Source organism: Pan troglodytes, chromosome 12, assembly GCF_028858775.2.
Source record: "Pan troglodytes isolate AG18354 chromosome 12, NHGRI_mPanTro3-v2.0_pri, whole genome shotgun sequence".
NCBI classification, from domain to species: domain Eukaryota; kingdom Metazoa; phylum Chordata; class Mammalia; order Primates; family Hominidae; genus Pan; species Pan troglodytes.
In genome coordinates, this window is record NC_072410.2 from 25714945 (window position 1) to 25958737 (window position 243793).

The 243793-nt window shown below is 39.1% G+C and overlaps 2 protein-coding genes and 1 long non-coding RNA gene across 26 annotated transcripts; 1 reads left to right on the forward strand and 2 right to left on the reverse strand.

Annotated features, from left to right (window-relative positions):
* The first annotated feature begins 12986 nt into the window (after positions 1-12986).
* Positions 12987-36965, forward strand: LOC134807868 (uncharacterized). The gene is made up of 5 exons (XR_010149305.1): positions 12987-16032; positions 16746-16917; positions 26267-26332; positions 29370-29454; positions 36031-36965. It is a non-coding gene; the product is annotated as an uncharacterized LOC134807868 (long non-coding RNA).
* A 69606-nt stretch (positions 36966-106571) lies between these two features.
* Positions 106572-109209, reverse strand: LOC129143243 (small ribosomal subunit protein uS2-like). Its single transcript, XM_063789563.1, has one exon. The coding sequence runs from the start codon at positions 107536-107538 to the stop codon at positions 106651-106653; it is 888 nt and encodes a 295-aa protein (XP_063645633.1). The 5' UTR covers positions 107539-109209; the 3' UTR covers positions 106572-106650.
* A 7743-nt stretch (positions 109210-116952) lies between these two features.
* On the reverse strand, positions 116953-243591 carry LOC107973137 (ankyrin repeat domain-containing protein 36C). Of its 24 annotated transcripts, none has more exons than XR_008546473.2 (53): positions 241861-243591; positions 237624-237738; positions 237285-237458; positions 232802-232908; positions 231163-231300; positions 228626-228693; positions 213061-213089; positions 212894-212966; positions 211181-211209; positions 211015-211087; positions 209302-209330; positions 209136-209208; positions 207329-207359; positions 204479-204545; positions 201867-201927; positions 201270-201300; positions 199063-199129; positions 195617-195677; positions 195139-195206; positions 191663-191702; positions 189485-189513; positions 189327-189399; positions 186174-186202; positions 186012-186084; positions 175602-175630; positions 175435-175507; positions 173741-173769; positions 173574-173646; positions 171880-171908; positions 171713-171785; positions 170025-170053; positions 169859-169931; positions 168143-168171; positions 167968-168040; positions 166251-166279; positions 166088-166160; positions 164384-164412; positions 164217-164289; positions 162513-162541; positions 162346-162418; positions 160640-160668; positions 160472-160544; positions 156486-156556; positions 147487-147628; positions 139903-140116; positions 137349-137532; positions 135306-136220; positions 133749-133901; positions 132165-132235; positions 131733-131826; positions 131205-131234; positions 130441-130604; positions 116953-117146 (listed from the first exon to the last, which is right to left on the reverse strand). XR_008546473.2 is itself a non-coding variant. In XM_054678646.2 (52 exons), exons 1-51 carry the CDS (start codon positions 242055-242057, stop codon positions 131211-131213), a joined length of 4524 nt encoding a protein of 1507 aa, XP_054534621.1. In that variant the 5' UTR covers positions 242058-243591; the 3' UTR covers positions 116953-117146; positions 131205-131210. The 24 variants fall into 24 exon arrangements, 6 of the variants coding, with proteins under 6 accessions (XP_054534621.1, XP_063645632.1, XP_063645631.1 ...); XR_008546472.2 differs by having other exon boundaries at positions 156486-156559; XR_010149306.1 differs by lacking the exon at positions 231163-231300.
* Between the last annotated feature and the right edge of the window lie 202 nt (positions 243592-243793).

The window sequence follows — 243793 nt, forward strand, 5'->3', positions numbered from 1 at the left end:
AGCCTACCAACCAAAAAAAAAAAAAAAAAAAGCCCAGTACCACATGGATTCACAGCTCAATTCTACCAAATGTACAAAGAAGAGCTGGTACCATTCCTGCTGAAAGTATTCCAAAACAATTGAAAAGGAGGGACTCCTTCCTAACATTGTATGAGGCCAACATCATCCTGATACCAAAACCAGGCACAGATACAACAAAAAAAGAAAACTTCAGGCCAATATGCTTGATGAATATTGATGCAAAAATCCTCAATAAAATATTGGCAAACCGAATCCAGCAGCACATCAAAAAGCTTATCCACCGTGATCAAGTAGGCTTCATCCCTGTGATGCAAGGTTGGTTCAACATACACAAATCAATAAATGTGATTCATCACGTAAACAGAACTAAAGACAAAAGCCACAGGATTATGTCAATAGATGCAGAAAAGGCTTTGATAAAATTTAACAACCTTCATGTTAAAAACTCTCAATAAACTATGTATTGAAGGAACGTACCTCAAAATAATCAGAGCCATATATGACAAACCCACAGTCAATATCATACTGAATGGGCCAAAGCTGGAAGCATTCCCCTTGAATACTGACACAAGGATGCCCTCTGTCACCACTCCTATTCAACATAGTATTGGAAGTTGTGGCCAGGGCAATTAGGCAAGAGAAAGAAATAAAGTGTATTTGAGTAGGAAGAGAGGAAGTCAGACCATCCCTGTTTGACCCCATCATCTCAGCCCAAAAGCTATTTATTTATTTATTTATTTATTTATTTTGGGATGGAGTCTTGCTGTGTCGCTCAGGCTGGAGTGCAGTGGCACAATCTTGGCTCACTGCAACCTCCGCCTCCCGGGTTCAAGCGATTCTCCTGCCTCAGCCTCCTGAGTAGCTGCTACTACAGGTGTGTGCCACGACATCTGGCTAATTTTTTCTATTTTTAGTAGAGACAGGGTTTCACTATGTTAGCCAGGATGGTCTTGGTCTTCTGACCTCATGATCCACCCACCTCGGCCTCCCAAAGTGCTGGGATTACAGGCATGAGCCACCGCACCCAGCCCCCAAAGTTTCTTAAGCTGATAAGCAACTTCAGCAAAGTCTCAAGTTACAAAATTAATGTGCAAAAATTGTTATAGCATTTCTATACACCAACAACAATCAAGCTGAGAGCCAGATCATGAGTGAGCTCCCACTCACAATTGCTACAAGAATAAGGTACCTAGTAATTCAGGTTACAAGTGAAGTGAAGGACCTTTACAAAGAGAACAACAAACCACTGCTCAAAGGAATCAGAGAGGATACAAATGGAAAAACATTCCATGCTCATGTATAGGAAGAATCAATATTATGAAAACGGCCATACTGCCCAAAATAATTTATTGATCCAATGCTATTCCCATTAAACTACCATGGAAGTTCTTCACAGAAATAGAAAAGAAAATATTTTAAAATTCATGTGGAACCCAAAGAGAGCCTGAAGAGCCAAGGCAATTCTCAGCAAAAAGAAAAATCTGGAGGCATCATGCTCTTCAACTTCAAACTATACTACAGGTCTACAGTAACCAAAGCAGCATGGCACTGGTGCAAGAAAAGACACATAGACCAATGGAACAGAATAGAGAACCCAGAAATAAGACTACACCCCTACAGCAATCTGATATTTGACAAACCCGACAAAAACAAGCAATGGAGAAAGGATTCTCTAATAAATGGTGCTGGGAAAGCTGGCTAGCCACATGTGCAAATTGAAACTGGACTCCAGCCCCACACCTTATATAAAAATCAGCTCAAGATGAATTAAAGACTTAAATGTAAAACCCCAGACTATAAAAATCCTAGAAGAAAGCCTAGGCAATACCATTCGGAACATAGACATGGGCAAAGATTTCATGACAAAGATGCCAAAAGCAATTGCAACGGAAGCCAAAATTGACAAATGGGATCCAATTAAACTAAAGAGCTTCTGCACAGCAAAAGAAACTAACAGCAGAGTAAACAGACAACCTAAAGAATGAGAGAAAAGTTTTGCAAACTATGCATCTAACAAAGGTCTAATATCTAGCATCTGTAAGAAACTTGGCTGGGCATGGTGGCTCACACCTGTAATCACAGCACTGTGGGAGGCCAAGGCAGGAGGATCACCTGAGGTCAGAAGTTCAAGACCAGCCTGGCCAACATGATGAAACCACATCTCTAGTCAAAATATAAACATTAGCTGGGCGTGGTGGCGCATGCCTGTAATCTCAGCTACTCGGGAGGCTGAGGCAGAAGAATTGCTTGAACCCAGGAGGCAGAGGTTGCAGTGAGCCGAGACTGCACTCCAGCCTGGGCAAAAGAGTGAGACTCCATCTTTAAAAAAAAAAGGAAAAGAAAAGAAAAGAAAAAATAAATAAAATAAAGTAAAATAAAAAAGAAACTTAAACAAATTCAAAACAACCCCACTAAAAAGTGGGCAAAGGACATGAAAAGACACTTTTCAAAAGAAGACATACATGCAGTCTCACACCAGTCAGAATGGCGATTATTAAAAAGTCTAAAAATAACAGGTGCTGGCAAGGTTATGGAGAAAAAGGAGCACTTTTATACTGTTGATGGGAATATAAATTAGTTCAACCATTGTGGAAAACAGTGTGATGATTCCTCAAAGACCTAGAGAAATAAATAACATTCACCCAAGCAATCTTATTACTGGGTATATAACCAAAGGAATGTAAATCATTCTATTATAAAGACACATGCATGCATATGTCTATTGCAGCACTATTCACAATAGCACAGATGTGGAATCAATCTAAATGCCCATCAGTGATAGACTGGATAAAGAAAATGTGGTATATATACACCACGAAACACTATGCAGTTATAAAAAGGAAGAATAAGATCACGACCTTTGCAGGGACATGGATGGAGCTGGAGGCCACTATCCTTAGCAAACTAATGCAGGAACAGAAATCCAAATATTATACCACATGTTCTTACTTATAAGTGGGAGCTAAATGATGAGAACGTATGGATGCATAGAAGGGAACAATGCACACTGGGGCCTACCAGAGGATGGAGGGTGAGGAGGGAGAGCATCAGGAAAAATAACTAATGGATACTAGGTTTAATACCGGGGTGATGAAATAATATGTACAAAAAACTCCTATGACACATGTTTACCTATGTAACAAACCTGCACATCCTGCACATGTACCCCTGAATTTAAAATAAAAGTTTAAAAAAAAACAAAGTATTTCAAGATAAATGTGTTCTTATTGAATAAACAATAATTTTGTGAAAAAAAGAGGCTCAATTGAAGGTGGCAGAAGAGCTCCCAAATAACAGTCACCTAAACAAGTTAGTATACTTCTTGCTCACACAAAATTTGACAGAGGCTTGGCCATCCGGGTTTGGTGTGGCAGCTGTGCCTCATGAGCCACTGGGACTCCACACTCCCCCAGCTTTACTTAGGGCATGTCTCATTTACTAATAGTCACATAGAGCTGCTGGAGCTCCAGGAAATGTAAGTGCATCCAAGCTGTAGTAATGAAAGAGGAGTAGAAAGGACAAAAGATACCCTCCTGTAAGGAAAGACCCTGGAAGTCACAGGCAGATAATCGTGCCTTCATCTCACTTTCCCAAATTTAGTTCCATGGTCGCAAGGACCTCCAAGGGAGGCTAAGAAACGTAGTGTTTACGTAAATGATAATGTTCTCAGCTGACTGTGTGGCGTTCTAAGGGAAAATGGAATTTAATAAATATTAAATATTTATTATTTAATATTCAATAAATATTAAAAAGAAACTAGGATCCTTTGACACACATAACTCCATCTGCAACAGTAATAATTCCTTTTTAAGGTACTCTTATATAACCTAGAAAAAACTTGGGAAATGCAGACTCTGAACACAATATGAAGAGCTAATTCAAAGTAGAGAAAACTTTAATGGGTTAGAAATATGTGAAGAGCAACTCAGAAATACTAGTGACCTAATAAGTGACACAAAATAACACTTTATATTTGTTTATTAACTTTAGAAATTTGGATTACACCAAACATTAGTGACAATGTGAGGATATGGGCATGTTCATGTTTTACTTCAAGGATGCAGACTCCTTTGGAGATTATTTTCTTAGTACTTAGGGAAAATTATTATGTGTATACTTTACGTCCTGACCATCACATCCTGGGTATATTCCCCTGAGAAGCAGCCACAGAAGTCTATCAGAGGACATTTTCAAAGATCTTATTTGCAACAGTTTATTCTACTTCTAATTGTACTGAATTTAGATGCCCTTTACTTGGAGATTTCATGCATAAGACATGGAATAGCTATTATAAACAAATTCATGATGTAATATGCATATATGAACTATATATTCCACATGAAATATATATTTGTGTACATATGTGCACAATACATACTCACAAAGCACCATTGGTAGGCTTAAAATGATGTGCAAATACATTAAACATACTCTAAGAAGCAGATGGCTATCTAGAAATAAATAACTTATGTGTATTTAAAAGATACGCACATGGCCGGGTGCAGCGGCTCACACTTGTAATCTCAGCACTTCGGGAGGCCGAGGAGGGTGTACCACTTGAGTCCAGGAGTGTAATATGAGCCTCGGCAGCATGGTGAAACCCCGTCTCTACTAAAAATAGAAAAATTAGCCAGGCGTAGTAGGACCCTCCAGATCCAAATGAAACCAACCAGAACAGACTTACCCAGGATCATGTAGCTGTCACCATCTGAGGCCACTTACCTGGCCCCCAAAAAGCCCTAATGGCCCTCAGTGCAGTTCCACCCTGGCCTGGTACTCTCTCTACCCCCTACCATCTGATGCCATCCACACTTGTACTGCCCTGGCACATCCTGAGGGTTCAGACCTAGCCGTTTTTCCTCTCCGCCTTGGATGTTCAAAAGAAGAGTACCTGTCCTGATCGAAAAGTTTGGGTAAAGTAGACAGCTTTCACATTACAGGGTGATGGGCCTTGGGCCAGCTCTGATTAAAGACACCGTCCTGGTGTTTGCCATCAGGATAGGGCCTGGAAACTGGCAGGAGAAGACTCTTGTGACCATTTTGGATCCCTTCACTGACAGTAGGTGATAAAAGGACCCTCTGGCCCCCACTCTTAATGTAATTGCATTTGTGTTATCTATGTGTTTCTGTTTGTGCTCTTTTAAAATTATGTCTGTACGTATATTAATATATTATGTAGTTACACACATACACACACACACACACACACATATATATACTCTGCACAACTCCAGTCTCAACTCAGTTATCCCTCCTCTATATGTCCAAGTTCTCTTGTGGGCATCCACAAGTGATGGCATACTCTTTCTCAATTGACTCATGGCCAGTCTCAGAACGGTGGGTCCATATGTTATGGATACCCATTTATGAATGGCCTATACCTATAGACAGCTGGCCGGCTCTTTCCAGGCCCCTTACTAAGAGTATTGTGGAAAACCTTAGAGCTTTTGAAAAGTAATTGGACTTTTAGCCAGAAGAAATGAAGAAATTGCCCAGAATATCATCAGTTAGAGGAAGCTCTCTGTGCCTAGATTTTCTGACATGAGATAATAGCCAATATGGCTGATCCCAACCCATAATTGTATGCTCTTGACAGCTTCTGTTTTTGTTTTTGGTTTTGATTTTTTTTAATCAGTTGTTGCTCTCTGGAATTCCAATGATGAGTTCAGCTTAGTTAACATCTCCTTTCTAAATGTGAGGGTTAAGGAGTTGGTGGTAATTTATATAATAATTAGTTAGAATCAAATTACTTTCTTTTGGAATAAAATAAGTCAGGCCAGCCACTCTGAAAGAAGGTGAGTTTTGGGTTGGAGTCAGAAAGTCCATGCTTTTGGGGGATGACTCCTTTGGGAAAGGGGATAGAGTAAAACCAGTCAAGAGAGATAAGGTGAAGGGTTCAAGGCAGCTCTATATGGAGGACAAGGGTAGGGACAAGAGGTATAAGAGGAGAAAGATGAACTTTTGCTTTTTCAAAATATTCCTAGGCACTGTCCTAATGTTGATACCAATGGTACATTCATAGCATGGGATATTCTGCAGCCGTTAAAGAAGTAAGGTAGATTTATGGGTAAAAAGAAAGTGTACCAAGACAAGGATGCCTTCTCTCACCACTCCTATTCAACATAGTATTGGAAATTCTGGCCAGGACAATCAGGCAAGAGAAAGAAATAAAGAGTATTCGAATAGGAAGAGAGGAAGGCAAACTATCCCTGTTTGCAGATGACATGTCCTATATTTAGAAAACCCCATCATCTCAGCCCAAAAGCTTCTTAAGCTGATAAGCAACTTCAGCAAAGTCTCAACTTACAAAACCAATGCGCAAAAATCTCTAGCATTCCTTTATACAAACAACAGGCAAGCAGAGAGCCAAACCATAAATGAAGTCCCATTCACAATTGACACAAAAAGAACAAAATACCTAGGAATACAGTTAACAAGGGAAGTGAAAGACCTCCTTAAGGAGAACTACAAACCACTGCTCAAGGAAATCAGAGAGGAAACAAATGGAAAAACGTTTTATGCTCATAGATAAGAAGAATCAATATCATGAAAATGACCATACTGCACAAAGTAATTTATAGGTTCAATGCTATTCCCATTAAACTACCATTGACATTCTTCAAAGAATTAGAAAAGACTATTTTAAAATTCATACAGAACCAAAAAAAAAAAAAACCAAAACAAAACAGCCCGAATAGCGAAGACAATCCTAACAAAAGCAACAAAGCTGGAGGCATCATGCTACCCAACTCCAAACTATACTACAGAGCCACAGTGACCAAAACAGCATGGTATTAGTATAAAAACAAACACATAGGCCAATGAAACAAAATAGAGAACTCAGATATAAGACCACACACCTACAACCATCTGATCTTCAACAATCCTGACAAAAACAAGGAATGCAGAAAGGACCCCCTATTTAATAAATGGTGCTGGGAGAACTGGCTAGCTATATGTGGAAAATTGTAACCCCCTTCCTTACACCTTATACAAAAATCAATTCCAGATGAATTAAAGACTTAAATGTAAAACCCAAAACTGTGAAAACCCTAGAAGAAAATCTAGGCAATTCCATTTAGGACATAGGCATGGGCAAAGATTTCATGACAAAAATACCAAAAACAATTGCAACAAAAGCAAAAACTGACAAATGGGATCTAATTAAACTTAAGAGCTTCTGCACAGCAATACAAACTATTGTCAGAGTGAACAGACAACCTACAGAATGGGGGAAAAATTTTGCAATCTTTCCACCTGACGAAGGTCTAATATCCAGGGTCTACAAGGAACCTAAACAAATTTACAAGGAAAAAAAATATTTAAAATGGGCAAATGACATGAATGGATACTTCTCAAAAGAAGACATTTATGCAGCCAACAAACATATGAAGAAAAGCTCAACGTCACTGATCATTTGAGAAATGCAAATTAAAAACCACAATGAGATACCATCTCATGCCAAGTCAGAATGGCAATTATTAAAACGTCCAGAAACAACAGATGCTGGAGAGGTTGCAATGAAAAAGGAATGCTTTTATACGTGTTGGTGGGAGTGCAAATTAGTTCAACCATTATGGAAGACAGTATGGCCATTCCTCAAAGATCTAGAAGCAGAAATATCATTTGACCCAGCAATTCCATTACTGGGTATATACCCAAAGCAGTATAAATCATTCTATTATAAAGATACATGAATGCGTATGTTCATTGCAGCACTATTCCTAATAGCAAGGACATGGAATCAACCCAAATGCCCATCAATAATAGACTGGATAAAGAAAAGGTGGTACATATACTCCATGGAATACTATGCAGCCATAAAAAGAAACAAGATCATGACCTTTGCAGGGACGTGGTTGGAGCTGGAAGCCATTATCCTCAGCAAACTAATTCAGGAACAGAAAACCAAATACCTCATGTTCTCATGTATAAGTGGGAGCTGAATGATGAGAACACAAGGACATATGGGCGGGAAACAACACACACTGGTGCCTTTCACGGGGGTGGGGGAAGGGAGAGCATCAGGAAAAACAGCGAATAGATGCTGGGCTTAATACCTAGGTAATGGGTTGATCTATACAGCAAACCACTATGACACACGTTTACCTATGTAACAAACCTGCACATTCCGCACGTGTACCTCCGAACTTAAAATAAGTTGAAAAAAAAGTACACAACAGACTGCATGCTTCCATTTCTGCCTATAATTTGAAAGGTGATATATGTATGCATACGTTTGAGTATATGCAGAGAGTATTTCTGGAAGAAATGTAATAAACAGTGACTTTGTCTCTTTGAAAAGAGCCTGAGGATATGGGTCTGAGATGGGATTTTTTTTTTCCAGGAGCACATTTTTAATTTGTATGTACTTTACTTATAAATTAAAACAAAAAAACTAGTTGAAGGTTTTCTAGGATTACTCTTACCTCTGAGAGAGGTGGTGTAGAGCAGGGGACTTGGAGAAAAGAAACAGATAATCCCTTTGTCCTTCTTTCTTCCAAGAAAACTCAGGGCTTGTGTATCCCCGGACTCCTGTGGTTTTGGCACCTCAGCTGGACTATTGTTCAGTAAGCTCTTCTGGGCTGACCTGGAACTGAACTACGATTTGTAAACTCTTTCTACGGGGGAAACGCAACAGTGTTCCAGAGAACATACTAAACCAAACGGCCTCCACTCATTCTTTCTCAATTTCTTGTCTATTAGCTTCCTTAAGAAAAGAAAAGAAAAAAAGACTTCAGATTGAACCCGGGAGGCCTGAGCCATCCATATTCTAACTTGTTTCCTCAGAAATGCATTTCTGTGCTTGGCTACCGTCTGGATTTTTAGTTTGGTTTATTTCCTTGAGAAGGTACCCACTGTTTTGCGCTTTCTTTTCTGACAAACTTCTACGGTTTTATTTTGAGGAAAGTTGCTGCTTTTTCCTTGCTTGCATGCCTGGTAGAGAGCTATAGGCATTTGGTACATATCTGTTGACTTGGTAAATTAAGGTGTGGACACCAAAGCAAAGAGGTAACTATAAGTTGTCACAGGTAAGACTTTGGTCTGAGAAGACACGGTAGAAGAGATTTGAATCTAGCACAGTGCTTCTCAATTGTGGCTTTGTTGACATAATTCTTTGCTGAGATAGTGAGATGATTCTCTGTTGTGGGCCACTGTCCTGTGTATTACAGGCACTTTAGCAGCATCCCTGGCCCCTACCCACTAAATGCCAATAAGAACTGCCAGTTGTGACCATTTAAAAATATGTCTCTAGGTGGTGCCAAATGTCCTCCAGGAGCAAAACCATCCTGGTTGACAATCACCAATTTAGAGTGATTTTGGATTTGCTATTCGCTGTCCAGAAACTGGTTTCTATATTGACATAATTCTTCAAATCCTGGAAGCCTGGAGGTGTGGCCCAGCTAAAGCTTCTGAAAACTTACACAGTGTCTTTGCGAAGAATTAGGAAAGGTACCGGATGAATTAGAAAACGGCTAGATGAGGAAGGTTAGGCTGAGTTTCATTCTCTATTTCTCCTCTCCTTTTATTCATGCTGTGTATATGAGGCTCTCTAAGTCAAGGGTCTTGATGTGTTGATAGAGAACAGATTCTTGGAGCCAGGACCCAGGTAGAAGGATGAAATGCAGACTTGATGGCTTTACCATTAAATCAGCTGTAGTACAGTCACTTCCAAATAGTGTATCAACAAAACATTTCTCATTCATATGGATAAGCAGATTGTCCTTCCTAAGAATGCATTCATTTAACAAATGTTTATTGAGGACCTACTATGTACTGGGAGGAAAAATGCTTCCCTCTACCTCTTCATCCCTTTCTTTCTGCCTAAAGTATTCTATTTCTGTGTGTTTGGTATTATTTCATTTTACATTCTTCGGAATCTGTCTTACTAGCACAAATTCTTCTTTCCCCTCCCCCTTAATTTACTTGATTTCTGAAGGGTCAATTGCAATTAAAAGGAAGAGGAGTGATGAGAGGGATGGCTTGAGTTTTCACAATGTTCCTTAGCTGTATGTCAGGGCTCCACGAGTGCACACCATGCTGGGCTGCATTCTGGAGGCCCTCCTTGGCTCTGACTGTATTTATAAGTTATCCTACACTGTGCTAGCACATCAGCTGCCAAGGCTGTTTGTAGAATCTGCCTCCCCAGAGGTCTTCAGAAATAGAAAAGGATGCCAATCTCCATGACGGTTTCAGTGCAGTCCTGCTGATTAGAAGGAACAGGCTAGATTTTTCTGTAAAGGTTTCCTTCAGTCTTGAGTGCTCTTAGATGGATGAGTTTGCTTTTTGGTGCAGGAGGGAGAGATGAAAACTGACACTCTATGAACTTCCTGGCATATCACTGCACACATCCTGTGTATTTATATTTATGTATTTACTTATTTTGAGATGGAGTCTTTCTCTGTCACCCAGGCTGGAGTGCAGTGGTGTGAACTCAGCTCATTGCAACCTCTGCCTCCCAGGTTCAAGCGATTCTCCTGCCTCAGCCTCCTGAGGAGCTGGAATTATAGGAGCCTGCCACCACATCCAGCTAATTTTTGTATTTTTAGTAGAAACAGGGTTTCGCCATATTGGCCAGGCTGGTCGTGAACTCCTGACCTCAAGTGATCTGACTGCCTCAGCCTCCCAAACTGCTGGGATTACAGGTGTCAGCCACTGCTCCTGGCCCATCCTGGATAGAGAGTAAAACATACTGTTTTCATGCTTTTAATGTTTTCAAAGTACTTAGCTGTGCCGTGTGAGGGAGGTAGGGCCTTTCTTTAGGTCCCTATGGCACAGAGGAGTCAGCGAGGCACAGAAGCATTTAATTATCAGTTAAAGTGACAGCCTGGCTTGACACAGAGCAGAGATGGTGTTCCTTGTTGTCTGCCCTCCAAGTGCATGCTCTTTTCTCTCGACCCTGTTACTTCTTGGTGTTCGTGGTTTTTGCTCTGTCTCATAGAGTTCAGACATTTGATTTGGAGCCATAATATTTTAGAGCTGTAAAATATTTGTAGTGTGTTATCTTGGTGATACAGACAAGAGGCAAGGAAATACTGGGTAGAAGAGGGCAGTTCCCCAGCAAACGCCCCCACCCTCAAGTCTGGAAACCCGCAGCCCTAAATGGGAACAGGCATTTGTACTTTCATGCCCAAATGTGGGATCCTCCCCCATGACCCAAACACCTCCCACCAGGGCCCACCTCCAACACTGGGGATCCCATTTCAATATGAGATTTGGAGGGAACAAATATCTAAACTGTATCAACCAAGGTTAGTGCGTTTCTCTGTCCTCCAGTTTTGCCTGTCATGAGCAGCCTTCCTGTGAGCCAGCTGTCCTTTTGGTCTGCAGGGTCACTTTCTTTTTTTCATGCCCAAATGGTGTGGACCCAAGAACATTCTGGTCCACCACACCCCTATCCTCTGCCCATATAAGCCTCAAGCTCCACCAGCAGAGGTACAGGAGAGCAGAAGAGTGGCAGACCAGCAGAGTGGAGTGGCAGAGGAGAGAAGAGAAGGAGCATCTGAATGTCAAAAGGAGTTCAGCTGGGGACAGTCAGAGAGGAGACTGGCCGCAGGACAGCTGAACTCCAGGTGAAGATCATCTTCCCACTCCATCCCCTTTGCAGCTCCCCATTTATCAGAGGTGGCACTGAGAGCCACCTCTGTCACTCCATAAAATCCCTGCATTCACCAACCTACAAGTCTGAGTGACCTAATTCTTCCTAGATGCCAGACAAGGACCCAGGTACCAAGAAGGCAGAGTGTAAAAGACTGTCACCTTGACTCTCCAGTGAGCTGGTTTAAGACTTGCTATCCACGGACAGCAGCTGCTAAAAGAGCATTAATTGCAACACACCCCTGGACACTACCATGGGGCTGGAGCCCAAAAGCGCTCTCCCCAGCTCCTGCCCCTACCCATCTGCATGCTCCCCTTCCCACAAGGGGTTTGAGCAGCCAGCAAACAAGCCACACCCCATCACAAGTCCTGCAAGGGGTTCAGGGAACTCTCCCGTTTCATTGGGAGACCCCATGCGTTAGTCTGTTTGTGTTGCTAAGAACACCTGAGTCTGGGTATTCATAAAGAAAAGAGGTTTATTTGGCTCATGGTACTGAAGGCTGTATAAGAAGCATGGCACCAGCATTTGCTTCTGGTAAGGACTCAGGAAGCTTTTACTCATGGCCAAAGGGGAGCAGGCATGTCACATGTGAGAGAGGGAGCGGGAGAGAGAAGGATGGAGGTACCAGATTAAAAATCCAATTTTGCAGGAACAAGTAGAACAAGACTTAGTACCATGGGGAGGGCACCCAGCCCTTCATGAGGGATCCTCCCCCATGACCCAAACACCTTCCACCAGGGCCCACCTCCAACATTGGGGATCCCATTTCAATATGAGATTTGGAGGGAACAAATATCTAAACTGTATCAACCAAGGTTAGTGCGTTTCTCTGTCCTCCAGTTTTGCCTGCCATGAGCAGCTTTCCTGTGAGCCAGCTGTCCTTTTGGTCTCCAGGGTCACTTTCTTTTTTTCAAAGCCCAGTGTTGAGATATTCGGCTGAGCTTCGGGACTGGGGAGTCATAGGACAACCTCACGTACGTGCTTAAGCAAATGCAGTAAATTTTTTAAATAAAGAAAAAGTCATTTAGGCAGTGCCAGTCATTCTGTGTGCCACCCTAGATATACCACAGGGTGGATGCGGAGTGGAGGGTAGAGGAGTGTGCATCCCTTGCTCTATCTGTGCCTGTCCTTCCTACAAGTTGCTCAGACCAGGAGCACCTGGATTTGCCCCAGTGGGACTCACCTTTGAGAGACATAGTTTTGGCCAAACTAGCTGTTCAGTGCAAGTCTTCCACTGTGCCCAACCAAAGGGAAAGCAACCTTTTCCAACAATGAAGAAGAAATTGGTTGTGTCTGCTTTTCAATAGCAAGGGAGTGAATCTCAAACACGGTGCCTCCATTAAGGTGTTCAATAATTTCAACTACATGACAAATGTGCTTTGGGAATGTGAAAGGAAACTAAATCTTGGGACCTCAAAGTCACTAAGCTAAAGGGACAAGTCAAGCTTGGAACTGCTTAGGGCAAACCTACTTCCCATTCTGTTCAAAGTCATCTCTCTGAGGCTCACCTGAGACAAATGCATATCTAATTGCTTCCTCTGCCCTATTGTTGATGTAAAAATGCAGATTCACTGAGCCAGACTAAATTGGGTATTCAGTGGAAGGTTGATCGAGTGCGCAAAATAATGAAACCTTTTGTCTCTTATCTACTTCTGACCTGGAAGCCCCAACTTTGAGTTGTCCCACCCTACCAGACCAAACCAGTGTACATGTGACACATATTGATTGATGGCTCGTGTCTCCCTAAAATGTGTAGAAGCAAGCTGTACCCTGACCACCTTGGGTGCATGTCGTCAGGACCTCCTGAGGCTGTGTCACAGGAGCATCCTTAACTTTGGCAAAGTAAACTTCCTAAACTGACTGAGCCCTGTCTCAGGTATTTAGAGTTCACAGGAATGATTTCAGACACCCCAGGGAGAGGTGCCTCTACTGCGCGGCTCCTGGCCTGGTCTCAGACTAAACCGTAAGCTCCCTCATTTTTGTATCCCCAGTGCCCGAAACTGTGCGTGGCACTTGAGAGTCCATGATATGTATTTTTGGCTTTGTTGAATAGTTTAATTAACTCATTAGTGATGCAAAGTTCTAACTGCATATTTACAGATATTTATGTGTGCACCACATTATGGGTGGTGAGAAGTAGGAATTCAAAGAGACAAAATCATACTTTCTCTCCTCGAAATTCTTATAAAGCTACCAAGAAGACAAGACATAGACACATTAAATATAAATAAAATACAAAAGGATGTACCCTGACATGCAAATATGTGTTCACAGAAACAAAGTTCTTCTTACCAAATTCCTGTTGTCTAAAGCAGTTTTTCCTAAAACACGTTCTTCAGAATACCAGTTTCTCAGGGTGCCAATGTGAGGAAAAGCTTTGGTGGTCAGATGAGTTCAGGGCTGGGTTAGGCTGATTTCTTTACCAGAAGGCTTCTTGAAGACTTAAAGAAATCTGTATTGAGATATAATTTGTATGGCATAAAGTTCACCCACTTTAAGTAAACAACTCGTTGGCTTTTAGTATAGAGTTGTGTAGCCATCACCACAATGTCACTGCAGAATGTTTCCATCACCACCCAAAACACCTCATGCTGTTTGCAGCCATTTCCCATCCCCTTCCTTCCTAGCCCCTGAAAACCACTAATTTACCTTCTGCCTCTATAGATTTGCCTATTCTGGGCATTTCACAGAGATGGAATAATTTACTGTGGGACCTTTTGTGACTGGCGTCTTTCATTTAACTTAATGTTTTCAAGGTTCATCCACATTGTTGCATGTATGAACTGATGGACATTTGGGTTGTTTCCACTTTTTGGCTATCATAAATTACATTGTTATAAGAATTCACGTGCAAGTTTTATTTGACTATATGTTTTCAGTTCTCTTGGGTCTATAGAGAAGAGTGGAATTCCTGGGTCATACTGTGAATCTATTCAAACTCTTTTCTTTATAAATTACTCTGTGTCAGGTATTTCTTCATAGCAGCGTGGAAATGAACTAATACAGTAAATTGGTATCAAGGTAGTGGGGGATTGCTATAAGATACCTGAGAATGTGGAAGCGACTTTTGAACTGGGTAATGGGCAGAGGTTGGAACAGTTTGGAGGACTCAGAAGACAGAAAGATGTGGCAAAGTTCCGAACTTCCCAGAGACTTGTTGAGGGGCTCTGATCAAAATGCTGATAGTGATATGGACCATGAAGTCCGGGATGAGGTGGTCTTAGATGGAGATGAGAAACTTATTGGGAACTTGAATAAACATGATTCTTGCTATGCTTTAGCAAAGAGACTGGCAGCATTTTGTCCCTGCTCTAAATATCTGTGGAACTTTGAACTTGAGAGACCTAATTTAAGGTATCTGGCCAAAGAAATTTCAAAGCAGCAAAATCTTCAAGTGATGACTTGGGTTCCCTTTAAAGCCTTCAGTTTTATGCACTTACAAAGTTATGGTTTGGAATTGGAACTTACGTTTGAAAGGGAAGCAGAGCGTAAAAGTTCAGAAAAATTACCCGGAAGGAGTTAAACCCCATGGCTGCTTCATGAAGCAGGAAAGGTGGATAAAAAAGACAGAGAAAAGATGCAAAATACACAATCTATAATTTAAAAAGGGAAAATTATTACAGAGCCCAGGATAGCAAACACATAAAAGTAGAATACAATGAAATAAATTATGGCAACTATTTTGACTAAACTAAAAGGAACTCTATAATGAAAACTTTTCTATAAGGAAAATTTCAATCTTATATTTTGATTACTGGAACCAACCTTGTGAAAATTACACAAACTTCAAGAGAATTAAAAAGAAGGAAATGCTTCCAGAATTATTATATGTGGTCACAATAAACTTCATTTCCAAAACGAATAAAAGCATTAGAAACAAAAATTAATTCCTGCATCTGACATGAACACAGATATAAAAAGCATAAAAAGCACATATATGTGTAATGTGTAGTTCATATATATATATACGTATTTGAAATATCTATCTATCTACATAGGTATTTATAGATATCTAAATATATCTATATCTGTATATATGTAAATGTACATATATGTGTGTTAATGCACATATATGTATATATGAATGCATATCTGTATATAGCTACATATGTATGTAGCCCTATATTGAATTATGTATGCCTATAAAATTGAATGTCAGTATATTTCTATCTATTTAATAAACAGGTGTAGCAAGCCACATTACAGCTCTTATGCTTAAAACTCAGGTAAATTTTAATAATAGCAATTTCTGAGTGATGGTCATAAAACGAAAGGTATGACAGGCTTAGTTAACTAATTTTAGAAAAAAATTTATATTGTTTTATTTAAATGTTTTATTTTCCTTTTTTCTTTTAATCTGGAGACAAGGATTTGCTGTGTTTCCCAAGCTGAAGAGCAGTGGCAATTCACAGGTGAAAACTTTTCTTCACTTTCGGAATAAGTTTTTATTTTGCTTGGAATTTTAGCTTCAATAAATAATAAGTGTACATTAAAAAGTCTGCTACTTTGATCTAATCTATGAGAATTATTTAAATTCTCATCCAATAGAAGACAAAATCAAAGTAAAAAGAAAATTGGGCTCTTGCCAGAGAGACACAGCTCTTTACTGTTAGATCTGAGGCAATCTCCTAGACATTCTTGCTCACACAGTTGCAGTCCACTGCAAGAATAGAAGATGTGAGGACAGCATTACTCAGTTGCACCTTGAGCTCCCTGACTATATATAGTTAACTATCTTTATTGAGGATAATAATAGTTAAAATAAATCACATTGATTTTTAAATGTACAGTTTTTATGAATTTTTGCAAATAAATAATCCTTCTAACCACCTCCAAAGTCAAGATATAAAGTATTTTCACAACCCCAAAAAGCTCTTCCTGAGCAAGTTACATGATCAACTTGCTCTCTACCCCATAGATTAGGCAACTTTTGGCCCATTTTGAAAGGTCTACTCATAGCTCTTCCACCATGACTTTGTCTCTAGTCCTCTGTTCTGTTTTTTCTAAGGTCTGATGATTTGTTCAAACCCATAGACAATGTCATTGAATGGCTGATCTCTCTTTGCAAAATGAACAAGGATATAACACTTGCACTTTGCTCACTGTTATGATTTTTACTCTCCAGGCCATCCTTGACTGTGAGAATGATGTGACATCAGTCCAGCATCCATGGATAGAACTCTGTCCAGAATAGCATCATTGTAGACATACAAAGAATGAGGACTTACCTAGGAGACAAGGATGTAATTTTTAACATTAGGGAAAATCATCTCCATTCATACTCTTTGGCACCTCAAGTAAGTTAGAAAAATATTTTAAGGTGACACATGAATTTGGTGAGTGTTTTAGAAATACATCAAATTTCAAGAAATTGCAAAGGACATTCCTATAGCCAGAGCAGGTACTATATCTGGTTCTAGAAACCAACTATTTTGATGAGGAATAAATAGAATTATCTTAAGAGATTTAATTTATTAAAAAATTTTGTAAATATGCATTTGTTTCTTATATATATATGTAAATGGCCTTATTTAGACATGAATATATGCATATGGAACTACACGCGCCCAACTATTTATCAAATAAATATATATATGTACCTACATTAATGTTTATATATATATGTGGAGTTTCCATAAATAAGGTAAATTTTACACTTTTTATTTATATATAATTTTTTTAAATTTCTTTTTAAATTTCTCATTGGTAGCTTTATAAATAGATTACCAAATATTTATACTTCTGCCACTAATTATAATAAGATACATCTTATATGGGTGAATGTGTAAGTATTACATTGGTCACTTTTTTTGCACAATGATGATTGATACCCAACTACTTAAAAGTCAGTGTATTACATCAAGTTTTATCGTGTTTCTGGATGTTCATTTTAGTATTAACATGACTCTTCAAGACAGGGCTCAGCTGGGTGGTTTTGCTGCGGGGAGCAGAGCTTGTCTCTAACCTATGGATTGTGTTCATGTGAGGTCAAGGCTAAAGGGCAGTATCTACCCAGGCACCATATTCTGATGAAGGCTGCAGGAGTGGGCAACCTCCCCAAACCAAGTTGAAATGGTGAATGAAGTCTAATAATTTTGAACACAGATACACACAATTTTAAGTTATTCTTTCACCTTGGTAATTATTATGGTTCCTACAAACTTTTACTCCATTTAAACATCAAAGCATTATTATTCCATGGACAGATCATTCTGTTTCTCCAACTTTACAATCTTCCAATTGTTTTCAAATGTCATGTTGCATTGATTAGAAAATAAAGCTGGGTGTGGTTGCAACATGTGGCTTTCCATTGAAATTTTTAAAAATAGCCTCATTGCCATAATAGTATACAGAAGTTTGCTCTTGTCGCCCAGGCTGGAGGGCAGTGACATGATCTTGGATCACTGTAACCTCCACCTCCTGGGTCCAAGTGATTCTCCTGCCTCAGCCTCCCTGGTAGCTGGGGCCAATGGTGCCCACCACCACGGTATCTCTTTAGCTGAAACGAATATCACATAGAACATAGCTTCTTAAACCTTTTATAGATCACCTGTTATCAACTACCATGGCTAAACGAAGGTTCTCATTCAGTGAACTGAAGGTCGTTCTGCTATTTAGCGAATGTATCATGCTCTCAGTGCGCTAATGATCCTGCTGGATTCTGGATACATGTTGAGTAGCAAAGAATTTTCATAATTTAAAAAAGGTTACACCAATGTTCAGCTTTTTCTGTTGTTTTGGTTTCTTTGTCAATAAATATTTTTCATTTGTTTGTAAAATGATTGTTATGTATGTCATACAATTTCCTGATTTTTAAGCTGTGTCTATGACTTAATAAAGTTATGTTGCTATGTGACAAGTGCAAGTATATTCAAATGTATTCTGAGGCCATGCATAACTGGCAAAAGTTTTCACTATTTTGTGAAAATACTGACCATGTTGGGCTTTCAGCTGTCAGTTCCTCATTATCACCATCACTTCTGAAAGCGCATTCTTCAGAACCACCTTTCCCTCTATACTTTCCTGTAGAGTTGTTCACTGAGGGGTCCTTCCACGAGGTTTGGAAGTCGGAAGAGAATGATTCAATGCTCATTGACACCTGCAGACAGACAAGTGGACTTAGTTGAGAACTAGAGAATCACCTAGAGACATACTGCAGGAGGCTGAGAGCATCAGCACCTGCACTCTGGGCTTCTCAGACAGATCCAAGGACCATGTGGTTAGGCAGCTCACACCTGCAGGGTAGGGTGCACCCTGGTTTCTGCAGGAGCACCAGAGAATCACATCTCTAGTATGTGCTTCCCTGACTAACATCAACCAGGCCTTGAAAAGCTGTAGTTTAGACACTAATTTCATAAATTAAAACAATTCCTGCTTGGAAGGGCTAGAGTGGCTTCTCTTTTGCTGCTAGAATTCCAATCATCCCATAACAGACTCCTCAGGTGGTTAAATCTCTTTATTAAATCAGGACTCGCATTTCATGTCTTTGCTTCTGGGGATGAGGAGGAAAGAGAGTGGGTGCAAAGGAGCCACCTCATCACAATTTACCAAAATTTCCAGATGACCTTCAAAACTTGGCTGCATCTGGAAAACAACTCAGCAGATTGAGGCACCAGGGGGAGCATCTAGGGCAACCCGGCCTCACTCATCTGCTATCCTAGCGGTTGATGTTATGACTTGTCGCACTGGGAGAGGGAAAATGCTCTCTTGTTGACAGTAATAAGTTGCAACATCTTCAGGCTGCAGGCTGCTGACGGTGAGAGTGAAATCTCTTCCATATCCGCTGCCGCTGAACTGAGATGGCATTGCCCTCTGCAAACTGGATGTCCTATAGGTCAGGAACTTAGGTGCTTTCCCTGGTTTCTGCTGATACCAATTTAAATAGTTGTAAATGCTTTGACTAGCCTGGCAAGAGACGGTGACTCTGTCTCCTACAGATGCAGACAGGGAGGATGGAGGCTGGGTCATCTGGATGTCACATCTGGCATCTCAGATTGGAAATACAAAAACAAATATTTACACTTTTCACCATGTTATGCGAGGATTTCCCTGAAGAGCCAGGCTGTACTGAGCACACTGGGTGGCTAACTTCCCAGTGTTCTCCTTCTTTACCTGGGAGACAGAGCAGCAGGAAGGCCAGGAGCTGAGCGGGGATCCTCATGTTCATGCTGTGTCCTGACTGCGACTGACTCCTGCACAGGGTGTGACCAGCCTATTAAGAAGTCTTCAGGGCAGGGGGCTGCGCTCTAGGACATGCAAATCAGCAGGGGATGGGGCAGGCTGGGCACAGCCATGGGGCTGGCTCATCTCGGTAACTCAGCAAAGGGGTAGTGTCCGCAGGGTCCCAGGTCAGACCAGGCCTGACAGATTTGCCTGGAGGGAGTGTATTTCTCTCTAGATCCGTTGTTTTGACAAGAGATATTTTGGGAGAAAAAAGTCAAAATTTAATACAAACCTAGGGACTACATGGAGTCATATATTTTAGAGTTGTATCGGGAGTATATAGGAGAGTATGACCATTTGTAGGGAATGTCTGATAATGTCTTAGAGAATGGGGCTATCAGGTCTTCAAGTTATTTAAGTGGACATTGTGGGAGCGACAATCCCTTTGTTATACTAACAACACCTCTGTGATTGTCACGTTGCTCCCATTGTTTCATGTGGGAAAAAAGTCTTTGTCAGAAGCATATTTAAATATTCAAAGGTATTTTGCAGTGACCTTAAACATTTGTTATTACCAGTCTATTTCCAAGCCATTCCCTGCAGATGCACAATAATGATGCTGTGATTCCTCAATGCCTGTGCCACTCACAGATCTTCCATAATCCAGAGCTATAGGTCTCTGTAATAACCAGGGACTAAATGGACAGCACCTCCGTCTTGGTGACCCATATGATCAATTGTCTCCACAGGAAGAAGAACAAGGTAACTTACCATTGCTAATGCTCTGAGCTGCCTTTCCCACCGGGATGTTCCCAGGTGTTCAGGTACAGCTCCCAAAAAACCGGGCTTTCTGGAAAGCAGGGGAGGGAGAGGCCCTGGGGAAAGGCCAAGTCAGTGAACACTTTCTCTTCAGTGAGGGCAGCAGCTACTCAGTGCATGTCTCTGCCCTGCACCATTGATGCCACTTTCCTCTTTGACTCTTTAGCAGTATGTGGGGACATCATCCTTACCCAGACGCCAGCCTCCTTGCCTCACTTCCAGGAGAGAGAATCTGCATCTCCTGCCAAGCCACCGCCCATGTACGTGAAGAAATACTTTGAATCGGGATAAAACTTGGAAACAGATTTGAACCCCTATACCTCACATGTCTGCCTCTGCCCAGGCATCCCAGCCTGGTTGTGCAGCAAGGGAAGTGGAATCAACTACATCGACATGAGAAGACTAGAACCTGGGGAGTCCAGGGAGCATTACTCACGCATCACTAAGAGTGAGCAGACCACAGTGGTATAGCCTGTACCCAGATCTCCTGCTGCTTTCCAGGGGCCTGAATTTCAAGGGAAATTACTGGCAAACTGCTTGCTAAGATTTAGGTTCCGAGAGAAGAAGCTCTGGATTGAAATACACACATTTTTTTGTGCGGGGAGGTGAATGTAGCAGTCACTCTTGCTACCCTTTGCCTTTCCCCTTTGCTGTACTTCTGCTGACTCCCCAAGGCCATATCTGTTCCTCACTGCTCTATGTCAAACTGGAGAAGGCAGCCCGGCCTGCACACATGGCCTTTCACAGCACCTGGAATGAGCATCCTCTCAGAAAGCCCTCAATCAGTGAGGACAGGAGAGGTGTATATACCCCAGCTCCCTCTCTTCTCAGCTGGAATAATACTGAGACATTTTCCCCTGTTTCCATGTGAGCTTGAGCTCCAGTCATCCTCAGCGGTAGCTCTTTGCTGAGGAGACTTTTGGAGTCCCTCCTTTCTTTCCTCCTTCACTGCCTTGTTTCCTCCCAGTGTTTCCTGTGCATTATAAATATGCTGCCTGCATAGGCATCATTATCCCTGAAAGAGCCAACCTAAGAAAGTGGAAAAACATTCTTTCTTGGACAGTATGGTCTGAATTCTTGCCAAATCTTTTTTTTTAATGCATAGGGATATTCAGAAAATTTAGGAAACACCTGAATTATCTTGGAATGGTCACCCTCCATTCTTCAAAATGGTTCTATCTTGTGATTTTTTAGTGTCAGTTTTAACAAGACACACAGGCATTTCACTGTGAAGAGAGCTAGCAGCAGAATACTTCTTATGTGTAAAAGCTCTTGGATAAATCCTTGAAACTCTCATACTCTCTGGGTATGTGATTAGCTCTTGTGTTCTCTGGAGATGACAAAAGTAGGGGGCTATTTGTTCATTTGTTTTCACATTAGGAGAAGAAATCAGATTGATAGGACACATTTTGAGAGGGAAGAGCCGGCTCAGAGAGATGAGGATGGTAGAAAAGATGCAAAGTGTTCAGGGCAATGTGAGATGTGCTCCTGCCCTCAAATCGGAAAGAAAGACATTTAAATTTTAAAGACTTGGAGGAAGTTTTGCTATGTGGGCAAAACTGCAGAAAGGCCTGAGTTTATAATTGTGGTAATCATGGCAAGGTTCAGAGGTAGCAAGGGGCTTGTTAAGAATTCCACACCACCCTTCCGGCTTTGTCTCTTCTCTGAGTTTAAAAGCCATTCATTCCTCCATGGAACAAATGTGGCCATGTGGAAGCAACATATTTAAGCTGGCTTCCAAGCTCAGCCCTGATAATTGCTGGCCATGTATCTTTGGGCAAACCACCCCTGTGCTCTGATGAACAGTTTACTCACCTGTGAAAAGTAGCACCAAGGATATCAAGGGCTGTCCTGAAGGTTTCTCTAGTTGATGCAGCAGGAAATGTATCTATGCATATATATGTATGAAAAGACTACTTAGGGCCCCTTTTCTGCATCCTTGAATATCTTAGAATGAAGATTCTAGATAAGATATTACTACCCAGATGTCATGCTCTACTAAGAATTATCAATATTTATTATATAATTAACAGATGTTCCAGTATACACTGTGGGGTTTCCTGTATGCTATTTCCTCATAAAATCTTCTAATATGTGTAACATTAGAGAATCGAATGCAGAGATTCCCAATCATTATACTACCTTTAGGCTGGATTTATTCTAAGCCCCATTTGTATTAGTATTTTTGGGCTGCTATAACAAATTACCAAAACTTTGGTAGCTTAAAGCAATAGAAATATATTCTCTTATAGTTCTGGAGGCCAGAAGTCCAGCATCAGTTTCAGCAGCCAGGAGCAGGCTGTCATCAGACAAAGTTGCTCCAGGGGCTCCAGGGGCAAGTCTATTTTTTTTACTTCTATCAGCTTTTGGTGGTTTAAGCTTTCATTGGCTTGAGTCCAAATCATTTCAATCTCTTGCTGTCTTCAGATGGTCTTCTCTTCTGCAGGATTTTTAAAAATGACATTTAACAAAGACAGGCCCCTTTAGGGCCCACCTGGTCAATACAGGATAATCTGCCTGTTTTATAATCCTTAATTTCATGTGCAAAGGCTCTTTTCCTGTGAAAGGTACCTGTATAGTTTCCATGGAAAACAGCCTGATCATTTGAGCACCATACTCAGCACTAAACCATTATAGAATGACTCTTCAGTGTTGGTACTATACACACATCACATGCTCTTCTCTCTCTCTCTCCTCCTCTCGTTCTCTCTTTCTTCCTTCTGATTATAAATCTCCTCACTTCCCTAAGCGTATCCAGTGCCACCTATGTCTAGGTTAGAGCAGCACACATAGGAGGGCCTGCGTAGGTATCATTGTCCCTGAAATGTTGTGGTTTGGCTTAGAGACCTGCTCTGTCCCTCATTATCATTCAGAAAGAAGGACACAGCCAAAGATAGCCCTCAGCCATCTGGGGAGAAGCTGTCTTCACAGAGGACAGTCAGGGGCTATCATTCTCTGGACCTCTGCTTATCTTCAGATGCCTGTGGTCCTCAGCCCTCAGTGAGGGCCTGTGTGGCCCCTGATTTGAGTAGGATCCAACAGGATCCTTATCAGAATATCTGATTCACAGAAAGCAGCGAGTGTAAGGTAGGAGATCATCAGGACTTCTGTTCTGAGCACCGATCACAACATTGGTCATGACAACGCTGACTGGAACAGGATCTTGACAAAAGAGGATGCGCTACAGAAACTGGCCCAAACCAGCTAGAACCAAGATGGTGACAAAAACGACCTCTAGAGCACAGTGTGAGTGGATCTTCCCCCGGGGGCTCCCATGAGACAGAGTGGCAGCCATGGCTCAGTGCTGCATGATCATAGTATGAAACGCCCCCCACGGTCTTTTCACAGCCCCCCTCTGACTGCAGTGATGTGGGATTTCTCTGTCCAACTTTCATGGCTCAAGCAACTTCTGGGACTCTGTTCACAATGGGAGGTCATGAAGGTAGTTAGGCTGTTGATGGCCAGAGTGACGTCTGTCCAGACTCACCCCCTTGACCCAGGCGGGCATCGTGTCCAGGGGACAGTGGGAGCCAGCAGGAGATCAGTGTCAGCCCTTATTTCCTGTGGAGCTAGGCTAGGACACTGTTATTTCCGTGACTGGCTCTGCTGGTGACGTGACCCTGTCTCCTGGAACACAGGGAGGGGCCTGGAGATGAGCACCGCACAATATCCCAACTGTCACATAACTGGGGAACAATTATGAACATCCCCAAGTGTTAATTCTAAATAACTACTTCATTCAGTTTGACTGAATTCTGATGAACAAGCAAAATGGGCGACAGACTTCATCTTGAAGGATGTTTAATGCAAAGAAACTGCATTAAATTCATGTTTAATGCACAGAAACTGAAGGTGAAGCCCGAGTTCTCCCTCTTCACCAGAGAGTTGGAAAAGCAGGAGGAAGAGGAGCAACACCAGGTCCCCACGTCCACGAGGGTCTCCTGAGGCTGATCCTGCTCAGAGAGAGTGGGAAAAGTGGATGAGTCAGCTTGCATTGCCACACCAAAAAAACTGGATTGGATGGCAGAAACCACAGAATTTAATTTTCATATTTCTGGTGCCTGGAATAGCCCAGATCGATGTCCAGCAGGGTTTGCTTTCTGGTAAGGACCTTCCTGGTTTGCAGATGCCACCTTCTCACGGTGTCTTCACACAGCCTTTCCATGGAGCGGAAGGCAGTTAGAGAGAGAAGGGAGAAAGGAGAGCTCTCTGAATCTTATAAAAACACCAATTTGCCGGGCGCGGTGGCTCACGCCTGTAATCGCAGCACTTTGGGAGGCCGAGGCGGGCAGATCATGAGGTCAGGAGATCGAGACCATCCTGGCTAACGCGGTGAAACCCCGCCTTCACTAAAAATACAAAAAATTAGCCGGGAGTGGTGGCGGGCGCCTGTAATCCCAGCTACTCGGGAGGCTGAGGCAGGAGAATGGTGTGAACCCGGGAGACGGAGCTTGCAGTGAGCTGAGATGGCGCCACTGCACTCCAGCCTGGGCGACAGAGCGAGACTCTGCCTCAAAAACAAACAAGCAAACAAACAAAACAAAGCAACAACAACGAAACACGAATTCTACTGGATCGGGGACCCCCCTTATGACCTCAATTACATCTTTAGAGGTCCTAATTTCTACAGTCATATTGAAATTAGGGTTTCAACATGAATCTGGGGCACAATTCAGTCCATAGCAGGTGGGACACAGCCAGGGCCTTGCTTCCAGTCTCAGAGAATGGGGCAGGTTCCCGCAACTCAGCACATGGGTGGCTCCTCCCCAGTGCCCAGGTCACAAGAAAGACCCGCCTCTAACTTTCGGGCTCCCTGTTGAGAATGGGACACCAGCACTCCTACTTTCCCAGTGTTCCTGAGACCATGGTGTTGTCTTTTGTTTATTGTGGTGTGTTTTTGCCATCTTCAGACAGGTCTTTGACATAGCAACTTATCGGACATTTGATTCTGTGATTGTGAAAATTAATTGATTAAGTAGTCATAAGTAAAAAATTAAACAATGCATTGAATCAGAAAAAAGGAGGGCCAGATGAAGAGCTTAAAAGGAATCTGAGTATCTTAAAAAGACATATTCCTTTCAAACAAGAACAGTTAGAGTCACGGATTTTTTAACAAATGACTTTTTAGCAGCAATGATAAAATAGCAAATGACAACTTCAAATAGGCTACCACATATGGAAGTTTCTTGTCAAAGAATATCTTCAAGAATCATGTAAACACATTTTCAGATTAAAACAAACAATGAACGTGGGTTTATCAGCAGACCCACTCAATGGAAAATTTCTCAAATCTGTGACTGAGTCAAAAGTACATTTGTCCCTGATGGAAAGCGAGAGGTTTTATTTGTTTCTGTATTTATTTTGGATCCTTAGAAGAAAACAGCTTTCTCTCCGTTCAGTTCCACCTCATGCTGTTGAGGATGACCATGGGGGCAGTGACTGTGAGGAAGGAGGAAGGCTGTGCTCTCAGGGTGGTCGTGCCTCCTGTGCACCTGAGTGACCTCATGGAGCAGAGCCACCCACACCACGAAGGCCACGTGCCTGCCTCTGCACTGCCATGGCACAGACACAGAAACCTTGTCACATTTAGTCCACCATATTTTGAGGTTTCTTTGTAATAAATTTAATTATGCTCTGATTCTCCTTGTGTCTCTCTCCTTTCAGATTTGGAATCATTTACTTTTCACCATTTTGACTTGAGAATATAGACCTTTGGGATATCAGCATCAGGTAGGTTGTACATTTGTTTGCTTTTCCTAAGAATATATCTAACCGCCTTGAATGGGTTTTGATTTTATCTTCTGTCTCACAGAAAAGCAGAAACTCAAGGTGACTAGGTGCTGTCAATCACAGGAGGGCTAAAGTGACAACGGAATTGCTGTATCTCCTGCTGTTGCTACTTACATCTTATTTTCTTTTACTGCGTTCTGTAATAACATTTAGGCTCAAAGATACATTAATTAGTATTTTTGAATAACATATGAAGTGCTTATGTTTCTTAATTTGAGGGCTATGGTCTACTAAGTATCTATATACATTTTGCCATGCAACTTTTCAACCTAACAGAAATGACACATTGGAATTTTAATTGCACTTCCTATGGAATCCGTTATCTTGACATAAATCATCACAAGTATAAGTTAAGCTGTTAGCCTGCATCAGATTCAATGAGCCTTTTGTGTCTCTACACAGTGTTTTCACATGTAACAGACATCACTCATTACTCGGGTTCATGTAAATTTATTTGGCAGAACAATCAGATCACGGAAGCAGGCAAGTGGTAACACAAGTGAAATACATGTTAGAAACGACTGATTTGGGGATAGTTTTATACATGGTAACACTTGGTCGTATTGGGAAATTGCTGTCTTCCCACTTTCCAAACTTGCTCCTTTACCACTCACACGAAACTGCCCTCTCTAGTATTATGGTGAAGAAAGCACTATTGCTTTTTTAACGGAAAGCATTTGTTAGGTTTAAAAGTTCCATGGCAAAATGTATACAGATATGTATCAGACCGTAGCCCTCATATTAAGAAAGCATATAAATTTAGAACATTATTGTCAACAGAATCTATTTATTTATTTATTTATTTTTATTTTATTATTATTATACTTTAAGTTTTAGGGTACATGTGTACAATGGGCAGGTTTGTTACATATGTATACATGTGCCATGTTGGTGTGCTACACCCATTAAGACACATGCACACGTATGTTTATTGCGGTGCTATTCACAATAGCAAAGACTTGGAACCAACCCAAATGTCCAACAACGATAGACTGGATTAAGAAAATGTGGCACATATACACCATGGAATACTATGCAGCCATAAAAAATGAAGAGTTCAGGTCCTTTGTAGGGACATGGATGAAGCTGGAAACCATCATTCTCAGCAAACTATCGCAAGGACAAAAAACCAAACACCGCATGCTCTCACTCATAGGTGGGAATTGAACAATGAGAACACATGGACACAGGGTGGGGAACATCACACTCCGGGGACGGTTGCAGGGTGGGGGGAGGGATGAGGGATAGCATTAGGAGACATACCTAATGCTAAATGAAGAGTTAATAGAATCTATTAAGAGCATAATTTTTCTATGCATTTACAACTAAAATAGACGATTCAGATTGATTTTCAGGAAAAAAATAGGGTCATGTAAAAATAATGCATTTATTCATTCTTCGAATGATTTTCTTATGACAACATAGTACTAGATATTTCCTCTCTAAAGTACTAGGTTAGTAAAATACTTTTAAAATTTGAAGAATTTGAGAAGAAAATAAAAATCTCATACAATTCTGCATTGTTCCTGTGATACGTTTTATAAACTTTATGTTTTCCTTCTGAGTTATTTTGTTTATTTTCAAATCCCACTTTTGGAATTGTAAGAACTCCATTTTCAGTCAGCAAAAGGTAATTGAGGTAAATCAAACTATTTCTGTATTAGGATTTCTATTTCCCCTGGATTTTAAAAATCTATAAGAAGTAAAAAAAAATCGAACATTATAACTAATTATTCTTAGCCATACTCCCGTGAAAATAGCTGGTGCAGAATGCTTTCTCCACCATAATACTAGGGAGGGCAGGTTCGTGTGAGTGGTAAAGGAGAGAGAAAGTTTGGAAAGTGGGAAGATAGCAATTTCTCAACATGAACAACTGTTACCATGTATAAAACTATCCCCAGACCAGTCGTTTGCAACATGTATTTCACTTGTGTTACCACTAATCTGCATCCGTGATCTGATTGTTCTGCAAATAAATGGACTCAACAAATGTGGGCCAGACAAGGAGGGTGAGGATGAGCTTTCATTCACTCTTCCTTCATCAGAGCTGGCTGTTCCCAGAGCAGGTGGCTACATGTGGCAGCCGATGGAGCCTTAACATGTGGGACTGAGGTGCAGCTGAGGCTTTCATGGGCCAGGGTCCTCAGCAGCAAACTCTGTCCTGAATTCTCCAACAGCCTCCTCTTCTGCAGACTGAGAGACCCTGCTGAGCTGCTCCCCAGACAAGCAGTGCATGTGAGCAGCTGGGACACCCCAGAAGGGAGGTTTCTCTATGGGGCTGTACCACTGTGGGAGGAAGCTGCAGAGCCTGCATGCAGTAATAAACCCCAACGTCTTCAGCTCCACCCGGCTGATTTTCAGTGTGAAATCAGTGCCTGACCCACTGCCATTGAACCTGTCTCGGACTCCAGAGGCCCGGTTTGAAACAAAATAGATCAGGAGCTGTGGAGACTGGCCTGGCTTCTGCAGGAACCAATACGAATAGGTGTATCCATCACTGGACAAGAGGCTCTGACTAGACCTACAGGATATGGGGGTGGCTCTCCAGAGGTGACAGGCCAGGAGAGTGGAGTCTGGGCCATCACAGTATCACCACTGGATCCTGAAATAATAACAGAGAAGTGCAAGGTTGTATAGACACATTATGAGCAGCTTTCATGATTTCCCTATGATACTGATTTACAGCTACATATATTTTCAAGTTTTGATTTATATCATGGAAAGTAGACTTTCTAAAATGAACCCATTATTTACCAGCCAGCAGGGAACTCTTTATTTTCAAGATCTTAATCAGAGGTCATTGTTCCTTGGAGGTGAATCCTGATTATTCTTAAGACAAAAATATGAATTCTCTTTCCTGGAGCATAGACCATGTGCCTCTAACACACGGTTGAAATAAATATGGGAAGCTATGGAGCACCCAGAACTCACCTTCCAACCCCATTTTCCCACCTCATATTTTTTCTATCTTTACCAGGGACCCAGAGCATCAGCCGCCCCAGGAGCTGAGCAGGGAGCCTCATTGTGAGATGAACTGAGGAGTCCTGATCTGTCGAGGCAAGGTTAGAGCTGAGCTTTTACCTCAGACTCACAAGGGAAGGTCCTCCCCTAGGGTGCAATATGCAAATCACCTGGTGGGTGCAGCAGTGTGGAAAGGGTCAGTGGTGGAGGGGGTATGTCTCTACTGTGAACAATGTGACATAAAATGTTCAATGGAGCAAAACAAACATAGTTCAAGTCAAGTATGCCTGTAGCAGTTGAGGACGGGACACACTAGGATCTCCTCCCAGTGACATGACTGGGCATCCCTGCAGCCATGAGGACAGCAGGAAACCTTAGCGGCTGGTCCAGTGAGGATGTGGCAGCCAACACTGGAGGGTCTGTAGGGCTTGAGCGCCCCAAGGAGTTAGGAAGGAAGAGGCTCTGGAAGGTGCCCTGGAGAGACCTGGCCCCTGTTCACACAGAAGAGGAGCATGTACCTGTGACTGACGCCTCATGTCCTCTTCCTCAAAGACTCTCCAGGCAACTGCCTGAGCCCACCTGACTCGACTCTCTGTGGACACATCCCCTGGCACCGCAGCCTCTCCTTCCACGCTGAGAGGCTGAGCTTCCTTGAGAGCTTTATGTTTGGGGCCATCACACTGTGCAGGGTCCCAGTGAGTGTTCTGCTCACAGGAGGATGTGCAGCATCTCCAGGCTCCAAAGTAGTGTTTGTGATGGTGAAATCCCTAGAATTTTGGTTAGATGTGAGTCCCTGCTTGTGAATACCTTCTACAGACATGTCATTCTTTGTTTTGCAAGATATTTTCTATGAAGCATCCTTTCTTTGTTTTTTGAACCTTTTTTGGTTAGGAATGTAATTTAAATTGCACTACCTTTAGTCCCCACACTGGTGATTATGGGAGTGAGACCAATAGATTTTGGGTTGGATGTGTGTTCTCACTCATGAATGGAAAACTACTCTAAAGACTTGTCATTCTTTGTACGTGTGACAAATTACTTGCTATATTTCATGATTTCCTTTTTTTTGACATTTCTGCTTGGAAATACAATTTTAAATTCATTCACAATGGGATCCATCATCTTAGAATAGACAATAATTTCTGATGTGATTCTTTTTTTAACCAGAAAAAAAGATATTTTGTCCTTTTGATACGAATATTACTTTAATCATATCACCTCACGGCAGTGACAGACATGCTCATGAATAATTCATAAATATTTTTGGAGCATTATTTTAAGTGACTATATGCAAATCATACATTTTTCTATACCATTACTATTAGAATATGGAAATCAGATTTATTTTTAGGCAATGACCACATTGTGTAAAAATAATACATTTACTTATTTCAAAACCTTTTATTGTTTTTTATGACAACTTAATATCAAAATTGTCATTTATCAAAACCTGCTGGATTACGTCTTGCTGGGCCTTCTGCTCAGCATGTCAGTGCTTCTGACACCTCCCAGACCCAGACAGTGGTCTCTGCTAGACCTCCTCGAAGGATAGAATAAGTTTCAGAAGCTCTGCTTGGCTGCTGTGATTTCACTAAGACTGAGTGACATGAACTCAGGTCTCCTTGTACAGGGACTTCACTAACCCTTTGGTGATTACAGACCTAAAGCCCTACTCACGACATTACTTTCCTGTGAGACTCCCAGTGGCACAGGCTCCACCCAGGAAGCCACGCAGCAGTGCCTTCAACTCTGTGGTTCTTCGCAAGAAACATATTTGGCTCTTTGTGGGTCCACATCAACTGCCATCACCACCACCATCCACATCCCACCCACCGTAAACCAAGGGCAGTTTAATTGAACAATAGCCGACCTCTCCTGTATCCCCTCAGGCCCCTATTCCTGCAGTCTGTCCAATCTTGAATTCTGAACTTTGGGAAGTAAAAAAGTTTCCATCATCCTTTATTTTCCCAGTGATCCATGGAAAATACTACCTCTTTAGTATACTACATCTTCCAGGATTTGCTTTTTATTTCTAAAACCAGCTTTTGGAGTTTCAAGAACTCCCTTTTTCTAACAGTGAGAGATAATTGTAATTAAAAAAAAGTTTCAGTATTAGTATCTTGTATCTGCTATGAAATTACAAAATCTATTTGACGCTCACTACCAAGATTTCACTGACTGTCCTCAGCCAGCTCCCTCTGAGGAGAACTAGTGGAGAATGCTGTCTCTACTGTCTTACGGAGTGGGCAATGAGTGCTAAATAGAAGAAGAGGAAGTTAAAAGAACTAGGAAAATGCCAATTTTAAATATAACCAAATATTTTCTTAAAAATATGGCTGGGTGCGCTGGCTCATGCCGTAATGCCAGCACTCTGGTAGGCTAAGCCCAGTGGATCACTTGAGGTCAGGAGTTGGAGACCAGCCTGGCCAACATGGTGAAACCCCGTCTCTACTAATAATACAAAAATTAGCTGGGCATGTTGGCGAGAGCCTGTAATCTCAGCTACTTGAGAGATGAGGCAGGAGAATCGCTTGAAACTGGGAGGCAGAGGTTGCAGTGAGCTGCGATCATTGCTCCACTGCACTCCAGCCTGGGCGATAGAGGGAGACTCTGTCTCAAAAAAAATCTGTATCTATCCATATCTATGTCTATGTCTATATTTATATCTATATCTATATCTATCTATCTATCTATCTATCTATCTATCTATCTATTTATCCCAAACTGTTAAACCCTAAGATGTATTCAGTGTGTCTTGCCAGAAATGATCAATTGTCTGGCTGTTTTGCTGAATAAATTTAATAAACAACTGTAGGCAAGGAGGGAGGATGAAGATGAGCTTCCATTCTCCTTTCCCTTTCATCCTCATTTTTAACTCGCAGAGCCCTAGAACCTCCTCATACCCCTGTTACTTATGACTGTCAAGGCTGTGTCAGGTGACAGGTACATCAGCGAGAGCGGGAATTGGGCCCGATGGCTCATGCCTCTAATCTCAGCACTTTGGGAGGCCGAATTGGGTGGATGACTCGAGCCCAGGATTTCAAGAGCAGCCTGGGCAACATGGCGAAACCCCGTGACTACCAAAACTATATACAAAAATTAATCAGGCTTGGTGGCATGCCCCCTGTGATTCCAGCTACTCCGTAGGCTGAGGTAGGAAAGTCACTTGAGCTTGGGATTTCAAGGTTGCAATGAGCCATAATCACACGGCTGCACTTCATGCTGGGTAACAGAGTGAGACCCTGTCTTGAAAACATAAAGAAGTAAATAAACAGGTAGTGCTTGAGGTACAGCTGAGGATTCATGGCCCAGAGTCCTCAACAGCAAACCTGCCCCTGAGTTCTCCAACAGCCTCCCCTTTTGCAGACTCAGAGACCCTGCTGAGCTGCTCCCCAGACAAGCAGCACATGTGGGCAGCTGGGCAATCCCAGCAGAGAGGTTTCTGTTCCAGGATGTAGCACTGTGGGGGACCAGTGTGTAGCTTGCATGCAGTAATAAACCCCAACATCCTCAGCCTCCACCGGGCTGATTTTCAGTGTGAAATCAATGCCTGACCCACTGCCACTGAACCTGTCTGGGACCCCAGAAAACCGGTTGGAAACCGTGTAGATTAGACACTGTGGAGGCTGGCCTAGCTTCTGCAGCTACCAATGTAAATAGGTGTTTCCATTACTATGCAGGAGGCTCCGACTAGACCTGCAGGAGATGGAGGCCGGCTCTCCGGGGTGATGGACAGGGACAGTGGAGTCTGGGTCAACAGAATGTCCCCACTAGATCCTGGAATGATGACAGAAAAGGGCAAAGTTATGTACAAATATTGTGCATCATGTTCATAATTTTCCATTTATTATTTCAGCCTGTATAATTTCTTTGCAATTTCAGGAATATCCAATTTCAAAAAGAACTCAACAGATGCAAGGCACAAAGTGGTCTCCCATACCATCATCCTCTTTGTAAGACTTGCGTTTCTTCAGGGCACATATCCTTCCTTCTAAAATCTTCCTCCCTCTCAGAGATCAGTACATCATATGCCTCATGCTGCAGAAAAAGACCTGCATATCTAACACGTGGACTGAACACACATGGGAGACATTGGGCCCCCAGAGCTCACCCTCCCACCCCATTCTCCTCCCTCATCTCCCTGCTGTCCTTACCAGGGACCCAGAGCATTAGCAGCCCCAGGAGCTGAGCAGGAGCCTCATCGTGAGAAGGTGCCCTGAGGAGTCCTGATCAGTCAAGGCAAGGTTAGAGCTGAGCTTTTATCTCAGACTCACAAGGGAAGGTCCTCCCTAGGGGACAATATGCAAATCCCCTGGTGGCTGCAGTGGGGTGGAAAGAGCCAAGGGGATGCGGGGAGCCTCTCTTGAGGGCAAAATGACTTAAAGATTGTCTCTGTTTAGAGAGAAACCGATAGAGAGAAAATCTGTGCTGCATGAGTAGGATAAATTCCCTTTTCTCTTTGTCTTCTCTCTTAGATTTCTTGGTTCTTAGAATTTCCCAGGTGCATTTCTCACTTCTCCTTAGCAAGGTTAAGATTCCGTAAACATATGATGATTCTTATTTTTAAATTCATATTGGATTCAGGGTGCAGGATTGTCTTCTTACGTTTTTTAATTGATATAAAACACTCACAAAGGATGGAAATGTTAAATATGCAACTAAGTTTTACGTATGTTCGCCATCCAGATGAATCTCTAGAATATTTCAAATTCTCCAGATTCATCCCTTGTGCACCTTCCCAGGCATCAACTGCTCCCCCATCCCAATCAAGGTAACTGGTATTCAGATATTCATTATAATAATTTGGTTTTCCCTGGCTACAATCTCATATAAATAGAAGTGAACACTTTTGTTTGGCTGTCTCTTGCTTCTTTCTTGTTTCTTTATTATTTTTGAAGTCTTCTTTTCTCGCTGTGCGTTCAAGCTACGATCTGCTGTGATTTCCTGTGATTTTGAAGAATTTCCTCTTGAATGTTTTATAGAGCACATCTCTGCAAGTAATCATTTCTCTTCATTTTTTAATAAAGAAATGTTTTTACTTTGCCTTTATTTTTGAAACATGTTTTAACTGGATATTGAACCCTTTGCTGAGTCCCCCGAAGCCGGCATTTAAATATGTAATCCCGCTGTCTTCTAGCCTCTATCAGTCTTGTGAACAGTTAGCCAATTATTCTATTATTGTTTTTCTGGTATAATGAGCCCATTTTTTCTTGATACAATTGAGATTTTCTCTTTGTCTGGTTCAGCGTTTTAACTATAATATGTATAGTTGTAGTTTATCCTGAATGGTTACACTATCTGTTATATAATATAATAATTATATAATATGTATAGTTATATAATATGTATAGTTGTAGTTTATCCTGAATGGTTACACTATCTGTTATATAATATAATAATTATATAATATGTATAGTTATATAATATGTATAGTTGTAGTTTATCCTGAATGGTTACACCAGCCTTTAGGATAATGCATGGCATTTATCCTGAATAAGTTTCATTATTTTTTCAGTGATTTTTGTCTTGATCTTATAGACCAACGTCTTTTATTACTCTTGATGTATTTGCCATTATTTCTCAGCACTCTCAAGTATGCCATCTCCCAGTGATCATTTCTGTGTGGTTTTTCTCTGCATTTCACTCCACTGTGTGGCTGTATATTGTTTTATGTCTTAGGCAATTTCCACAGCAGCCACAGGGCCAGGCTGCTGGTGCACTTGGAGTGACAGTGCAGTGGGAGTGTCAGCAAATCTGGGCATGGGCCTGGGCTGGTCCACATGGAGGTGGCTCGGTGTCTGAGTTGCCAGCTGTGGATGAGGCCCTGGAGCCTGGGTTTAGGGCAATGAAGCCCCATCCTAGGCAGCACAGCCGGGGCTGCTTCTTGAGAGAGTCTGGGAGGAGGGTTTCACAGCATCTTCCTCTCTGCGGTGATATGATTATAGCTGCAGGTTACCTTAATGCCAAAAGCACCAGTGTCCTCTGGAGCAGGCTGCTGTAATCCTCAACAATGAATCCTAATGGGCATCCACTGGGAATGTTGTAGGGTCGGGGCTGCCTGGGGGTTTACTTAGGTCATTAGCTGCAAAGGCTGCAGGGTCCTCCACAGAGCAGGCCATGGGGAGTGCAGTGACCCTGCCTCCTGGCTGATAACAATTGCCTCCTGCTTCTTTCATTTTAGAGGTCTCAGGACTCTCAGGCATGCCGTCTTCTGGCGATGCTTTCTGTATGGTTATTCTGGGTGTTTTTTCTAATTGTGTTCCTGCACATTCTTAACTGGGCTCTTGAACACTCCAAGGGCTATTTTCCATCTTGGATAGCTGTCCCATTGTTGGTCTTGCTTTTGTTTTTGTGTTTGTATTTTTTGGGGTAGGCAGGCGAAGGCTGGTGTCTCCTAGTCAGTCATCTTGCTGATATCACTCCCCTAGGACATCATTTTGATGATGCGGTAACACTATCATGGGATAATACTTGGGCATGTTCAGGTAAGAATTAGAGTGTTTAGCATGTGGGAGGAATGTGAATTGCTTTGGTCACAGGGTGGACTGATGCCTGTTGTATTCTCCAACAAGGCTGTGACAAGATCTCCTATCCTACATTTTTTTCTAACAGGGTGATCTTGACTCTCCTCCCATTGAACCTACTGCCTTATGCTTCCTTCTGTTGAATTTTGGTAGGCATGCAACTGTGTAGAAGCAATGTTGTTTGTCTTCTGAGGCTATAAGAGGTCATCGAGGCTGCATAACTTCTGCCTGCTCCTCCTCTGGAAGTTTCAAGTAAACCAAGCAGCCACATGAATTGGCAAACAACTCCAGCTGAGAACCTTACGTCTAATGTTATCCACCTTTGAGATGACGCCTACCCTAGCCACTCACTGACTGCATCCTTAGGAAAGCCTGGCAGGAACCTTGTGGAGCCCAGGCAACATCCAGAACCATAGAGATGATAGGCAGTTGATTGCAGTTTTCATGTGTTATTAAGTTGGTGGGTAGTTTGTTTCATGTGTATTAATAGTACCCAGAATACCAACTTACAGAAGGAATATGGAAGTAGAAAGTCAACTATTGATAGTAGATGAATCTGGGTCCAATTTATATTTCTTACAGTGTTTTTCCAACTTGTCACTGTTTGATATTATGGTAAAAGAAAAAGTTATAAAGAGTATGTGCAAATGTACAAAAGGTTACTGAGAGAAACTCAAGGAGACTCCACAAGCGAAAGGTTTTACCATGTTCTTGTATTAGGAAACTTAATATTGTCGATATAATAACTCTCTCCAAATTAATTGAATACTGTGACAATCAAAATCCTGTGAATTTTGTTGAAATTTAAAAGCTGTTTCTAACTTAGATGGACATTCGAAGAGGCAGAAAACAACAACAACAACAACAACAAAAAACAAACAAAAACAATCATGGTAATCTTACATAATAAGAACAAGATTGGAAGATTAACACTTCCCAATATTGAAGCTTATATTAAGCAACAGGAATGAAAACAGTATGGTATCGGTGAAGGCTGAGACAGATAACCCTGTGCAATGAGTCAGAGAATCTAAAACCAGATCTGCATGTATATATAGTCACTCAATTTACAATAAAAGTGCTACAGCAATTGTCTCAAACCATTTGTACAAAAAAAAAAACACTTTAGATTGGATAATTAACAAACAATATAAATTTATTTTTTTCATGGTTATAAAGGCTGTGAATTCCAAGGTCAAGATGCTAGCAATCTCGGTGTCTGGTGAGGACTGTTCCTGCTTCCAAGATTGCACCCTGTGGCTGTGTTGTCACATGTTGGAGGTGGAAAGGCAAAAGTGGCAAGTCTGTGTAAAGCCACCTTATTAGGCAGGAATCTCATTCACCAGTGCTGAGCCCTCATGACCTAATCACCTCCCAAAGGGTCTACTTTCTAATACTGGTGCCTTGAGATTCAGTTTTAACAGGAACTTTGGAGGTGACGCAGACATTCAGGCCATAGCAGTGATGTAGTAGAAAAAAATTCTAATAACTGAATTATATTGGATCAATTAGATATCCACATTACATCAAAATGAATCTTAACCTCTTCATTTTACTTCTACACTGATACAAATATCAACTCTAAATTAGAAACTGAAATGTGAAAGGCAAAAGAAGAAAGCTTTTAGAAAATAGTATAAAAAGATATTTCATGAATATGCATGTAGGAAAGATTTCTTAAAGAGAATATGCAAAGCACTAAGCATGAAAGAAAAGACTAATAAATTAGTTTGCATTAACATATTTTTGTAGCTTTAAAGAAATAAATGACAAAATGTTAATTGATACATACATATAAAAGAAATAAACTGCATTAGGAGATAGGAATGTGCGATTGTGGATAACCTCAAATGAGATATAAGTTATTGCCCCAACTTGCATTTTGTGAGTTAGAGTCACAGGAACTTATCACATTGCTACTAATCACCAAATGAATGACTGAGTTTCGAATAAATAAACAACAAATAGCCATAGATGAAACTGCGTCATGATCAAGACATTATAATTAACAGATTATCATTGTTGAGTATTATTAATTGAAATAAACAAATGTAATTGCTTGATTTTTAAAAGATTAGAGAGAAAAAAACAAAGTTAAATACCCTGCCAATTTTCAAAGAAAATTTCTACAAAATATTTTACGTAATCAATAGAATGAAGAAAAAATATCAGGACCCGGATGAAAATGGAACGAACATATTTATTCATACTCATTTCACTCAGATGTAACGAGTGAAAAGGTAATCTATCAACACTGCTGATACATGAGAAAATAAAAATCTGAATGTACTTGTTTAAAAAAGCAACTAAGGGGCGGGACAATAGCAACCAGAACTGGCCCTGCCAATGAGCAAATAAGTAATATAAAAGTTGGAAGAACAGTCTCAGTTCACGAAGTAGAGGTATATGAGATTAAATAAAGAAAAGAAAGAGTGAAACAGACAGAAAAACAGGATTGAAAGTCAAACCCAATAAGGAAATATTTCCCTATATACTAGTCATTAGAACAGGGGTGATAAAGAGAAACATAATTTAAAATATTTATGCCTCTGTTATATATTCATGAGTGCAAATTTAACAGACTCGGAAATCTAGGCAAAATTAGGTAGCAAACATACAGGTGATTTTTACATGTTAAAAAAATCAGGATCCAATAAAAAACCAAAATCTAAGGGAGGTTCTTTTTTCAGAGATAAAAATCAGGCTTGCTTCAGCAATGTAGTTGACAAACTCTGTTCCCAGAGAACAATGTAGTGATAGCCACATAACCACAAAAAGTCATGATGCCCATGCTTGCGAACTAAGGAAATGATAAATATGAAGGAAACGTGCAATTTTGAAAATACACACCAACATAAATTTCATGACCACGTAAAAAAATAGAAAATCTTGAAAGATTTATTTTGATTCATCAAGAGTTTAAGCAGCATGCTCCAGTAAAGGAAGCTGTGCCTTGTGATTTTAAAAGGCTTTTGGTGGCTGGGAGCAGTGGCTCACGCCTGTAATCCCAGCACTTTGGGAGGCCGAGGCAGGTGCATCACTTGAGGCCAGGAGTTTGAGACCAGCCTGGCCAACATGGTGAAATCCCATCTCTACTAAAAATATAAAAATTAGCCGGTCTTAGTGGTGGGTGCCTGTAGTCCCAGCTACTTAGGAGGCTGAGGCAGGAGAATCGTTTGAACCCAGGAGGTCAAGGTTGCAGTGAGCCAAGATGGTGCCACTGTGCTCCAGCCTGGGAGACAGAGCAAGACTCCATCTCAAGAATAAAAATAAAAATAATAAATAAAAAAATAAAAATAAAAGGCTGTTAGTAAAACCTTTGGGTTTGGTAAACACATTGAAGTGCTGGCAGGTGGCTGCCTAGAGAGGACATGGAAGCTTTGCACCATCTCACCCCGTCTCAACCTACCCCGTCATCTTGCCATATGCATCTCTTCAGTTAGGCACTTCCTGAGTTGTATGCTTTATAACAAACCAGGAAATGTAACAAACAAAACAAAACAAAGCAATCTTGCTGGAAGGACTCTTGCTTGATTAGTAGAAATGATTAAACCAAGAATCTAAATCAGTTGAAAATTCACTTACAAATGCAAGTCACTGTATAGGAATAATTCTTGAAATATAAGGTATGTAATATGATACCACGTAATTATAATCTAAAAAATCTAAATAAGAATGATAACATTCCTTATGCAAAAACATAAAGCAGAGTCAGGGTGAAGACAATAAAAGGAGCAGTTTTGCTGTTATGCTAATTAAGTATATGGTGAAAATTAATCACCAATTTTTTCTTGACTTTGGAAATACAAAATTGTAGATTCATGTAGGCTTAATAAAATTAAAGTATGCATATATCATTTTCTTCGTGATTATCTTTAAAGGAAAATTTAAGACAAATAAAATAAACTATATTAAAATATGAGTAAAACAAAAAAACAAAGTGTGAAAACAAAATCATAAAAAACATCACAGTGGTATTAATACCAACACTTCTGGATTCCACACTGTTGTGAAGGCCTCAGTAAAACCTGTATTCACTCCCCAAGGGAAGAGAATCCATGTTAAATCAGGACAACTGAAGCACTAATATTCTCTTAACAAAAGCTCCTCTCATCAGACTAACCACTGACCACATGTTCAGGAGGGACTAATTGCTCTCTATCCCCCATGATAAAAAATGCTGTCTGACAGCAGAACAGTTGATGGAAAATAAAACGCAAGTATTTTAAACTCAATTTGTGAAGGGCAGTCAATAAATATCTCACAAGACATGGTAAGGATGTTAAGGGCTTCCACCCTGGTCTTGGGGTCCCAACCTGGTTCCATCTCCCTGGATCTGGAACTCATTTCACTGTCACCATCAACACCATGGAGGCTGAGGAGGCTGCAACATCTTCCTCTCAGCAGGAGGATGAGTTTCCTGAAACAGAGACACAGGCCTGAAGGCAACTTCCTGTGTTTTCTTTAAGACTGTAGATGCGCGTGCAAAACGTATTTTCTTTGCATTTTGATCCTTCATATATTTTCCCTTTGTTTTGGTTAGAACTCACTCACAGTGGTTGTTTATTAATAAAATATTTTTTCCTGTTATATGAGATTCATGGGATTTATTCAACCAGGCATAAAAAAAAATCTGCCTTCTTGAGGTTCGTCTACTTTATGTGAGGAGTTTCGACAGCCAATGAAACAGTTAACTAGTAAAAGGAGTAGACATTAGTGTCCCAGTAACTTCAAACTGGGGGTTCTTGTCCAGAAGTTTAGGAGCCCAGAAACCTAAAGATAGGCACACAGCATAAAGACAAGGCATTCCTTCTCAATTTCTTGTTCCTCCCACAGGAAGTTCTCATTTTTCCTTATTCAGCTCCCCATTTTAATTTTGATTTGTTTTTCCTAGCTTGTGTCTTGAGCAAATTCCTCCTTCTGTGACCCAACTTCCCCGTGTGGTTCTCAGCCTGTACCTTCCTCTCAATAACTCTGGGAGTGAGTTGGCATCTACAAGGCAGAAATTGGAGACCCTCATTTGTGAAGAGTGGGAAAAATTAAAAGAGTAATGAATGAGCGTCTCTGAGCTACCTCAGATTTATTTTTTACACCCTCAAATATTTCAGCTGTTCTCAATACTCATTCACTAAGAGATTCTTTCTTCTTATTACACAGGCTAATGTTACGGCCACTTTGGGAAACTGTCTGGCAGTTTCTCAAATGGTAAAACGTGCAATTGCCATATAATCCAGCAATTCCACTTATAGGATTATACACCCCCAAATGAAAACGTTTGTCTACACAAAAAAGTGTATGAATGCCCGTAGCAGTGATACTCAAAGAGACAAAAACCAGAAAAAACCCAAATATCCATGAACTGATACATGGAAAAGCAAAATATGGTATGTATATGCAATAGAATATTATTAGGTCATAAAAAGAAATTAAGTACTCACAGACATGACAACATAGAAATACTCGGCATACCTTTTGGTCGGTGAACTAAGCCAGTCACAAAAGACTACATATAGTCTGAATGTATTTATGAGAAATGTCCACAATAGGCAAATTTTAAAAATGTAGAAAGTAGACTCTTGTTTGCCTGAGGAGTTGGGCAAAATCCAAGTGACTTCTAATAGGCACACGGTTTCTTAAGGCTGATGGAAACGTTCTATAAGTGATTCATGTTATAAACCCCGAATATCTGAGACAAGTCTCAGTTAATTTAGAACGTTTTTTTTTTTCCAAGGTTAAGGAAATGAGCCTGTGACACAACCTCTGGTCCTAATGACACGTACCCAAGGTAGTTGAGGCACAGCTTGGTTTTATACATTATAGGGAGACATGAGACGTCAGTCAATATATGTAAGATGTATATTGGTTCTGTCCAGAAAGGCGGGACAACTCAAGCAGGGAAGGGCTTCCAGGTCAGAGGTAGGTAAGACAAACAGTTGCATTCTTTTGAATTTCTGATTAGCGCTTCCAAAGAGGCAATAAGATATGAATTAATCTCAGTGAGCAGAGGGATGATTTGAATAGAATGGGAGGCAGATTGGCCCTAAGAATTTCCCAGCTTGACTAATCCCTTTAGCTTAGTGATTTTTGGGCCCCATGGTTATTTTCCTTTCACAATGTGATTATTGCATAACTCTGTGAATATACTAACACAATTAAATTGTTCAATTTAAATTGAGGAAACATATGGTGTATCAATTATATCACCAGAAAGATGGTCATTTTAACCGTAAGATTCTAAGAGCAAAGAGAAGTTGGGCAAGAAACATGAAGACTGTATGCAAAAGATCTATTTATTGGGTGTGCCTGGGACCCATTGTTCTGAGAAAAGGTTTGCAAATATTGATATGATCCAACTTTAGAACTAGTGACTGACAGGTTTGTCTTTAAATGGGGTCACCAGAATTCTCCGTGAGGCTCTTCTTCAAGGTGAATGACGATGAACAACTCTCATCACGTATCTACTTGAATTTTACTCATCTCATTTCTATGAATGATATAGCAAGTAGGAAAAAGACTATGTTTTAGTTTCACCTTTCAATGAGTAAAATTGCCAGAGGCTTCGGTGCAGTCTCGGGGGTAGAAAATACTTTGAAGCAAATTGTTCTTGTTCTGTGAATATTACCTAATTTGTTTCACAAATTTAGAGGCACTAAGAATCATTGTTAAGTACGATTCATTTTCAGTACATAGGAATTTCAATTTTTTGCAGTACCAGAAAGACAGGGTGGTGATTCATGTGTCCCTGAGGTCATTTAGACTTTGTGAAACTTGTACGTGGAACCTCTTATATTTGGTGAGATGGACTTATACCTAACATGTGAAAATGAATCTATGATATTATGAAATATAATTTGATGAGATCTTTAAAAAATTCATTTGAAGTTGATTAGTTGAAATGACATCATGCTTTTATAGATTAATTTATTTAATATTTTTGTAGGGTAAATCCCACATATAAAAAACATAACATATTCATAGTATGTACATTTACAAGTCATAAGTGCACAACTTAATGACTTTTCAGACTGAACACACATGGGTGACCACCAAACATACCATGAAACAGAACATCGGCAGTCCACAATTACCCACCTCCCGTCTTATAGTCCTGGCCAGAGAGCCCTAAATTCACACTGGTGCCCTGTGCCCTCCTTTGAAACCATTCCACTCTCAAGACCCTGGCATGCTAGGCCTGTGATGGGAGTGGTAGCCTGATAAATCTCCTAAATGCTTTCAGGGACGTTCTTCATTGTCTTGATGAATAGCATCTGGCATCCTTACATGCCCACTATTCTCTGTATCAAAAGTTCACTTGGCCACATCCTTGGTGTACTCCCTCAAAAAAGTTTTTTCATTCTTCACGATCTGGCGAGACTGAGAAATTTTCCAGTCTTTAAGTTCTGCTTTCCTTTTGATTTTCTTTAATTCATATCTCTCTTGTCACCTTTTATTGTAAGCAGTCAAGAGAAGCCATGTTGCACCCTCAACACTTTGCTTAGAGATTTATTCTGCCAAACATTCCATTTCATCACTCTTAGGTTCTGCCTTCTACAAAACACTGGGACACAGACACAATTCTGCCAAGTTCTTTACCACTTTATGACAAGAAATGTCTTTCCCCTACTTTCCAGTAGCGTGTTCCTCATTCACCTCTATTCCCCAAAGTAATGCCCTTTATTGTCCATATTTCTGCCAACATTCTCTTCTCATCCATTAGACAGTCTCTAAGGAGACTGAGGCTTTCTCTACAGCTCTGCTCTTCCTCTAAGCCCTCACCAGAGTCACCCTTTGTGGTCTGTTCGTGGCAATACAGGCTTTGCCAGCGCACACTTCCAAACTCTTCCATCATCTACCCATAGCCACTTCCACATTTTAGGAGTTGTGACAGCAGCACCACACTTCTTAGTAGCAATTCCTGTCTTAGTCCATTCTTGCTGCTATAACAAAATACTTAGACTGGGAAATTTAAAAACATTAGAATTTTATTTCTCGTAGGTCTGGAGATGGAAGTTCAATATCAAGGCACTAGAATATTTGGTGTCTGGTGAGGGCCTATTCCTTGTAGATGCTCCCTTCTCTGCATCCTCACATGGAAGAAATGTAAAGAATAATCTAGCAGGCTTTTTTGTGCACTTTGATAAGGGCGCTCATCTCATTTATAAGGGGAGAATGAGATATTTCCTTGTTGCATGAGGCGTGAGAAGTATATTTTTCAAGCATCCACACCTGTGAGTCTGATCAAATGTTGTTGGCAATAAAATTGTTCTGAAACCTGGCTGTGCAACTGAGTCTGAGGAAAAAATCAAGAATCACAATAAAATGTTTGCAGCAATTTACTCCTTACGACTTCCAAATTTTCAAAGAGAGCTAATAATGTTAACAACCCAGGGGTCACCAAAGCAGTTGTCCACAAAAGCAGCAGCTGGCTTGATCAAAAGAAAAAAAAATACCTATGGTGTTTGGAAAGGTTTTGTTTCATGCTGAATGAACGTTGTGGGACACACACTGCTATACTGATAAAGTGATAAAGTGCCAAATCTTCAGGCTCCGGCTTGCTGATGGCTCTCCCATGGAGGACCTACTTCCCCATGTCTTGGATCTAGGCTGGGCTCTGGCCTTGTTTTGGCCAGTAGAATGTGGTAAAAGGAAGTCTGTGCCCAAGAGCTCAGACCTTGCAGCTTTCACCTCCCTCTTGGAGTGTAAACTCATCTAACCTATTAGGAGAGGTCACAGAGTGGAGACCCAGGTGCCAAGCAACCACCAGCACCAATGGCTAAATGTAGGTAAAGCGGTTAGTGACATAAAGAGACATTGGGGGATGGTGAGCAGTGGAAATGGTCAGTAGGAAGAAGTATTTCATCTGATATTTATCTGATATTGTTCAGAATTGCCCATGCATGTTTCTAACAAGAAGCACTTAAAAAAAAAAAAAGACCTTTTTTTGGTGGCAAGACACTTTTTTTTGTCTTAAAATCTTACAGACAGAGACTCTGTGGTCCTCAGGGTGGCTGATAACAGATTCACGGCTGTGGACACCTCTGCCTCCTGGTTAGCCCTGGACACCTGTGCCTCGGTTTCCTAATGAGAGTTAGGCAAAACACCTCACCATGTCACAATGTAATTTCCAAAACTCACTGAGGTCATTATCGCTGTGTCCAGGGTTAAGGCCCCTGCATGGTCTGCAGTGGGAAATGCACTCACCTTGAAAGCCCAGCACCAGGAGGCAGACGAGCAGGGCCAGGAAGCGCATCTTGGAGGGTCCAGGGAAACTGCTGCTTCTGGATCTAAGGGCGAGGAGAATGTGGTTGGGCTGGTCATTCAAGTCTGGGTTTCTCCAGAAGCGGGGCCCAATAAGCACAGGTTTCCTTGGAGTCGATTTGCATGTCTGATGACCTGAACTCAGCTACTCGGGAGGCTGAGGCAGGAGAATGGTGTGAACCCGGGAGGCGGAGCTTGCAGTGAGCCGAGATCGCGCCACTGCACTCCAGTCTGGGCGACAGAGCGAGACTCTGCCGCAAAAAATAAATAAATAAATAAATAAATAAATAAATAAATAAATAAAGTGCACAATAAATGTAATGCACTTGAATCATCTAGAAACCATCCCCACCCCCCAGTTTGTGGAAAAATAGTCTTTCACAAAACTGATCCCTGGTGCCAAAAAGATTGGGGACCTCTGCTCAACATGCTTGTGCAAAACACCATCTGGCTGCGTGTAGGTGACTGGTGAGGCAGGAGGACAGGGATTAAATTCTGTAGCCACAGGGAAGCTGTACCCTCAGGCTGAGCCAATGGCCTTTCCTGACCTGACCACCTGGGCAGGGGCTGCTCAGTGCAGACAGGAGGAGGCAGGTGGTCTCTGCAGCTGGAAGCCCAGTGCCTGCCCCAGCTTCTTTGCATGTCCCCCGCGGTTGCCCTGCTGATCAGAACCCTTATCAATGCCTGGATAAGAGCTCAGGGGAAGAGCTGCTCAGTTAGGACCCATAGGGAACCACGGAAGCCCCAGCTCAGCCTCTCTGTCTCTTGTTACTCTGGGTGTCAAATGAGGGGGACATGGTGAGGGGAGAAGGAAATGGTGCTGCATGTCAGTGAAACTCTCTCAACCTTGTGGGTTCCTCTGACCTGGCACCACTGCTGAGCAAGGATCCTAATTAAAATTCAGTGTAGCAGTGATTCTGGCTGTACTGGGAAGACACTGGGTTTGATGCAGCTTATATAGGCGACTTGTTTGTTTTATTCCAATGTCAGAATACTGGAGAAATTACGTTGACCAATCTCCTACCTCTCTGTCTTTGTCTCCAGGGCAAAGAGCCTCCCTCATCTGCAGGATCATTCAGAGCACTGGCTGCTCTGACTGACCAGCAGAAACCTGGGCAGGATCCCCAGCTGCTCAAGCATGGTGCATTCACCAGGGCCACTGACATCCCAGTGGGGCTCAGTAGCTGTGAATCTGGGATGTACTTTACTCTCACCAACAGTAACCTGGAACCTGAAGATTTTGCACTTGATTACTCTTATCTGTATAGTAGTTGGAATTTCACAGTTATTCAACATAAAACAAAACCTTTCAAAACACCATAGGTACTTTTTTTTCCTCAAATAAGCTGCTTCCTTCATGAGTAGCTGCTTTAGTGGCCCCTCAGTTGTAGTATCTTTGCCTTTATTTGGAAACTTTGAAGTTCTGAGGAGTAATTTACTCCGAACTTATTTTATTTTAATGTTTCTTAATTTTAATTCCTTTATTTTAATTCCCAAATTTTTCTCAGACTTAGTTGCACAGCAGGCTTTTAGACCAATTTTATTGTCAACAACATTTGATCAGACTCATAAGAGTGAGTGCTTAAAAAGACATACTTCTCATGCTTCATGCAACAAGGCAACAACAACAAAAAAACAAAAAATGAGAAGTAAAAAGAAAGAATTAAAACTATCATGATTCATAAATAAAAAGATTATATACAGAGAAAATTGCAAATTATGTTACAGAGAAAGTAGTTATGACCTGAATGTTTGTGTTCTTCCAAATTTCATGTTGAAACTTAATCCTTAAAGCAATATTAAGAGTTGGGCCTTCAAGAGATAATTAGTTCATGAGGGGGTCTCGCCTCATGAATGAGAGAAGTGCCCTAATAAAAGTGCACAAGAAAGCCTGCTAGATTATTTTTTGCATTTCTTCCACGTGAGGCTGCAGAGAAGGGAGCATCTATGAGGAATAGGCCCTCACCAGACGCCAAATATTCCAGTACCTTGATCTTGGACTTCTCATCTCCAGAACTATGAGAAATAAAATTCTATTGTTTGTAAATTACCCAGTCTAAGTATTTTGTTATAGCAGCAAGAATTGGCTAAGACAGGAATTGCTACTGAGAAGTGGGGTGCTGCTCTCACAACCCCTACACAACCCCTAATGTAGAAATGGCTATGGGTAGAGGCTGGAAGAGTTTGGAGGTGTGTGCTGTCAAAGCCTGTATTGCCACGAACAGACCACAAAGGGTGACTCTGGTGAGGGCTTAGAGGAAGAGCAGAGCTGTAGAGAAAGCCTCAGTCTCCTTAGAGACTGTCTAATGGTTGCGAAGAGAATGTTGGCAGAAATATGGACAATAAAGGACATTATTTTGAGGAATGGAGGGGAATGAGGAACATGCTATTGGAAACTAGGGGAAAGACATTTCTTGTCGTAAAGTGGTAAAGAACTTGGCAGAATTGTGTTTGTGTCCCAGTGTTTTGTGGAAGGCAGAACCTAAGAGTGATGAAGTGGGACATTTGGCAGAAGAAATCTCTAAGCAGCATGGCTTCTCTTGACTGCTTACAATAAAAGGTGAGAATAAAGAGATGAATTAAAGACACAATTTATAATTAAAAGGGAAGCAGAACTTAAAGTTTTGAAAATCTCTCAGCCTGGCCAGATTATAAAGAATGAAAAAGCTTGTCTGAGGGAGAACATCAAGGATGTGGCCAAGTGAACATTTGATAAAGAGAATCATAGGGACTTAAGAACTGCAGATGCTATTCATGAAGACAATGTAAGAATGATCCTGAAGAAAATTTACCAGGCTGCCACTCCCATCATAGGCCCAGCATGCCAGGGTCTTGAGAGTGGAACAGTTTCAAAGGAGGGCACAGGGTACCTGTGTGATTTGGGGGCTCTCTGCCCAGGACTATAAGAAGGGAGGTGGGTACTTGGGGACTGCCAATGTTATGTTTCATGGTATGGTTGGTGGTCATTCAGGTGTGTTCACTCTGAAAATTCATTAAATAGTTCATATATGATTTGTGAGTGTACATACAATATATGTGTTATGGTTTGTGGATGTATATGTATATGTGAGATTTTCTCTACCAAAAATTTACTAAATAATCTATAAAGCATAATCTCATTTCAACTAATTAACCACAAATGAACTTTTTTCTGCAGTCCCATCAAATTATATTTAGTAATAATATGGGTTCATTTACACATGTCATATATAAGCCCATCCCATCAAATGTAAGAGGTTCTTGGGTAACCACAAGTTCCACAACATCTTAATGACCCCAGGGACACATGAATCACCACTCTCTTTTTTGTCCTGGAAAGCACTGAAATTCCAGCCTACTGAAAATGAATTGAACTAATAATGGTTCTTAGAAAAGCTTCCAAGTAGTTAGTGCTAGATTCCAGGGAGGGTGGCAAGAGGTTGGGTCCCAGCACAAAGGAAGCCAAAGTGATTCCTGGGAAAGGCTGTGGGTGTGAGAAGAAGGAACTTAGAACTCAGACCTGTGGCCATAGTCTTAGGATACCAAGAGTTGACAATAACACAAATGGGGCTCCAGGACAACCCAGAACAAGAGTGTTATAGTCAATTGTCATCTTGCTTATCTTTCTCATGCTATACAGCAAAAGATAGGTAGAAGTTTCTATGATGGAAATGAGGCAAGAAAGTAGGGTCTGGAGGCAGGGAACATATGGCCGATTCACACTTCAGCTATGATAGGAAATATTCTCTCCATAGGGCTTACACTGAGTAAATGACTTTGTAACTTTACTCCCTCCGCTTCATTTACATGGGGCATATACCAAGTAACCAATGGAATCCTCTAGAGGGTATTTAAATCCCGAAAAATTCTGTAATGGGGCCCTTGAGCCCCTATACTCAGGCCCTCTCCCACACTGTGGAGTGTACTTTCATTTTCAATAAATCCCTTCCTTGCTTTGTTTGTGCATTTTGTCCAATTCTTTGCTCAAAATGCCAAGAACCTGGCCACCATGCACTGGTAACAGAAGCAACGTGCATGAAACCTCACTGTCTTTAGTGATGTACTTGTTAGATGTAGAATAAATATTGAAGAATTTGATTTGACATCAGGGTGATCACAGCTTTGAGTCATTGATTAAAAACAGGTTGTCACACCAGACTAGCTGCTAACTTGATCTGAGTGTAGGCTGAATAACTCATATTTCACCAAACTTCTGAGGAGCTGGTGAATTCTAAAATCAGGATCTTAACAGATTTTTGACATTCGGCTAACTTCAATGTCATCAGGCTGAGGTTCTCCTGGTAATCTGGTCTCTGCCAGCTTTTTGGGTAAGTACTCCAAGATGAAGAATTTGATTTGAAATTGACACCTGACTAGTAATATCTTACATGACCTCTATCTATGTATTTATTGATTTACAATTTTGTCTATAACTTCTGATTTACTGAAGTTTACCCCTGCTTTTAAAAACCCTTACCTGTAAGGCATAAGGGAGGTCAAGACTTAAGCATTAGATGTCTGGTCCTCTTTGCTAGCTGCCCTGCCTTCCTGTCTTCTGCTGCAAACTCAGTATAGATAACCGGTTTTGCTACACAAAGTCAGTCAAATACAGTGTGGATCCATAACACAAGCTCTGTTTATAGTAGCATTAATACATTCATAAGGGCAGAGCCCTCATGATTGAACACTTCCCATTAGACCCCACCTTTCAATTCTCTTGCATTGGGGATTAACAGCAGATAGACTTGAGGGGACACAGTGAAATCATAGCACCATCCAAGGGAAGGCTCATTCTAAGCCCTGTGGTCTGCCATGCGTGCAGGCAGAGCTGCCTTTCTCAGAGAGAGCAGTGAGGGGCAGAGATGGCCATGGGGAATCAGCAGAAGCACAGTGAAAGGGAAAGGCACGGGATGCAGAGAGGGACTGCTCCAACCATTTAGAAAAAAGCACCTGTACTTTCCACCTGGAGCTGTATCCCTTTGGAATGGTGTTTCCTGGCAGGTCAGTTGCAACTGATGGAATCTGGGAAGTGACATCTCAAGATAAGCTACATTGGTAGGGCGACTACTTCAAACTGAAGGTGTTTAGAAAAGAGCAAATGCACAAAAGGGCTTTTCCTAAATCGCCCTTATCTTCCTAAAGGCAGATCCTCCAGAAACAAGCCAATTGTCATTAAAACCCTCTCTGGGAATATTTTTCTACCAGAGAATATTAACATGCACTAGAAATTAAATCCAGAAGAAATCTGAAGTTGACTTCATCCAGGCAGGGTTTTACGTATTCTTTTGAGGATCCGTTTCTTTTCTTGGGTCATTTACTCTCCCTAGGTTGCCAACAATCCCCACTTCCCTCTCCCCTGTGAAGGATATATAAGCACCTAGACCTCACTGAGTTATCTGGGTAATCATTCTTCTGTGATTTTTTTCCAAGCATGCAAAATAAATGTATTTGCCTGTTTCTGGTATAATTTGTCTTTTTTTCTATATTTTCAACAAACGTTTAGAGGGCAAAAGAAACTTTTCCCTCTACACAAGATATTTCCCTTAAAACCCAAGCCTATGAATAGGCAGCATGAGGGTGTGTGCACAGGCTACACCACAGTAATTTGGCCATTCTTAACTCAAGCATCATTAATACGCCCCAGAACCACAGGCTGCAGCCCACTGATGCTGATGTAGTTGAATCCACTTCTTCTGCTGCTGAACCAGGCTGAGATGCCCTGGACCACATTGGAGATGTGATATAATGTGTACAAATCTGTGTCCAGTTTTATCCAGAGCCAAGTGATTTCTTCATGTACTTGGCCATTTGCTTCTTAGGAGATGGACATTCTCTCTTCTGGATATGAGACAGGAGGCTGGCATCTGAGTTAGGGTGATATCCCTACTTACTGCTAAAGAGTAAAAGAGGAAAATGGCATAGATTGTGCAAGGCAGGGACATGCACCAAGCAGCAGTTGCCCTCAATAAGAGAGAGGCTTCAATGTCCTGGTCTTTCCCAAGGTCTCTCCCTCACCTGCTCTCCAGGAATTCAGGTTCCAGAGAAGCTGCCCCTGAGCCCCAAGGAACCTGCTGGCGGGGAGTGCAGCTCAGAGCATTACCCAGGGGATATGATCTTGGTCTTCATATTTTTAAGATAATTGATCCTTGGATAATTTCAAGTTTATCCTAATCCAGGCTCCTAAAATTGAAAGAAGAATTAAGTGTCTTATTTTGAAGTAATCAGATCTGGCATCACTAGTCAGCCCTTCATGTTGAGGAATCTTGGGAAATAATACCCAATGACAGAAAAGGGGGTTGAATATGGAGGTCCCCACACCAAAAATAAAATGCAACCCATAAAATCCCCAGCATTAAAGAGGTCTACTTACTTGTATTATGGTGGATCTGTGAGTGAAACATACTTTGAGGACTTACAATATAATCTTTGTGTACCTACAGTGAATTGCTTGACCTTATAGTAATAATGAGAATGGCTTAAGGTCATTACAAAATATTTTCAAATATGTTTAGCATTATCTTGATAAATTTTCTTTTTTTTTTAAGAAGGAACAATTTTACACTCACACAAAGTACCCCCCTCCCTTTCAGAGTATATTGAAGACCTCATGATCCCACCTTCTAAAACTTTACTATGTGTTTCTGAAAGGGAAGAATATTCACCTATGTAATTGCCATACACCAATGGAATACATTACTCCCTCAAGTAATCAGGAGTATTTCAAATTTTGACAAGTATCAAGAAAAGGTTCTTCATTACAAAATGGCCTTCAGGAAAAAACAGCTTCATTACAGACAAATCTGGGCTGCCCTGGTCTGACCTGGGACCCTGGGGACACTGCCCCTGTGCTGAGTTACTGAGATGAGCCAGCCCTGCAGCTGTGCCCAGCCTGCCCCATCCCCTGCTGATTTGCATGTCCTACAGCACAGGCCCCTGCCCTGAAGACTTCTTAATTGACTGGTCACACCCTGTGCAGAAGTCAGTCCCAGTCAGGACACAGCATGGACACGAGGGTCCCCGCTCAGCTCCTGGGGCTCCTGCTGCTCTGGCTCTGAGGTAAGGAAGGAGAACACTAGGAATTTACTCAGCCAGTGTGCTCAGTACTGTCTGGGTCTTCAGGAAGGGCTTCTTACAACATGATTGATTGTGTGGAAATTTGTTTTTATGTTTCCAATCTCAGGTGCCAGATGTGCCATCCAGATGACCCAGCCTCCATCCTCCCTGTCTGCATCGGTAGGAGACAGCGTCACCATCACTTGCCGGGCGAGTCAGAGTGTTACCAATCACTGGTATCAGCAGAAACCAGGGAAAGCTCCTAAGCTTCTGATATATAGGGTATCCAGTTTGCAAATGGGGGTTCCATCTCGGTTCAGTGGTAGTGGATCTGGGACAGATTTCACTCTCACCATCAGCAGCCTGCAGCCTGATGATGTTGCAACTTACTACTGTCAACAGGAGTACACTGTGGGAGTAACTCCCACAGTGTTACAAGTCATAACATAAACCATCAAGGGAAGCAGATGTATGAGGGTGGGCTGCCACGGATGCTTCTCCTGGTGCCTCCATCTGCAGAGAGCATTTTTCAAATTGCAGCCATGCTTTGGACATCACTGGAAAGTTTTGGTAGAAGGAGCCATGAAGCCTCCTCTATACCTTAACAGTCCTTTCTCCTCATCCTCAGCAGCACAGACATGGCAATGCCTCTCCTGATTTTATTAGGAAAAGATATGATTACACCTTAGTCTGAGTTATGGTGTGAGTTGGAATTAATAGCACAAAGGAGAAGCCACTCTTGGAATTCCACGTAGGATTTTTTTTCTAAATACAGAGAATGAGAATCTAAACTACAGCTTTTAAAAGGCTTGGGGGCAAAGATCCAAATACTAGAAAAAAAAGGATTCTGTTGATCTCCACATAAATCCAGAATGCATCTGCCACAGAAGGTATAATTGCCAATCATGTGGTTCTCAGACATGTCTGGGAAGCCCAGGTTTATGGGTGTTGATGCTCTGCCTGGAAGACTTGCCTGATTTTCTAGGGCATCTGCTTACAACTGACCAGTCAAGGTCCTATTCCATAGAGAGCTAACACAAGTGGATGATCCAGATTTTACATCCACACCTTTTCTGCATGGATGGTGCAGTCTGTCTTCACTCACAGCCTTTCCCCTTCACTGTACTTCTGCTGACCCCCCATGGCCATGTCTGTGCCTCACTGCTGTCACTGGAGTTGCGGAAGCAGCTCTGCCTGCACATGTGGCAGACCTCAGGGCCTGAAATGAGCATCCCCTAGAACAGTCTTCAATCAGTGAGAAAAGGTGAGGTATATAAATACCCCAGCTCCCTCACCTTTCAGGTGGAATAGCCCAGAGACGTTTTCTTGTGTTTCCCCTTGGGCTCAAGCTCTAGTGGTCTTCATGGGTAGCTGCTTGCTGATGGGCCTTTCACCATCCATCATCTCTTCCCTCTCTCACGTTCCACCTTCTGTCTCAGGGTTTCCTGCCGCTTGTAATTAAGGTACTTCCATGAGAATCCTTGTTGTTAGAAACCTAACCTAAGACTATAGGCAAATCCTCAATTGTGGTGGTGTCTGCTGTCAAATTCTTGCCACTTCTCCTTTTATAATTGACAGAGCAGAAGCATCGTCATCTTGGACAAACACCACCATTTAAAGTTCCAGCTCCCTTTCTAACCTCATGCATTTCAAGGAAATCACTTCTCTGGTTCAGGTCATCAGACATGCAAACTGACTCCAAGACAGTAAAACACAGATAAGACAGCTTGGGCACAGGAGCGGGGAAAGTTTCTTGGTAACCACCAAACTTCACATTCATATACTGGGCCCCAGTAAAATGGTGGGCCCTAATAAGCACATTCCTTTCCCTTTTGGTACACTAAGAAAGGGATGCTAAAAGCAGACTTGGGGGGTATGCCCACAGCTGCAGGAAGATGCATGGGAACAGACACAAAAACTCTCCCTCCCAGATAGGCAAGACAAAGAGACACAGAAACATTCCAAGCCTGTGATAAGCTCTCCTGCCCTGAACCCTTAAATATGCTTAGTCTGTAAGAGAGAGTGCTCCTGACCTAACTCGACCAGACACCCCTCTCAGGCTTATTCTCCAAAATAAACCTGTCTTTCACTGTTGAGCCACTTTTTGTGTTTCTTTCTTCCTTCTTTAACTCTTACAATAATGAGTAGAGAACTTCAGAAAATTTTAAAAAATATTTAATTTTCCTCTACCAATCTCTCATAGATTCTGATTAAGTACCAATTCCTTTCTTCTGGGTCACAAAATCAGAGGAGCCTCTAACAAATAGCTCCACACTCTGATGTCTGCATTAGAGCAGCAGCAGCAGAAGAAGAATCCTCCAGCCCAGGAAACCCCCAGACCAGAGGGCCCTGACTCAGATTCCTCCAGCTCTCGCTTTATAAAGCTGTTGGCTGCTCCCTGATCTCTCCTTCTCCCAGCCATGTGACACTGGATTCTTCCTTAGGGGAGGACAGTTGAGGGGTGATAAGGGGGATTGGTAGGCTGTAAAGCACTCTGCCCCTCCCATCTCCATTAAAAAGTTTACATATGCTAATCTCTGGAACCAGTGAAGGTTGCCTTATACGGCAAAAGGATCTTGACAAATGTGATGAAGCATCTTAAGATACAAAGACTATCTTGGAGTATATTGTGGGCTCCTTGTAATCATTATTGTCCTCATAAGAGGGAAGGAGGAGGGTCAAATTTGGGGAGATGTGACTATGGAGGGAGAGGCTGAGTGATGTGAGGGAAAGGCCATGACGAAGGAGGGACAGCAGCATTTAAAAGCTGGAGAAGGCAAGAAAACAAGCTCTTCCCCATGGTGTCCACAGGGAAGCTTGATTTTATCCCAGAGAGACCTGTGTGAGATTGCTCCCTTCCAGAATCATAAGAGAATAAGCCCATGCTGTTTGAAGCCAGTAAGGATATGGTGATTTTTTACAGCAGCTACAGGAAACTCACACATGAGGAGAGAATGGCATTTGTCTTTCTGAGGGGATAGTTTCTCTCTGATCTCCCAACCCTTTCCAGCTTGTCCGCCTTTGGAATCAATTTGGACAAGAGACAGAGTATAGTTTACTATGAGGACAGCTAGCACCAGAATTCCTCTTAGGGAGAAAACCTCCTGGGTAAGTCCTTCAATTAACTTTTGTACATTCTGGGTATCTGTGAGACCCTAGAGGTCAGATTTCACTGCTACTGAGAGGTTGGGGTTTCATAGTAGGAGAACAAATTAGATTTGTGACACAGTCTGAGAGGGAAGGACAGGGTCAGAGATGGAAATGAGTAGAAGAGGGGAGGAAGGGTCAGGACAAGGCAAGATGTGCTTCTGCCTCCAAGTCTGAAATAAAGCTGTTCAGAGTTGTAAAAGCTTGGAGAAAGTTGCATTTTGTAGAAGAAACTGCAGAAGAGGCTCAGCTTAATGTTAGGGTTCACATGGTATGGGGCAGAGGCGGCAGGGACCTATGAATTTCACAGCATCCTGTGAAAATGTCTCTTCTCCCATTCTACAGGCTGTGGGATCATCTGTGTGATCCATCTGTGGATAGAACAGACTTGATGTCAGACACACCTGGATTCAAATCCCACTCTAGCACTTGCTGACCATAAGACTTTGGTGAAACCACCCATGCCCTCTAATGATAGATTTTCTCATCTGTGAAATGGAGCACTACAGATATCAAGGGCTGTCCTGAGGGTTTAACCAGATGATATGCCATGAAATGTAACTGTTCTTTTTAGCGAGAAGTACTCAGTGTTCTGTTTTATGCACCTCTGAATCTCCTAGAATTAAGAGGCTGTGTAAGATATTACTTGCCAGATGTCATTTTCAACTAAAAGTCATCATTATTTATTCTACGACAGGTGCCTCACTATGCGGTATGGGTTTCATGTGTATTTTTTTCACCATAAAATCCTCCACCAATCCATTTCTGTATAGCGTTAGAAAGTTGAACAAGAAGATTGCACACAACCATTGCACTTTGGAAAAATCCAGAGCACATTTTGTGTTATTTTGCTAGAACTGCTGTAACAAATGGCCAACAATTTGTTGGCTTAAAACAACAGAAATGCATTTTTTCCTAGTTCTGGAGGGCAGAAGTTTGGAATCAGTTTCACTGCATCGAGACCTGGGTGTTAGCCGCCAGGCTCCTCCAGAGGCTCTAGGGGGAGGCTGCCCTTGCCTCCTCCAGCTTCTGGTGGTTGCAGCTTTCCGTGGCTGTGGCCACCTCCCTTCAGTCTCTGTCTCTGAGTTCACATTGTCTTCTCTTCTGTTTGGTTAAATCTGTCTCTGCTTCTCTTATAAGGATATTTGTGATTGCATTTAGGGCCCACCTGGTTAATCCAGATAATCTCTCCATCTCAATATCCTTAATTTACATCTACAAATGTGCTCTAAATAGTAAGAAAGACACTCACAAGTTCCAAGGAAGAGGACCTGGCATCTTAGGGACCATATTCAGTGTATTAAACTATTAAAATACCAACTCTTTCTGTTCATACACACACCACAGGCTCTCTCCCCATCTCCCTTTCTTTTCATTTTTCTCATGATTACACGTCACTTTACTTCTCTAAATGAATCCAGTGCCACCTATGTCCAGGTCAGAGGGGCACAACAAGGATGGCCTTGCTCAGGATTTCATAGAGACCTGCTGTATCCCTCATTATCATGTATGAGAACAGATACAGCCACAGACAGCCCTCAGCCATCTTGGAGAAGCTGCCTCTATGGAGCATAGTCATGGGCTGTGAGTCTCTTGACCTCGGATTGTTTTCAGCTCTCATGGAGGGATTGGTAGCCCCTGACTCAGATAAGATCCACCTTGGCCTCCCACTTGCTCCTTTTTACTGACTAGGGAAGTATATTTGGTGTGGGCTGAATGAGGTGACAAAATTGTCCAAAGTAAAGAAATGACTATGTCTATAATTTTGTCTCCTTTTTTCTTAGTTGAGTCCGTGAGACATTTTGAAATATTTTGCAAAGTATATAAGAATCCATTTTCTAGTCATATTTTGACACAGTAGATGGGAGAAATCCCTAATTTAGGAATATAATACCCAATCATCTCTAGAAATTGGGACAGAAGAATCAAATGTTGGCTCATCTGCCCCTCCCCTGGCCTCAGCTACTGCTGACAGCTGTTAGGGAGACTCACCTCCCACCCACTTCTTGCATCCATATGCTAACAGATTCTTGTGATGGAGCAGGCCAGCGGAGCCCAGAGGCTTCCCTATGAACACAGGAGAGCTGAGGGCTCCTAGGATCTCTGCCTTATCTGGGCTCAGAGCAACTTTTAACTTGGCATCTACTTAGAACATAAAGTAGAACAAGCCTCATCTCCATAAAAATAGAATTCTCAGTGTCCTCTCTGCAGACATCTGTCTGGTTCTTGGGTGACCTCTGTCCCAGCCCCTGGGGAGGAGCCCTGTGAACAGAGCAGCATCACTGGCCCCGCTCTGCCCAGCCTCAGTCACTGTGAGGCCTGAGGCACAACATCACCTCCACCACCTCCTGGCAGCTGAAGGTAGAATGAGCCTGCCTGCCCTGGGAAGCCCTGGATAAGGGCTCTGGTTCAGGTCATCAGACATGCAAATCGACTCCAAGGAAACCTGTGCTTATTGGGCCCCGCTTCTGGAGAAACCCAGACTTGAATGACCAGCCCAACCACATTCTCCTCGCCCTTAGATCCAGAAGCAGCAGTTTCCCTGGACCCTCCAAGATGCGCTTCCTGGCCCTGCTCGTCTGCCTCCTGGTGCTGGGCTTTCAAGGTGAGTGCATTTCCCACTGCAGACCATGCAGGGGCCTTAACCCTGGACACAGCGATAATGACCTCAGTGAGTTTTGGAAATTACATTGTGACATGGTGAGGTGTTTTGCCTAACTCTCATTAGGAAACCGAGGCACAGGTGTCCAGGGCTAACCAGGAGGCAGAGGTGTCCACAGCCGTGAATCTGTTATCAGCCACCCTGAGGACCACAGAGTCTCTGTCTGTAAGATTTTAAGACAAAAAAAAGTGTCTTGCCACCAAAAAAAGGTCTTTTTTTTTTTTTAAGTGCTTCTTGTTAGAAACATGCATGGGCAATTCTGAACAATATCAGATAAATATCAGATGAAATACTTCTTCCTACTGACCATTTCCACTGCTCACCATCCCCCAATGTCTCTTTATGTCACTAACCGCTTTACCTACATTTAGCCATTGGTGCTGGTGGTTGCTTGGCACCTGGGTCTCCACTCTGTGACCTCTCCTAATAGGTTAGATGAGTTTACACTCCAAGAGGGAGGTGAAAGCTGCAAGGTCTGAGCTCTTGGGCACAGACTTCCTTTTACCACATTCTACTGGCCAAAACAAGGCCAGAGCCCAGCCTAGATCCAAGACATGGGGAAGTAGGTCCTCCATGGGAGAGCCATCAGCAAGCCGGAGCCTGAAGATTTGGCACTTTATCACTTTATCAGTATAGCAGTGTGTGTCCCACAACGTTCATTCAGCATGAAACAAAACCTTTCCAAACACCATAGGTATTTTTTTTTCTTTTGATCAAGCCAGCTGCTGCTTTTGTGGACAACTGCTTTGGTGATCCCTGGGTTGTTAACATTGTTACCTCTATTTGAAAATTTGGAAGTCGTAAGGAGTAAATTGCCGCAAACATTTTATTGTGATTCTTGATTTTTCCTCAGACTTAGTTGCACAGCCAGGTTTCAGAACAATTTTATTGCCAACAATATTTGATCAGACTCACAGGTGTGGATGCTTGAAAAATATACTTCTCACGCCTCATGCAACAAGGAAATATCTCATTCTCCCCTTATAAATGAGATGAACGCCCTTATCAAAGTGCACAAAAAAGCCTGCTAGATTATTCTTCACATTTCTTCCATGTGAGGATGCGGAGAAGGGAGCATCTACAAGGAATAGGCCCTCACCAGACACCAAATATTCTAGTGCCTTGATATTGAACTTCCATCTCCAGACCTATGAGAAATAAAATTCTAATGTTTTTAAATTTCCCAGTCTAAGTATTTTGTTATAGCAGCAAGAATGGACTAAGACAGGAATTGCTACTAAGAAGTGTGGTGCTGCTGTCACAACTCCTAAAATGTGGAAGTGGCTATGGGTAGATGATGGAAGAGTTTGGAAGTGTCCGCTGGCAAAGCCTGTATTGCCACGAACAGACCACAAAGGGTGACTCTGGTGAGGGCTTAGAGGAAGAGCAGAGCTGTAGAGAAAGCCTCAGTCACCTTAGAGACTGTCTAATGGATGAGAAGAGAATGTTGGCAGAAATATGGACAATAAAGGGCATTACTTTGGGGAATAGAGGTGAATGAGGAACACGCTACTGGAAAGTAGGGGAAAGACATTTCTTGTCATAAAGTGGTAAAGAACTTGGCAGAATTGTGTCTGTGTCCCAGTGTTTTGTAGAAGGCAGAACCTAAGAGTGATGAAATGGAATGTTTGGCAGAATAAATCTCTAAGCAAAGTGTTGAGGGTGCAACATGGCTTCTCTTGACTGCTTACAATAAAAGGTGACAAGAGAGATATGAATTAAAGAAAATCAAAAGGAAAGCAGAACTTAAAGACTGGAAAATTTCTCAGTCTCGCCAGATCGTGAAGAATGAAAAAACTTTTTTGAGGGAGTACACCAAGGATGTGGCCAAGTGAACTTTTGATACAGAGAATAGTGGGCATGTAAGGATGCCAGATGCTATTCATCAAGACAATGAAGAACGTCCCTGAAAGCATTTAGGAGATTTATCAGGCTACCACTCCCATCACAGGCCTAGCATGCCAGGGTCTTGAGAGTGGAATGGTTTCAAAGGAGGGCACAGGGCACCAGTGTGAATTTAGGGCTCTCTGGCCAGGACTATAAGACGGGAGGTGGGTAATTGTGGACTGCCGATGTTCTGTTTCATGGTATGTTTGGTGGTCACCCATGTGTGTTCAGTCTGAAAAGTCATTAAGTTGTGCACTTATGACTTGTAAATGTACATACTATGAATATGTTATGTTTTTTATATGTGGGATTTACCCTACAAAAATATTAAATAAATTAATCTATAAAAGCATGATGTCATTTCAACTAATCAACTTCAAATGAATTTTTTAAAGATCTCATCAAATTATATTTCATAATATCATAGATTCATTTTCACATGTTAGGTATAAGTCCATCTCACCAAATATAAGAGGTTCCACGTACAAGTTTCACAAAGTCTAAATGACCTCAGGGACACATGAATCACCACCCTGTCTTTCTGGTACTGCAAAAAATTGAAATTCCTATGTACTGAAAATGAATCGTACTTAACAATGATTCTTAGTGCCTCTAAATTTGTGAAACAAATTAGGTAATATTCACAGAACAAGAACAATTTGCTTCAAAGTATTTTCTACCCCCGAGACTGCACCGAAGCCTCTGGCAATTTTACTCATTGAAAGGTGAAACTAAAACATAGTCTTTTTCCTACTTGCTATATCATTCATAGAAATGAGATGAGTAAAATTCAAGTAGATACGTGATGAGAGTTGTTCATCGTCATTCACCTTGAAGAAGAGCCTCACGGAGAATTCTGGTGACCCCATTTAAAGACAAACCTGTCAGTCACTAGTTCTAAAGTTGGATCATATCAATATTTGCAAACCTTTTCTCAGAACAATGGGTCCCAGGCACACCCAATAAATAGATCTTTTGCATACAGTCTTCATGTTTCTTGCCCAACTTCTCTTTGCTCTTAGAATCTTACGGTTAAAATGACCATCTTTCTGGTGATATAATTGATACACCATATGTTTCCTCAATTTAAATTGAACAATTTAATTGTGTTAGTATATTCACAGAGTTATGCAATAATCACATTGTGAAAGGAAAATAACCATGGGGCCCAAAAATCACTAAGCTAAAGGGATTAGTCAAGCTGGGAAATTCTTAGGGCCAATCTGCCTCCCATTCTATTCAAATCATCCCTCTGCTCACTGAGATTAATTCATATCTTATTGCCTCTTTGGAAGCGCTAATCAGAAATTCAAAAGAATGCAACTGTTTGTCTTACCTACCTCTGACCTGGAAGCCCTTCCCTGCTTGAGTTGTCCTGCCTTTCTGGACAGAACCAATATACATCTTACATATATTGACTGACGTCTCATGTCTCCCTATAATGTATAAAACCAAGCTGTGCCTCAACTACCTTGGGTACGTGTCATTAGGACCAGAGGTTGTGTCACAGGCTCATTTCCTTCACCTTGGAAAAAAAAAAACGTTCTAAATTAACTGAGACTTGTCTCAGATATTCGGGGTTTATAACATGAATCACTTATAGAACGTTTCCATCAGCCTTAAGAAACCGTGTGCCTATTAGAAGTCACTTGGATTTTGCCCAACTCCTCAGGCAAACAAGAGTCTACTTTCTACATTTTTAAAATTTGCCTATTGTGGACATTTCTCATAAATACATTCAGACTATATGTAGTCTTTTGTGACTGGCTTAGTTCACCGACCAAAAGGTATGCCGAGTATTTCTATGTTGTCATGTCTGTGAGTACTTAATTTCTTTTTATGACCTAATAATATTCTATTGCATATACATACCATATTTTGCTTTTCCATGTATCAGTTCATGGATATTTGGGTTTTTTCTGGTTTTTGTCTCTTTGAGTATCACTGCTACGGGCATTCATACACTTTTTTGTGTAGACAAACGTTTTCATTTGGGGGTGTATAATCCTATAAGTGGAATTGCTGGATTATATGGCAATTGCACGTTTTACCATTTGAGAAACTGCCAGACAGTTTCCCAAAGTGGCCGTAACATTAGCCTGTGTAATAAGAAGAAAGAATCTCTTAGTGAATGAGTATTGAGAACAGCTGAAATATTTGAGGGTGTAAAAAATAAATCTGAGGTAGCTCAGAGACGCTCATTCATTACTCTTTTAATTTTTCCCACTCTTCACAAATGAGGGTCTCCAATTTCTGCCTTGTAGATGCCAACTCACTCCCAGAGTTATTGAGAGGAAGGTACAGGCTGAGAACCACACGGGGAAGTTGGGTCACAGAAGGAGGAATTTGCTCAAGACACAAGCTAGGAAAAACAAATCAAAATTAAAATGGGGAGCTGAATAAGGAAAAATGAGAACTTCCTGTGGGAGGAACAAGAAATTGAGAAGGAATGCCTTGTCTTTATGCTGTGTGCCTATCTTTAGGTTTCTGGGCTCCTAAACTTCTGGACAAGAACCCCCAGTTTGAAGTTACTGGGACACTAATGTCTACTCCTTTTACTAGTTAACTGTTTCATTGGCTGTCGAAACTCCTCACATAAAGTAGACGAACCTCAAGAAGGCAGATTTTTTTTTATGCCTGGTTGAATAAATCCCATGAATCTCATATAACAGGAAAAAATATTTTATTAATAAACAACCACTGTGAGTGAGTTCTAACCAAAACAAAGGGAAAATATATGAAGGATCAAAATGCAAAGAAAATACGTTTTGCACGCGCATCTACAGTCTTAAAGAAAACACAGGAAGTTGCCTTCAGGCCTGTGTCTCTGTTTCAGGAAACTCATCCTCCTGCTGAGAGGAAGATGTTGCAGCCTCCTCAGCCTCCATGGTGTTGATGGTGACAGTGAAATGAGTTCCAGATCCAGGGAGATGGAACCAGGTTGGGACCCCAAGACCAGGGTGGAAGCCCTTAACATCCTTACCATGTCTTGTGAGATATTTATTGACTGCCCTTCACAAATTGAGTTTAAAATACTTGCGTTTTATTTTCCATCAACTGTTCTGCTGTCAGACAGCATTTTTTATCATGGGGGATAGAGAGCAATTAGTCCCTCCTGAACATGTGGTCAGTGGTTAGTCTGATGAGAGGAGCTTTTGTTAAGAGAATATTAGTGCTTCAGTTGTCCTGATTTAACATGGATTCTCTTCCCTTGGGGAGTGAATACAGGTTTTACTGAGGCCTTCACAACAGTGTGGAATCCAGAAGTGTTGGTATTAATACCACTGTGATGTTTTTTATGATTTTGTTTTCACACTTTGTTTTTTTGTTTTACTCATATTTTAATATAGTTTATTTTATTTGTCTTAAATTTTCCTTTAAAGATAATCACGAAGAAAATGATATATGCATACTTTAATTTTATTAAGCCTACATGAATCTACAATTTTGTATTTCCAAAGTCAAGAAAAAATTGGTGATTAATTTTCACCATATACTTAATTAGCATAACAGCAAAACTGCTCCTTTTATTGTCTTCACCCTGACTCTGCTTTATGTTTTTGCATAAGGAATGTTATCATTCTTATTTAGATTTTTTAGATTATAATTACATGGTATCATATTACATACCTTATATTTCAAGAATTATTCCTATACAGTGACTTGCATTTGTAAGTGAATTTTCAACTGATTTAGATTCTTGGTTTAATCATTTCTACTAATCAAGCAAGAGTCCTTCCAGCAAGATTGCTTTGTTTTGTTTTGTTTGTTACATTTCCTGGTTTGTTATAAAGCATACAACTCAGGAAGTGCCTAACTGAAGAGATGCATATGGCAAGATGACGGGGTAGGTTGAGACGGGGTGAGATGGTGCAAAGCTTCCATGTCCTCTCTAGGCAGCCACCTGCCAGCACTTCAATGTGTTTACCAAACCCAAAGGTTTTACTAACAGCCTTTTATTTTTATTTTTTTATTTATTATTTTTATTTTTATTCTTGAGATGGAGTCTTGCTCTGTCTCCCAGGCTGGAGCACAGTGGCACCATCTTGGCTCACTGCAACCTTGACCTCCTGGGTTCAAACGATTCTCCTGCCTCAGCCTCCTAAGTAGCTGGGACTACAGGCACCCACCACCAAGACCGGCTAATTTTTATATTTTTAGTAGAGATGGGATTTCACCATGTTGGCCAGGCTGGTCTCAAACTCCTGGCCTCAAGTGATGCACCTGCCTCGGCCTCCCAAAGTGCTGGGATTACAGGCGTGAGCCACTGCTCCCAGCCACCAACAGCCTTTTAAAATCACAAGGCACAGCTTCCTTTACTGGAGCATGCTGCTTAAACTCTTGATGAATCAAAATAAATCTTTCAAGATTTTCTATTTTTTTACGTGGTCATGAAATTTATGTTGGCGTGTATTTTCAAAATTGCACGTTTCCTTCATATTTGATCATTTCCTTAGTTCGCAAGCATGGGCATCATGACTTTTTGTGGTTATGTAGCTATCACTACATTATTCTCTGGGAACAGAGTTTGTCAACTACATTGCTGAAGCAAGCCTGATTTTTATCTCTGAAAAAAGAACCTCCCTTAGATTTTGGTTTTTTATTGGATCCTGATTTTTTAACATGTAAAAATCACCTGTATGTTTGCTACCTAATTTTGCCTAGATTTCTGAGTCTGTTAAATTTGCACTCATGAATATATAACAGAGGCATAAATATTTTAAATTATGTTTCTCTTTATCACCCCTGTTCTAATGACTAGTATATAGGGAAATATTTCCTTATTGGGTTTGACTTTCAATCCTGTTTTTCTGTCTGTTTCACTCTTTCTTTTCTTTATTTAATCTCATATACCTCTACTTTGTGAACTGAGACTGTTCTTCCAACTTTTATATTACTTATTTGCTCATTGGCAGGGCCAGTTCTGGTTGCTATGGTCCCGCCCCTTAGTTGCTTTTTTAAACAAGTACATTCAGATTTTTATTTTCTCATGTATCAGCAGTGTTGATAGATTACCTTTTCACTCGTTACATTTGAGTGAAATGAGTATGAATAAATATGTTTGTTCCATTTTCATCCAGGTCCTGATATGTTTTCTTCATTCTATTGATTACGTAAAATATTTTGTAGAAATTTTCTTTGAAAATTGGCAGGGTATTTAATTTTGTTTTTTTTTCTCTCTAATCTTTTAAAAATCAAGCAATTACATTTGTTTATTTCAATTAATAATACTCAACAATGATAATCTGTTAATTATAATGTCTTGATCATGACGCAGTTTCATCTATGGCTATTTGTTGTTTATTTATTCGAAACTCAGTCTTTCATTTGGTGATTAGTAGCAATGTGATAAGCTCCTGTGACTCTAACTCACAAAATGCAAGTTGGGGCAATAACTTATATCTCATTTGAGGTTATCCACAATCGCACATTCCTATCTCCTAATGCAGTTTATTTCTTTTATATGTATGTATCAATTAACATTTTGTCATTTATTTCTTTAAAGCTACAAAAATATGTTAATGCAAGCTAATTTATTAGTCTTTTCTTTCATGCTTAGTGCTTTGCATATTCTCTTCAAGAAATCTTTCCTACATGCATATTCATGAAATATCTTTTTATACTATTTTCTAAAAGCTTTCTTCTTTTGCCTTTCACATTTCAGTTTCTAATTTAGAGTTGATATTTGTATCAGTGTAGAAGTAAAATGAAGAGGTTAAGATTCATTTTGATGTAATATGGATATCTAATTGATCCAATATAATTCAGTTATTTGAATTTTTTTCTACTACATCACTGCTATGGCCTGAATGTCTGCGTCACCTCCAAAGTTCCTGTTAAAACTGAATCTCAAGGCAACAGTATTAGAAAGTAGACCCTTTGGGAGGTGATTAGGTCATGAGGGCTCAGCACTGGTGAATGAGATTCCTGCCTAATAAGGTGGCTTTACACAGACTTGCCACTTTTGCCTTTCCACCTCCAACATGTGACAACACAGCCACAGGGTGCAATCTTGGAAGCAGGAACAGTCCTCACCAGACACCGAGATTGCTAGCATCTTGACCTTGGAATTCACAGCCTTTATAACCATGAAAAAAATAAATTTATGTTGTTTGTTAATTATCCAATCTAAAGTGTTTATTTTTTTTGTACAAATGGTTTGAGACAATTGCTGTAGCACTTTTATTGTAAATTGAGTGACTATATATACATGCAGATCTGGTTTTAGATTCTCTGACTCATTGCACAGGGTTATCTGTCTCAGCCTTCACCAATACCATACTGTTTTCATTCCTGTTGCTTAATATAAGCTTCAATATTGGGAAGTGTTAATCTTCCAATCTTGTTCTTATTATGTAAGATTACCATGATTGTTTTTGTTTGTTTTTTGTTGTTGTTGTTGTTGTTGTTGTTTTCTGCCTCTTCGAATGTCCATCTAAGTTAGAAACAGCTTTTAAATTTCAACAAAATTCACAGGATTTTGATTGTCACAGTATTCAATTAATTTGGAGAGAGTTATTACATTGACAATATTAAGTTTCCTAATACAAGAACATGGTAAAACCTTTCGCTTATTGAGTCTCCTTGATTCTCTCTCAGTAACCTTTTGTACATTTGCACATACTCTTTATAACTTTTTCTTTTACCATAATATCAAACAGTGACAAGTTGGAAAAACATTGTAAGAAATATAAATTGGACCCAGATTCATCTACTATCAATAGTTGACTTTCTACTTCCATATTCCTTCTGTAAGTTGGTATTCTGGGTACTATTAATGCACATGAAACAAACTACCCACCAACTTAATAACACATGAAAACTGCAATCAACTGCCTATCATCTCTATGGTTCTGGATGTTGCCTGGGCTCCACAAGGTTCCTGCCAGGCTTTCCTAAGGATGCAGTCAGTGAGTGGCTAGGGTAGGCGTCATCTCAAAAGTGGATGACATTAGACGTAAGGTTCTCAGCTGGAGTTGTTTGCCAATTCATGTGGCTGCTTGGTTTACTTGAAACTTCCAGAGGAGGAGCAGGCAGAAGTTATGCAGCCTCGATGACCTCTTATAGCCTCAGAAGACAAACAGCATTGCTTCTACACAGTTGCATGCCTACCAAAATTCAACAGAAGGAAGCATAAGGCAGTAGGTTCAATGGGAGGAGAGTCAAGATCACCCTGTTAGAAAAAAATGTAGGATAGGAGATCTTGTCACAGCCTTGTTGGAGAATACAACAGGCATCAGTCCACCCTGTGACCAAAGCAATTCACATTCCTCCCACATGCTAAACACTCTAATTCTTACCTGAACATGCCCAAGTATTATCCCATGATAGTGTTACCGCATCATCAAAATGATGTCCTAGGGGAGTGATATCAGCAAGATGACTGACTAGGAGACACCAGCCTTCGCCTGCCTACCCCAAAAAATACAAACACAAAAACAAAAGCAAGACCAACAATGGGACAGCTATCCAAGATGGAAAATAGCCCTTGGAGTGTTCAAGAGCCCAGTTAAGAATGTGCAGGAACACAATTAGAAAAAACGCCCAGAATAACCATACAGAAAGCATCGCCAGAAGACGGCATGCCTGAGAGTCCTGAGACCTCTAAAATGAAAGAAGCAGGAGGCAATTGTTATCAGCCAGGAGGCAGGGTCACTGCACTCCCCATGGCCTGCTCTGCGGAGGACCCTGCAGCCTTTGCAGCTAATGACCTAAGTAAACCCCCAGGCAGCCCCGACCCTACAACATTCCCAGTGGATGCCCATTAGGATTCATTGTTGAGGATTACAGCAGCCTGCTCCAGAGGACACTGGTGCTTTTGGCATTAAGGTAACCTGCAGCTATAATCATATCACCCCAGAGAGGAAGATGCTGTGAAACCCTCCTCCCAGACTCTCTCAAGAAGCAGCCCCGGCTGTGCTGCCTAGGATGGGGCTTCATTGCCCTAAACCCAGGCTCCAGGGCCTCATCCACGGCTGGCAACTCAGACACTGAGCCACCTCCATGTGGACCAGCCCAGGCCCATGCCCAGATTTGCTGACACTCCCACTGCACTGTCACTCCAAGTGCACCAGCAGCCTGGCCCTGTGGTTGCTGTGGAAATTGCCTAAGACATAAAACAATATACAGCCACACAGTGGAGTGAAATGCAGAGAAAAACCACACAGAAATGATCACTGGGAGATGGCATACTTGAGAGTGCTGAGAAATAATGGCAAATACATCAAGAGTAATAAAAGACGTTGGTCTATAAGATCAAGACAAAAAATCACTGAAAAAATAATGAAACTTATTCAGGATAAATGCCATGCATTATCCTAAATGGTAGTGTAACCATTCAGGATAAACTACAACTATACATATTATATAACTATACATATTATATAATTATTATATTATATAACAGATAGTGTAACCATTCAGGATAAACTACAACTATACATATTATAGTTAAAACGCTGAACCAGACAAAGAGAAAATCTCAATTGTATCAAGAAAAAATGGGCTCATTATACCAGAAAAACAATAATAGAATAATTGGCTAACTGTTCACAAGACTGATAGAGGCTAGAAGACAGCGGGATTACATATTTAAATGCCGGCTTCGGGGGACTCAGCAAAGGGTTCAATATCCAGTTAAAACATGTTTCAAAAATAAAGGCAAAGTAAAAACATTTCTTTATTAAAAAATGAAGAGAAATGATTACTTGCAGAGATGTGCTCTATAAAACATTCAAGAGGAAATTCTTCAAAATCACAGGAAATCACAGCAGATCGCAGCTTGAACGCACAGCAAGAAAAGAAGACTTCAAAAATAATAAAGAAACAAGAAAGAAGCAAGAGACAGCCAAACAAAAGTGTTCACTTCTATTTATATGAGATTGTAGCACAGGGAAAACCAAATTATTATAATGAATATCTGAATACCAGTTACCTTGATTGGGATGGGGGAGCAGTTGATGCCTGGGAAGGTGCACAAGGGATGAATCTGGAGAATTTGAAATATTCTAGAGATTCATCTGGATGGCGAACATACGTAAAACTTAGTTGCATATTTAACATTTCCATCCTTTGTGAGTGTTTTATATCAATTAAAAAACGTAAGAAGCCAATCCTGCACCCTGAATCCAATATGAATTTAAAAATAAGAATCATCATATGTTTTCGGAATCTTAACCTTGCTAAGGAGAAGTGAGAAATGCACCTGGGAAATTCTAAGTAACGAGAAATCTAAGAGAGAAGACAAAGAGAAAAGGGAATTTATCCTACTCATGCAGCACAGATTTTCTCTCTATTGGTTTCTCTCTAAACAGAGACAATCTTTAAGTCATTTTGCCCTCAAGAGAGGCTCCCCGCATCCCCTTGGCTCTTTCCACCCCACTGCACCCACCAGGGGATTTGCATATTGTCCCCTAGGGAGGACCCTCCCTTGTGAGTCTGAGATAAAAGCTCAGCTCTAACCTTGCCTTGACTGATCAGGACTCCTCAGGGCACCTTCTCGCGATGAGGCTCCCTGCTCAGCTCCTGGGGCTGCTAATGCTCTGGGTCCCTGGTAAGGACAGCAGGGAGATGAGGGAGGAGAATGGGGTGGGAGGGTGAGCTCTGGGGGCCCAATGTCTCCCATGTGTGTTCAGTCCACGTGTTAGATATGCAGGTCTTTTTCTGCAGCATGAGGCATATGATGTACTGATCTCTGAGAGGGAGGAAGATTTTAGAAGGAAGGATATGTGCCCTGAAGAAACGCAAGTCTTACAAAGAGGATGATGGTATGGGAGACCACTTTGTGCCTTGCATCTGTTGAGTTCTTTTTGAAATTGGATATTCCTGAAATTGCAAAGAAATTATACAGGCTGAAATAATAAATGGAAAATTATGAACATGATGCACAATATTTGTACATAACTTTGCCCTTTTCTGTCATCATTCCAAGATCTAGTGGGGACATTCTGTTGACCCAGACTCCACTGTCCCTGTCCATCACCCCGGAGAGCCGGCCTCCATCTCCTGCAGGTCTAGTCGGAGCCTCCTGCATAGTAATGGAAACACCTATTTACATTGGTAGCTGCAGAAGCTAGGCCAGCCTCCACAGTGTCTAATCTACACGGTTTCCAACCGGTTTTCTGGGGTCCCAGACAGGTTCAGTGGCAGTGGGTCAGGCATTGATTTCACACTGAAAATCAGCCCGGTGGAGGCTGAGGATGTTGGGGTTTATTACTGCATGCAAGCTACACACTGGTCCCCCACAGTGCTACATCCTGGAACAGAAACCTCTCTGCTGGGATTGCCCAGCTGCCCACATGTGCTGCTTGTCTGGGGAGCAGCTCAGCAGGGTCTCTGAGTCTGCAAAAGGGGAGGCTGTTGGAGAACTCAGGGGCAGGTTTGCTGTTGAGGACTCTGGGCCATGAATCCTCAGCTGTACCTCAAGCACTACCTGTTTATTTACTTCTTTATGTTTTCAAGACAGGGTCTCACTCTGTTACCCAGCATGAAGTGCAGCCGTGTGATTATGGCTCATTGCAACCTTGAAATCCCAAGCTCAAGTGACTTTCCTACCTCAGCCTACGGAGTAGCTGGAATCACAGGGGTCATGCCACCAAGCCTGATTAATTTTTGTATATAGTTTTGGTAGTCACGGGGTTTCGCCATGTTGCCCAGGCTGCTCTTGAAATCCTGGGCTCGAGTCATCCACCCAATTCGGCCTCCCAAAGTGCTGAGATTAGAGGCATGAGCCATCGGGCCCAATTCCCGCTCTCGCTGATGTACCTGTCACCTGACACAGCCTTGACAGTCATAAGTAACAGGGGTATGAGGAGGTTCTAGGGCCCTGCGAGTTAAAAATGAGGATGAAAGGGAAAGGAGAATGGAAGCTCATCTTCATCCTCCCTCCTTGCCTACAGTTGTTTATTAAATTTATTCAGCAAAACAGCCAGACAATTGATCATTTCTGGCAAGACACACTGAATACATCTTAGGGTTTAACAGTTTGGGATAAATAGATAGATAGATAGATAGATAGACAGATAGATAGATATAGATATAGATATAAATATAGACATAGACATAGATATGGATAGATACAGATTTTTTTTGAGACAGAGTCTCCCTCTATCGCCCAGGCTGGAGTGCAGTGGAGCAATGATCGCAGCTCACTGCAACCTCTGCCTCCCAGTTTCAAGCGATTCTCCTGCCTCATCTCTCAAGTAGCTGAGATTACAGGCTCTCGCCAACATGCCCAGCTAATTTTTGTATTATTAGTAGAGACGGGATTTCACCATGTTGGCCAGGCTGGTCTCCAACTCCTGACCTCAAGTGATCCACTGGGCTTAGCCTACCAGCGTGCTGGCATTACGGCATGAGCCAGCGCACCCGGCCATATTTTTAAGAAAATATTTGGTTATATTTAAAATTGGCATTTTCCTAGTTTTTTTAAACTTCCTCTTCTATTTAGCACTGATTGCCCACTCCGTAAGACAGTAGAGACAGCATTCTCCACTAGTTCTCCTCAGAGGGAGCTGGCTGAGGACAGTCAGTGAAATCTTGGTAGTGAGCGTCAAATAGATTTTGTAATTTCATAGCAGATACAAGATACTAATACTGAAACTTTTTTTTAATTACAATTATCTCTCACTGATAGAAAAAGGGAGTTCTTGAAACTCCAAAAGCTGGTTTTAGAAATAAAAAGCAAATCCTGGAAGATGTAGTATACTAAAGAGGTAGTATTTTCCATGGATCACTGGGAAAATAAAGGATGATGGAAACTTTTTTACTTCCCAAAGTTCAGAATTCAAGATTGGACAGACTGCAGGAATAGGGGCCTGAGGGGATACAGGAGAGGTCGGCTATTGTTCAATTAAACTGCCCTTGGTTTACGGTGGGTGGGATGTGGATGGTGGTGGTGATGGCAGTTGATGTGGACCCATAAAGAGCCAAATATGTTTCTTGTGAAGAACCACAGAGTTGAAGGCACTGCTGCGTGGCTTCCTGGGTGGAGCCTGTGCCACTGGGAGTCTCACAGGAAAGTAATGTCGTGAGTAGGGCTTTAGGTCTGTAATCACCAAAGGGTTAGTGAAGTCCCTGTACAAGGAGACCTGAGGTCATGTCACTCAGTCTTAGTGAAATCACAGCAACCAAGCAGAGCTTCTGAAACTTATTCTATCCTTCGAGGAGGTCTAGCAGAGACCACTGTCTGGGTCTGGGAGGTGTCAGAAGCACTGACATGCTGAGCAGAAGGCCCAGCAAGACGTAATCCAGCAGGTTTTGATAAATGACAATTTTGATATTAAGTTGTCATAAAAAACAATAAAAGGTTTTGAAATAAGTAAATGTATTATTTTTACACAATGTGGTCATTGCCTAAAAATAAATCTGATTTCCATATTCTAATAGTAATGGTATAGAAAAATGTATGATTTGCATATAGTCACTTAAAATAATGCTCCAAAAATATTTATGAATTATTCATGAGCATGTCTGTCACTGCCGTGAGGTGATATGATTAAAGTAATATTCGTATCAAAAGGACAAAATATCTTTTTTTCTGGTTAAAAAAAGAATCACATCAGAAATTATTGTCTATTCTAAGATGATGGATCCCATTGTGAATGAATTTAAAATTGTATTTCCAAGCAGAAATGTCAAAAAAAAGGAAATCATGAAATATAGCAAGTAATTTGTCACACGTACAAAGAATGACAAGTCTTTAGAGTAGTTTTCCATTCATGAGTGAGAACACACATCCAACCCAAAATCTATTGGTCTCACTCCCATAATCACCAGTGTGGGGACTAAAGGTAGTGCAATTTAAATTACATTCCTAACCAAAAAAGGTTCAAAAAACAAAGAAAGGATGCTTCATAGAAAATATCTTGCAAAACAAAGAATGACATGTCTGTAGAAGGTATTCACAAGCAGGGACTCACATCTAACCAAAATTCTAGGGATTTCACCATCACAAACACTACTTTGGAGCCTGGAGATGCTGCACATCCTCCTGTGAGCAGAAGACTCACTGGGACCCTGCACAGTGTGATGGCCCCAAACATAAAGCTCTCAAGGAAGCTCAGCCTCTCAGCGTGGAAGGAGAGGCTGCGGTGCCAGGGGATGTGTCCACAGAGAGTCGAGTCAGGTGGGCTCAGGCAGTTGCCTGGAGAGTCTTTGAGGAAGAGGACATGAGGCGTCAGTCACAGGTACATGCTCCTCTTCTGTGTGAACAGGGGCCAGGTCTCTCCAGGGCACCTTCCAGAGCCTCTTCCTTCCTAACTCCTTGGGGCGCTCAAGCCCTACAGACCCTCCAGTGTTGGCTGCCACATCCTCACTGGACCAGCCGCTAAGGTTTCCTGCTGTCCTCATGGCTGCAGGGATGCCCAGTCACGTCACTGGGAGGAGATCCTAGTGTGTCCCGTCCTCAACTGCTACAGGCATACTTGACTTGAACTATGTTTGTTTTGCTCCATTGAACATTTTATGTCACATTGTTCACAGTAGAGACATACCCCCTCCACCACTGACCCTTTCCACACTGCTGCACCCACCAGGTGATTTGCATATTGCACCCTAGGGGAGGACCTTCCCTTGTGAGTCTGAGGTAAAAGCTCAGCTCTAACCTTGCCTCGACAGATCAGGACTCCTCAGTTCATCTCACAATGAGGCTCCCTGCTCAGCTCCTGGGGCGGCTGATGCTCTGGGTCCCTGGTAAAGATAGAAAAAATATGAGGTGGGAAAATGGGGTTGGAAGGTGAGTTCTGGGTGCTCCATAGCTTCCCATATTTATTTCAACCGTGTGTTAGAGGCACATGGTCTATGCTCCAGGAAAGAGAATTCATATTTTTGTCTTAAGAATAATCAGGATTCACCTCCAAGGAACAATGACCTCTGATTAAGATCTTGAAAATAAAGAGTTCCCTGCTGGCTGGTAAATAATGGGTTCATTTTAGAAGGTCTACTTTCCATGATATAAATCAAAACTTGAAAATATATGTAACTGTAAATCAGTATCATAGGGAAATCATGAAAGCTGCTCATAATGTGTCTATACAACCTTGCACTTCTCTGTTATTATTTCAGCATCCAGTGGTGATACTGTGATGGCCCAGACTCCACTCTCCTGGCCTGTCACCTCTGGAGAGCCACCCCCATATCCTGTAGGTCTAGTCAGAGCCTCTTGTCCAGTGATGGATACACCTATTCGTATTGGTTCCTGCAGAAGCCAGGCCAGTCTCCACAGCTCCTGATCTATTTTGTTTCAAACCGGGCCTCTGGAGTCCGAGACAGGTTCAATGGCAGTGGGTCAGGCACTGATTTCACACTGAAAATCAGCCGGGTGGAGCTGAAGATGTTGGGGTTTATTACTGCATGCAGGCTCTGCAGCTTCCTCCCACAGTGGTACAGCCCCATAGAGAAACCTCCCTTCTGGGGTGTCCCAGCTGCTCACATGCACTGCTTGTCTGGGGAGCAGCTCAGCAGGGTCTCTCAGTCTGCAGAAGAGGAGGCTGTTGGAGAATTCAGGACAGAGTTTGCTGCTGAGGACCCTGGCCCATGAAAGCCTCAGCTGCACCTCAGTCCCACATGTTAAGGCTCCATCGGCTGCCACATGTAGCCACCTCCTCTGGGAACAGCCAGCTCTGATGAAGGAAGAGTGAATGAAAGCTCATCCTCACCCTCCTTGTCTGGCCCACATTTGTTGAGTCCATTTATTTGCAGAACAATCAGATCACGGATGCAGATTAGTGGTAACACAAGTGAAATACATGTTGCAAACGACTGGTCTGGGGATAGTTTTATACATGGTAACAGTTGTTCATGTTGAGAAATTGCTATCTTCCCACTTTCCAAACTTTCTCTCTCCTTTACCACTCACACGAACCTGCCCTCCCTAGTATTATGGTGGAGAAAGCATTCTGCACCAGCTATTTTCACGGGAGTATGGCTAAGAATAATTAGTTATAATGTTTGATTTTTTTTTACTTCTTATAGATTTTTAAAATCCAGGGGAAATAGAAATCCTAATACCGAAATAGTTTGATTTACCTCAATTACCTTTTGCTGACTGAAAATGGAGTTCTTACAATTCCAAAAGTGGGATTTGAAAATAAACAAAATAACTCAGAAGGAAAACATAAAGTTTATAAAACGTATCACAGGAACAATGCAGAATTGTATGAGATTTTTATTTTCTTCTCAAATTCTTCAAATTTTAAAAGTATTTTACTAACCTAGTACTTTAGAGAGGAAATATCTAGTACTATGTTGTCATAAGAAAATCATTCGAAGAATGAATAAATGCATTATTTTTACATGACCCTATTTTTTTCCTGAAAATCAATCTGAATCGTCTATTTTAGTTGTAAATGCATAGAAAAATTATGCTCTTAATAGATTCTATTAACTCTTCATTTAGCATTAGGTATGTCTCCTAATGCTATCCCTCATCCCTCCCCCCACCCTGCAACCGTCCCCGGAGTGTGATGTTCCCCACCCTGTGTCCATGTGTTCTCATTGTTCAATTCCCACCTATGAGTGAGAGCATGCGGTGTTTGGTTTTTTGTCCTTGCGATAGTTTGCTGAGAATGATGGTTTCCAGCTTCATCCATGTCCCTACAAAGGACCTGAACTCTTCATTTTTTATGGCTGCATAGTATTCCATGGTGTATATGTGCCACATTTTCTTAATCCAGTCTATCGTTGTTGGACATTTGGGTTGGTTCCAAGTCTTTGCTATTGTGAATAGCACCGCAATAAACATACGTGTGCATGTGTCTTAATGGGTGTAGCACACCAACATGGCACATGTATACATATGTAACAAACCTGCCCATTGTACACATGTACCCTAAAACTTAAAGTATAATAATAATAAAATAAAAATAAATAAATAAATAAATAGATTCTGTTGACAATAATGTTCTAAATTTATATGCTTTCTTAATATGAGGGCTACGGTCTGATACATATCTGTATACATTTTGCCATGGAACTTTTAAACCTAACAAATGCTTTCCGTTAAAAAAGCAATAGTGCTTTCTTCACCATAATACTAGAGAGGGCAGTTTCGTGTGAGTGGTAAAGGAGCAAGTTTGGAAAGTGGGAAGACAGCAATTTCCCAATACGACCAAGTGTTACCATGTATAAAACTATCCCCAAATCAGTCGTTTCTAACATGTATTTCACTTGTGTTACCACTTGCCTGCTTCCGTGATCTGATTGTTCTGCCAAATAAATTTACATGAACCCGAGTAATGAGTGATGTCTGTTACATGTGAAAACACTGTGTAGAGACACAAAAGGCTCATTGAATCTGATGCAGGCTAACAGCTTAACTTATACTTGTGATGATTTATGTCAAGATAACGGATTCCATAGGAAGTGCAATTAAAATTCCAATGTGTCATTTCTGTTAGGTTGAAAAGTTGCATGGCAAAATGTATATAGATATTTAGTAGACCATAGCCCTCAAATTAAGAAACATAAGCACTTCATATGTTATTCAAAAATACTAATTAATGTATCTTTGAGCCTAAATGTTATTACAGAATGCAGTAAAAGAAAATAAGATGTAAGTAGCAACAGCAGGAGATACAGCAATTCCGTTGTCACTTTAGCCCTCCTGTGATTGACAGCACCTAGTCACCTTGAGTTTCTGCTTTTCTGTGAGACAGAAGATAAAATCAAAACCCATTCAAGGCGGTTAGGTATATTCTTAGGAAAAGCAAACAAATGTACAACCTACCTGATGCTGATATCCCAAAGGTCTATATTCTCAAGTCAAAATGGTGAAAAGTAAATGATTCCAAATCTGAAAGGAGAGAGACACAAGGAGAATCAGAGCATAATTAAATTTATTACAAAGAAACCTCAAAATATGGTGGACTAAATGTGACAAGGTTTCTGTGTCTGTGCCATGGCAGTGCAGAGGCAGGCACGTGGCCTTGGTGGTGTGGGTGGCTCTGCTCCATGAGGTCACTCAGGTGCACAGGAGGCACGACCACCCTGAGAGCACAGCCTTCCTCCTTCCTCACAGTCACTGCCCCCATGGTCATCCTCAACAGCATGAGGTGGAACTGAACGGAGAGAAAGCTGTTTTCTTCTAAGGATCCAAAATAAATACAGAAACAAATAAAACCTCTCGCTTTCCATCAGGGACAAATGTACTTTTGACTCAGTCACAGATTTGAGAAATTTTCCATTGAGTGGGTCTGCTGATAAACCCACGTTCATTGTTTGTTTTAATCTGAAAATGTGTTTACATGATTCTTGAAGATATTCTTTGACAAGAAACTTCCATATGTGGTAGCCTATTTGAAGTTGTCATTTACTATTTTATCATTGCTGCTAAAAAGTCATTTGTTAAAAAATCCGTGACTCTAACTGTTCTTGTTTGAAAGGAATATGTCTTTTTAAGATACTCAGATTCCTTTTAAGCTCTTCATCTGGCCCTCCTTTTTTCTGATTCAATGCATTGTTTAATTTTTTACTTATGACTACTTAATCAATTAATTTTCACAATCACAGAATCAAATGTCCGATAAGTTGCTATGTCAAAGACCTGTCTGAAGATGGCAAAAACACACCACAATAAACAAAAGACAACACCATGGTCTCAGGAACACTGGGAAAGTAGGAGTGCTGGTGTCCCATTCTCAACAGGGAGCCCGAAAGTTAGAGGCGGGTCTTTCTTGTGACCTGGGCACTGGGGAGGAGCCACCCATGTGCTGAGTTGCGGGAACCTGCCCCATTCTCTGAGACTGGAAGCAAGGCCCTGGCTGTGTCCCACCTGCTATGGACTGAATTGTGCCCCAGATTCATGTTTGAACCCTAATTTCAATATGACTGTAGAAATTAGGACCTCTAAAGATGTAATTGAGGTCATAAGGGGGGTCCCCGATCCAGTAGAATTCGTGTTTCGTTGTTGTTGCTTTGTTTTGTTCGTTTGCTTGTTTGTTTTTGAGGCAGAGTCTCGCTCTGTCGCCCAGGCTGGAGTGCAGTGGCGCCATCTCAGCTCACTGCAAGCTCCATCTCCCGGGTTCACACCATTCTCCTGCCTCAGCCTCCCGAGTAGCTGGGACTACAGGCGCCCGCCACCACTCCCGGCTAATTTTTTGTATTTTTAGTGAAGGCGGGGTTTCACCGCGTTAGCCAGGATGGTCTCGATCTCCTGACCTCATGATCTGCCCGCCTCGGCCTCCCAAAGTGCTGCGATTACAGGCGTGAGCCACCGCGCCCGGCAAATTGGTGTTTTTATAAGATTCAGAGAGCTCTCCTTTCTCCCTTCTCTCTCTAACTGCCTTCCGCTCCATGGAAAGGCTGTGTGAAGACACCGTGAGAAGGTGGCATCTGCAAACCAGGAAGAAGGTCTTTACCAGAAAGCAAACCCTGCTGGACATCGATCTGGGCTATTCCAGGCACCAGAAATATGAAAATTAAATTCTGTGGTTTCTGCCATCCAATCCAGTTTTTTTGGTGTGGCAATGCAAGCTGACTCATCCACTTTTCCCACTCTCTCTGAGCAGGATCAGCCTCAGGAGACCCTCGTGGACGTGGGGACCTGGTGTTGCTCCTCTTCCTCCTGCTTTTCCAACTCTCTGGTGAAGAGGGAGAACTCGGGCTTCACCTTCAGTTTCTGTGCATTAAACATGAATTTAATGCAGTTTCTTTGCATTAAACATCCTTCAAGATGAAGTCTGTCGCCCATTTTGCTTGTTCATCAGAATTTAGTCAAACTGAATGAAGTAGTTATTTAGAATTAACACTTGGGGATGTTGATAATTGTTCCCCACTTATGTGACAGTTGGGATATTGTGTGGTGCTCATCTCCAGGCCCCTCCCTGTGTTCCAGGAGACAGGGTCACGTCACCAGCAGAGCCAGTCACGGAAATAACAGTGTCCTAGCCTAGCTCCACAGGAAATAAGGGCTGACACTGATCTCCTGCTGGCTCCCACTGCCCCCTGGACACGATGCCCGCCTGGGTCAAGGGGGTGAGTCTGGACAGACGTCACTCTGGCCATCAACAGCCTAACTACCTTCATGACCTCCCATTGTGAACAGAGTCCCAAAAGTTGCTTGAGCCATGAAAGTTGGACAGAGAAATCCCACATCACTGCAGTCAGAGGGGGGCTGTGAAAAGACCGTGGGGGGGTTTCATACTATGATCATGCAGCACTGAGCCATGGCTGCCACTCTGTCTGACGGGAGCCCCCGGGGGAAGATCCACTCACACTGTGCTCTAGAGGTCGTTTTTGTCACCATCTTGGTTCTAGCTGGTTTGGGCCAGTTTCTGTAGCGCATCCTCTTTTGTCGAGATCCTGTTCTGGTCAGCGTTGTCATGACCAATGTTGGGATCGGTGCTCAGAACACGAGTCCTGATGATCTCCTACCTTACACTCGCTGCCTTCTGTGAATCAGATATTCTGATAAGGATCCTGTTGGATCCTACTCGGATCAGGGGCCACACAGACCCTCACTGAGGGCTGAGGACCACAGGCATCTGAAGATAAGCAGAGGTCCAGAGAATGATAGCCCCTGACTGTCCTCTGTGAAGACAGCTTCTCCCCAGATGGCTGAGGGCTATCTTTGGCTGTGTCCTTCTTTCTGAGTGATAATGAGGGATAGAGCAGGTCTCTAAGCCAAACCACAATATTTCAGGGACAATGATACCTACGCAGGCCCTCCTATGTGTGCTGCTCTAACCTAGACATAGGTGGCACTGGATACGCTTAGGGAAGTGAGGAGATTTATAACCAGAAGGAAGAAAGAGGGAACGAGAGGAGGAGAGAGAGAGAGAAGAGCGTGTGATGTGTGTATAGTACCAACACTGAAGAGTCATTCTATAATGGTTTAGTGCTGAGTATGGTGCTCAAATGATCAGGCTGTTTTCCATGGAAACTATACAGGTACCTTTCACAGGAAAAGAGCCTTTGCACATGAAATTAAGGATTATAAAACAGGCAGATTATCCTGTATTGACCAGGTGGGCCCTAAAGGGGCCTGTCTTTTTTAAATGTCATTTTTAAAAATTCTGCAGAGGAGAAGACCATCTGAAGACAGCAAGAGATTGAAATGATTTGGACTCAAGCCAATGAAAGCTTAAACCACCAAAAGCTGAAAGATGTAAAAAAAATAAACTTGCCCCTGGAGCCCCTGGAGCAACTTTGTCTGATGACAGCCTGCTCCTGGTTGCTGAAACTGATGCTGGACTTCTGGCCTCCAGAACTATAAGAGAATATATTTCTATTGCTTTAAGCTACCAAAGTTTTGGTAATTTGTTATAGCAGCCCAAAAATACTAATACAAATGGGGCTTAGAATAAATCCAGCCTAAAGGTAGTATAATGATTGGGAATCTCCGGTTCAATTCTCTAATGTTACACATATTAGAAGATTTTATGAGGAAATAGCATACAGGAAACCCCACAGTGTATACTGGAGCATCTGTTAATCATATAATAAATGTTGATAATTCTTAGTAGAGCATGACATCTGGGTAGTAATATCTTATCTAGAATCTTCATTCTAAGATATTCAAGGATGCAGAAAAGGGGCCCTAAGTAGTCTTTTCATACATATATATGCATAGATACATTTCCTGCTGCATCAACTAGAGAAACCTTCAGGACAGCCCTTGATATCCTTGGTGCTACTTTTCACAGGTGAGTAAACTGTTCATCAGAGCACAGGGGTGGTTTGCCCAAAGATACATGGCCAGCAATTATCAGGGCTGAGCTTGGAAGCCAGCTTAAATATGTTGCTTCCACATGGCCACATTTGTTCCACGGAGGAATGAATGGCTTTTAAACTCAGAGAAGAGACAAAGCCGGAAGGGTGGTGTGGAATTCTTAACAAGCCCCTTGCTACCTCTGAACCTTGCCATGATTACCACAATTATAAACTCAGGCCTTTCTGCAGTTTTGTCCACATAGCAAAACTTCCTCCAAGTCTTTAAAATTTAAATGTCTTTCTTTCCGATTTGAGGGCAGGAGCACATCTCGCATTGCCCTGAACACTTTGCATCTTTTCTACCATCCTCATCTCTCTGAGCCGGCTCTTCCCTCTCAAAATGTGTCCTATCAATCTGATTTCTTCTCCTAATGTGAAAACAAATGAACAAATAGCCCCCTACTTTTGTCATTTCCAGAGAACACAAGAGCTAATCACATACCCAGAGAGTATGAGAGTTTCAAGGATTTATCCAAGAGCTTTTACACATAAGAAGTATTCTGCTGCTAGCCCTCTTCACAGTGAAATGCCTGTGTGTCTTGTTAAAACTGACACTAAAAAATCACAAGATAGAACCATTTTGAAGAATGGAGGGTGACCATTCCAAGATAATTCAGGTGTTTCCTAAATTTTCTGAATATCCCTATGTGTTAAAAAAAAAGATTTGGCAAGAATTCAGACCATACTGTCCAAGAAAGAATGTTTTTCCACTTTCTTAGGTTGGCTCTTTCAGGGATAATGATGCCTATGCAGGCAGCATATTTATAATGCACAGGAAACACTGGGAGGAAACAAGGCAGTGAAGGAGGAAAGAAAGGAGGGACTCCAAAAGTCTCCTCAGCAAAGAGCTACCGCTGAGGATGACTGGAGCTCAAGCTCATGTGGAAACAGGGGAAAATGTCTCAGTATTATTCCAGCTGAGAAGAGAGGGAGCTGGGGTATATACACCTCTCCTGTCCTCACTGATTGAGGGCTTTCTGAGAGGATGCTCATTCCAGGTGCTGTGAAAGGCCATGTGTGCAGGCAGGGCTGCCTTCTCCAGTTTGACATAGAGCAGTGAGGAACAGATATGGCCTTGGGGAGTCAGCAGAAGTACAGCAAAGGGGAAAGGCAAAGGGTAGCAAAAGTGACTGCTACATTCACCTCCCCGCACAAAAAAATGTGTGTATTTCAATCCAGAGCTTCTTCTCTCGGAACCTAAATCTTAGCAAGCAGTTTGCCAGTAATTTCCCTTGAAATTCAGGCCCCTGGAAAGCAGCAGGAGATCTGGGTACAGGCTATACCACTGTGGTCTGCTCACTCTTAGTGATGCGTGAGTAATGCTCCCTGGACTCCCCAGGTTCTAGTCTTCTCATGTCGATGTAGTTGATTCCACTTCCCTTGCTGCACAACCAGGCTGGGATGCCTGGGCAGAGGCAGACATGTGAGGTATAGGGGTTCAAATCTGTTTCCAAGTTTTATCCCGATTCAAAGTATTTCTTCACGTACATGGGCGGTGGCTTGGCAGGAGATGCAGATTCTCTCTCCTGGAAGTGAGGCAAGGAGGCTGGCGTCTGGGTAAGGATGATGTCCCCACATACTGCTAAAGAGTCAAAGAGGAAAGTGGCAGCGATGGTGCAGGGCAGAGACATGCACTGAGTAGCTGCTGCCCTCACAGAAGAGAAAGTGTTCACTGATTTGGCCTTTCCCCAGGGCCTCTCCCTCCCCTGCTTTCCAGAAAGCCCGGATTTTTGGGAGCTGTACCTGAACACCTGGGAACATTCCGGTGGGAAAGGCAGCTCAGAGCATTAGCAATGGTAAGTTACCTTGTTCTTCTTCCTGTGGAGACAATTGATCATATGGGTCACCAAGACGGAGGTGCTGTCCATTTAGTCCCTGGTTATTACAGAGACCTATAGCTCTGGATTATGGAAGATCTGTGAGTGGCACAGGCATTGAGGAATCACAGCATCATTATTGTGCATCTGCAGGGAATGGCTTGGAAATAGACTGGTAATAACAAATGTTTAAGGTCACTACAAAATACCTTTGAATATTTAAATATGCTTCTGACAAAGACTTTTTTCCCACATGAAACAATGGGAGCAACGTGACAATCACAGAGGTGTTGTTAGTATAACAAAGGGATTGTCGCTCCCACAATGTCCACTTAAATAACTTGAAGACCTGATAGCCCCATTCTCTAAGACATTATCAGACATTCCCTACAAATGGTCATACTCTCCTATATACTCCCGATACAACTCTAAAATATATGACTCCATGTAGTCCCTAGGTTTGTATTAAATTTTGACTTTTTTCTCCCAAAATATCTCTTGTCAAAACAACGGATCTAGAGAGAAATACACTCCCTCCAGGCAAATCTGTCAGGCCTGGTCTGACCTGGGACCCTGTGGACACTGCCCCTTTGCTGAGTTACCGAGATGAGCCAGCCCCGTGGCTGTGCCCAGCCTGCCCCATCCCCTGCTAATTTGCGTGTCCTAGAGCGCGGCCCCCTGCCCTGAAGACTTCTTAATAGGCTGGTCACACCCTGTGCAGGAGTCAGTCGCAGTCAGGACACAGCATGAACATGAGGATCCCCGCTCAGCTCCTGGCCTTCCTGCTGCTCTGTCTCCCAGGTAAAGAAGGAGAACACTGGGAAGTTAGCCACCCAGTGTGCTCAGTACAGCCTGGCTCTTCAGGGAAATCCTCGCATAACATGGTGAAAAGTGTAAATATTTGTTTTTGTATTTCCAATCTGAGATGCCAGATGTGACATCCAGATGACCCAGCCTCCATCCTCCCTGTCTGCATCTGTAGGAGACAGAGTCACCGTCTCTTGCCAGGCTAGTCAAAGCATTTACAACTATTTAAATTGGTATCAGCAGAAACCAGGGAAAGCACCTAAGTTCCTGACCTATAGGACATCCAGTTTGCAGAGGGCAATGCCATCTCAGTTCAGTGGCAGTGGATATGGAAGAGATTTCACTCTCACCGTCAGCAGCCTGCAGCCTGAAGATGTTGCAACTTATTACTGTCAACAAGAGAGCATTTTCCCTCTCCCAGTGCGACAAGTCATAACATCAACTGCTAGGATAGCAGATGAGTGAGGCCGGGTTGCCCTAGATGCTCCCCCTGGTGCCTCAATCTGCTGAGTTGTTTTCCAGATGCAGCCAAGTTTTGAAGGTCATCTGGAAATTTTGGTAAATTGTGATGAGGTGGCTCCTTTGCACCCACTCTCTTTCCTCCTCATCCCCAGAAGCAAAGACATGAAATGCGAGTCCTGATTTAATAAAGAGATTTAACCACCTGAGGAGTCTGTTATGGGATGATTGGAATTCTTGTAGCAAAAGAGAAGCCACTCTAGCCCTTCCAAGCAGGAATTGTTTTAATTTATGAAATTAGTGTCTAAACTACAGCTTTTCAAGGCCTGGTTGATGTTAGTCAGGGAAGCACATACTAGAGATGTGATTCTCTGGTGCTCCTGCAGAAACCAGGGTGCACCCTACCCTGCAGGTGTGAGCTGCCTAACCACATGGTCCTTGGATCTGTCTGAGAAGCCCAGAGTGCAGGTGCTGATGCTCTCAGCCTCCTGCAGTATGTCTCTAGGTGATTCTCTAGTTCTCAACTAAGTCCACTTGTCTGTCTGCAGGTATCAATGAGCATTGAATCATTCTCTTCTGACTTCCAAATCTCATGGAAGGACCCCTCAGTGAACAACTCTACAGGAAAGTATAGAGGGAAAGGTGGTTCTGAAGAATGCACTTTCAGAAGTGAGGTGATAATGAGGAACTGACAGCTGAAAGCCCAACATGGTCAGTATTTTCACAAAATAGTGAAAACTTTGGCCAGTTACGCATGGCCTCAGAATACATTTGAATATACTTGCACTTGTCACATAGCAACATAACTTTATTAAGTCATAGACACAGCTTAAAAATCAGGAAATTGTATGACATAGATAACAATCATTTTACAAACAAATGAAAAATATTTATTGACAAAGAAACCAAAACAACAGAAAAACCTGAACATTGGTGTAACCTTTTTAATTATGAAAATTCTTTGCTACTCAACATGTATCCAGAATCCAGCAGGATCATTAGCGCACTGAGAGCATGATACATATGCTAAATAGCGAACGACCTTCAGTTCACTGAATGAGAACCTTCGTTTAGCCATGGTAGTTGATAACAGGTGATCTATAAAAGGTTTAAGAAGCTATGTTCTATGTGATATTTGTTTCAGCTAAAGAGATACCATGGTGGTGGGCACCATTAGCCCCAGCTACCAGGGAGGCTGAGGCAGGAGAATCACTTGGACCCAGGAGGTGGAGGTTACAGTGATCCAAGATCATGTCACTGCCCTCCAGCCTGGGCGACAAGAGTAAACTTCTGTATACTATTATGGCAATGAGGCTATTTTTAAAAATTTCAATGGAAAGCCACATGTTGCAACCACACCCAGCTTTATTTTCTAATCAATGCAACATGACATTTGAAAACAATTGGAAGATTGTAAAGTTGGAGGAATCAGAATGATCTGTCCATGGAATAATAAAATGCTTTGATGTTTAAATGGAGTAAAAGTTTGTAGGAACCATAATAATTACCAAGGTGAAAGAATAACTTAAAATTGTATGTATCTGTGTTCAAAATTATTAGACTTCATTCACCATTTCAACTTGGTTTGGGGAGGTTGCCCACTCCTGCAGCCTTCATCAGAATATGGTGCCTGGGTAGATACTGCCCTTTAGCCTTGACATCACATGAACACAATCCATAGGTTAGAGACAAGCTCTGCTCCCTGCAGCAAAACCACCCAGCTGAGCCCTGTCTTGAAGAGTCATGTTAATACTAAAATGAACATCCACAAACACGATAAAACTTGATGTAATACACTGACTTTTAAGTAGTTGGGTATCAATCATCATTGTGCAAAAAAAGTGACCAATGTAATACTTACACATTCACCCATATAAGATGTATCTTATTATAATTAGTGGCAGAAGTATAAATATTTGGTAATCTATTTATAAAGCTACCAATGAGAAATTTAAAAAGAAATTTAAAAAATTATATATAAATAAAATGTAAAATTTACCTTATTTATGGAAACTCCTCATATATATATAAACATTAATGTAGGTACATATATATATTTATTTGATAAATAGTTGGGTGCGTGTAGTTCCATATGTATATATTCATGTCTAAATAAGGCCATTTACATATATATATAAGAAACATGTGCATATTTACAAAATTTTTTAATAAATTAAATCTCTTAAGATAATTCTATTTATTCCTCATCAAAATAGTTGGTTTCTAGAACCAGATATAGTACCTGCTCTGGCTATAGGAATGTCCTTTGCAATTTCTTGAAATTTGATGTATTTCTAAAACACTCACCAAATTCATGTGTCACCTTAAAATATTTTTCTAACTTACTTGAGGTGCCAAAGAGTATGAATGGAGATGATTTTCCCTAATGTTAAAAATTACATCCTTGTCTCCTAGGTAAGTCCTCATTCTTTGTATGTCTACAATGATGCTATTCTGGACAGAGTTCTATCCATGGATGCTGGACTGATGTCACATCATTCTCACAGTCAAGGATGGCCTGGAGAGTAAAAATCATAACAGTGAGCAAAGTGCAAGTGTTATATCCTTGTTCATTTTGCAAAGAGAGATCAGCCATTCAATGACATTGTCTATGGGTTTGAACAAATCATCAGACCTTAGAAAAAACAGAACAGAGGACTAGAGACAAAGTCATGGTGGAAGAGCTATGAGTGGACCTTTCAAAATGGGCCAAAAGTTGCCTAATCTATGGGGTAGAGAGCAAGTTGATCACGTAACTTGCTCAGGAAGAGCTTTTTGGGGTTGTGAAAATACTTTATATCTTGACTTTGGAGGTGGTTAGAAGGATTATTTATTTGCAAAAATTCATAAAAACTGTACATTTAAAAATCAATGTGATTTATTTTAACTATTATTATCCTCAATAAAGATAGTTAACTATATATAGTCAGGGAGCTCAAGGTGCAACTGAGTAATGCTGTCCTCACATCTTCTATTCTTGCAGTGGACTGCAACTGTGTGAGCAAGAATGTCTGGGAGATTGCCTCAGATCTAACAGTAAAGAGCTGTGTCTCTCTGGCAAGAGCCCAATTTTCTTTATACTTTGATTTTGTCTTCTACTGGATGAGAATTTAAATAATTCTCATAGATTAGATCAAAGTAGCAGGCTTTTTAATGTACACTTATTATTTATTGAAGCTACAATTCCAAGCAAAATAAAAACTTATCCCAAAAGTGAAGAAAAGTTTTCACCTGTGAATTGCCACTACTCTTCAGCTTGGGAAACACAGCAAATCCTTGTCTCCAAGTTAAAAGAAAAAAGGAAAATAAAACGTTTAAATAAAACAATATAAATTTTTTTCTAAAATTAGTTAACTAAGCCTGTCATACCTTTCGTTTTATGACCATCACTCAGAAATTGCAATTATTAAAATTTGCCTGAGTTTTAAGCATAAGAGCTGTAACGTGCCTTGCTACACCTGTTTATTAAATAGATAGATATATACTGACATTCAATTTTATAGGCAAACATAATTCAATATAGGGCTACATACATATGTAGCTATATACAGATATGCATTCATATATACATATATGTGCATTAACACACATATATGTACATTTGCATATATACAGATATAGATATATTTAGATATCTATAAATACCTATATAGATATAGATAGATAGATATTTCAAATATGTATATATATATATATATGAACTACACATTACACATATATGTGCTTTTTATGCTTTTTACATCTCTGTTCATGTTAGATGCAGGAATTAATTTTCTGTTTCTAATGCTTTTATTCATTTTGGAAATGAAGTTTATTGTGACCACATATAATAATTCTGGAAGCATTTCCTTCTTTTTAATTCTCTTGAAGTTTGTGTAATTTTCACAAGGTCGGTTCCAGTAAACGAAATATAAGATTGAAATTTTCCTTATAGAAAAGTTTTCATTATAGAGTTCCTTTTAGTTTAGTCAAAATAGTTGCCATAATTTATTTCATTGTATTCTACTTTTATGTGTTTGCTATCCTGGGCTCTGTAATAATTTTCCCTTTTCAAATTATAGATTGTGTATTTTGCATCCTTTCTTTGTCTTTTTTATCCACATTTCCTGCTTCATGAAGCAGCCATGGGGTTTAATTCCTTCCGGGTAATTTTTCTGAAATTTACGCTCTGCTTCCCTTTTAAACGTAAGTTCCAATTCCAAACCATAACTTTGTAAGTGCATAAAACTGAAGGCTTTAAAGGGCACCCAAGTCATCACTTGAAGATTTTGCTGCTTTGAAATTTCTTTGGCCAGATACCTTAAATTAGGTCTCTCAGGTTCAAAGTTCCACAGATATTTAGAGCAGGGACAAAATGCTGCCAGTCTCTTTGCTAAAGCATAGCAAGAATCATGTTTATTCAAGTTCCCAATAAGTTTCTCATCTCCATTTAAGACCACCTCATCCTGGACTTCATGGTCCATATCACTATCAGCATTTTGATCACAGCCATTCAACAAGTCTCTGGGAAGTTCGGAACTTTGCCACATCTTTCTGTCTTCTGAGTCCTCCAAACTGTTCCAACCTCTGCCCATTACCCAGTTCAAAAGTCGCTTCCACATTCTCAGGTATCTTATAGCAATCTCCCACTACCTTGGTACCAATTTACTGTATTAGTTCATTTCCACGCTGCTATGAAGAAATACCTGACACAGAGTAATTTATAAAGAAAAGAGGTTTAATAGATTCACAGTACGACCCAGGAATTCCACTCTTCTCTATAGACCCAAGAGAACTGAAAACATATAGTCAAATAAAACTTGCACGTGAATTTTTATAACAATGTAATTTATGATAGCCAAAAAGTGGAAACAACCCAAATGTCCATCAGTTCATACATGCAACAATGTGGATGAACCTTGAAAACATTAAGTTAAATGAAAGAAGCCAGTCACAAAAGGTCCCACAGTAAATTATTCCATCTCTATGAAATGCCCAGAAGAGGCAAATCTATAGAGGCAGAAGGTAAATTAGTGGTTTTCAGAGGCTAGGAAGGAAGGGGATGGGAAATGGCTGCAAACAGCATGAGGTGTGTTGGGTGGTGATGGAAACATTCTGCAGTGACATTGTGGTGATGGCTACACAACTCTATACTAAAAGCCAACGAGTTGTTTACTTAAAGTGGATGAACTTTATGCCATACAAATTATATCTCAATACAGATTTCTTTAAGTCTTCAAGAAGCCCTCTGGTAAAGAAATGAGCCTAACCCAGCCCTGAACTCATCTGACCACCAAAGCTTTTCCTCACATTGGCACCCTGAGAAACCGGTATTCTGAAGAACGTGTTTTAGGAAAAACTGCTTTAGACAACAGGAATTTGGTAAGAAGAACTTTGTTTCTGTGAACACATATTTGCATGTCAGGGTACATCCTTTTGTATTTTATTTATATTTAATGTGTCTATGTCTTGTCTTCTTTGTAGCTTTATAAGAATTTTGAGGAGAGAAAGTATGATTTTGTCTCTTTGAATTCCTGCTTCTCACCACCCATAATGTGGTGCACACATAAATATCTGTAAATATGCAGTTAGAACTTTGCATCACTAATGAGTTAGTTAAACTATTCAACAAAGCCAAAAATACATATCATGGACCCTCGAGTGCCAGGCACAGTTTTGGGCACTGGGGATACAAAAATGAGGGAGCTTACGGTTTAGTCTGAGACCAGGCCAGGAGCCGCGCAGTAGAGGCACCTCTCCCTGGGGTGTCTGAAATCATTCCTGTGAACTCTAAATACCTGAGACAGGGCTCAGTCAATTTAGGAAGTTTACTTTGCCAAAGTTAAGGATGCTCCTGTGACACAGCCTCAGGAGGTCCTGACGACATGCACCCAAGGTGGTCAGGGTACAGCTTGCTTCTACACATTATAGGGAGACACGAGCCATCAATCAATATGTGTCACATGTACACTGGTTTGGTCTGGTAGGGTGGGACAACTCAAAGTTGGGGCTTCCAGGTCAGAAGTAGATAAGAGACAAAAGGTTTCTTTATTTTGCATACTCGATCAACCTTCCACTGAATACACAATTTAGTCTGGCTCAGTGAATCTGCATTTTTACATCAACAATAGGGCAGAGGAAGCAATTAGATATGCATTTGTCTCAGGTGAGCCTCAGAGAGATGACTTTGAACAGAATGGGAAGTAGGTTTGCCCTAAGCAGTTCCAAGCTTGACTTGTCCCTTTAGCTTAGTGACTTTGAGGTCCCAAGATTTAGTTTCCTTTCACATTCCCAAAGCACATTTGTCATGTAGTTGAAATTATTGAACACCTTAATGGAGGCACCGTGTTTGAGATTCACTCCCTTGCTATTGAAAAGCAGACACAACCAATTTCTTCTTCATTGTTGGAAAAGGTTGCTTTCCCTTTGGTTGGGCACAGTGGAAGACTTGCACTGAACAGCTAGTTTGGCCAAAACTATGTCTCTCAAAGGTGAGTCCCACTGGGGCAAATCCAGGTGCTCCTGGTCTGAGCAGCTTGTACGAAGGACAGGCACAGATAGAACAAGGGATGCACACTCCTCTACCCTCCACTCCGCATCCACCCTGTGGTATATCTAGGGTGGCACACAGAATGACTGGCACTGCCTAAATGACTTTTTCTTTATTTAAAAAATTTACTGCATTTTCTTAAGCACGTACGTGAGGTTGTCCTATGACTCCCCAGTCCCGAAGCTCAGCCGAATATCTCAACACTGGGCTTTGAAAAAAAGAAAGTGACCCTGGAGACCAAAAGGACAGCTGGCTCACAGGAAAGCTGCTCATGGCAGGCAAAACTGGAGGACAGAGAAACGCACTAACCTTGGTTGATACAGTTTAGATATTTGTTCCCTCCAAATCTCATATTGAAATGGGATCCCCAATGTTGGAGGTGGGCCCTGGTGGAAGGTGTTTGGGTCATGGGGGAGGATCCCTCATGAAGGGCTGGGTGCCCTCCCCATGGTACTAAGTCTTGTTCTACTTGTTCCTGCAAAATTGGATTTTTAATCTGGTACCTCCATCCTTCTCTCTCCCGCTCCCTCTCTCACATGTGACATGCCTGCTCCCCTTTGGCCATGAGTAAAAGCTTCCTGAGTCCTTACCAGAAGCAAATGCTGGTGCCATGCTTCTTATACAGCCTTCAGTACCATGAGCCAAATAAACCTCTTTTCTTTATGAATACCCAGACTCAGGTGTTCTTAGCAACACAAACAGACTAACGCATGGGGTCTCCCAATGAAACGGGAGAGTTCCCTGAACCTCTTGCAGGACTTGTGATGGGGTGTGGCTTGTTTGCTGGCTGCTCAAACCCCTTGTGGGAAGGGGAGCACGCAGATGGGTAGGGGCAGGAGCTGGGGAGAGCGCTTGTGGGCTCCAGCCCCATGGTAGTGTCCAGGGGTGTGTTACAATTAATGCTCTTTTAGCAGCTGCTGTCCGTGGATAGCAAGTCTTAAACCAGCTCACTGGAGAGTCAAGGTGACAGTCTTTTACACTCTGCCTTCTTGGTACCTGGGTCCTTGTCTGGCATCTAGGAAGAATTAGGTCACTCAGACTTGTAGGTTGGTGAATGCAGGGATTTTATGGAGTGACAGAGGTGGCTCTCAGTGCCACCTCTGATAAATGGGGAGCTGCAAAGGGGATGGAGTGGGAAGATGATCTTCCCCTGGAGTTCAGCTGTCCTGCGGCCAGTCTCCTCTCTGACTGTCCCCAGCTGAACTCCTTTTGACATTCAGATGCTCCTTCTCTTCTCTCCTCTGCCACTCCACTCTGCTGCTCTGCCACTCTTCCGCTCTCCTGTACCTCTGCTGGTGGAGCTTGAGGCTTATATGGGCACAGGATAGGGGTGTGGTGGACCAGAATGTTCTTGGGTCCACACCATTTGGGCATGAAAAGAAGAAAGTGACCCTGGAGACCAAAAGGACAGCTGGCTCACAGGAAGGCTACTCATGACAGGCAAAACTGGAGGACAGAGAAACGCACTAACCTTGGTTGATACAGTTTAGATATTTGTTCCCTCCAAATCTCATATTGAAATGGGATCCCCAGTGTTGGAGGTGGGCCCTGGTGGGAGGTGTTTGGGTCATGGGGGAGGATTCCACATTTGGGCATGAAAGTAGAAATGCCTGTTCCCATTTAGGGCTGCGGGTTTCCAGACTTGAGGGTGGGGGCGTTTGCTGGGGAACTGCCCTCTTCTACCCAGTATTTCCTTGCTCTTGTCTGTATCACCAAGATAACACACTACAAATATGGGAAGGAACTTCGAAAGAACCATGGGAAGAAACTTGATGTGATCACAGCACCCCCAGTGAGGGCAGGCGCTCAGCAGGGCAGCTGTCTCTGAGTTAGCAGCATCAGGAAGCCTCCCCTGGAAGACACTGGCTGCAGGACGAGGCTGCCAGCCTCCACCAGGGACATCTGGAAGCCACACTTGCTGGCTTCTGTGGAGGCCAAGGGCAGCCTTCTTGGCAGGCTGCCAGCTCTCTGGAGGCTCTTGGGGCCCATCCTACCCTCAGGGGACCTGGCAGGAAGGTCAGCTGACTGCTCCTGGGTCACTCACGGATGCCCCTTTTTATGCCCCAAAATGAATCTGAAGAGAAGAAATCCTAGACTCTGCCAAGCGCTGTCACCCAGCATTGCAGCCTGAACACATCCAAGGGGCCTGATGAGCAGCACCTGGTCCCCCACTGGCTCAGACACTTGAAGCTACCGAATTTACACGTAATTAAAGACTCGAGTGCAGACTGCATTTCAAAACAGACACTTGGTCAGAGATAGGAGGCCTTCCCCATCAGATGGTTTTGTTTTGCTTTTTCTCTTCATATGGGCCTTATAATTTGCCAAGGTAAGGTTACAGGGGCCACAGTTGTTTTGTTTGGAGATGAGAAAGCTCAAGAATGACCTAACTCTGTCTTCAAATATGCAGAGGCATTTATTACAAGGAGGGAATGGTTGGCTGTTTTCTTCTTAAACTGCAAGAAAAGGTGGCTCAGCTGAAATCCTAAAGACCTGCACACACGGCCCGCCGCACGCAGCCCTTCCCCAGAGCACCTTGCATGTAGGAAGCACTTCTTGCCCTAAAGCCTAGGACTGCCTGCCTTTGAGAAGGAAGCTTAGGCCTTGACCATGGTTGAGGAAGGAGGCCCCAGTATCTATTTTGGAGAAGTCTAGTAGGTTCTGCCTGGTGGCTGGCAGCCAGGACACTGACTTTATGGCAGAGGCTTCATTATTTTAAAAAATGAAGGATCCTCAGTGAGGGAGGCCTTATTCATGGCAGGGCCCTTTGTGTGGCTGATAGGTGGGGCATCAAAGCTCTGGCACAGACATGGCTGAGCTGAACTCCTCTGAATCATAGAGGTGGGGAACATGGAAGCCTATAGCTATGAGAAAGTCCAGGAGGAGACAGGAGAAGCTTTTACCCGTCCAGAAGGAGGGGCAGCCGAAGGAAGGAGAGAGGGAAGAGGGTGGTCCAGTGCAGGCACAGAAGGTTCCAAACAGGCTGCACCTGCACTGGACCACCCTTTTCCCTCCTTCTTTCAGCTGCCCCTCCTTCTGGACAGGTAAAAGCACTTCCGTCTTTTCAGTGTCATGGAGGGAGCCCAAGAAGAGCAAACATTGACATCACCACCGCTGCCCACAGCAGTGACACCACGGGCACACTTTTAAAAGGATCGTATGCTGGACCGGCACTTCCTCAACTCTCTCTGTCCTAAAGCCTCTGGAGAGCCCTTAAATTTGTGGTCCTTGAAGCTATTGTAAAGCTAAGACTTTTGTTTCTCACCAAGTCCTACCCATCCTGACTTTTCAAGTTTGTGGTGTCTCTGATAATCTCTGCTCCTGTTCTTTGAGACCATCCCCGTCACGCTCCACTCTCCCACGTGACACCTGTAAAGTCTCTTCCAGGGATCTGGGGCTGCATTCCAGGGTCTCTTTGCTCTGAGCTCTCTGAGGCCTCAGGCTGTCATAATAAATCAAATGGCAGGGATCTTCTCCAACATCATCCTTCTTCCTTCTGCTTTCCTACGAGGGTGGCAGGTTCAACGTGTTTGTAGAGGCCTCACTGTGTGAGGGTCTGAAGGGAATTTCCAATTTGATGCAGGGGAAGGAAGGGAGAGAGAAACTAAAAATTGGTTGATGGCCACCATGTGCCAGGTGCTCCCAATACAGTCTCAAACTCATGACATCTCCGAGCCAATGGATTCACCCCCTTTACCAGTTCCACCTGGAGCTCCATCTCCCAGACAAGCAAAGGCCATGTTGGGGGGCTTTGGAGTCAGCTGCCTGCCACTTCATCTCAGGTGTTACCGTGGGAAAGTTGTTTAACCTCTTTGAGCCTCAGTTCCCTCACATGTAAAATGGACCTACAAGTTTCTCACACAGGGTTGCCCTGGGGCCAGGATTGCCAGATAAAATATAGGATGCCTGGTATAAAAGTTGCATGGGACAGACTTATACTAAATATGCTCCCCAAATTGTTATAGCTCTAAAATATTATGGCTCCAAATCAAATGTCTGAACTCTATGAGACAGAGCAAAAACCACGAACACCAAGAAGTAACAGGGTCGAGAGAAAAGAGCATGCACTTGGAGGGCAGGCATCCAGGAACACCATCTCTGCTCTGTGTCAAGCCAGGCTGTCACTTTAACTGATAATTAAATGCTTCTGTGCCTCGCTGACTCCTCTGTGCCATAGGGACCTAAAGAAAGGCCCTACCTCCCTCACACGGCACAGCTAAGTACTTTGAAAACATTAAAAGCATGAAAACAGTATGTTTTACTCTCTGTCCAGGATGGGCCAGGAGCAGTGGCTCACACCTGTAATCCCAGCAGTTTGGGAGGCTGAGGCAGGCAGATCACTTGAGGTCAGGAGTTCACGACCAGCCTGGCCAATATGGCGAAACCCTGTTTCTACTAAAAATACAAATATTAGCTGGATGTGGTGGCAGGCTCCTATAATTCCAGCTCCTCAGGAGGCTGAGGCAGGAGAATCGCTTGAACCTGGGAGGCAGAGGTTGCAGTGAGCTGAGTTCGCACCACTGCACTCCAGCCTGGGTGACAGAGAAAGACTCCATCTCAAAATAAGTAAATACATAAATATAAATACACAGGATGTGTGCAGTGATATGCCAGGAAGTTCATAGAGTGTCAGTTTTCATCTCTCCCTCCTGCACCAAAAAGCAAACTCATCCATCTAAGAGCACTCAAGACTGAAGGAAACCTTTACAGAAAAATCTAGCTTGTTCCTTCTAATCAGCAGGACTGCACTGAAACCGTCATGGAGATTGGCATCCTTTTCTATTTCTGAAGACCTCTGGGGAGGCAGATTCTACAAACAGCCTTGGCAGCTGATGTGCTAGCACAGTGTAGGATAACTTATAAATACAGTCAGAGCCAAGGAGGGCCTCCAGAATGCAGCCCAGCATGGTGTGCACTCGTGGAGCCCTGACATACAGCTAAGGAACATTCTGAAAACTCAAGCCATCCCTCTCATCACTCCTCTCCTTTTAATTGCAATTGACCCTTCAGAAATCAAGTAAATTAAGGGGGAGGGGAAAGAAGAATTTGTGCTAGTAAGACAGATTCCGAAGAATGTAAAATGAAATAATACCAAACACACAGAAATAGAATACTTTAGGCAGAAAGAAAGGGATGAAGAGGTAGAGGGAAGCATTTTTCCTCCCAGTACATAGTAGGTCCTCAATAAACATTTGTTAAATGAATGCATTCTTAGGAAGGACAATCTGCTTATCCATATGAATGAGAAATGTTTTGTTGATATACTATTTGGAAGTGACTGTACTACAGCTGATTTAATGGTAAAGCCATCAAGTCTGCATTTCATCCTTCTACCTGGGTACTGGCTCCAAGAATCTGTTCTCTATCAACACATCAAGACCCTTGACTTAGAGAGCCTCATATACACAGCAGGAATAAAAGGAGAGGAGAAATAGAGAATGAAACTCAGCCTAACCTTCCTCATCTAGCCGTTTTCTAATTCATCCGGTACCTTTTCTAATTCTTCGCAAAGACACTATGTAAGTTTTCAGAAGCTTTAGCTGGGCCACACCTCTAGGCTTCCAGGATTTGAAGAATTATGTCAATATAGAAACCAGTTTCTGGACAGCGAATAGCAAATCCAAAATCACTCTAAATTGGTGATTGTCAACCAGGATGGTTTTGTTCCTAGGGGACATTTGGCACCACCTAGAGACATATTTTTAAATGGTCACAACTGGCAGTTCTTATTGGCATTTAGTGGGTAGGGGCCAGGGATGCTGCTAAAGTGCCTGTAATACACAGGACAGTGGCCCACAACAGAGAATCATCTCACTATCTCAGCAAAGAATTATGTCAACAAAGCCACAATTGAGAAGCACTGTGCTAGATTCAAATCTCTTCTACCGTGTCTTCTCAGACCAAAGTCTTACCTGTGACAACTTATAGTTACCTCTCTGCTTTGGTGTCCACACTTTAATTTACCAAGTCAACAGATATGTACCAAATGCCTATAGCTCTCTACCAGGCATGCAAGCAAGGAAAAAGCAGCAACTTTCCTCAAAATAAAACCATAGAAGTTAGTCAGAAAAGAAAGCGCAAAACAGTGGGTACCTTCTCAAGGAAATAAACCAAACAAAAAATCCAGACGGTAGCCAAGCACAGAAATGCATTTCTGAGGAAACGAGTTAGAATATGGATGGCTCAGGCCTCCTGGGTTCAATTTGAAGTCTTTTTTTCTTTTCTTTTCTTAAGGAAGCTAATAGACAAGAAATTGAGAAAGAATGAGTGGAGGCCGTTTGGTTTAGTATGTTCTCTGGAACACTGTTGCGTTTCCCCCGTAGAAAGAGTTTACAAATCGTAGTTCAGTTCCAGGTCAGCCCAGAAGAGCTTACTGAACAATAGTCCAGCTGAGGTGCCAAAACCACAGGAGTCCGGGGATACACAAGCCCTGAGTTTTCTTGGAAGAAAGAAGGACAAAGGGATTATCTGTTTCTTTTCTCCTTAGACTCCCTAAGTCCCCTGCTCTACACCACCTCTCTCAGAGGTAAGAGTAATCCTAGAAAACCTTCAACTAGTTTTTTTGTTTTAATTTATAAGTAAAGTACATACAAATTAAAAATGTGCTCCTGGAAAAAAAAATCCCATCTCAGACCCATATCCTCAGGCTCTTTTCAAAGAGACAAAGTCACTGTTTATTACATTTCTTCCAGAAATACTCTCTGCATATACTCAAACGTATGCATGCATATATCACCTTTCAAATTATAGGCAGAAATGGAAGCATGCAGTCTGTTGCATAGTTTTTTTTCAACTATTTTAAGTTCAGAGGTACACGTGCGGAATGTGCAGGTTTGTTACATAGGTAAACGTGTGTCATAGTGGTTTGCTGTATAGATCAACCCATTACCTAGGTATTAAGCCCAGCATCTATTCGCTGTTTTTCCTGATGCTCTCCCTTCCCCCACCCCCGTGAAAGGCACCAGTGTGTGTTGTTTCCCGCCCATATGTCCTTGTGTTCTCATCATTCAGCTCCCACTTATACATGAGAACATGAGGTATTTGGTTTTCTGTTCCTGAATTAGTTTGCTGAGGATAATGGCTTCCAGCTCCAACCACGTCCCTGCAAAGGTCATGATCTTGTTCCTTTTATGGCTGCATAGTATTCCATGGAGTATATGTACCACCTTTTCTTTATCCAGTCTATTATTGATGGGCATTTGGGTTGATTCCATGTCCTCGCTATTAGGAATAGTGCTGCAATGAACATATGCATTCATGTATCTTTATAATAGAATGATTTATACTGCTTTGGGTATATACCCAGTAATGGAATTGCTGGGTCAAATGATATTTCTGCTTCTAGATCTCTGAGGAATGGCCATACTGTCTTCCATAATGGTTGAACTAATTTGCACTCCCACCAACACGTATAAAAGCATTCCTTTTTCATTGCAACCTCTCCAGCATCTGTTGTTTCTGGACGTTTTAATAATTGCCATTCTGACTTGGCATGAGATGGTATCTCATTGTGGCTTTTAATTTGCATTTCTCAAATGATCAGTGACGTTGAGCTTTTCTTCATATGTTTGTTGGCTGCATAAATGTCTTCTTTTGAGAAGTATCCATTCATGTCATTTGCCCATTTTTAATATTTTTTTCCTTGTAAATTTGTTTAGGTTCCTTGTAGACCCTGGGTATTAGACCTTCGTCAGGTGGAAAGATTGCAAAATTTTTTCCCCATTCTTTAGGTTGTCTGTTCACTCTGATGATAGTTTGTATTGCTGTGCAGAAGCTCTTAAGTTTAATTAGATCCCATTTGTCAGTTTTTGCTTTTGTTGCAATTGTTTTTGGTATTTTTGTCATGAAATCTTTGCACATGCCTATGTCCTAAATGGAATTGCCTAGATTTTCTTCTAGGGTTTTCACCGTTTTGGGTTTTACATTTAAGTCTTTAATTCATCTGGAGTTGATTTTTGTATAAGGTGTAAGGAAGGGGGTTACAATTTTCCACATATAGCTAGCCAGTTCTCCCAGCACCATTTATTAAATAGGGAGTCCTTTCCGCATTGCTTGTTTTTGTCAGCATTGTTGAAGATCAGATGGTTGTAGGTGTGTGGTCTTATTTCTGAGTTCCCTATTTTGTTTCATTGGTCTATGTGTTTGTTTTTATACTAATACCATGCTGTTTTGGTCACTGTGGCTCTGTAGTATAGTTTGGAGTTGGGTAGCATGATGCCTCCAGCTTTGTTGCTTTTGTTAGGATTGTCTTCGCTATTTGGGCTGTTTTGTTTTGTTTTGTTTTGTTTTTTGGTTCTGTATGAATTTTAAAATAGTCTTTTCTAATTCTTTGAAGAATGTCAATGGTAGTTTAATGGGAATAGCATTGAACCTATAAATTACTTTGTGCAGTATGGTCATTTTCATGATATTGATTCTTCTTATCTATGAGCATAAAACGTTTTTCCATTTGTTTCCTCTCTGATTTCCTTGAGCAGTGGTTTGTAGTTCTCCTTAAGGAGGTCTTTCACGTCCCTTGTTATCTGTATTCCTAGGTATTTTATTCTTTTTGTGTCAATTGTGAATGGGACTTCATTTATGGTTTGGCTCTCTGCTTGCCTGTTGTTGGTATAAAGGAATGCTAGAGATTTTTGCACATTGGTTTTGTAAGTTGAGACTTTGCTGAAGTTGCTTATCAGCTTAAGAAGATTCTGGGCTGAGATGATGGGGTTTTCTAAATATAGGACATGTCATCTGCAAACAGGGATAGTTTGCCTTCCTCTCTTCCTATTCGAATACTCTTTATTTCTTTCTCTTGCCTGATTGTCCTGGCCAGAATTTCCAATACTATGTTGAATAGGAGTGGTGAGAGAAGGCATCCTTGTCTTGGTACACTTTCTTTTTACCCATAAATCTACCTTACTTCTTTAACGGCTGCAGAATATCCCATGCTATGAATGTACCATTGGTATCAACATTAGGACAGTGCCTAGGAATATTTTGAAAAAGCAAAAGTTCATCTTTCTCCTCTTATACCTCTTGTCCCTACCTTTGTCCTCCATATAGAGCTGCCTTGAACCCTTCACCTTATCTCTCTTGACTGGTTTTACTCTATCCCCTTTCCCAAAGGAGTCATCCCCCAAAAGCATGGACTTTCTGACTCCAACCCAAAACTCACCTTCTTTCAGAGTGGCTGGCCTGACTTATCTTATTCCAAAAGAAAGTAATTTGATTCTAACTAATTATTATATGAATTACCACCAACTCCTTAACCCTCACAATTAGAAAGGAGATGTTAACTAAGTTGAACTCATCATTGGAATTCCAGAGAGCAACAACTGATTAAAAAAAAAAAAAAACAAAAAACAGAAGCTGTCAAGAGCATACAATTATGGGTTGGGATCAGCCATATTGGCTATTATCTCATGTCAGAAAATCTAGGCACAGAGAGCTTCCTCTAACTGAAGATATTCTGGGCAATTTCTTCATTTCTTCTGGCTAAAAGTTCAATTACTTTTCAAAAGCTCTAAGGTTTTCCACAATACTCTTAGTAAGGGGCCTGGAAAGAGCAGGCCAGCTGTCTATAGGTATAGGCCATTCATAAATGGATATCCATAACATATGGACCCACCGTTCTGAGACTGGCCATGAGTCAATTGAGAAAGAGTATGCCATCACTTGTGGATGCCCACAAGAGAACTTGGACATATAGAGGAGGGATAACTGAGTTGAGACTGGAGTTGTGCAGAATATATATATGTGTGTGTGTGTGTGTATGTGTGTAACTACATAATATATTAATATACGTACAGACATAATTTTAAAAGAGCACAAACAGAAACAAGTAGATAACACAAATGCAATTACATTAAGAGTGGGGGCCAGAGGGTCCTTTTATCACCTACTGTCAGTGAAGGGATCCAAAATGGTCACAAGAGTCTTCTCCTGCCAGTTTCCAGGCCCTATCCCGATGGCAAACACCAGGACGGTGTCTTTAATCAGAGCTGGCCCAAGGCCCATCACCCTGTAATGTGAAAGCTATCTACTTTACCCAAACTTTTCGATCAGGACAGGTACTCTTCTTTTGAACATCCAAGGCGGAGAGGAAAAACGGCTAGGTCTGAACCCTCAGGATGTGCCAGGGCAGTACAAGTGTGGATGGCATCAGATGGTAGGGGGTAGAGAGAGTACCAGGCCAGGGTGGAACTGCACTGAGGGCCATTAGGGCCTTTTGGGGGCCAGGTAAGTGGCCTCAGATGGTGACAGCTACATGGTCCTGGGTAAGTCTGTTCTGGTTGGTTTCATTTGGATCTGGAGGGTCCTACAGGGCAGCCCTGAAGAACATCAAATTGGAGGCACACAGAGTACCAGGCTCCAGGGTCTTTGCCATAAGCATAAGAAGCAGGGAAAACAAGAGGCTGACTTTGACAAACTCTTGTGCACTCAAATGTAAAGGGCAGGAGAAGAAAACCAGGTCAGTGGGAGACAGTTGAACCCTGCCACCCCCAGTGGATGGATGATGCCTGTCACCTAAATAGGGCCTAGCTTGTGGGGTGAGGCCAGTCACCATGGTGGATGTGAATGGCCCATGTGCAATCTGGAGGCTACAGAGAGAGAGCCCTAGGCACAAGTTTCTCAAACAACAGAAGAAGAAATGACCTGGCATGTGAAGTCCGATGTATAGATGCCACTATCCAAGCACCTATTCTTACTGTAACCTTAAGATATTATAAAAGCATCAGCCATCTTGCCTTTGAGTTCTTATATTTTGTATGCCTCATATACATTAATAAATCTGCATGCCTTTCCTTGTATTCATCTGCCGTTTGCAGGTTGATTTTCAGCATCATTTCACAGGGTGAAGTGGAAGTTGGCTCTTGGCCCATGCAACACATCTATTCATAAAGAAATATAGATATATTTAATTACATATATGTATTTATACATATATAAACAACTATATGTACATATAAAACAAACATAAATCACAAACACACACAAACACACTGATGTAAATGCATTTATGCAGGGGCCACTAGGCCCTCTTGCCACCTGCTGACAGGGAAGGGAAATACGAAAGCTACAGGAGTCGTTCTCTGCCATATCCACGTGACCTTACATTGATGGCAAACACTGGCCCAGCATGTTTTAACCAGACCCAGCCCAGGTGCCACCACCCTCCAGTGCGAAAGCTGTCCACATCCCTAGAATCTGGCAATCAGGATAGGTGCTCTCCTTCTGAAGACCTTAAGTAAGCACATGCGTGGAGTTCCGGTTCAAGTGGGTAGAGAAGAGGCTCTCCCCAGAGAGAAAGAAAGGTGAGGTCTGAGACTTCAGGACGTGCTGTGGGGCAGTGTAAATATGGCTGAAGTAAGATGGCCAGATGCTGGAAGGACAGCGGGGCTGGGGAAGGCCTGCACTGAGGACGATTTATAACTTTCAGGAACCAGGAAAATGGCCTCAGACAATGAAGCCACCCAGTCCTGAGTAAGCCTGTTCTGGCCTTTTCATCTGGATCTACAGAACCCTACAGGGCAGGCCTAAGGAACACGTAAGTGTCAAGGAGGTGTTTGGGGAGCTAAGTCTATGAGGTTTCTTCCATCTGTATAAAACATATAGAAAACAGGGTTCTGGCCTTCTACACTCCAAAATAGGTGGCAGGTGAGGAAGAACAAGTCAGAGTAAGTCTTTTAAACACTGCCACCCAGGTGGACAGATAATGCCTGTCACCAAACTAAACCCTGGCTTGTGCAGTGATGTGGGCCTATTGTGGCAGATGTGAATGGTGCATACACAAGCTGGGAAGCTACAGAGAGCCTTGAGGCCCCAAGCTGGGCATCTGGCCTTGGTCAGAAGCATTGCTAGCTTCTCAGCTGGCCTCTGCATTCAAAGGCTAGGCTGAGGAGTGTGTGGCCCTAGAAAAAGCCCTGTGTTTTCTGCTCTTAAAATCTCATGGAAGTAGAGACCAGACAGGACTTGAATGGAAGGCCACCCGATATTACCTGGTTCCATAGGCTTTTGTCATCCCCATTCTCCCCAGTACAGCCAGCCAACTCTCTCTGCTGTATCCTAGAGCACCAGGAGGCTAATAATCAGTGCTGGAGTGGGACACAGAGGATAAAACCAAGTCTCAGAGGTAAGTGGCTAGGCAGGCAGTGGCTCTTCTGCCTCATTCCCTCTGCATGAACATTGTGGGGAGGTGGTCTGGGTGATAGCCACCATTTGGAATCTCCCTCCTCCTCACTGAGGAGTAGCAAGACCCTGACATCTGCGAGGACCCTACCAACATTGCCTCTGTGAGCAGTCACTCAGCAACCCACCACCTCTGCTCTGGATCTTTGGTACAAATTTTGATGATTTCTGGGGGTGCTGTAGGGCCATCACGTGCCTTCACAGTAAATGTGCAGGAACCAGGTTTTTTTTTTGGCAGGAAGAGAAGTATTAATAGCAAGAACTCCTCAGCAGCAAAGCCTCATCAAGAAAGAATGAGTTGTGCTCAGGTGTTCCCTTCAGAAGTGCTGGCTCGCTGCTGCTTCTGCACCTCACTTGAGTGGCGAGAATCTTCTGTGAGGCAAGCCTCAGTCCTGTCTGCCTGGACACTCACCACCCAGCTGTCTCCATCAGAAAGTCTGGCCCAGGCCCTTTCCTGGGAACCAGAGACCCCTCTGCTCTTCTCCTCCAGACCCTGTGGAATAGTGGGGAAGAGGGGAAGGTGGAACATGAACTCTCTTCCTGCTCCTCCAGGATGCCAAGCCAGCTTCCGCTGCTTTTACCAACCTCACACTCCACCCCCTTCCTCTCCTTTATAAGCCCCTGGGGCCCTTCAAGAAACAAAACAAAACGTTTCTTTAAATGTGCAGGTCCATTTTACTTCCACCCTGCCATGTCGCTTCCCTGAAGTAACACTGCATAAGTTCTTCCATCGGCTTGTTGGGGAGGAAGTTTCATCTGCTTGTGGAAAAGACAAGACAAACAAGGGATACCATTTAATATTTTAAAGACATACTGTTTAAGGAAACCTGTCATAAAAACGCCGATTTACAAAGCCCAGTATTTTGGTATAAATTTGTCAACCTAAAATAATCAAAGGATGAGAATCCCATTTTGAAGAGTTTATACCAGTGAAATGCTAGGAATGGCTTCTTAGCCTGTAAAGTGTAAGAGTGGAAGAAATAGTGCACTGAATTGAGTTCATCATCTCAGTTCGCCATTGGAAATCGCCTCTCATTTTTCTCTATTTTCCACCGTTTTTTACCTCACTTGAATTTTCTAACTTTTCCACATAGGTTTTTACTGTCATGTGCTTGATATATGTCCCTGGAGATGTCTTTGAAAGTTACTTAATGCTGTGCTTTCTGTGCGCATCTTTTATTTTTATTTTTGAGACAGGATCATCTCACTTTGTCACCCAGGCTGGAATGCAGTGGCACAATCTCAGTTCACTGCAGCCTCAACCTCACAGGCTCAAGTGGTCCTTTCACCTCAGCCCCCAAAAAGTAGCTGGGACTACGGGCAGGCGCCACCAGGCCTGGCTAATTTTTCTATTTTTAGTAGAGACGGGGTTTCACCATGCTGCCGAGGCTCATATTACACTCCTGGACTCAAGTGGTACACCCTTCTCGGCCTCCCGAAGTGCTGAGATTACAAGTGTGAGCCGCTGCACCCGGCCATGTGCGTATCTTTTAAATATACTTATTTATTTCTAGATAGCCATCTGCTTCTTAGAATATGCTTAATGTATTTGCACATCATTTTAAGCCTACCAATGGTGCTTTGTGAGTATGTATTGTGCACATATATACACAAATATATATTTCATGTGGAATATATAGTTCGTATATGCATATTACATCATGAATTTGTTTATAATAGCTGTTCCATGTCTTATGCATGAAATCTCCAAGTAAAGGGCATCTAAATTCAGTACAATTAGAAGTAGAATAAACTGTTGCAAATAAGATCTTTGAAAATGTCCTCTGATAGACTTCTGCGGCTGCTTCTCAGGGGAATATACCCAGGATGTGATGGTCAGGACGTAAAGTATACACATAATAATTTTCCCTAAGTACTAAGAAAATAATCTCCAAAGGAGTCTGCATCCTTGAAGTAAAACATGAACATGCCCATATCCTCACATTGTCACTAATGTTTGGCGTAATCCAAATTTCTAAAGTTAATAAACAAATATAAAGTGTTATTTTGTGTCACTTATTAGGTCACTAGTATTTCTGAGTTGCTGTTCACATATTTCTAACCCATTAAAGTTTCCTCTACTTTGAATTACCTCTTCATATTGTGTTCAGAGTCTGCATTTCCCAAGTTTTTTCTAGGTAATATAAGAGTACCTTAAAAAGGAATTATTACTGTTGTAGAAGGAGTATTATGTGTGTCAAAGGATCCTAGTTTCTTTTTAATATTTATTGAATATTAAATAATAAATATTTAAAATTTATTGAATCCCATTTTCCCTTAGAACGCCACACAGTCAGCTGAGAACATTATCATTTACGTAAACACTACGTTTCTTAGCCTCCCTTGGAGGTCATTGCGACCATGGAACTAAATTTGGGAAAGTGAGATGAAGGCACGATTATCTGCCTGTGACTTCCAGGGTCTTTCCTTACAGGAGGGTATCTTTTGTCCTTTCTACTCCTCTTTCATTACTACAGCTTGGATGCACTTATATTTCCTGGAGCTCCAGCAGCTCTATGTGACTATTAGTAAATGAGACATGCCCTAAGTAAAGCTGGGGGAGTGTGGAGTCCCAGTGGCTCATGAGGCACAGCTGCCACACCAAACCCGGATGGCCAAGCCTCTGTCTAATTTTGTGTGAGCAAGAAGTATACTAACTTGTTTAGGTGACTGTTATTTGGGAGCTCTTCTGCCACCTTCAATTGAGCCTCTTTTTTCACAAAATTATTGTTTATTCAATAAGAACACATTTATCTTGAAATACTTTGTTTTTTTTTTAAACTTTTATTTTAAATTCAGGGGTACATGTGCAGGATGTGCAGGTTTGTTACATAGGTAAACATGTGTCATAGGAGTTTTTTGTACATATTATTTCATCACCCCGGTATTAAACCTAGTATCCTTTAGTTATTTTTCCTGATGCTCTCCCTCCTCACCCTCCATCCTCTGGTAGGCCCCAGTGTGCATTGTTCCCTTCTATGCATCCATACGTTCTCATCATTTAGCTCCCACTTATAAGTAAGAACATTTGGTATAATATTTGGATTTCTGTTCCTGCATTAGTTTGCTAAGGATAGTGGCCTCCAGCTCCATCCATGTCCCTGCAAAGGTCGTGATCTTATTCTTCCTTTTTATAACTGCATAGTGTTTCGTGGTGTATATATACCACATTTTCTTTATCCAGTCTATCACTGATGGGCATTTAGATTGATTCCACGTCTGTGCTATTGTGAATAGTGCTGCAATGGACATATGCATGCATGTGTCTTTATAATAGAATGATTTACATTCCTTTGGTTATATACCCAGTAATAAGATAGCTTGGGTGAATGTTATTTATTTCTCTAGGTCTTTGAGGAATCATCACACTGTTTTCCACAATGGTTGAACTAATTTATATTCCCATCAACAGTATAAAAGTGCTCCTTTTTCTCCATAACCTTGCCAGCACCTGTTATTTTTGGACTTTTTAATAATCGCCATTCTGACTGGTGTGAGACTGCATGTATGTCTTCTTTTGAAAAGTGTCTTTTCACGTCCTTTGCCCACTTTTTATTGGGGTTGTTTTGAATTTGTTTAAGTTTCTTTTTTATTTTATTTTATTTATTTTTTCTTTTCTTTTCTTTTCTTTTTTTTTTGAGACGGAGTCTCACTCTTTTGCCCAGGCTGGAGTGCCGTGGTGCAGTCTCGGCTCACTGCAACCTCCGCCTCCTGGGTTCAAGCAATTCTTCTGCCTCAGCCTCCCGAGTAGCTGGGATTACAGGCATGCGCCACCACGCCCAGCTAATGTTTATATTTTGACTAGAGATGTGGTTTCATCATGTTGGCCAGGCTGGTCTTGAACTTCTGACCTCAGGTGATCCTCCTGCCTTGGCCTCCCACAGTGCTGTGATTACAGGTGTGAGCCACCATGCCCAGCCAAGTTTCTTACAGATGCTAGATATTAGACCTTTGTTAGATGCATAGTTTGCAAAACTTTTCTCTCATTCTTTAGGTTGTCTGTTTACTCTGCTGTTAGTTTCTTTTGCTGTGCAGAAGCTCTTTAGTTTAATTGGATCCCATTTGTCAATTTTGGCTTCCGTTGCAATTGCTTTTGGCATCTTTGTCATGAAATCTTTGCCCATGTCTATGTTCCGAATGGTATTGCCTAGGCTTTCTTCTAGGATTTTTATAGTCTGGGGTTTTACATTTAAGTCTTTAATTCATCTTGAGCTGATTTTTTTTTTTTTTGAAACTGATGTTTATTTTCCATCAACCATTTTTCCATGCTGCTTAAGAGCCTATGCAAGAACAGCTTAAGACCAGTCAGTGGTTGCTCCTACCCATTCAGTGGCCTGAGCAGTGGGAGCTGCAGACCAGTCTTCCGTGGCAGGCTGAGCACTCCAGTCTTCAGTAGGGAATTGCTGAATAGGCACAGAGGGCACCTGTACACCTTCAGACCAGTCTGCAACCTCAGGCTGAGTAGCAGTGAACTCAGGAGCTGGAGCAGTCCATTCACCCTGAAATTCCTCCTTGGTCACTGCCTTCTCAGCAGCAGCCTGCTCTTCTTTTTCAATCTCTTCAGGATCTCTGTAGAAGTACAGATCAGGCATGACCTCCCATGGGTGTTCACGGGAAATGGTGCCACGCATGCGCAGAACCTCCCGAGCCAGCATCCACCACATCAAACCCACTGAGTGAGCTCCCTTGTTGTTGCATGGGATGGCAATGTCCACATAGTGCAGAGGAGAATCTGTGTTACACAGCGCAATGGTAGGTAGGTTAACATAAGATGCCTCCGTGAGAGGCTGGTGGTCAGCCCTGGGGTCAGTAACCACAAGAAGCCGTGGCTCCCGGAAGGCTGCCTGGATCTGGTTAGTGAAGGTTCCAGGAGTGAAGCGGCCAGCAATTGGAGTGGCTCCAGTGGCAGCAGCAAACTTCAGCACAGCCCTCTGGCCAGTATTCCTGGAGGATATAACACTGACATCAGCAGGGTTTTCAATGGCAACAATAGCACGAGCTGCCAGCAGAAGCTTTTCCCAGGTCCTCTTCAGATTTATGATATAGATGCCATCACTTTTCCTTTTATAGATGTACTGTTCCATCTGGAAGTCAAGATTGGTGCCACCTAAGTGGGTTCCTGCTGCAAGGAACTTAAGGACATCCTCCTCCTTCATTTGCAGGACATCAGGGGCTCCAGACATTGTGAAAGTTTCCCTTTAAGTTACGACGGGAATCCAGAACAACGCCGTATGGACCCCTCTGCAGGTAGCGCGGAAAAAGCGAGCTGATTTTTATATAAGGTGTGGGGCTGGAGTCCAGTTTCAATTTGCACATATGGCTAGCCAGCTTTCCCAGCACCATTTATTAGAGAATCCTTTCTCCATTGCTTGTTTCTGTCGGGTTTGTCAAATATCAGATTGCTGTAGGGGTGTAGTCTTATTTCTGGGTTCTCTATTCTGTTCCATTGGTCTATGTGTCTTTTCTTGCACCAGTGCCATGCTGCTTTGGTTACTGTAGACCTGTAGTATAGTTTGAAGTTGAAGAGCATGATGCCTCCAGATTTTTCTTTTTGCTGAGAATTGCCTTGGCTCTTCAGGCTCTCTTTGGGTTCCACATGAATTTTAAAATATTTTTTTTTCTATTTCTGTGGAGAACTTCCATGGTAGTTTAACGGGAATAGCATTGGATCAATAAATTATTTTGGGCAGTATGGCCGTTTTCATAATATTGATTCTTCCTATACATGAGCATGGAATGTTTTTCCATTTGTATCCTCTCTGATTCCTTTGAGCAGTGGTTTGTTGTTCTCTTTGTAAAGGTCCTTCACTTCACTTGTAACCTGAATTACTAGGTACCTTATTCTTCTTGTAGCAATTGTGAGTGGGAGCTCACTCATGATCTGGCTCTCAGCTTGACTGTTGTTGGTGTATAGAAATGCTATAACAATTTTTACACATTAATTTTGTAACTTGAGACTTTGCTGAAGTTGCTTATCAGCTTAAGAAACTTTGGGGGCTGGGTGTGGTGGCTCATGCCTGTAATCCCAGCACTTTGAGAGGCCGAGGTGGGTGGATCATGAGGTCAGGAGACCAAGTCCATCCTGGCTAACATAGTGAAACCCCGTCTCTACTAAAAATAGAAAAAATTAGCCAGACATCGTGGCACATACCTGTAGTAGCAGCTACTCAGGAGGCTGAGGCAGGAGAATCGCTTGAACCCGGGAGGCGGAGGTTGCAGTGAGCCAAGATTGTGCCACTGCACTCCAGCCTGAGCGACACAGCAAGACTCCATCCCAAAATAAATAAATAAATAAATAAATAGATTTTGGGCTGAGATGATGGGGTCAAACAGGGATAGTCTGACTTCCTCTCTTCCTACTCAGATACACTTTATTTCTTTCTCTTGCCTAATTGCCCTGGCCACAACTTCCAATACTATGTTGAATAGGAGTGGTGACAGAGGGCATCCTTGTGTCAGTTTTCAAGGGGAATACTTCCAGCTTTGGCCCATTCAGTATGATATTGACTGTGGGTTTGTCATATATGGCTCTGATTATTTTGAGGTACGTTCCTTCAATACATAGTTTATTGAGAGTTTTTAACATGAAGGTTGTTAAATTTTATCAAAGCCTTTTCTGCATCTATTGACATAATCCTGTGACTTTTGTCTTTAGTTCTGTTTACGTGATGAATCACATTTATTGATTTGTGTATGTTGAACCAACCTTGCATCCCAGGGATGAAGCCTACTTGATCATGGTGGATAAGCTTTTTGATGTGCTGCTGGATTTGGTTTGCCAATATTTTATTGAGGATTTTTGCATCAATGTTCATCAAGCATATTGGCCTGAAGTTTTCTTTTTTTGTTGTATCTGTGCCTGGTTTTGGTATCAGGATGATGTTGGCCTCATACAATGTTAGGAAGGAGTCCCTCCTTTTCAATTGTTTTGGAATACTTTCAGCAGGAATGGTACCAGCTCTTCTTTGTACATTTGGTAGAATTGAGCTGTGAATCCATGTGGTACTGGGCTTTTTTTTTTTTTTTTTTTTTTTGGTTGGTAGGCTATTTATTACTGCCTCAATTTCAGAACTCATTATTGGCCTATTCAGGGATTCAATGATTCAATCTTGGGAGGGTGTATGTGTCCAGGAATTTATCCATTTCTTCTAGATTTTCTAGTTTATGTGCATAGAGATGTTTATAATATTCTCAGATGGTTGTATTTCTGTGGGGTCAGTGGTAATATCACCCTTATTATTTCTGATTGTGTTTATTTGAATCTTCTCTCTTTTCTTCCTTATTAGTCTAGCTAGTGGTCAGTCTATTTTATTACTTTTTTTCAAGAAACCAGCTCCTCGATTCATTGATGTTTTGAATGTTTGTGTGTGTGTGTGTGTGTGTCCCTATCTTCTTCAGTTCAACTCTTATTTTGGTTGATTCTTGTCTTCTAGATTTGAGGTTTGTTTGCTCTTGGTTCTCCAGTTCTTTTAGTTGTGATGTTAGGTTGTTAACTTGAGATTTTTCTAGCTTTTGAATAAGGTCATTTAGAGGTATAATTTCCCTCTTAACATTGCCTCAACTGTGTCCCAGAGATTCTGGTACATTGTCTCTTTGTTCTCATCGGTTTCAAAGAACTTCTTGATTTCTGCCTTAATTTCATTATTTAGCCAGGAGTCATTCAGGAGCAGGCTGTTCAATTTCCCTGTAGTTGTGGGACACTTCTGAGCTTCATGAGCTCTTGTAAAGCAGGTCTGGTGGTAACAAATTTTCTCTGCATTTGCTTGTCTGAAAAGGAGCTTATTTCTCCTTTGCTTATGAAGCTTAGTTTGGCTGGATATGAAATTCTGGCCTGGAGTTTATTTTCACACATTCACTCATCACTTCCCTGCGCAGGCAAAGGGGTTCCCCTTGGCTCTTGGTCACTTCTGGGTGGGCTGTCACCCTGCCCTGCTTTTTTCCATTTTCCATGGGTGGAGCTGTTTTCCTGATCAGTTCCAGTGTGAGTACTTGGATATTTCAGTTGAAGGTGCTGTGTTTACTCATCCCTCTCATTCTTCTCTGTGAGAGCCATGCACCATAGCTGCTTCTAGTTGGCCATCTTGGCCCCCTTCTGGCTGAGCCTAATTCTGTGTAATAGAGGTTGTACATAGATATGCCCTATAAACACAGATTATAGAGAAGGATCATACAACAGGACCCAGTGTGTGATGTTCCCCACCCTGTGTCCAAGTGTTCTCATTGTTCAATTCCCACCTATGAGTGAGAACATGTGGTGTTTGGTTTTTTTTCCTTGTGATAGTTTGCTGAGAATGATGGTTTCCAGCTTCATCCATGTCCCTAAATAGGACATGAACTTATCATTTTTTATGGCTGCATAGTATTCCATGGTGTATATGTGCCACATTTTCTTAATCCAATCTATCATTGATGGACATTTGGGTTGGTTCCAAGTCTTTGCTATTGTGAATAATGCCACAGTAAACATACGTGTGCATGTGTCTTTATAGCAGCATGATTTCTAATCCTTTGGGTATATACCCAGTAATGGGATGGCTGGGTCAAATGGTATTTCTAGTCCTAGATCCTTGAGGAATCACCACACTGTCTTCCACAATGGTTCAACTAGTTTACAGTCCCACCAACAGTGTAAAAGTGTTCCTATTTCTCCACATCCTCTCCAACACCTGTTGTTTCCTGACTTTTTAATGATCGTCATTGTAACTGGTGTGAGATGGTATCTTATTGTGGTTTTGATTTGCATTTCTCTGATGGCCAGTGATGATGAGCATTTTTTCATGTGTCTGTTGGCTGCATAAATGTCTTCTTTTGAGAAGTGTCTGTTCATATCCTTTGCCCACTTTTTGATGGGGTTGTTTGTTTTTTTCTTGTAAATTTGTTTGAGCTCTTTGTAGATTCTGGATATTAGCCCTTTGTCAGATGAGTAGATTGCAAAAATTTTCTCCCATTTTGTAGGTTGCCTGTTCACTCTGATGGTAGTTTCTTTTGCTGTGCAGAAGCTCTTTAGTTTAATTAGATCCCATTTGTCAATTTTGGCTTTTGTTGCCATTGCTTTTGGTGTTTTAGACATGAAGTCCCTGCCCATGCCTATATACTGAATGATATTGCCTAAGTTTTCTTCTAGGGTTTCTATGGTTTTAGGTCTAACATTTAAGTCTTTAATCCATCTTTAATTAATTTTTGTATAAGGTGTCAGGAAGGGATTCAGTTTCAGCTTTCTACATATGGCTAGCCAGTTTTCCCAGCACCATTTATTTAATAGGGAATCCTTTCCGCATTTCTTGTTTTTGTCAGGTTTGTCAAAGATCAGATGGTTGTACATGTGTGGTATTATTTCTGAGGGCTCTGTTCTGTTCCATTGGTCTATATCTCTGATGGGATGTATCTCAAAATAATAAGAGCTATTTATGAGAAACCCACAGCCAATATCATACTGAATGGGCAAAAACTAGAAGCATTCCCTTTGAAAACTGGCATAAGACAGGAATGCCCTCTCTCACCACTCCTATTCAATGTAGTGTTGGAAGTTCTGGCCAGGGCAATCAGGCAGGAGAAAGAAATAAAGGGTATTCAATTAGGAAAAGAGGAAGTCAAATAGTCCCTGTTTGCAGATGACATGATTGTCAGCCTGAGAACACCAGTGGGATTGGCTGGAGACCTCAGCTAAAAGGACCCTCACTGGGCGGGACCTTGAGAACTATGTGCCAGGGAGAATTCAGATCTCTGTTAGCCCAAGAACACCGGTGTGGGTGGCTGGAGGCCACGGTTGAGAGGTCCCTCACTGGGCAGGACCTCAAGACCTCCATACCAGGGAGAATTCAAATCTCTGTCAGCCCCAAAACACTGGCAGGGGTGGCTGGAGGCCGAAGTCCTTCACTGGGCCAGACCCTGAGACCTCCATACCAGGGAGAATTCAAATCTCTGTCAGCCCAAGAACACCGGTGGGGGTGGCTGGAGGCCCAACTGGGAGGTCACTCACTTGGCAGAACCTAAAGACCTCCATGCCAGGGAGAATTCAAATCTCTGTCAGCCCCAGAACACTGACGGGGTTGGCTGCAGGCCCCAGTTGGGAAGTCCCTCACTGTGCAGGACCCCAAGACCGCCATGCCAGCGAGAACTCGAACCTCTGTCAGCCCCAGAACACCAGTGGGGTTGGCTGGAGACTGCAGCTAAAAGGATCCTCATTGGGCAGGACCTCAAGAACTATATGCCAGGGAGAATTCGAATCTCTGTCAGTCTGAGAACACCAGGGGCGGGTGGCTGGAGGCCTGAATTGAAAAGACCCACACCAGACAGGAAGTGGAGACCTCCATGTCAGGAAGAGTTCAAATCTCTGTCAGCATGAGAACACAGGTGGGGGTGGCTGGAGGCCCCAGTTAGGAGAACCCTTACTGGGCGGGACTTCAAGAACCAAGAACTCCATACCTGGGAGAATTCAAATCTCTGTCAGCCCCAGAACACTGGCGGGGGTGGCTGGAGGCCCCAGTTGGGAGATCCCTCACTGGGCAGGACCTAAAGACCTCCATGTCAGGGAGAACTCAAATCTCTGTCAGCCTGAGAACACCAGTGGGATTGGCTGGAGACCCCAGCTAAAAGGACCCTCATTGGGCGGGACCTTGAGAACTACGTGCCAGGGAGAATTCAGATCTCTGTCAGCCCAAGAACACAAGTGGGGGTGGCTGGAGGCCACGGTTGAGAGGTCCCTCACTGGGCAGGACCTCAAGACCTCCACGCCAGGGAGAATTCAAATCTCTGTCAGCCCCAAAACACTGGCAGGGGTGGCTGGAGGCCGAAGTCCTTCACTGGGCCAGACCCTGAGACCCCCATACCAGGGAGAATTCAAATCTCTGTCAGCCCAAGAACACCGGTGGGGGTGGCTGGAGGCATGATTGGGAGGTCACTCACTTGGCAGGAGCTAAAGACCTCCATTCCAGGGAGAATTCAAATCTCTGTCAGCCCCAGAACACTGGCGGGGTTAGCTGGAGGCCCCAGTTGGGAGGTCCCTCACTGGGCCAGACCCCGAGACCTCCATTCCAGGGAGAATTCAAATCTCTGTCAGCCCCAGAACACTGGCAGGGGTGGCTGCAGGCCCCAGTTGGGAGGTCCCTCACTGGGCGGGACCCCAAGGCCGTCATGCCAGGGAGAACTCGAACCTCTGTCAGCCCCAGAACACCAGTGGGGTTGGCTGGAGACCCCAGCTAAAAGGACCCTCGCTGGGCAGGACCTCAAGAACTATGTGCCAGGGAGAATTCGAATCTCTGTCTGCCTGAGAACACCAGGGGCGGGTGGCTGGAGGCCTGAATTGAAAAGACCCACACCGGACAGGAAGTGGAGACCTCCATGTCAGGAAGAATTCAAATCTCTGTCAGCATGAGAACACAGGTGGGGGTGGCCGGAGGCCCCAGTTAGGAGAATCCTTACTGGGCGGGACTTCAAGAACCAAGAACTGCATACCTGGGAGAATTCAAATCTCTGTCAGCCCCAGAACACTGGCGGGGGTGGCTGGAGGCCCCAGTTGGGAGATCCCTCACTGGGCAGGACTTAAGACCTCCATGCCAGGGAGAACTCAAATCTCTGTCAGCCTGAGAACACCGGTGGGATTGGCTGGAGACCCCAGCTAAAAGGACCCTCATTGGGCGGGACTTTGAGAACTACGTGCCAGGGAGAATTCAGATATCTGTCAGCCCGAGAACACTGGTGGGGGTGGCTGGAGGCCACGGTTGAGAGGTCCCTCACTGGGCAGGACCTCAAGACCTCCATGCCAGGGAGAATTTAAATCTCTGTCAGCCCCAGAACACTGGCAGGGGTGGCTGGAGGCCAAGGTCCTTCACTGGGCCAGATCCTGAGACATCCATACCAGGGAGAATTCAAATCTCTGTCAGCCCAAGAACACCGGTGGGGGTGCTGGAGGCCCGATTGGGAGGTCACTCACTTGGCAGGACTTAAAGACCTCCATTCCAGGGAGAATTCAAATCTCTGTCAGCCCCAGAACACCGGTGGGGGTGGCTGGAGGCCCCAGTTGAGAGGTCCCTTACTGGGCAAGATCCTGAGACCTCCATGCCAGGGAGAACTCAAATCTCTGTCAGCCTGAGAACACTGGAGGGGGTGGCTGGGGACCCCAGGTAAAAGGACCCTCATTGGGCAGGACCTTGAGAACTACGTGCCAGGGAGAATTCAGATCTCTGTCAGCCCTGGAACACCAGCGGGGGTGGCTGGAGGCCATGGTTGGGAGGTCCCTCACTGGGCCAGACCCTGAGGCCTTCATGGCAGGGAGAATTCAAATCTCTGTCAGCCCCAGAACACTGGCAGGGGTGGCTGGAGGCCTCGGTTGGGAGGTCCCTCTCTTGGCAGGACCTCAAGACCTCCATGCCAGGGAGAATCCAAATCTGTCATCCTGAGAACACTGGCGGGGTAGGCATAGCAAGGTGCTCTACCAAAATGTGGCCACACTGGGTCTTTAAGAAGGTCTGTGATCCATTCTTCCTCACTGGGCGGGACATCCCAACCAGGGCCTTAGCCACCCCCACCAGTGTTCTCGGGCTGGCAGAGATTTGAATTCTCCCTGGCATGGAGGTCTGGAGGTCCTGCCCAGTGAGGCACCTCCCAACCGGGGCCTCCAGCCACCCCCGCTGGTGTTCTCAGGCTGACAGAGATTTGAATTCTCTTTGGGATGGAGGTCTTGAGGTTCCATTCAGTGAGGGACCTCCCAATAGGGGCCTTGAGCCACTCCCGCCAGTGTTCTGGGGCTGACAGAGATTTGAATTCTCCCTGGCATGGAGGTCTGGAGGTCCTGCCCAGTGAGGCACCTCCCAACCGGGGCCTCCAGCCACCCCCACCAGTGTTCTGGGGCTGGCAGAGATTTGAATTCTCCCTGGCATGGAGGTCTGGAGGTCCTGCCCAGTGAGGGACCTCCCAACAGGGGCCTCCAGCCACCCCCGCTGGTGTTCTCAGGCTGACAGAGATTTGAATTCTCTTTGGGATGGAGGTCTTGAGGTTCCATTCAGTGAGGGACCTCCCAATAGGGGCCTTGAGCCACTCCCGCCAGTGTTCTGGGGCTGACAGAGATTTGAATTCCCCCTGGTATGGAGGTCTTGAGGTCCTGCTTAGTGAGGGACCTCCCTACCGTGGCTTCCAGCCACCCTCGCCAGTGTTCTGGGGCTGACAGATATTTGAATTTTCTTTGGGATGCGGTTCTTGGGGTCCCTTCCAGTGAGGGACCTCCCAACCGGGGCCTCCAGCCACCCCCGCCAGTGTTCTGGGGCTGACAGAGATTTGAATTCTCTCTGGCATGGAGGTCTCGGGGTCTGGCCCAGTGGGGGACCTCCCAACTGGGGCCTCCAGCCACCCCCGCCAGTGTTCTGGGGCTGACAGAGATTTGAGTTCTCCCTGGCATGGAGGCCTGGAGGTCCAGCCCAATGAGGGTCCTTTCAGCTGGGGCTTCCAGCCACCCACACCGGTGTTCTCAGGCTGACAGAGATTTGAATTCCTGGAATGGGTTCCCACGCGCAAGAGCAAGGAGCCATCTTTGCTGTTTGTGCAACTTAGTCGTTACAGCCCGCGGGCTCTGGAGAATCCATACCTACCGGGGCAGAAGGGATCTATCAGCACAGCATAGCTACTCTACAAAATCTTAGAAGGCAGATTCTTTTACCAGGTTCCTGATCCATTCCTCCTTACTGGGCAGGACCTCGACAACTCCTTCCCGGGGAGAATGTAAATCTGTGTCAGCTTGAGAACACCAGTGGGGTGGTGGAGGCCCCAGGTGGGAGGTCCCACCCAGTGAGGAGGAAAGAATGAGGGATCTGTGTAAGGAATCTGCCTGGCCACTATTTGGCAGAGCAGTTGTGATGTGCTGGGGGATTCCTTCCACCCCCAGTCATTTGGGACTCTCCAAAGCTGGCCCCATCCTCTCCCCCAGGCCCCAGTTGGAAGGACTCCCACTGGGAGGGAACTCCAGAACTCCCTCCCAGGGAGAATTCAAATTCCTGTCAGCCCTAGACACTGGTGGGGTAGCTGGAGGCCCTGGTTGGGAGGAACAGATTGGGAATCCCCTTAAAGAATCTGTCTGGGGCCGGCCACGGTGGCTCATGCCTGTAATCCCCATACTTCGGGAGGCCCAGCAGGGCGGATCACTTGAGGTCAGGAGTTCCAGACCAGCCTGGCCAACATGGTGAAACCCCATCTCTACTAAAAATAAAAAAATTCGCTGTGCGTGGTGATGGGCACCTGTAGTCCTAGTTACTTGGGAGGCTGAGGCAGAAGAACTGCTTGAACCAGGGATGTGACGGGTGCGGTAAGCCGAGATCATGCCACTGCACTCCAGCCTGGGTGACAGAGCAAGACTCCTTCTCAAAAAAAAAAAAAAAAAAAAGGATCTGGGCACATGTTGGGAGAGCAGCTGTGCTATTCTAGGGATCCCTTCTACCCCATCAGTTTGCACTGTCCAAAGCCCAAAGCCCACAGGCTGGAATGGCTGTGTTGCCCAAACAGCAAAGATGGCAGCCAGCTCCTCCCCTGGGAAACTCATCCCAGGGAGCTCCAGCATCCTTGGCACAAGCTGGCAAGTACTGGCTGAAATGACAGGTGCCCTGGAGAAATTTGAAAGGGTTATCCACATACGGTTGCTGATTATTTTCACAATTTTCCTGAGATGTCATTATCATTCTTTGACTCTCCTGTCTATAGTCAGACATTTGGCTCTCAGAGGTGACTTTCTGGCTGAAGAATGTGGATTCGTCACTGTCTTGTGCTCAATGTAGAGGGGGCTCTGTAATTCCAGAAATGTCCATATCTGATGAAAGAAAGTGAAGAATGAAACAAAAAGAGATATGTACCATATTCATAAGTAGATTCAATGCTATTAAGATGTCAGTTTTTTCCAATATATAGATTCAATGCAATTCCAATCTAAATGAAAATGTTTATATGGAGAGGCAAAAGACCTTGAATAGCTAACACCATATTGAAGGAGAAGAACAAGCTTGGAGGACAGACACTACTCAATTTCAAGACTTACCGTAAAGCTACAGTAATGGAGACAGTGTGGTATTAGTGAAAGAACAAACGGATAAAATGAGATAGAGAGTTCACAAATAGAAACACATTAATACATTCGATTAATTTTTGACAAGAAAGTAAAGGCATTATGATGATGAAACAGTTTTTTCAGGAAGGGCTGCTGGAATACCTGGATATCCACATGCAAAAAAAATAAATCGCAGACCTTACACCCCCACCAAAATTAACTCAAAATGGATCAGCAACATAAATATACAAAAAAACTATAAAATTTATAGAAGATAATATAGAAGGAAATACACATTATCTTGGGTTTAATGATGACCTTTAGAAAAAACACCAAAGTTGAAGTCAATAGAAGAAAGAATTGATAAGCTGGATTTGATGAAAATGTAACATTTTTACACCATTAAATACACTGAAAGAAAAGAGAAACCACAGATGGAAAAAAATTTGCCAAAACGTATCTGATTAAGAACTATTATTCAAAACATATTAGTATTCTTAAAGCTGAGCAGTAAAAGACATGAGCTAAAGACCTTAACAAGTACCTCATCAAGTAAATTATACAAATGGAAAATAAGCATATGTAATGAGGCTACACGTAATATTTCCTCAGAGAAATGCAACCATGAGATGCCACTGCACACGTATTAGAATAACCAAAATCTAGAACCACTGACATCAAAGGCTGGCAAGGATGTGGAGCAAGAGGAAACTTCATTCATTGCTTGTGGGAATGCAAAATGGTGCAGTCACTTCTTGAAAGTTGTATTCTATGTACCTCAACAGCATGGCCTTCACTGTTCATATTCCTATTATCATTTTGGTCGGCCACTTAACCAAGGTCTAATTAAGTTCCACAAGTTTCCTCATCTTCCTGTCTTCTTTGCCTACTACCCAGTTCCAAAGCAAATTCTGCATTATCAGGTATTTTTATAGCAAAACCCCACTCCTTGGTACTAATTTCTGTGTTAGCAACACAGAATAACAAAGAAAAGAGCAACATGGAAAAACACAAATTTTTGTGTTGCTATGAAAACATAGCTGAGACTAGGTAATTTATAAGGAACAGAGGTTTGTTTGGCTCACAGTTTTGCAGGCTATAGAAGAAGAATGGCAGTGGCATCTGCACAGCTTTTGGTCAGGGACCCAGAAGGCTTTTACTTGTGGCTAAAGGTGAAGAGACAATGGGTATGTCACACATGGCTAGAGAGGTAGGAAGAGAGGGGAGAGGTGCCACACTGTTTTAAACAACCACCTTTTGTGTAATGCAGTGAGAAATCACTCATTAGTGAAAAAAGGGCAAAAAGCTATCCAGGAGAGATCAACCACCATGACACAAACACCTCCCACTAGGTCCCACCTCCAACATTGGGGATCAAATCTCGACACAATATTTGGATGGTACAAATTTGCAAACAATATCACTCTCTTTTTCTCTTTAACTTTGGACAATTTGATTATAGTGTATCTTGCTGTGAGTCCCTGGATTCACCTTATTTGGTTCCCTTTGGGCTTTCTGGATCAGGCTTTCTGTTTTCTTCCCCATGCTTGATAAATTCTCTGTCATTATTCCTTTAAACACTTTTCCATTCCTTTCTTCCTCACTTCTCCTTCAGGCATGCCAATAATGCGTGAGTGGTCCTGCTTGATGGTGTCCCATAACTCTCTAAAGTTGTCTTCACTCCGTTTGCATTATGTTTTTTTCTGATCCTCAGGTTAGATAATTTCCAGTGACCAGTCTCAAAGTTCACTGATAGATTCTATTAATGGACACCTCTATTAAATTTTTTCAGTTCAGTTACAGTACACTTTAGATCTATGATTTGTTTGACATTATTGTATAATATTTTTCCTTTTCTTGAAGTTCTCAACTTATTCTTGCAAAGCTATCTTGACCTCAGTGATTATTGTTATGACCATTATTTGGAAATCTCTGTCAGATAAATTACATATCTGCACTTCACTCAGGTGCTGGAGATTTATCTTGTTTTCTTGCTTTGAATATATTTCCCTGTTTCTTCATTTTTCCTTGACTCTCTCTGTTGGCTCCTGTGCATTTGATAAGACTGGCCTCATGTAGGAAAAGGATCTCACCAAACTTTCCAGCCAGAGATCTTCAGGTACCTCTCAAGTCCTTGTGTGCTCTAGTGTTGACTGTTTTTGGTGGCTCCCTGGAATTTAGGATGTGCCACGCCTTGTCAGTAACCAGAAATTGGTTAAGGTAGGAGCCAGACAATCCAGATGTAGCTAGAAAGTTAGAAGGCTGGAGGAGTGTTTCAGTTCTTTCTAGCTACATGATGAAGATTAGTATGGACATTTATCTCCCACTCTCTCTCCATTAAGCTTGGCAGAGGATCTGTGACAAACACACCTATGCACACTCTGGATGCAGCCTCTGATCCTGAGGAGATAGCTTCTGAATGTGGGCCCATTGTATGCTTACTTCTTTGTTTTCTATGGTCTAAATACATTCAAAAATACAAAATCCTGTCGACTCACAGAGCAGAGTTGTTAAGAAAACAGTTCCTTGGGCACTAACCACGGAGGTTGTGGAATTTCAATGCATAATCAAGCTCCTTCTGGGAGCTTGATTCAATGCATAATCAAGCTCCTTCTGGGAAGAATAGGTAGGCTTGGATTTATTACTGGGTTGAACCTGACATAAGACTGGTAGTGTCAAACTATGGTTCCATCTGCCAGATGAATTATACTTTGTAAGCCACATTAGCCCCCATGATGCCAGTATTTAAATACAAAGCTAGAAATGATTAATAGGGTGAGAAAAGCATGTTGAAAGCTCAGATAGGCTGAAAGCTAGGCAACTTACATTAAACAGTAAACTAAGCTGTGAATGCCAAAAAAAAAAGTACTTAAAGGAAATTAAACAGGCTACTCCAGTGAATGCACAAATGATAAGTACAATGGTATTATTGCTGATGTGAAGACAGTTTTAGTGGTCTGGATAGAAAATCAAATGAGCCACAACATTTCGCTAAGCCAAAGCTGAATCCAGAGCTAAGCCCTAACATTCTTTAATTCTGTGAAGTCTGAGACAGGTGAGGAGGCTGCAGAAGACAAGTTTAAAGCTAGCAGAGGTTGGTTCATGAGGTTTAAGAAAAGAATCTTCATAACATAAAAGTGCAAGGTGAAGCAGCCAGTGCTGATAGAGAAGCTGCAGCAAGTTATCCAGAAGATCTAGCTAAGATCATTGATGAGGGCAGTTATGCTAAATAACAGATTTTCAATGTAGACAAAACAGCATTATACTGGAAGAAGAGGATACCTAAAACTTTCACAGCTATAGAGGAGAAGTCAATGCCTGGCTTCTAATCTTCAGAGGACAGGCTGACTCTCTATGTACTGGCTAATGCAGCTGGTTACATTAAAACATTAAAGGCAGTACTCATTTACCATTCTGCTACATTTTTAAGTTCTTCTAAACCTATGCTACCTATACTCTATAAATGAAACAACAAAGCCTGGATGAAAACACATCATTTACAGTATGGTTTACCAAATATCTTAAGCACACTGTTGAGACCTATTGTCCAGAAAACGTGTGTGTGTGTGTGTTTGTGTGTGTGTATACGTGTATGTGTGTGTATGTATATATGTGTGTGTGTATATATATATATATCTTTTAAAATATTACTGCTCATTGACAATGCACTCATAACCCAAGAGCTCTGATGGAGTTGTACAAATGTTGTTTCCATGCCTGCTAACACAGCATTCATTCTGAAGCCCATGGATCAAGGACATTTTATTATTTAAGAATACATTTTGTAAGCCTATACCTGCCATAGACAATGATTCTTCTGTGTATCTGCACAAGGCAAATTAAAAATCATCTGGATTTTTTTAGAAAGCAATCACTATTCTAGATGAAATTAAAGATATTTGTGATTCCTTGGAGGAGGTCAAAATATGAAGTTTGGAAGAAATTGATTTCAGCCCTTATAGATAGCTTGCAGGGTTTCAAGACTTCAGTGGAGGAAGTAACTGTGAGTGTGATGGAACTAGGGAGAGAACTAAGAGTAAAACTGGAGCCTGAGCCTGTGACTGAATTTCTGCAGTTTCATGATCAAACTTCAATGTACTAAAAGTTGTTTCTTATAGCCCATCCATCTGAGATGGAATCTATTCCTCGTGAAGATACTGTAAACACTGTTGAAATGACAAAAAAAAAAACACCTATCTTATTATACAAACTTAGTTGATAAAGCGGTGGCAGCATTAGATAGGATCGACTCATTTTGAAAGGTGTTCTACTGTGAGGTAAAATGCTATCCAACAGCATGGCACACTACAGATAAACCTTTCATCAAAGGAGTCAACTGATGCAGCAAACTTTACTGTTGTTTTATTTTAAGAAATCGCCACAACCACCTCAATCTGCAGCAACCACCACCTTAATCATTCAGCAGCCATCAACACAGAGGAAAGACTCTTCATCAGCAAAAATTAAAATTCACTGAAGGCTCAGATGATCATTTGCATTTTTAGCAATAAAGTAGTTTTTAAAGTATGTAATTGTAGACATAAGGCTATTGCACACTTTATAGACTATGGTATAGTGTAAAAAACTTTTATATGCAGTGTAAAACCAAAAATTCAAGTTCTTATTACATTGTGGTTGCCTGGAATCACACCTGCAATATCCCTGAAGTATGCCTGTACAAGAAATCATGGATAACATACTAAAATAAATTTGGGAAACAATTCATTAACAGAATGATAGTTCTGAAGTAGAAATAGATATGATAACAAAAAACAAATAGAAATTCTAGATATAGAGAATACAACAAACTAAAAATTTAATACAATGCTTCAGCAGCTGATTTTATTAGCAGAAAAAAAGAATCAGTGAGCTTAAAGAAAAAACATTTGAAATGATTCCTTCGGGGAAAAACAACAACAAAAAAGAATAACAAATGCATATGGCAATTATGGGACTCAATCAAACAACCCAACTTTCATATAATATCAGTTTCTGAAGGAGAAGAAAAAGAAAAAGGCCTAGAAAGCATATTTAATGAAATAATGACTAAAAATTTCCCAAACATGAAGAATGATGACAACATTGAGGTATGAAAACTGCAGAGGTCATGAATCCATTTCAATCCAAGAGGCATTTATCAACATACATCACAATGAAGTTATTAAAAATGAAAAACAAAGAATACTGAAAACAGCAATAAAACAAGAAATACATCACATTCAAGGGAGCTTCAATATGGCTTTCAGTGGATTTCTCTGCAGAAAACCCTACAGTCCACAAGAGAGAGGGATGATGTATTCAAAATGCTAAAGCAGACAAGCAAGCAAACAAACAAAAATGCCAATCAACAATACTGTTCCTGGCTGGGTGAAGTGGCTCATACCTGTAATCCCAGCACTTTGGGAGGCTGAGGCAGGTGGATCAGGGGGTCAGGAGTTCAAGACCAGCCTGGCCAACATGATGAAACCCCATCTCTACTAAAAATACAAAAATTAGCTGGGCATGGTGGCATGGGCCTGTAATCCCAACTACTTGGGAGGCTGAGGCAGGAGAATTGCTTGAACCTGGTAGGCAGAGATTGCAGTGAGCAAGCTTGAACCTGGGAGGCGAGATCACACCACTGCACTCCAACCTGGGTGACAGAGCAAGACTCCATCTTGAAAAAAAAAATGCTGTGCCTAGCAAAGCTGTCCTGTAGAAATGAGGGAGAGGGAGATATAAAAACCTTTCTATACAAATAAAAAACCAATAAAATTTATAATCAATATCCCTGATTGATCAGAATTACTAAAGGAAGAGCCTTACATTGAAATAAAAGCCTAAATAGTAAGAAAAAACATCTAAAAGTAAAAAGCTTCAATGCCATCAGTAATACACAGTCATGTTCAAAATGCTCTAATATTCTAAGGGTGGTTTGTAAAGCAATTTTATCCCTACTAGTAGGGTTAGCAGACAAAGGTATTGAAAATAACTGTAGCTACAATAAATTGCTAAGGTATATAAGTATGAACTAAAAGGGTAAGTTTTGACATAAAATTGTACAATTGTATGGGAGAGAGAATGAAAATGTAGACTTTTGGATGCAATTAAAGAGAAGTTGCTATCAGAAGTTGTTAGAGTAGTTTGTTATAAGAATATGATATTTTAGGTAAGTTTCATGATAACCACAAAACAAAACCTATCATAACTGCACAAAATAAAAAAGTTTATTTTGCAATTTATCCAAAATTTTAAAGCATACCACCACAGAAAGCCATCAAGCTATAAAAGAGTTCAGCAAGAGAGAAAAAGGGAACAAAGAACTCATAAAACAATCAGAAAAAAAATTACAAAGTGGCAGTAGAAAGTCCTTCCCTATAAATAATTACCTTGATAGTAAGTGCATTACATTGTCAAATAAAAGGACATAGAGCATCTCAATGGATAGAATAAAAAACAAGATTCAATCATGTGCTGCCTACAAGAGACTCACTTTACCAGTCAAGACATATATAGGCTGAAACTGAAAAGATGAAAAAAGATATTCCATGCAAATGCAAACTAAAATAGAGCAGGGGAGCTATACTTATTATTAAAAGAAATAAACTAAGTTAAAACCTATAAAAGAGATAGGGTTCACTGCATAACGATAAAGGAGTTAATTCATCATGAAGACATAATACTTGTAAATATATATGCACTCAAGGTCACAAGACCTAAATTCATAAAGCAATTATTAAATAATCTCATGAGAAAAATATACTGCAATACTATAATAGTAGGAGACCTCAATACTCCAATTTCAACCATGGAAAGATCATTTAGAAAGATAATAAATTAACAAACATTAGATTTGAATCACACTTTGGAGCAACTGGATCTAACAGATATACCCAGAACATCCTATCCAACAGCAGAAGTGTACCTGTTCTTCCGAAATGTGGGTGGAACATTCTCCAGTATATGTCATATGTTAGGCCACAAAACAGATCTTAACAAATATTAGAGAATTGAATTATAGAAAGAAAATTTTTGCATCCCAATGGCATAAAGCTAGAAATCCGTAACAGAAGAAATCTTGAAAAATACATAAAATAGCAAAATTTAACATATTCATAAATGGCCCATGAGTTACAGAAAAAATTTAAAAACATATTTTAAGACACACAAAAATGAAAACACAACATACCAAAACTTATACAATGTAGTTAAATCAATCATTATACCTCAATGAACTAGATGAGAAACAAAGCCAAGAATTAGCAGAAATAAGAAAATAGCAAAGATTAAAGTGGAAATAAATCAAATAGATATGAGAAACCCAATGGAAAGAATGAATACTGAACTTCTTTTTAAGGCGATAAACAAAATCAACCAATCCGTATCTAGACTAACTAGAAAAAGGACTATTCCAACAAATAAGATCAGAAATGAAATAGGAGAAATTACAACTTAACTCTAAAATACAAAGGATTACAATTGTTCATATAATGAACATTTATATGCCAACAATTTGGATAACATGGAAGAAATAAAAACATTTCCACAAATATACAACTTACCAAGACTGAATCAAGAAGAAACAGAAAATCTGAATGGACTAATAAATAATAAGGAAATTGAAGCAGAATTTTTTCTTTTTTTTTTTTTTTGAAGCGGAGTTTTGCTTTTGTTGCCCAGGGTAGAGTGCAATGGCACAGTCTCAGCTAACTGTAGCCTCCGCCTCCCAGGTTCAAGTAATTCTCCTACCTCAGCCTCCCAAGTAGCTGGGATTACAGGCGCCCACCACCACACCCATCTGATTTTTTGTATTTTTAGTAGAGACAGGATTTCACTATGTTGGCCAGGCTGGTCTTGAACTCCAGACCTCAGGCAATCCACCCACCTCAGCCTCCCAAAGTGCTAGGATTACAGGCGTGAGCCACCAAGCCCGGCCTGAAGCAGAAATTAAAAGCCTCCCATGAAAGAAAAGCATAGGACCAGAAGGCTTCACTGCTAAATTCTGACAAACCTTTAAAGAACTAATACTAATTACTCTCAAACTCTTTCAAAAAACTGAAATAGAGGAAATACTTCCAAACTCATTTTATTAGGCTACCATCATTCTGATACCAAAGACAGACAAGGACACTACAAGAGACGAAAATACTAGGCCAATGTCAGTAACGAACCCTGATGCAAAAATCTTCGACAAAACATTAGCAACCAAATTTAAGAATATATGAATGGAATCATTCACCATGATCAAGTGGGATTTATCCTTTGGATGCGAGTTTGTTTCAACATATGCATATGAATACATGTGATAAAATGCATGAACAAAGTCAAAGACAAAAATCATACGATTCTCTCAATACATGCAGAAAAAGCACATGACAAAATTTAAAACCCTTTCATGATGACAGCTCTCAACAAATTAAGTGTAGAGAAAATGTATCTCAACACAAAAAAGAACCGTGTATGACAAGCTCTTAGCTAACATTATTCTCAACAGTGAAAAGTGGAAAGCTTTTCCTCCATGTTCAGAGACAAGACAAGGATGACCAGTCTCACCACTTCTTTTCATCGTTAACAGTGGAATTCCTAGGCAGAACAATTAGACAAGAAAATAAAAGCATCCTACTCAGAAAAGAAATAAGTGAAATTATCTCTAATTGCAGACAACATGATCCTGTATACAGAAAACCCTAAATATTCCACCAAAAACTGTTAGAACTGATGCATGAATTCCATAAGGTTTCAGGATACAAAATAATCTAACAAAGATCAGAAGTGTTTCTGTATACAAATAACAAACTACCTGAAGAAATTTTTTAAAAATCCCAAGTATGATAGCAACAGAAATTAAATACTTAGGTGTAAATTTAAGCAAAAAATTAAAGGTCCTGTATATGAAAAACTATAAAACACCAATGAACAAAAATTTAAAAACACAAGTAAATGAAAAAAAAATTCATGCTTGTGGATGGGATGAATTAATATTGTGAAAATGAACAAAATACCAAAAGGAACATATTTGATGCAATCACTATCAAAATTCCAATGCCATTCTTTTACAGAAATGGAAAAAAAATCTTGACATTTGTATTGAACAGACCTAAAATAGACAAAATAATCTTGAGCAAAAAGAACACAGCTAGAGACAGCATGCTACCTAATTTTATTACATATTGTAAAACAATTGTAATCCAAATAGCATGGTAGTGGCATATAAATGGACAAATTGGCTAAACAAAATGGAAAACCCAGAAATAAACCCACACACAGTCAACTTATCTTTGACAAAGGTGCCAAGGACATACAATGGTTAAAGGACAGTCTGTTCTACAAATGGTGTTGAGAAAACTGAATATCCACAGGAAAAATAAAGTTAGTCCCTTAACTTACACCACATACTAATATCAACTCCAAATGAAGATTTAAATAGAAGGCCTGAACTGTAAAATTACCAGAAGAAAACATAGAGTTAAAGCTCCACAACACTGGTCTCAGCAATACTGTTTTTGATGTAACCCTGATAGCAGTCAACAAAAGCAGAAATAGACAAATTTCTTGTGGCTTAGTTTTGAATTTCTGGTCATTTACTCAATCTGGTCATTACTTTCCCACACTTCATGGTTACAAGTACCAGCCAAGAGGTGGATCCACCTTCCTACTGCAGTATCTGAAAATCACTGTCTGTTCTATCCTCGGCCTGACCCTCTCTGGCATTCTCGGGATCTACATTTTGATGGAAATGTAATGCTCTGGAACCCTAGGCATATATGAACCAGAAACACGTATGCAGACTCTACTTACCGACAGCAACATAGTTGGAAATATAGTAATCACAGTTGGATAGGAACAAATATTTTATATCTCTTTCTTAGAGATCTGGATTCCACTAAAACGGATTCATGGATGTCAGGGCATTAGGGGTGTGGACTGATAACAAACCTCTCCTTTTTCAGTGCCAAACCAACTTAGAAATAAAAACAAAAGGTCAGATCAATATCCAAATACATTATTCCTCCTAAAGCTGATTTAGAAACTATGGCTTAATATTGACCAAAAAAGACTTCTAATATTGCCCCCTAGCCTTGACTTCAGAACCTGAACAAAAAAAAGTTCATCTGAAGAACAGTCAGTTACCCACCCAGTGCAGGGAGGGTCTTCACCTGCCTTCCAAGTCTCCTGTTCAGAATCCAGAGGAGAAAGAGAGACTAGATGTACTCATTGATCACTGAGTAAGTTTGCCTTACTAATAGGCAAACGTGGACCAATGGATTTGATGGGACCAATGGATAAGATTTCCCATCCACCAAATAAATCACATCTTCTCCTGGCTCTGGGAATGAGCCAGATAAAGGTGAAGAGTTGGCAGTGTTTCTACTCAATATTTGTGAGAAGACCGAAGGTGTTGTCAATGGGTAGATAGAACTGGAATGAGGTGGGAAAGTTTTACTCGTTTGACCAACTTCTTTTCATTCAAGTTGTATATGCTGAAGGTAGCCGCTAGAAGAATTGACTTCTGGAAAGATGATTCCCCTCACAATTGCTTGATCTTGAGTATTTTTATTTTTGTGTTAAAGAACTGATGTTGGTTTGTGTACACTGAAATAATGGGGGGAAGCTCTGTATGGAAGGAAAAGAAAGTTTCCTTTCTTTTCTAGAGCCGTCTGTTCAGGTTATCGGAGTCTCCCTATTCATGGGATGAGTGTCCACAACAAACTCCACAATCCTGTGTCTGGTCATTGAAGGTATGTATCAGAGTGACACTTGGAAGCATGGTATAAAGAGGAAATATGCATTTGTCAAATGAAAAATTAAAATATAAGAAAAAGTTTAAAAGGAAAAACAGAATGAGAAGGGCAGGGGCTTGATTAGAGTTTTGTCAACTGGGACAAACTTTGCAGTTTTAGTCAAATATTGCCATCTTTCTAGTGGAAGACTTTGACATGTAAGTTCTAGATTATACTTTCATTTATAAATAACTGTGTAGCTTAATGAGATGGTCCCTGTTAGTATCTTAGGCCATCTATTGAAGGTTTACTAAATTCTTCCAAGGCATGTGAGTCTGCTCCTCAGCAAAGCAGTGACAAACCTGCTTTTCCCTGGTTTCCCCAACTATGTAAAACCTTATTAAAGAATTCCTGAACAATATAAAGTTCCCTCAGCAAGACGGAACTTCCCAAGCTCTTGTCTCAGGAGAGAATGTGGATTATAGAAAGATTGTGGGTGTGACTGGAGTGGGAAGTTATTTAGGTAGTAAGATTTTCAGGCTCGGCGCAGTGGCTCACATCTGTAATCCCAGCACTTTGGGTGGCCGAGGCGGGCAGATCACAAGGTCAGGAGATGGAGACCATCCTGGCTAACAGGGAGAAACTCCATCTCTACTAAAAATACAAAAAAAAACTAGCTGGGCACCTGTAGTCGCAGCTACTCAGGAGGCTGAGGCAGGAGAACCGCGTGAACCCAGAAGGCGGAGCTTGCAGTGAGCCAACATCTCGCCACTGCACTGCAGCCTGGGTGACAGAGCCAGACTCCGTCTCAAAAAAAAAATAATAAAAAAAAAAGTTAAAGAGGCCAAGAAACATCATTTAAAACACGATATAAATTTTCATCAGACATAAACGATACAAAAATATTTTCATTTAATAAATACTTTTGCATGTCACACATTTAATGGGAAAATATCATGTTAACAGCCTAGTAATACAATTTTATTGTCTTAGATTTTTTTGTCAGCATGTATTCTTTCTGTTTTGTTTTGCATTTCAGATGGAGTCACTCTGTTGCTCAGGCTGGAGTTGCAGTGGCACGATCTTGGCTCACTGAAACCTCTGCCTCCTGGGTTCAAGTGATTCTCTCACCTCAGCCTCCCGAGTAGCTGAGACTACAGGCATGCACCACCACACCCAGCTAATTTTTGTATTTTTAGTAGAGACAGGATTTCACCATATTGGCCAGGCTGGCCTTGAACTCCTGACCTCAAGTGATCCACCTGCACTGGCCTCCCAAAGTGCTGAGAATACAGGCATGAGCCACTGCAGCCAGACAGCACATATTCTTGTTATGCTTTTAAAACTAGTTATTGATTTAAATGTTACTCATTAGTAGATTCTAGTGCAGAAGCTATAGAGCAGCAGTCCCCAGCCTTTTTGGCACCAGGCAGCAGTTTTGTGAAAGATAATTTTTCCACAGATGGGGGTTTGGGGGATGGTTTCAGGATGGTGATTCAAGCGTATTACATCTATTGTGCACTTTATTCCTATTATCACTACATTGTAATACATAATGAAATAATTACACAACTCATCATAATGGAGAATCAATGGGAGTCCTGAGCTTGTTTTTCTGTAACTAGATGGTCCCATCGTGAAGAGATAGGAGACAATGATATATCATCAGGCATTAGAGTCTCATAAGGAGCATGTGACCTAGATCCCTTGAACGTGCAGTTCACAATAGGATTTTCACTCCTGTGAGAATCTAATGGCTTTGCTGATCTGACAGGAGGCAGAGCTCAGGTGATAATGTGAGCAACGGGGAGTGGCTGGAAATACAGATGAAGCTTCACTCGCTTGCCTGCCACTCACCTCCTGCTGTGCAGCCTGCTTCCTAACAGGTCATGGACCTGTGTGTGGCCTGGGGGTTGGGGACCCCTGCTATAGAGGATTCAGATTTAAATTCAGAAGTTAGAATGAAAAAGAATTATATTCTTTATCTAAATGATTTCACAGTTAACTAAGAGAAAGTCAGTATATGTTGAAAAGTTTATCAGTGTTAATAAGAATGAAAAATATGTACAATATGCAATTACTATTAAATATAATTTGCCCATAGTTGCACACTGAATTCATTATCATGGCAGTTAAGTATCAGAGCTTCTGGTTTCTCACTCTTCATTCATGTATTCAGCAACCATGTGCTAATGTACTAGGACAAGCACTGGAATTACAAGATAAAGATGATACGGTCCACCCCTCAACAACTGTATGCTATAATCTGAAAAAACAAACAGGCAATTCCCATACGGAATCATACATACAATTACAAGCGTAAGACAGCACTTATTGGAAGACATAGAAGGGATACTAACCCAGGTTTGTGTCAATATTGTAGGCTTTTTGGTAGAGGCAATTCATAGGTTGATATCTGAAGGGGAAGGAAAGCACACGTAGGATAGAGGGAAGAAGTAAATGCAAACAGCTGGAGGTGAAGACGATCACTGTGGAGCTCCATGTAGTCTAGTTTGGCTGGATGCTAGAACAAAGGTGCAGAGTATGGTAAGTGGCGAAAGATAAGGCTGAATAACTTGACAAGAACCACACTGATGTGAGAGTTTTGATTCCATGCTAAGGAATTTTCAACTTTTCCCAGGGGCAAAAGTAAACCAATGACAAAGTCAATGACTAGAGATTTAAAATGTCACTGGTCAAGTGACTGCTTGTGACCTGTAATTGCTTAACTAATTATTATCACATGAGTGTGGGGTCTGTTAGCCTTAAATCACTACCTTAACCTTGAGAAGTTGATGATGTCTTTGTTTTGTGAGAACAGTTTCAGTGTGCAGGCTGACAGTTCTATAGGGGTGGCAGAAGAAAAGTGTAGGGCCAGAAAAAAAGGGATACACAGACTTCTTGTGATTTTTTAAAGCTATGGAACATGATGAATTAACAAAGTATAAGTATACCCTTCACTGTGAATGTTTATGTTTTCACATCTTTCACTAGATGTGTGTAAGAAAAAATATTTAATGTAGCATTTATTAACCAAGCAATTGAGAGAGAATACCGTTCACTACTTAGAGTTTATTTCAGAAATCAATGATTTGAATTTAATTCATAAATTTTGGCAACATACCTTCATCTAGCTCTCAAACACCTGCAGCATCTGAAATAAATCAAATATTACTTATAATGTTTCAGTCAAACAAGAGACATTATCATGTAAACCCACTGTAAGTCAAGGAGCATCTGTACTGTAGATTGATCATCCCTAATCTAAAAATCTGAAATCCAAAATGCTCTACAATCTGAAACTTTTTGAGCACGGACATGACACCACAACTGCAACGTTCCACACCTGATCTCATGTGACAGGCTCTGGGGAAAACAGTAAAAACTTTCTTACCTGCAAAAAATTACTGTAAAACATTGTAGAGAATTACCTTCAGGCTATGTACATAAGGTATATATGAAACATAAATGAATTTCATGTTTAGACTCAGGTACCATCTGCAAGATATTTCATTAGGTATATACAAATATTCCAAAATCTGAAAAAAATCTACTTTTGGGCCCAAGCATTTTGGACAAGGGATATTTAACCCGTCCTACTGGAAAAATAAAATTCCTTTTCAGTATGACAGAAATTAAGAGATCAGCTTACCAAACTTGAATGCTGCAGGATTTTCTCAAGCCGCTCAATTTGGTCATCCTGTTTTTTAATAATTTTTCTCATCATCACATGTTCTACTTCAAGCCTAAAATGTGCATTTTAAAATAATTACTCTCACACATAATTTTTTTTAAATCATGTAAATTCTAAACAAACTTCTGAAGGTATAATTACACAAATTCTTAGCAATCACAAAAGTAGACGATTGGGCTACTGTGTCATTTTTCTACCTGTGTTTTGGTGATAATATGCAAAATTTAGGAATAATGTAGAAAAATGATGTATTTCAATATAGCTTACAAATGAAACTTTTTTGGCTTCACAAAGACATACTAATTATCATAACTGATACAATTTTCATACTACAGTGCTCTTTTGCTTTATAAATACTCAAGTTATTTTGTGTGCTGCTTCAAATTTTACTTTTGTGCGTTGCCTTCCATCTCCTTAGTACATCTTATAGTAGCTGTAAGTTGATCCTGTATTTCTTGAAACTGAAACAAAGAATTTTAAAAAATTACATTTGGAAATGACCTAAATGTCCATGAGTAGATGAATGAATCAACAAAATATATATAAAATATTTTAGACTATCACAATCTTTTTTATTTATAAAAGGTCATAATCTAGGAGAAATCATCCCATTACCTGTTTTTTATAATTAATTTTAGTGGGACACTGCTACACCCCTTCAGTCTGCATATTGTTCATGGCTACTTTTGTGCTGTAACTGCAGGGCCGAGTTATTGCAACAAGGATCTTACGGCTCACAAAGCCTTACATAATACTATCTGGCCCTTTACAGAAAAGTTCACAGACCCCTGCTCTAGGACTAAAACACAACATTCTTCTTGCTTTTGAATTACATTTTATCAGTTAAATACTCAAACTTACAAACTGGTAAAATGTGGAAAGATAAAGGATTACATCAGGCTAAGCATTTATATTTTGAATTCCAAACACTACCACATCAACTATAATTTTATTTTTTGTATGTATGCATTTAGTTTTATTATAGCAAAGCAACTTGCACATTTTTAAATATTTAAAACTAAGCGTCATCTTTTCTTTCTAGGGAAACAACAAGAAAATTTAAAAACAAGCAGGAACAAAATTAAAATCGACAAAGTCAGTTCCAAATAAGATCCTACAGGATCTTATTGACTCTCCCATTGAATAGCAGGACTCAGGTCATCATTAGGAGAGAAGTAATTTAAAAGCGTCATCTTAAACTGCAAAGGTGTCCATTAAACATGCCAAAGGAGAAGCCCTGTTGTCTAAATGCCCACTTAACCAACCCAAACATCTCAAACCCATCCTTTGCTGACCTTCTATAACCCCCTTTTTAGTTTAGCTTTTTCTACAAATAAGAGAAAATAGATACATGTTGGCAAATGCGAACTGTCCATATTCATATAGAGACAGAGTGTGCTCTCTGAGCCCAATACAAAAGGAGTAATGATTTTCATCGAAATAAAAATTTATTCAGTAAAATGGCCTTTCTGAACAAGTTAACCTGAAATCTATGAAATAAGTATACACAGGTTCTTTATACATTCAGAAAAGTAGAGACTAAAAAGAAGATAATTTTCTGAAACATTCCATTAGACATTATCCTCTGAATTAATCTGGCTTGCCTCACCATGCCAATAGAGAAATCATTAAAAATAGACTGTTTAACAGGAAAAAAACTCTCTCAACTTCTGTGAGAAATGATGCATAATTCTCAACTTTCCTAAGGTTAAATATTTAAGAAAAAAATATATGTATAAAAAATGGCAGAATGAAAGCCAGAGATCAAGATATAGGTGCATTATAATAAAATCTTAATAAAATTAATAATAAGGAAAATACAGAAGAAAGCCATCCACTATAAAATTTTAATAACATTAATTATCATAAAAATACAAAAGAAAGCCATCCACTAAAATTAGTACCCCAAAACACTTTATATTAGTTAACTAGCTACAGATTAACAGTTGTTGGTGTGCAAAGTTGCATACATACTTGACTTCTCATCTGGTCTAATTTCTTCCTTGAATCCTGCATCCCATTTTCTAAATAGGTGCAGTGACGCGATGAAGCATCCAGCAAAGCTTTTGTTGCTGATCCTTTGTTTAAGACATCATCTCGTTTTTGTTGAAGCTGTCTCACAGCTACCTGATAAGATGTTATTTTTGTTACTGATTTTACAAATCACCTTATTATTAAACCATTAATAATATTTAACTCTAAAGCATACTCTTTGAAAAATATCACCACACAGACTGATTCACCTTCTTTTCCTCATGTGTACACATTCCTGTGTATTACTGAATCCAGTTAAGGATACAGAAGGTGTTATCTTCCTGCCAAACTGGTATTGTTATTCACACAACATATTCAGCCCACTAGTCATTCCTCCCTTGATGAATCTGCAATGCTTAAAAACCTTCTGAAGTCTCAAAAAGAAATGAGTATGTGGGTGAGACTGATGGTAGTAAATTATACATTGTGGAATGATTTCCCTCTTTTTTTAAATTAGAAACTCAAATCAACCTCAGAGTTCCTCACATTAAATCATCTGCTTAAATCCTTCCAATAGATGTCTATCTCAGAAGAAAAGTAAAATTCCAGTGGCCTTAGATGCTCTAAGTAACCCGCCCTCCACCTCCTGCCCTGACTCAGCTGCTATATCTTTCCTCTGTACTCACTCCATTCCTACTCTACGTGAATCCTGCCACTCCTCGTTAGTCTGAAATCCTCCTTAGTCTGAAAATGAGGATCCAGTGTCAAACTAATAAATCACAGATAGCTATGCCTCTCTTTGTCCTGGACAAAGTTATATCCAAATGATAGTAATTGAGCCTTGAAATAAAAATTATGAGCAATGTTTTTATTTAAAAACTGAAAGTAAATTATAAATGCCAGTGGGAAGATTAAATCAAACATGATTTGGCTAAAATTTACTACATTTTCCCCATATTATAATAGAAGTAAAGTTAGATGCCTTGAAAGAATAGAATGATCATATCTATACATAATTTGAGATTGAAATAGTTTCAGATTTAAGTCAAATTGACATGAAGAAAAACAAAATTTTACCAACTAAGACATATTTAAAGCTACTGAAGAAAAGTAATTATGAAATAGGGAATACACTTCAGTTTATCTAGGAAATCTGAAATTCACTGTCAAAGTACCCCACTTAATTGAATCAATTTCAAAATACCATTTTAGGTATGAGCATTTCCATATACCTGATTTATCATAGTCTTAAAATGTTGCAACATAAATACATTAAAATTATTACTTCATCAGTATAAGACTACATTATTAATGTTAGTCTATATTAACATTTTATAACTTAAAATTTTATAAGCGACACATTGACTTTAATCAGAGGAAAGCATCTCTCAGTTCTAACTTTGACTTGCTGGAGACAAGGAATGTTTCTAAGCAGATATATTTATCATATGTATCCTTTTTTATATTCAACTAGATCCAACATTCAGCTGTAACCAAATATTACTTTAAATTTTACTTCAGGAAGTTTGAAAAATACTTATTTTTCTTGATACTTACTTCTCTTTCTGCTTTCTCTTTTTCATATTGGCATTCTTTTTCTTTCGAATGATTCAATCCATTGACCAACATTTTATTGTCTTCTTCTAGTAAAAGACGGTGCTTTCTGCACTCAGCTTGAAGGTTTTGTACTCTAGCATCGCATCTGGCTTGAATATTAAGTATTGCTTTTTCTTGATTGTCAGCTTTGTTGCGAGCATCATCCAGTTGCTGTTGAAGCAACATATTTTGTTTTTTTAGTTGACAAAATCTTTCCTGCTTTTCTATGCATTTTTCCATTGTATTGTATCCACTTTTGTACATTTTTTCAATGTCCTTCATTTGACTCTGTTTTTGCTTTAGCTCACTTTGCACGTGTTCAAAAACCAAAGCCTTTTCTTTCAGAGCCTCTCCTGTGTAATGGAGCTCAGTTTTGAGGACTCTGGACTTACTCTCAGCTTTAGAAAGTTGCAGAGAAAGAATCAGAACCTGAGAATTCAAATTTTCCTGTAAATGACAACATTTATCTACTGTGCCCTGGAAAGCAAGCTCTTGGTCTCTTTTTGATGAGTGACTTTGATCATGATCACATAGAGCAGCATTCAGTCTACAACGGTATGATTGCATTTCTGTTTCCAGTCTTTGCCTGCTCTCTCTTTGCTTCTCCAGTTTGGAACGGAGCGTTGTGTTTTCATCCGTGAGAGCAGCAAGCTGTCCACTATAAGAGGCTATCGTTTTTGCTAATGTTTCCCCATTCCGTTTTAGAGCCTTTTGAAGGTCTTCACGCTTTCTTTTCACAATTTCAAAGTCTTTTAAGTATTTCTTTTCCAGGTTTTGGTTTTTTATTGTGTCTTTTTCCAGCCTGAGCCTGGCAATTTCATCTTGCATCAAGCGGTTTTCATGCAGCAGGTCTTCTTTTTCATCAGTTTCAGAAACCTAAGTAAAACAAAGCAAACTTGTAACTAGTATCCAATAGGATAACATATTGTGATTGCTTCTGAAATTAAATAATAACCCGTACATTTATACAATGAGAGGTTGCCATAACTGGATATCTAACTGGGAAAAAAGAAGTTGAGTCAAAACCTCAAACCTCATACAGCATAAATTCCCCAGAGTTCAAAAGTTTATTTGAAGACAGTGAATCCATGAAAGCAAAAAAGAAACCACTAGATAATTTTTTTAAATTTCAGGATAAAAAAAGGCTTTTACTGAATTACAACAAATTGCAAGGCATAAAGAATTAATAACTATGACCACATTAAAAAATTGGGTTTACACTCTAACATCTAAACTATACCTCTCCCTATAGTGAGAGCCTTAGCTTGGCAGATATTTGGACAGATGAATGACATTTTCCAAATTCTTTAAGTTCCCTTTTTCTAAAATATTGTATAGATATTCTACTTTTCTAATATTGTTACGGTCAGTTTTAAGAATGACATTTATTGATAAATGATAAGTCTAGGCATTATACTAAGCACTTTTACGTGCACAAATCAATGAACTCATTTAGTTATAATTCTATAGCAAAAGGTTAAAAATATAAGCAAGCTGCAGGATTTTTCCCAGCTTTTCTGACTCTATTCCTAGTGCTCTTCCACCAAATCAGTAACTTCTGTGAGGTAGATATATACATACAAAAATAATCTTTTATTTCAAGACACCAAAAGTCAAGAAAATTAAATCTATAAAGCTCTTCTTAGAAAATCATGAGATTATTTGCTACTGTGATAACTTTTATTCCTTTTCCATAACATTTGAAACATAATTAACATGAAATAGGGGAAAATATGCTGAACTATGTCACTAGGAACAAAATACTTACAATATCATTAAGTATATATTGTAGAATAGCATTGTTTTCAAAAGGCCTTTGAACTAAAATAAAATATTTCAAGATTTATTATAAATAATTATAGCTATAAATGCCATGATTCATTTTTAAGATGAAATAAAATTTGGGGATTGTTCAGGCCTAAATAATATACGTTAAATGAAAGAGATGGTATAAGTAATATTAATAAGAGTAGAAATATGAAGTTTTACCAAACATTAATTTACCTGATTTGAATTATTTCCTCCTGTCTTCAATTCCACCTCCGCTGATTTGAGAGCCGGTTTAATTGGTTTTGTCACATCAGCTTCTATCCTATATTGCTCTTCTGTTATTCTTAACTTTTCCCTAACTTTTTGGTGCAACTCTTCAACATTTCTTCTTTTCTTTTTTTCTTGCTGTATGGCAAATCTGTAAATATACTTATCTTAGAATTTACCTTATCAGTGAGGACCAAGCTCTAATTTTTTATCTTGCCCAAATTCCTACCTAAGGGGTCCAGGGAGTCGTGCCCTACAAACCATGGATTCTCATCAGATGGGTTTTATTTGACCCTGTATATTGTGACTTGCTTTTCAATCTGACTCTGGCATAACCTTATGAGACAAGGAAGAAAATATTTAATCCAAAATATATTTCCTTGCCATGCCTTGAAATTGCCCTGCAAAGTCTCTTGTGGGAAAAATCCACATTCTATAGAGAACCCCCTTTCCCCTTTGTTTTCCTTCCTTTCTATGCAGATCCAGGGGATATTCAGCTGAGAGCCAGGCACCCTTTTGGGTCTGATAAGAAACATTTTACAATCTGCTCTCTCTGAAGTCTGCTGAGAGATTCCTCTGCACAGTAAAACTTGGTCCCCACAATCATTTATCTTAACCTGAACATTTCTTTCCATTAATCCCAGGTCTTCAAATAAACTCAACCAATTGTCAACCAGAAAATGTTTAAATTTGCCTACAGCCTGGAAGCCCCAGCTTTGAGTTGGCCTGCCTTTCTGAACCAAACCAATGTATTTCTTACATGTATTTGATTGCTGTCTCATGCTTCTCTAAAATGTATAAAACCAAGCTGCGCCCCGACCACCTCAGGCACATGTTCTCAGGACCTCCTGAGGGCTGTGTCGGGGGCCACGGTCACTCATATTTGGCTCAGAATAAATCTCTTCAAATATCTTACAGAGTTTGACTCTCTTTGTTGATATTAGAAAATAAAACATTCATATGTTGGTTTATTATCCTAATAAAGTTTCTATGTTCTTAAATACTATTTTTCTTTCTAGTTCTCATGTTTTTAATTTCTCACCTCAATCTCATCCAAAGGGCATGTATAAGTTGAAATGTATTAATAAAAGAACATCCTGCATAAGTTTCTATTACTAGTAACTCTAGCAAATATTATGAAAAAGGACGTTGAAAATTATTCAGTAAAGTTACAAGATAAAAATTATCTTTTCTTCACACAGTAATTACTCCTCAATTAGGATGAATCATTTAGAGTTAATTAACATAAAGTTACTTTTTATAAACAAGCTGATACATTCACTAGAAATACATTTTCATCGTCATGAAACATTCATTGCAAGTATCCCTAAACATAATTTACATTGTAAGATAACATTTTTGATATCTTTATGAAACATATATCAGCAGATTACTGTAATCCAAGACTAGGTTAAGAAGGTAATATGTTACCCCACACATTTTAAGATTGTTTTTTGGGTAACACTTTAAGTCTATCCTGCTGATTAGTATGTACTTTATAACATATTGTAAAATCGGTTTTGGAAAAACACAAGATCTAATATTTAATTAAACAATAAAGAATAATACATGTCTTCAGCATAAAACTGAATTAATTTTATCTACATAGCAGAGAGAGATGTTGAATAAGCTAATCAGCAATCACTTTTCATTTTACTTTTTATTCCCAGCATATTAAGAATAAAACTGGATACTTTTTCTTTTTTTTTTTTTCAGAGGGAGACTCCTACTATCACTGGGCTGGAGTGCACTGGTGCAATCTCTGCTCACTGCAACCTCTGCCTCCCAGGTTCATGCGATTCTCCTGCCTCAGCCTCCTGCGTAGCTGGGATTACAGGTGCAACCACCACACCTGGTTAATTTTTTGTATTTTTAGTAGAGATAGCATTTCACTATGTTGGGCAGACTGGTCTCGAACTCCTGACCTTGTGATCTGCCCACCTCGGCCTACCAAAGTGCTGGGATTACAGGCATGAGCCACTGCACCTGGCTGATAATTTTTAAAATAATTATTCTGGGTAAAGAATAATATCTGTTTTATAATCTGTTGGTTGAATTATAAATTAATATAAACATTCTTAAGAACAATTTAGAAATATTGATCAAAGATCTAAAACAGATCTAAAAAAGTTTCTATACTTTAACCAGAAGAATTTATCCAATGTAAATAATTAGAAATGTAGAAAACTATGTGTATATAAAAGATGTTCCTTGTAGCATTATTACAAAAACTTTTTAAAACCTAAAATTCAATTCATCAATTAAATAATGAGATTTCCAAAAGGTAAAATTCTATACAGCCATTAAAACTATGATTTAAAAGAATATGCATTTAATTATTAGAGAAGTATCACAATTAAGAACTTGTGATATTATATCCAATAATTTCACACTCCATAAGATTAAGAAGCTTTCTTCCCTGTTAAATCCTAGAAGGAAAGTTCGCAATTACAAAACTTCTCCTTATACATCTTTAATATAAAACAAACACTTCAAACATTTATTTAAAACTAGATCATACCTCAAACTACAGAGTTCTTTTTCCAATTCAAGTGTTTCATGCTCTAACTGCGATTTTATTTCTTCTTTTTCAGATAGTCTCTTTTGTAGTACACTAGCCTTATTTTTCATTTTTTGAATTTTTACTCTAAGTTGCTTACAGTGGTTATCTTTAAGTTTTATTAATCTTTTCCATAAACAAAATGTATTTTTAATTTTCAATAGGTGAACACAATCTGTAACCAGGAAAAAACAAAGTAGAGATAAAATACATGAGTAGATTTTTAGATATAAAGGACTGTGCATTTTTAACATGTATTCATTCATACGTTGAACAAGTATGTACATATTGAGTGCCTACAAGGTGGAAGATATTATAGTAAGGTCTGCAGATAAGACAACACCTCTGCTATTGTTTTAGCTTAAAGTATAGTGAAGAACCAAGATAAAAAGGTGACAGTTATAAACTCAGATAGGTCCTGTAAAAAAAAAACACCATAGTTATGTGATTGCATAAGATAATTTGATCTATACTTCACCCAGGGAAGATTTCCCTGAGGAACAGATGCTACACTGAGAAATGAAGGATGAGAAAGAAGCAGTTAAGCAAAGAAGAAAGCAAAGCACTCTGGCTAGTTTGCAGCATGTGCTGTGCTGAAGCTCTGCTGCAATCTGTTACTAGCTCTGATGGAGTAACAGATACTGATTTTTCATCTTATCTGAAAGAATAAAAAACAAAACAGACAAAATACATTAAACTGATTTTCAACACATTGGACTTCAGGCAATGAAGATGGTAGGTGATCACTGAAAGACAGAAAACAAATACAGCAGGCCTTACAAATATCCCAGCTCTTTTGACAGAGTTTTGATGGAGGTTCAAGGCCATGACAAAGGGAGAAAATCTGACATAGAGCTGGGGTGATGAAGCTGAGAGGCCAGTAAAACCAAAGCAGATAGAGATCACGGGACAGAAAACTGGAGAGAAAAAAGCAGTACAGGAAACAAATCCTGGAGATGTGCAGAAATTCCCTCTTGGGTATTTAGTGGAGTAATGAAAAGTGCTTGTGTGCTAGGAAACTTCCTAAGAACAATGGAAAATAAAATTTAAAAAAACAGTTAAAGAAAATTAGCAGAAAAGATGTCTGGGGTTCACACAATGACTGGAAGAGGGTCCATTCCCATGAGCCAGGCCAAAATACCACATACTTCACAGGACAATGAATACTCAGAAAGGTCTTGCTTCAGGAGTGAGGAAATACCCCAAATCTAAAAGCAAGAATGGAAAGATTATAAGTAAATCTCTGTACTCCAAATAAAACTCAAGATAATAAAGTGGAGGCAGGGAAGGTTTTTTTTTAAAAAAAACACAAACCATACTTGTAGAGACGCAAATTACATTGTCAGAATTAAAAACTATAGTGGATGGAAATAAACACAAATTAGAGATAACAAAGGAAAAATTCCTACAATTGACACGATAAACTGCAAGAAACTTTCAAGCAGCTAATAGATAACTCCCCAAATAAAAAAGAAGAGACAGAAAAAAAATTAAAGAAAAAATGACCAAAAATATTCTAACCTTAATACAAACCATAATCCCACAGATTCAGGAAGGAAGTGTCTGGGACAGAAAAAAATGAAAATGTATCATTGTCATTTTTTATACCATCTAGGATGTATAATATTACTGAAGGTGAACTGAGATAAGTTAAAATTATATACTAAAAATCCTAAACACTAAGATAGCAAAACAGTTATCGCTAATAAACCCAAAAATATATATAAAATTGAATCATAAAAAACAGTTGACTAATCTAAAGGAAAGCAGGAAAAGAAGGGGAACAGAGAACAGTTGGGACTAATAGCAATCACACAGCTACCAGACAAACATAACTATATCAATAATCACATTACAAATGACACTTGTCTAAGAACCTCAACTATAATACAGACTGTCAGGCTCAGCAAGAAAGCAAGACCAAACTACAGGCTGCCTATAAGAAATGCACTTTAAATGTAAAGACACAAATTCGTTGTAAGGATGGAAAAAGATACATGCTAACAGTTGGCAAAGGCAGCTGAGCAGGAGTGGCTGTATTAATACCAAAGTAGATTTCATAGCAAAAAAACATTTCAGCAATAAATAACCAAGTTCATGTCACAATAGTAAAAGGTTCAGTTAATCAACAAAACATAACAATCCTAAGTCTTTATGCCCCTAATAACAAACCAGCCTCACAATATATGAGATCAAAGTGGATAGAACTACAAAAAGTAACAGACAATTTCTAGGTAATCTGAGGTTTCAATACCCTTTACTCAATAAGTGATAGAACAAGAAGGCAGAAAATCAGCGAGAATAGACTTGAACAACACTATGCTTTTCAAGTACCCACGGAACACTTACCAAAATAGACCATATTTTAGGCCATACAACAACTCTCAATTAAAGGATTGAGTCAGAAGGATTTAAGTCATACAAAGTATGTGCCCTGACCACAAATCAATCAGATTAAAGACCGATAACAAAAATAACTCTGGGAAATACACAAATATTTGGAAACTAAGTAACACACATCTAAATAACCCTGGGTCAAACAGGTAATGAAAATAGAAATAGAAAATAGAAAATATTCTGAACTGAATAAAAATTCATCAACCAGAATTTGTGGAATGCAGCTACAGCTGTACTTGAATACAAATTTTTAGCACTGCTGAATGTCTACATTAGAAGAGTCTTAAATCAATGACTTTGACTTCTACCTTAAGCAACTAGATAAAAGAAGAGTGACTTAAACCCAAAGCAAGCAGAGGAAAGGAAATAATAAACATCTGCTGTGGTCTGAATGTTTGTCTTCCCCAAAATTTATATGCTGAAAGCCAATCACAGATGTGACGGTATTAGGAGGGGGGATTTTTACAGGTAGTTGGTCATGAGAGCGAAGCCCTAATGAATGGGATTAGTGCTTAGTGCTCTTATACAACAGACCCCAGATCTCCTTCACCCCTTCTGCCAAGTGAGGGCACAGAGAAAAAGAATTCATTCCTGAACTAGGATGTGTTCCCTAACCATACACCAAACACAACAGCATCTGGATCTTGGACTTTGCTGAACCCACAACTGCGAGAAATCAACTTCCGTGGTTTGAACCAGTCTATGGTATTTTGTTACACTGTTGGTTCCAGAAGAAACAATAGAAAAAAATCAACAACACAAAACACCTTGAGGAGATCAATAAATGTGATAAAGCTCCATTTAGCCAGGCTGCTCCAAATAAAAGAAACAATACAAATTACTAATTTCAGAAATAAACAATGTGACATAATTATAGATTCTACAGATACTAAAAATATAACAAGATATTATAATTTCTATGTAAGTAAACAGGACAACTTAGATAAAATTAACAAATTCCTTTAAAAATGAAAATTAGCAAATCTCAATCAAGAAGCAATAGATAATGTGAATTGCCCTATATCTATAGAAGAAAGTTAAGTTATAGTTAAAAACCTTCCTAAAAGAAAACTCCAGACCCAGCTGGCTATGCTGGTGAATTCTACAAAACATTTCTGGAAGAAAATAATACAATTATACATAAACTCTCCCAAAAGAAACAGAAAGAAGGAGTGTATCTCAACTCAGTCTGTAATGTTAGCTTTACCCTGAACCAAAACCAGAAAATATTACCAACAAGAAAATTCCCTCATGAGCACGAATGTAAAAGTACAACCAATTTGTGATGCAACGAAGACATCCTCCCATAGTGGAGTGAATAAACTGTGGTTACACAGCCATACAGTGGAATATCACTCTACACATAAAGAAATGAGCAATCAATTCATGAAAATATGTGAAGGAACCTTAAATGCATATTACCAAGTGACATAAGCTAATCTGAAAAGGCTACTTACTGTATGGTTCCAACTATATGATCAGGAAAAGGCAAAACTATGGATAAAGTAAAAGGGTGCCTAAGGGTAAGAGACAGCAGGAAAAGATACATAGGCAGAGCACAGAGGATTTTTAGGGAAGTCAAAATAATTTATATAACATGGATACACATCATTGTACATTTGTCCAAATCCATACGTGTAAAGTACCAAGAGTGAACCCCAATGCAAATTATGGGCTTGGGGTGATTGTGATGTGTCAATTTTGGCCCATCTATCATAGCAACTACCACTATGGTGAAGGATACTGGTAATGAAGGAGGCTAAACATGTATTGGATTGGGGGTATACAAAAAAATATCTGAACCTCCCTCTCAATTTTGACAGGAACATAAAACTGGTCTAAAAAATAAAAGTCTTTATAATAAATTCTAAATGAGACTTTAGTAAATTGTATCCGACAGTATAATGAAAAGGTAATACATCATAAACAAATGGGGTTTATTCCAGAAATGGAAGGTTGGCTTAACATTGAAACATCATCATTATTTACCACAAAACAAACTGAAAGAGAAGACCCATAGGATCATCCCAACAGACACAGGCATCTGATAAAATTTACTCCTGATGTCTCAAAGAAGAAACACTCTCAGTAACATAAGAATCCAAGGGAAGTTCTTCAGCATGATAAACAACGTCTATGATGAACCTACAGCTAACGTGCATCATAGTGAAAAACTGAATGCATTTCCCATAAGATGAGGAAGAACATGGGAATGTCTGCTTTCACTACTTGCTTGTAGCATTGTTCTGGAGATTCTAGTTAATGCAGTCAGGCAAGAAAAAGAAATAAGAGGCATCCAAGTTTAAAAAAAAGAAATAAAATTGTCTTTATACACAACCATGACCACAAAATAGGTATGGGTAAACCCCAACCTGTGGGCCAGCTTCTTGTCCGATAAGCTTTTATTGGAACACAGCTGTGTTCATTAATTTATGGATGATCTATGGCTGCTCTCATACTAAAATGGCAGAGTTTATCAGCTGCAAAAGAGACCCTTTTGCTACAAGCCTAAAATATTCACTATCCTTAGTAAGAGGGTAGTTTGAGAAAGAAAGGTTTAACAACCTTTGGTCTATGAAGAAAATCTGATCAAATCTACCAACGATGTGCCAGAACTAATAAGTGAGTTTAACAAGATTGAAGGATACAAATTCAATATAGAAAAATTAACTGTATTTCTATATGCTAGCGATAAACAATCAAATGAAAATTTTAAAACTATCATTTTCTATAGTTTTATAAAAGTGTATATTTGGATTAGCAATGCTCAACCTGTATAAAGAAAGTCAAATACATCTACACTAATTAAACTATCATTTACAACTTCATCAAAAATGAAATACAGATAAATCTGATAAAATATGAAAAGACCTATAAACTAAAAACTACAAAATACTACTGAGAAAATTAAATATTACCTCTATAAAAGCAGACATACACTTTATTGAGGAGTAGATTCGCTATTGTTAAGATGTCAATTCTCCCCAAATTAATCTATAAATATGACCCAATCCCAACTTAATTTCCAACAAGCAAGCAGTCTTTATTTTATTGATAAGCTCATTCTAAAGTTCATGTGAAAATGCAAAGGATCTAGCATAGTCAAAACAGAACAAAGAACAAAATTGGGGGATTCATTTCAAGAATTACTATAAATCAATAGTAACAAAAACAGTGTGCCATAGGTACAGGCTGAATATCCCTTATTCAAAATGCTTCAGACTAGAAGTTTTTCAGATTTTGGATTTTGGAATATTTGCATATACATGATGAAATATCTTGGGGATAGGACCCAAGTCTAAACACAAAATACATTTGTTTTTCATATTTACCTTGTACACAAAGACTGAAGGTAATTTTAAATAATACTTTTAATAATTTGGGGCATGAAACAATGTTTGTATACATGAGGTCGGATGTAGAATTTTTCCACTGTGGTGTCTATGTTGGCAATCAAAAAGCCTGGGGTTTTAGAGCATTTCAGATTTGGGATATTTAAATTAGCAATGCTCAACCTGTATAAAGAAAGTCAAATTCAGACAATCCCCAACTTAAGGTGGTTTGACTTACTGACTTTACAGTGGGTTTACTGAAGTATTAAATTGCTTTTGACTCAAACACTGGGTTTCCCACAATTTGGGGAGCATCTGCAAATTAATAAAATTCAACAGACAGTCCAGAAATAGATAACACATATGCAACCAGCTTATGACTGACAAAGGCAGGATGGCAATGCAGTGGAGAAAGGATAGCCTTTTCAACATGTGGTGTTGGAACAATTGGCTGTCCATATCCAAAAAGTGAACTTGAATCCATACCTCACCTCACTCCATAGACAAAAGGAAACTCAAAATGGAGCACAGATTTAAATGGAAGATCCAAATCTATAAAATTTCTAGAACAAACACAGGAAAAATCTTTGTGACCTTGTGCTAGGCAAACATTTTTACATATGACACAAAATGCAAAATCTGTAATTCAACAATTAAACTGGATTTCATTACGATTAAAATCTTCTGCTCTTCAAAAGATACTACAAAGCAAGTGAAAAGTCAACCCAAAAACTGGCAAAAATACCCTTGTAAAAAAGTAGCTAAAAGTAATAGTATCCAAATACATACAGAATTATTAAAATTCAACATGTAAGAAAACATCAACCTACTTTTTTATATGCAAAAGATGTGAAAAGACAGTTCAACAAAGAAGATGTACAGATGGCAAATAAACACATGGAAAGATGCTCAACATTTTAGTCATTAGGATCATGTACATTAAACCCATAAGAATATACATAATACACCCATCAGAATAACTAAAATTTAAAAAAATAAATACAGCAGTAGTGTGACAACATAGCAACTGGAATGGTCATTTACTGCTGATGAGAATAGAAAATAGTACAAATATTTTGGAAAACCATTTAGCAGCTTTTAGAAACAGGAATATGAAGGGCCATGAGGAGACGTTAGTGGGTGATGGATGTATGTTGACTATCTCGATGATGGTAATAGTTTCACATGTGTATACATCTGTTAAAACTTATCAAATGGTACCTTTTATATGTGTGCACTGTATCGCATATCAATTATACCACACTAAAGCTACTGATTGTAGGAGCAAACACCTAAGGCACTGGCTGTGGCACAGAGAAGGGTATGCAATGATGCAGTATAAAGCTCGAGGACTGAGATCCATACCTTATAGCAATAAATGGCAGCTGGGTTTTCAGCAAGCAGGTAACATGATCAGGTGTGATTTTTTACAACTATATAATTATGATTGCAGAACAGGCCATGGTTTTGGAAGGTGGAATAGTAGGAAAGACAGTTAGAGGGTTATCACAGTATTTCAGGTGGGAGGAAATGGTAACATGACCATGGGTAAATTGGTAATGGCATAGAAGAGAAGCAGAGTAAACAAACACAATGTGTGTATCATTCACACTGAGAAAAGTACAGTGAAATGATCATAGCTCTTTGGCTGAGAAGGTACAAGATACAGTTGCTTTCATTCTATTTTAACATAAGGCATATTTCTGAGATGAACATTCTTGTAACATATCAGTACTCTATGGTACAGTGCTAAGCAATGTGTGCATACATAGCTATAGGATTTTTAAAAAGCCTTATATTTATGCATTGGTCCTACCTTTACACTTCATTTCATGTTGATCAATGAGTAATATGACATTCTTACAATTACAGCAAAGCGAGTCACCGTCCTCTGAGACTGTTTGAGATGACTGAATTATGTCATCAAGGTCATCCCTAGAATGTATTTGGTTTTTCACCTACAAAATAAATAACACTGTTTCAAAATGTCCCCAAAATATTTATAGCATATACTAAATGTACAGAAGTGGGAATTGCCCATCTGTTTATATGAGCACAAACACAGGTACCTGTTCCGTACTTTTTTTTTAAACAATTTCCTTTATGTTGACTCTAGTTCAGAAGACCACATGGTCTATGGATAAATTAGTTTCCCAGTTCCTATGCTATTTAGAAAACTGACAGAGAGACTTGGGTTAATTAAGGAACAAAGATTAAGAGAATGTCTTCCTGAGCTTGAGTTATTTTAATTGCAAAAACAATCTATTTATACATACAATTAGGTATTTAGATTACCCCATTTTACACAAGAGATTTTCATAAGTAAAAAAATTCAAATGGATCAAATAATTGGTGAAGAGAAAAACCAGAGTAGCAGCAAGTGACCCTCTAAGTCTTTTGGAAGTTGAACTTTCTCCAAAGCCAGGAACTCTACTTTACTTGTAATATGCTTACCTCATTCTTAAATCTTTGCATATATCACTTAATTCCACTTCTAGACATACTGCTGATGTTCTGTCACCATGTGGTGGAGAATAATGCACATTTTCTAATTCAAGTTTTATGCTTTCATACTTATTTGCACTACAGTTGTCACATAACGGCTTCTGGAACACATTCTGTATTGGTTTTGTACTGTTTGTAACAACAGAAACACCATCATCTTTTTTTTTTTTTTTTAAATCACATGCTTCATTTCTTTGGAGCAGGTAAGCCACATACCTAAAAGGCTTTTTGAATCACTAAATTGAGGCATATGTCCGATGTTTAATTTCGAATTAGCGGTGTTTTGGTTTTTTGTCATTTGCCTCACAACCTATTTGTCTTCTTTTATTTCATCCATAACTACTTCTGGGTTTCTTGCTTTTGTACTTTCAGTATCATTATAAAAATTTTCCTTGTCTGAGTTAAAAACATGTTCAGTATCTGGTTTGTTGTCATTTTCACAGTCTACTTTATTTGTATTTAAATAAAGCTCTGAAGGTGACTGGCAAGCATATTCTGGGGACCCAGAGTATGAATGAGAAAGAAAGGCATTTTTGAGACTGGGTTATTTTTGTTCAGGAAATATTTGGACTACTACAGAGACAGACATGCCAGATGCATCACTTTCCTGACAATCAGGTGAATCATTTATCAAATTAGAAGGTTTTTACTTAAGTTTGTTCTTCCTGCAGAGTTATTATGTAGTTGCTCTTCCTCAATACAAGCAGTTTTGTAATTTTCACAAATTTCACCAAAACTCTGCTTTAACTTATTTGTGATGAATTTTAAAGGTTTTTTTAACCCTAATTTGTCTTGTTTGATCCACATTCTCTCATACTTTTGTGCACAAGTAAGTCCTGCATATATAAAGAGGTCCTTTCTATCACAACACCTTTTCACTACTAGTTGTTGAGACAATTTTTGCACATGCAAAAGTGGAAGATAAATTTGCTAGTTTTCTTTCTTAGATGTCTTTTCTGTCAGAGTACATGTTTTAAAAATAACTTTATCTTTAAATAATCAAGTGTAAAAAGAGAAAAATTAAAAAATAATTAAAGTTTAATATCAAACTTCTTAATCTATGTTTACCTACTGCCAAATCACTGGATTGTAACTAAGAAGTGAAAAATAATTTGCATTAGCCTAAAATCAGTGAAAAACATAAACCATGAAACTTTAATTTGTCACTGTTTGTTTGGACTAAACTTGAATAATTCATTATGTGTTAAATTTCCCAAAAATGAATTAGGAGATGACTTGTGGTACCATAAAGGCACTGTCACTTTAAAAGATTTTATCACTATATGAACAGTGTACAGTTGAGTGCTTTTTCCTAATATTACTAACTAATGATTAGGCAAACTTTAAATTATTAGGAACCAAAATCACCACCAGTCAGTAAGAAAAGAAAATTCTTTGTCTGGCAGCCAAGATGGCTGAATAGGAACAGCTCCAGTCTACAGCTCCCAGCGTGAGCGACGCAGAAGATGGGTGGTTTCTGCATTTCCATCTGAGGTACCAGGTTCATCTCACTAAAGAGTGCCAGACAGTGGGTGCTGGACAGTGGGTGCAGTGCACCGTGCGTGACCCAAAGGAGGGTGAGGCATTGCCTCACTCAGGAAGTGGAAGGGGTCAGGCAGTTCCCTTTCCTAGTCAAAGAAAGGGGTGACAGACAGCACCTGGAAAATTGGGTTACTCCCACCCTAATACTGCACTTTTCCAATGGGCTTAAAAAACAGCACACCAGGAAATTATATCCTGCACCTGGCTCAGAGGGTCCTACGCCCATGGAGTCTAATTGATTGCTAGCACAGCAGTCTGAGATCAAACTGCAAGGCGGCAGTGAGGCTGGGGGAGGGGCACCTGCCATTGCCCAGGCTTGCTTAGGTAAACAAAGCAGCTGGGAAGCTCGAACTGGGTGGAGCCCACCACAGCTCAAGGAGGCCTGCCTGCCTCTGTAGGCGCCACCTCTGGGGGCAGGGCACAAAGAAACAAAAAGACAGCAGTAACCTCTGCAGACTTAAATGTCCCTGTCTGATAGCTTTGAAGACAGCAGTGGTTCTCCCAGCATGCAGCTGGAGATCTGAGAATGGGCAGACTGCCTCCTCAAGTGAGACCCTGACCACTGACCCCCGAGCAGCCTAACTGGGAGGCACCCCCCAGTAGGGGCAGACTGACACCTCACACAGCCGGGTACTCCTCTGAGACAAAACTCCCAGAGGAACGATCACACAGCAGCTTTCGCGGTTCATGAAAATCTGCTGTTCTGCAGCCACCACTGCTGATACCCAGGCAGACAGGGTCTGGAGTGGACCTCTAGCAAACTCCAACAGACCTGCAGCTGAGGGTCCTGTCTGGTAGAAGGAAAACTAACAAACAGAAAGGACATCCACACCAAAAACCCATCTGTACATCACCATCATCAAAGACCAAAAGTAGATAAAACCACAAAGATGGGGAAAAAACAGAGCAGAAAAACTGGAAACTCTAAAAAGCAGAGTGCCTCTCCTCTTCCAAAGGAACACAGTTCCTCACCAGCAACGGAACAAAGCTGGACGGAGAATGACTTTGACGAGTTGAGAGAAGAAGGCTTCAGATGATCAAACTACTCTGAGCTACAGAAGGAAATTCAAACCAAAGGCAAAGAAGTTAAAAACTTTGAAAAAAATTTAGATGAATGTATACCTAGAATAACCAATACAGAGAAGTGCTTAAAGGAGCTGATGGAGCTGAAAGCCAAGGCTCGAGAACTACGTGAAGAATGCAGAAGCCTCAGGAGCCGATGCAATCAACTGGAAGAAAGGGTATCAGTGATGGAATATCAAATGAATGAAATGAAACGACAAGGGAATTTGAGAGAAAAAAGAATGAAAAGAAACAAACAAAGCCTCCAAGAAATATGGGACTAAGTGAAAAGACCAAATCTACATCTGATTGGTGTACCTGAAAGTCACGGGGAGAATGGAACCAAGTTGGAAAACACACTGCAGGATATTATCCAGGAGAACTTCCCCAATCTAGCAAGGCAGGCCAACATTCAGATTCAGGAAATACAGACAACGCCACAAAGATACCCCTTGAGAAGAGCAACTCCAAGACACATAATTGTCAGATTCACCAAAGTTGAAATGAAGGAAAAAATGTTAAGGGCAGCCAGAGAGAAAGGTCAGGTTGCCCACAAAGGGAAGCCCATCAGATTAACAGTGGATCTCTTGGCAGAAACTCTACAAGCCGGAAGAGAGTGGGGGCCAATATTCAACATTCTTAAAGAAAAGAATTTTCAACCCAGAATTTCATATCCTGCCAAACTAAGCTTCATAAGTGAAGGAGAAATAAAATACTTTACAGACAAGCAAATGATGAGAGATTTTGTCACCACCAGGCCTGCCCTAAAAGAGCTCCTGAAGGAAGCACTAAACATGGAAAGGAACAACCGGTACCAGCCACTGCAAAATCATGCCAAAATATAAAGACCATCGAGACTAGGAAGAAACTGCATTAACTAATGAGCAAAATAACTAGCTAACATCATAATGCCAGGATCAATTTCAGACATAACAATATTAACTTTAAATGTAAATGGACTAAATGCTCCAATTAAAAGACACAGACTGGAAAATTGGATAAAGAGTCAAGATCCATCAGTGTGCTGTATTCAGGAAACCCATCTCACGTGCAGAGACACACATAGGCTCAAAATAAAAGGATGGAGGAAGATCTACCAAGCAAATGGAAAACAAAAAAAGGCAGGGGTTGCAATCCTAGTCTCTGATAAAACAGACTTTAAACCAACAAAGATCAAGAGAGACAAAGAAGGCCATTACATAATGGTAAAGAGATCAATTCAACAAGAAGAGCTAACTATCCTAAATATATATGCACCCAATACAGGAGCACCCAGATTCATAAAGCAAGTCCTGAGTGACCTACAAAGAGACTTAGACTCCCACACAATAATAATGGGAGACTTTAACATCCCACTGTCAACATTGGACAGATCAATGAGACAGAAAGTTAATAAGGAGACCCAGGAATTGAACTCAGCTCGGCACCAAGTGGACCTAATAGACATCTACAGAACTCTCCACCCCAAATCAACAGAATATACATTTTTTTCAGCACCACACCACACCTATTCCAAAATTGACCACATACTTGGAAGTAAAGCTCTCCTCAGCAAATGTAAAAGAACAGAAAGTATAACAAACTGTCTGTCAGACCACAGTGCAATCAAACTAGAACTGAGGATTAAGAAACTCACTCAAAACCGCTCAACTACATGGAAACTGAACAACCTGCTCCTGAATGACTACTGGGTACATAACGAAATGAAGGCAGAAATAAAGATGTTCTTTGAAACCAACGAGAACAAAGACACAACATACCAGAATCTCTGGGACACATTCAAAGCAGTGTGTAGAGGGAAATTTATAGCACTAAATGCCCACAAGAGAAAGCAGGAAAGATCCAAAATTGACACCCTAACGTCACAATTAAAAGAACTAGAAAAGCAAGAGCAAACACATTCAAAAGCTAGCAGAAGGCAAGAAATAACTAAAATCAGAGCACAACTGAAGGAAATAGAGACACAAAAAACCCTTCAAAAAATTAATGAATCCAGGAGCCAGTTTTTTGAAAGGATCAACAAAATTGATAGACAGCTAGCAAGACTAATAAAGAAGAAAAGAGAGAAGAATCAAATAGATGCAATACAAAATGATAAAGGGGATATCACCACCGATCCCACAGAAATACAAACTACCATCAGAGAATACTACAAACACCTCTACGCGAATAAACTAGAAAATCTAGAAGAAATGGATAAATTCCTGGACACATACACCCTCCCAAGACTAAACCAGGAAGAAGTTGAATCTCTGAATAGACCAATAACAGGCTCTGAAATTGTGGCAATAATCAATAGCTTACCAACCAAAAAGAGTCCAGGACCAGATGGATTCACAGCCGCATTCTACCAGAGGTACAAGGAGGAACTGTTACCCTTCCTTCTGAAACTATTCCAATCAATAGAAAAAGAGGGAATCCTCCCTAACTCATTTTATGAGGCCAGCATCATCCTGATACCAAAGCCGGGCAGAGACACAACCAAAAAAGAGAATTTTAGACCAATATCCTTAATGAATATTGATGCAAAAATCCTCAATAAAATATGGGCAAACCAAATCCAGCAGCACATCAAAAAGCTTATCCACCATGATCAAGTGGGCTTCATCCCTGGGATGCAAGGCTGGTTCAATATACGCAAGTCAATAAATGTAATCCAGCTTATAAACAGAAGCAAAGACAAAAACCACATGATTATCTCAATAGATGCAGAAAAGGCCTTTGACAAAATTCAACAACCCTTCATGCTAAAAACTCTCAATAAATTAGGTATTGATGGGACGTATTTCAAAATAATAAGAGCTATCTATGACAAACCCACAGCCAATATCATACTGAATGGGCAAAAACTGGAAGCATTCCCTTTGAAAACTGGCACAAGAGGGCACAAGACAGGGATGCCCTCTCTCACCACTCCTATTCAACATAGTGTTGGAAGTTCTGGCCAGGGCCATTAGGCAGGAGAAGGAAATAAAGGGTATTCAATTAGGAAAAGAGGAAGTCAAATTGTCCCTGTTTGCAGATGACATGATTGTATATCTAGAAAACCCCATTGTCTCAGCCCAAAATCTCCTTAAGCTGATCAGCAACTTCAGCAAAGTCTCAGGATACAAAATCAATGTACAAAAATCATAAGCATTCTTATACACCAACAACAGACAAACAGAGAGCCAAATCATGAGTGAATTCCCATTCACAAATGCTTCAAAGAGAATAAAATACCTAGGAATCCAACTTACAAGGGATGTGAAGGACCTCTTCAAGGAGAACTACAAATCACTGCTCAAGGAAATAAAAGAGGATACAAACAAATGGAAGAACATTCCATGCTCATGGGTAGGAAGAATCAGTATGGTTAAAACGGCCATACTGCCCAAGGTAATTTATAGATTCAATGCCATCACCATCAAGCTCCCAAAGACTTTCTTCACTGAATTGGAAAAAACTACTTTAAAGTTCATACGGAACCAAAAAAGAGCCCGCATCACCAAGTCAATCCTTAGCCAAAAGAACAAAGCTGGAGGCATCACGCTACCTGACTTCAAACTATACTACAAGGCTACAGTAACCAAAACAGCATGGTACTGGTACCAAAACAGAGATATAGACCAATGGAACAGAACAGAGCCCTGAGAAATAACGCCGCATATCCACAACTATCTGATCTTTGACAACCCTGAGAAAAACAAGCAATGGGGAAAGGATTCCCTATTTAATAAATGGTGCTGGGAAAACTGGCTAGCCATATGTAGAAAGCTGAAACTCGATCCCTTCCTTACACCTTATACAAAAATTAATTCAAGATGGATTAAAGGCTTAAACGTTAGACCTAAAACCATAAAAACCCTAGAAGAAAACCTAGGCATTACCATTCAGGACATAGGCATGGGCAAGGACTTCATGTCTAAAACACCAAAAGCAATGGCAACAAAAGCCAAAATTGACAGATGGGATCTAATTAAACTGAAGAGGTTCTGCACAGCAAAAGAAACTACCATCAGAGTGAACAGGCAACCTACAAAATGGGAGAAAATTTTTGCAACCTACTCATCTGACAAACGGCTAATATCCAGAATCTACAATGAACCCAAACAAATTTACAAGAAAAAAACAAACAACCCCATCAAAAAGTGGGCAAAGGATATCAACAGACACTTCTCAAAAGAAGACATTTATGCAGCCAAAAAACACATGAAAAAATGCTCACCATCACTGGCCATCAGAGAAATGCAAATCAAAACCACAATGAGATATCATCTCACACCAGTTAGGATGGCAATCATTAAAAAGTCTGGAAACAACAGGTGCTGGAGAGGATGTGGAGAAATAGCAACACTTTTACACTGTTGGTGGGACTGTAAACTAGTTCAACCATTGTGGAACTCAGTGTGGCGATTCCTCAGGGATCTAGAACTAGAAATACCATTTGACCCAGCCATCCCATTACTGGGTATATACCCAAAGGACTATAAATCATGCTGCTATAAAGACACATGCACACGTATGTTTATTGCGGCACTATTCACAATAGCAAAGACTTGGAACCAACCCAAATGTCGAACAATGATAGACTGGATTAAGAAAATGTGGCACATATACACCATGGAATACTATGCAGCCATAAAAAATGATGAGCTCATGTCCTTTGTAGGGACATGGATGAAATTGGAAATCATCATTCTCAGTAAACTATCGCAAGGACAAAAAACCAAACACTGCATGTTCTCACTCATAGGTGGGAATTGAACAATGAGAACACATGGACACAGGAAGGGGAACATCACACTCTGGGGACTGTTGTGGGGTGGGGGGAGGGGGGAGGGATAGCATTAGGAGATATACCTAATGCTAAATGACGAGTTAATGGGTGCAGCACACCAGCATGGCACGTGTATACATATGTAACTAACCTGCACATTGTGCACATGTTCCCTAAAACTTAAAGTATAATAATAATAAAATAAAAAAAAAAAGAAAATTCTTACATTTTAATGCAAATTACACATTGTAATATGATTGACAGTGTTATATATTTATATAGATTATAGGCTTAAGTTCTAAGGTCTACTAATGACAGTGGATTTGATAAATTTAACTATTTAGAGATTTTCTATATTGAAATGCATTAGGCAGTTATTCTTTGTACACTAATACCAAAGGTGCCATTCTGCAAGGTATAATTCTCTTGATAGCCAGTTGGGTTGATTTTATGACGCATTCTCTCCCTGAACATAGAAACTGAAGTCAGAGATCAAAAAGGAAAATAAATTTTTAACCCTGGTATTAGTGACTGGCAATAAAAAAACTGCAAAGTTTGAACCACTAGCAATAATTACTCCTTTAATCTGAATCCAGTACAGTGGTCATCACTGTTAAATTGTTCATAATTTCTATTGCTTAAAATTGTAATTCAGTATTTGATGTTACCTTCTTTATTATAATAGGAAGTTATAAAAATAGAAGTGCAAACAATATCAGGAACTTTTTAACTCAATTCCAAGAGTAAAGATAAGATACAAGTTGCTATAGATTCCAACACTATTTTAAATTTTATAACTAGTTAAATGTTTTTAAAATGAAATATTAAATTATAATCAACTGATACTAAAAGGCTAATCCAAAGGTAAATTCATTTCAAATATGCTGTATTACCACAGCTAGGAAAACAAGATTAAACCAGAAATTTGATTTTAAATTTTTACATACCTGTGGCTGGTTATTTTCATATTCTTCAAGCCTCTTTTGCTCTCCCTCTGATGCCATTTCTAAGTCTTGTTCTGCTAAAAAAATTATATATTTAGTTAAAATGAGCTACACAGAACAGTTAGATAAAAGCCATGGTCAGCGGTGGCTCACGCCTGTAATCCCAGCACTTTGGGAGGCCGAGGCAGGCGGATCACGAGGTCAGGAGATCGAGACCATCCTGGCTAACAAGGTGAAACCCCGTCTCTACTAAAAAATACAAAAAATTAGCTGGGCGTGGTGGCAGGTGCCTGTAGTCCCAGCTAGTCGGGAGGCTGGGGCAGGAGAATGGCGTCAGCCCGGGAGGTGGAGCTTGCAGTGAGCTGAAGATCTCACCACTGCACCTCCAGCCTGGGTGGCAGAGCGAGACTGTGTCTCAAAAAAAAAAAAAAAAAACGATAGTCTTTCTAAAACCAGAAAATAAAAGTGTTTCAACGAAGCTTAATCTTTAGTATAATATTTACTTCTTTAAGAAAGGCTTTTAATCCTCCAAAACTTCAGCAAACCACTTGGGGAGGCACTAGATGTCACCAGGTTCAAGCCATGCAAACGTGGTCAAAGATTCACTCACAAATTCACCCACCCAACATCAATGAACGAAACCATCAGAAATAAAACAAAATGTAAAATTCCAATAGAAACAGAAAAAGTAACAGCACACTGTTCTTTACTTCACAATAGTACCTTTAGAACAGCACTTTGAGCCTGCTGTTCATTATTAATCATTTCCAAAATGACTGCTACTGTTTACACTTTCATCAATGTACAGTCTCTTCTTTATATCTAAAATATTTTCCTCAACTATTCTGACAGATTTCTTTCATAATTTAAGACTCAGACAGCTATGTGAAGTCTTCCTTGATTCTGGCTATCTTTCCTCAGATAAATGGTTTTATTTAATACAGGTTTTATAACATATGTAGTTAAGGTTTCTAAAGTGAGATTATGTCTCAACTAACTATAACTGAAATAGAAGAGTGTATCTATTCCAATGTAAACATGTTGACTGATAATGAGAAAAATGATCTTTATAAAGAATAGCAAATCATGATCCTGAGAGAGTAAGTATCAAAGCTGATGGGAGGATGCTATGGCCTATCTTTAATGCAATATTTCAGATTCAATTACACCATTATACTACAAGCATTTATCATGTCCAACTGTTTTTCCTATTATTTAGGAAGTACAAAATTGTGAGGACACTTCCAATAAATATACAATTTATTTCTCATCAGAGAAACTGTTTAAAATTAATCAGCTTAGATAGACAGTTGTAGAATAAAAATTAATAAAACTATTCATTTTTTTCATTCCTAGGTAGGCTACTGCTATGTCTACATTGCTTGTATCCTGCAGTTTGGCCCTGTCAAGAACTTTCTGAATCTACTCATGCAAGAAGATATGTAAACCACATCAAAAATAGTGTATAGGCTGGGTGTGGTGGCTCACGCCTGTAATCACAGCACTTTGGGAGGCTGAAGCAAGTGGATCACAAGGTCAGGAGGTCAAGACCAGCCTGACTAACATGGTGAAACCCCATCTCTACTCAAAATACAAAAATTAGCTGGGCATGGTGTCATGTGCCTGTAATCCCAGCTACTCAGGGGGCTGAGGCAGGAGAATCGCTTTAACCCGGGAGGTGGAGGTTGCAGTGAGCCGAGATTGTGCCATTACACTCCAGGCTGGGAGACAGAGCAAGACTCTGTCTCAAAAAAAAAAAAAAAAAAAAAAGTGTATAATAAGCTTTCAATATGTAAATAATTGTCAAAAATGAAAAAATTAAATTTCCACAGACTTATCAATAACATTTTATACTTCAAAATCAGTGCAATGTTCACTGATTATTTTGGTTTTGTTATTCAAAGAATGAATGCTATAACTTTTTGTTTCTAAAATTAGTTTGATTTGATATACCATGCTAATCTCTAAGACACTTTCATGGAACTGTGATCTTATTTAAAAAAATAGGTTTCTTAGTAAAATCAGTCAAAGTTTCTTAGTTCAAATAAATTTCATTTGATTAACTAATATCAACACTTCTATATAGCTCTCATAAATTATTCCCACCACAAATAAAGAGGAAAGCCTCTTAATTTAGCAGTAGTACCTTACATGTATAATTTCTATTTCCTAAATTTGTGTTCCTTTCCCTCTGGCTAGAAACATGCTCAGAAATAGTAGCAAAATGATACTGTTATGTTTCAAACTGCTATCAGATGGCAAACAGGTATATGGAAAGGTGCTCGACATCACTGATCATCACAGAAATGCAAATCAAAGCTACAATGAGGTACCATCTCACCTCAGTTAAAATGGCTTTTATCCAAATGGCAGGCATTAAGAAATGCTGGTGAGGATGCGGAGAAAGCAGAACCCTCGTACACCATTGGTGGCATTGTGAATTAGTACAGTCACTATGGAGAACAGTATAGAGTCCTCAAAAAATTAAAAATACAGCTACCCACATGATCCATCAATCCCATTGCTAGGTAACTACTCAAAAGCAAGAAAATCAGTATTATAAAAGAGAAATCTGTCCTGACATGTTTATTGCAGCACTTTCCACAATAGCCATAATTTGGAATCAACCTAAATGTATATCAACAGAAAAATGGGTTCTAAAAATGTGATACATATATGGCTCAGCCATATGAAAGAATAAGATCCTCTCATTCGCATGACATGGATGGAACAAGAGGACATTATGTCAAGTAAAATAATCCAGGCAAAGAAAGGAAGGCTTCACATGTTGTCAGTCCTTTGTGGGTGTGAGAAATTTAAAAAATAGAGTTCATGGAGATGAAGAGAAAAATCACCATTACCACAGTCTAGGAAGGGTGTGGGGGTGGTAGGAAATGAGGATGCTTAATAAGTACAAACTATAGTTAGAAACAATGAATAAAATTTAACATTTTATATAGCACAAAAACATGACTAGAGTCAGCAATAACTTATTGTCCATTTTAGCATTACTGAGGAAGTACAAACTAAAAGACAGCACAAAGAAATGGTTAACGCTTGAGGTGATGGATAACCCATTAACCATGATGTCATTATTACACATTGTATGCCTGTATCAAACTATTTCATTTACTCCATAAACATAAACACCTACAATTTACTCATTAAAATTAAAAACAAAAAAATAAAGAAACACACACAGTGTGCTAATCAGAACATCTGATTGGCTTAATATAATAAGTGTAACAAAATTGACCAGAACCAATAAAAGTTAAAACAAAACAAATGTTACAAAATAAAACATTTCGTTAGCTAAAAGCCATAATTTTAATTGACTTTTAAAGCAAAACAAATATTTTACAGTATCAAAATTGATCTCTTTAATTCGCTAAAAACTATTGAAATTCCAAATTGGAAACTTCAGAGTATCAAAATGTAAAAGTAGAAACATCTGAATGAAACCTTATAATTTTAGGCCAGGCATGGTGGTTCACACCTGTAATCCCAGCACTTTGGGAGGGCGAGGCGGGAGGATCACCTGAGGTCGAGAGCTCAAGACCAGCCTGACCAACATGGAGAAAGCCTGTCTCTACTAAAAATACAAAATTAGCCAGGCATGGTGGGGCATACCTGTAATCCCAGCTACTTGGGAGGCTGAGGCAGGAGAATTGCTTGAACCAGGAAGGTGGAGGTTGTGGTGAGTTACAATTGAGCCATTGCACTCCACCCTGGGCAACAAGAGCAAAGCTCTGTCTCCAAAAACAAAAAACAAAACAAAAAAAAAACCTTATGTTTTAAAAATATATTTTCCTTATGCATGTAAATCTCATTTTTGAAAATATAAATAAAAATGATAACAGCTGCATTATTTAGATGAAATCCTGAAATAAAATATAAAAAGTGAAATAATTGAGAATAGAAAGACTATGAGCATTACAAACAGATTAATGTACTTCTTTCCAGAGTTAAATCTACAATGCAAAGTTTACCTGGTGTGGATGTTTGTACATCCTTCATTTTGGTGGCTGTATTCAGAACAGAATTTTTATTTTCAATTGTAGCCTGAATGGGTTTTAAAACAAAGTGATTAGCACATGATGTATATTGGTATAGGTTATGCAGTTAATAATTAAAAATATAAATGTAAGAGTAATTACCTTCAAGGTGGGCAGATTCTCAGGATACTCTAACAAGCAAGAGAAATATATAATCAATCATATGTAAATATGGTAAGGCCAACCATACATTCGTGGAGTGTTAGCATCAAACTGAATACTCTTGCCTGTATTAGTGTAGGGTTTCATGTTTTTCTAGTTTGTTTCTTTGGGACAGTAATATGATAGAAATGCAATGAACAAAATAGGAATACAAGCTTCAAAAACATACAGTTACAAGTTAAAAAGTGAGATTATGCACCACATCTATTGCTAAAAAAAAGTGTTAATATCAATGTGGATATACTGATTAACAAGGAGAAATGTGATCTAAAATCAGAGGAGCAAGTCATAACCCTAGAAATAAGTGTAAAAGCTGGTGCTAACTGCGACTGCATGACTTTCATACAAGACATCAGAAGGCTTTATACCATTATAACATAAACATTCATCATGCTCTTTAGCTTGTCTGATAACTGAGAAGGTACACAATTACAATGACACTTCAGTTGAACATACACTTCACGTGTCTTCAGTGTAAGTGTCCTGAATTGATCTGCTTGGATATATGTTTGGTGAATCCTAGTAGTTAATATTCATTATTTATCATGCCCATGTGGTGTAATAATCTGCCTACATTTCTTATATCCTCTAGTTTAGCCTTCAGAAACTTTCTTCATCCACTAATGGCAAGAAGGTATAATATATAAACCCCATCAAAAAGTATAATAAATTATACATATTTATACAAAATGGAATTGCTCCAGGCATTAGATATTAATAAACTTATACATTTGGAAATCAGTCCAATATTCATTGAAAATAACCACTTTAGGATTCAATTAATGAATTCAACATTATTTTTGTCTGTAAAATTAGTCTGCTCTGGAATATCACTTTACTATAAAGAATTTTCATTAAATAGCTATTTTAACAAGACAGCCAGCACTTTGGAAAAAAACTAAATATTCATATTAAACTTCAACTCACTTGAATAACTAATAAAAATATATGTGTGATGTCTGATACTAATAAACATGAATAATGAGGCACTGTGGTTTATCCCAATTCTAGCACTCCTTCCTGATTCCAGTAGTCATTGGAGCAGCCAGAAATCAGATCTTCCGGTATGCAAATATTCTAAATGCATCCGAAGTGAGTTCACTCAGGCTTCCTCAGCAGAAACCCCAAAATTACCCAAATAACTTCTTCCTTCCCCTCTTTCTTGCCTTGCAATCCCTCTTTCTTGATGAAAATAATTACTACATCAGTGGTCACCTTGCTCCTCATTCTCCAGTGTTTATGGGTTACTATGACAACTTCCTCCCTCTGGTTTAAGCAGTACCATCTGACATCTATAATTTCTATTACTCTTTTCTCTTTCTCCTTCCCCTTTCCATAGAAACATGCTCTGAAATAAGAGCAAAATTATGCTGTCCCCGGATCCTCTTATCTCTTATGTCTTGAACTGTTTTCCAACAGTTCTTCTACACAATTTCCATGTAGGGAAGTCTATAAGCTTGTTACTAAGATCATGGCCAAGGACCAGCAGCATCAACAACACCTGACAACTCAGTAGAAATGCACAATCTCAGGCCTGCTGAATCAGAAAGTGCATTTTCAATGAGCCCCCCGTTGATCTATTCAGGGGTGGGACGTTGTCTTCTATCTTGAGTGCACATGACATTAAATGTATATTGCCAAATTACCTGTTCCAGATTTCCAACCGCCTGTTATTCTTGTGGCAATATTCGAAAGAGAAACTTTCTTTTTAAATATAACCTGAATGGAAAGAGAAACAAAATAGTCAATACATAATATATATTCCATAGGCTATACAATAAATAATTCAAAATATAAATGAAAGAGTAACTACCTTCCAGGCCGATTGTTTCTGAGGAGACACTGAAAAGTAAAAGAAATATATAATCCATCATATGTAAATATGATAAAGTTATCCATACATTCATACAGTGTTAGCATCAAGCTGTATCCTCCTGCCTGTACTAGTGTAGGATTTGATGTTTTACAGTTTGTGTCTTTGGGACAGGAACATGAGGAAATACACTGAAGAAAATAGGAATACACGCTTCCAGAAAATATACAGCCAGAAATTACAAAGAGGTATTATGCGTCATGTGTGTATTACTGAAATAAAAAGTGTCAATATCAATGTGGATATACTGAATGATGAAAAGAAATGTGATCTAAAATCAGAGGAGCAACTCGTACACCCAGGAATCAATGTCAAAGAAGGTACTAAATGCTACTGCATGTTTTTCATGCAAGACATCAGAAGGATTTATACCATTGTACTGCAAGTATTCATCATGCTCTTTAACTTGCCTGGTAATTGAGCAGGTACACAATGACAATGACACTTTAGTAGAATGTACACTTCACAAGTCCTCAGTGGAAGTGTCACAGCTTCATCAGCTTGGATATAGGTTTGGATAATCCTGTATACAATATTCTTTATTTCTCAAACCCATGTGGTGTAATAATGTGCCTACATTTGTTGTGTCCTCTAGTTTAGGCTACAGAAAGGTTCTTCATCCACTCATGGCAACAAAGTATAATATATAAACCATATCAAAAAGTATAATAAATGATCAAATTTGACATACTTATACAAAATAAAGTTGCTACAAGCATTAGATATGAATAACCTTTTACATTTGGAAATCACTCCAATATTCATTGAAAATAACAATTTTAAAAGTCAATTAATGAATTCAAATTAATTTTCTTTCTAAAATAGTCTGGTTTGAAGTATCATGTTACTCTCTAAAGCATTTTCATTAAATTGCTATTTTATCCAAAGTTAGCTAATTGAAAAGCAAAGCCAATATATGTATATTCATGTTTATTTCACTTGAATAACTAATATCAACAAAACATATATCTCTGACGCCCAAGAGTAACAAAGAGGAGTAATGAGTCACTGTGGTTTATCCCAATTCTAGGAGTCCTTCCTGCTTTCATTGGTTCCTAAAGCTGCCAAAATCAAATCTTCTTTTAGGAAAATATTCGAATATGCATCTGAGCTCACATTTCCTCAGAAGAAACAACAAAATTACCTAAATAACTTCTTATTTTCCCTCCTTTCTGCCTGACAATCCCTCTTCCTTGAGGAAAGTAATTGCTACATCAGCGGTCTCGTTAGTTCTTGTTCTACAGTGTTTATGGGTTATTATGATCACTTTTCCGTCAGTTTTTAGGAACACGATGTAATGTCTGTAAAATCTATACTTCATCTCTATCTCCTACCACCCTTGGTGAAAACATGCTGTAGAATTAAAGCAAAATTATGCTGTACCCTGAGCCCCTTATGTCTTGACATGCTCTCCAATGTTTCTTCTTTCCAATTTCAATGTGGGGAAGTCTATAATCTTACTTCAAAGATCACGTCCAAGACCAGCAGCATCAGCGTCACCCGAGAACTTATTACAAATGAAGAATCTCAGGTCTGCAGAATCAGAATGTGCAGCTTCGACGAGCCCTCCACTGATTTATTTGGGAAGAGAAGTTCTTTTCTATCTGGACTGAACATGACATTAAATGTGTTTTGCAAAATTACCTGTCCCAGATTTTTCTCCATCCTTTATTTCTCTGGCTATATTCGAAACAGAATCTTTCTCATCACCTGTAGCCTGAATGGAATTTGAAACAAAATAATAAATAAATAAAGTATGTTTCATAGACTGTACAATTACTAGTTCACAATATAAATAAGAGTTTAATTACCTTCAAGGCTGGTTGTCTCCGAGAAGATACTGAAAAGCAAAAGGGATACATAATCACCCACATGTACGTATGATAAAGTTATTCATACATTCATGCAGTGTTAGCATCAAGCTGTATCCTTCTGCCTGTATTAGGGTAGGATTTGATGTTTCCTACTTTGTGTCTGGGGATTGGAACATGACAGAAATACACCGAAAAAAGTAATACAGCCTTCATGAAAAATATACTTACAATTTCAAGCATGGTATGATTTGTCATATGTCTAAAACTAAAATAAAACCCTGTCAATATCAATGTGGATATGCTGAGTGATGAGGACAAATGTGATCTAAAATCAGAGGATCAACTCATACAATTGAGAATCAATGTCAAAGCAGGTGGTACTTGATCTCACAGGTCTTTCATGCAAGAAATCAAAAGGATTTACACCATTATACTACAGACATTCATCATGCTCTTTAACTTGCCCGATAACAGAGAAGGTACACAATTACAATGACACTTCAGTTGAATGTACACTTCACGCCTCTTCAGTAGAAGTGTCCTAAATTGATCACCTTGGATATCTGTTTGCTGAAACCGAGTAGATAATATTTATTATTCCTCACACCCACGTGGTGTAATAATTTGCCTAAGTTTCTTGTATCCACTCGTTTAGCTTTCCAAAAGTTTCTTCATGCATTCATGGCACCAAAGAATAATATATTAGCCTCAATAAAAATATCATCAATTATCAATTTTGACATACTTCTACAAAGTAAAACTGCTACAAGCGTTAGATATTAATATGTTTTACATTCACAAATCTCTCCAATATTCATTGAAAATGACCACTTTAGGAGTTAATTAGAATTCCACATACTTTTTGTTTCTATAATAGTCTTGTTGGGAGTATCATGCTATTCTCTAAAGAAGTTTCATCCAATAGCTATTTTACCCAAGAGTTAGCTCCTTGAACAACGAAGCCAACGTATTCATATTCAAGTTTATCTCATTTCTATAACTAAAATCAACAAAACATGTATCTCTGATGCCTAATAGTAACAAAGAGGAGTAATGAGTCATTGTGTTTTTATGCCAATTCAAGCACTGTTTCCTGCTTCCAGCAGTTGCTGGAGCTACCAAAATTAAATATTGTTTATGCAAATGTTCCAAATGCATCTGAAGTGAGTTCACTCAGGTTTCCTCAGCAGTAACCCCAAAATTATATAAATGACTTCCTCTTTTCCCACCTTCCTGCCTCACAATCCGTCTTCATTTGGAAAATAATTGCTACATCAGGGGTCTCCTCAGTTCTCCTTCTACAGTGTCTATGGGTTATTATGAACAGTTTTCTGTCTGTTTTTAGCACTACGATGTGACGTCTGTAAAATCTGTACTTCCTCTCTTTCTCCTTACGCCCTTAATGAAAAGATGCTACAGAATTAAAGCAAAATTATGCTGTGCCCCAGAGCCCCTTATGTCTTCAACTGCTCTCCATATTTCTTCCTCCCAGTTGCAATGTGGGGATGTGTATAATCTTACAGTGAAGATCATGTTCCAGACCAGCAGCATCAGCATAACCCAAGAACTTATTAGAAATGAAGAATCACAGGCCTGCTGAATCAGAATGTGCATCTTCGACCAGCCCCCCACTGATTTATTCGGGGAAGAGAACTTCTTATCTGGACTGAACATGACATTAAATGTGTTTCGCAAAATTACCTTTCCTAGATATTTCTCCATCCTTTTTTCCTGTGGTTATATTCGAAAAAGAATCTTTCTCATCACTTGTAGCCTGAGTGGAATTTGAAACAAAATAATAAATAAGGTATGTTTCATAGGCTATATTTTTACTAGCTCACAATATGAATGAGAGTTTCATTACCTTCAAGGCTGGTTTTTTCCGAGAAGACACTGAAGAGCAAAAGGGATACATAATCACTCACACGTAAATATGATAAAGTTATCCACACATTCACACAGTGTTAGCATCAACCTCTGTCCTCCTGCCTGTATTAGCGGGGGCTTTGATGGCTTCTACTTTCTGTCTGGGGACCAGAACATGTCAGAAATACCCTGAAAAAAGGGAACACAGGCTCCATGAAATATACCCTTACAATTTCAAACACGGTATGATTTTTTATGTGTCAAAAACTAAAATAAAACCGTGTCAATATCAATGTGGATATGCCGAGTGATGAGGACAAATGTGATCTAAAATCAGAGGAGCAACTCACACACCTGAGAATCAATGTCAAAACAGGTGCTACATGATCCCATATGTCTTTCATTCAACAAATCAAAAGGATTTACACCATTATACTACAAACATTCATCATGCTCTTTAACTTGCCCAATAACTGAGAAGGCACACAATTACGATGACCCTCCAGTTGAACATACACTTCACATCTCTTCAGTGGAAGTGTCCTGAATTGATCACCTTGGATATTTGTTTGCTGATACCTAGTAGATAATATTCATTATCCCTCACACCCATGTAGTGTAATCATTTGCCTAATTTTCTTGTATCCACTAGTTTAGGCTTCCAAAAGTTTCTTCATCCAATCTTGCCACCAAAGGATAATATATTAGCCTCAATAAAAATATCATCAATTATCAACTTTGACATACTTCTACAAAGTAAAATTGCTACAAGCATTAGATATTAATCAGTGTTTCATTCAGAAATCACTGCAATATTCTTTGAAAATGACCATTTTAGGAGTTAATTGGAATTCAACATCATTCTTGTGTCTAAAATAGTCTTGTTGGGAGTACCGTGTTATTCTCTAAAGAAGTTTCATTAAATAGCTATTTTATCCAACAGGTAGCTCCTTGAATAAGGAAGCAAATTTATTCATATTCAAGATTATCTCATTTTTATAACTAAAATCAACAAAACATGTATCTCTGATGCCTCCTAGCAACCAAGAGGAGTAATGGGTCAGTGTGGTGTATTCCAATTATACCATTGTTTCCTGCTTCCAGTAGTTTCTGGAGCAGCCAAAATCAAATATTTTTTATGAAAATACTCCAAATGCATCTGAAGTGAGTTCACTCAGGTTTCCTCAGCAGAAACCCCTAAATTATATAAATAACTTCTTTTCCCTCCTTCCTGTCTGACAATCCATCTTCCTTGGGAAAATAATTGCTACATCAGGGGTCTCCTTAGTTCTCGTTCTACAGTGTCTATGGGTTATTACTATCAGTTTTCTGTCTTTTCTCAGCAGTACGATGTGACGTCTGTAGAATCTATACTTCCTCTCTTTCTCCTTCCACCCTTAGTGAAACCATGCTGTAGAATTAAAGCAAAACTATGCTGTTCCCCAGAGCCCCTTATGGCTTGAACCTCTCTCCATATATCTTCTTCCCAATTTCAATGTGGGGAAGTGTATAATCTTACTGCGAAGATCACGTTCCAAGCCAGCAGCATTAGCGTCACCCAAGAATTTATTACAAATGAAGACTCTCAGACCTGCTGGATCAGAATGTGCAGCTTCGGCGAGCCCCCCCACCCGCCCTCCGCTGATTTATTCGTGGTAGAGAAGTTCTTTTCTATCTGGATTGAACATGACATTGAATGTGTTTTGCAAAATTACCTGTCCCAGATATTTCTCCATCCTTTATTTCTGTGGCTATATTCGAAACAGAGTCTTCCTCGTCAGTTGTAGCCTGAATGGAATTTGAAAGAAAATAATAAATAAATCAATCAATGAAGTATATTTCACAGACTATAGATTTACTAGTTCACAATATAAATGAGAGTTTAATTACCTTCAAGGCTGGTTGTTTCTGAGAAGACACTGAAAAGCAAAAGGGATGCATAATCACTCATATGTAAATATGATAAATTTTCCATACATTCATGCGGTGTTAGCATCAAGCTGTATCCGCCTGCCTGTATTAGTGTAGGCTTTGATGTTTTCTACTTTATGTCTTAAGCCAGGAGCATAACAGAAATATACTAAAGAAAACAGAAATAGATGTGTCACGATATATTCCTAACTATTTCAAACATAATATGATTTCTCATATATCTAAAAGAAAAATAAATCAGTGTCAATATCAAAAAGGGTATGCCAAGTGATCACGACAAATGTGATCAAAAATCGGAGGGGAAACTCAATCACCTGGGAAAATGTCAAAGCAGGTGGCACATGCACCCACATGTCTTTTATGCAAGATATCCAAATGACTTACACCATTATACTGCAAACATTCATCATGTTCATTAACTTGCCCAGTAACTGAGAAGGTACACAATTACAGTGACACTTCAGTTGAATGTACACGTTATGTCTCTGTCTCTTCAGTGAAGTGTCCTAAATTGATCAGCTTGGATATATGTTTCCTGAATCTGAGTAAATAATATTCATTATTTCTCATATCCATGTGGTGCAACAATTTGCCTAAGTTTCCTGTATTCTCTAGTTTAGCCTTCCCGGACATTTCTTCATCCACTCATGGCAACAAAGTATAATATATAAACCTCAATAAAAAGCATCATCAATTATCAATTTTGACATACTTCTACTAACTAAAACTGCTAAAAGCATTGGATATTAATAAGCTTTTGTACTTGGAAATCACTCCAATATTCATTGAAAATGACCGTTTTAAGAGTCAGTTGATGAACTCAACATTATATTTGTTTTTAAAATTGTCTTGTTAGGAGGATCATACTATTCTCTAAATAATATTCATTAAATAGCTATTTTATCCGTGAGATAGCTCTTTGATGAAAGAAGCCAATGTATTGATATTCAAGTTTATCTAATTTTTATAACAAAAATCAACAAAAGATATATGTCTTATGCCTAATAGTAGCAAAGAGAAGTAATTAGTCAATGTGGTTTATCCCAATTCTAGCTTTCTTTGCTTCATCCAGTAGTTCCTGGAGCTGCCAAAATCAAATCTTTTTTGTGTAAATATGCTAAATGCATCCGAAGTGAGTTCACTCAGGTTTCCTCAGCAGAAACCCCAAAATTACATAAATAACTTCATCTTTTCCCTCCTTCCTGCCTCACAACCCTCTTCCTTGAGGAAAATAATTGCTACATCAGTGGTCTCGTTAGTTCTCGTTCTACAATTTTTACTGGTTATTACGATCACTTTTCCATCTGTTTTTAGCAATACGATGTGACGTCTGTAAAATCTATACTTCAACTCATTCTCCTTCCACCCTTGGTGAAAACATGCTGTAGAATTAAAGCAAAATTATGCTGTCCCCTGAGCCCCTTATGTCTTGATCTGCTCTCCAATGTTTCTTCTTCCCAATTTCAATGTGGGGAAGTCTATAATCTTACTGCGAAGATCATGTCCAAGACCAGCAGCATCAGCGTCACCCGAGAACATATTACAAATGAAGAATCTCGGGCCTGCTGAATCAGAATGTGCAGCTTTGACGAGCCCCCCGCTGATTTATTCGGGGAAGAGAAGTTCTTTTCTATCTGGACTGAACATGACATTAAATGTGTTTTGCAAAATTACCTGTCCCACATTGTAGTCCATCCTTTATTTCTGTAGCTATATTCAAAGCAGAATCTGTCTTGTCACTTGCAGCCTGAAAGTAATTTGAAGCAAATCATCAATAAAGAAAGTATCTTTCATGGACTATACAGTTACTAATACAAAATATAAATGAGAGTTTAATTACCTTTGAGGGTGGTTGTTTCTGAGAAGACACTGAAAAGCAAAAGGGATACATAATCACTCATATGTAAATATGATAAAGTTATCTATACATTCATGAAGTGTTAGCATCAAGCTGTATCCTCCTGCCTGTATTAGTATAGGCTTTGATTTTTGTGTCTGGGGACTGGAACATGACAGAAATACACTGAAAAAAAAGAAATACAGGTTTCACAAAATAAACCCTTACAATGTCAATCATGATATGATTTTTCATATGTCTAAAACTAAAATGAAACAGTGTTAGTATCAATGTGAATATGCTGAATGATGAGGACAAAAGTGATCTAAAATCAGAGGAGCAACTCATACACCTGAGAATCAATGTCAAAGCAGGTGCTACATGATCCTCCATGTCTTTCATGCAAGGTATCAAAAGGATTTACACTAGTATACTACAAACATTCATCATGCTCTTTAACTTGCCTGATAACTGAGAAGGTACACAATTACAATGACACTTCAGTTGAATGTACACCTCACGTCTGTTAAGAGAAGGGACCTAAATTGATCAGCTTGGATATATGGTTGGTGAATCCTAGTAGATAGTATTCATTATTTATCATACACATGTGGTGGAATAATCTGCCTACATTTCTTGTATCCTCTAGTTTAGCCTTCAGTAATTTTCTTCATCCACTAATGGCAGGAAGGTATAATATATAAACCTCATCAAAAAGTACAATAAATTACACATATTTATACAAAATGCAATGGCTCCTGGCATTAGATATTAATAAGCTTTCACATTTGGATATCAGTCCAATATTCATTGAAAATAACCATTTTAGGATTCAATTAATACATTTAGTATTATTTTTGTCTGCAAAATTAGTCTACTCTGGAATATCATTGTATTATAAAGAATTTTCACTAAATAGCTATTTTAATGAAAAAGCCAGCACTTTGGGAAAAAGCTAATATAATCGTATTAAATTTTAACTCATTTGAATAACTAATAAAAAATATATGTCTGATGCCTGATACTAATAAACAGGAATGAGGCACTGTGGTTTATCCCAACTCTAGCACTCCTTCCTGATTCCGGTAGTCATCGGAGCAGTCAGAAATCAGATCTTCTGGTATGCAAACATTCTAACTGCATCTGAAGTGAGTTCACTCAGGTTTCCTCAGCAGAAACCCCAAAATTACCCAAATAACTTCTTCCTTCCCCTCTTTCTTGCCTTGCAATCCCTCTTTCTTGATGAAAATAATTACTACATCAGTGGTAACTGTTTCTCATTCTCCAGTGTTTACAGGTTATTATGACAACTTCCTCCCTCTGGTTTTAGCAGTACCATCTGACACCTATAATTTCTGTTACTTCTTCTCTTTCTCCTTCCCCTCTCCATAGAATCATGCTCTGAAATAAGAGCAAAATTATGCTGTCCTCCGATCCTCTTATGTCTTGAACTGTTTTCCAATGGTTCTTCTATCCAAATTCAATGTTGGGAACTCTATAAGCTTGTTACTAAGATCATGACCGAGGACCAGCAGCATCAGCACCACCTGACAACTTACTAGAAATGCACAATCTCAGGCCTGCTGAATCAGAAAGTGCATTTTCAATGACACCCCACTGATCTATTCAGGGGTGGGACGTTCTCTTCTGTCTTGAGTGCGCATGACATTAAATGTGTATTGCCAAATTACCTGTTCCAGATTTCCCACCGCCCATTATTCTTGTGGCAATATTCGAAAGAGAAACTTTCTTTTTAAATATAACCTGAATGGAAAGAGAAACAAAATAGTTAATACATAATACATATTTCATAGGCTATAAAATAAATAATTCAAAATATAAATGAAAGATTAACTACCTTCCAGGCCGATTGTTTCTGAGGAGACACTGAAAAGTAAAAGAAATATATAATCCATCATATGTAAATATGATAAAGTTGTCCAGACATTCATGCAGTGTTAGCATCAAGCTGTATCCTCCCACCTGCACTAGTGTAGGATTTGATGTTTTACAGTTTGTGTCTTTGGGACGGGAACATGAGGAAATACACTGAAGAAAATAGGAATACACGCTTCCAGAAAATATACAGTCAGAAATTACAAAGAGGTATTATGCGTCATGTGTGTATTACTGAAATAAAAAGTGTCAATATCAATGTGGATATGCCGAATGATGAAAAGAAATGTGATCTAAAATCAGAGGAGCAACTCATACACCCAGGAATCAATGTCAAAGAAGGTACTAAATGCTACTGCATGTTTTTCATGCAAGACATCAGAAGAATTTATACCATTATACTGCAAGTATTCATCACGCTCTTTTAACTTGCCTGGTAATTGAGCAGGTACACAATGACAATGACACTTTAGTAGAATGTACACTTCACAAGTCCTCGGTGGAAGTGGCCCAGCTTCAACAGCTTGGATATAGGTTGGGATAATCCTGTATATAATATTCTTTATTTCTCAAACCCATGTGGTGTAATAATGTGCCTACATTTGTTGTGTCCTCTCGTTTAGGCTACAGAAAGGTTCTTCGTCCACTCATGGCAACAAATATAATACATAAACCTTATCAAAAAGTATAATTAATGATCAAATTTGACATACTTATACAAAATAAAGTTGCTACAAGCATTAGATATGAATAACCTTTGACATTTGGAAATCACTCCAATATTCATTGAAAATAAGAATTTTAAAAGTCAATTAATGAATTCAACATTTTTTTTTTCTAAAATAGTCCGGTATAAAATATCATGTTATTCTCTAAAGCATTTTCATTAAATTGCTATTTTTATCCAAAAGTTAGCTAATTGAAAAGCAAAGCCAATATATGCATATTCATGTTTATCTCATTTGAATAACTAATATCAACAAAACGTATATCTCTGATGCCCAACAGTAACAAAGAGGAGTAATGAGTCGCTGTGGTTTATCCCAGTTCTAGTACTCCTTCCTGCTTCCACTGTTTCCTAAAGCAGCCAAAATCAAAGCTTCTTTTACAAAAATGTTCGAATATGCAACTGAACTCAGGTTTCCTCAGAAGAAACCCCAAAATTACATAAATAACTTCCTATTTTCCCTCCTTCCTGCCTGACAATCCTCTTCCTTGAGGAAAGTCATCACTACATCAGTGGTCTCCTTAGCTCTCGTTCTACAGTGTTTATGGGTTATTACCATGATTTCCCCATCTGTTTTTAGCAATACGATGTGATGTCTGTAAAATCTATACTTCATCCCTTTCTCCTTTCACCCTTGGTGAAAACATGCTGTATAATTAATGCAAAATTATGCTGTCCCCTGACTCCTTATGTCTTTAATGGCTCTCCAACGTTTCTTCTTCCCAATTTCAATGTGGGGAAGTCTATAATCTTACTGCAAAGATCATGTCGAAGACCAGCAGCATCAGTGTCACCTGAGAACTAAAGAATCTCAGGCCTGCTGAATCAGAATGTGCAGCTTCAATGAATCCCCCGCTGATTTATTCGGGGAAGAGAAGTACTTTTCTGTCTTGACTGAACATGACATTAAATGTGTTTTGCAAAATTACCTGTCCCAGATTGTTGTCCCTTCTTTATTTCTGTGGCTATATTTGAAACAGAATCTTTCTCATCACTTGTAGCCTGAATGGGATTTGAAACAAAATAATCAATACGTAAAGTAGGTTTCATAGACTATACAGTTAATAGTTCAACATATAAATGAGACTTTAATTACCTTCTCAGCTGGTTGTTTCTGAGAAGACACTGAAAAGCAAAAGGGAAACATAATCACTCACATGTACATATGATAAATTTATCCATACATTCATGCAGTGTTAGCATCAAGCTGTATCTTCCTGCCTGTACTAGTGTAGGCTTTGATGTTTTCTACTTTTTGTCTGGAGACTGGAACATGACAGAAATACACTGAAAAAAAAGGAATACAGGCTTCACAAAATATACCCTTACAATTTCAAACATGGTATGATTCGTGATACATCTAAAACTAAAATAAAACCGTGTCAATATCAATGTGGATATGCCGAGTGATGAGGACAAATCAGAGGAGTAACTCACACACCTGAGAATCAATGTCAAAGCAGGTGGTACATGATCCCGCATGTCTTTCTTGCAAGAAATCAGAAGGATTTACACCATTATACTACAAACATTCATCATGCCCTTTAACTTGCCCAATAACTAGAAGGTACACAATTACGATGACAATTCAGTTAAATGTTCTCTTCACGTCTCTTCAGTGGAAGTGTCCTAAATTGATCACCTTGGATATATGTTTCCTGAAATCTAGTAGATAATATTCATTATTTCTCACACCCATGTGGTGTAATAATTTCCCTAAGATTCTTGTATCCACTAGTTTAGCCTTCTGAAAGTTTCTTCATTCACTCATGGCAACAAACGATAATATATTAGCCTCAATAAAAATATCAATTACCAACGTTAACATACTTCTACAAAGTAAAACTGCTACAAGCATTAGATATTAATAAGTTTTACATTCAGAAATCACTCCAATATTCATTGAAAATCACCACTGTAGGAGTTAATTAGAATTCAACATCATTTTTGTTTCTAAAATAGCCTTGTTGGAAGTATCATGTTAGTCTCTAAGGAAGTTTCATTAAATAGCTATTTTATCCAAGAGTTAGCTCCTTGAACAAGGAAGCCAATGTATTCATATGCAAGTTTATCTCATTTTTATAAGCAAAGTCAACAAAACATGTGTCCCTGATGCCTAATAGTAGCAAAGAGGAGTAATGAGTCACTGTGGTTTATCCCAATTCTAGCACTGTTTCCTGCTTCCAGTAGTTCTTGGAGCAGCCAAAATCAAATCTTCTTTTATGCAAATATTCCAAATGCATCTGAAATGAGTTCACTCAGGTTTCCTCAGAAGAAACCCCAAAATTACATAAATACCTTCTTTTTCCTCCTTCCTGCCTCAAAATCCCTCTTCCTTGAGGAAAATAATTGCTACATCAGTGGTCTTCTTAGCTCTCGTTCTACAGTGTTTATGGAGTTATTAGGATCACTTTTCCCTCTGTTGATAACAATATGATATGATGCCTATAATATCTATTACTTCATTTCGTTCTCTTTTCCCTCTTGATGGAAACATGCTGTAAAATTAAAGCAAAATTATGCTGCCCCCTTAGCCTGGTATGTGTTGAACTTCTCTCCAATGGTTTTTCTTCCCAATTTCAAGTACGGAAGTCTACAATCTTACTACTCAGATCATGACCAAGGACCAGCAGCATCAGGGTCACCTGAGAACTCACTACAAATGAAGAATCTCAGGTGTACTGAATCAGAACGTGCAGCTTAGATGAACTCCCCACTGATTTATTTGGGGAAGGGAATTTCTCTTCCATCTTGATTGAACATGACATTAGATGTGTTTTGCAAAATTACCTGTCCCAGATATTGGTCCCTCCTTTATTTCTGTGGCTATATTTGAAACAGAATCTTTGTCGTCACTTGTAGCCTGAATGGGATTTGAAGCAAAATAATCAATATGTAAAGTAGGTTTCATAGACTATACAGTTAATAGTTCAACATATAAATGAGACTTTAATTACCTTCTCAGCTGGTTGTTTCTGAGAAGACACTGAAAAGCAAAAGGGATACATAATCAATCATATGTAAATATGATAATGTTATCCACACATTAATGCATGGATAGCATGTTAGCATCAAGTTTTGTACTCCTGCCTGTATTACTGTAGGCTTTGATATTTTATACTTTGTTTCTTGGGACTAAACATGAAGGAAATACACTGAAGAAAATAGGAATACAGGCTTCAAGAAATATACACTGACAATTTCATATGTGATATGACTTTCTCCATATGTCTAAAACTAAAATAAAACCATGTCAATATCAATGTGGATATGCTGAGTGATGAGGACAAATGTGATCTAAAATCAGAGTCCAACTCATACACCTGGGAATCAACATCAAAGCAGGTGATACATGCATCCGCATGTCTTTCATGCAAGATATCAGAATGATTTGGAACATTTTACTGCAAACATTCATCATGCTCTTTAACTTGATTGATCAGTGAGAAGGTACACAATTATAATGACACTTTAGTTGAAATCTCTTCAGTGGAAGTGTCCTAACTTAATCAGCTTGGATATATGTTTGGTGAATTCTAGTATGTAATATTCATTATTTCTCACACCCATATGGTGTAATAATGTGCCTACATCTCTTGTATCTTCTAGTTTAGACTTCTAAAAGTTCCTTCATCCACTCATTGCAACAAGGTATAATGTATAAACTTCATCAAAAAGTGTGATAAATTACCAAATTTGACATACTTATACAAAATAAAGTTTCTACAAGCATTAGATATGAATAAGCTTTTACATCTGGAAATCACTCCAATATTCCTTGAAAATAACCATTTGGGAGTGAAGTAATGAATTCAACATTATTTTCACTTCTAAAATAGTCTGGTTGAGGTATCATGTTATTCTCTAGAGAATTTTTATTAAGTTGCTATTTTTTTATTATACTTTAAGTTTTAGGATACATGTGCACATGGTGCAGGTTAGTTACGTATTTATACATGTGCCATGCTGGTGCACTGCACCCACTATCTCATCATCTAGCATTAGGTATATCTCCCAATGCTATCCCTCTCCCCTCCCCTCACCCCACAAAAGTCCCCAGAGTGTGATATTCCCCTTCCTGTGTCCATGTGATCTCATTGTTCAATTCCCACCTATGAGTGAGAATATGCGGTGTTTGGTTTTTTGTTCTTGCGATAGTTTACTGAGAATGATGATTTCCAATTTCATCCATGTCCCTACAAAGGACATGAACTCATCATTTTTTATGGCTGCATAGTATTCCATGGTGTATATGTGCTACATTTTCTTAATCCAGTCTATCATTGTTGGACATTTGGGTTGGTTCCAAGTCTTTGCTATCGTGAATAATGCCATAATAAACATGCGTGTGCATGTGTCTTTATAGCAGCGTGATTTATAGTCCTTTGGGTATATACCCAGTAATGGGATGGCTGGGTCAAATGGTATTTCCACTTCTAGATCACTGAGTAATCGCCACACTGACTTCCACAATGGTTGAACTAGTTTACAGTCCCACCAACAGTGTAAAAGTGTTCCTATTTCTCCACATCCTCTCCAGCACCTGTTGTTTCCTGACTTTTTAATGATCACCATTCTAACTGGTGTGAGATGGTATCCCATTGTGGTTTTGATTTGCATTTCTCTGATGGCCAGTGATGATGAGCATTTTTTCATGTGTTTTTTGGCTGCATAAATGTCTTCTTTTGAGAAGTGTCTGTTCATGTCCTTTGCCCACTTTTTGATGGGGTTGTTTGTTTTTTTCTTGTAAATTTGTTTGAGTTCATTGTAGATTCTGGATATTAGCCCTTTGTCAGATGAGTAGGTTGCAAAAATTTTCTCCCATTTTGTAGGTTGCCTGTTCACTCTGATGGTAGTTTCTTTTGCAGTGCAGAAGATCTTTAGTTTAATTAGATCCCATCTGTCAATTTTGGCTTTTGTTGCCATTGCTTTTGGTGTTTTAGACATGAAGTCCTTGCCCATGCCTATGTCCTGAATGGTAATGCCTAGGTTTTCTTCTAGGGTTTTTATGGTTTTAGGTCTAACGTTTAAGTCTTTAATACATCTTGAATTGATTTTTGTATAAGGTGTAAGGAAGGGATCCAGTTTCAGCTTTCTACATATGGCTAGCCAGTTTTCCCAGCATCATTTTTAAATAGGGAATCCTTTCCCCATTGCTTGTTTTTCTCAGGTTTGTCAAAGATCAGATAGCTGTAGATATGCGGCATTATTTCTGAGGTCTCTGTTCTGTTCTATTGATCTATATCTCTGTTTTGGTACCAGTACCATGCTGTTTTGGTTACTGTAGCCTTGTAGTATAGTTTGAAGTCAGGTAGTGTGATGCCTCCAGCTTTGTTCTTTTGGCTTAGGATTGACTTGGCGATGTGGGCTCTTTTTTGGTTCTATAGGAACTTTAAAGTAGTTTTTTCCAATTCTGTGAAGAAAGTCATTGGTAGCTTGATGGGGATGGCATTGAATCTGTAAATTACCTTGGGTAGTATGGCCATTTTCACGATATTGATTCTTCCTACCCATGAGCATGGAATGTTCTTCCATTTGTTTGTATCCTCTTTTATTTCCTTGAGCAGTGATTTGTAGTTCTCCTTGAAGAGGTCCTTCACATCCCTTGTAAGTTGGATTCCTAGGTATTTTATTCTCTTTGAAGCAATTGTGAATGGGAGTTCACTCATGATTTGGCTCTCTGTTTGTCTGTTGTTGGTGTATAAGAATGCTTGTGATTTTTGCACATTGATTTTGTATCCTGAGACTTGCTGAAGTTGCTTATCAGCTTAAGGAGATTTTGGGCTGAGACAATAGGGTTTTCTAGATATACAATTTTCATATCCAGCCAAACTAAGCTTCATAAGTGAAGGAGAAATAAAATACTTTACAGACAAGCAAATGCTGAGAGATTTTGTCACCACCAGGCCTGCCCTAAAAGAGCTCCTGAAGGAAGCACTAAATATGGAAAGGAACAACCGGTACCAGACTCTGCAAAATCATGCCAAAATGTAACAACCATCAAGACTAGGAAGAAACTGCATCAACTAACGAGCAAAATAACCAGCTAACATCATAATGACAGGATGAAATTCACACATAACAATATTAACTTTAAATGTAAATGGACTAAATGCTCCAATTAAAAGACACAGACTGGAAAATTGGATAAAGAGTCAAGACCCATCAGTGTGCTGTATTCAGGAAACCCATCTCACGTGCAGAGACACACATAGGCTCAAAATAAAAGGATGGAGGAAGATCTACCAAGCAAATGGAAAACAAAAAAAGGCAGGGGTTGCAATCCTAGTCTCTGATAAAACAGACTTTAAACCAACAAAGATCAAAAGAGACAAAGAAGGCCATTACATAATGGTAAAGAGATCAATTCAACAAGAAGAGCTAACTATCCTAAATATATATGCACCCAATACAGGAGCACCCAGATTCATAAAGCAAGTCCTGAGTGACCTACAAAGAGACTTAGACTCCCACACAATAATAATGGGAGACTTTAACATCCCACTGTCAACATTGGACAGATCAATGAGACAGAAAGTTAATAAGGAGACCCAGGAATTGAACTCAGCTCGGCACCAAGTGGACCTAATAGACATCTACAGAACTCTCCACCCCAAATCAACAGAATATACATTTTTTCAGCACCACACCACACCTATTCCAAAATTGACCACATACTTGGAAGTAAAGCTCTCCTCAGCAAATGTAAAAGAACAGAAATTATAACAAACTATCTCTCAGACCACAGTGCAATCAAACTAGAATTCAGGATTAAGAATCTCACTCAAAACCGCTCAACTACATGGAAACTGAACAACCTGCTCCTGAATGACTACTGGGTACATAACGAAATGAAGGCAGAAATAAAGATGTTCTTTGAAACCAATGAGAACAAAGACACAACATACCAGAATCTCTGGGACACATTCAAAGCAGTGTGTAGAGGGAAATTTATAGCACTAAATGCCCACAAGAGAAAGCAGGAAAGATCCAAAATTGACACCCTAACGTCACAATTAAAAGAACTAGAAAAGCAAGAGCAAACACATTCAAAAGCTAGCAGAAGGCAAGAAATAACTAAAATCAGAGAAGAACTGAAGGAAATAGAGACACAAAAACCCCTTCAAAAAATTAATGAAACCAGGAGCTGGTTTTTTGAAAGAATCAACAAAATTGAGAGACCACTAGCAAGACTAATAAAGAAAAAAAGAGAGAAGATTCAAATAGATGCAATACAAAATGATAAAGGGGATATCACCACCAATCCCACAGAAATACAAACTACCATCAGAGAATACTACAAACACCTCTACGCAAATAAACTAGAAAATCTAGAAGAGTACCAACAAAAAAGAGTCCAGGACCAGATGGATTCACAGCCAAATTCTACCAGAGGTACAAGGAGGAACTGGTACTATTTCTTCTGAAACTATTCCAATCAATAGAAAACGAGGGAATCCTCCCTAACTCATTTTATGAAGCCAGTATCATTCTGATACCAAAGCCAGGCAGAGACACAACAAAAAAAGAGAATTTTAGACCAATATCCTTGATGAACATTGATGCAAAAATCCTCAGTAAAATACTGGCAAAACGAATCCAGCAGCACATCAAAAAGCTTATCCACCATGATCAAGTGGGCTTCATCCCTGGGATGCAAGGCTGGTTCAATATATGCAAATCAATAAATGTAATCCAGCATATGAACAGAGCCAAAGACAAAAACCCCATGATTATCTCAATAGATGCAGAAAAAGCCTTTGACAAAATTCAACAACCCTTCATGCTAAAAACTCTCAATAAATTAGGTATTGATGGGACATATTTCAAAATAATAAGAGCTATCTATGACAAACCCACAGCCAATATCATACTGAACGGGCAAAAACTGGAAGCATTCCCTTTGAAAACTGGCACAAGACAGGGATGCCCTTTCTCACCACTCCTATTCAACATAGTGTTGGAAGTTCTGGCCAGGGCAATTAGGCAGGAGAAGGAAATAAAGGGTATTCAATTAGGAAAAGAGGAAGTCAATTTGTCCCTGTTTGCAGATGACACGATTGTATATCTAAGTTGCTATTTTATCCAATAGCTCCTTGAAAAACAAAGCCAATGTATGCATATTCATGTTTATCTCATTTGAATAACCAATGTCAACAAAACATATACCTCTGGTGCCCAGTGGTAACAAAGAGGAGCAATGAGTCACTGTGGTTTATCCCAATTCTATCACTCTTTCCTGCTTCCAGTAGTTGCTGGAGCAGCCAAAAATCAAATCATCCCTTATGCAAATATTCTAAATGCATCTGAAGTGAGTTCACTTAATCTAAGAGTTATAATTTAAAAAATCATTTTATTTATACTCATGAAGACTCCTGATGTTTTTACATTTCCTGGATTCAGCAGTTCTACCTTCTCACTGTCTCTTCATCCACTTTTGCAAAAACATACACATCAATGAAATAATGTGTAATCAGATTCCTATGAAAATAAACTAAACAAAGTTTCTAAATCACTAGAGACTTCTTTTCTTATAAATAACCAACCAATATGACATAATACATATATATACATATGTCATGATTGTCATGATTATTGGCAGTTATCTGTTTAGTACTCTAAAAATACATTCTTTGATTCCTTTTTTTTTTTAATCTATTTTCACATGATATACCATCGGGGTCTCTCAGGTTCTTTTACAAAATAACTACCTCAGCAAACACAGCTTTCAAAAAAAAACCAAAAAACAAAAATCTGATGTGAACAAAGCATGTATCATTGATGTGCAAAACTTCTAGGGAGAAGAAATGAGACCCTGTGGGTTACCCTCATCCTTCTAACTTCTGCTTCTGCTTTCCATTAAGCGACTTCCCACAAGTCTCCTCATCAGAAACCTCCAAATTACCTCACTAGCTGCTTTCTTTGTTTACACCTGCCCAATTTGACATACACTGTTTTTTGTTCATAAATCTAATATCCATATTGGTGGACTTGATTCTTTGACCTCCACATTCGTTTCTTCATTATTTTCACCACCACTGTATGTGACATCTGTACAATCCCATTCTGACACATGTGAAGATAAGGTTTTGCTTTATTAAAATGTTAAATGTGTCTGACACTTGACTAATGTGTACAAATTCCTTCTTCACAAAAGCAGCCCCATGGCCTCCTCTCTCCCATAGACACTCTTTCACAGCTGTTCTTCACTCACATCGGTTTGAGTATCTATCATCTCTCATTTTGTCTCTATGCTTTCACCTCATATTATGAGTTATTATCATAGGCTCAGCAGCCTATCATACCTGTTTTCCTCTCCAGCAGACAGTACTGAGCAATAAACTAGAATTTTCCAGGATATGAACACTTTTATGTACACAACACTTTGTGGAGCTATTTTATGTTTAACTACCCATAACACCACTATGTCTATGCTTTCCAGAGAAACAAGCTCTGAAATTTTATTCAATATAACCTATTTAGAAACTTCTTTAACTACAATGACAGTCTCTCCTTGATGCACCAAAATCTTCAGAAATAACTTGTGAAGACTTGAAAACATGTCAGTAATTGACATGAAAAATGAAGCACTGACATAATTTTTTGCAGGTATAAAAAAGACAAGCTGAGATCCTTACTAGATCCAAGAAGAGCAAAGTACATTAGACAGGAAATAAATATGGAACAGAAACATTTTCATTTGTAATGAAAATTCCTCTACAGTTTTCAGAAGAGAAAAAAATACACACACATACACACACACATTCACACACAAAAACCAGAGCAATATGGCTTTACAGGGTGTTTCTTCATCAAAGTCCTATTTGCCATTTGACATCTGGGAACACTCTATAGGGATCAACAAACGGGTTCTAAATTGTGATCTGAGTAGTTTAGAGTTTAACATTCATGAAGGGGAGCCAAGAGGACAAGTAACACTTTGACCATTGGCCATTTCCTCTCCTTACTGTTAGTCTCTGAAAAGCACACACTGGATTTTCTCAGAGTCAGGACATGTCAAAAAGACATGCTTTAAGGGGGAAACAGGTGCAATCAACACAGCCATGGGAGAGATACAGCTATGCTTGCTAGGATTTCCAATACTTCTGTTTCATTTCTAATATAGTACAAATCAATAAAAGCAACCACGTAAGCATATCCATGTTGGTATGTCATCATATTTAAGTCCATATGGTATCGGCATGAAGAGAGCATAATATGCTGTAGTCATCACATGGCATATCATGAGATCATACAATAAATCAAGAAATACCTCACTGGGTCAATGTGGATAGATCTGAAATATATATCACTGATTTTACAAAGACCAAGTTGCATTCATTAAGTGCACTGCCTGAACTTTTCTACAAGTTTTTAATACACAAAATCAAGTCCTACATGTTATCTATGAAGGTGCACATATGTTGTAAGAGGTTTTTAATGTGCATTTGGGTGATTTCTTTTTTTTTTAAATTAATTCAAGCTCTTGATTACATGTCAGCAGTAAGCTTCAGTATTATAGAAAACCCAAAACCGTAACGGCTCAGAATCACCGTCTTAAAAGGCTGTGTCTACCAAAGAGTCAGGAAAGCATGACCACTTACTTTCTTCATTTTTGAAACTCAGAGGTACCTCATGCACACTCCCAAATAAAACTGCACAAGTTCCTTAGTTTAATTAGATCCCATTTGTCAATTTTGGCTTTTGTTGCCATTGCTTTTGGTGTTTTAGTCATGAAGTCTTTGCCTAACGGTATTTTGCCTAACGGTATTTAGTCCTGAACGGTATTACCTAGATGTTCTTCTAGGGTTATTATGGTTTCAGGTCTTACTTAAACGTTTAAGTCTTTAATTTATCTTGAGTTAATTTTTGTATAAGGTGTAAGGAAGGGGTCCAGTTTCAGTTTCCTGCATAAGGCTAGCCAGTTTTCCCAACATCATTTATTAAATAGGTAATCTTTTCCCCATTGATTGCTTTTTGTCAGGTTTGTCAAAGATCATATGGTTGTAGATGTATGGTGTTACTTCTGAGTCCTCTGTTCTATTCCATTGGTCTATATCGCTGTTTTGGTAGCTGTACCATGCTGTTTTCATTACTATAGCCTTGTAGTGTAGTTTGAAGTCAGGTAGCGTGATGCCTCCAGCTCTGTTCTTTTTGCTTACAATTGTCTCGGCTATATGGGCCCTTTTTTGTTCCATATGAAATTTCCAGTAGTTTTTTCTAATTCTGTGAAGAAAGTCAATGGTAGTCTATAGCATTGAACCTATAAATTACTTTGGGCAGTATGGCCATTTTCATGATATTGATTCTTCCTATCCATGAGCATGGAATGTTCTTCCATTTGTTTGTGTCCTCTCTTATATCCTTGAGCAGTGGTTTGTAGTTCTCCTTGAAGAGGTCTTTCTCATCCCTTGTGAGTTGTATTCCTAGGTATTTTATTCTCTTTGTAGCAATTGTGAATGGGCGTTCACTCATGATTTTGCTGTTTGTCTTTTATCAGTGTATAGGAATGCTTGTGATTTTTGCACACTGATTTTGTATCCTGAGACTTTGCTGATGTTGCTTATCAGCTGAAGGAGATTTGGGGCTGAGAAAATTTGGTTTCCTAAATATACAATCATGTTATCTGCAGAGACAATTTGACTTCCTTTCTTCCTATTTGAATACCCTTTATTTTTTCCTCTTGTCTGATTGCCCTGGCCAGAACTTCCAATACTATGATCAGAGTGAACAGGCAACCTACAGAACAGGAGAAAATGTTCGCAATCTCTCCATCTGACAAAAGGCTAATATCCAGAATCTAAAAGGAACTTAAACAAATTTATGAGAAAAGAACAAACAACCTCATCAAAAAGTGGGTGAAGGATATGCTCAAAAGAAGACATTTATTCAGCCAGTAAACACATGAAAAAAAGGCTCATGATCACTGATCATTAGAGAAATGCAAATCAAAACCACAATGAGATACCATCTCATGCCAGTTAGAATGGTGATCATTAAAAACTCAGGAAACAACAGATGCTGGAGAGGATGTGGAGAAATAGGAACACTTTTATATTGTTGGTGGGAGTGTCAATTATTTCAACCACTGTGGAAGACAGTGTGGTGATTCCTCAAGGATCTAGAACAAGAAATACCATTTGACCCAGCAATCCCATTACTGAATACATACCCCAAAGATTAAAAATCATTCTACTATAAAGACACATGCACATGTATGTCTATTGCAGCACTATTCACAATAGCAAAGACTTGGAACCAACCCGAATGCCCATCAGTGATAGACTGGATAAAGAAAATGTGGCATATACACATCATGGAATACTATGCAGCCATAAAAAAGGATGAGTTCATGTCCTTTGCAAAGACATGGATGAAGCCTGAAACCATTATTCTCAGCAAACTAACACAGGAAACGAAAACCAAACGCCACATTTTCTCACTCATAAGTGGGAGTTGAACAATGAGAACACATGGACACAGGGAGGGGAACATCACACACCGGGGCCTGTCAGGGAGATGGGGTCCTAGGGGAGGGACAGTATTAGTAGAAATACCTAATGTAGCTGATGGGTTGATGGGTACAGTAAACCACCATGGCACATGTATGCCTATGTAAAAAACCTGCATGTTCTTCACATGTATCCCAGAACTTAAGGTATAATACAAAGCAAACAAACCAACATTAATTCAGGTTGCTGGTTACCTGTAGGCAATGAATTGTAGTAGTATCAAAGACTCTAAGGCTAAAACAGCTCAGAATCATTGCTTTAAAACCCTGTATCTACCAAAGAGTCACCAAAAAATGATTAATGACTTTATTCATTTTCCAGAATCAGAGGTATCACACACACCCAAACTCACAAACAAAAGCGCACACACACATACACATGCAGAAATTCAAGCTGGTAATCAGAGCATGTGATTGGGTGAAGACTCGAAGGTTCTCAGTGTGACAACACTGACATAAAGAAGATGAAGTTCTAACACAATTGTAATGTCAGCTCGTATAGCTTTTCTCTAGGTAAAGGACAGTATTGCAACCAGAAATTGAAGCACTGAAAAATATTTATAGTTTCAAAATTCATCTCCTTGAACCCCTAACATGCATACAAATTCCACATTGGGATCTTTATCACAACCTAAAAAGGAAAAGCATCTGAGCTAGAGCTCACATTTTTAAAATTTCTTTTCCTTGTTCTTCTAAATATCATTTTATAAGCATGACACTAACAACAGCATCAGCATCATTTAGATCAAATCCTTCTATCTTATTGCGGTAAAAGAAGTAAGAATCAGAAGGCTATGAACATTTCCAGTATATTCATGTCCTTCTTTCCAGATGAAATTTGTATTGGCAAATTTACCTTTTCCTGGAGGTGGTGAATCCTTCCTTCTCATGGCTGCTTTTGAACTGGGATCTGCCTCTTTCAGAGTAAGCTGAATGGGTTTTACAACATAATGATTAATATATCATGTATATATCACAAAGCATTTTGTTAATTAAAAATGAAAATATATTTGTTTACCGTGGATAAAGGAGGTCGCTCAGAAGATTCTACAAAGCAAAAGGGACACATAATTAAGTTTTCATAAAACATGTAGTCCAGATTTCAAGAGAGAGATTAGGTTTCACATGACTACAACTAACACAGGAAAGTACTTCTACCAATGTGATCCTCTTAACTGAAGCCAAAAAATGTGATGTCAAAAGAAAGGACCAAATAGGACCCCAGAAGGATAAATGTCAAAGCCCATGGTAGAATACTATGGTGTACCCTGAAGAAAATCACCCAAGAACCATTTATACTATAATACTACAATAGTTCTCCTGTTCTTCATTTTGTCCTCTAACTTAAAAACTATCAATTTCATTAAAATCTATCATTCACTTCTGCTTGCAGGATGTATTCTCAGTTCATTAGTTCAGATATCTACATACAGAAGCATAGTTAACAAAAATACTCATGTTGTCCACAGTCATGCACGCTTCTGGTGTTTTTCCATTTCCTGGATTCTCAACTTTAGCCCTCCTGCCATCTCTTCATTCACTTATGCAAAAAATGTATACATTACACTCCAAATACCTAATGTGTAATTAGATTCCCATAAGACAAATCTAACCAAAATATTTGAAACATCAGAGGCTTTTTTCATGTTAATCACCTTTTATATATCAAAATATTTGCCATGATTATCGACAGTTACATTTTAACAAACCCGCACATTGTGCACATGTACCCTAAAACTTAAAGTATAATAATAATAAAATAAATAAATAATACTTAAGAAATATATTTCTTGATTGTTTTGCTTCCACAGTCAGTTTGACATGCAGTGCATCACATTTTGCTAACATGAAGCACCTGTCCTATTGTTGCTGTGTGACCCCTACAGAGAGAAGAATTGAGTCCCTGTGGTTTACTCTCATTCTTCCACCTCTGCTTCCATTAATCTCTGAAGCAACAATAATCCAATATTCTGTTTGAGTGCGAATATACCAGGTCCACATAAAGTCAGTGTTCTCAGGTTTCCTCATCAGAAACCCCCAAACACCTAGCCAGCTGCTATCTTTATTTACACCATCCCACCCCACTTGTACTCTTTTTTGTTGATAGATCTAATCTCACTATCTGGTCTTCACTCTTTGCCTTCCACATTTTGTTCTTCATTATTCTCACCACCCCTGTGATCAAACCAGTAAAATCTCATTTTTATAAATATGAAGATATGGTTTTCCTTTATTAGAATATAAAAGTTACAGAAAATGGACTAACTTGTACAAATTCCTTCTTCACAACAGCAGCCCCATGTCCTCCTCTCTCCCATAGACACAGTTTCATAGTTTCTATTCACTCACATCAGTTTCATCGAGTATCAACTCTCATTTTATCTTTACGGCTTTATTTTACACTGAGGGTTATTATCAAAGACTCAGCAAACTATGTTACATATTTTCTTCTACACAAGAGATTACTGAGCAGTAAATAAGAATTTCTTTGGATATAAACACTTTTATGTACACAAACTTTTTGTGAAGCTAATTTATGGTTAAATACACATTACACCATTATGTGTTATGTGTTCCAGATAAACAGACTCTAAAATTTTATTAAACATATTTAATTTTAAAACTTCTGCAATTACAATGACATAGTCTCTGCTCAATGCAGCAACATCTTCAGAAATCACTTGTGAAGACTTGGGAAAATATCAGTCATTTACGTGAAAAATGAGAGCATTAAGTGACAACACTGCTTGCTGGTATAAACAAGACAAGGCTAGATCCTTACCAGATTCAAAGAGATCAGAGTGCCATGGACAGAAACAAATATATAAAACAGAAAGATTTTCATTTCTACCAAAAATTCGTGTATTTAAAGTTTTCAGAAAAGCACAAAATACAGGAAAACATAGCGGTGAGGCATTATAGAGCATTTCTTCATCTGGAGACTATCATTTGACATCTGGAAACCCTTTATAGGGCCCAACAAAGGGGTTCTAAACTGTGATTTGATCATTCCTGGAGTTCAACATCTATGTAAGGAAGCCAAGGTACCAAATGATACTTTGGCCATTTCTTCTTTCCAATGTCATTCTCTGAAAAGCATACACTGGAGTTTTTCAGCTATGGCAGTGTATACAGCTATACTCGGGGTATCTGAAATACTTCTATTTAATTTCTTTATAGTACAAATCAATAAAGGCAACCACATAAGCAAATCTATGTTGGTATGCCATCATATTTATGTTCATTTTCTATCAGCATGAAGAGATTTTAATTAATTGTGGTGCAGTCATAAAACAAATCAAATATGTGGTGCAGTCATAAAACAAATCAAAGATGACCAAACTGTGTCAACCTGGACAGATCTGAAATATATTCCACTGATTACAAAAGCCGAGTTGCAGCTATTATGTACACTGTGTGAAATCGTATAGAAGACTTGATACTTGGAAACAGATTCCACATATTACCTATGAAAGTGCAAGTATCTTGTAAAGTATTTTTAATGTGCATTGCAGTGACTTAAAAGTAAAAAACGTTAATTCAGGCTGTTGGTTACCTGTAGGCAATAAATAGTAGTAGAAGAAAATATTCTAAGGCCAAAACAGCTCAGAATCATTGTTTTAAAACACTGTATCTACCAAAGAGTTACAAAAGAATGATTAATCATTTTATTCATTTTTAATCAGAGATACACACACACATACACATGCAGAAACTCAATCCGGTAATCAGAAGATGTGATTAAGATTCTCAATGTAACAACGCTGACATAAAGGCGTCGAAGTTCTAAAACAATTGTAATGTCAGCAGGTATAGCTTTTCTCTAGATGAAGAAGAGAGAAGAGTATTGCAATCAATTTTGAAGCACTGAAAATATTTAGTGTCAAAATACACCTCCTCAAATCCCTAACATGCACAGGAATTCAAAACTGGGATCTTTAGATGATGACAACTTTAAAGGAAAAGCATTTGGGCTAGAGCTCACAGTGTAAAATGTCCGCCTTATGCCTTAAAAATCATTTTATAAACAAAGATATTAACAAGAACATCAGCATATTTACATCAAATCCTTCCATCTCATTTGGATAAAAAGTGGGAATCAAAAAACTATGAGCATTTTCAATATTTTCATCTACATTTTCTAGAACGAAATTTGTAGTGGCAAATTTACCTTCACTGGAAGTTAGTGAATCCGTACTTCCTAAGAATCTAGTTGAAATGTGATCTCTGTCTTTCACCGTATGCTGAATGGGTTTGACAACATAATGATTAACATATCATGTATATATCACAGAGCATTTTGTTAATAATTAAAGAAAATATGTTTACCGTGAATAAAGGCGGTTGCTCAGGAGACACTACAAAGCAAAAGGAACACATAATTGACTACAGGTAAATATGACACAGCCTACCATCAATCATGCAGTGTTTGTATCCAGCTGAAATCTTCGTGCTTGCCCTTGAAATTGTTACCCATTAGGCTTTGGGTTGCTTTGCTCTTGTTTTGGTTAGCACACAAACACGACAGGAATATACACATGAAAAATCACAATATAGATTCTATAAAACATGCAGTCCAGATTGCAAGGGTGAGATTAGGTTTCACATGACTACAAGTAACATAGAAAAGTATTTCTACCAATGTGAATCTGCTGGATGAAGCCAAAAAAGATGATGTCAAATGAGAGAACCAAAGCGGACCCCAGAAGAATAAATGTTAGAAACTATGAAGTTGCAATGAGAGTGCATGAAAATGTATCATTCGCGGCCGGGCGCGGTGGCTCACGCCTGTAATCCCAGCACTTTGGGAGGCCGAGGTGGGCAGATCACGAAGTCAGGAGATGGAGACCATCCTGGCTAACACGGTGAAACCCCGTCTCTACTAAAAATGTGTAAAATTAGCCGGGTGTGGTGGCGGGCGCCTGTAGTACCAGCTACTCAGGAGGCTGAGGCAGGAGAATGGCGTGAACCCGGGAGGCGGAGTTCGCAGTGAGCCGAGATCCCGCCACTGCACTCAAGCCTGGGTGACAGAGTGAGACTCCGTCTCAAAAAGAAAAGAAAAGAAAAGAAAATGTATCATTCGCTTCTGCTGGCAGGAAGTGCTCTCAATCATTAGTTTAGATATCTACTTGGAGAAAAATCGTTTCTAAAAATACTCATGTCATCCACAGTCATGAAGACTTCTGATATTTTCAACTTCTGGATTCTCAACTTTAGTTCTCTTGCCATCTTTTCATTCACTTATGCAAAAAAAAAGTATGCATTACACATCAAATAACTAATGAGTACTCAGATTTTCATTTACAAAATGTAACCAAAAATCTCTGAATCACCATTGACTTTTTTTTCATAACAATCAACTTTCTTTTTTTTATTTTTGACATGGAGTCTTGCTCTGTTGCCTAGGCTGGAGTGCAGTGGCACAATCTCGGCTCACAGCAACCTCCGCCGCCCGGGTTCAAGTGATTCTCCTGCCTCAGGCTCCCTAGTAGCTGGGACTACAGGCACATGCCACCACGCCTGGCTAACTTTTTGTATTTTTAGTAGAGATGGGGTTTCACCATGTTAGCCAGGATGGTCTCCACCTCCTGACCTCGTGATCCTCCCACCTCAGCCTCCCAAAGCGCTGGGATTACAGCCGTGAGCCACCGCGCCCGGCTTAATCAACTTTTACCTATCAAAATATTTGCCATGATTATTGACAGTTACACTTTTAGTACTCAAGAAATAAATTTCTTGTTTGTTTTTTTCTAAAGTCAGTTTGATATGCTATAGCATAGCAGCCTCTGAGGTACATTTATACAATGGCTATTTCATCAAAAACAGCACTGTTTTTAAAGAAAACTGCCAATGTTTTGATATCCAAGTGCATCCCAGTTCACTAACAAACATGAATGAAGAACATATCATTGATGTGTAACCCCTATAGAGAGAGGAAATGAGTTCCTGTGGTTTCCTGTCGTTTTTCTACCCTCTGCTTCCAGTAAGCTCCAAAGCAGCAATAATTTAATCTTCTCTTTGAGTGGGAATATACTGAGTCTACATAAAGTGAGTTCCCTCAAGTTTCCTCATCAGAAACCTCCAAATTACCTAGCCAGCTGCTTTCTTAATTTACACCATCCCACCTCACATTTTTTTGTAAATATACTAATGTCCATTTCTCAACAATGAACATTATATTTTGATCTACAAGTTTAAGTGTTCACCAAAGTTTTAAGAAAAAGTATGTTTAAATTAAATTATATTTACTATTAAAAATTAATAAATTATATTTATAATTTAATTAAAATTAGGCTTATAATTTAATGTAATTTAATGATTAATTTAATTTTAAATTTATTTTAAATTATATTTAAATTAGTTATATTTATTTTCAAAAATTATATTAAAGCATAGAAAATTATTCAGCTATATTCACTACCTCACCACCTTTGTTTCTTTGTACACAAAAAATAACATTATCATTATTTGATTGCTCTCATGGAGCACTTTTTATAATACCAATACCATTTGCTTTTTGTCCAGTTGCTGGTAGTGCTTTTCCTTCCTATTAAAAAAAAAAAAGAAATCTTCAGAAAATGTTATATTTACTACTCAATCAGTCAGTAATTCAAGAAACATTTTCTGTGTCTATAAATTCATAAGGTCTATACTGGAAAATCTGATAATATGAATAAAATACTAATTTTATTTATTTATCAAGTGAAAAAAGAAACTTATAAAAACAAAAGCAGAAAGACACAATTCATTATTTCTACAATTCAAGTCAATAAAATACACTGACAGCACAAAGGCAATCACACTTATTTCTACTTGGGAAGCTTCTGAGACACTGCAAATTTAGGGTCCTATTTTTAAAATAGACAAGTGAAGACTAAGAATGTGAAGTGTTTCTAGTGAGGGCAGCATGTGCAAAAAAATGAAACAGCATAGCCAATAAGAACTACCACAATAACGTGGTAAAACTTGGGCACAGACAGAGAAAGTGGAGTGGAGAGATAAAATGGGAGAAACAGGCCAAACCGCAAAATAAGTGTTATGCTAGAATGTAAATGTTTCTTTCGCGTAATGAGGGTCCAGCCATAAGCAGATGAGTTAGATCAAAGTAAACATGTTTAAGAAAGGTCACCCTGAAAGACATATATAGACAGATAAACATGGGGGGAAGAAAGAAACAAAAACGAACATTCCAAAAGTATAGGGCAGACAGTGTATTACAGTAATAAGATATGAGAAATGGTTAAAGGTATTTTAAAGGTAGAAAATACAAAATTTGGTGAGTCACTGGATTGGCAATGTGAGGGAAACCTGGAGTGCAGTTTTTCTGCTTCAATGTTTCATTGCTACTTTCTTGGTGTTATTTACTAAAATTGGGAAGCCAGATGACAGAGTAGATTACAAAGAGTCAGGAAAGAATCTGGAAGGCAGTTTGAGATCTGTCAAATTTGAGACACAAAGGGGACTTAGAAGACTGATCTGGGTAAATACATTTGGAGTAGAAATAGATGACCTTACTCAAAAAAACCATATGTTGTTGAGAAGGTCAACATTTGTAAAATATACTAAACTGGTAGGATTCGATAATTTAAACCTATGAAGAACCCTGAAGTTCTGAAAATAAAAAGAAAACAAAACATGGGATTCAAAATTTCAATTATATATTTCTATACTGGATTAAAAGATATAAAATATATTTTCTTAATGTATGCAGACATTTATTTCTGGAATATTATGGTCATCTGCACTTTTGAACTTAATGAAAACAGTTATCTAAATGAATAATTCAAGTTATCCTAAGAAAGCTCATTTTTAAAAAATCATCTTAAAAGTTTTTAACTTGTATGAATGTTTATTCTATTATAGAATTATAAGGCATTGTAAGTACTACTAAAATATAAGAGAGAAATGTAAAACCTATTTTAAAGTTCATATGGTTTTCTGATTCTCCTGTAAATGATATACTAATAGCTCTAATTGCCTACTTATGCCATAAAGATAATAGTTAAAAATCAGAGAAAGGATCAAGTAAAATAATCATGTCACCATGCAAGCTGAAGATTTACATGTCTTCAAATACACTATGCCTGTCAGTCAGGACCCAATACTCACATGAAGAAAGAAGAAATTTATTTGAAACATCAAGTCAAAAGGATTCCTGAGTTTTAGAGCTGAATAAATTTATGTGCAAGGTATAACAACTATAAATACTAAAGTTAATAATGCTTCCAGAGAATAACACAAAATGTCCCAACTGTAGGAGATAGTTTCAAAAGTAAAAAGTAATATTCCAGAGATAATTCTGTGTACTTTGTTGGCAATATTTCTTTCCTTACGATTCTATAAAAATAGGTACTTTGTTTAGAAAACAATCATGAGTGTTGACTGCATTCATCACATGTATGTTCTTAAGTACAGATGTTATCAGCACAAGGTAAGTCAGACTCGCTCCAGAAATAAGTAATAATTTATTTCTTTAAGAGGGTTCCAGGTTAAAAATATATTTTTTCTCATTCAATGAATATAAATTAGAAACCTCCTATAAAATTAACCAGAAATGGCTAGGCGTGGTGGCTCACGCCTGTAATCCCAGCACTTTGGGAGGCCGAGGCAGGCAGATCACGAGGTCAGGAGATCGAGACCAACCTGGCTAACACAGTGAAACCCCGTCTCTACTAAAAATATTTAAAAAATTAGCCGGGCGTGATGGCGGGCACCTATAGCCCCAGCTACTCGCGAGGCTGAGGCAGGAGAATGGCGTGAACCCGGGAGGTGGAGCTTACAGTGAGCCGAGATCGCCCACTGCCCTCCAGCCTGGGCGACAGAGCGAGACTCCATCTCAAAAAAAAAAAAATTAACCAGAAATTTTCATTTTTATTAATTTATGTATTAATTAATTTATTATTTTTTATTATTTAATTACTTATTTATTTTCCCTCTTATTATCAAAAAAGGCTAAAACAGCTCCAAGATTATGGAAAAGTGAAATAAATTAGTTAAGCAACTTAGGAATATACCAAATATTACTTTAAAAAATTTTTAACAAGAGTCAAAAATTAATGATTCATTCAAAATCTGATATAGCCTAAAACACATTTTACTTTGCATTATCTATGAACACAGCATTCACTAGATAAAATATAAGACATCACTTTACTGAAATTTAAAAAAGTGAGGATGAAATTTTCTTTCCATTTAGAATTTTTAAGTTAATAAATAGATGCATATATTTTCAGTGTACGTGTGATGATTTGATCCATCTATATAATCTAATGAGGGTAACAGAGATACACATTACCTTAAATATGTATGTTTTATTTAAACTAGAAATATTCAAGTTATTCTCTCCTGGCTATTTTTAAATGTAAAACAGAATGTTAAATATAGTCACCCATAAATTTTCTTCCAATCCTTTATTAAAATCACCCGTAAGTCACTCAGAAGAATCTGAGAATTTTTCAATTACTTGGCTTTCTTTTCTTAATCTATATTTAAAATAATTCTATAATATGATATGGAGACATTCTACTGTCATTTAAATTCACCGTTTTTGAGGTGTTTTATACTAATCTTTGTCATCTTGACACTCTTATTCAACTCTGTATTCTTACTTCTTTCCCCTCCTCACCTTTGTATTTGTGGAGCTGTTCTTTCAGGTTGCTTTCTACTTCTTTCCTTCTCTAATGGCAAACCTAAGAATCATTTACTCCCATGACCTTTTAGGAATCCTAGTCCCATGCATACATTTCCCTTGTTGTCACACTTCTTTTCTATTATTACCTTGAGAACTTCCATTCCTTTATAGGATCCTTGTCATCGTTATAAAGACAGAGAGATGGCAAGTGAATAAAGCATGGGAAAAATATTTTCCAAATAAAACAATTTACCATTGTAAAACTAAAGATCATTAACAGTTAAGAGTGAGTTGGTGAACAGGACTGGACTCTGATTATTCTATGTTGGCTTTTAACCACATCTTCATTTACCTTATCAACATTTTGGTCTTCAAACACGTTTCCATTTTCTGTTTTGTCAATGCCACATGCAGTATCTACTACAGTAAAAACAAAGTCAAGAGTAGATGAAATGCATGTAATTAAGAATCAAGAAATAAGAACCAGGTGTGGGGGCTCACAGCTTTAATCCCAGCAGTTTGGGGGGCCAATGCAGGCAGATCATATGAGGTCAGGTGTTCAAGACCAGCCTGGCCAACATGATGAAACTCCATCTCTACCAAAAATACAAAAATAGCCAGGTGTGGTGGTGCACACCTGTAATCCCAGCTACTCAGGAGGCTGAGGCAGGAGAATCACTTGAACCCAGGAGGTGGAAGTTGCAGTGAGCCAAGATCATGCCACTGCACTCCAGCCTGGGCAACAGTGAGTAACACTCTGTCTACAAAAAATAACAAAGAAAAAAAAAGAATCAGTAGATAATATAATAGTCAGGTTTCAAATAGCTTACCATTTTCTGCAGATTGTTGAGAAATAGTCCTTCTGTTCGTAAAGTATGGTTCTGAAATATTCTAGAAGACACAATAGGTTTAAGAATAACATGCAGCAAGTTAAAATAATGATAATTGCCACCATTACTACATGATCTAACACAAAAAGGATGGACTTTGAAGTCACTCATATGTAGATTCAAACCTCAAGTCTGCCATTTACTTATCTACATATTCACATGGGATGATGATTATGATTGGTGATACAGATATTCTCAAAATGTTACTCCTTTCAACCCATGTTGATTATTATACAAATACTATGATATCCATTAGTTTCTTTTATTAACCACAACAAACTGGGACAAAAATTTACTCATCTGTAATTTAGAGTATAACTGAACAAAACTAATAATAAAAAGTCAATTAATCACTTTATTTTTCAAAAAACTTAGGCATGATATATATTTGTGTGAATTACTTTCTGTGGGAAAAAATGTGAGAATGTAGTTTTTAGTAGTACTATCTTTAAATGGGCTAGCATCGGAAACAGTATAAGTTGCTTCTATTCTGTGTGTCAAAAGCTAAAAACAAATTATTGTATAACTTCCGCTCCTTCCAAAAAAGACAGAACAAAGCAACAATCCACCTTATGGAGCAATGATTCATGAATGAAGGCCACACATAGTTACTAAATAGAAAGCTGTAACTAAGTATCCTGACAACAGAAACAGAGGTGAAATGAAAGAATAGATAATAAAGACATGCGGTCTGCAAGGAAAATGTTAGACTGAGGTAAGTTATTTTTAAACAAAGGGGAAGGAGGGAGAAACAAACAAAAAAAGAGACATGACCAGTCAATCAAATATGAGCTTAAAAGAAAAGCTTGTGTTCATAATATATGCCTAATAATACTGGTTAGCATTTACTCGACAATTTGTTTTGTGTAAATACTTATGTAATAAAAAGTTTAATTTGTTTACTATAAAATAACACATCCCAAGAATTAACCATGATCATTCACCTGAAAGCTGAAACATTCTTACTACAAACACAGAGAGAGAGAGAGACAGAGAGAGGAAAAAAAAAACAAAAACCAATAAAATTCCAGCAACTTAACACCTGGAGAAAGAATTTTTATTCAGAATTCGAAAGAGTAATGTATGTCCTTGAACAGACACTTCTCAAAAGAAGACATTTATGCAGCCAAAAAACACATGAAAAAATGCTCACCATCACTGGCCATCAGAGAAATGCAAATCAAAACCACAATGAGATACCATCTCACACCTGTTAGAATGGCAATCATTAAAAAGTCAGGAAACAACAGGTGCTGGAGAGGATGTGGAGAAATAGGAACACTTTTACACTGTTGGTGGGACTGTAAACTAGTTCAACCATTGTGGAAGTCAGTGTGGCGATTCCTCAGGGATCTAGAACTGGAAATACCATTTGACCCAGCCATCCCATTACTGGGTATATACCCAAAGGACTATAAATCATGCTGCTATAAAGACACATGCACACGTATGTTTATTGCGGCATTATTCACGATAGCAAAGACTTGGAACCAACCCAGATGTCCAACAATGATAGACTGGATTAAGAAAATGTGGCACATATACACCATGAATACTATGCAGCCATAAAAAATGATGAGTTCATGTCCTTTGTAGGGACATGGGTAAAATTGGAAATCATCATTCTCAGTAAACTATCGCAAGAACAAAAAACCAAACACCGCATATTCTCACTCATAGGTGGGAATTGAACAATGAGATCACATGGACACAGGAAGGGGAATATCACACTCTGGGGACTGTTGTGGGGTGGGGGTAGGGGGGAGGGATAGCATTGGGAAATATACCTGATGCTAGATGACGAGTTAGTGGGTGCAGCGCACCAGCATGGCACATGTATACATATGTAACTAACCTGCACAATGTGCACATGTACCCTAAAACTTAAAGTATAATAATTTAAAAAAAGAGTAATGTATGTCCTGAAAAATATGTATTTAATAGAACATGGTTGGGGCTTTAAAAATTTAAGAAAATTTAATCTAAAATCCTAATCTAAGCTTCCAGTTGGAAGATATTAGAAAACACGCTGTATCCACCTTTCCTATTTCCTTTCCATCTTTTCCAATTTTCATTTTCTTCTATAACATATTTTCTCAGGATAACTCACCTCAACTTATAGATTCTCAACATTAGAACAAAAGATAAATTCAGAACATTCAAGACATTTAATAGATTTAATTATTAGATATCTTAGGCATATTATGTTACCTGTAACATTCCATTAAAAAAAAGCGCATTTCCCTGTTTGTTGATTCACATTAAAAACTAATAAAATGTTTCTTACATGCAAGACATTATTCTGGGTGCTTAAGATACATACAAATAGGTTTTCTAGCTTCAAGTGGCTCATAGTAATGCAGGAGTTTTACAATTATTTTTTCAATAACTAAGCACAAAAGCCTCTGAAATTTGAAATTTAGAATGAGATACAAAGACCCTGAGTGGATTTTTTTTAATTACAATGCAGAAACCATGTGAAATTAAAGTCTGATCATAGAAATATGAAGAGTCTCTGCTTATCAAACAGGTTGTTATTTTAAACAAAATGCATATTCTTCAATTAGATAAAGAGTTTAAAGTATACTCTTAATAAAAAAGACTTGGAAAACACAGTGTAAACCCTCTCTACTATAGATGTGAGAACAGAATTTAAATTTCTAACATTCCACAATTTTTTAAATTAGAGATAAGCTCTTGCTGTATTGCCAAGCTTGGTCTTAAACTCCTGGGATTAAGAAATTCTCCTGGCTTGAACTCTTGAATAGGTGGGACTACAGGCACATGATACCATGTCTAGTTAAATTTCCACAATTTGTAATATTATTTTAGCCTAAATATATAGAACCAAGAATAAAAATAAAGAAGTAGCTCTCTGCAAAAATACCGTATGATGTTAAAATAGGTGCACAAGAAATGAAAAGAAACTATATGCTATGTGTAACAGGGTGATTCCATGATTCCCATAATAAGTCATCTGATGTAACAAAGATTCATTTAAACAGAGGTATTATTAGTCATACTCATATGATATACAACTCAGAGTAAAAACACTTACTCAGATAAGCCTAGACCAAAATTTGTATCTCCTCTGTTGTGGGAAAGCGTTCCAGAACCACATTTTCCTGTCACTATGTATTTTCCAGCAATTTTTTTTTCAGATCACACCTCTCAAAGTATTTATCAACTATTTCTTATTTGCAAAGTAAAAAAAAATTAAAACTAACCCCCCCTATTTCTTTAAAATGGTTATCTCTAATAAAAGTTTTAATACTAACATAAAACAATGATAGGTAGACAATTGCTACCTATTATTTGCTAGAAGAAAATAATACAAAAAATGAGATTCAGAGTGAGAAAATTAATTTCACAAGAGAGTACTCTACCTCAGATTCCAAAGCAAACTCATCCTTTGTCACAGGCTGTGCAAAACGGTCCAGTAGGTAGAGACACCTACAGAGCAAAAAGATATGACAAAAATGAGCACGTTCATTTCTTAAAAGAAAACAAAAACTGTCAGTCTATACATGCAGGTCCCCTCCAAAAAAAATGGTAAAACAAAGTCTGAGGAAACTCAGTTATCCTTATATTAAATAATATTTCTTGGTATAATTAAGATATGGCTTCCATTTTAGAAAACATTTCAGTTACCTATTTCTGCTGCCACTTCTCCCAACCTATGAAATATCCAATGCAGACTCACCCTTAAACCCATAACAAATAGTGACAGGCATTATAATGGCACAGCCAGACAATAATTTGTCCTTATAAATTATCTACCCTAAAGACTAAACTGAAAATCCAATTGATATCTGACACAACTTTTGTTACTGAACTGCAGTAAACCTGATAACCTAAAACAAGGTAGAAAAGGCACGGTCTCTTCTCCATTATCTATTTCTGATTCAAAGACTAATCTGTGTCACTGGAAAATGGGAGTCTTAGATCTTCAGCATGTAAGCTACTTAAAGAGGGCCCATTGATTGTCTTCACCCTAGAACACTACAGGCAGCCCCCTGAAACACTGCAAATGTTTGAAAGCTGAGTGTACAAAAGTCAAAGTACAAATGTACTTTGGGAATATTCTTCACAGAAGATTAAAACATTAAAAAGTATAAAATCCAATTATTGTCATTATATAGATCCTGCCTTATTCAGGTCCACAAAAACCAGCAAGCTTAAGAACCTTCATAGACACTCAGATACCCAAGAGAGGGACTGCTGGAAAAGTCTCCCTCCTGAGTACTTAGAGCTTCATTTCATTCATCACTATCTAAATATCTTCCTTCCTATGGGCTCCCCCTTCTGGATCCCTCTTCAGCAGGGATCCATGGCAATCTCCAATCTACATCTTCAAATTTGGCTGTCCCCTGCAAATTCCATTCTTATCCACTTTCATTGGGTTCAACAGCTCATTCAATTCTCATCCTCTTCCACTGTGTTCACTAGAGCCACTCCTTCTTTCTAAAACTAAAATCACTCAATGACAGAATGATGTAAAAGAAGACTGCGTTTTGAACTAAGAAACCTGAATGCAATTCTCATTTCTCTGATTTACTGTATCCAAATAATTTTCTTTCTTTGAATTTCAGGTTCTCCACCTGAACAACCACTTGATCAGGATGTTAAGCAAGGATTCAAGTATAGAAGATATTTTGTTTAGTCTCTAGGATTTCTTAACATTCTGAAATTCTATGCACCTCTGATTTTGTCTATAGGAAAATGGGGACTATTTAGCTGCCTTAAATGAAAACTATAATAGAAGATCATAAACCCTTCGAAAAGCAGAAGAGAAAGTAAAAAGAAATCAAGAAAATATTATTAAAATGTCACAGAAGGAAAAAAAAGAATCCAGAAAATAAGAAAAAGCTTCAGCGAACTAGGCAGGGTACTCACTTAAAGAGAAAACCTAACTGGGTAGGCAGTAAGTGGAGAAATGAATTAGAAATATCCTTTTAATATATGCTAAATATAGTTAACATAACATGGACTATATTTAGATATTCTCCAAGCACAGTAAGATAATATTTTTCTAGGACTGGCCTGGTCTTGCTTATGAAAAACTTAGGGTCCTGTGGCCACAGATAACTGATAACTGCCTTTAAAATTTGATGGTTAAAAAAAAAAGTAATATGGTTACCACTGCCATTTCAAAATATTTGGACAAACTTTTGGAGTAGCCAGGCTTCTAAATAACACTCTAAAGACAGTTAATATATAACAAAATGTGACTTTCTGAATTGATCTGATGTAAATAAGTACCGTGGCCCCATTGCTGCATAGGCCTCTATCCATCTATGCTTAGGGGCAAATGAAGTGATTTGAGAGCCAGGCAGCATGATGGTCTAATGTTGGGTTGGCTACCTGTTAACTGTGGAATCATGAGCCAATATTTCAAACTCTTTAAAGCAGAGTTGCCTAATTAGTAAAAAAGCAATAACAGCACAAATAGTTTCTAAAGTTGTGTGACATGATAAATGTTAAGCATGTAATATGGTGTCTAGCACAGAGTAGAACACTAAACAGATACTAGTTTCTCTTCTCTCTATTCACTTAGTTAACATATCACTTTTAAAAATCTCTGAAATCATACCTGTCAACAGCCTCTTCAACAGGAGGAAGCGCTATTAAAGAAAAAGTAAAATGCATTTTAAATCAACAATAGAACACTATAGAATACTAAAAACATAAAAGAGCACAGTGGCTTGTTCCTATAATCCCAGCTACTCAGAAGGCTGAGGCAGAAGTATCACTTGAGAAGCCAAGGAGTTTGAGACCAGCCTGGGTAACATAGCAAGACTCTGTCCTTATAAACATAATAATAATAATCAACAAGTCCTGGTGTGGTGGGTCATGCCTGTAATCCTAGCAGTTTGGGAGGCCTAGGCAGGGGAATCACTTGAGGTCAAAAGTTTGAGACGAGCCTGGACAACATGGTGAAACTCCAAATCTACTAAAAATACAAAAATTAGCCAGGTGTGGTGGTGCACGCCTGTAATCCTAGCCACTCGGGAGGCTGAGGCAGGAGAATCACTTGAACCCAGGAGATGGAAACTGCAGTGAGCCAAGATCGCACCACTGCACTCCAGCCTGTGCTGCAGACTAGTAAGACTATGTTTCACAAAGAAAAAAAAAAAAAACAAATGAAGAATCAGTAAATACTACAATAGGCAGCCTTCAAATAACTTACCATCTTTTATAGATCGTGGAGAAATAATCTTTCTCTTTGGGATGTATAGTTTTGAAATAATCTAGAAGAAAAACACAATAGGTTTAAGAATAACATGGAGCAAGTTAAAATAAGGATAATACCCACCATTACTACATGATCTAACAGGAAAAGTATGGACGTTGAAATCACTCATATGTAGATTCAAACCTCAAGTCTGCCATTTACTTATCTACAGATTCACATGGGGTGATGGTTATGATTGGTGATACAGATATTTTCAAAATGTTACTCCTTTCAACCCATGTTGATTATTATACAAATACTATGATATCCATTAGTTTCTTTTATTAACCACAACAAACTAGGACAAAAATGTACTCATATGTGATTTAGAGTATTACTGAATAAAACTAATAATAAAAAAAGTAAATTAATCACATTATTTTTCAAAATAGGTATGCATGATGTATGTTTGTGCGAATTACTTTCTGTGGGAAAAAATGTGAGAATGTAGTTTTTAGTAGTACTATATTTAAATGGGTTGGCATCAGAAACAGCACAAGTTGCTTCTATTCAGCGTGTCAAAAGCTAAAAACAAATTATAGTATAACTTCAGCTCCTTCCAAAAAAGACAGAAAAAAGCAATCATCCACCTTATGGAGCAATGATTCATGAATGAAGGCCACACACAGCTACTAAATAGAAAGCTGTAACTAAGTATCCTGACAATAGAAACAGAAGTGAAATGAAAGAATAGACACTAAAGACATGTGGTCTGCAAGGAGAAAGTTAGACTGAGGTAAATCATTTTTAAACAAAGGGAAAGGAGGGAGCAACAAACAAAAAAAGAGACATGACCAGTCAATCAAATATGAGCTTAAAAGAAAAGCTTGTGTTCATAATATATGCCTAATAATACTGGTTAGCATTTACTCGACAATTTGTTTTGTGTAAATACTTATGTAATAAAAAGTTTCATTTGTTTACTATAAAATAACACATCCCAAGAGTTAACCATGATGATTGATCTGAAAACTGACACATTCTTACTACAGAGAGAGAGAGAGGGAAAGAAAAAAAAAAAAAAACAATAAAATTCCAGGAGAATTTTATTGTTTCTCCAGGAGAATTAACACCTGGAGAAAGAATTTTTATTCAGAATTTGAAAGAGGAATGTATGTCCCCAAAAAAAGGTATTTAATAGAACATGATTGGGGCTTTAAAAATTTAAGAAAATTTAATCTAAGATCCTAATCTAAGCTTCCAGTTGGAAGATATTAGAAAACAGGCTGTATCCACCTCTCCTATTTCCTTTTCATCTTTTCTAAATTTTATTTTCTTCTATATGACATATTTTCTCAACATAACTCACCTCAACTTATACATTCTCAACATTAGAAAAAAAGATAAATTCAAAACATTCAAGACATTTAATAGATTTAATTATTAGATATGTCATGCATATTAGGTTACCTGTAACATTCCATTATGAGAAAGCCCATTTACCTGTTTGTTGATTCACATTAAAAACTATTAAAGTGTTTCTTACATGCAAGACCTTATTCTGTGTATTCCAGGACACATACAAATAGGTTTTCTAGTTTCAAGTGCCTCATAGTAATGCAGGAGCTTTACAATTATTTTTTCAATAACTAAGCACAAAAGCCTCTGAAATTTGAAATTCAGAATGCCATACAAAGACCCTGAGTGGATTCTTTTTAATTACAATGCAAAAACATTGTGAAATTAAAGTCTGACCATAAAAATATGAAGAGTCTCTGTTTATCAAACAGGTTATTTAAACAAAATGCATATTTTTCAATTAAATAAAGAGTTTAAAGTATACTCTAAATAAAAAAGGCTTGGAAAACACAGTGTAAACCCTCTCTAATACAGATTTGAGAACAGAATTTGAATTTCTAATATTCCACAACTTTTTAAAATTAGAGATAAGCACTTGTTATATTGCCAAGCTTGGTCTTAAACTCCTGGGCTCAAGAAATTCTCCTGACTTGATCTCTTGAATAGGTGGGACTACAGGCACATGATACCATGTCTAGTTAAATTTCCACAATTTCTAATATTATTTTAGTCTAATTACAGAGCCAGGAATAAAAATAAAGAAATAGCTCTGCAAAAATACAGTATGATATCAAAATATGTGCACAAGAAATAAAAAGAAACTATATGCTATGTGTAACAGAGTGATTCCATGATTTCTTTGATAAGTCATCTGATGTATTAAAGATTCATTTAAACAGAGGTATTATTAGTCATACTCATATGATATACAACTCAAAGTAAAAACACTCAAATAAGCCTAGACCAAAATTTGTATATCCTCTACTGTGGGAAAGCATTCCCGAACATCATTTTTCTGTCACTGTGTATTTTCCAGCAATTTTTTTTCAGATCACACCTCTCAAAGTATTTATCAACTATTTCTTATTTGCCAAAGTAAAAAAAATTAAAATTAACCCCTCCCATTTCTTTAAAATGGTTATCTCTAATAAAAGTTTTAATACTAACATAAAACAATGATAGGTAGACAACTGCTAAGTTTTAGAAGGAAATAATATAAAAAATGAGATTCAGAGTGAGAAAATTAATTTCACAAGAGAGTACTCTACCTCAGATTCCAAAGCAAACTCATCCTCTGTCACAGGCTGTGCAACAGCATCAGGTCTGTAGAGACTCCTACAGAGCAAAAAGATACAGCAAAAATGAGCACGTTCATTTCTTAAAAGAAAACAAAAACCGTCAGTCTATACATGTATGTCCACTCCAAAAAAATGGTAAAACAAAGTCTGAGGAAACTCAGTTATCCTTATATTAAATAATATTTCTTGGTATAATTAAGATATGGCTTCCATTTTAGAAAACATTTCAGTTACCTATTTCTGCTGCCACTTCTCCCAACCTATGAAATATCCAATGCAGACTCACCCTTAAACCCATAACAAATAGTGACAGGCATTATAATGGCACAGCCAGACAATAATTTGTCCTTATAAATTATCTACCCTAAAGACTAAACTGAAAATCCAATTGATATCTGACACAACTTTTGTTACTGAACTGCAGTAAACCTGATAACCTAAAACAAGGTAGAAAAGGCACGGTCTCTTCTCCATTATCTATTTCTGATTCAAAGACTAATCTGTGTCACTGGAAAATGGGAGTCTTAGATCTTCAGCATGTAAGCTACTTAAAGAGGGCCCATTGATTGTCTTCACCCTAGAACACTACAGGCAGCCCCCTGAAACACTGCAAATGTTTGAAAGCTGAGTGTACAAAAGTCAAAGTACAAATGTATATGTTGTTAGATTGTTATTGGGAATATTCTTCACAGAAGATTAAAACATTAAAAATTTTAAAATCCAATTGTCGTCGTTATATAGATCCTGACTTATTCAGATCCATAAAAACCAGCAAGCTTAAGAACTTTCATAGACACTCGGATACCCAAGAGAGAGACTGCTGGAAAAGTCTCCCTCCTAAGTACTTATAGCTCCATTTCATTCATCCCTATCTAAATATCTTCCTTCCCATGGGCTCCCACTTCTGGATCCCTCTTCTGCAGGGATCTGTGGCAATCTCCAATCTACATCTTCAGCATAGGAAAGCCCAGATTCCTCAAAAGATGGGCTAACATAATTGAGAGTAGGAGCTCTCTATTCCTCTGCTTCTGGAAAGTAAGTTAGTCTCAGTCATCCACCCCAAGCATACGCATGTTACCAACTACCCAAATGAAGCTTCATTGCTGGTTTGCCGGCCAATCCTACATTTGTCCTACCCTACATGTACATGAGAGAATTGAGAAAAGAGTCAGAAAAAAAGAGATATCCACCCTGGATCACAGATCTATGTACTTAAGCAATCTCCAGCTCCCTGGTTCTTGAGGGATTCTAAGCCCTCTGTAAGCTGGGATGGAAGAAGATGATACCACATTCCTATCTCCTCTGGAGACTCTTTCCAGTGGCTCAAATTCTTTTAACATTTTTCAATAAAACCTTGAAGTTTGTTAGTTCCTCCAGTTAAACAAACAAAAAGGCAGCAAACTCTTCAGAACTCCTTGAACGCCATATTCTAATATGCCTTTCTTGATAGCTCCCAACATCCTGTGTTATCATTTCCCTTATCTTTATCAAACTTGCATTAAACCAAATATTCAGATTTTTCCCTAAAACCCTCATTTCTATCAAACTAAGAGTTTGTTTCTCTTCAAATTTGGCTGTCCCCTGCAAATTCCATTCTTATCCACTTTCATTGGGTTCAACAGCTCATTCCATTCTCATCCTCTTCCACTGTGTTCACTAGAGCCACTCCCTCTTTCTAAAACTAAAATCACTCAATGATAGAATGATGTAAAAGAAGACTGCGTTTTGAATTAAGAAACCTGAGTGCAATTCTCATTTCTCTGATTTACTGTATCCAAATAATTTTCTCTCTTTGAGTTTCAGGTTCTCCACCTGAACAACCACTTGATCAGGATGTTAAGCAAGGATTCAAGCACTAAAGGATACTTTGTTTAGTCTCTAGGATTTCTTAACATTCTGAAATTTTATGCACCTCTGATTGTGTCTGTAGGAAAATGGGGAATATTTAGCTGCCATACATGAAAACTATAAAAGAAGATCTTAAACCCTAAGAAAAGCAGTAGAGAAAGTGAAAAGAAATCAAGAAAATACTAAAATGTCATAGAAGGAAAAAAGAAGAATCCACAAAATAAGAAAAAGCTTCAGCAAACTAGGCAGGGTCCTCACTTAAAGAGAAAACCTAACTGGGTAGGGAGTAAGTAGAGAAATGAATTAGAAATATCGTTTTAATATATGCTAAATATAGTTGTCATAACATGGTCTATATTTAGATATTCTCCATGCACAGTAAAATAATATTTTTCTAGGACTGGCCTAGTCTTGCTTACAAAAAACTTAGGGTCTTGTGGCCACAGGTAACTGATATCTGCCTTTAAAATTTTGATGGTTTAAAAAAAAAGTAATATGGTTACCACTGCCATTTCCAAAATATTTGGACAAAGTTTTGGAGTATCCAGGCTTCTAAGAAATACTCTAAAGAGAGTTAATATATAACAAAATGTGACTTTCTGAATTGATCTGAGTTAAACCAGTACCGTGATCGCATTGCTGCATAGGTCTGTATCCATCTATGCTTAGGGGCAAATGAAGTGATTAGAGAGCCAGGCAGGATGATGGTCAAATCATGCGTGGGTTGGCTACCTGTTAACTGTGGAATCATGAGCCAATATTTCAACCTCTTTAAAGCAGAGTTGCCTAATTAGTAAAAAAGCAATAATAGCACAAATAGTTTGTAAAGCTGTGTGGAGATGACATGACATGATAAATATTAAGCATGTAATACAGTGTCTAGCACAGAGGAGAACACTAAATGGATACTAGTTTCTATTCTCTCTATTAACTAAGTTAACATATCACTTTTAAAAATCTGTAAAATCATACCTGTTTAAACACTGTTCAACAGCAGGAAGCACTATTAAACAAAAAGTAAAATGCATTTTAAATCAACAATAGGAACCTATAAAATATTAAAAACATAAAAGAGCACAGTGACTTGTTCCTATAATCTCAGCTACTCAAAAGGCTGAGGCAGAAGTATCACTTGAGAAGCCCAGGCATTTCAGACCAGCTTGGGCAGCATAGAAACACGCTATCTTTATTTTTAAAAAGTTAAAAAAAAAAAAATCATGTAGGCAGGGCTCGGTGGGTCACGCCTGTAATCCCAGCACTTTGTGAGGCTGAGGTGGGTGGATAACTTGAGGTCAGGAGTTCAAGACCAACCTGGCCAACATGGCAAAAGTCGGACTCTAGTAAAAATACAAAAATTACCAGATTGGTGGTGCACATCTGTAAATTCAGCTACTCAGGAGACTGAGACAGGAGAATCACTTGAACCCAGAAGGTTAAAGTTGAAGTGAGCCAGGTTCACGCATATCTTTCATACAAGACATCAGAAGGATTTAAACCATTATACTACAAATATTCATCATGCTCTTTGACTTGCCTGACAATTCAGCAGGTACACAATGACAATTACACTTTAGATGAATGTGCACTTCAAAGCTCCTCAGTGGAAGTGTTCTGAATTGGTCAGCTTGGATATATGTTTGGTAAATCCTATTATATGCTATTCATTATTTTTCATGCCCATGTGGTATAATAATGAGCCTACACTTTTGTATTTTCTGGTTTAACCTTCAGAAACTTTTGTCAGTCACCAATGGGAACAAGGTATTATATACAAACCTAATCAAAATGTATAAAAAATTATCAAATTTGATATACTTACACAAAATAAAGTTGCTACAAGCATTAGAGCTGAATAAGGTTTTCCATTTGGAAATCACTCCAATATTAATTAAAAATAAATATTTTAGGTGTCAATTAAAGAATTTAATATTATTTTTGGTTCTAAAATAGTCTGGTTTGAAGGATCATGTTATTCACTAAACTGTTTTCATTAAATTGTTATTTTGTCCAAAAGTTAGCTCTCTGAACAACAAAGCCAATGTATGCATATTTATATTTATCTCATTTGACTCACTGATAACAACAAAACATATATCTCTGATGCCCAATAATAACAAAGAGGGTTAACAGGTGACTGTGGTTCATCACAATTCTAGCACTCTATCCTGCTTCCAGTAGTTCCTGGAGCAGCCAAAATCAAATTTTCCTTTATGCAAACATTCTAAATGCATCTGAAGTGAGTTCCCTCAGGTTTCCTCAGCAGAAACCCTAAAATTAAATAAATAACTTCTTTTCCCTTCTTCCTGCCTCACAATCCCTCTTCCCTGAGGAAAATAATTACTACATCAGTGGTCTTGTTACTTCTCGTTCTATAGTTTTTATGGCTTTTTACGATCACTTCTTCCCTCTGGTTTTAGCAATGTGATCGGGCGCCTACAATTTCTAGTACTTCATCTTGTTCTCCTTCCCCTCTTGATGGAGACATGCTGTAGAATTAAAGCAAAATTATGCTGTCCCCTCAGCCTGTTGTATCTTGAACTGCTCTCCAATGGTTCTTCTTCCCAATTTCAATGTAGGGAAGTCTATAATCTTACTACTCAGATCATGGCCAAAAATCAGCAGAATCACCATCACTCCAGAACTTATTACAAATGCAGAATCTCAGGCCCGCTGAATCAGAATGCGCAGCTTCAGTGAGCCCCCTGCTAATTTATTCGGGGAAGGGAAGTTCTCCTCTATCTTCAGTGTACATGGCATTAAATGTGTATTGCAAAATTACCTGTCCCAGATTTTTGTTCATCTTTTATTTCTGTGGCTGTGTTCGAAACAGAATCTTTCTTGTCACTTGTATCCTGAATGGGATTTCAAACAAAATAATCAATACCTACAGTATATTTCATAGACTATACAGTTAATTATTCAAAATATGAATGAGAGTGTAATACCTTCAAGGCCGGTTGTTTCTGAGAAGACACTGAAAACCAAAAGGGATACATAATCACTCATATGTAAATATGATAAAGTTATCCATACTTTCATGCAGTGTTACCATCAAGCTGTATCCTCCTGCCTGAATTAGCATAGGCTTTGATGTTTTCTACTTTGTGTATTGGGACAGGAACATGACAGAATTACACTGCAGAAAACAGAAGTATAGTCTTCACGCAACAAACACTTCCAATTTCATATGTGACATTATTCTTCATATGTCTATTACTACAATAAAACAGTGTCTATATCAATGTGGATATGCCGAGTGATGAGGACAAATGTGATCTAAAATCAGAGCAGCGACTCATACACTTGGGAATCAATGTCGAAGCAGGTGAGTAATGCTCCTGCATGTTTTTCATGTAAGACATCAGAGAGATTTATACCATTATACTACAAATATTTATCATGCTCTTAAACTTGCCTGACAATTGAGCAGGTAAACAAGGACAATGGCACTTTAGTTGAATGTACACTTCCCAAGTGCTCTGTGGAAGTGTCCCGAATTGATCAGCTTAAATATATGTTTGGTGAATCCTAGCATATAATATTCTTTATTTCTCACACCCCTGTGGAATCATAATGTGCCTACATTTCTTGTATCCTCTAGTTTAGCCTTCAGAAAGTTTCTTCATCCACTCATGGCAAGAAAGTATAATATATAAACCTCATCAAAAAGTATAATAAATCATCAAATTTGGCATACTTATACAAAATAAAGTTACTGAAAGCATTAGATATGAATAAGCTTTTCCATTTGGAAATTGCTCTCATATTCATTGAAAATAATCACTTTAGGAGTCAATTAATGAATTCAACATTATTTTTCTTTCTAAAATAGTCTGGTTTGAAGGATCATGTTATTCTCTAAACTATTTTCATTAAATTGCTATTTTGTCCAAAAGTTAGCTCTCTGAACAACAAAGCCAATGTATGCATATTTACATTTATCTCATTTGACTCACTGATAACAAAACATATATCTCTGATGCCCAATAATAACAAAGAGGGTTAACAGGTGACTGTGGTTCATCACAATTCTAGCACTCTATCCTGCTTCCAGTAGTTCCTGGAGCAGCCAAAATCAAATTTTCCTTTATGCAAACATTCTAAACGCATCTGAAGTGAGTTCCCTCAGGTTTCCTCAGCAGAAACCCTAAAATTAAACAAATAACTTCTTTTCCCTTCTTCCTGCCTCACAATCCCTCTTCCCTGAGGAAAATAATTACTACATCAGTGGTCTTGCTACTTCTCATTCTATAGTGTTTATGGCTTATTACGATCACTTCTTCCCTCTGGTTTTAGCAATGTGATCGGGCGCCTATAATTTCTAGTACTTCATCTTATTCTCCTTCCCCTCTTGATGGAGACATGCTGTAGAATTAAAGCAAAATTATGCTGTCCCCTCAGCCTGTTGTATCTTGAACTGCTCTCCAGTGGTTCTTCTTCCCAATTTCAATGTAGGGAAGTCTATAATCTTACTACTCAGATCATGGCCAAAAATCAGCAGAATCACCATCACTCCAGAACTTATTACAAACGCAGAATCTCAGGCCCGCTGAATCAGAATGTGCAGCTTCAATGAGCCCCCTGCTGATTTATTCGGGGAAGGGAAGTTCTCCTCTATCTTCAGTGAACATGGCATTAAATGTGTATTGCAAAATTACCTGTCCCAGATTTTTGTTCATCTTTTATTTCTGTGGCTGTGTTCGAAACAGAATCTTTCTTGTCACTTGTATCCTGAATGGGATTTCAAACAAAATAATCAATACCTAAAGTATATTTCACAGACTATACAGTTAATTATTCAAAATATGAATGAGAGTGTAATACCTTCAAGGCCGGTTGTTTCTGAGAAGACACTGAAAACCAAAAGGGATACATAATCACTCATATGTAAATATGATAAAGTTATCCATACTTTCATGCAGTGTTACCATCAAGCTGTATCCTCCTGCCTGAATTAGCATAGGCTTTGATGTTTTCTACTTTGTGTATTGGGACAGGAACATGACAGAATTACACTGTAGAAAACAGAAGTATAGTCTTCACGCAACAAACACTTCCAATTTCATATGTGATATTATTCTTCATATGTCTATTACTACAATAAAACAGTGTCTATATCAACGTGGATATGCCGAGTGATGAGGACAAATGTGATCTAAAATCAGAGCAGCGACTCATACACTTGGGAATCAATGTCGAAGCAGGTGATTAATGCTCCTGCATGTTTTTCATGTAAGACATCAGAGGGATTTATACCATTATACTACAAATATTTATCATGCTCTTAAACTTGCCTGACAATTGAGCAGGTACACAATGACAATGGCACTTTAGTTGAATGTACACTTTCCAAGTGCTCTGTGGAAGTGTCCCGAATTGATCAGCTTAAATATATGTTTGGTGAATCCTAGCATATAATATTCTTTATTTCTCACACCGCTGGGGAGTCATAATGTGCCTACATTTCTTGTATCCTCTAATTTAGCCTTCAGAAAGTTTCTTCATCCACTCATGGCAAGAAAGTATAATATATAAACCTCATCAAAAAGTATAATAAACCATCAAATTTGGCATACTTATACAAAATAAAGTTACTGAAAGCATTAGATATGAATAAGCTTTTCCATTTGGAAATTGCTCTCATATTCATTGAAAATAACCACTTTAGGAGTCAATTAATGAATTCAACATTATTTTTCTTTCTAAAATAGTCTGGTTTGAAGGATCATGTTATTCTCTAAAGTATTTTCATTAAATTGCTATTTTATCCAAAAGTTAGTTCCTTGAAAAACAAAGCCAATATATGCATATTCATGATTAGCCTATTTGAATAGCTAATACCAACAAAACATATATCTCTGATGCCCAATAGTTACAAAGAGGGGTAATGTGTCACTGTGGGTTATCACAATTCTAGCAATCTATCCTGCTTCCAGTAGTTCCTGGAGCAGCCAAAATCTAATCTTCTTTTATGCAAATATTCCAAATGCATCTGAAGTGAGTCCCATCAGGTTTCTGCAGCAGAAACCCCAAAATTACATAAATAACATCTTCTTTTCCCTCCTTCTTGCCTCTCAATCCCTCTTCCTTGAGTAAAATAATTACCACATCAGAGGTCTCCTTAGTTCTCTTTCTACATTGTTTATGGGTTATTCCAATCAGTTCTTCCATGTGGTTTTAACAATCTGATCTGACACCTATAATTTTTATTACTTAATCTCTTTCTCCTTCCCTTTATGATGGAAACATGCTGTAGAATTAAAGTAAGAATACGCTGTCCCTTAGCCTGTTATATCTTGCACTGCTCTCCAATCATTCTTGCCAATTTCGCTGTGGGGAAGAACATAATCTTACTACTCAGATCATGGCCAAGGACCAGTAGCATCGGCGTCACCCGAGAACTTATTACAAAAGCAGAATCTCAGGCCTGCTGAATCAGAATGTGCAGATTCAATGAGCTCCCTGCGATTTATTCAGGGAACGGAAGTTCTCTTCTATCCTGAGTGAACATGACATTAGATGTGTATTCCAAAATACCTGTCCCAGATTTTTGTCCATCCTTTATTTCTGTGGCTATATTCGAAATAGAATCTTCCTTGCCACTTGTAGCCTGAGTGGGATTTGAAACAAAATAATCAATATGTAAAGTATTTTTCACAGACTATATAGTTAATAGTTCAAAACAGAAATGAATGTGTAATTACCTTCAAGGCTGGTTGTTTCTGAGAAGACACTGAAAAGCAAAAGGGATACATCATCAATCACAGGTAAATATGATACAATTATCCATACATTCATGCACTGTTACCATCAAGCTGTATCCTCCTGCCCCTATTAGTTTAGGTTATTATGTTTTATACTTTGTGTCTTGGGACTGGAACATGACAGAAATACACTGAAGAAAACACCAATACAGGCTTCACGAAAAATACACTTACAATTTCAAACATGATATGATTTTTCATATGTCTAAAACTAAAATGAAACAGTGTCAGTATCATTGTGGATATATGGAGGGATAAAAACAAATGTGGTCTAAAAACAGAGGAGCAACTCATGCACCTGGGAATCAATGTCAAAGCAGGTGGTACATGCTGTCACATGTCTTTAGTGCAAGAGATGAGAAGGAAATACACCATTATACTACAACCATTCATCATGCTCTTTAACTTGCCCGATAACTGAGAAGGTACACAATTACGATGACACTTCAGCTGAATGTACACTTCACATCTCCTCAGTGGAAGTGCCCTAAATTGATCAGCTTGGATATATGTTTGGTGAATCCTAGTGGACAGTATTCATTATTTCTCAGAACCATGTCGTGTAATAATTGCCCAAGTTTCTTGTGTTCTCTAGTTCAGCCTTCTGAAAGTTTTTTCATCCACTCATGGCAATAAGGTATAATATATAAACCTCAATAAAAAGTATCATCATTTATCAATATTGACATACTTCTACAAAATAAAACTGCTACAAGCATTAGATATTAATAAGCTTTCACATTTGGAAATGACTCCAATATTCATTGAAAATAACCATTTTATTAATCAATTAATGGATTCAACATTATTTTTGTTTCTAAAATAGTCTGGTTTGAAGTACCATGTTATTCTCTGAAGAATTTTCATTAAATTGCTATTGCATCCAAGAGTTAGCTCCTTGAAAAACAAAGCCAATGTATGCACATTCATGTTTATTTCATTTGAATAACTAATATCAACAAAATCTATGTCTCTGATTCCCAATAGTAACAAAGAGAAGTAACGAGTCACTGTGGTTTATCTGAATTCTAGTACTCTTTTCTTCTGCCAGTAGTTTCTGGAGCAGCCAAAATCAAATCATCTTTTATGCAAATATTCTAAATGCATCTGAAGTGAGTTCAGTTATACTTAGAGTCATAATTTAAAAAATCATTTTCTTTGTACTCATGAAGGCTCCTAATATTCCTACATGTCCCGGATTCAGCAGTTCAGCTCTTTTGCCATCTCTTTTTCCACTTTTGCAAAAACATACATGTCAAAGAAATCATGCATAATCAGATTCCCATGTAAATAAGGTAAACAAAATCTCTAAATCACAAGAGACTTCTTTTCTTATTAATAACCAACCAAATATATACATATGTAAATATATATATATATATGTGTGTGTGTCATGATTGCCAAGAATATTGGTAGTTTTTTTTAGTACTCAAGATATACATTCTTTTATTACTTTGTTTCTAAAGCTAGTTTGACATAATATACGGTAGGGGTCTCTCAGGTCCTTTTATGAAATAACTACCTCAGCCAACACAGCTTTCCTAAAGAAAAAAAAAAACACTTTTTCTAGATTAAGCTGCAACCCAATATGCTAACTGATGTGAACGAAGCACATATCATTGATGTGCAAAACTTCTAGGGAGGAGAAATGAAACCCTGTGGGTCACCCTCATCCTTCTAACTTCCACTTTCCATTAAGTGACTCCCCAAAGTCTCCTCATCAGAAACCTCCAAATTACCTAGCTAGCTGCTTTCTTTGTTCTGCCCAATTTGACATACACTCTTTTTCGTTCATAAATCGAATAACCATATTGGTGGACTTCATTCTTTGCCCTCCACATTCACTTCTTCGTTATTCTCACCACTACTGTATGTGACATTTGTACAATCCCATTCTGACACATGTGAAGATAAGGTTTTGCTTTATTAAAATGTTAAATGTCTCAGACACTTGACTAACGTGTACAAATTCCTTCTTCACAAAAGCAGCCCCATGGCTTCCTCTCTCCCACAGACACTCTTTCACAGCTGTTCTTCACTCACATTGGTTTGAGTATCTATCATCTCTTATTTTGTCTCTATGCTTTCACATCATATTATGAGTTATTATCATAGGCTCAGCAGCCTATCTTACCTATTTTCCTCTCCAGCAGACAGTACTGAGTAGTAAATTAGAATCTTCCAGGATATGAACCCTTTCACGTACACAAGACTTTGTGGAGCTATTTTATGTTTAACTACACATAAAACCACTATGTCTATGCCTTCCAGAGAAATGGGTTCTGAAATGTTATTGAACATAACCTATTTAAAAACTTCTTTAACTACAATGACAATGCCTCTCCTCATCTTCAGAAATAACTTGTGAAGTTATTTCTGAACTGCACCAACATCTTCAGAAATAACTTGTGAAGACTTGAAAACATGTCAGTAATTGACATGAAAAATGAAGAATGATGTAATTTTTTGCAGGTACAAATAAGACACGCTGAGATCCTTACTAGATCCAAGAAGAGCAGAGTGCCATGAGACAGGAAATAAATATGGAACAGAAATATTTTCATTTGTAATGAAAATTATTCTATTTACAGTTTTCAGAAGAGAAAAAATACACACACACACACAAACACACACACACATTCACACACAAAAACCAGAGCAATACAGCTTTACAGGGTGTTTTTTCTTCAAGGGCCTATTTGTCATTTGACATCCGGGAACACTCTATAGGGATCAACAAAGGGGTTCTAAATTGTGACCTGAGTAGATTAGAGTTTAACATTCATGAGGGGGAGCCAAGAGGACAAGTAACACTTTGACCATTGGCCATTTCCTCTCCTTACTGTCATTCTCTGAAAAGCACACACTGGATTTTCTCAAGGTCATGACATGTCAAAAAGACATGCTTTAACGGGGAAACAGTTGCAATCAACACAGCCATGGGAGAGATACAGCTATGCTTGCTAGGATTTCCCATACTTCTGTTTCATTTCTAATATAGTACAAATCAATAAAAGCAACCACATAAGCATATCCATGCTGGTATGTCACCATATTTATGTCCATATGGTATCAACATGAAGAGAGCATAATTAAATATGCTGCAGTCATCACATGGCATATCATTAGATCATACAATAAATCAAATACCTCACTGGGTCAACATGGATAGATCTGATATATATATATCACTGATTTTACAAAGACCAAGTTGCAGTCATTGTGTGCACTATCTGAACTTTTCTACAAGGTTTTAATACACAAAATCAAGTTCTACATGTTATCTAGGAATATGCACATGTGTTGTAAGAGGTTTTTAATGTGCATTTGGGTGATTTCTTTTTCTTTTTTAAAAAAAATTTAATTCCAGTTCTTGGTTACATGTCGTCAATAAGTTTTAGTAGTATAGAGAACCCTAAAACCATAACAGCTCAGAATGACTGTCTTAAAGGCTGTGTCTACCAAAGAGTCAGGAAAGCATGACTACTTACTTTCTTCATTTTTAAAACTCAGAGGTACCCCACACACACTCCCAAATAAAACTGCACACAAGTTCTTTAGTTTAATTAGATCCCATTTGTCAATTTTGGCTTTTGTTGCCATTGCTTTTGGTGTTTTAGTCATGAAGTATTTGCCCATGCCTATGTCCTGAATGGTACTGCCTAGGTTTTCATCCAGGGTTTTTATACATTGAGAACTTACTTTTAAGTCTTTAATGCATCTTGAGTTAATTTTTGTATAAAGTGTAAGGAAGGGGTCCAGTTTCAGTTTCCTGCACAAGGCTAGCCAGTTTTCCCAACACGATTTATTAAATAGGGAATCCTTTCCCCATTCCTTTTGTCAGGTTTGTCAAAGATCAGATGGTGTCGATGTATGGCATTATTTCTGAGGCCTCTGTTCTGTTCCATTGGTCTATATATCTCTTTTGGTACCAGTACCATGCTGTTTTCATTACTGTAGCCTTGTAGTATATTTTGAAGGCAGGTAGCATGATGCCTCCAAATTTGTTCTTTTTGCTTAGGATTGTCTTGGCTATATGGGCTCTTTTTTTGGTTCCATATGGAATTTAAAGTAGTTTTTTCTAATTCTGTGAAGAAAGTCAATGGTACCTTGATGGGTATAGCATTGAACCTACAAATTACTTTGGGCAGTATGGCCATTTTCAAGATATTGATTCTTCCTAACCATGAGCATGGAATGTTTTTCCATTTGTTTGTGTCCTCTTATTTCCTTGAGTGGTGGTTTGTAGTTCTCCTTAAAGAGGTCCTTCAAATCCCTTGTGAGTTGTATTCCTTGCTATTTTATTCTCTTTGTAGGAATTGTGTATGGGAGTTCACTCATGATTTAGTGCTCTATTACTGGTGTATAGGAATGCTTGTGAATTTTGCACATTGACTTTGTATCCTGAGACTATGAGGAAGTTGCTTATCAGCTGAAGGAGATTTGGGGCTGAGACAATTTGGTTTTCTAAATATACCATCATGTCATCTGCAAACAGAGACAATTTGATTTCCTTTCTTCCTATTTGAATACCGTTTATTTCTTTCTCTTGCCTGATTACCCTGGCCAGAACTTCCAATACTATGATCAGAGTGAAGAGGTAACCTACAGAATGGGAGGAAATATTAGCAATCTGTCCATCTGACAAAGGCCTAATATCTAGAATCTACAAGGAACTTAAATAAATTTACAAGAAAAGAAATGATCTCATCAAAAAGTGGGCAAAGGATATGAACAGACACTTCTCAAAAGAATACATTTATGCAGCCAACAAACATCTGAGAAAAAGCTCATCATCACTGATCATTAGAGAAATGCAAACCAAAACCACAATGAGATACCATCTCACGCCATTTAGAATGGCAATCGTTAAAAGGTCAGGAAACAACAGATGCTGGAGCAGATGTGGAGAAATACGAATGCTTTTACACTGTTGGTGGGAGTGTCAATTAGTTCAACCATTGTGGAAGACAGTGTGGTGATTCCTCAAGGATCTAGAACCAGAAATACCATTTGAGCCAGTAATCCCATTACTGGGCATATACTCGGTGTGTGTGTGTATATATATATATATATATATGTACAGTGGCTCATTCCTGTAATCTCAGCTACTCAGAAGGCTGAGGCAGAAGTATCACTTGAGAAGCCCAGGAGTTTGAGAACAGACTGGGCAACATAGCAAGACTCTTTATTAAAAAAAAAATCATGCAGGCTGGGCACAGTGGCTCATGCCTGTGATCTCAGCATTTTGGGAGGCCAAGGTGGGTGGATCACATGAAGTCAAAAGTTTGAGACCAGCCTGGCCAAACATGGTGAAACCCCATCTCAACAAAAATACAAAAAAAAATTAGCTGAGTGTGGTGGCACACGTATGTAATCCCAGCTACTCGGGAGGCTGAGACATGAGAATCGCTTGAACCCAGGAGGCAGAGGTTGCAGTGAGCCAAGATTGTGCCATTCCACTCCAGCCAGGATGACAAAGTGAGACTTCATCTCAAAAGAAAAAAAAAATCATGAACTTTTGTACATGCCTTAGACCTTGTAGGAAAAAAAGTATAAGACTTTGATGCTTTATTACAGAGACTCTCATGATTTGTTACAAAGCAGTTCTTTAGAAACATACTTGGAGGCTATACTAAAATTATTATTTATACTATTTGTAGGCAACTAATGAATTAAGAACTCTTATTTCCTTTCTTATGTGCTTAGCATATACTTATCAAATGCAAAGAAGAATACATTATCAAAATTTGTTACCTTACATGTGAATTGCAGTATAAAATAGTCATAATTCTAACAGAATCCTATCACACTGACAGAAAATAGCATCATTAGTAGAATCAATATAATGAGCAGGCATTGTCAAAGAACATGATTTCTGGACAAATGAACCAGGTGCAGCTAGAACAGCAGTCCCCCTTATCTGCTGTATGTGTAGAAAACACATATTCAACATGATGTTCCTCTTCTCTCACACCGCAACAGCAATCATCAACAGAGAAGATTTCTGTGACCAAATATGTATTTTTCCCCAGCAACAAGCAAACAATCAATTCCTATGGGTGCCCTGTAATTCTGGCACTATCTACTTGGGGATTGTGTCAGATCCCACAGGTTGAGGGCTTAGTACCACAAGGCTATTCCCCCACAGCAGTTACAAGTCTGGGCCTCCAGAATTTCTAATCAACTTCCAGTTGGACTTCAAGTTGGGTTTCCCAGGACCCCCTCTTTGGTTTGATTAATTTACTAGAGTGGCTCAGAGAACTCATGGAAACACATTTACCAGTTTCTTATAAAGAATATTAAAGGATACAGATAAAGAGATGCATAGTGCAAGATATGGGGGGAAAGTAACATGCTTCCATGCCCTCCCAGGGCACTCACCCTCTGGGAACAACCATGTATTCTCCATATGCCTTCATGTATTGGAGAGGATCCAGGCAGCTGAATACAGCTACCTGGATGCTCTCCAAATCCAATCCTTTTGGGATTTTTATGAAAGCTTCATTACATAGGCATGACTGATTAATTGAACATTCAGCCCCTCTCACATCCCAGGAGGTGAGGGGTGGGGCTGGAAGTCCCAACCCTCTAATCACACCCTGATCACTCTGATGATGAGCCCCACCCTGAAGCCATCTGGAGGCTGCCTGCCATAAGTCAATCATTAGCATACAAATGATATCATGTTGGAAATTCTGAGGATTTTAGGAGTTGTATGACAGAAAATGGGGTTGAAGACCAAATATATATTTCATAATATGACATTGGTGGTTTTACTGACTGCAGATTCAGGTACCCATGGTCAACCATGATCCATAAATAAAATTCCAGATGTATATACATCATAAGGTTTAAATTGCCTAAGATTCTGAGTAGTATGACAAAATTTGAGCCATTACATCCCAGTCTGCCCAAGATGTGAATCGTCCCTTTGTCAAGTGCATACACATTATATGTGATATCTACTCACTAGTCATTGACATAATCTGTACCTAACATCCAACCAACAATATCATCATGGTTCACGGATCCAAGATCACGTGAAGCAGATGATCTTCTTTCTGACATATAGTCAAATAGAAGGTCAATAGTAGCCTAAGACTACATGGCAATGCCTACTGCATTTGCCTCACTTATCACATAGCCATTTTATCATCTCACATCAGTGCAGAAAGTAGGGTGACTATAGTACATGATATTTTGTGAGCTCACATTCACATAACTTTTATTACAGTATATTGTTACCATTGATCTACTTTACCATTAGATATTATTAATCTCTTATTGTGCCTAATTTATGCATTAAATTTTATTATAGAGATATATATATATTTTAAAATTATTGTACACATAGACTTCAGCACTATTCATGTTTTCAGGCATTCACTAAGGGTCTTGAAATGTATCCCCCATGTGTAAGAGGAAATTACTGTACTTATTTTGTTGAAACACAACAGTTTCTCCACCTCTTCAGTTTAAACTATTTAGGATAAAGCACTCTAATTCAAAAAATCTAGATCTATGAAAACTGTACTCTGTTCTATGGCAAAACACAGGATACAGAGCAGGGTCAAGGATCCCTGCAAAGACTTTTCAGCTGCCAATGCAGAAGAGCCTAAGAGAGATCAGTGTCCTTACTCTCACTAATCCTCTCCTAGGGAAGATTCTGGTAGTTTGCTTAGTTCTAGCTATTCATTCACCCTATGTAGGGCACAAACAATCCTTAAATTCTGCTTTCATTTTTAGCTCCTTCAAAAAAACACACACAGAGAAAATATCACTCCCTTAAAAGCTTATCCAATCTGAGTCTTGTTTCCTTGTCAGAGAGAAGCTTATAAAGAAATACTGGGAATGGTATGGCAAGTTGCCAGGGAGTACTTTCTAATATATAAAATATATATAAAGGAACCATAAACTCACTGGAGCTACCAAGATGTGCCAACAGTTGTCTCACTACCTAGTGGGAAAAACAACAACAACAACAACAACAAATCTTTGTCACTTTATGTAAACAAAAATAGTATGACTCTCTTGGCATTTTTCATGATGGAGAACCTAGTTATAAGTGAGTCATGTTATAATAATATAGACTGTTTTCAAAGTGATCCCTCAAAGAAAGAAGGTGAATAAGAAACATATTTGTATGCCTACAGTATTCGCTAGCTGGTCTTATTTCCAACTGCAAGGTAAATAGGAAAGACTTTCTGACTCCAGTTTTATAAAGTACGACCTCTTGAGATTGTCCCTTTCCACTGCTAGTCTATCTGGACCCATCTCACAGAGAAGGATGATCCAGTTAGTGCTGTGTAGTACACAGCATGAAGTCATTTTCCTCAACCCTCCCCATTATGTGGCAAATGTCTATATAAATTATGCTTTTTCAACATGTAAAGCATATGCCATTAAATCCTACATTAATAAACTAAAAGCAAAAAAGCACAATGGATGGCTTAATTGAATACATTCAACTGTCTTGGAAATTATGTTCTGTAATATAGAAAAAGATATCCACTATGTTATCCTTAATATATGACTATGCTGGACATATCAAAACTATGGGGACAGCAAAAATATTAGTAGTTGACAGGGGTTAGTTGTGAGGGAGGAATAAAAAAAGAGAGACAAATTTCAGGGCAGTGAAAGTATTCTAATGGCGGGTATATTTATTATACATTTGTCCAGCTTTATAGAAGGTACAATACCAAGAGGGAACTTAAATATAAACTATGGACTTTGGGTGATTATTATGATGCAACAATGTAAGCTTCTCAATTGTAACAAATGTACCACTCAGGTGGGAGATATTGATAATGGGGGGAGCTATGCATGTGAGGGGGGATGGCGTATATCAAAAATCTCTTTAGGTTCTTTTCAATATTGCTGAGAATATAAAACTGCTCTTAAAATAAAGTTATTAATTTTTTAAAAAGATTTTCACTGAATCTTCTATTACTAATATATTGCTATATTACCATATATTATAGCAAGATGTACTCAATTTGAAACACAATATGAATATTCTCTCCAGAATTATAGTATATAAAAGTACATAAAGCAAATAACTTAATTGTATTAACAGGCAAGAAAATAACTGATAAATGATTGATTTTTTAAATTTCATAATTATAAACAGAAATTTAACAAAATATAAAACAAAACTGAACCATCTATATAATTAAAATGAAACAAATTTTTTATTTTAATTTTAAATGAGAAATCATTACTTATTTTATCTAACCATTTTACTGAAAGGTTAATCGAATAAGAACAGACTATAATTACCTAATATTGCCATAGTAACTTCTGTATAGAAACCTGTTAAATATTCACCAAAATTCCAAAATCTAACAGCACAGAAACTTAGTATTTCATATTAAGTTGCAACTGACGCAAATGAAATAAGCACCATGCTATGTTATATTACCATGTTATTCACTATCAAATAGAATTTTTAAGACACCTAAAATTAAGTTGGGGCTGTAACTGCTGTGAAGAAAATAATTCATATAACAGTCATAAGACTGTCATTCTTAGAAAGGCCTACATGCAAAACTGGCCCTTTGCTGGTGTTTGGAAATTTGCATTTTAAAGGTTTGTCACCATTTCCTGAGAAAAGTAGCTCACTATACCTAAACTGTTTGCATAAATAATGTGGTTGACTCTGAGCAGCTGCTTTTCTTCTGGAAGTGTGGAATTTTTGTATATGTGTGAGACAGAATGCCTATGTAACTAGTTTCCATAAGAACCTGGGATACTGTGTAAGTCTCTAGTCAGACTCATACTGGTAGACAATATTGCCCATGCGATGTCAAAATTCGAAGCTACAGGAATTCAGCACATCCTGGTAACTCCACAGGAGAGGGCTCCCGGAAGCTTGTGCCTGGCTTCCCCAAGACTTGCCACATGCCCCTTTGCCCTGAGCCAATTTTACTATGTATTCTTTCACTGTAACAAATCAAAGCCCAGAGTAGCACTGTTTGCTGAGTCCTTCCAAGTGAATCGCCAAACACAGAGGTTGTCTTGGGAAACTGACATAGTGGCATTATATGAAATTAGTTTTCTTTAAGGTGATGTGACCTCTGACTACGATCAGAAGGCTGTTTATAAAACACCTTTCCCTAATCTGTTCTCCTTAACAGTTGCCTTTGAGATTCCTGTATTTCCGCATGAATAAATCCATAAAGGAATAGAAATAATTATGCCAAAAAATAATGAAAAACAAGCAGCAATCCTATTTTAACCAGAATACAAATTTGAGAATATGGAGATTAAAAATATATCCCATAGTATGAAAGCTTCTAGAAGAGAAACAAAAAGATCACAGCCAATTGTCTTCAACTCACCAAGGTTTCTTTTATAATAACTGGGGATCAGGCCAGGTGCAATGACACGCACCTGTAGTCCCAACTACTCCAACGGCTAAGGCAGGAAGATTGCTTGAGATCAAAAGTTTGAGGCTGCAGTGGAGATTGTGCCTGTGAACAACCATTGCACTCCAGCCTGGGAAACAGAGTGAGACCCTGTCTCTAAAATGTATTAGTAGGCTGGGGGCGGTGGCTCACACCTGTAATCCAAACACTTTGGGAGGCTGGGGCGGGCGGATCACAAGGTCAGGAGATGGAGACCATCCTGGCTAACACGGTGAAACCCCGTCTCTACTAAAAATATAAAAATTAGCTGGGCGTGGTGGTGCATGCCTGTAGTCCCAGCTACTTGGGAGGCTGAGGCAGGAGAAGCGCTTGAACCCAGGAGGCAGAGTTTGCAGTGAGCTGAAATCGTGCCACCGCACTCCAGCCTGGGCAACAGAGTGAGACTCAGTCTCAAAAAAAAAAATCTATTTATAAAAACATACATAAAATAATTTGCATCATTCAGGTCATTGTGATAATTATAGAAATATATGTAGCCATTGGCTATAATACTGTACTATCGATCATAGAGCTCATTTAATTTGTTTCTAATCTTTTTTCTTAAGTTCTTATAAAACTAAAAATATCTATTAAAACTAAAAATCATCTGTTAAGGGCAGTTCTTCATAGAACAGGTGGAAAAGTCAAACGCTGCATTTAAAATGTAGGATGAGTTATCCACTTCTGCTCTCAAACAGTGGGTTTTTCTTATTAAGTGCCAATAGGACTTTAAACTCATTTTGGGGAATAAAGGAAGTTATAGACCAGCACGATGGCTCGTAACTATAATTCCAGCACTTTGGGAGGCTGAGGCAGGAGGATCACTTGAAGCCAAAAGTTTGAGACTGGCCTGGGTAAGAGAGAGAGACCCTTGTCTCTAAAAAATAAAAAATGAAAAAGTTAGCTTGGTGTGGTGGCATATGCTTGTAGCAGTATCAGCGACTTAGGAGGCTGAGGTAGGAGGACCATCTGAACCCAGAAGTTTGAGGCTGCAGTGAGCTATGATCACACTATTGTACTCTAGCCTGGGAAACAGCAAAAGACTCAATCTCAAAAAAAAAAAAAATCAAGAAACTTATATATAGATGGTTAAAGGTGTGGTAATCCAACTGACCAAATATTCCAGCTAAGTAACAGATTACCAATATTTGAAGAAATATAATACCAGAAAAGTGTTTTACATTAAAACTATGTCAAGTTTGAAAATTTAAAAGACACCTTAAGTGTCTTAACTTAATTTGAAAATTTAAAAGAAACTTAAAATCTTAAAGGAGCAGCATCACTTACACTGTCACTGTGCTAAAGATATAAAGAAGTTTAGCATTAAAGATTAATAGAATACCAGATATACTTTAGAATAGGTAGCTAATTCTCTTAAAAGAAAATCCTATATAGTTGTCAAAAATACCTGTGTTAGAAATGTGTTCTAATAATATTTTCTTTAGGGATGAAATTCAAAAGAAAACAGTAAAAGCAGAGATATTACAAGAGGTCATGAAAAGGGAATTGCACTAAAACAGTGTCCCAGAACACAGAGACTTGGTATACTTAGCATATCATCTTATATTTTTCTCCATGATGTTATATAAAAGACGTCAGCTTCTCCAAACTGCTGATCTGTAGGCTACTTCTTTTTTTTTTTATACTTTAAGTTTTAGGGTACATGTGCACAACGTGCAGGTTTGTTACATATGTATACATGTGCCATGTTGATGTGCTGCACCCATTAACTCATCATTTAGCATTAGGTAGATCTCCTAATGCTATCCCTCCCCCCTCCCCCCACCCCACAACAGTCCCTGGTGTGTGATGTTCCCCTTCCTGTGTCCATGTGTTCTCATTGTTCAATTCCCACCTATGAGTGAGAACATGTGGTGTTTGGTTTTTTGTCCTTGCCATAGTTTGCTTAGAATGATGGTTTCCAGCTTCATCCATGTCCCTACAAAGGACATAAACTCATCATTTCTTATGGCTGCATAGTATTCCATGGTGTATATGTGCCACATTTTCTTAATCCAGTCTATCAGTGTTGGACATTTGGGTTGGTTCCATGTCTTTGCTATTGTGAATAGCTACAAACCACTGCTCAATGAAATAAAAGAGGATACAAACAAATGGAAGAACATTCCATGCTCATGGGTAGGAAGAATCAATATCGTGAAAATGGCCATACTGCCCAAGGTAATTTATAGATTCAATGCCATCCCAGCAACCTACCAATGACTTTCTTCACAGAATTGGAAAAAACTACTTTAAAGTTCATACGGAACCAAAAAAGAGCCCGCATCACCAAGTCAATCCTAAGCCAAAAGAATAAAGCTGGAGGCATCACACTACCTGACTTCAAACTATACTACAAGGCTACAGTAACCAAAACAGCATGGTACTGGTACCAAAACAGAGATATAGACCAATGGAACAGAACAGAGCCATCAGAAATAATGCTGCCTGTCTACAACTATCGATCTTTGACAAACCTGAGAAAAACAAGCAATGGGGAAAGGATTCCCTATTTAATAAATGGTGCTGGGAAAACTGGCTAGCCATATGTAGAAAGCTGAAAATGGATCCCTTCCTTACATCTTATACAAAAATTAATTCAAGATGGATTAAAGACTTACACGTTAGACCTAAAACCATAAAAACCCTAAAAGAAAACCTAGGCAATACCATTCAGGACACAGGCATGGGCAAGGACTTCATGTCTAAAACACCAAAAGCAATGGCAACAAAAGCCAAAATTGACACATGGGATCTAATTAAACGAAAGAGCTTCTGCCCATCAAAAGAAACTACCATCAGAGTGAACAGGCAACCTACAGAATGAGAGAAAATTTTTGCAACTTACTCATCTGACAAAGGGCTAATATCCAGAATCCACAATGAACTCAAACAAATTTACAAGAAAAAAACAAACAACCCCATCAAAAAGTGGGTGAAGGATATGAAGAGACACTTCTCAAAAGAAGACATTTATGCAGCCAAAAAACACATGAAAAAATGCTCATCATCACTGGCCATCAGAGAAATGCAAATCAAAACCACAATGAGATACCATCTCACACCAGTTAGAATGGCGATCATTAAAAAGTCAGGAAACAACAGGTGCTGGAGAGGATGTGGAGAAATAGGAACACTTTTACACTGTTGGTGGGACTGTAAACTAGTTCAACCATTGTGCAAGTCAGTGTGGCGATTCCTCGGGGATCTAGAACTAGAAATACTATTTGACCCAGCCATCCCATTACTGGGTATACACCCAAAGGATTATAAATCATGCTGCTATAAAGACACATGCACATGTCTGTAGACTACTTCTGATTGAAACTTGAAACTCTCGAAATGCGGCTGTGTTATGATTCCATGTTGGAGAGAGTCAGGATGTATGTGCTTTGGACAAGGTGGTTCCAGTTACTGCTGCCAGACTTTTGTTTCAGAATGCATCCAGAAGAACTTATCAGGGATTTCAGTACAAACTAAGTATTTCCACAAGGAGCAGATAAGAAGACCACAGTTTTTCTCACACATTACCCTTAGGTTTTGACAATTCTGTAAAAGTGTGGGCACATGTACTCAGAATTCAAGACCATTTTCCCTGACCCTGTGCACGTAGCTTCTGCAGTTACAAAAGGGTTACGCAGGATCTTGGTAGATTTGTTCCTCCATATTTGGACAACAGACATACCAATCACATCAATAGCCCACATTACACCTCAAAAATGGTTCTTTTGAAAAGGGTACCGCCAAAGAGCTTTTAAAAGTTAAATCTAATTGGCTTTTGAGTAATCTTACTTGTTAGAATTCATACTCCCTCCTTAAAATTCTCACTTTTTTTATTTTTGCAACATCACTTCCTCTGACTCCTCTCCTACTTTTCTCTAGCCACTGCTCATTCTCCTTCACCAACTCTTTTTTTCCTGGGGGTGTGGAGGGAAAGTTCACATTCCCAGGGTTTTGTCACAGGATAGCTTCTCATTCTACATCTGCATCATGGACAGCTCATTGAGATCGATGACTTTGCCTAATAATTATAATAACATCATTCTACGTCTGCATCTCCAACCTCAGATTTGGAGGGAAGGGAAGTTATTCTTCCCTGTTGACCAGCTGTACTTCTCCAGTCAGTGAACATGTCCTACTCCTTTCTTGTGTGCAGTATAAAGGCCAGTACACAACCTGGAAACCTATGAATGATCCAAGATTTCTCTCTCCCCACTAATGTTTTACATTCAATGTTCACTAAATCATATTAACTGTACCTCTTTTCTGCTTCTGCTTTATATTTCTACTGCCACCAAATAAATATGTTTATATTTCCTAGATCAACATGGCCTCTTCACTGATGGTTTTCACAGGAAAAAAATTCCCTATCAACTATTATTGTTTTTTTATAAATAAAAAATTAAGTAAAACAAATAAAGAAGGCATACGGGCAAGAAAAAGACCAACATTTTAAAATGAGTAAATGGAGTAAATTTACTTTATTTTACCATGGATGGGTGAACACCTTACACTAGATTGATAGTAGTTCAAGCATCGAACTGCAAGCAAACTAAAGCTTCAACTACTGCAAAAGCTTCCTTTCTCTAGCTTACTTTCTTGTACTCAGAATACAATATATAATATATATAACATACCAAATATGTATTTTCAACAGCATGGGGATTGGCAGCACTAAATCCCATGTTGTTCAAGGGCCAACTGTAATTATTGATTCATTTAGTAATTGCAAAGAATTTATTTTACAAATTAAATAGAAGTTCTAATTATATAAAAAGTCTAATTCATTATTATGTGACTATAAAAAATACAACATAATAACTTAAAAATTTGTTTTCTTATGTACACAAAAAGATCATCTAGAATATTAGGAACCATAATTAAATAATAATTTTTTTCAAACAATACTGAGATTATAAATTATCTACAATTAACTTTTTAAATAATTATAAAATCTAGACTACTAAGTATTTTTTAAATGTGTGCAATTTAAACAGTGATTTTTTTAAACTGCTTTTTTGTAATCAAAACATCTTTATTCTTTTTTATCTATGGTAGTACCATCAAGAGTAATTCACTATCAGAAATCTTACCTGGATCGCTATTTATAGAAAGCTCTTCATGTTTCTTTCTTTCATATTCATAAATTAGTTCGAAAATGCTATTCATAAAAATAAATGAAATTAATATTTTAATACTATTATCAAAAACATTTACCAAATATACTAAATTATTAGAGTATCTTGAACAATATCAGGATGTTAATTATCCTATACACTTCTCTTCTGTAAGCTCTACAAACTGCTTAGTACCTTTCTAATTAAATAATAATAACAGGTGAAGTACTCATGAAGTGAAGGCAGTATAGCTCAGCAAACTATCTCACATCAGCTTGACATAATGGAAAGTCACCTTCCTGGCTCTTACTGGAAGGTCCTGGCTCTATAGCCAACAGGTATTTGCTCTTAAACAAGTTGCTTCTCTTAGGCACAATGTCTTCTTCTAGATTTTACTATCTTCTTTCACTAGGTTGTTATATAGGTTTAATGAAGTAGCATTTTTAACATTCACAGAGAAATAGTAAAGCAGTGGAGCTTGTTCTTGAACTTTATCGCTGAAACTATTTTGAAATCCCAAATCAAACCCAATGTGTATTTTTTCATAGGTTCTAATATTCAAATGCTTCAGTTTAAGAAAAATGTTAAGTCCTAATTTTGCTTATTGTTCTATTATTTCTGGCTTATAATTCAGGGTATCTCAACTATTTCTTAATTCATAAATAAATTAATTTATGAATACATTATTTCATTAAAATAGGTAACACGATTGTTAACTATTATTGAGCTCATCAATTCCAAGGGCAGAAAACTAACAGATGTCAAGATCTGGCTTGGGCTACCACTGTTACTTCTCTACAGACTCTAACTGAATGAGCAGATGTTTGCTAGAATGATGGTTCATCTCCATCAGTGATGTTATCTCCAACTGACATGGAAGACAAAACCCTACTTTCATTTTTTTTAAGTTCCATGAAGTAGATGCAAGTTGACATTTTCTCATTTCCAAGATAAATACTAACAAAATATTTACACAACACCCCATGTGTTACTTATCTCCATTCTCAGTTTATAGATCACCTTACACAAATGTTTTTGTAGTGAAAAATCACAATTCTAATATAAGGGGCCACCCATTTTGTTTTGATTCAAACTGTGACTTAGCCAGCAAACAGTCAAATGACCTTCCCGTGACTGCAAAATATGAAATGCTTCACCATGCTAATTTTCTCCGTATTGTTCCAATTTTAGTATTTGTGCTGCCAAAGCTAGCACAAAGCCTTACTTTTACATATAACTGCTGATAAGTCATGGATGAGGGTTAGCTCTGTTAAATCTAACTAACAAACTTGAGACTTAGATAATTCCAATGAATGGCTTCCTGTGAAGTAGAATCCGAAAATATTTTATAAACTTGAGATAGTGATGCAAGCAGCTGGAGAGATCTTCATTATTATAGAAAACAGATCACTTGAGGGGCCAACCACAAGTTGATGCCTACTACTCTAAGGAAGGATGGCATAGAAGCTTCCAATGCCTGAGAAAAGCTCTTACACTGTTTATTTAAAAAGTCTCTGGGTACAGATCTGGTAGCAATAAAGAAAAAAACTGTGATCTCTCTCTACAACATTATTTGAATATCTCTGATAGTTGAGAACTATCCCAACTAATATTTGCTTTAAAGAGAAAAAAAAGGGACTCAAAAAATAACTCACCATGAAGGTCTAGAAGCCCAGGTTAAAATGTGGGCTTTACATCAGGTTTTGAGAATGGGTGAGAGTGTCAATTTGCTCTGTATGTGTGTTGATAAAGTTAGAATATCCAGCTAACAGAGCAAGGTTCTGCTGTTTTGGAAACAATGGCTTAGGATATAAGTATGTGCAAGTGAACTAAAAAAAATAGTTGTAACTTTGAAGCCTTTTTATGGATCAACATGAAGATTGAGGGATCTCAAACAGAAAGGGCATCCTGGTGGCAAAGGTTAATCATTACCAGACTGCAAGAGTACTTTCAATGGCAAGAAAGCAGCAACAGAATCAGCGAAAACAAAGCAATGATTAGAATGTCCTTTCTCCTTCTCCTTCTGACTTGTAGACACTGATTGTCTTCCTTGGACTTAGGGAGCCCCTTAGGTTCTTGAAAAATTCCATGATCAGGCTATAGTAGATGGTCCCCAGTACACAGCTCAAGGTTTTTTGATAAACTGGACATTTTGAGACCCAAATAACTAATTAGAAAAATCAAAGATGTGAAACTACTTTATCCTAGGCATGGGGGTTATACTTGAAATAAAATGGACAACATTGGAATCCCTAAGGAGAAAAGTCCTAAAAGTATCCAAATCAAGAATCCTGCACCTACTGCTACTTATCTAGGCTTTTGCTTGATTTCTTTTGCTTGATTTCTGGCTGATGAAGTTGCACAACTCTCGAAAACTTAAAAACTTGAAAATTTGTCACTTGAAAACTACTTGAACCAAACTATGCAATCTCACCTGATATATAAGATGCAATTGTTACAATTATTTTAAACTTCAATTTAGTGTTCACTAGCCTTTTTATGTAAAGACTTACACTCTATTCTCAGCCTCACTGGCATAATCTCCTGCAATCTTTCGAAACGCATCTCGAGAAAACACATCAATATTGTGCTGCAGAAGAAGAATGACTATATCTTTTTCTCCAAGAGTAACAGCATGTATGAGGGCTGATCTAAAATAACAGAGAGGTAATTAAAAACTTTAATGACATTTTAAAAGCTAAGTTTATATACTTTATCAACTTAATATGTTGCCTGTCCATGTAGAATTAACCCAATTACATGTACTAAGAAACAAGCATCTTGGGTGCTCAAGGGTTTATCTTTGCAAGTTACCACAAAGGTTAAAAGCAAGGAACAAAAAGGAAGGCTCTTGTCCTACTGTGGGTGGTATGACATAAAGTTGCTAACTTAAAGTCCTTTGATGGGCAAGAAACTATGCTCAGGCCACCTATCTACAGTAGGCAAATTTAAGTGAAAAATTATTCATTTCTTCCCTAGTCTGATACTATACATTATAATGCAAAATCAGCTAAAGGGTCAGATAAGAGCTATCTGCAGGCTTAAAACAATAATATTAATAGGAATGCTAATAGTAGTAGTCATAGCTTCAGTTAACGATGCTGATAAGCATGTGCTAGGCATTTAATTAAACACTATATATATATATATATATATGGAGGATAATAATATATCCTTCAAGGATGGTTGTGTATAAGTAATATCACATATATATAAAATTAGTATATTATATATAATCTATAAAATATATAATATACATTGTATATTATATATTATCTATAAAATATATAATATATAGTGTATTATATATTATCTATAAAATATATAATATATAGTGTATTATATATTATCTATAAAGTATATATTGTATATATTATATATTATATATGATGTTACTTACATTATATTCTTACATACATATGTGTGTATATATAATATATGCACATACTTATATGCTCAGCCATTGTTTCCAAAACATCAGCACCTTGCTCTGTTAGCTGGACATTCTAACATTATATATATATATATAATGTTACTTACACACAACCACCCTTGAAGGATATATTATTACCCTCCTTTTCACAGAAGAAAACATACTTGGCAATAAGTAATGTTACCAAGGTCACACAACTAGCAAGTGGGAAAGCTAGGGATTAAACCCAGTCCTGTGTGAACCTAAAGCTTGTCTTCATTAAAGTTTTATCCATTTAAAGCTATCTTTTCTCCCCCTCCCCATATCAATTAAAAACAACATCAAAACACAGTAGAAATGAAAAACTAACATGAAACCCCTTTAGCTAATGTAAGATCATACAATCAAAAGCATCACATTATTACACTGTAAATAACACCACATCATATTACAAATAACAAACATCTATCAATATACAGAGCTTTCTATACATAGAAGCCTTTTATGTGTATAATGTCTATATAGAGAGACGAATCCTGCTATACACTGTTCTTTATGTTACTCAGTCCAAATAATTGTTTTTCTACCTAAGTGATGATCTGTGTTGATATTTCTCACTATATCCCAATAATTAAAAGTTAGTCTTCTTATTAATGTAATATTTGTGACTTGAGTGACTGCTACCACTCTAAAATGACACTCAGGTTTAAAAACAACACAATAAGAACTAAGGTCTGTACCTGCCAAGATAATCAATGGCATTTACATTTGCTTTTTTCTTTAATAAAAATTCCACCATTTTCACTTTTCTTCGACTCACAGCAAGTAACAGTGGCTGAAATTCACACTGTAAAATAACAGCAACAATTTATAATCACAAAATTACATATTTATCAACTGAACTGAAAACCTTATGTAAGTAAGATCCTGTGAGCTTCAATATATACAATTGAAAGGTCGTAAGAGGTAGTCCCTTTCTTTTCCCTCCTCGGTGCTTTTCTATGTTCTGCTCCTTCCCCTGGAAACAACCTCCTCTGCCTCACCACAAGAACTCTGGTCATCTCCAAAACTCGCTTCAAACATTTCCCAGTTCCAAGAATCTTTGCTTCTGTCCCAGCATTTAGCATGGCATGTTTCAAGGATTTAATTGTTTCCCACCTGAACCAAGAGCTTCTTGAGGGCAGCAGCTGTATTTTTTTCCCTATGTCCTCAAACTCTAAGACACAGTAATAAATGTTTCAGGTATTTTTATTAATGATCTAAACTATTATCTATAGAGCGGTGTTTCTTAAACTATTAATATATTCCAAAGGATATTTACTTTACCAGAATTTGAACATTATACCCCAAAAGAGAGACTCCATGATCACCCATGTTTGAAAAATGTTACAAAACTGCATTATGTGTCTAGTATTTGAGAAATCTTTTGAACTTCACCTAATCCCTATTTGTAAATACTTATTTTGGAGAATGTTAACATTTGAGAAATGAGAGTTTCAGGGATACAGTTGTGAGAGCTTACCAGTAAAGGTGGAGGTTTCCTCTGGGTGACACACACTTGCCTCATTCTCTTCTATCGATGGTGTGAGAATCTCAGGTGATAATGTCAGGAGCTCCTGAACACCTGAGCACCTGACATTGTCATCTGAGATCCTGACACGATTGACAGTTCATTTGAAGCCTCTCTCTTTTTAATTCGGAGAGCCGGGCTCTGAATTAATAGAGATAGGCTTCGAGTGAACTTTCACTGCTTATTATTAAATAGTCCATGGGTTTTCTCTAGTAATATTTTTATCTTAGCTGTCAGAAAGCTCTGTATGAAATGTTATTCTCAATTACAATCTTAGGACCCTGATGCAAATATTTATGTAATTATAATCTTAGGACCCTGGTACATAACTCCTTTAAAAATCTATTTGTATTCTAGTTTCCAATTAATTCTTACTTTTTTTATTTTAGGTAAAATATCAATCAGAAATAAAAATACAATGGCTTATCAATTAAAGCTCTAATAATGACCTATATGAATTATTTATAGCATAATGAAAGCCACTAAATTATTTGCATCTTTTATTTATTTATTTATTTGGGATGGAGTCTCGCTCTGTTGCCCAGGCTGGAGTGCAGTGGTGCCATCTTGGCTCACTGCAACCTCCGCCTCCCGGATTCAAGCACGAGAAATTCTCCTGCCTCAGCCTCCCGAGTAGCTGGGACTACAGGAGTGTAGCACCACACCCAGCTAATTTTTTGTATTTGTAGTAGAGAGGGGGTTTCACCGTGTTAGCCAGGATGGTCTTAATCTTCTGACCTCGTGATCTACCTGCCTCTGCCTCCCAAACTGCTAGGATTACAGGCGTGAGCCACTGCGCTCGGCCAATTACTTGCATTTTTAGGAGGCAATGCTGAAGAGAAAAATATAATGTTGTCTGCAATATGCATAACCTATGCAACTATACCATGATTCACCTTAAAAAGCTTACATGCATTCTAATGGGAAGATGATTATTTATGGTATGTATAAAGAAAAATAGTTTATAAAACACCACCATCTAAATTCAAAAGTTCAACCCGATTACCAAAGGATTTATATAAAATACAGACTCTACATTTAAATAAATGTAAAATGTCTTAAAAACCTTGAAATATTTACTAAAATATATTATAAAACAGGGCTTGTAAAGTCATCCCTACAGAGGCAAGGGAGATGACCTGAGGAAGTGAAGTACCTAGGTAGGCACAGTAGCAAAATGGAGACCACATGCCTCATAGAAAGGGGCAACCTCTGCACAGCATCCAAAACCTGAGATAGGCTCAAGGGACACCAGATTGGATTCTTGAAGAGAAGCCTGGAATCCAGATCTGTGCACGAGTCTCCTAAACCTTCCATGTTGAGACAATTTGTAGACGCAAACTAAACACATCTATGGGACACATTTGGACTATAGACCTTGTATTTTTATATTTGCTATGGATATGTCTCCAAGGGATTGTATATAAAGCAAGTATTTTCATGTAAAATACTTCCTTTCTTTAGTTTCAGATTTTTTTTTTCCAAAATAGGCCCAAGAATGCAATAAAAATTGTTACTAAGAGTCATAATACCCACTTTGAGCACTTTTACAACATTCATTCATTTATAATTTATGTTTAATTTTCCCAGATTGTTCACCAAATGGATAATTAGTTCATAGGACTGCTGCAACTAAATTATTAAAATAATATTAAATTATAATTCTAGTTTCTATATTGTAACCTAATTTTTTTTACTTTAGGTAAAATATAAATCAGAAATAAAAATACAATGGCTTATCAATTAAAGCTCTAATAATGACCTATATGTATTCTCTGTATTCTTACTAACTTCGTGGTTTTCAGTGTTTAAAACTGCTATCCTGATTATGCCACAGTTCTATATACTTAACTGACATACTGAGGCAGTCCATAATAGAGCTTCAGCTTTAAAAAAAGGTTTAGAATTTTTTACTATTGTAATTGAGAGAACCCCGCTTTTAATAATGATGTATTGACCTAATCACCAGAATGATAACAAAGAGACTCAGAGTCCTGAAAGAGTCAGTCTCTACTTATTAAAAGAGTCCACAATAGCAAATTTCTAATGACCCTATGAATGGCAGTGAATAAGTGATGGTGGCAAAGAAAAGGTGTTATTCTCATGCTGATAGATACTGCAAATAATAGTCCTTTTCACTTCCCAACCACAGAGGTAGAGACAGGTAGGTAAAAGTCAGGCCAATATTATTGGAAAGGAGAAATTTAAAGGAAGCAGCACCTATCTCCAGCTCTTCTAGAGATTTTTTGTGTGTTTGAGATATGGGAATTTATATTACACTTATCTATTCAGTGGTTCTTAACCAGCAGCGTATCAGTGTCTCAAGAAATGTTTTATTGTTGTTGTTGTTGTGTTGTTGTTGCTGTTAGAGGCAGTGTCTTAATCTGTTGCTCTGGCTAGAGGCACCACCATGCCCAGCTTCAAGGAAATATTTTAAAACATACATGTCCAGTAATATTTAATAGTAAATATTAGATTTACTATATTAAAATCTTCAGGGGATATCCTAGACTTAGAGATTTGCTTTTAATTTCCCCAGGTTACTGCCATGCACAATTCTAACTGCGAACCAGCACAGTTGATAATCACTTCAGTCTCATCTCTCACCCACGTGGCAAATTCCCTTTATCGTTTGGGATTTGGCCGAAAAGAGGAAAGAGCAAAAGATAGAGCCATTCACTAAAAACTTCATTTACTTTTCCTGGGTAGGGGTAGGGAAGAGACTAGTAAGCTCAGAATCCAACTTGATTTTACTATTTATAAGCTCCTTATCTCCCACCTGCCCATCAAGACATTCTGGACTTGAGAGTAGAGTTCAGATGCTTATCTGAGTGGCTGTTTCTGCCAGAATTGAATAATGTCCATTAATTATGTGTTCTTCTCTCTGCTGAACTGTGTGCCACTTCATCACCACTATTCACTGCCAACCTGGTTTCCTCAGAGTCTTACCAAAATTGATCCCTGGGCAATTTTACAACTCACAAACTCTTTCCCAAAGTAAGAATAATCATCCCCAAAACTGAAGCGATCCTTGTCTAAACATATAAATTGAAAACAAACAACAAAACACACAAAAACCCTCTCCACGGTATTTTCCCTCATTACCTAATTTCCAAATTAGCTTGTGCATTTCTGATTGCTCTCCTTTTCTTCATTTTTCCCTCTTAAGCCTTTCCACAGAGGAATCACTTTCAAATGAAATCACCTTCACATACAACACTTGTCAACGCAACAAGATGTATATTTATTGTGAAATTCTTTAATTTTCTTTGAAATTTAAAATAAAGCCTATTTATAAGGGACAATTTTACTTTCCCGTGTCACTTCACACTGATTAGAAAAAAACTAATTTAGTGGAAAAACACTTAACTATTACCTTTCCCAAATTCAGTTGTCATGAATTATAAATTTATTGTAATTCATTTGTTTTTATAGTTATTTACCATAAGTGCATGGAAAAAAAGCTGTTCCCTATAATGCTTCTTTAAAAGTTCCAATATTTAAAGTAAAATCTTAGACAGTTAAGGCATTTCAAAATATTTTCATTCAAGGAATGTTTGAGCTTCCACATATGAAAAATTGACCCTTACATGTGTCAATGTTAAAATAAATGCATTTCAGATAGTTTGAAAATAACATTGGTTGACCTATACCTTGCTGCATTCTTCAATATTTGCACCATATGAAAGAAGTTTTTCTATCATGGATGTATCTTCATTATACACAGCGTAGTGTAGAGCAGTCCTTCCAAAGAAATCCGTAATATTTGGATCAGCGCCATTTTGCAGCAGAATTGTTGCACAAGCCTCCTGCCTCAGTTGTACAGCCTGTCAGTATTAGACCGAGAAACATGCAAATACTGAAAAATCAAAATAAACACTCCGTAGGATTTCCTACTAGTTATATGGTGGTATTCCAATGAGATAAGTTCATTTTATCCTATGTACTTCAACCAAATCCATCTCATGCTCAAAGAGTCAGCTACTATGTACCTTGATCAGAGGTGTCCTGTCTTCACGGTCGCAGAGGTTAAGCTCACATTTTCTGGACACCAGGAGACGTACCATTTCCGGTTGGCCAGTGGCACAGGCCAAATGTAGGGCAGTCCTGTGAGAGTGACAGGACTTTTTAAAACATGTAACTGTAAGCATTAATTAGCATGTTATTTCTCTGTCTTCAAAACAAATATGTAATTTTCTTGTGAAGAAAGTACAACATTTGTTAGCGCTTATTACTCACCACATTAATGAAAGAGCAGGCTATTTAATAGAAAAGCCTTGGCTTTTGGATTCAGTTTAATTGGGGCTTAAAATTTACTGTAAGCACTGTCACTTAGCTGTTATTTAGCCTTTCTTTGCTTCAATTTCCTTATCAATAAAATATGTAAGAGAATAGTAGCTAGCCCACAGAACACTGCTGTGATGCTTACATAAGAATCTATGCACAGCATTTAGAACACTTTCTAACACAAATAACAGCTCAATAATTTTTAGATATTACTACTTACAAAGACATTTTAATTAAGTAAAATGATACAATCCTATCTACATTGAGGTATCTATTAAAGATTAGATGTATCATTGTATTTCAGTCATTCTCAGATGCTCATTTTCTCACCATTCTCTTATATAAGCTACTATTCTCTTATATATTAACATCTCCTGACATTGGAATACTGTTTACAATTAATTGTTTATTACATTTATAACTGGCAACATTTTAAACATTATCTTATTGATATATAAAGTAATGTGGCATCACCCAATCCGTGATGCCTTACATTAAGTGGGATACAGTTCATAGAACAGGCAGTTCTACTCATATAATTGGCACCTAAATAAAGTACTGTGGAAAAAGAAGGCAAAAATAAAAAAACAAATTTTTAAAACAAAGTAATTCTTACTTCAATTTTCAAAAAAAAATAATCCAAAGAAAACTCAGGATTCAAATGAATAGGTATGGCTCATTTTTTTCAATACTTACAGAATGTTGTGTAAATTAGGTATTTGCAACGATTAATAGTAGTATTTGAGACTGTCATAAGTTTCTGAAATGGCAGTTAAAGGTTATCTTTCACTATTTTCTAACTTCAGAATTGCTTTTGTTTAAAAAAAAAAAAAGGTATAAAAGATCCAACTGGGATTCAGTCCTAATGCTTCCATTTTAAATCTCAGCTTGCTCAGGCTGGGCAGGTAAACATGAAGTTGTTAAGGGTGGAAGAGTCCTGAGAGATGGTGGAATGTGTCTGCTACATAATAGGTATTCAGGTTATGCTTGATGAATAACTGGATTGAAAGAATGCATACATACAGTTGGGAAGTTTATTATGAAAAAAACTATAAATTAAAGCAGTGCTTTTGGAATAGTGATAATCACTTATATTTGCTCATTTTCATTTTCATGAGGACACTGATAAACTAAAATAATTAATTTAAAATTGTTTGCTTATATGTAATAAAACTATAATAAAAACCTATTTATATACTAAAATCTATGCATAATAAAATAATCAAGCACAAATAAAAATATTCCCTCTGCCTCTGAAGAGGCTAAAAGTTCACAGAAGATACCAATAAACAAAAAAATAAAAATAAGGCCAGGCACAGTGGCTCACACCTGTAATCCCAAAACTTTGGGAGGCCGAGGCACGGGGATCACCTGAGGTCAGGAGTCTGAGACCAGCCTGGCCAACATGGTGAACCCCGTCTTTACTAAAATATACAAAAATTAGCTGGGCATGGTGGCGCACACCTGTAATCCCAGCTACTCAGGAGGCTGAGGTGGGAGAATCACTTGAACCTGAGAGGCAGATTGCAGTGAGCCGAGATCATGCCACTGCACTCCAGGCTGGGCGACAGGGTGAGACTCCATCTCAAAAATAAACAAACAAACAAAAAAATAAATAATAAAATAAAATAGAAACTGAGAATTATTTTTTCTTTGCAAGATTTATATTTCTTCTTTTTCCAAGGATAATTTCATTAATAAAACACATTTACTAGAAGTTTTAAACATACTGATCATTTATACATCACGGATAAGAAAAAATATCACAATACCCCTGCCAGAAAAGAAGAAATGTTATATTTTGTACACATATTTGGCTTACAAACACCATAGATTGTTTGTGTGTATGTAAAATCAAACCAACTTTTTTTCAGAGTACATCTTCACACCTCAACATACGTCTGTATCTACTGACATCTGCAAAGGTCCCATATTGTCCCATCCTATGGATGCACTGAAATTTATTGATAAATTTACAAAATTTATAAAATCCATTATAAGGGGTTTTCCAAATACATTGCTATTTTAAGCAGTGCTGAGAAAAACAAATTGCATGTATCTCTATTTCCTAGAGATATTTTAGTATAATGGAATTGATGGGTGAAGGGCACATACATTTTTACAGTGTGATACTTACCAACAAATTGTCTATTTGAAAAGTCATCAGAAATGTAAACTTTCAACAGCAGTATATGTACTGCTACCCTTTACCCTCACAAACTTGTGGATAGAAAATAGTATTTCATTCCTTTTTTAACTTAAATACCTTCTCCTCCCAGGAACACTAAATATTTTTTCCCATGTGCATAGGTTGCTTGAATATCTGAAAAATAAATGCTTTGCTGTATTTTAAATGAGACTTCTTGTTTATTTGAAGAATTCTCTGTAAAATGAAAATCACTTTTTTATCTAATATGTATATACACATATTGTCTTTTGTTAATTTTTTCTTATAAACTGGATTTTTTTATTTTGCTAAATCGACCTTCAGAATGTGTGCTTGTGATATTTGTAGGAATATAAACATGCATCAATATAAGTAGGCATTTGTGTTTTTTTCTGTTATCTCTTATTTTGTGCATTTAAAGTTTTTAATCTACATTCCATAAAGAACTTATTTCTGTGACATAAAAATCTAGCCAGATTTCTCCAAATAGTTAGCAGGCACTTCATTTATGAGTAATTCATCTTTTCCTACTAATATGAAATGTCACCATTATCCAATTCTATTAGATTGGTGCAAAGGCAGTTGCGGTTTTCGCCATTACTTCTAATTGCGGCAAAAACCGCAATTGCTTTTGCACCAACCTAATAAATTCTTACACATATTGGTGCGTTCCTGGATTTTCTAACCTGTTCCATTCACTGATTTGTTGTTTCAGCTGTTAGTAAATAACTTGTGGAAATTAACAGCACATTTTCATATGTAGAAAGGCAAGTCTTTTTTGACTCCATTTCAAAAGTTTTCTTAATGTCGTCACAATAGTAAAAGACAGCATGAGTAATTCAAAAATGTTAACACTTTGATAACTTTATTTGGATTATGTAAAATTTATAAACACAGAAAGAGCTCAGAACTTTAGAAAAATGTGTCTTTCTATTCAAGAACACAGACCGTCTTCCCACTTCAAAGTTTCCCTCTAAGATCCCTCAGTGAAAACCAAATTGACATAGGTGTCCATTGGTATCAAATAAATATTGGATTTTTATCCAAAGAATTTTTAGCCAGGAAGTTGATATATTATGGAAATGATTTCTCTCGTTATGCACCTTTCCATAATGTATGTAACATTATACTTTAAAATGTGCACGTTAAAAATAAAACGCTGTACATGCTGAATTTTATTAGTGAAATCACTTTAAAATGATTTATAAAGAAGCAGCATGGTGAGTGATTGGAAACCAGCTGAAGATTTGTTTTTGTTTTGCTGCTTGTGAAAATGACCTGGGTGCTCGCCCCCGCCAAGGTTTCCACATCCCAGGTGCGGCTGAGCCTGCCAGGAAAGAAAGTCCAGCCCCTTTGGTGACAGGACTCGCCCCCCTCACCTCTGCACCCCTTTCCGCCACCCCATTCACCCCCACACCTCACCCCCATCTCCAGTCCTCTATCCCATTGAACCCTCACCCCATCTCCCCACCCCACACCGTCCACGCCCCTACCCCCCAAGCCTTCATTCCATCCACCTCAGCCCATTCACGCCCCCACCCCATGCACCCCCTACTCCCCACTCCCATCCCCCAACTCACTCCACACCCCGCCACCCCATATACCCCCACTCCCCAGGCCCCGCTCCACTCACTCCCACCCCAGCCGGGCACCCCCTAGCCCCCGTCCATACCCCGAGCCCCTGACCATCCGCCCCGCAGCCCTCAGCCTGGAAAGGGGTACTTCTCCACATCCACAGGCCTCCTCCCGCAGCCCCGGCTCCCGGCCCCCATTACCTTTCCTTCCTGTCTCTCTTATTGGCGTCATAATACGTGAGCAGAAGGTACTTCAGTTTCTCCAGATCACGATAGAAGACAGCTCTGTGGATCCTCTTCAGATGATACAATTTAATGTGGTATTGGGGAAATGCGAAGCCATCCGAGCACAAGCGCTCTCTGAGGGTGGGCCACCTCTCCCGCTCGTAGTCTTCCATAATCGTCGGCTGCAAATTGTAGCCTGCAGCCGTATTTCAGCTCGCCTTCGGGGATCGCCGCCTCCGAAGAGCAACAACAGGCAAAGCAGTCTGTCCACGGACCTTCGCACAGACTCTCAGCGCCTCCCGCCTCTCAGCAGAAACGCCCAACAGAACGGTTAGGACCAGCGAGCACGCGCACCTTAGCCGGCCCTGCCCAACAGGCCCGAGGCAGAGAAACCGCCCTAGCAGCTCTCGCGCGCCCAGTGCAGGCGGCGGTTGCTACGGAGGTGCCGCGGGCTGGCGGGGCTCCCTGGAGCGCGAGGCGCGCCCTGCCCCAGGGCCTGTTCAACTGTCGCCCGCGCGCTCTTCTCTTCCACAGGCTCCCGACGCTCGGAGCCCCCCGCGCTGGGCCCTCTGCAGCCCAGGGATGGGGTTGAGTGGTGCTTCTCCGCCTGGTGCCACCGCTGGGCCCACAGCCCGACATCGCCACTGCGTCGCCCCCGGGGTCCGCGCTGATGGCTGCGAGGCGGGAGGACGGGATCCGGGGTTGCCACAGCTGCAGCCAGGGCACCACTTGCAGGCGGCACTGCAGCTCGGGCTCCGGCGGGGGCTGGCGGGGCTCCCGTGGGATGGCCTCCTGGGCCCTGAGTGCGCCCCCATCAGGCCGGAGGGTGCGCGCCTCCTGCACCCCCGGCCGAAGCCCATGCCCGGCGCTCCTGCCGCAGACTGCCTGACTTGCCGCGGCCAGGCTGGCCCCGGGGTCCGCGCGGCTGGAGGCGCAGGCCTGGTCGGGGATTCCCAATCCTCGGGGATCCCTGCTCCATGTGCTGGTGGCGGCTGCAGCTGCAGCGCCCGTGGGCTGACGTGGCTTCCCGGAGCTGCGGCCGGCCAGCGCCCAAGGGCCCCACAGGCTGCGCTGCCCTTTCCAGCTGCTCCTGACCCGCGCCCAGAGCGCAGAACCTGACGCTTGGCACTCTGCAGCCACCGGGATGAGGCTGAGCGCCGGTTTTCGGCCTTGTGGCGCCGCTGGGGCCACAGCTTGACTTCACCACCCCATCGCCCGAGTCCTGTGATGGGCAGGTGTGAGGAGGGGCAATCGGGGTTCCCAAGGCTGCTGCCTGCATGCCACTCCGTGAGGAAGTTGAAATACGTGATCTCTAAGATTCCTCCCAGTTCTTCACCTCATGAGACAAATATAAATCAAGTAACGTCCGTTATTGTGATTAGAAAAGCTGCATTTACACACGTTAGCCACTAGATGGGGACGTGCGATTGTTACATGGCTGAAGGTTTCCCGTATTTATTTTTTATTTGGCCGCTAGAGGGCACGCCTGCACTGCACTTAAAGCTGACTACTTTTAAGGAAAGACAAAGGAATTCTTGGATTTCTCCATTTTCCTCATCACCTGTGCTTATCAGAGAATTCCAGGGGCAAGCTACCCTTTCCAATTCATCACTAATTTATAAACAAAATTCTAAGGAGTAAGGAATGCTTCTTACTTACTTCCTATAACATATTTAAGAATGAACGCTCAAAATAAAAGTAATTTATTTAAAACTTGTGTTGAGTAATTATAACTGCAAAATTTTTGCTCATGTTTTTCATATGCTGTTCATTTGCAAATTATTAGAAATCTACATATTCTGTTCATCTCAGCATTATTTATAACAGGGAAAAATTAGACACTAGCCAAAAATCTAAAAACAGGGAACAGTAAGGAAAAAACAAATGGTTCTTTTAATCATCATCACTA

Excerpts from the sequence above, each read along its gene's own strand:
- LOC129143243 (XM_063789563.1), bottom strand. The coding sequence starts at position 107,538 with ATGTCTGGAGCCCCTGATGTCCTGCAAATGAAGGAGGAGGATGTCCTT.
- LOC107973137 (XM_054678646.2), bottom strand. The coding sequence starts at position 242,057 with ATGGAAGACTACGAGCGGGAGAGGTGGCCCACCCTCAGAGAGCGCTTG. Across the intron at positions 209,209-209,301 it reads AGAAACAACCGGCCTTGAAG|GATACAAGTGACAAGAAAGA; the intron begins GTATTACACTCT and ends AATCCCATTCAG. Across the intron at positions 160,545-160,639 it reads AGAATCTGCCCACCTTGAAG|GCTACAATTGAAAATAAAAA; the intron begins GTAATTACTCTT and ends AAACCCATTCAG.